The sequence below is a fragment of the Lampetra fluviatilis genome, chromosome 3, assembly GCF_964198595.1.
Source record: "Lampetra fluviatilis chromosome 3, kcLamFluv1.1, whole genome shotgun sequence".
Taxonomy (NCBI): domain Eukaryota; kingdom Metazoa; phylum Chordata; class Hyperoartia; order Petromyzontiformes; family Petromyzontidae; genus Lampetra; species Lampetra fluviatilis.
In genome coordinates this window covers 29,631,367-29,878,808 of record NC_136277.1, presented here as the reverse complement: position 1 = coordinate 29,878,808, position 247,442 = coordinate 29,631,367, and the positions used below count along the sequence as shown (strand labels likewise).

The 247,442-nt window shown below is 44.2% G+C and overlaps 4 protein-coding genes across 6 annotated transcripts; 2 read left to right on the top strand and 2 right to left on the bottom strand.

Annotated features, from left to right (window-relative positions):
* Nucleotides 1-3,223: 3,223 nt before the first annotated feature.
* Nucleotides 3,224-12,290, top strand: LOC144930984 (uncharacterized). The gene is made up of 10 exons (XM_078854816.1): nt 3,224-3,413; nt 6,004-6,231; nt 6,566-6,887; nt 6,997-7,130; nt 7,927-8,016; nt 8,210-8,316; nt 8,650-8,718; nt 9,145-9,229; nt 9,356-9,449; nt 10,019-12,290. The coding sequence occupies exons 2-10, from the start codon at nt 6,019-6,021 to the stop codon at nt 10,285-10,287; spliced, it is 1,383 nt and encodes a 460-aa protein (XP_078710942.1). The 5' UTR covers nt 3,224-3,413; nt 6,004-6,018; the 3' UTR covers nt 10,288-12,290.
* Nucleotides 12,291-17,586: 5,296 nt separating this feature from the next.
* Nucleotides 17,587-30,015, top strand: EIF3J (eukaryotic translation initiation factor 3 subunit J). Of its 2 annotated transcripts, none has more exons than XM_078854827.1 (8): nt 17,587-17,664; nt 18,198-18,283; nt 20,349-20,400; nt 20,517-20,584; nt 21,136-21,247; nt 22,097-22,261; nt 24,554-24,627; nt 28,810-30,015. In XM_078854827.1, the coding sequence occupies exons 1-8, from the start codon at nt 17,643-17,645 to the stop codon at nt 28,939-28,941; spliced, it is 711 nt and encodes a 236-aa protein (XP_078710953.1). In that variant the 5' UTR covers nt 17,587-17,642; the 3' UTR covers nt 28,942-30,015. The 2 variants fall into 2 exon arrangements, with proteins under 2 accessions (XP_078710953.1, XP_078710952.1); XM_078854826.1 differs by having other exon boundaries at nt 17,588-17,664; nt 18,195-18,283; nt 28,810-30,014.
* Nucleotides 23,771-135,829, bottom strand: SPG11 (SPG11 vesicle trafficking associated, spatacsin). Of its 2 annotated transcripts, none has more exons than XM_078854818.1 (42): nt 135,237-135,829; nt 129,068-129,279; nt 123,437-123,679; nt 121,589-121,778; nt 120,501-120,647; nt 117,770-118,176; nt 117,224-117,369; nt 113,133-113,238; nt 112,502-112,657; nt 111,026-111,237; nt 104,846-105,022; nt 104,219-104,290; nt 103,333-103,469; nt 97,421-97,608; nt 96,341-96,542; nt 91,997-92,119; nt 91,655-91,816; nt 86,002-86,129; nt 81,517-81,674; nt 75,019-75,141; nt 73,626-73,692; nt 70,128-70,293; nt 65,353-65,678; nt 64,361-64,469; nt 63,305-63,464; nt 60,941-61,156; nt 57,752-57,985; nt 57,314-57,421; nt 55,967-56,135; nt 55,225-55,439; nt 53,764-54,586; nt 52,558-52,697; nt 50,170-50,365; nt 45,708-45,839; nt 43,732-43,883; nt 40,302-40,415; nt 37,618-37,786; nt 36,498-36,574; nt 35,546-35,701; nt 33,296-33,447; nt 30,843-31,039; nt 23,771-24,597 (listed from the first exon to the last, which is right to left on the bottom strand). In XM_078854818.1, the coding sequence occupies exons 1-42, from the start codon at nt 135,581-135,583 to the stop codon at nt 24,578-24,580; spliced, it is 7,734 nt and encodes a 2,577-aa protein (XP_078710944.1). In that variant the 5' UTR covers nt 135,584-135,829; the 3' UTR covers nt 23,771-24,577. The 2 variants fall into 2 exon arrangements, with proteins under 2 accessions (XP_078710944.1, XP_078710945.1); XM_078854819.1 differs by having other exon boundaries at nt 40,308-40,415.
* A 19,221-nt stretch (nt 135,830-155,050) lies between these two features.
* On the bottom strand, nt 155,051-247,235 carry LOC144930983 (A disintegrin and metalloproteinase with thrombospondin motifs 7-like). The gene is made up of 24 exons (XM_078854815.1): nt 246,425-247,235; nt 244,491-244,948; nt 230,159-230,315; nt 220,872-221,086; nt 217,641-217,724; nt 217,148-217,272; nt 212,408-212,557; nt 211,418-211,564; nt 209,462-209,612; nt 207,341-207,433; nt 205,425-205,570; nt 204,268-204,437; nt 201,720-201,853; nt 198,945-199,065; nt 195,352-195,596; nt 194,955-195,114; nt 181,380-181,506; nt 180,477-180,696; nt 177,104-178,735; nt 176,031-176,183; nt 174,928-175,107; nt 174,171-174,335; nt 172,878-173,034; nt 155,051-160,852 (listed from the first exon to the last, which is right to left on the bottom strand). The coding sequence occupies exons 1-24, from the start codon at nt 246,573-246,575 to the stop codon at nt 160,668-160,670; spliced, it is 5,526 nt and encodes a 1,841-aa protein (XP_078710941.1). The 5' UTR covers nt 246,576-247,235; the 3' UTR covers nt 155,051-160,667.
* Nucleotides 247,236-247,442: the final 207 nt, after the last annotated feature.

Below are 247,442 nucleotides of genomic sequence, written 5' to 3'. Positions count from 1 at the left end.
TTTCCCCAGTTAATAACCGGCGTTAATGTAATAGTATTTATATTATTTACCAATGAATGACCTAACTAGGATTATTATACGTAAGCACTAATATGCATTGTGCATGCATGTGTTACACGTGTATTGTGCGTATTCCGTACTCTGCGTGCATTCCATGTACTGCGTAATGCGTGTACACTTTGTGTAAACTGTGTATCCTGCAGTGTGTGCAGTGGACATACACTTTGTGTAAACTATGTATATGCCGTTGCACTCCCGTGTACACTATCGCATTAAGCTGCGTGCATATATCCGTGCAAAATGCACACAGCACCTTAAACACACTCCGCGTGTAAGCTGCGTGTTACACACAGAAGAGTACTCTGCGTGTGTTGTTAAACGGCACCTATCAACACGCTTGCGGCGTATATATCTCAATGTTTAGAGACTAACTTCGCGTGTAACGTAACATCAACGCAGCCCACTTCAAAACGTTATCGTGCAGCTGCGCTACTACCCCCCCCCCTACGTCCTTTTAAATGCGAGGAGGGGGGTGGGGGGGGGCTCAAATCCGGACCCCGCCCAGCGCGCGCCGCCAAATAAACAACGCGCGGCTCCCCCGCGCATGCGCGAGAGCCGCTCGCGACTGAAGAGTCATAAGCTTATCCGTAACCCGGTTTCCGGTAACGGTCCGTAAACCCGAATTTTCCGTAAGTCGGAAACTGAACGATTCTCTCCCCCCCCACCCCGAAATCAAAGATGGATTCCATTTACCTTAATCATAGGGACGCTCAAGCGATGCGTGAGGCGGCTGTTTTAGTACCCCACCGCGCTGTACTACTTGCGCTCACGTAACTAACGCAAACATTTCCGCATGTTGAATTTTTACATGAGCGTTTCCGTAAGGTCTGATGTCCGTTAGTCGGATCTTCCGCAACCCGGGGACTCTGTCCAGGGACTACCTCCACTTACGAAAACAATTCGACTTACGAACTTTCATAGATATGAACAAACCTGGTTTCCCGTATGTCCAGTTGCCTGTTCGGACAGAGAGTCGTAAGTTCAACTGCACGCACAATAGATGGCGGTGGTGGCACCCACATCAATAGAACATGAAGAAGCAATGACGTCCACATCTGCTGAACATGAAGAACCAGTGGCATCTACATCTACAGGAGATTATACAATTTCGAATGCCTTTCCCCGTGTTTAGTGCACACGCCGTACAACATGTTTGGAATCGACAGGAGTGAAGTTGGACTTTCGAAGAGACCTCTGGAACCGAACTCGTTCGTAAGTAGAGGAGTCACTGTATTTATTAATAGTGGAGTCATCCGATGACCTATAAACTCTTTTCCCCCCCTGACAGATATCCAATAGAGGCAGATCAGAACGTTACAACAAACAATATAAAAACACGATAGGAGTGCAAAGTATAGGAAAGTTAAACAAATAACTTTAAAAAAATAGGTTTCGTGCACAGAACTACTGTATTAATGATTAATCGATTTCATATCACAGATTCATCAAACGTTCTTCCTGTTGTTGAGACCTGACCAGTGTGGTTTAGTTCTATATTTGAAGCTTTCGTGACTGCAAGGATTCATATTCTTAAGTTGTTTTCGGTAAAGTCACGTAGGTAAAAAATTACAATTAAAATTAATAAAAGTAAAATTAAAATAAAATTAAAATCACGACGTTTCGGAGGCAACACAAGCCTCCGTCTTCAGGTGGAACCGTCACAGCAGGATAGCAGTATCAAGTAAGAGAAATTCCAAGAAAACAGTCCTTGTATATATAGTGTGGTTTAGGTTAATGCGGCTTAGCAGCAGCAGCAGCAGAATTACAGTACAATATTTATTAGCTGCATTAATTATATTCTGCTTGCTCACAAAGCCACCACGTGGACCCCGCAGCAAGTCAACAGCCTCTCCAACAGAATCAGAATATTTATACTGCAGGAGGAATCCGATGAGCGATAAAGCTCTTTTTCACAGATGCTCAGTCAAAACCAGTCCAGCACGGCTGGTCGGGCCCTCTCAGCAGTTATCCAGGCTCACATTAAATGCTTGGCTTAGTCAGATCTTACGAAACTCTTGTTACGCGTTAAACCATCGTTACGAGTTTAGGGGCCGTCCATAAATGACGTCACGCACCTGGTTGGGGTGGGGTCAGACATTTGTGACGATGTGTGACGAGTGGGGGTTTGAGAAATTTGACGTCACATCAAAATGCGAAACTTTAAATAAATGTAGACAACACGTTCCACTTAATTAAATATACTTTTTAATGAATGTTTTCTCCTACAACATCAGAGTACAGCGCCACATTAAATACGCACTACAATGACAATAGTTTAAAGCGATTTGAAGCGTGTTTTATTTTAAAAATGGAATTATGGTTTTTGGGGGGGGGGGCAGAGCTTTGTGACGTAATATTTGAGGGGGGGTCTGACTTTTTGTGACGCCGTGCGAAGAGGGGGGGAGTCAAAATCGTCAAAAAATCGCGTGACGTCATTTATGACAGTTATGTTCTGGTGAGTGTCCTTCTCGTGGTGAGTGTAGTAGTGGTGATTGTCTATCTGTTTGTGTGTTTCTCTTGTGATGGAACTTTGTAGGATGAACTTTGACATTTATAAGGGCACGGGGTGACCAATGAGATCTCTGAATTGGTCTGTAGGAAGGTGGGGAACTGCATTCCGATCGTCATCTCTGTATTATTAATTGTTGTGACATCCTGACCTGCCCCTCCTGGATATCTGGGAGAGAGATAGAGAAAAAAAGAGATGTATATCATTCCACCAGTATTAAATAAAATGATTCTGTACTCTTTGGATCGTTTTGTAAAGTCACGCAGCTATAAAATAAAATAAATCACGACGTTTCGGGCGCAAAACAAGCGTCCGTCATCAGGTGAGAAATAAAACCTGACGACGGACGTTTGTGTTGCGCCCGAAACGTCGTCATTTATTTTATTTTACACCTACGTGACTTTACCGAAATAACCAAAGACTATGGATTCCTGCAGTCAAATAAAAAATAATTCTAATTCTGAACAAACAACACGCGCTCGGCCACCTCCCATGTTACAAAAGAGTCGCGGGTGCGCATGCGCGCCAGGGCGAAGCGACGTGAATTTATCGGGGTGCGGGGACCGCATTTGGCGGATGACGTCATTTCTGCCAGGCTGGAAGCGGGTCACGTGCCCCCCCTCCTCCAGCCCCGCCCCTCGCCCCACCTCCCCTACTCGCCCCCCCCCTCTCCATCGTCTCCACTCATCACGACGAGGACGAAGGAGACGGGGACGACGTTGGCGGCGTTGTTGTTTGTTGTTGTTGTTTGTTGTTGTTTATTGTTTGTGGAGGAGAGGCCGCCGCTCTTCACGGGCGGGGGGCCCTGTCGTCACAACAACAGCAGCAGCAGACCGAGCGAGTGGTGGGTTTTCTTTTATTCGCCATCTCCTCCATCTCCTCCGATGTCACCAAAGTGTGTCAGGGTCGTCACTACGAGTGGCGGCACCGAGGTTAAGTCGACGGCATTCCTCGTGCCGTAGATCTTTTACAACTCCCTCCATCCCTTCCCTCCCTACCGACGCCGCCAATACGATGCTGTGCAGAGGGGTGGGGGGTGGTGGTCACGGGTTTCGTGTTTGTGTGTTGTGTAGGTCAACTCGGCCTCAATCAGTGGCTCTGGTGCGTTCGCGTAGTAGACAAATCGATACAGGGGAGACAAAGGCGGTCGGTCGTGGTCCTGGCCACCCGCCCCCTCGTGTACCGTTCCGGCCTTCATAGGTGCTCGCTAACAGCACTTGCCCCTACAGTCTGTTAAGGCTACACGGGGGATCTTTGCCTGCATGCGTGTACACGTGCAACGTGTGTGTACGATACTGTATATGTGTAGTGTACATCTCCTTTTGTGTATACAGTACATGTATGCATCAGAGATGTCTGTGTATTGTTAGTATTGTTAACAAACATTTTGCCGGCTGGATTAATTTCAGCAGGCACCGATTTTGACTTAACTGGGTCTCATCAGCCGTTTATAGCCCGATAGACAAAATGCCACTCGGCTTGCCTTGGTGTTCTATGCAATCGTGTTGTCTCTGTGTGTGTGTGTGCATGCATTCATGTAATGCGGATGGCATGCGCCATTGCGGATGCAACATGTCCCTTGTGTTGAATTCTGTTCATTTGCGCCAGCCGAAATATGTAAGTAGTCGTTGTTTCTTTGTCAAACGTACAATGACCACGTGTGCATCAATGTCAGTACTGTGTATCTCTGTAGCCGTGATTTGTGGTTTCAATGATGCATAATGGCCAGCGGAGATGTGGAAGAGTGGGGACAATTTGACTTCCTGTTTTGTAAGAGCGGACGTGGCCTGTCGCCCTGCGCGACCTCAACCACACCCATCACAACCTGCACTTTGAACCCAATCACCTGAGTTCGATTCATAGCCACGGCTCACCCCAATACCCCTCCCCCCTTTTAACAACCAGCACCAACCCAGCGTGGTGAAGTATGGTCACACAACCCTTCATGACCGACACGTGGCATGGGAAGACCTTTATCCAGCCGTGGATTGGCAAAGGGCAGTGCGTATCATCTGATGTGTACGGTGCATCACACACACGTTCTTGTGAACATTGATTGTAACATTTGCATGTAGTCTGTCTGCGTGGACTATAACGTGCCATTGCTAAGCGTCACCTTGTTAGAGGCACTGCGACTCGTGGCACGATGCCTATTGTGCAATTGCTGGACGTTAAACCAAACACTCTCCTTTACCTGGCGATGTTCTGCGTTTGAATGACCCATATTACATTAATTCATTAAATTATTTCTAGATTTGAAGCTTTCGTGGCTGCAAGGATTCATACTCTTTGGTTTATCGGTAAAGTCACGTAGGTAAAAAATAAAATGAATGAAAACAACTAAATTAAATCACGACGTTTCGGGCACAACACAAACTACGTTGTCCCCACCTGAAGAAGGACGCTTGTGTTGGGCCCGAAACGTCGTGATTTAATTTAGTTTTCATTTATTTGATTAGATTTTTTACCTATGTGACTTTACCGAAAAAAACAGAGTATGTCATTAAATTATTGATTATTGTTTGATAATACAGTATCATCATGGCACAGCAGACTTTGAGCATTTTCTTTTTAAATGCTGTGAATAATTGATAGCGTCCCCCCCCAACGCTATGTCAATCACGGGGTTGGGTGGGGGGGGATTGCTTTATCCCTACTTCAAGTAACTGCGCTGGACATTGCGGGTTGGTCATGGAGATGGCCCCGTTTTTTTTCCCCGCTACACTTAGAAGCGTTTGTTTATATTATTTTGCTGCTCTAAATTTCCACGTGATGATCAAGCCATCACGTCGTTGAGCTATCTATTTGTGGCCAGGTCGCTTCTGAAAACAGAAGCGAATAACTCGGTGGGCTCTTTGCCTGGTAAGGTAAAAAGAATAGTTGAGTTTTATTTGTATATTTTTTAAAAGTGATTTGTTTACCTTTCTTATGTTTTTCACTCCTATCGTGTTTTTATATTGTGCTTGTAACGTTCTGACCCGTCCTTATTGGACATCTGTGACAAAGAGCTTGTTAGCTCATCGGATTCCTCCAGTAGAAATAAATATTCTGACTCGCCACTGATGTTAGCCGTGGCCTTGAATCAAACTCTGGTCGCTGAGTTCTAACCACTGCACCACTGTTCCACCAATTTCTGCAGTTTTTTGGTTCACCGCAATAAAAATCTAAATGACATTAACTCATTATTTTTTTTGGCTGAAATAGTTTAGTTTCGGCATTTTATGTTTAGTTTTGGTAGTTACTCATACTGTGCAGCATTGTGATAGTTATCTTACATTTGAGCAGGATTGCGCGATGTTGGAAATCCCCAGCTGGAAAGGATATTCTGGGTGGAGTGATTTGTATGCTCCACTGGGTTTGGCTGGGAAAGTCCATGGGAAATGAAAAAAAAATCATTTCTTTACAGTGACCACAAAACCTGTTTCACATTGCAGGTGCCGTGGGACAGAATGTCGATGGAAATTCTCGACTTCGGCTCGGATTCTTCCGAGTACCGGATGGACTTTACCGACTCGGAGGCCGTGGAGCCTTGCCGTACCATGGACAGCCTGGACCTTCTCGGAGAGGGGGTGGGGGTGGATGTGTTTGCGGCGGTCGAGTCGCTTCTGCGCGACGACGGTTTCCTGGGAGGATGGGACGCGCAGCAGAACGGCGGTACCACTGTAAGTATCGCGTCGGCTCGCCACAGCGGGTCGGGAAGCAGCCCGATATCCAAGGGGTACATTGTGTTTGTGTTTCTCAATTTATTATCTGCACTTCTTAGATTTAATTATATTTTTTAATGACAATTCTTTTACAAGAAAGGGCGGTCACCCGCACACGAAGCACTGACTTGACTAACCATCTCGTTTAGTTTAGCGTGCAAATTTTTCTGACAGCATTTGGTCCGCCCTTGCATGTTTGTTGTCGTAGCTTTCTGATCCAGCTTCAGAGCTCACGGGATTCCTCCAGGATAAATCAAGATTCTGATTGTGCATGTGAACGTGTGATCTACAGGACATCCTTGGAGAGCAAGACCTTGAGCTGGAGAGCTTCTTCGATTCGCTCTTTGCTGGTGACGACCAGGGGTCGTCGCCACCCCTGTCGGTGTCGTCCGGCATGTCTCCTGAGTCATCCCCGCAGCCATGCGTGGCACCGCTAAGCAGTGTCGACAGTGTGTTGGTGGACCACTGTTACCACAGCAATGGCAACGAGCAAGGAGTCCGCTCACCCAGTCAGAGTAGCTCAGCTGACCAATCGGATAGCTCAGAGGAGTTGGAAGGTGTGGTCACGGAAATTCCAAACCATGATTATCAAGCGACGACTGTCGACATATCAGGTACGGAAATAACTGGTGCTGTATTTTGAAATTCTGTCGTGTCATTGTTAGTTATGTAACTGTGCGTTAGTTGAACACGGTTGTAAAAATATGCTGTTTTGCCATGCAGACATTGATGACAATTGCGCAGAAGTAACAACTCAAGTGGACCTTCCCACGACGCCGTCCTTTGCCTCAACTCTGTGCGCCTTAGTGTATCCCTTCAGAACCCGAACCACCTCCCAGCAAGTGGAGAATGCGATGGTAAGTGTTTTTTTTTTACAAAACTTTTTATTTTACCATGCAATGGCGACTGAGCTCCATAGCTTTTTTCAGAAGTGACCTAGTCACAAATGATAGCTCAACGAAGGGGATGGTCACGTGGAAAATTATAGCAGCCATACACTTTACATGCACGTTGATTCTAAATGTAGAGGGAAAAACCGGGGAACCCGGAGAAAAATCCACACGACCAAGGGGAGAACATGCAAACTCCAAATATACAAGCATGAGGGTTGGGATCGAACCCATAAACCTCCTGCGTACCAGGCAAGGGAGTTACACTGAGGCAAGAAATTAATGTTGTCAGATAATGTTGATGAGTATTATATTGTTAAATAATGATACCACGTAACAATAATACCAAATTCTGCTTACCTTCACTGACTTGACTGGTTGGCTGCTCTTTTTATTACACGCTTTTATTTAACTCACTCTTGTCTGTTGTTGTCGTCGTATCCTCAAATCTTGTAACTCAATTTTAACCCACTTCCCAATGTGATACCGACTGCAAACTTGGTATACTTATGTCATACTAATGACAATACTATATTCTATAAACAAAAATATTTTTAAACATTCTTTTTTAGATGTTATGTTTCGGCTTGGGTCTAATTGTCCACGCTCAACTGACGTTGGCTGTAAATCACCACGGCCCCTTACGTTATGGCAAGCTTTGCGGCCACTTCTGGAGTCGTGGAGTTCTGCCATTACTCGTACGGTACATTTAATTAAAGCGTGTTTAAAAAAAAGTATTTTTAAATATTACTTCTTTTTTAAGACGTGGCCCAAGCTGGTGCTGTCTGAGGAAGAGAAGAAGTTGCTTTCGGAAGAAGGTGCTGACCTGCCCACGGATCTCCCTCTTACCAAGGTGCGTTGTCCAAACGGTGCTTTTTAGTTTGTACTTTTATTTTCCAGCTCTTAACAGCAACACCCATCTGCAACACCCATCTGCACGTAGGTTCAGTTGTCCCTTTGTGTTACTCGATTAGCTGTATAAGGTGTTTCCAAGCCAGCAGCTGTAGTGGCGCTCATCGACGTACTTGTTGCGCTGTGTCTCCAAGGCGGAAGAGCGCGTGCTGCGGAAGGTGCGCAGGAAGATTCGCAACAAAATCTCGGCGCAGGAGAGCCGGCGCAAGAAAAAAGACTACATGGATGGGCTGGAGAGCAGGTGAGGCTTACCGTTATTTTATCCTAGTTCTTTCTTTTCCGCCAGTCAGATGGTGAGGCTAGACAAAATATGCCACTCCCTCCTTTCTCCATTGATGGCAATCTCTTTCTGTAGGCCCACATTGTCTCTTTGATGTAATTTATGCCGTCAATCCACCTCTTGCATGGACGCCCATTAGCAAAGTTATATACGTGCATAAATACGCCCTTTGTCGATCCACTGCTGGATGAAGCATTCCCCACGTGTCGGTCTGACGGGCATTGTTTGATCATACTCGATGCTATCCCAACATCTGCGTCATGCAGGGAATAATGAGCACGTCTTGACCCACAGGGTGGCGACATGCACGGCTCAAAATGTGCAGCTGCAGAAGCGAGTCGATCAGCTGCAGAAACAGAACATGTGAGTTCAACCGCACTCGTTTTTTTCAGAATGTTACAGTGATTGGTCAATCCACTGGTCAGTGTGTGGGTTTGTGAAAGCGGGGACCAGGATCAATTCGGATGACATTCTTCACCAGGTTCATAGTACAGTTCAGTGACCACTGTGTCATCGCCCCACCCTCCATATGTACATTAATCCATCATCAAATTCAAACTGATAATTAATATTAGTTTAACTTACAAGTTAAATTATAATTAACATAATGAAAACGTTTTCTAATTTTAATGCATTTTTCATTGATTCCCAATTTGCCTTCAGATTTTTATACTTTTTAAAACATGTGTAATTTTTTGTGCAGGGGCAGAAAGTCAAGCGAGTCCTTAAGAAAATTACATTATTATTCCAGAAATTATAATACGAGCTGTATCGTGTGTGACTCAACAGGTCCCTTCTGGCCCAACTGAAAAAGCTGCAGGCGTTGGTGCGGCAGACAACAAACAAGAATGCGCCTACAAGCACGTGTATCCTCGTAAGTGAAGACTGCAAAGGACAAAGTTCCTTTTTGAGCAGAACATTTAAATGTGAAGAAATATGTTAAACAAAAAGATTATATCATTGTGTTAACATAAGTGTGTTTTATGTCTCCCATACGCAGGTGTTTGTGCTCTCCTTTGCACTGATTCTCTTCCCGAGCATAAACCCTTTTGGTGGAAAACAAGATTCTGGCGTGGAACCTGCAATATCAGGAGGTAAAAATCGTTCCGGTAACCTGAATTCGATTCCGTGCTACAGCTGACTTCTGTTGTAAGTGTCGTGTAAAAATTGGTCCTGAGCATGGTGAAGTAAGGTCAATTGTGACCAACACAGTGTGGGGAGGCCTTCATCCAGCGATATATAGAAATTATTTAATTATTATTTGAAGATGATCAGTGGTATTCAATAAAACAAATGTTTGTCAAATATTTAGACATGGAAGTGGACAAATATCCCAATTGCAAAACCCTCTGTAAAAAGTCTCGGGACTCGGTAAGGCTTTCCTGGGTAAATAAAGTGTACTATCATACTACATTATAAAAAATAAAGTATTGCTGTCTCCCTGCAAGTGCGCATGCATGGTGGTGACATCGCCATGCACTTCTGCTTGATGACGTTATCCGCATCCCACATCATAGAACCGGCTTTGTGCGTGCTGCCATCACGCCTCCCCACCCACCCTCCACCCCGGTCGTGTATCCTGCGCAAATGTGCGAGCAGTGCTAGTTATTGTAACACATGAATTTTTACTTAACGACTTGATTTTTCTTATTCTGTCCGATAGTGAGGACACGGACATTGAAGTCTGACCCGTACGTGGCAAACGCCAAGGACATGAACGTGCCGCCCTCCTTGGAGATGGAGAAATCATTTCAGGGTATGGATTGGCCGGACGGTGGGGTGCATCTCTACGGGACAGATGCTGACGAACCGACCGTGGAGCTGGATGGCTGGACTGACGATGAGTTGATGTTGAACGGCAGCTTCGTGGTGACGCACGCAAACAAGACGGTCGTTGACGTTGCCAAGATACTACATGCGGATGAGATGTGACCCACGATTCGAAGAACGTCGTAAATGTTTATCCCCCTGCATTTTCATTGTCTCACAGTGTGGTGGTCTTCCATTTTTATTCGCGTGAAGCATGCAGTATCATCTTAGGCAATGCGTGCAGGGTTCAGTTGTTAGCTTTGCATGCTTTGTTATGCTTATTTCCGTAATGTACTGCTTTTCTGTTTTGCACAAATCATACACTTTCATGTTATTCACTGTAAGATGTGAGTCGTGTAGAATATGCACATTTAATGTCTTCCAGTTGCCTTGTTTATAATTTAAAACTTGCAGTAATAGAAAATATTGACACATTCACAATGAAAATAAGTTTTTTTTCCATTAAAAAGAAAACTTAAAAAGCAGAATGTATCATATGTAGAGCACTTATTCGCCTGTCACAAGTCTTAATCTGCAGTCTGGTGACATCATTTTTCCACAATTTGAATTCGCTGTGCATCACGTAATCGTTTGTATATTGCCTTGCAGTAGCTTGTTACACTTTATACATTTTCAAAATTTACTCAGTGAAAACTTACTTGCAGAGAGTGACTGTTCGATCGGCTGTGCCTTCCCCCAGTCCAAGCTATCTGTGTGTTCAGGCAAACTGCCACAGCAAAAGATTGGTCCTGGCAAGAGGAAATTTGAACTACTGTGTTAAAAATCATATGAAGAGCTACACTGGGACATTTCGAGATTGTGATCTTTATTGGAACCGACTGTTGAGAAATTGAGGTTATGATTGCTTTGGGCAAAACTCTGATTGCGAGTCTGTAATTTTTGGAGTCAATTCAACATTACATTTTGACTTAAAACTGCAGAAATTCATATTCTTTGTTTATTTTGGTAAAGTCACGTAGATAGCAAAAAATAATAAAAGTAAATAATATTAAAAACTACGATGTTTTGATCACAACACAAGCGATCGTCTTCGGGAAAAATAAGACGATCGCTTGTATTTTTCGATTTAAAGCTTTCGTGACTGCAGGGATTCATCTTCTTGGTTCTTTCGGTAAAGTCACGTAGAAGGGAAGTAATAAAATAATAAAACATAACAAAATAATTCTCACGACGTTTCGGCTACAACGCAAGCAGCCGTCCTCAGGTGAAACCAGGTCTGTCGAGGCGACAGCGTCTGAATGAAACAGCACACGTGCTTGGAGCATATATATAAGCTGGGTTGGAAGGGGGGGGATGCAAATTATTTTGTCTAGGCGCCCTTCCCCCCCCCTTCCAACCCAGCTTATATATATGCTCCAAGCACGTGTGCTGTTTCATTCAGACGCTGTCGCCTCGACAGACCTGTTCTTCACCTGAGGACGGCTGCTTGCGTTGTGGCCGAAACGTCGTGAGAATTATTTTATTATGTTTTATTTTTATTCTTTTATTCCCTTCTACGTGACTTTACCGAAAGAACCAAGAAGACGATCGCTTGTGTTGTGATCGAAACGTCATTTTTGTTTTATTTATTTTTATTATTTTTTCTATCCACGTGACTACCGAAAGAACCAAAGAATAACAATTCAACAGTATACACTGTTTGTATGGAAAAGAAACACATTTTTAAGTTTTGGCCTTAAAAGTGCTATGAATAACAAATATATAATAAGTCAGTGATTAATGTATCATAATTAGGCACGTAACACTATGCTCGGTTCAAAAGAGTATTCAAAGTTGTGAATGCAAACGGCATTACAAAATTGTGAGGCCAACTTGGTGTGTTTTTCAATAACCGAAATGGAAGATTCAAATCGAGGGATGATTGCTGCTGTAATTGCGGTTTCTATAAGATTTAAAGCCTTTGAAGTGTGCTCTGACGATTTTTAAGTTTGGCACTTGAAAATAAATGTCTGGATGTGTTGTTTGTGTTTCAAGATGAATGCGCCTATGGATGTGTATGAGATTGAAATGATGTACCGTTTATGAAGTCTGTTATATAGAAGTCAAAACAATGTGTTAAGTTATTTTTTATAATTTACACAGCTAATAAACATGAATATCACAGTCTTGGCATCAGTGTTTTCTCATTCTACATTACCTCGCCTGCACAAAAAATATACCCATATTTAGTTTTGCTTTGGAATTTTATATGTACAAAAGTTGCACGGGTGAGATATGGTAACATTAACACTAAATATGTATAACAATTTAGATGCTTGAAAACAACTTTTATTTGGAAGTTTGACACAAGCGCATTTAGCGTTACAGTTAAAAATATTTTTTTTGTACTTTAAGCGGTGATCATTTTTGGCCCGCAGAGGGCAGCAGTGCGGCCAACTCTGGCTTTACTCGAATACGCTTCCACGTCTCCCGGCATGGTGAAGTATGGTCAAATAGCCCCGACGACCCACACGGCGTGGTGGGGAGACCTTCATCCAGCAGTGGATTGACAAAGGGACCGTACATGGACAGCAGTTTTACCGTTGCATTGTAACTGCAATGTGCCAAGCAACATTTCGTATTTAATGTGCATATTTCGTCATACTCTTGGTTATATAAAAAAAAACATGCTTAAAACGTAATGTGTTATCAGGTCCCATGGTGTAAACAAATGCAGTCTTTCAACTCGTATTACACTCACTCTCTAATCTCTGTTTTGAAGAAAGGCCTATTGCCCGAAACGTCGCCTGTTCTATACCTTAAATACCACCTCGGTGTTGCGTTGTTTGTGCAAAATACTGGTAGCGACAACAGCATTCTTATCGTATTTTCGTTTTGTTGTAACTTTCTGAACGCCGCGTCAGTATGGGTTACTGATGCCTATCTATAGAAAGTAACCCAGCAATCAAATTCACCATGGAGGTAGAAAAGGATGGCATGCTACCCTTCTTGGATGTATTAATCAAAAAGAGACCAGATGGCTCAATGAGCCACTCTGTCTACAGGAAAGTAACCCATACTGACGCCTACCTAAAACCTAATTCCCACCACCATCCATCCCCGAAGAATTCCCTCATCAAAACGCTTCACCATAGAGCTCAATGTATCTCCGACTATGAACACCTGACCAGTGAACTCAAACATGTACACCAAGCTCTCAAGGCGAATGGATATTCTGACTACACAATCCGCAAAGCCATCACCCCAACCGCGAGGAAGGAGCCATCTGAAGATCCAATCAAACCCATCACCTTGCCTTACATAGCAGGGATAACCAAAAATATTTCCAAAGTCTTGAACAAACACAAGATCTAGGTCCGATTTAACACAGTACATAAAATTCGTGACCTGATCCCATCTGTGAAGGACAAGATTCCTGACATGCAATACCCCGGCGTCTACAAACTAAGCAGTATCTGCGGCAGCAGTTACATTGGGGAAACTAAGCGACATGTCTTGGACCGTGTTTGTGAACACGAGGCAGATCTAAAACACGGCAGGACCAATACTTCTGCCGTGGCTGATCATTACTTTAATGCGGCTGGCTCACGTGAAATTGATTTCTCTAAGACGATGGTACTTTGCAAGCCTACTGGCTATCAACAAAGATTCGTTCACGAAGCCAGCCATATATACAGACACAGTTTCAACCGATACGACGGTTTTAAACTCGGCAATCATTGGAAAGATGTCATCAACCACTTGTGTTTTCTTATCCACCTCCACCGTCAGCAGTGTGGGTGTGGTGCAATGCTTTGATTGGTGTAGACCAGGGGTCTGCAACCTTTAAGACATAAAGAGCCACTTGGACCCGTTTCCGAAGGAAAAAATAAACTGGGAGCCGCAAAACCATTGCAACTATTAAAACAAATATAACACTGCATATATTGTTTCTTACCTTATTGCTATATACAGGATCGTGCAGTCAGCTGTCAATCTGAATAAAAAAAGGACTTTTTCACTTAACAATGTAAAATATATTTTTGCAAATTAATAGCTAAATTACTTGGTTAATGGGATTTTTGCTCCTGAACCTCAGTGCACAGTGTCTGCACATCAGGGCTGTAAGACGTCACCTTCATTTTCACACAGGCTTGCAAGCTGTCATCTGTGAGGCGTGATCGATGTTTGTTTTTAATATAGTTCATGTTGGAGAAGACCTGCTCACATACATATGTGGAGCCGAAGATCGACAGGACTCCAAATGCATACTTTTTCATATTTATATAAGTGTTGGGGATGGCATTCCATGTTTCGAATACAAGTTTGTCCTGTTTGGGAAGGTTTTCAATATCACTCCATTTATGATTCTGAGCCAGAATGGCCTTCTGACGGGCAACATCCTCAAGAGTAGCGGTCAAGCATTTGAACTTGGACACCCATATATCTTTGTCGGCTATATCGGCCAGTTCCATCTCAAGATCAGGTTGACTTACACCTGCAAATGCAGTCATATTCAATAGGGATGGATCGATCGCCAGGGGAGTGACAGGGAAGGATAATGTCGTTTTTTCCTCTCTGAACTCACAGAATCGTTTCCCAAACGAACTTTGCATTGTGGTGATTGCAGACTTGAAATATTCCAAATTTATCGTATCATGACTTTGTTTGAACTCTCTCAAAGAGGGAAAGTGAGACAGTGTACCTCTCTGTAAATCTTTGACAAACACTGTCAACTTGCGCTCGAATGCCAAAACCTCCTCCAGCATGTGCAGGGCTGTGCCTCCTTTCCCCTGAAGGGTTGTATTTAGCGTGTTTAGATGTGCTGTCATGTCTACCATAAAATGTAATTTTTCCAGCCACTCTGGCTGTTCCAGCTCAGCAAAGGTGAGCTCTTTGCTGCCCAGGAAGGTTTTTACTTCTTCCAAACATGTGACAAAGCAACGGCAACGTTATTGCCTGTCACCGGGTGGGCAGTGTGGAGCGGAGCGGCGACCTGTCAGCAGCGGCAACGCCAGAGCAGGTGTCACAGTGCGCCTCCTCCCCTCGCTAGCATCCGCCCCGGAGCCGCGGTCAAGGTTCAAAAGAGCCGCATGCGGCTCCGGAGCCGCAGGTTGCCGACCCCTGGTGTAGACCTACTGCCCGTGTCGGAGCCCCTCCCTCATTAACATTAGCTGCCCCGCCCATCTCTAAAACTTTATAAACAGCTCTGTGATTGGTGTAGACCTACTGACGGTGTCGGAGCCCCTCCCTCATTAACATTAGTTGCCCCGCCCATCTCTAAACCTTTATAAACAGCTCTGTGATTGGTGTAGACCTACTGCCTGTGTCGGAGTCCCTCCCACATTAACATTAGCTGCCCCGCCCATCTCTAAACCTTTATAAACAGCTCTGTGATTGGTGTAGACCTACTGCCTGTGTCGGAGCCCCTCCTACATTAAGATTAGCTGCCCCGCCCATCTCTAAAACTTTATAAACAGTTCTGTGATTGGTGTAGACCTACTGCCGGTGTCGGAGCCCCTCCCTCATTAACATTAGCTGCCCCGCCCATCTCTAAACCTTTATAAACAGCTCTGTGATTGGTGTAGACCTACTGCCTGTGTCGGAGCCCCTCCTACATTAAGATTAGCTGCCCCGCCCATCTCTAAACCTTTATAAACAGCTCTGTGATTGGTGTAGACCTACTGCCGGTGTCGGAGCCCCTCCCTCATTAACATTAGTTGCCCCGCCCATCTCTAAACCTTTATAAACAGCTCTGTGATTGGTGTAGACCTACTGCCTGTGTCGGAGTCCCTCCCACATTAACATTAGCTGCCCCGCCCATCTCTAAACCTTTATAAACAGCTCTGTGATTGGTGTAGACCTACTGCCTGTGTCGGAGCCCCTCCTACATTAAGATTAGCTGCCCCGCCCATCTCTAAAACTTTATAAACAGTTCTGTGATTGGTGTAGACCTACTGCCGGTGTCGGAGCCCCTCCCTCATTAACATTAGCTGCCCCGCCCATCTCTAAACCTTTATAAACAGCTCTGTGATTGGTGTAGACCTACTGCCGGTGTCGGAGCCCCTCCCTCATTAACATTAGTTGCCCCGCCCATCTCTAAACCTTTATAAACAGCTCTGTGATTGGTGTAGACCTACTGCCTGTGTCGGAGTCCCTCCCACATTAACATTAGCTGCCCCGCCCATCTCTAAACCTTTATAAACAGCTCTGTGATTGGTGTAGACCTACTGCCTGTGTCGGAGCCCCTCCTACATTAAGATTAGCTGCCCCGCCCATCTCTAAAACTTTATAAACAGTTCTGTGATTGGTGTAGACCTACTGCCGGTGTCGGAGCCCCTCCCTCATTAACATTAGCTGTCCCGCCCATCTCTAAACCTTTATAAACAGCTCTGTGATTGGTGTAGACCTACTGCCTGTGTCGGAGCCCCTCCTACATTAAGATTAGCTGCCCCGCCCATCTCTAAACCTTTATAAACAGCTCTGTGATTGGTGTAGACCTACTGCCTGTGTCGGAGCCCCTCCTACATTAAGATTAGCTGCCCCGCCCATCTCTAAAACTTTATAAACAGTTCTGTGATTGGTGTAGACCTACTGCCGGTGTCGGAGCCCCTCCCTCATTAACATTAGCTGCCCCGCCCATCTCTAAACCTTTATAAACAGCTCTGTGATTGGTGTATACCTACTGCCTGTGTCGGAGTCCCTCCCACATTAACATTAGCTGCCCCGCCCATCTCTAAACCTTTATAAACATACTCTCTGGTTCTGTCGGTAAAGTCACGGAGATAGAAAAACTAATAATAGAAAACACGACGTTTCGGTCGCAACACCGCTTGCCCTCAGAGGCGAACGACCGCTTGTGTTGCGATCGAAACGTCTTGATATTTGTATTATTTTTTATTCACTTTGTTTTGATTAATTAATTCTTATTATTTTTTTCTATCTATTTGACTTTACCGAAAGAACCATAGAATATGGTGTTTGTTATTTATTAATTAAATTATAAGTGACGCGTCACGATACCGGGTACGTGACGTCACGCTCATCCACGCGCTGTGACGTCTCCCGACGTGACCACGCGCGCGCTGCTACGTCGACGTCACCACGCGCGCGCTGCTCTGTCAACGTCACCACGCACGCGCGCGCTGCTCCGTCGACGTCATCACGCGCGCTGCTCTGCGCCGTTCGACGTCACCACGCACGCGCGTGCTGCTCCGTCGACGTCACCACGCGCGCTGCTCTGCGCCGTTCGACGTCACCACGCACGCGCGCGCTGCTCCGTCGACGTCATCACGCGCGCTGCTCTGCGCCGTTCGACGTCACCACGTACGCGCGTGCTGCTCCGTCGACGTCACCACGCGCGCTGCTCTGCGCCGTTCGACGTCACCACGCACGCGCGTGCTGCTCCGTCGACGTCACCACGCGCGCTGCTCTGCGCCGTTGACGTCACCACGCACGCGCGCGTCCTTGACGTCACTTCCCGGCATCCCTCGCGCGTGACCCCCCCCCCACCCCGGGCGCGTGTGTCAGCGGCCAAGATGGCGGAGCCGGACTCGTGGGGTGAGTGGAGAGAGCGGCGGCCGCCACGCTGATGGGCAGTGTGAGGAGGAGGAGGGGGGAGAGACGCGGGCCCGGCCATTCTCTCTCTCTCGCTCTCTTGTTGCTGCCTCGCGACTCGATAATCGGTAGAATGAAGCGAGCCGCGTGTCACGGTGTGCGGGGGTGTGTGTCGGGCGTGGTGCCGTGGGTCACCCACGCCAACCTAAACCCCCTCGTTGTTGTGCCACGGTACTTGCCGGCCTGCATAGATGCCGCTGCTATTCGCTTGCTAGCCGCAACTTGTTCCAACAGTCTGTTAAAGGCGACACGGGGGTATCTGTGTGTGTGTCACAGTCAAGGCTACAAGGGGGGGGGGGGGTGTATGTGTGGTGTGTGTCACAGTCTGTTAAGGCTATTAGGGGGGGGGGGGGGTCTGTGTGGTGTGTGTCAGTCTGTTAAGGCTACAAGGGGGGGTCTGTGTGGTGTGTGTCACTGTCTGTTAAGGCTATAAAGGGGGGGTCTGTGTGGTGTGTGTGTCTTGGGTTTGGCAGCAGACGTGGAAGAATTCGTTGCGGAGGCGCCCAAGCCGGCGTTGGCGATAGACAAGTGGGCGGGCGAGGACGAAGATGACGACGTGAAGGTGCCGGCGCGCTCACGCGGGGAGACCCAGGACGTCGAGTCGAGGGGTCGCGCGTGCCGGGGGTGGTGTGTGTGGGGGGGGGCAGTGAACGGTGACCGTATCGAGACGGGACGGCGGAATGATTGATCAGGATAAGGGCTGGGAAGGGGGGGGCGGCGAGGGGCTCAGAAGCTAAAGCAAAACCGGGTTTTTCTGTAAAACTGGGCCGCGGCCGGACTAGGCCTCAAACCAGACCAGGCCTATGGACCAGAACCGCCCCCCACCCGCCCCGATCGAGACTGCATCGTTATCAGGACTAGAATCTGATCGATCACGAATGGACCAGACCAGGGCCAGATCTCGAATGGGACTGAGCAAGGATGAAACTTAAAGCGGCACCAGAACTACAACTTGGCGTGAGCCAGGACTGCAACGTGTATCGTAACAGGACCGGCGGGGGGGGGGGGGGACCCCTTACTAAATCGGGTCCGAGAATGAACCGAACCGGGATCGCGGACCAAACTTGAACCTGGGATCCCAATCGGGACTTGTGCCAGAACCCCAAAACTGCATCGCGGGCCGACCAAGCCCTGGGTCCAGAGCCGGTCTCGGTCCGGGATTGAACCTCGCCGGATGTGATGGGCTTGTGTTCATAAGAGAGCCGGCCTCGTGGTTTAGCCCCTGAACAGCCCTGGTCCGGAATTCGAACGTGATTGCCTGGTCTGGTGGGGAGCGGTGGTGGTGGTGGGTGAGGTTCAGAACTAAAGGAGAGCGCCTCCACAGGTCTCGGACCGGCTCCGCCGAGACCGCATGGTCTCGTTAACTGCCATTAACCACAAGAGAGGTAATTAACATTGGTAAACGTGGTAATTGTACGAGGCGGGGGGGGAAACGCGCTCTCTAGCCGCCCGAACTCGGCAGTGGCAGCAGCGGCAACAGGGCGCGGTCCGGAGCGGGTTAAAGGCGGGCGAAATGTAGGATAGACCCGAGAACTATCGAGGCCTCATTGCAAAAAGTGGATTTTATATTCGTAGGTAGGTAGTGGAGCGAAATCCATCGCGCTGTACTTCTAAGCTCTTCCGTCTGTGCTCCCCGCTATCACCAGCCCGCACAGACCTGCGTGCAGTATTGAAGTGTGGCTCACATGATGACTTGAAGCCCTCATCCAGCAGTGGATTTACCAAAGTCCCGTGCACATAGTTACGGGTACCTCAAAATCGATAGTAACCTCTGAAGGATGATGTCTCGTGTTAAAAAGAGGAGCCGTGGCTCGAGAAGAAGGGGGGGTTGGATACCCCCAACAATTGAAGGACCCTAACGTTGCAGGGAGTTAACCCTGCCCCTTTACACACGCACATCTACATTGTACCCCCAATGTAGATGTGCCTGTACCGCCATGGATTTGCAACGTGCTGTCTTGTCTGCACCACGACGGAGTACAGCGTAAACCGCAGCACAGCAATTACCCCCAGACGTAGCATATGGTGATTTACAAGCGGTTGATTGTGTTGACGTGTCAAAACGGTTTAACTGCAGTTCACCCCGTGGGGAAATTAAAATCTGGACACCAAAGCGGCGTTGGCAACAGTGGGATTATACAAAACTGTTGGGAGTGGCAGGGGGGAAAAAACGAACTAAAAGAATTGAAAGTGGTAAGATAAGAACTACATTGCGACATTTTCCCCGTGGGGAAATAGCCAGAGTAAACTGTACTCGAAATGCCAAAAGGCTTTTGATATCCCAGAGTCGAGGCTTAGGGGAACTGCTGCAAACTTCACCCTTGCTAATCAAGAGACAAAAAGGGTGTTAATACGAACCTTAGTTTCATACAAACCTTAACGGATTCACCACTATAATCATGCGCAATTATAAAAATGTCATCCCAGTGAAATGATGTTTTATTACGAGACCCTTGTATTATTACACCACGTGGCACGCAAAGACAAATGTTTTATTGGCGGTGGCATTTATCCCTTAAGATTTTTTTTTAGGCTTTGTTAATTACCGCTGGGAGTGGTGCATAGTAATTAGGTTGCTTATCGACGTCAAAAATCTTTAATGAGTGACTTCCGATCGTGTTGCACAGGACAACTGGGACGATGAGGAAGAGGAAAAAAGAGAAGCAAAAGCTAACACAGGTAAGAGGATACTCGCAACAACATTGGTCACCCGTTAAGTAGTTGTAGAATTACATTGTGATGGGCTAGGCTAAAGTGGTTTCTGTAAACAGCTTTTACCATATTTATCTTTGCAGAGGTGAAAGCCGCTGAGAAGAAAAAGAAACCAGAAAAAGTAAAAGCAAAGAAAGAGGTCAACGAGAAGGTAGTTTGTTTATACTCGAATATTCCTGCGTGAACTGTCATAGTGCACACGATAGTCAAAATGTTTCATGAAACAATATCCACATTCTGTAACATTAGTAAATTTACATGTGCTCTTTCTGAAATCGTACATCCTACAATTACTGTCCTCCGCTATTTTTAATTGATAAATTCCCCACATTGAAGCAACCATGAACAACTCATGCAGCAGTCATATTAACTGTCTGCCAGACATGACTGAATGCTATTCTGGTTGTGCGTGGCATGCGTATGTGTGGGGGAAGTGGTTCGATTCCCGGCTCATGCTAACGGAAGTGGCGAATAGCTGAACCCATCCTGGCCTTTCCGAGGTTGACTTGGCCATCAATGGTGCAGTGTGTAAACAATCAGCACTTGGGAGATGAAGGGGGCTGGGTGTGGTACTGGCCATGCTGCCCCCTCGTGCGCTGTTCTAGCCTATTAGAGGTGCTAGCTCACAGCAATTGCCCCAACAGTCTTAAAAGCTATGTATGAAGGATCGTTGTCTGTGTGCGCAACCACTTGCCTATTCAGGCAGCGACCGAGCCGACGAGAAAACAGAGCCCAGAGGAGGAGCGGTTAGAAAAACTGCGCCTCCAGAAACTTCAGGAGGAGGCCGACCTTCATGTTGCACTTGAGACTTTCGGTATGTTTCGGATCCTGCGTTTGTCGTTATTTTAAGACCGGTTTTTTTTGGGGTTAGATTTATTTTTAAGGTGCAGGGAGGGATTTTGAATGACAAGGGAGCAAAATGTGTTTAATGTGACTCGAAAATGTTATCAAAGTGCATGTATGTATGTTATGTTAAACTTATTTCGCACCATACATAGCCCACCGTGCTACTCGGAGGTGCGGGGAAATTGTTTGATTATTGACACTGCAGTAAATTACTGCAAGGTGCTAACATGTTCAGTGGTGAATATTGACGTGTCTTAATATAAACTATTTGAAGCCACAATGGTAACTATGTACTAGTATTGAGTACTTGTTGACATCACTGAACCATTTAAATCATAAACGTTCAGAGCTTGAATTGTGTTGGACTATATTGAAAATGACATGGGGAATTTGTTACTAATGTACAAACATGAAATCCAAAAACGTATATTTTTGTTGGCACAAGTAAACTTTTGTTCGTTAAGGATTTTTGTTCGGGCAAACTTTGGCCTTTACTGTAAACACTTTGCATACAATTTCCAAGTCTACACTCACCGTTATTCCCAAAGTAGTGTGGCAAAAAAAATAACAATTCTAGCCAACCAATAATTTTGGAAGATTCACTCCACTGCTAAATGGTATGTTTCTGCCCCTTTGTTGTTAAACTGCTGGATAAAGGCCTCCCCATGCCGTGTCAATCATGGGGGTTGTTTTACCATACTTCACCATGCTGGTCAGTGCCAGTTGGTAAAGATGGGCCTTGCTTAGTTCAGTGCACGAGCTACTGTGCCACCCTATTGTTTTTAATTTGTCGCTTCCTGAAACGTTTGTTTGTTAGGCGAAAGAAGCACAGAGGACGTGAGCGTAGATGCTTTGAACCCTGTGACGAAGGAAGACTTTGTGGAGTTTGGAAATGCCCTCCGACGGAAGGTCACACAGTACGAGAAGTCTGCGCATTACGTGGGTTTCCTGGAGGCCCTGTTTCGTGACATCTGCATCAGCCGTGAGTTCACCACACAAAAGCAGCGTTTCACTTGCACCGGGCATATGCGTCACAAATGCCTAACTGCTTACATGTCCAGTGGGGGGGGGGGGGGAAACGGTAACCCCCATGAGCCAATGTGTAATGGTGGTGCAAGATTCCCCGCATGTCGCTAGATGGCAGCATTTCACCGGAGTTGTATTTGATAAAATAACACCTCTTGCAGATGTTGCGAGGCACAGGATACATCAATCTCTATTTTACAAAAGCGTCTCATGTTGAAGTATCTCAACACATATCCATTATTATTCTCACATGCATCCACATGTATGAGAATACGTTATTTACAGTGAATACACATGTACTAATGTTACCTTTAGGCTAATAGGGTAAAACAAACTGTAAATCAGCCAATAGGAATGCATACGAGATGAAAAAATAAACAAGGAATTTACTTTTAAATTGTGACCCCTGAACAGCGAGGGGATAAATGATTACATGCCAAGATGTGACCACTGAAAGTTGAATATTTATTGTAGACCTACTCACCCAGAAATGTCTGCCCCAAACGCTCATCACGGCACTCCACATCGACCAGCCCCCCTCATTACTAATCATGAACAGGTGACGTTCTCCATATAGACACCCCCCCCTTTCATACTAATTAGCGGCTGACGTCACTCCACATGGGGGGCCGAGGCGCCTCCTCCCCCCTCCTCGGCGTCAACTTACAACCCTCACTACAAAGGCAGAACCCTCACCGTCACGCAATCTCCATAACGCTGTTGAGACATCAAAGTAAAAAGGACGTCATGATGAACAAGGGATTATAACCTTGAAATGAAATAGGTGTGTCACCGCGCCCTTACAAATTACACACGCATTAATGCAATGAATACCACGTCGCGGTCTGCTTTTCGCTTGCAAGTTTCAGATTTACTGCAATATACCTGTCCTTGGACGGGCAAAAGGCGAGTTTTAACTTAAGTATCTAAAGATATTTTACTACATGGCCAGAACACGTGAATGTGCTGTACGGTAAAAATCGTTCCTCTTGCAATACTGATAAAGTTCCAAGCATTTGTAGCAGTTGCCCAACTGCATGCAAAGCATGGTTTTGTATAAAATATTTATCCGAGCACGCCAATTTCCTCCCACATTAAAATATTGAGGCATTGGCCAATCTTCCCACTGTGCAAGATCCAATTTGGAGTGACTTGAAACTCAGAAGCTTCCCTAGATAAACAACTGCTACACTTGGGCGAGAAGCACAAATGGAATGGAAGTGTGCGTTTATTCTTCGAGTCTCGGTACAGGTGGCCATTTCACTGCAATTTATCTAACAGAGCCTCGATGAGCAAAGTGGCAAATGGGTTGGAAACGTGAGCAGCGAATTAAATAAAATTCGCGGCTCACATTTGACATTCTAACAAATCAACATCCGCTGGACACGCCTGCCAGATGTTTGCAAATGCTCCTTTGCTTCTGGGGTCACAGTTAATAAGATGCAAAATTAACCGGCACAATAGATTATTTTCTTCCGTTCAGGTTTATTGAACAAATATATATTCTTTGCATGTTGTGGCATTGCATAATTGTACATGGCCATGTCTGGTGCTTTTAGTTCCCGAGTACCACCTTATGGCTATGATTCTTAATTGTTCCATGAAACAAAAAACCTGCTTGTGCTGCACAGCAGCTGACAGGCAGTGACATTTGAGCTCATTTGTTGAATTAAGACAAGGGTACGGATGAGAAATTGGTACAGCTTGCATTTGTGCACAATTTGTTCTTTTAATATATTTTTTTTACTTTAAGCTCGGAGCAATGATATGACTGTGTATATTGCCACTGAGCCGTGCACTTGTCACAGGACATTTGAAATGATAAACATTGTGCAGCCTTTATTCTACGCATTGCGTATAATCGTGTTAATTTTGTACAAGACACCTTGTGCATTTCAACATCTTGAAGTGAAACAATCTTTCATTTAAATCTAGATGTGGGAAAAAAAGGCATTCAACTTAATGGTGAACATTTTTTGAGAGTTTTGCACTGAAAAAGCCTCAGAAGAAATTGCACTGGATTTTAAGCCACACTGCATTTTCCCCATTTTTGAAAATCATTCCCGGTGTTTTGACCAACTCAAGAATCTCCATGAAATGGTTTTCATAAGAACTCCGAACGCAAACGTGAACAATCATGTGCACTTTCATCGCTCTTAAGGCGCTTTTCGCTTGAAAAGCTTCCTCCACCGCACCATAAGTGCCCGATTGGTAACCATTTTTTCCCCCCGCCTTGTACTCCTTGCAGTGGAAATGGAGGATGCGAAAAAGCTCAGCTCCACTTTAAACGTCCTGTGTGTTGAGAAACAGAAGGCAGACAAGGTAAGTGCACCTGCTGTTTGTCACCTCGCAGCACTTGAGCATTCATACACATCATCGCTCTTCAAGCAAGTCTCTTGCACACCATGTGGAGACACAACACAGCCGCAGTAAATATCACTGGTCAACAAAAAAAAAATTCTGGCCTGGACTTTTGCAGCTGTTTTAGACTAATTTCAGGTTGCTGATTCCAAATCTGATCTCAGATTTGCTCTATCACATTATTTTTATGCTATCGGCATACCATTTCATTGATTTTACCTGAAATTAACTCTGTCACTTATGATTGCAAGTTATTGCGAGTCAGTGACTGCTTTAGTGTTAAAATATGGTGCTGTATTTTTAGGATAGTGTGTTTATAATATCATTTTATGTAGATATCCACATTTATTTAATATTTTTCTTCTGCAGTTTTTTTTTATTGAAAATGCAATATTTGATATCTCAAAATCCTGATGTGATAGACAAAAACTGATGCCAGATTTGGAATCAGCACCCCAAAATTACCTTAAACCCGTTGGAATACCTTATGCCAGAAAAAGTGTGTTGACCAGTGTAAGCAGTGACAATTGTTGCCATGGAGTTTTTTTTAGCATGTAAGTTTTCTTCTTCTTGGTTCTTTCGGTAAAGTCTTTACCGAAAGAACCAAGAAGATGAATCCCTGCAGTCACGAAAGCTTTAAATCGAAACATGTAAGTTTTGTCAAGATATGAGTATGCATCCTATTTGGTATGTTTAGTGAAATGCAGACTTGCGCATTGTATGTACACGGTTTTATTAACTGTATAAAAGGATACTACAGGCAGGTTAAATATTTGCAAGTCATTGAGTAACCTGAGCAATTAGTCCAAGCATCCTGTGGGCATAGGGGTATAGTAGTATTACTGATCACAACATGGGCAATTTTGGTTTTCCTTTCTGTTACCAAGGTTTTAATTTCATTCAGAGCCCTGACTTAAGCTGTCCATCCTTACAAGGTATCAAGAAGCCCTCTGTCAGTCCACTGCTGGATGAAGGCCTCCTTCCTACTGTGGTCATGGGGGGGGTTCAACCATACTTCACCACACTGGCTAGTTAGTGTGGGTTGAAGTGTGGGCCCAGTGTAGATACTTTCCACAGATACCTTAGCCGTGACCAGCAATCTTTATGTAGGTCACTGGATATATACCATATTTCCCCACATAAAACCTGTGGGGTATACCACTTTCTACAAACAAAACAAGACCTTGCTGGGTATATGGAGGTGTGGGCTATCCCAAAAATATTTCACACGTGTGACATGTCAGAACTCGTTTAATTTTTTCATGGTAGGACTATCCATTATGCAACACTTACCTTTGACTAAAGCACTGCTGAATAAACCACTCACACTTAAATTGCACATGTTATCACGTTTTAAAGTATTCGAATTGTTTGTACAATGAAACGACAATGTTTGAAGTGGGTGCACTTTGTTTACCGTAATACTTTCAGTGGCTGTAGGGGGGTGTGAAAGTTTCAGCTGAGGCTATGGATTGCACAAGCGTCTACCAGACGTGGAATCATAATTGCAGAGTCCCTTAAGGCCGCTGCTATTGGCTGAGCACTATAGAGTCGCGACCATGAGCTTTGTTTCAAACTTCCAATGGCTTTGTTGCCCGGAGGCAATGGCGTTACAGTAGTGCCGCTATTGTCTGCACAGTGTGCAATCTACCAGTGCTAAAACTGTACAGGGGTAACTACCGGTCCAGTAGCTGTCATATGATGAGGTCGAATTCTGGTAAGCCTAACAGTATGCTTATCTACCAGTTATGTGTTACTTATTTACTGTTTTAAGTTCACTCGTTTCCGTTTAGTTTGTTTTCTTTGTGCACGTTATGATTGTAATGTTAACAATTGATAGTGTAATGTATTACAAATGTAAACTTTGTATTAATACGATGGAATTAAGCTGCGGTAACGATGTTAAAGATATGAATGCATGCAGGGTATATGGAGGTACGGGCTATCTGAAATTTGTTTTACACAACGCAATTTTTGTGTGGTATATGCGTATGTGGATCTATATGCGAGAAAATACGGTAGTGGTGTGCTAACTGCCATGCAATCGTGTCCCACCAATTGTATACAAGCACTTGGATACAAAGACTCATTAAATGTAGCATTATAGTGCTGCCACTGTTACTGCTGCCATTCTGACCCCTTCCAATTAGTCTCTTTGGGCTCTCTCATTAAGCTGTAAGACACTCCGCCGTGCTCCCGAATGAGCCACTACCAAGATTAAGTGTTTTTTTTCCAGAAATTACGAGTCATTACCAAAGGTGTTTAAACTTGCAAATCTTGCAATCCTGTGAGCTAATTTTATTTACAATACGCTAATAGTTGACTTTTAAAATATTCACGTGAATTTCAGAGCACACTATGCACCATTGAGAGCACCCTCATGCTTGTGCAATGGTGACAAGCCAGACTATGAGCCCGTTGCCATGGCCACTAGTGAGGTTTGGTCCAGGTTGTCATGGTTATTGGTGGAGGCGGTGGGGAGAGCAGTCTGCTGAAAGCTGGGGATGTGAGAAGCCTTTCTATGCTAACCCAAACCAGCCAGGCTTCATAGCTCAGCCTTTAAAAAGAGGTAGAGACTCTTGACTTATGGTGGTGTGGTTGTCGTTGATTAAGCTGGTTGCTTTTTGTTGCATAGGCTGTTTAGCATGTGCAGAGTAAATGCATCACCCAACAACTGGTGCTTATGCACTGTGATTTGTAACAAGTAAATTGATAATTGGGTGGAACACAGATTTGTGCACTGCACTACGAATTTGGTAACCCACGTTCATTCCAGGTAACAACATCAATAGGGAAGGGGATAATCCCCCCCCCCTTCACCAATGCGTGGTGAAGAATGGTCAGACAAGTCCCACTTTGGAAAGCTCCACATCCAACAATTATTTGACATTCAGTACGCTGACGCAAATGTGTTCGTACTCCCCGTTATAACCATGATTAGGAGGAGTTTTCATAAAGGTCACTTGGGACCCACTGTCGGTGCCCATGGGTGGGTTCTGTCCCCCCCCCCCCTGGGCGAGTGACGTCACTGTTAAAACACCCTTGTCTATAATTGCATGAGAACCCTTTAAAAGATCCACCACAAGGCCTGGTATATAGAGCTATCTGCAGCTTGAATTGCCCACCCAGCATTTTACACAAGAGACTCATCAAGCGGACAATCTGACTTGATTTACAAAAGTATTTAGCCGTTTGCATCGATTTGTTATTTGTACAGTTAAACTCCATGTGTATTTCAGTAGTATTCTCAGAATAGTTGTTGAAATTGAATATGCCAGGAAAAATCACTTTGTAATGTTAAATATATAACAATTCACAGGTGGGAAGAGATACATGCTTTGGATTGAAGGTGGTGTACACTTCCTTCAGAAAATTTAGCATTTGGCAGGATGTGCACCTGTATGTTAACTACCTCGCCTGGTATACAGGAGGTTGTGGGTTCGACCCTGAAGCCTATATATTTGGAATTTGCATGTTCTCTCCCCAGGCCATGTAGATTTCTCTCTGGGTCTACTAGTTTCCCCCCTCTACATTTAGAAACATGTATTTAGAGTATTTGATTGCCATACATTTCCACAAGCCAATTGGATGAGCTAACATTTGTGACCAGGTTGCTTATGAAAAAGAGCTATATAGCTTAGTGGGCCTTACCTGGTAGAATAAAAGTTTTAATTATATATTAATGTAGAGCTGGTCCCACCTGTTATAATCAGTGGTGTTTGCATTTTAATGAGTGTTGTGAAACAGGAAAAACATTTACATATTTGGGTACCCTCTTTAGCTCCGGCAGACACAGTGGATAAATAGTTAATAAACATTGTTATTTCTGAGCTTTCAAATGTCTTTAGATAATCACTTTGTGATTTTGCAATCAATGTACATTATAAAACCACAATACTGCAATTGTATTGGTCACTGGTGTTTTTATTTATTGAAACATTTCAGTTGGTCATGTCACTGATTTCTGACCTCGCCATTCAACATCACGGTCAGATCCCCTTTTTTCAACCGGGCAACAACAGTTTATACCTTCTTTGGTAAACGACCTCCGACTTGATCCGTTGTGCTTGTGGTCAGCTGCGCGAGGTTATGGCAGTAACGTTTTGCGTTTTAAAAAATCTGCCATTTGATTGTTTTCCCCAGGAAAAGAAGGTAAAGAACAAGAAGAAACGGGCGAGCATGCCAGGTGGCGGCTTCAAGGCAAACTTGCGTGACGAGCTGGAGGCTTTTGACGAGGGTCCTGCAGGATATGACGAATACGAAGACTTCATGTGACACCTGCTGCTGCTTGCATCTCCCTTTCCCCCCCAAACACCTGGAACTCTGTATGACACCCGCCTCAAGCATCATCTTCATCACTTCCTCCATCAAGTTGCCATCGAGACACCCGGGAGAAGCCCAGCTCGTGGCACGAAGAAGCCAGAATAATGGGAACTCTGCAATTTTACTGCGAGAGCGCGTGCACGCACTCGCATACACAGCAGTGGTTTACGTTTGTGAAAACGCTGCCAAGTCCACCTCTTGTGGCCAGAATTAAACTATTCCCCCTGCTCCTCAGTGGAAGGGGGCAAGGTGGGGGTGGGGGGGGTTCCTCTTGCTATTGCAGTTTGAGCTTTGAATCTTGGGTTGTTTAAAGTTAACACAATTGGATAATTTCACTTGGATTTTTGCCGCATTTTGATCATGGAATAAAGTAACACTGCGGGAAATTGAGAATGGCCTAGCTATTTTTGTATAATAAAACTTATCCATAACGTGCTGCGTAATTGTTGTATGCGTCACCCTGAATTATTTCCATACTCGGAAATAAGGTTTCAGACTCCGTCCGTTGCCATAAATCGCTGTGCTGCTGACTCAAACCCGGATGCTGTCTTAATCCATTTCAATGAGCCATTCTCAATGCTCCAAAATTAACTTGTGTGTTTCATAAACGACAACTGTATTACAATTGAATTATACTCCCTGCAGTATTTAGTTTTATTTAATAAAAGGCAAATACAGGACATGTTCTCTCATGTTGTGACCGCTAAGCTTTGGGCAGAGCTGAAAACTGGCATTGATGGGCGGTCATGGATACAGCCACGCTGGCAGTTTGCGTGTTGAATTTTTATCTATGCAGTATAGAGTCGTGCTTATGCAAATACACGTAGACCTTTGAATATCAACCCCCTGCTGAAAGTGCTCATTTCCAGTGTGAAAACGTGACTGGACCAAAAAGCAGTCGTGTAACTGGAGATGAAAATGTTAAGTTCATTGAGTTAACATAAGGACAACTCAAAAAGCTGCACACGTATTTGAAGCGCTGACATTTAGCAATTTGAAACCAGGCCATGAACAGGCCATTGTGGCCCATTCCAGGTTTAACAGCATACACTGTGAATGTCAAATTTAATCAAGAATGGCAATAAAGCAACCATTTGTCAATATTGTCTTGGGGTGAAATAGGCAAGATAAACACCACCATGGAAGTAATGTTTAAGCAAACATTGGTATCTTGCAAGCAATACCAAAATGCATATTTACAGACTGGAGTGGGTGTCGTCTGATTTAAAATTCAAAGACGCATTTGGTTCGGCACATGTTGAGCCTTGTCAATCCACTGCTTGGCGAGGGCCTCCCCCCCTATGTCTTTGTCGTGGGGATTACTTGACCATACTTCACTGTGCTGGTTTAGTGTGGGTTTGTCAAGGTGGGGAACAGACATGGGATCATACATGTATTTTTTTAGTCCAGCTATCTGATGCCACAGCGTATCGCAACTTGTGCACGCTGATATGACAACTGGGCACATTCCAGGTGATTTGGTTATGTAAGGGTGTACAAACTGGTGAAAATCAGCCTTGACAAAAATACAAGAAACATCACGCGTAAGCACAAAATGTGCATTTTCAGCATGCATTAGTCAACAGGAACGCATTTAATTGGCAACAATAGCCATACGTTCCAAACCACATGAGACGTCATGGCAAGCGTGACGTCAGAACTAGGCACCTTGGGCAGACAAGGCTTGTCTTTCGTGCTGGTTTTTTATCACCAATTAGCAACACAGTTTTATACTCAAGTTTCGGTAAAATTGCATCATCAGATTTACCGTATCCTGTTAAGACACAAACAGAGGGAGCTAATGCGTCAACTTTTGCAATCACCCCGCCTCTGGTGTGAAGGTGGTAACTAACCGGCCTGGTAGCTGGCGAGCGTGTCGTTGAGGTAGTACTTGGCGCCCGGGTGGGCGAGCATTTCGCCGGCGAGATCCCGGAAGTCGCACAGGAAGGCCATGCTGTAGGTGAGGCACAGGCACGCGTTCCAGCTCTGGCGCAGCAGCTTCTTCATGTTGTCGCGATGCGCCGCCGACGGCTCCTCCACCTTCCTGTAGCTGTCGGAAAAAACAAGCTATTAAAACTATAAACTCAACTTTTTATTTGACCATGTAAGGCCCCGCTGAGCGATTAGCTCTTTTTCAGAGTTTTGTTTCAGAGGTGACCTAGTCACAGAGCTCAACGATGTGGATTGTGGAAATTTACAACATCCAAATACTCAAAAGGCGCATGTCGATTCTAAATGTGGAGGGAAAGACCCGGGGAAAAATGCACGTGACACAAAGGGAGCGAGACATGCAAACTCCAAATATTCCGGCGTTGGGCAGGGTTGGGATCAAACCCACGACCTGTATACCAGGCGAGGTAGTTAACATCTCGCCAGTGTGGAGTGTTGGTAAGCGTGGAGTTGAGCAGACGGAGAAACCGCAGCAGCAGTAGCAGCAGCAGTCTAGCGTAAAAGGTAATGTCTTAAGCCACTGTTGGCGGAAGGGCCTCCACTAGTGGGAGCTCTGGAGAGCCCCTTTCGAGGGAATTTGACCTATTCTTCCATGCTAACCAGACGTATCAGAAGAGGGGCGCCACAGGCATCCTGCCAATCGACTGATGTACCCATCACCGCGGGAGATTTGATCAACCTGCGCCAACATTTCAACTACCGCACTGCGAGATCGAATCAAACGGGCGACCTTTCGATTGCCAGTCCCGTGTGCTAACCATTACCACAGCAGACTAGCATAGCTTCCTTCAAATAAAAATGTTAAATACTCTCAATACAATTATCTGGGCTTATTGGGAGGAGGCATGGCCCAAATAATACAAAAAACAGAGACCATGCAAAAACATACATATGTCTAAAAATTATTTACAGCCAACCTATTAAGAATGTGGGTGAAGACAACATCCCTCTATATTTGTGCCTTTAAGCAATCGAGTTTAGTCGTCAGCAAGTCCTGCGGTGCTGTGAGTACCGATACCATGAGCGAGAAATCTAAAATTGGCAAGCACAGTCAACATCTGCCACTTGGATAATTCAGAGGTTCCTGCGCAGCGGAGCCGAAACATGAAACGCAGAATGCACTGCGACGTTGAGACGGCTAGGTGGCACTGTGGAATAGCAAAAAGCGTTTGAATTTGCGGCAGCGTTGACTCGTATACCTCCAGCGCTTACACGTTAGTGTTTGCGAGAAGTCAACAATGCTCGTCTCATGGAGAGATTGGTCTCTGCCACACGACTGTAATTTGTACCACCAGCTTAGTACCACCAAGCGAGAAATGGGTCCATGCTTGCATGCATGTGGAGACAATGGACTTGTCTGAAAAAAATCCAAGCTATAGCCGTGATGTGCAATTACATGCTTTAAGGGCACTCTTTTAAGTTGAAATTGCATTGTTATTCACAAGTGGTAAAATTATAAGGATTTATGCATGGCACGTAATTTGTGTGCTGGCAAAGAAGGCACGCCACTTCGTCTTCTGTGCAGCAAAGTGTGAAGTAAGGATGCATGTCATTACTTAAATGGTGTCAATGCCTGCTACAAGCAGTGACCGATCATCGTGCGACGGTGCATTGATTCATCAATTATAATGTCTCGTGCTCACGATACATACGTTGAATTGTGTGTGTTGGAATTGACTGATCCGTATACATTTTTAGGTTTGGCCAGTGGTGGTTTTATGCCAAAATTTGTCATGAACCTTCCACCAACCCTCAAGATTGCCAAGTTTACAAATACAGTATTTATATATGGCCCATATGTTGAACACATTTAGACCAATTAAGCTCAACCATTGGCTGGTTGGAGACTTTTCATGACTGCATTTAATTTCAACTTAAGACTTTGAAATTAAAACTCCTTTGGGCTTAATCAGGTATAGAACGAGAAAATCGAGTGGGTTGCTTCGGTTGATTCTGTGATATAATAATTGATTATTTACAATTAATACAGACTAAACACACCTGGGCATGTTGTTACATTCAGGCTAAACGATGATAACAATAAAAATGTAAACGGAACGGAACGAGAAACAATACAAACGAGGCGGCAAACATAATTCTAGACTTGCATTATCGATCTTTGACAATCCATCGAAGAACTATGAGAGCCCCTCATTCCTGCCTTCTGACCGACCGACATGCACCACAGCTGAGGTCTTAATGAAAAACACGTCAACGTTGTAATGCATTCGACAGGGCTATCGATGGGGTGTGATGAGGGTGACAGTGCGGGGGGGGGGGGGAGTTGGAAGGCAGAGCAAGGGTAGACCTATCCATCCCTCCGTGTGCTCGTGGGAAACATGGGTCATCATCTCACATGTTGACAACGTCCTGGATTATAGGGGACTCCAGCTGGCCCCGGCTCTTGAAGTCATCGAAGAAGCTGAAGTTTCCCTGCTGGACCACCTGGTGGTGAAGCACCTCAGCCCAGCGAGGTTTGTAGCCGTACGCGTCCGCCACCGTCGCCACCTGCGACACACACAAGCACATCATGTGCCGGCCAAGCGCAAGGTTCATCACTGCGAGAGGAAACGCAAGGGCTGGGGAAGAGTTAGGTGGAGGTGGGGGGGAAGTAGTGGGGGGAAGGAGGTGGGTCGGTGATAAAAGGATGTAATTTCAAGGCAGTGCTATGGGCAACAACCGTCGCGTAGTTTAATGACGGTGAGCGCAGCTGTGCGAATAATTTGGCAGACTATGTGCTAGAATTCAAAATTCCTATCCCTTGCATGCGGCAATTAACGTACGCACAAATAGTGCGTGGAAAATTTGGCGCATCGCGCAGTTCATTAAAATGCGACAAAATTATGGAAATAAGTATTTCTTTGCATTGTAATTTAGATTTTTTTTTTTAAAGTCAATGCGACTGGAATACTGCCCAACGACGTTAAGGCATCAGTATTCATTATGCAGGCCATGCAGTGGCAATTATTGGTACATTTGGAATGTGCATGGTCCGTTATATTTAGCACGAGGCTACGTGGCACAGAGCACACTTGGAGGCCCGCAATTGGGTGCCTGCTGAAATAACGAGAGGTCATAGCAACATCATAAACATTACTCCATCGATAAATAATTGAAACATTCATGAGCGTAAAGTAATCAACATCTCGTTCACATGTATTTTACCTCAAATGTAAATATATGCAGAAATCCCCCTCAAAAGCACTGCAGCACAACTCTACTGAAAGTGGAAACGGCACACCACTGCCCTTCACGCTAAGTTTACAAAGTCCACATAAGCCTCATCACGCCCCCTCATTGACCCAGAGCCCTTCCCTTTCTCCCACCACCCACCCCTCGCTCACCTTGAGCACTAAGGTTTGTAAGAATTCGCAGCCCCCTGCCCGACAATTCTATAAACTGTGACAATTCAGGCTCACGATTCCATTAAAATTTTGATTATTTCATCAATTCAGCGGTAGAATTTTTTTTTCCATTGTCTGTCCCGGAACCTGATAGCAACGATTGGTGGGAGCGATGGTGCTGCAGTGAGTTTGTGGACCACGGTTATTAATCAGCGGAAACCTAACATCGATTTCCAGCCATTGGTTGGCATCAGTGGCTAGCGGATATCTGAACCGGTCCTGGAGCCTCACAATTCCCCAAAGCTGCAATATAATCAGTGTGGTAAAGTCGGATCCAACAACCCCCACAACTGACACAGTGTGGGAAAGGTCTTCATCGAGCAGGGCTCTGATAACGTTCAGCTGGATTGTTAACTTTCGATTCGTATGCGCACGACATAATGCTACATGTATGAGTGCCAGAGTGCCTCTTCGAACTGTCGAATTTTGTTTGTTTGCCCGTGGAGAAGCAGAGCGCAAAAAAAGGTCCAAATTTCTTCCCTTGGGGGCTGCATCTCACTCCAGAAGTAAAAACACAGCTCCGTGACATTTTTAAACGCGCTGAGTAAAGTGCACGAGTAAACTTTCCCTCTGCAACCCTGGCTGACCGCCCGCTGCACCAAGAATTACGCAAGGAACAGGACTACTGAGAGGTGCTATTTACTCGGGAAAGATTTGCAGAATGTACACAGAGCTCTGGGCAGATTGGCGACAGTGCCGGGCATTCAATGAATGCTACGGTGTGGATTATCGCCTCTAAATCGGGGTCAAAGACGCCGGGCCCTGTCTACGCGTAATGTAAACAGAGCTTTCACCCGCGATGCTGAATCAAAAAAGCCCAACTCATAATCCTTCGTGGACAGAGAGGAAACATTCCAATAATAATACACGACGGGATGAATAAATACAAACACATTTGCCAGCACATCAAAGATCCGAGGACATTTTGTCCCTTACAGAGCATGGAGATGTCCAGCATGAGTCAGTCACGGTGTTTTTTTATTTATTTTAAGCATCAAACCATCTAATCACTGCGACTCATCTCAAACTGCTCAAGAAGTTTAACACCGCTGTCATGAAGCACGAAGGGCAATTGGTCTCGATTATTTTAGTTGCCTAAAACCAGGCACACACCATCTCACACTCTCTGCAAAAGCATCTTTTAAATCTCCATATCACATGTGGCTGTCCCTTCTGCTAGATGGGATCCTCCGCGGGCCGACCTGGTAGTACTTGGGCAGCGAGCAGGCGACGCGAGCCAGATCGTCTCCCTGCAGGTTGATGAGTTGCACCTTCTGGCCCGACGCCAGCATGTGCAGCTGCAGGCGCACCAGCTTGGCCAGACGCACGCACGACAGCGCCTGCCGCATGCACGACTCCTGCGAGCGCGTGCCACCGCAACCGCCACCACGAGTAGCCACGGCAATGGTGGGGGGGGGGGGAAAAAAACACGATGAAAAAGAATGCAAGGACAAATTTGTGGATATGCGGTGGATTGTGTGACGCTTTTAAATGTGTTTGTCCTCGAAAGCGTGTTTTTTAAAAACTATTATTAATGTGTGTAATCTTCCGTGACATTTGGGTCAGAAAGATGGAAATTAAGGGAATTGGAAAAAAAAATGCACGAAGAAGCGTGGAGAGACGCAAGGTTGAAATGACATTGAGAGAGGGGGGAGGAACGCACAGGTTCATGATGTTCAAACGAAGAAAAAGGTAAGCGGGCTTCAGTACGACACGTTGTTAGAATGGACTGGATGATGGCTGATGGTCAAAGTAATGACAGAGTGGCAGCAACCATTCAACCCCCATTTGAATATTAGGCATAAATAAACGTCCCTCATTTAACCGGGTGAGAGTTTGAGACACATTTAGCTCTTTTTTCAAGAAAACCCATCATGTTTGTGATTGCGTGGAGACATTTGTTAGCCTTGCTCTAGCTAACCTTCAAATCATCTGTATGCCCGAGACTCAGGAACACAACCGTCTACCACTGTGGTTTTTGCTGCCGTGGATTTGAAGCTCACTTTCAAGAACAAACATCTCCAAGCTAACTGGCGAAGTGGCGAGCAAGCTAAAGAGCTTGTTTATTATGCAACCACCCTCAATGGTAAACAAACCCATTACTCTGCAGAGTTCATTGCGATGCAGCTGCCACAAAAAGCCAGTCGTACCGACCTTCTTGTAGCTCTCTGCTGCATCCTTAAGAAACGTCAGTACTTGCTCCAGTGTTGATTTCAGCTCTGGTGTCACCTCTAATGGACAGAGATACAAAAGCAGCATTACAAATTAGGCACCGCAGCCCGACTCGGAGAGCTCGCTTTGAAGTTCCTTCACGCCTTTGCGTCATAAACACCTACACATCTGTCTGATCACTGCCGTATCCCACAGGGAAACACTGCAAGGTAAAAAGAAGGGATGAGAAATTTAGTATGATTAATGGCACTGGGTTACACAGCCGATTTGAGCGCTGGAAACAGAGCATGTTGATGTACAATCACAGGTTGCTTGCCAACCTCGATATCTCACATTTCATTTACATACTGCGGTTGAGGGCCCCTCGTGCATAAGGCAACGAGAGCGAGGAAATTGTGAAGCTGCCCGAGGAGCTAAGCGAGACTTTGTTCAAGGTTTAGTCGCCAGAAGAAAGGACCGCAGTTTTCTCTGTGACGAGAAACGATTGACGCCTCGGTCTCGTTTACGGGTTTGCCGCACCCATGACTCCGCTGAAACTACAACAAAGCGAGCGAAAGACGCGCTGCTCATCTAAGCTACAATTTGAAAGATATTTCTCGCGCAAGTAATAGCCGCAAGCGACAACGCCAAACGACGGGATTCTTGAACGTGTGCAATTACCGCTTTAGCCACCATCTTCAAAAGCCATCATTAGCTTTGTACCAAATGTATCAAGTGTGCAATCGGCGATAATAGAGGGACAGTCCGTTTGGAACATTTCGTGGGTTAGTGACAACGCGTTTCTCATAACGGCTCGCGCTCACTCCCTTAAAAGTGTGAAACCAAACTCAGCGATCCGGCAACATGAGCGATTTAAAAAGGTTACGCGCGCGCACCCATTGCAAGCAGTGCATCAGCAACAGGATCGGCCCGAGTTTAAAAAACCGGGCTTTTAACCCCCTTCTGTTCCAGCGCAACCAGCAGCCTGCACCCGGAGCCCGATACCAATACCCGCCATTCGCCACTAAGTGACGGTGACGTCACCACGGCACCTGTGCCAGGCCAGGTGCACTTTGAGGCCACGTCTTTGGAGCCCACCCGCTCTGCGACAGACGCCACTCACCCCAGGGCTGGGCGGCGATGAGCTTGAGGCGAGTGCGCGCCGCCCCCTCCAGGTTCTCTGCGATCTCTCGGCTCATGCTGAAGCACAGCACCACCATGTTGTACTTCTCGCTGTCCCCCGGGTGTTGCTGTCGGATGTACTTGAGCAGCGCGGCTTTCAGTCGTCCGTCCTGCGTTGGGGGGGGGGGGGGGCGACCATGGGACAGGCCGTGACATTACCGTCATGGTACGGTGTGGAAGAAGTTCGACATATATACGTACATGGCTACCTGTTTGAGTGTCTGTCTGTTTGTCTGATAATTTTAGTGTCCCTTCCTCAGAAAGTTGGCAGGGTGGCGCGCAGCGATAATAATTGGGGCACTGCGTGGCGAGATATTAACTCCCTCGCCTGGGATGCAGGAGGTCGTGGGCTCGACCTGATCCCTGTTGCATATTCAGAGTTTGGGTGTTCTCTTTCACAGTGGTGGCATGGTTTTTTCTCCGGGTCCTCCGGTTTTTCCCTCGACATTCAGAATAAACGTGCGTTTAAGAGTAGTTGGCTGGTATACATATCCACACGATAAGCCACTCCGTTGAGCTATCATTTGTGGCCAAAAAAAAACCAGGATACTGTTGTGGGGTGTAATGGTTGACAGTGAACCTGCAATCCAGAGGTCACTCGTTTGATCTCCTGGCGTGGTCGTTAAAATAATGGTGCAAGTTTCTTAGGTCCTATGTGCTTCTGTCCACCCAGGTGGTGAAGTGTGGGTATGAGGAGTGGTGGCGCAGCGGTTAGCATGCTGCGCTACGAACCTGACAACCCAAGGTCGATTCCTGCTTACAACCAACACCAGTTAGGATTATTTGAACCGGTCCTGGGCCTCCTCCCCGAGGTCGACTCAGCCTCAAATGAGTACCTGGTGCGGTGTGTAAATATCGCCACGGGGGATCATTGTCTTTGACGTGTGGATACCCTCACCAGTCTCTGAAAACGTCTGACCGGTGTGGAAATAGAACATCAAAATACCCCAGAGGGTCTCTCCAGAGCCTCCCTCTGATGGAGGCACTTCCTCCAACAGTGGTCTAACCAGATATTGCAGGGCTGGTACCTTTACCTCTACGAACAGTAATTTTTACACCAACCGAAGGTTTTTTATGCAATCAACATCATCAGACATGATCTAACCACCACAGTTTTACGCATTGCGATTATAGAGTGGCATTGATGTCGCTGCTCTTACAAACAAGCGCTTTTAAGGAAAATTGGCACCAGGCAAGAGCGGCAGCATGTGCACGCAACTAAAAATCACTCCAGCGTAATTTCACTCACCTGCCTGCTCGAAATGGTCAAATCATTAGCGTTATCACTGCCATAATTATCCGCGTTGCTTGCAGCCAGCTGCCAAAAGCCCGCACTGAAGGCAAATGCTTGACCTTTGCGATATCACGCACATGAAAACTCGGCAAATATGAACAATCACTTTCATAAATAATAACACGCACCATGGCTACAATGTGACCCCGAAACAGCTGCCTGCGGCTTGCATAAAGGACAAAGATTGAAGTGTACAGTAACTGACACGAACAATAAGTAAACAAATCACGGTTCTGCAGACATCTGAACAATGCGCGTCTTGGGAGAGAACGAGCAGAAACAATCAGTTAAGATTGTGCCTCCGTGGAATATAAATTTGCATTGAATATAATGAATAAATACAATCACATGCATAAGATGCAACTCTCCACCAATGTATCATGTAGTGTCTACTCATGGACAATTATATGGCAGCCATAAATCTGAGGAAGCCGTACCTCCACGCAGACAACACTTTTATCTCTGTGTGTATTGCAGAAAATACCCGATGGCAAAACAACCACCGAATGCGCTTGTTCTAAATCACATCTTGGAAGCTAAGATTGAGCCTGGATAGCGGTTGGGTGGGCAACGACTATGGCTTTTATGGTGTAACATCGTCATGAGTGGGCAGTTTACAGCAAAATCCATTGTTGTATTGTACAATGGATTGTAGTACAACCCATTGTTGTATTGTACAATGGATTGTAGTACAACCCATTGTTGTATTGTACAATGGATTGTAGTACAACCCATTGTTGTATTGTACAATGTATTGTAGTACAACCCATTGTTGTATTGTACAATGGATTGTAGTACAACCCATTGTTGTATTGTACAATGGATTGTAGTACAACCCATTGTTGTATTGTACAATTGATTGTAGTACAACCCATTGTTGTATTGTACAATTGATTGTACAATCCATTGTTATATTGTAAAATGTATTATATTGTACAACAGTGGATTTGGGGCTCAAACGCCTATTACCAACCCACACTGACCAGCGTGGTGAAGTACAGCTAAATAATCCCCACGACCCGCACGGCTTGGGGAGAGGCCCTCATCCAGCAGTGGATTGGCAAGAGGCTTGCACATGTGCACTCTGAAGTAAAGAAACGTTTCTTGAAGAGGGTTTCATTCGCGTACATCAGTAGTACTTATGGTAGATTGATTTACATAAAGCACTGAAGCGTTAAATAAAAGGTTTTTTCCCCGTTTGACATACAATATATTTCATTTTAAATTACCATAATTCTGTAAAGTGACAGAACGGGCACTTCCTAGTCCTACCCCAGTGCGGGGTGCGTGAAACAGCGGGCGCGTCGTCGCTTGCAGCGCGCATTACGCACACTCACGGAGGTGCCTTTCTTGCGGAGCAGCAGCTCAAACTGGTGATTTTGGTTGAGGATGTCGAGGATGTAGGTCATCTCCGTGTAGCGGCCTATCTCCACCAGCAGCCGCACCTATCAGTTGCATCGGGGAAGAAGGAGGGGGCAGCAGGGCATTCAAAGACAAATATTCCCCCCTCTCCCCCCACCCGTATAGACTTAACAGGAATGTTGGGGCACCTATGTAGGTTGGCATCGCACCTATGTAGGTTGGCATCGCACACGAGGGGGTGGTTCAGATAATCTTCACCAATTGTTGGCCACGAGCAGCAAACACGCTCGGGTCGCCGGGTTCGTAGTGCATCGCGCTAACCACTACGCTTCTCCTCCCCACAGGGCTTTCACATCCGCGCATGCACGCACACACGAACGCGCACCTCGAATTAGCATCTGGCAGAACGCCAATGCAGATTAACGTTTGTTTTTCATGCTGCAAGGAAGTCCTGGTCAAATAAACATTTCCAAGGCTTCCTTGATCAGTGCTGGAATTAATTTAGGAATAAAACCAATGACAGTTTTGTAGGCGTCCACAGTGCATCCTAAAATCTATTTAACAAAACGGTAGTGCAAAAAGTGAGCAAAACCATCTTACGGAGGGTCAAAAGAAGTGGATTTACTAACTGAAAGCGCGAAGAATGAGAGAAGCTTAACCAAATTATGGTGCTCAAACAGAGGGATCCAAACATCAAAGAGAAATAATTACTCCGGGTGCTGCCCATGGGCAGAAGAGGACAAACATAGGCAGAAAATGCTTTACTTTCATCATCAAATAAAAAGAACAGTACATTTAATAACTGAAGACTACTACTATATTTTGTAACGTGACCTGACCAAAAAAAACATATATTATGACTAATACTGGCTGCAAATACCTACTCGTTGTAGTAAACGACTCTACTTATTCAATAAATGTTTTTATTATTTTTAACACGTAGGAGGCTTTCGCGACCGATATCATCCATAAGAGGTTTTTTTTTGGGTTAGATCGCTTAAATAAAAAATGTGTTGTTAAAACCTGCCACCAACTGACACAGCCAACTAGTAAGGTTTGTCACGTAAACAGAACGTGGCCAATTCGTCACTAGTACAGCACACCGGTGTGTTGGAGAGCCAAGCCACAACGTTGACAATCCGAGTACGACGTTTCACCAGTAATTACAACTAGCTTCATCAGGCGACAGCCAGATTTGTGGAGGAGTCCATCTGTTTCGTTTATATATTTTAGCGATCTAACCCAAAAAAAAACTCTACTTAGAATTTTGATAGGATTTACATTTTTGGAAATATCTGTCTTCTTGATCTGCTCTGAAGAAGAGTAATGCCCAATAAAGTAGATTGTGTATATAGTGGATTAAACGAATTAAACTAATGGCTCAATAACAATATTAATATTTTATCGTTCATCATTATTATAGTGTGGCAAATACTCAGAAGAAGATGATTACTCCGGTTCTAGGTTTGGATTTGCTGCACTGGCTCCCGGTTAGTTTCCAAGGTTTCTGAATGGTCTCGCGCTCTCTCTCATCCGACATAGGGCCACCTATGAGCTCAAAGTGCACCTAAATGTCCACTTAATAAGACATGACCCAAAGTGGGTGGTGTTCCGTGGAGTGACGTTGGAACAAGAGCCTGACGCCGCACCGTTCTTGCGGAACGGTCTGCTGGCCCGGCTGGCTGGCCTGTCTCTGTGCTACTCTGCAGCGGAATAACTGTGCACCCGTATGGACTCGATCAGCTTACACCAAAAATTGCTATGTACTCAGCTGAATGTCACCATGAGAACCATCTCGGGTGCAATAAGGACAACCCCGCTACCATGGCTGCCTGTGCTGTGTGCAACGTCCCCCCGCCAAAAATTTGCCGCCAATATGCTGGACAATGTTACATGCGGTGACGGAGTTACCCCTTCACGTCGACATTTTCAAGCCACCACCCGTGCGCCTCAAGTCCCAACACCCAGTGTTGGAAATACAACAGTCTGAAGAGTGGAGTATGTGGGATACCCACACTGCCTGGAGCGACGAATGGAGAGCCGTGAAAGTGCCGAACAAGGACCTCGTAGGCGATCAATCCGTCCACATGCCTGGCTTTGACCTCCCAAGGCACCAATGGGTGCAGTTACAGCGCTTCCGGTGTGACCAGGGAGTATGTGCTGCTTCTGAACCATCAATGGGGCCAACGTGACAGCCCAATGTGTGAATGCGGGGAGCAGGAGACCATGGCGCACATCGCCTTCGGCTGTAAAGTGCGTCGGGGCATGCCGGGCGGATTGGTTGCCCTACAGGTTGGAGGAGGAGGCTGCAAAGTGGCTCTGCGGCTATGTGGGTGGACATCCACTCAAAGAACATTTATTTATCTACATATATATATTTCGTCAATGTATCGGGTGTTTTGACTGCGGGAAGTCGCGTGAAATCGCATTAACTGAATACAAAAAAATCAGACAGAAATTCTGCAGCCTTTAAGGGTGCTTTGCACTAAATGTGCATCAAGGTCGAGATAAAAGAGAAATTTGTGATTATGTGTGTCTGTTCAAAATGTTTAGCGTACTTCCGGACATGCAACAAACTTTAAATTTGCCATGTGGGTACTTTCCAGACTGTACACCATGCAACAATTATAAAAATACACTTTTGGTTTTTTTTGGGGGGGTGGGGGGCGCAATAATGCATATATTTTGCACGGCAAGTGAGCTGTGACGTCACGTCTGTCATGTCACCCACGCATGTGTAGTGCTTAGCGCTACACTACGCTACGAACCCGGCGACCCGAGTTCGATTCCCGCTCACGGCCAACACCGGTGACGATTATTTGAACTGGTCCTGGGCCTTTCCTAGGTCGACTCAGCCTCAAACGAGTAACTGGTGTGGTGTGTGAACATTGCCACTGGGGAGACAAAGGAGGCCGGGCGTGGTGAATCCAAGTCCCGGGCGAAGCCGGGTAGTACAGCTAGTTTATTATAAATGGCAGTGTTTGGGAATGCATTAACCCACCCGCAGTATGATTCGCCAATCCAGTGTCCGGAATTTAAATTACGTGTAAATAAATGTTTGCTTGAAAGGGCCATTAATAATGCTTAACTTGGCAGCAATGAGCACTGTGTCATGTAGACAATTTTAATTAATGAATATTTGCATTTTATTGATGACGGGTGTTTTACAGATTACGTTTGGTTTATTTAGCACTTTGTAAGCTACTGATTGTTAATGTTTGACTACATTGTAAAACATTCACAACGCTGCTTTATGCACTCCTTTGTTTATACAGCAATAAGTAATGTTTTACTATATTTATTTGAATCCCTATCTCCCACTGCAAAAGTGATTACTGGTCCCATTGGCTCTTCATCATCCATTGATCAATCCACTGCTGGATGAAGGCTCGGACCTACCATGAGGTTGTACTCCTTGGCAGGCACCAGGCAGTGATGGGTGAGATGCTTGGCCACCCGAAGGACCTCCACGATGCCCTCCATGTGGCACGCGATGGTGAAGCACTCGTGGGCCAGCAGCAAGAGCTCCACACAAGCCGACTTGTTGCCGCCTGCACATGGTGCATGCCCAAACATCCAACACCGATCCAGCAAAGGTTAAAAAAAAACGCAAGCGCGTGTGCACACACAGACGCAGCTTTCACAGGTGTTTTAAAAAAAGTAATTCTCAACCATAGCTGTTATATGCCATGGGTGGGGGGAGGGAACCTTAATATCACACGGCCCGCAGCCATGCACAGCCCTTCTGCTTCGAAGCGGGCCCGCAAATGATACTTGTCACTGCGAGTGAGCCAACTCTGCGTGCCTACTTGGGAAGCGTGATCCGACATCGCCGTGTTTGAGAGGACAGCGGGTACTGCCACCGCAGCAGTGCGGGTAAAGGTGATCCCTAATTATTTTTTGCGTTATTGTCAACGTTGCGACTTGCCAAAAAGGTCCGATTTTGGCCCTCAATAACGAATAGGTTCCCCCCCCCCCACCCGTTTTAAACGACTCCAACGGCAAATTACACGTGGCCCACCCCACGGCGAGCCTCCGTGACCCGCGCACGGCTCGCGATTTTGGTTATCAGCGGGCAAGCGCTCCATCAGACTGTGCAATTCATTCCCTGCCAACCCCCTGTTCGGCCACTGGGGAAATTGTAATGCACTTAATAAGACACGAGGTCAACCAATTTCCATCGCGTAATATGCTAGGAGCAGCGCAACCATCAAAAACGCCTCTCCGCCCGAGTACAGCAAACGGCGAAACGGTCGCAACGCCTCCTAACATTGCTCATTAGAAAGCGACGATGGGGCATGGCAGGAGCAGACATTCACACCCCTCGAGCGCAAGTCAATGGCGAGCAGAGCCTTCTTGGATTCACGAATATCACTTGGGCTTAACTGGCTTCATGCAACGTGTGCGCACACAAAATTCCTCACCTCCGGGAATTCACCAGAACATTTGCGTTTTTTTTTGGGTGCAACACCACTGCCATTTATCATTTCCAGAAGCCAACCGGCATGGTCCAATTCGCCGTGCCACTTTCACGGGTAATTGATGTGGCAGACGTGGCAGAGAGACAAAAATAACAAGCAACACGACAAAGTTGCATCATTCTAGAATGTCAAGCAATCCCGAGGACTTCAGCATGTAAACTGAACAGCATTACAAAAAAGATGTGCGTTCATGTAATCGTGTAAATCTGATTAAAAAATTGTATGGCAGTTCGACCGAATCACCCGGAATATGACCAACCTCATCACATCCTGGAAGCCGGACGGACCACCATGTGTAACATGTTATGCTGTGAGGCTATGTTGTGGGCAGCACACAGCAATGCAACAACAACATTAAATGTTGTACAGTACTTATATGTTACCAGGTTTAGGCTTCCATATCACCAAACCCACACTGACCAGCGTGGTGAAGTACAGTCAAAATAACCCTCACGACTCGCACGGCTTGGGGAGGCCCTAATCCAGGAACAGATTGGCACAGGGATGTCCATATACTCTACATGCGTGAACATATAAATACAGTAAAACAACAAATTTTGCCACACCGCTTCTGCAGGCCACCATGTTACCCTGCAGCCATATGACAACCTGTTTGCGCACGTCAGTCACCCGTCGAAGCACTACGCAAGCTCAAACCTGCTTAGCTTCTGAGATTTTACGACATCGAGTGCCCTGCAAGCGATGCCGGTGAACATGCCTCGACAGAAAACACCCCCCCGCACGATAGTCACCCACATGTCTGCCGTGCGCGTTATTATACAAAGCGCGCAAAACAGCCACCGTACCGCGCACCTGGCGCAAAGGTTTCTGCGTCCAGACTTTAGGGGTCGGGGTGGTGGGGGGGGGAGTTCAAACGGTCAGGGGGTGGCTCACCCCCGAGCTTGGCAGAGGCAGTCATGAGTTTCATTCCGAGTGCCGGCGGGTCAGCGCACAGCTTGAGCAACTGCAGGAAGCCTTGCTTGCCCTCCTCCGACCGGTAGACTGGGCGCGTCGTTGATTCTTTCCCTGTGGTCAGCGCAAGATGAGAAATGACGTTTGTTTGGGAAAGCGTTTTAGCAGTTCGATCTGTACACAATAGACTCTCTCTCTCTCTCTCCCCCGATGCATTTGCTGAAACCGGAAAACACATCGGAGAGCTGCACACAGCACATCCGCGAAAACCTATGCTGCCGTGTTAGAGAGACGTGGCCTGAGATTCAGCAGACGTTGCAGTTTTGCGGGTGTTGTGCTATGGCTCACTGGCTCGGTGTGCTATGAGCAATGTATGATTTAGAAATTGTTATACAATGTCATCCTGAATTTATAACGCATCCGTGACCACAACCCAATAAACCATACACTGAGGAATGAGTGTGCATGATGATAACATGGGGCAGAGGAGGAATTACATTTTTTTAGGGGAGGGGAAGTTTAGGGAGAAGGTATTGGGGGGGAGGGGGAAGAGAATTTCTGCACTGAATACGGTATTTGTTTTGTGGATACAATCAGTCACAGGCAGAGGATAGGAACGTCTAAAGCAGGGGTCCTCAAACTACGGCCCGCGGGCCACATGCGGCCCACCGAGGGCATTTATCCGGCCCATGGTCACTAATTGGGCTGCGCTTGTGAGCACTAATTGGGCTGCGCTGGTGAGCACTAATTGGGCTGCGCTGGTGAGCACTCATTGGGCTGCGATCTGTGAACAAAACTGCAGGTGAAATTAACTTTTTAATGGCACCCGCACCAGTGTGAGCCTGGGATAAAAGCGGAGTTCCCCCAATCAGACTGCATTGATGGGCAGTGCAGTCTGTATGTCTCTGTGTGGGCAAAGTTATTGCTGGTATATTGTTTTTGTAGCGCTGTATATATATTGGTATTTTACTAATAGCAATTTTGACTCCCTAGGAAACAATGATGTCAAGAAAGAGAAAAATTTACTCGGAGTGTAGGATATTCAAAAAAGTGGACTTGTGATTACTTTTTCATGCAGTACAAGGAAAGAGCTGTGTGTCTGATATGCCAGAATATAGTGTCTGTGTTCAAAGAATACAATTTACGTCGACACTATGAAACTCAACATAAAGATAAATATGATTGTTTGGTCGGAGAAGTGAGAAAAGATAAAATATTAAAACTGAAAAATACATTAACAACTCAGCAAAATACTTTTGTGAAGCAGAAGCAGCTAAATATTTCATCACTGCGAGCAAGTTTTCAAGTTGCCAAGCTAATAGTGTGCACTGGCAGACCATTCGTTGAGGGAGAATTTGTTAAAAAATGCCTTCTTTCTGTTGCCAAAGAGATGTGTCCAGAGAAGGCCGATTTATTTAGTACAGTGAGTCTTTCAGGAACTACAATTACAAAGAGGATTGAAGAAATGGGAGACAATTTCCATCAGCATTTGCAAAACTCCACAAAAAAAACTTTCCTATTTTTCCTTGGCACTCGACGAAAGCAATGATGTTCGTGATTCTGCACAACTTCTAATTTTTATTCGTGGGACGAATGACTATTTCAAAGTCACAGAAGAGCTTGCTGCACTGCAAAGCATCAAAGGAACAACTACAGGAGAGGATATCTATGAAAAAGTTTGCCAAACTGTGAATGGTTTGGAGCTAAACTGGGCTAAACTAGCCAGTGTGACAACTGATGGTGCTCCTAGCATTGTGGGGTCTAAGAAAGGAGTAATTGCTCGCATTAACCAAGAGATGGACAAACATAACCATTCTCATCCAATAGCCATACACTGCCTCATCCACCAACAAGCGCTGTGTAGTAAATCACTGAAGTGGGACTCTGTTAACTTCATTAGAGCTCATGCACTAAACCACAGACAATTTCAGGAATTTCTGTCTGAGCTAAATGTTGACTATGAAGATGTTCTGTACCACACAGAAGTTCGTTGGCTGAGTCGAGGGAGAGTTTTGAAACGTTTCTATGACTTACTTCCACAGATTACAGCTTTTCTGTTTTCAAAAAACAAAGAAGTACCAGAGCTCAATGATGCAGAATGGAAATGGCACCTTGCCTTTCTGACAAATGTAACAGAGCTACTCAACAGTTTCAATGTGCAACTTCAAGGAAAGGGGAAGCTCATCTGTGATGTGCAATCACATGTCAAAGTATTTGAAGTAAAATTAGGCCTCCTCATCAAACAAGTGAAGGAGGAAAACTTCTGCCATCTCCCCACAACTCAAAATCTGTTAGCGGAAAAACCATTGGTTGCATTCCCAAACAAAACATGTGTGGATTCACTGGAAAAATTGCAAAAGGAGTTCCAATTTAGATTTAAAGAGCTTCATCTCCATGAACAGGACATACAGCTTTTCCGTAACCCATTTTCTATTGACATTGAAAATGTGGATACAATTTACCAAATGGAACTGGCTGAACTGCAGAATTGTGACTCTCTGAAAGACGCATTCAAGTCAAGCAGCCTTCATAATTTCTATGCATTTCTCCCCTCTGAGACATATCCTCATCTCAGGAACCATGCACTCAAAATGGCAACCATCTTTGGCAGCGCTTATGTCTGTGAACAAACTTTTTCCAGAATGAAACATTTGAAATCTCCAACCAGATCTAGACTAACGGATGCACACTTGCATCACTTGTTACGACTAGCAGTGACAAATATGGAACCGGACATTGACCATCTCATTAGCCAAAAGCAGGCCCATAGTTCCCATTGAAATACTGGCAAGTTTGTTGATTTAACTTTACTTGTTCTTCATTTTAAATATTGTATTTGTTCCCGTTTTGTTTCTTCACTTCAAAATAAGATATATGCAGTGTGCATAGGAATTTGTTCATAGTTTTTTTTAACTATAGTCCGGCCCTCCAACGGTCTGAGGGACAGTGAACTGGCCCCCTGTTTAAAAAGTTTGAGGACCCCTGGTCTAAAGCCTGCATGCAGTATAATTGGCAATTGTGTATGTATATGTATTATAGATATATCATCTGGCTTAGGAGACACGTTAGCTATTTATAACGCCACTTTTTAACAAGCCATTTAAATTATTTGGTTATTTCGGTAAAGTCACGTACATAGAAGAAAAATAATAACAAAAAATAAAGTGAATACAATTTTTTTTAAATAATAAAAAACAAAAAAACACCCATTTAGACTGTAGCCTGGTTCTTAATCGGAGTGAGTGTACTGGCAGTCTATAATGTAGACTGGTTATTAAACTGGGTGAGTGTATTGACAGTCTATAATGTAGACTGTAGCCTGGTTATTAAGCTGGGTGAGTGTACTGGCAGTCTATAATGTAGACTGTAGCCTGGTTCTTAAGATGGGTGAGTGTACTGACAGTCTATAATGTAGACTGTAGCCTGGTTCTTAACCTCGGTGAGTGTACTGGCAGTCTAATGTAGACTGTAGCCTGGTTTTTAAGCTGGTGAACGTATTGGCAGTCTGTAATGTAGACTATAGCAATGGTTATTAAACTGAGTGAGCGTACTGGAAGTCTATCATGTAGACTGTAGCTTGGTTCTTAACCTGAGTGAGCGTACTGGGTGAGAATGCCTGAGAGAGACTGCCAGTACACTCACTGAGGTTAAGAACCAGGCTACAGTCGATATTATAGTCTGCCAGTACACTCACCCAGCTTAACAAGAAATCAGAATTCCATTGATGGAGCGTAGGATGATAGATCCGCAGCAAATCAGTCTGTCAGAATTAGTGAGTCACAATGGAAGGGGGGGGGTTAACTTAAAGAAAAAAATAACTCATACCAACCACCCACAGACTAAATGTTCCTTTGGACCATGTAATTCCAATGAAAACGTGACCTTCAGTCACTATAATGCGCACTATGGTGTGTGTCACAAATACGTCACATTAAAATACAATTCAACAAATCAAAGAGGCTATTATTTTTTAAACAACGAAATCAAGCCACAAGATCCGACCGCGTCCGTCCAGTGCTCGCTGAGTTGTATTGGCTTCCGGTTGCCAAACAATACACGCGAAGTGTTTGCCCCACACATGAACCACAATAGCTTGCTGATCTTGTCAAGGAGCATAAACCATCAATCAAACTCCAGTCATCGTTGCAGCAGCTTTCGGATAACCACGGAACAAAGACAGTCACTACATCGTGTTGTTTCATATGCGCTTTTGCAGCCATCTGGAATTATCTTCCTTCCGATATCAGGAAGCCACTGGTGCTATGCAGTTTTAAATCTAAAATTTTTAAATCTAGATTTAAAACGAATTTCCTTAAAAGTATTTGTGCGTTTAGTATTTTGTCCTTCCCCCCGCACCTCCGATTAGCACGGTTGGCTACGTACACAGCGCGAAAGAAGTTCAACATAAATACACAAACATAAGCGAACCACAAAAAAAATTCACCGGGACTGTCCACGGACAGCAAGGATCGCTCGATGATGCCGGCAAGGAGAGTGGCGATGGTTTCTGCCGGAACGCGCCGGGTGTCGGCCAGCATACGCGCACGCGCCACTCGGTCCGGGCGCTCCGAGCTCAGGACATCGCGGATCAAAGCCTCTCCGTCTCCGCTCAGCACAGACGCAAAGTCCCGGCCCAGGTCCTGAAGCCCCACGGTGGGCAAGGTGGGCAAGGTGGCATCGTCAACAACGGCGAGATGGCAGTACAGCATATCGGCTCGTGAGCATTAGATCGCTTCTTCCCACATGCCAAACAAACACTTATTATCAGTGAAACTCGCTAACCATAGCAATGCAGGACCTCGTGTTAAAGAAAACAAGTGTTGACACTCCATGAGGATTTTCCAGATAAGTCAATGGATGCGCATTCATGTTTCGACACTTCAACCTGAAAAACTTTAGCTACCGCTTATCCACGGTCAAGTTTTACAGTAATGAGACCGATTAGGTTTTGACAACCGTCGTTATTATCCCTGATAAAAAAATATAGATGCAAACACTGTCAAATTCAGACTTTTTTTAATTGTTTTTTTTTAAGAGCCACATTGTTAAATATTGTCTCCACCTACACACCAATGTCATCTTCCATATTTTTGCTCCAAAGGGCACCTTGCCAATATTGTTCACTACTTTTACTGGTAGGAACCTCCTGGTTACACCAGCCCACAGGGGATTATTGTGTCCGTCCGTCGTGCAGGGAGGGGCTTGGGTGGGGAGGGAGGGGCTGGGTGGAGAGGGGAGGGTGGGGAGGGGCTGGGTGGGGAGGGTGGGGCTGGGTGGGAAGGGGAGGGTGGGGAGGGGCTGGGTGGGGAGGGTGGGGTGGGGCTGGGTGGGGAGGGGCTGGTCACCCCGTGGTGCCCTTATAAAACTCAACATTTAACCTACTCATGCCAGCTTGTGCTCGCCCTCACAGTCGGGCATATTTGCGGAATACACCACGCCGCCGTTGACCCTGGCCATTGACCGAGCAACCCAACGTTCCTACCAGCTCCCTCCGCAGGAATGTGTTATCGAGGCCTTGCCGCCTCTATCACCATGACCAATGTACACTCTGAAATTGTACTCTCTATAATTTTGGCCACTAAAAAAATGCCCATCTGCCTGTAGGTGAATTCAAAGCGCAGTGTTTTTCAATTAACGCGCTCTACGACGAAGGAGCTTCCCTACTTTGGAGCCACGACTGTTTGACCTTTACAAATTACAAAAGCCGCCTGCAGTCTTATTATTTCAGTGATGGGCTCCCACACCCATGGCCATTATCTTCACACGTCTCGTCAGGTCACCAATACGGTGAGAGCTACTCAAAGTCAAAATGATTTCCTGCTCAAGTGAGCATTGAGACAGCACTCACCTCCTGTTTGCAGCCCCTGAACAAATGCTGGAAATTAGGCATACCTATGGCAGGGGTTGAGTCTGTCCATATGACAACTACTGCTGGCTGCTACTTGTTTTATCTACCCCATGAGGTATGATGGGCTGAATCAATTGACAACCAGGATTTTAACTTGCAGACTCTTGTGAGCAGCTGGCCCTACTGCTGAGCCGCCCGGCCAGATAAGGACGTGAGTAGGTTAACATCTTGCCACCGTGGTGCCTCTAGTCCGATGGAAACAATGGCATTTGCACCGGTAATGTGGAATTTCCATTGCTGGCTCAGGGGATGCCGAAAGGAGATGTTTGTTTGAGCATGGACATTTTTTACACTTTTGATTCATGCAAGAATTGTAACATAATTGTAATACGCTAATAACTCGAGCGGTAATGTGCTCAAATGCAGTACAGAACCGCGCACATGCGAACGACAGATATGATTACGGGTATACCAAAAGGGAGTGACGGCGTAGTTGTGAGTGCACCGACTCCAGACATTGGCCAACGTAACTTGCGAGCAATATCTGAACCAGTTTAGGGGCCACCCCTTCACCAACCTGCACCCCTTCACCAACCTGCACCCCTGCACCAACCTGCACCCCTGCACCAACCTGCACCCCTGCACCAACCTGCACCAACCTGCACCCCTTCACCAACCTGCACCCCTTCACCAACCTGCACCCCTGCTGCACCAACCTGCACCCCTTCACCAACCTGCACCCCTGCACCAACCGGTGTGGTGAAGCATGATTAAACAACTCCCACGATCAGACAAGGCATACAGAGGCCTTCATCCGGCAGCGGACCCTGACATTTTATTTGAAGCGAGTCATTTTTCCAACTTTGACTTTTTGCAAAGAATTGAAAGATCGAGTTATTCATTGCACGCGGCGTAGTTCAGGATCGTAGAGGCGAGTAACAGCAAACGACCGAAGGCGCGCACACAAGCTTCCTCGCACCGCACCTTTGCCAGCTCGTACGCGTTGAGCACCTGGCGGCAGAACTGCCCGCCGAAGGTGCACGCGCCCGCCAGCGCGGAGATTGCCCTCGCCACCCCGTTCTCTTCCTCCGAGGGGACCAACACGAACGAGCTGGTACTCGACACTGCGCAGAGGGAAGGGCGGCGCCACGGTTAGAACGCAATGGCTGAAAACCCGCCCGCCGCACGCCGCAACTCGTTTCTTTAGAACTGCTCTTTGTGTTTAAGAAGAGCGTGGTGCTGACAACTCGCCGCCTCGTGTGCCGTGCCAGCCCTCATAGGGTGCTGCACGCCACCAGCACTTGCCCCAAAAGTCTGTTAAGGTCACACGGGGGACATTTGTCTTTGTGTGCTGGGGGACGATTGTATAATGAGAGGTATGGGTGCATATTTGGTGGAGTCATTGTTCCATCACCGCATCTCAGATTCGCGCAGTTGGCTACGTACGGTGTGAAAGAAGTTCAACAGACATACAACCTCCACATCGTAAGACAGTGGCCAATTATTAAGGCAATTATTTCCCCCTGAACTGCTACTGATTTTAAAGGATGCGTATACTTGCTGACCAGCCTTCATAGCTCATCGGATTCCTCCAGTCTAAATAAAGATTTAAATTCTGATTCACGGAGTCAATTGAGTGTTGTTTTGAAGGTCAGGCTGTGCCATAAGGACTGCTTGTGCATTTCTTGAGCGGATTCAGTCTCAAACAAATTACTTATTGGCGGCAAACACACCAGCTGTCTCGCTGCAGACTCCACACCAATATTAAACAATCTCTAGAGTATGCTATTGCCCACTGATATTTACATGCTCATTGATATTCAGCGCTAGCGCATCTCATTCCATTCAAGATCTCTATGAGCCCATTAACCTCACCCTGCCATCCGTACTGCACGGGTGTGTGTACATGCAAAACTACAGTATTAATCATGCAAATCAACTTGAATATATAAACTAAACGTGCTTCCACCCGCCCCCCAAACAAATGTATCCTTCCTTTACAGCAGTTCACATGTAAAAAAAAAATCCGTGAAAAATATTTGTTGACACCCCCAGAATGTAAAGTGTTGAAAACTGAAACTACTGTTGTAGCTGAATTTGAGAAAGAGGAGGGAGAGGGAAGGAGGGGAAGGAGGGGAAGGAAAGGACCGTTAGACGCCGCCAAAGTTAAATCGGGATGCCAGTTCTCACCGCTCAAGCTCCGATGCCGAGCAGTGGGAGTGTCACCGTCGCTTGTGAGGATGCTCAGGATGTCCGTGGGCAGGCTTTCGACACTCTCCTCCCCCCGGGCCAGCGCAAGGCAGCCCATGGCCAATCGTACATCGAAGCAGCTGAGGCCAAAGTAGCGGCACACGCGGACGGCCTCCGAAATCTTACTCGCGTCCAACGACTGGTTCACCAGCGTCCGCAGGGCTTGGGTCTCGTGCACGTCCAGCACGGTAGGGTCTTTCTCAAAGTTCACCGGCTCGTCCTGCGATCGCACGATGCTCTCCGACAAGGAGGGCAGCCTCTTGAGGGATAGCTGGAGTGGCTCATTGAGGAGGGCGTGGTCTGAGAAACAGAACTTTGCGATGGTTTGGCTCAAGCCCAGTACGTCAGTCTCCAGGTAATCCTCGATTCTGTGCCTGCTTAATGTTGGACGAAGGCTTCTGCCCGTGGACAAAAGCAGCCGGATTTTGTGAAACCAACACCGCTTCTCCGTTGCTTCCAACTCCTCGGCACGCGCCGTCTTGTCGCTGCCGAGCCAGTGGCCGGAGAGTGTGAGCAAGCAGAGCTCCTCGTACACAAGCTCCGTAGCGGTCCCAGTTCTGCTGTGAGCGTCCGGCGTTTTGCTGTCCGACTCCGCATGCCACTTGGAAAGCTCCGATGCCTGCGTTTTGAAAAACTCTGCGGCCTTTCGGGGGGACATTGTGATGTCCTCGAAGGTGCTGTGGCAGCGCTTCCAAAAGTAGACCCTCACCTTCGGCTCCTGCCACTGGCTTTTGTCCTTCATGGTGCCGATGGAATGAATGATCTGTAATGAAAGGCAAAATATACGAACTTTTCAAGAGCGTTTCTCTTTTAAAAACTTTACAAGGAAAACATTTTGGTAAAATGCATGAAAAGTGCAATGTATTTTTTTTTCAAGTAAAAAAAATTGGTTACAACTTACCTACAGATCAACCATCAGACACTTCAAACGTCTTTTGCTAGTGCGACCGGTAACTTGGCAAAGCAGTTTACATTTTTTAAAGTGCTTCTTGTATCATATTGGGAGCAATTTTCAGCTCTACCCTCCTCAGAGGTCGCAAACGGGTTTTGATTCCTTACCCGTACCCGGCCGCACCAGGGTCGCAAATGGGTACGGGTACCCGTTCCCTACCCGTACCCGTACCCTACCCGAAATGAGTGACAAACGGCTACTCACCAGTGACTCACGGCCTACCCGTACCCGGCCGCACCAGGGTCGCAAACGGCTACCTGTACCCGGCCGGGTACGGGTAGCCGGGTATCGGGTACCTGGTTGCGACCTCTGACCCTCCTCCCGCCACGCGACAAAATCGCGAACCTCCGCGTCAAGCGGCGCGGACAAGCGCGCCCCACCACTCGGCCACGTCACCGACCCCGGCGCCATCTCGCGCCATCTCTGACGTTCGGGAAGGGGGCGCCCACCTCGTTAACGACCATGTCGCCGACGGGAAGGCTCACGAGGGCGGCCACCTGCTTGGCCTGCGTGAAGAGCCCCCTGTCCTGCAGGCTCGCGGTGATGCGCACACAGTCGGCTCTCAGGGCCTCGGCGCTGAACTCCGCCAGCACCGATGGCGCAACGCAAACCCCCGAGCCGCGCAGGATCTCCAGCAGCTCGCTCAGCGCCGTGAAGTCGTGCACTGCGGGGGAGTGGCAGGGCGCGCGAGTTAGTCACCTCTTTCCTTCCGAACGGCTCCCTTTCAACGGGAGGGTTGAAAGCGTTCACCACGTGCACTGTTGAGATGCCGGAGGCAGGGCAGGATGAGCAGCGGGAGATTTGAGGGTGAGATGGTGGGATGTGGTGAAACGAGATGTGAAGACAGTGGGCAGCTGCCAATTGGGGGATCTGCCCTCCGAGACGTTTTGCTTTATGCTAGAGCACAATACGAATGCAAGTTCATTCATTCATATGATGGGAGAAGAGGCGGAGAGTTAAAGTGTATGGAAAAATAAAATCCGACCAGCCAACCCCATGCACTTAAGGGTTTAGAAGAGACAGTACATAGCAATGGTGTCACTGGGAGTGGAAGTATTTAAGACAGCCGAAACATCAATCTATCTCTTATTTAGAAAAGTTTTGAGTCTATGGGGGTGGTGGGTTAGGGGTGAGGAAGATGAGCTGGCCGAGAGAAGATGATGACGGCTGCGAAAAGCATATGGCACATACCAGTGGACTTCAGGATGCGCTGCGACTTGGACAGCAGGCGGAAGAGGCGGTGAAGTTGATAGGGTGTGTCGCTGCGCTCAATGAGCAGCAGCAGGAGCATGGAGGCCTGCGTCTCCAGCCACTCCACGGAGACCCCCTCGTTGTCCCCGTGCGGGCACAACACCTTCAGCTGCGCACATACGAAACGAAAGATTCCCCCGTGTAGCTTTCAAGAGACTGCTGGGGCAAGTGCTGTTGATGAGCACCTATGAAGGCCGGGAAAGCGCACATGGTGGCCGTGTGGGCTAGCATCATGACCGTCTGGCTGCCGGTTGCCTTTCAAATGCTGCTGTTTACACACTGCACCAAGCAGACTTAATCTAGTCGAGGTCAAGGACTAGTTCGTTTGTGACATTAGCCATGGTCAGGAATCTAACTCAGGCCGCCAGGTTCATAGCGCAGTGCGCGAACCACTACGCTGCCGCTCCTCGCGCTCCAGGTACACATCGGGTGAGATGGTTTCAACATGGTCATCAACAATTGCACTTGTACAGCGCTTTTTGTTAGTCCACCGCTGTGAGAGGTCATATGACCATACTTAACCACGGTGGTCAGTACTTGCTGGTGAAGGTGAAAAGCATGGAAATTTATTTAGCTGCACCGACTTCTTTTGACAATGTAGCCTCGCAGTAGCAGCCTACTTGTCTGTTTCATGCGTGGTAGTTGCCCATTCGAGCACTCTCAGGGTGGTTTAACCCTGTACAGCTTCTGAGATATTATGGGATCGGGCATATTACAAGAGATTTTGCAATGGTTCTAGATTTGAAGCTTTCGTGACTGCAAGGATTCATATTCTTAGGTTTTTTCGGTAAAGTCACGTAGGTAAAACATTAAAATTAATAATTATTTTATTTTTATTAATTTTGATGTTTTACCTACGTGACTTTACCGAAAAAACCTAAGAATATGAATTTTGCAATGGGCCACTGATGGAGACATACAAAACACATCACAGGGTTTATTATTCACAAAAAATCAGACTCAGTCTTGTGTTTTAACAATTCATAAATGAATGCTTTATAAAGGAAATAGCACCATTTAAAGGGGCTATTGTTTGGCTAAAAGAGAGCTACTGAAGAGACATCAAAAGGGTTTCTGCTCCGCGTCATCTTTCACGGTCTTTCTGCGATGTCTGTTACATTGTTTGGGATGTCATACGCAACTCGGTAGAAAATAACTGCAATTATGCTTGGAAACAATTTTCGTCATCAACTCCTTCACATGCATTGAGGCTCGCGACATTGGAAGAATGTACATTAGAAAAGAAAAAAAGATTTTTATAAACAAAAAATAAATGGTAGCACCCACATCATCCAGGTCCCGTATGAAATCCTGGAGCTTCAGTTTGGCGCAGCTGTAGTCCTTCTGCTCCATGCAGAGCTCAAACATATGCAGCAAATGCTGGAAGGGACACTTCTGCAGGGAGAGAAAAGCACAACTGATGAGTTGCGCATGATGAGTTCAAATGTATATTGGAAAAATACATTTCTAAAGGCTGTGGAGAGGTAATTAACAGACTGTATGGCTCGGGAACTCATCTGAACCCAACCTATACCTCAATACATATAAACATTTGTATTATTCATTCAGACATGCCTTTTTTTACATCCCTCGCCCCACAAATTACTTTCCTTTATTTACCACGCTTAGGGGTCATTGACAAAAACCCACACACACTTCACGCGTATGGAGCGAACCCAGAGAGGGCTACACTCGAGCGGCAGCAGGGATGTGTCACGGCTGTACCGGTAGAAAGAGCTGGAAACCGCTAATGAGGACGTGAGTCAGCCGTCGCCCCAGGCAGTCCTGCACAAGGCCCGAAAGCGCACAGAGTCCCCACACCGCGGCCATCTCCTGCCCCGGTCCTTCCTCGGGCTGCCCTTCCGCCGCATCCCAGGCTTGGGCCCACGCTGAGCGGGCGCTGGGGTCGGCTGCGGACGCGGCGATCCACGCGCACAGGCAGCGCACGGGCTGTGCATCCTGCAAGACATGCGGCAGGTTCGTCACGTGACAGCGTGTCTGTCTGTGGGCCAGGGGCGCAGCCACTGTGCGCGTCAGTGGGCGTCGTGGCTATCTGTTAAATCAGTTGCTGAGCCCCAAGGCACAACAATAACTCCCGGCAACCATTTGATCAGAGGACAACCTCCCCCCCCACCTCCAACTAACAAAGTGTGGCTCTGAGATCCTACTGGGGGCTCCTGGGCCAGACTGACTAACAAGTCAACATCGTTGCCTTGTCTGGTTTTACTTTGAGGTCGTGCCGTGTGCTCGTCGGCAAGATGTTATGCCTCGGCTGGTATATAGGAGGTCGTGGGATCAATCCCGACTCTAGACGCCTGCTGTATATTTGGAGTTTGCATGTCTCTCTCTCTCTCCCTGTGGTGGCATGGATTTTTCTCCGGGTCCTCTGGTGTTTCCCTCCACATTTAAAAAGGTGCATTTAGAGTAATTGGTTGCTATAAATTTCCACCTGATAAGCCACTTAGTTGAGTTATAACTTGTCGCTTCTAAAAAAAGAGCTATATTGCTCAGTGGGCCTTACCTGGTAAAATAGAAAATTGTTACAAAAAAAGTGCGCGTTTACAAAGACACATTTTTGCAGCAGCGGAATACTAAACAGCATCAGCGATAACAATTACTGAACGGAATGATGAATAAATAGGCTGATGCGTGAAGACAGTTTCAATTATTATTTTTGTTAAACCACACATCCAACCTCCTTAACTCATAATGCCAGCTCACTGCATAACCTTGGAATGATGAGCAGATGAGCATCCTCACAAGTCATAGCAGTAAGTGGCCTTTGTAAGACATGCAAGTCGATAATAACAATCCAGTTTTACTTTAATAAATTAACAGTTAATTTCATTATCAATCTCCGCTCATAATCATCTAATCTGTGCAAATGTTACAGCCTAACCATCTTGTAGATTTCTGAAAATGATGGGCAGAGGAGGAGAGAGGTCACAAACTTATTTATCGTAGGCTTGTGCATGTATGTTCCGTGACACAGCAGGAGCGGGCTGCAGATTAAATTGTGTGTGCAGTGAATGAAACGCAGCGGAGTTCTGCTGTGCACACAGCCAGGTACTCGGCAATTTGCTGCTCTGCATGGTGTGGTTATGGACTCGGGAAATGATCATAACTCCACCATTACCCATAACCACATGACCAATTTTTTGCCAGCGTTCTGAAAGCTTATGTTACGTACATGAGGCATGGATTCTTATACAAGGTCAGGCTGTTGATCGTGTCCAGCTCTCAATGGAAAAAAAACAGCAGCATAATAAACCTGATGGTCCCTTACAACACACATTAAAACACAAATAATGCTGGACAAAGGGCCCCACCCCACCACCCCATACTGCAGTGGCCGTGGGAGTTGTTTGACTATACTTCATTCAAGTGTGGGTTGGTGAAGGCAGAAGTGGCTGAGGGAGGGTTCACTTATAGCTCGCCACTGTTTGCTGTGGACAGGAAAATAACTCGGGTTGCCGGGTTCAGAACACAGCGCACTCACCGGTTCGCCACTGTTCCCCTACCACACCGTATGAATTAGTTATGCAATAAACACAAGAGAAATATCAGCCCGTGCTAGTCCTTTTGTACAATCCATCACAAAATGGACCAGGGGTAAACAACAACAGAACAGCGAGTCATTTTGTCCAGCGGTGAAGAGGAAAATCAGATGCCAGTCACGCATTCAAGAGGCTGCATACACAGCGAGGAAACTAGATATGGGGACAATTAGTCCATTAAGCGATTGATCGACTGCTTAATTTTGTGATTGATTACTTGGGCCCCTTAAAAAAAAATTGTGGCCACTCCCAAAATCCTGCCTCCCGAAAGCATAAATCTACCTACAAGCCACGGGGCCAGCGCGATGGGGCTGTTGTTGCCGACGACGCGACCAAGCCTCGTGGCCCATCGTCACCTCCCTTTCAGCGGCACACGTGAAAACAGAGGTGAGACTTTTTCCCCTAAACCATTTGAATCTTGTTCGAGGAGTCAAGTAACAGTAATAAACAGCAATTATTTGTTTATCGATAGAGCACCATTTACGCAAGGGCATCTCGAGAGCATCTCTACTCGGCACCTAGCCTGCCAGCGGGCAATAGTCGGCCAGTAGGGGGGGAGAGGCGATGAATGCTTTATGTAATCTCGATTGAGTAGTTTGTGGGTAATTTTTCGAAATTGGTCAATTGGGCCATCAAACCGAATGGCGAGATGCCACGGTGGCGAGATGTTAACTACTTTGCTTGGTATACAAGAGAGCGTGAGTTCGATCCCAACCCTGATGGCTGTATATTTGGAGTGTGCATGGTCTCCCCATGGTCACGTGGATTTTTCTCCGGGTCTTCCAGTTTTTCCCTCCACATTTAGAAACGTGCGTTTAGAGTATCTTCGGCTGATATAAATGTCCACATGACAAGCCACTACGTTGAGCTATCATTTGTGATAGCCAGGCCGCGTCTGAAAAATAGCTACATTGCTCAGTGGGCCTTACATGGTAAAATAAAAAGAGTTTAGTTCATATTTCGATTTAAAGCTTTCGTGACTGCAGGGATTCATCTTCTTGGTTCTTTCGGTAAAGTCACGTAGAATGTAAATAATAAAATAATAAAAATAAAACATAATAAAATAATTATCACGACGTTTCGGCTACAACGCAAGCAGCCGTCCTCAGGTGGAGAACAGGTCTGTGGAGAAGACAGGTCTGTCGAGAAGACAGAGTCCACCTGAGGACGGCTGCTTGCGTTGTGGCCGAAACGTCGTGAGAATTATTTTATTATGTTTAAGTTTAATTATTTTATTATTTACATTCTACGCGACTTTACCGAAAGAACCAAGAAGTTTAGTTCATAGTTTAGTTTAGACAGCTGTGTTCAACCCGCCCCCCAACCGTGGGACCCGAGAATCCCACGCGGTACAAACCTGGAGGCCCGCAGCCAACACGCCGAGCACAGGTGCTCTGTGGCTCACGGCCTGGCTCAGCAGGTACGCGCACGGCCGCGGAGAGGCCAGGCTCTCGATCAGGACCCCGAACAAGTCGGGCGACTCGGCCACCTTGCTCCATCCCCGGAGGCTGGAGAAAGCCAGCAGTAGGTGGCTTCTGAGAGCAGGGCCGAAACCGTTGATCAGGGTCTTGACCTGGAAGCATTGACGAGAAAATATTGAATTTCGACTTAAAGCTTTCGTGACTGCAGGGATTCATCTTCTTGGTTCTTTCGGTAAAGTCACGTAGAAGGGAGATAATAAAATAATAAAAATAAAGCATAACAAAATAATATTTTATTATATTATATAATTTTATTATATTAGTATATTATTTAATGTTTTATTTTTATTATTTTATTATTTCCCTTCTACGCGACTTTACCGAAAGAACCAAGAAGAGAACATATTGATTTGCAATTATTAACTCGGATAAAGTCTCAAGACTCTTTTGGGCAGTTCCACAAATTAGGCAATCTCCGCATCGTACATATGCGGGTATAATTTTGGATGAAGGTGTGTATCAATGTGGTATTGTAAAATATGGCTTAATTGTGAAAGAAGTCAATGGATTTGACGCATACGTGAAATTGAATGCCCCATCACCGCCATCCCAGCATGGATGAAAAAGTCATTTCGTCTGAATGTCTCCTTTATCAGGAAAGGTTTACAAATATTTATATCTGAAACTGTCTGAAATGGTTGACATGATGTGTCCAAATAGAAATTGACTTTGTATGCTCATTTTACAACACTATCTATTGAATGCATTTTGAACATAATGCACATTTATTCACTTTATAATTTAAAAACGTCACGTGAACTTTGAGATGGATTCATAAGACTGAAATGTGTTATCAGTACAGTCGTTCCCAGCACCTCAACGTAAATTAAACGATGCTGATCGGTGTGCACATTCCTGGTGAAATTCATTTCGAAAGTAGCCACTTGGGACCAATGTTAAATTGTTTAATTGGATGCTAGCCGCTGGTGACTATAACCACCTGTTGCATCAAGTCCCAACTAAATGCAAATTAACATGGCTTTTAGCCAAACAAGCACTCGATAAACATGATCATGCACGAGAGAAATGACAATGGAAAATTGCCGCTTACAATAGGTTCCATGAAATACAAGGAGAGGGTATTGTAAGATGCATCAAACCACACGTTTTTAAGACTGCCTAGAGGTCAAAACCAATCTAATGTTGCCTAATCAAGTCCAGGCCAAATTAAGAGAATGCCCTTTTCCCCCTCTACCTATGACCGAAAGAATGACTGCCTCTCTTCTCTTTTCAAAGGCGAATCCCACTGTTTCTCTGTAACATCTCGAGGTTCCGTCTCATGTAAATGCAACAAAATGCAAACTATATTGTACAATAAACAGAAGCCACGTATAAACATTTACATAGAATGCTCTTAGGGTAGTGGGTTAAACCTTAAATGTCGTAATTGGCTTAACCCATTGCACATTTTTATTCATAGACAGGCAAGATAAAAAAAACACTTGGATAATATAAAGAATATGTCTGCATGTGGAGTTCACACAATTCCAATAAAGATACCCTCATTGAAGCGTTTGATTTATCATGCTCAGTTCTGTCGTTTGAGGGCCTCCCCATGCCATGCGAGTCACGGTGGTTGGCTGACCACACGTCGGCCTAACCTAGGACCCATTCAAATATCACTCGCTACCGACGATAACCGTGGCCGGAAACATAACTCTCACCTTCTTGGTTCTTTCGGTAAAGTCACGTAGAAGGGAAATAATAAAATTATATAAATAATAATATAATATAAATATAAAACAAAAGGGAGCCCCCCCCCCACCTTATTTTTTATTGTTTAATATTTTTATTATTTTATTATTTCCCTTCTACGTGACTTTACCGAAAGAACCAAGAATATGAATCCCTGCAGTCACGAAAGCTTTAAATCAAAACATAACTCTCATCTATCTGGCAACAAAACTGACACCTTTTTTACAAGGAGTCATGTTTACATAGACCACAATACCTGCAGTCATAATGCAAACAAAAAACATAACTCTGATAATGTGCACTGTCCTTGAAGTTGATTGGTCCACATCCGAGACAGCTTTCCTTAGAGCCTAGTCTCACATGGGTTGGACCAGATGACGCCAGAGAGAAGGGTAAAAAAACAATTATCATATTTTTTACTGGCAAATGAGGTTCCAATGGTATAACTCTCATCGTCGGTGGATTCATTACACAGCGTGCCAACCCGCTGCGCAACCCCGAGTTACATAACGTGGACAATCAAAACAACTACGTGGTTCTGTGACCTGCTCGACGGGGTAGGCGTGGTGGTGGACGAAGGCGAGGAAGGGCAGCCACTGTTCGGCGGTGGCGCAGGCACGAGGGTAGACCTCCGTCAAGGCCACGCCGTGCCCCCGACAGAAGTGCACGACCAGGTCCCACTCCCTGCCCGCCTTGAGCGATGTGCTTTGGATGATGAAGGGACGAGAGAAGAGATGAGATGGGGGAGGGGAGGCACACGAGAGAGAACGCGAGTTTCTTTTATGTGTTTTTGTATCGTCGTCACGCATATTTAAAAAGGCATGGTGCGCTTGGGTTTCGTTCCACGCGCCGAGAGCTGCAATTTCGGTTCAGAGGACCCGCTTCAAAGATATAGGGAGCCAGGAGGCATGAACTGAGTTCGTGGATAGCCGCAATAAAGACTTCAACGTGAAGCTTACAAGAAAGTTAATAGAGGGTATAATTTCAAAAGTTACTCTTTGAACATTGCAGATACAAAAATCAATACAAAGATACACAGCAGACTCCCATTTGCCTGCACGGCAATCAACACACAGGATCAACAGCAAACACAAGGGGTTAAATACATTATCATTCATGAGTGTGGAACTCACATGAATGTAAAATTATACTTGCTGTTTGATCGGTGCATTCAAAAATGTGTGTGCTTTGAAAGGTTCATCTTGTTTTGTGTTCAACTCTTGAATATAACTCTCTCCACTTCCCCCCCCCCCCGCCTCTCTGTCAATACACTGCCGCACGACCGACTCCGAATGCCATACTGGTCATGGGGGTTGTCTGACCATACTTCATCACGCCGGTTAATGCAGGTTTGTGAAGCGAAGGAGAAGACGCGGGGGGAATGGTTCAGATATCCCTCACCACTAATGTTAGCCGTGGCACGGAATCAAACTCACATCGCCAGGTTAATAGCGCAATGTGCTAACCACTGCGCCATCACTCTTCCCCCATTCACCTTTGTCATCAAGGGGAAACTGATCCACAAAGGGGAGGCCCCCACCTCAATGAGCACCTCAAATCGACAATCAACCGCATCGTCACTTCTGACAACGTAACCGCACCTGTCCAGCCCAGCCTCCTCCACCCCGAGGGCTATGGCGCTCTCCAGTTCGCCGAGAAGGAACGAGACCGCCGGCTCCACGCTGTGCACCAGCTCCACCAGCCTCCCCACTGCAGCACGCGACGACGGCGGGGAGATGGCAACACGTGTGGTCGGAGCAGGGGGGGGGGCGAGGTGGGAGTGGAAAATGAAACAAAATGTTCAGTTACACTGGGTTCGTGTCTAACATCAACCGCAGCATTAAAAGTTGTGCCACCTGGTGTCTTTGTATGTTTTCAGAGCCACGCACGCTTTATTTTAGACGTGTGGAGGCCCTTGGGGCCCTGACCTTTGCTTCTCCTCCGACAACACCGCCTGCCACAATGTGGCACCTACGATTAGCACGGTTGGCAACGTACGGCGCAAAGGAAGTCCAACATACATACGAGTCCAGATCCTCCTACCACTCCCCCAGCAGGCCACCTCCCCCCACTGCCGAGACCTCCGCTTTGCACTATCTTCCCACGCATCCCTGGCTTCGAATCAAAAATCCAAACACATACTCTCTCCTGACTGCCTTCCGTTGCCCTGACTAGACTGCGGATGGCCTCTATGTGACACCCACTCCGGCTTGTTTTACATTAAATTGCCGAGCTGTACGTTACATCAAAAACTAAAATGGTTCGGCAGGTCAAGGTGGTGTAATGTATTAGGTTTTGAAGAGGCATTCAACCACCAGTTCGTTAAGTTATATTCACCTTTCCAGGTCCCGTATCAGAGGGCCCGAACGTTTGATCAATCTTATGATTAATGACACCTACTTTCATCACTATTCATTCTGCAGCACTGTCCCCAGGGTAGTTTGAAAGCCATATCTAAAGGTAGAAAAGGACAACGCTGACAAATAAATTCTCTGAAACAAGTTTCTCTGCTCCAAATTAAAAAGGTCCACCCGATTCCTCCCCATCCTTCTCGGTGAAAACGAATCTCGCTCAAAAGCCACGACCCTCTCACCCAGGCTACTGTGGAGCAACTCCCGGGCTTCCAAGTCCCTGGCGGCGCTGGAGACAGACGAAACACCAGAGGTGGAGCCCCGGCCGGCGCTCGACACCGAACCCGAGTCGGAGCCCAGCACGGAACCGGAGTCGGCGGTGGGGACGGCGTGCTCGGAAGGGCCAAAGAGGTGGGCGCTGACGAGGCGCGCGGCGCGCACGTCCACGCGCACGCGCGCCGTCGGGACGGCCAGCAGCTCGAGGAAGGCGACGCACGCGGCCGGGACGGCGGGCGAGTCGAAGTGCACGAGCGCCAGCGTGTAGGCCTCCTCGCTCGCCCGCACCAAACTGCATCGCGCACGGCACATGCACAAGAAGATCAAGAAGATGATGATGACGAAGTTAAGAAGATGAAGGAGACGATGAAGACGATGAAGCAGAAGATGAAGACAAACAACAACAACTGACCAGGGCCTAAGAGGATCCTGGGTTTCCTCTTTTAGTGTCCAGGAAGGCTCGGAGGGAAATGCTGGATGTTCAAAATGTCTACGAGTTAAAATTGTAAACGAGAATGATATTTTTGATTTAGAGCTTTCGTGACTGCAGGGATTCATATTCTGGTTCTTTTGGTAAAGTCACGTAGAAGGGAAACAATAAAATAAATAACAAATATAAAACAATGTGAGAATTGTATTGTTTTATATTTTTATTAATTGTATTATTTTATTTTTTCCCTTCTACGTGACTTTACCGAAAGAACCAGAAACATTAGAATGATATGGTTGTGTTGTTGTTGTACGTCACCGTAAGTGACATATGTAATATGCCCGCTGACAATAGGACGAGGCACACGAATATTAGGAAACAAAACTAATTGGAGACATCAGATTAACTGTTTAGGAGAGCGAGTTGGCTTGGGTGGGACACATCTTTAAAATGGATATGCCAAATACATAGCCCCACATGGGTCAAAAACCACACCTAGCCCGCATATGTAACCCACAGCATGCTTGTGATAACCACACGTGTTGACTAGGGGTTAAACTGCACCTGCAAGTGTACATCAATAAAGGCATCAACTTTCCAGGTAGTTGGCGATGTCAAGTAGAGCATTGAAGGTTCAGGATGCTTGTGGTTCTAAACCTCAAGAAGAGTCTCACTTGCACCCACTTGAGAGAGACAATTAGTTAAGGTAGACAACAGAGCTACGTGTAGTCAGTGCGAGAGGCTGGGGATATATAATGCTATGTTTGGCTGAAGGCCAAATCGTCAAAATATTCATTTATTTCAATAATGGCAGGATACACATTGACAGATTGAAAAAAAACTGTTATTACTTTTACAGTAAAACCTTGGATTGCGAGCATCATTCGTTCCGGAAACGTGTTCGTAATCCAAAGCACTCGTATATCAAAGAGAATTTCCCCATAAGAAATAATGGAAACTCAGATGATTCGTTCCACAACCCAAAAATACTGTATTCAGATAAAAATGATTTAATACTAAATACCTTTTTATATTTGTATTATTTAAATTTAATATAAAGAAATCAAATGTATTAATTAAATTTAATCGTGGCTGGTGTGAGGGAGACAAGAGAGAGGAGAGGAGGGTTATTGTATAGGACGACTTTCACTTGCAGTACAGTTACTAAAGAACAGTCACTACACTTGGACACAAAATTAAAAAAATGCTTTAAGCACACACACGTGGTCACAACACTATAATAAACAGTCTACGCTCGCACAGATGTTGACTATACGAGTGAGGCACGCCGACTGAGACCGAGCATGGGAGACGATTACCCACAATCCCGCAGTGAGAAAGAACCATCGGCTCAGTTGTGATCACGTGACGCTCGGCAGACAAAGCGTATACTCATAATCAACGTTTTTGGGTTTAGATCGCGTCATTTATAAATGTGTCGTAACCCTCCACCACCCGACACGGCCAATCAGTAAAAAAGTGTCACGTTGACAAAAGACAAATAGTTCACTGCTTTAGCCCACCGGTGTGTTGAAGCCACAACATTTATAATTTGAGTACGACGTTTCGCTGGTAATTGCATCCAGCATCATCGGGCAATTCGCTGGTAATTGCATCCAGAATCATCGGGCAATTCGCCGATGATGCTGGATGCAATTACCAGCGAAACGTCGTACTCAAATTGTAAATGTTGTGGCTTCAACACACCGGTGGGCTAAAGCAGTGAACTATTTGTCTTTTGTCAACGTGACACTTTTTTACTGATTGGCCGTGTCGGGTGGTGGAGGGTTACGACACATTTATAAATAACGCGATCTAAACCCAAAAACGTTGATTATGAATAACATTGGTCGCGAAAGCCTACGTGTTAAAGCGTATACTGTACGTACTACTCGTATTGCAAGACCTCGCTCGTTTATCAAATTAATATTTTGCTCATCTTGCAAAACACTCGCAGACCAAGTTCCTCGCAATCCAAGGTTTTACTGTACTTAACAAGTTAAATTATGTGCAAGTTCCCTGAAGCAATAACTTAATAAATAATACTTCAACGGTTTTTACAACCGAGCCAAAGTAGGCCCTGATGACGCTATAAGGAGTACATTAACGGCCACTGTGAAACGCAGCTGCCTAATTGGTGCATATGGACACAAACACACCCCACATAATGATCGCAAAGCACATTATGCAAAGGGCAGATAGAATAACAAAACAGCGTCACCGCATTATTGACGGAGAAGCCTCGAGTGCAAAGTGGGATGCATTGAACGCGGAATCCAATCAAGCAGTGAGCCAGGCAGTTTCACCCTTCTCATTGAACACTCCGGGCATCCCCTCTAATGATATGTCACTCAATTATCTTGCTTCGTTATTAACTATTCTTCTTATTTACACGCACGCATATGAGAAATAAAGTGCCCTTGTTATTGTCCACCCCCTCCACTACCCTTGCTGAAGCACACGAGTGCGGTTCCATTTTAACGGATAATAATGTGACAATGCTTCTCTTTACGCGCACCGCAAGCCACAAAATGACACGCGCAAGGCCGCTTCGTAGCCTCCGTCATCCTCCGCCTATTCCATGCACAATGGGCAGTGTTATAAAATACAATGCTGGAAGGACATCGTTGATGATATATTGGGGGTTTGTTGGAAATGCATAGATGGTGGAGGGGGGGGGGAAGGTCGGTGGCAGAAAATTGTTTATGGAATACATTTTCACATATTTAATTATTTTTACCATTTTGGAACTAAACCCATACAAATATTTTAGGAATTTTCTCTGCCTTTTGCATTTTGTAGTACATGTGGACAAAGTGCTACGAAGATCCCGTTGGAATTTACAGCACAGTGAGATCGTGCTGACCCGCATTGGTTGACACGTTTTAAATCCTCGGTTTTTTATTTTCTGAATTTCAAAACATTTTTTAGAAAAGAGAAGTCGGTGATTTCGAAGATAACTTAGACTATCCAGCCATTTTCACATACGGATTAAAACCAACCCACCAAACCAATTTAGACAAAAATCTGTACCGAATGCCACCACATTGAATTTTAATAAAGGAGCCCCCAGGCATTTGCAATCCTCCTTCCAGACTCAAAGAAATGTGCAATTAAGCAAATCAAATTTCTTAACAGCCAATGTCACAGCCGTCACAGACCACACAGGCAGATGGAATGCATATTATTGGCAGATTTCATGGAATGTTAAAAATCAAGAGAAAAGTCTATCCATGAAATGTTAGCAATTTAATTAATGGCACGGTTGTGTAATTAAATAAAGCATGATCCTCAAAGCCAATCTTTTCAAACCGTGGACCTTTTTCTGGCTTTTCATGTCATCATCAGCAGAGGGCATTGTTTTTCAAGCATTAAGAAATATTTTATGTAAACCCTCGTGAAGTTTTGGAAGACTAGAATTAAATAAAAGAAAGTGAATCAACTTATTTAAATTAATACTTTTGAAAATGTAAATTAAAAAGCCCATAGCCACAACTTAAAATATATTCATAAAAACAGATGTGGCTCATCAATTGCAATGAATAGGAAGCAAACGTTTCGAGACTGTTCAGTTGTTAATCATTGAACAATGTGTGTTGCTCAATAACTGGAACACCAAGGTGCACCAAAAAGACTGGTATAAAACGTTGACACCGAGTTTTAGGAAGCTCCAACTTATTATCGAGTGCTTGGAGACACACATGACCAAGAGAAACATCAGAGAAGAGACTGCACACACATATCCATTGACATCAAATACCCGAGCGAACCGCTGCAATTATGACTTGGCTCAAAGCAAGAAGCAACGGCGCATCTAACAAAGCACAACATTGACTGTACCGGCAGCAGCACACAGTCCGATTTGTAAGATTATTTTTTTTGAGTCGCAACCGCAAAAAAGTTTTTCGAACACAATGTCGTTCACAATGTTGTTCATTGCTTGCCACAAATGAACCACAATACCTTGCTGATCTCGTCAAGGAGCAAAAACCATCAAGCGAACTCCGGTCATCCTCGCAGTGGCTTTTGGCTAGCCATCGAACAAAGACGGTCACTGCATTGTGCGCTCTCAGATGCGCTTCTGCGGCCGTCTGGAATGCTCTTCCTTCCGATATTAGGAAGCCACAGGAGCTATGCATTTTGAAATCATCTAGAGTCGAAATATTTTTCTTTAGAACTGCTTTTTTTTACGTTTCGTTTGTTGTCCTTCCTCTGCACCTCCAATTAGCATGGTTGGCTAAGCACGGTGCAAAATAAGTTCAACATACATACATACACGAGCCCGGTGCCAGCCAACGACTGCCCAATTACCTGCGGGAAGACAGCGAGCCACGCTCGAGGCGCCAGGCCAGGAAGGAGGCGAAGGCATAGGCGGGGCGGCCGTGCAACAGGAAGTACGTGAAGCCCAGTGTCTCCCGCGTGCTGTGCCGGCTCGCCAGCGACGGGAGCGAGAAGTGCGGAAGCTCCGATGCGGCGTCTGCGGCGGGGGCGCAAAGTTGGCGGATTCAAAGTTCAAAGTTCACTTATTTGGTATAGCCTTGTGAGCCATTTGGCTCTTGAATCGGGTGCAACCGCAACAAACAAAAAACAAAAACATGAACAAGAAAACATCTTAAAGTGACCAGGTTGGCACACCAACCACCGCATAACTGTGTCCAGTTACTTATCTTTGGAAGCGGGATACATTCGGCCTATGACCAAATCACGCCCCCCGGAATGCGCCCAATCTCAGTGACTAAGCAGGGAAGGGCCATACACAAACCGCTTTCCATATGGCTGCAGGGCTACATGGTGCTTAGTGCAGCAAATTCCATTGTTGTATTGCATTTATGTGCTCCCAGGTATATGCGCACGACATTTACCAGGCCATACATACCTGCGTGGTAAAGTATGGTCAAATAACCTCCACGAATGGCACGGTGTGGGGTGACCCTGATCCAGCAGTGAACTGACAAAAGGTTGGCATATTTTCTTGGTTCTTTCGGTAAAGTCACGTAAAAGGGAAATAATAAAAAAATAAACAATACAATTCTCACGACGTTTCGATTGCAACACAAGCAATAATCATCATCAGGTGTGAAAACCACAAGAAGAAAACGTTAAGAAAAAACCGCCACTTTTTTCAAATTTTCTTGCTGTGGTTTTCACACCTGATGATGATTGCTTGTGTTGCAATCGAAACGTCGTGAACATTTTATTGTGTAATTTTTATTATTTCCCTTCCACGTGACTTTACCGAAAGAACCAAGAATATGAATCCCTGCAGTCACGAAAGCTTTAAATCGAAATTTGACTAAAGGTTGGCATATGCATGTACACAACAAATGCACAAACAGGTCCAATAATGTTAATGTTTTATGACTGGTCTGGCAGTTTATAGCCCCCAGATATTGTGCCCGAAAGCGGATTATCCTACTCAATGCCATGTTCCCTGTTTCAAAGCTACATCTTGCATCAATATTTAAAAGCCACATTTTACTTTGTTAGAAAATTGGAGGTTTGGAATGTAGGCTGCATTTGTGTAGCCAGGAACGAACTCTGGTGCGCATTCCTCCCAGTCTCAGGAATAATGAATCTCAATGACTATCTTTCACCACCGCGGCGATGGAAATACTTCTACATACTGCCCGACATAAGGTCCACGATAATTTTATCGTCCATTTTTGCAAAACATGATAATGTATCTTCTTGGTTCTTTCGGTAAAGTCACGTAGAATGGAAATAATAAAATAATAAAAATAAAACATAATAAAATAATTCTCACGACGTTTCGGCCACAACGCAAGCAGCCGTCCTCAGGTGAAGAACAGGTCTGTCGAGAAGACAGTCTCATTCAGGTGTGTCGAGAAGACAGTCTCATTCAGACTCTGTCTTCTCAACAGACCTGTTCTTCACCTGAGGACGGCTGCTTGCGTTGTGGCCGTAACGTCGTGAGAATTATTTTATTGTTCTATTTTTATTATTTTATTATTTCCATTCTACGTGACTTTACCGAAAGAACCAAGAAGATAAATCCCTGCAGTCACGAAAGCTTTAAATCATGATAATGTAGCGATTGCTGTGGTTCATATGACTTTGTTTCACATTGTACTTCCTGATGAAAGTTTAGGAAGGAACAAAAGCGCAAGAAATTGAAGTTCGAAATAAATAGTTCTCACCCATGAATTCATGTGCTGCAAAATATTTTCTGGGGTCATTGACAGAATGGCAATTATAGACCACTGCCTTAGCAGTCTAGTTAATTGTTTATTGTACCAGCGATAGCACATGTATCTAAAGCGTTATAGGTTATACAAATAAAATATACATATGGGCTTATGTTGATCGAAATGGAGTTAAAGTTTTTTTAAGTTAAACTTTATTTACACTGAAACTACAGAAAAGTTATGAGGAAACCGATTTTGTGATCATTGTCATTTGGTGAATATTAACGTTGCATTGTACTATGCAAGTGAAAATTATGTCGGGGGTTGCATTTAAAAGTGAGAGTATACCAAGCAGGGCAGGCTGACAACATAAAATATCACGTATGTATCCTGAACTTCTTTCGCGCCATACGTAGCCAACCGAGCTAATCAGATGCGCGAGGTAAAGATTGTAAATGTTGTGGCTTGGCTCTCCAACACACCGATGTGATGTACTAGCGACAAATTGGCATGTTCTGTTTACGTGACAACCCTTACTAGTTGGCTGTGTAGGGTGGTTTAACGACACATTTAGATATTTACGCAATCTAACCCAAAAAAAACTCTATTATGGAGGTAAGGACGTGATGCATGTGCGTGTCCTGATATAAACACATGGCAGCAACACAGTGGGCATTGAAATACGAGAGAGTTCTATCAATTTGAATTAATTATACTACCTTAGAAGATGTACTTTTATCTTCGTATAAAGTTTACATTAATCGTGTACAAGTATTCATACAGGATACAAACCTGCGATTTGATTGCCATTATATAAACACTCAATTCCAAGTGACAAAAATATTATCCCCAACCTGACTACGACCACAAATATTTGACAAACATTATTATAAATACATTTTCCAACATGGTAACCAGGCAGAATCAGAAATACTGATGTCGAGATCAATCTCGTGGATCACTCGACTAGATCCCGTCAGAAAGGAATGGGCAAGAAGGTAGGAGAGGGCCCCAAATCAGAAAATCTGGGAGAAAGTTGCCTCAGATGGCTCGAATGAGCCATAAGGAGAGAAGAAAACGACATTGGAAGGAATGGGATAAACATGAAAATACCAGGTAAGACTACGAGGCTGACTTATAAATTGAATATTCAAAGTGGAGCAAAGATATCATCAAGGACTTTGCGGTGGATGTGGAGATGACCCAGGGCATGAATGGGTGGAGAAAGACAATGAAAAAAAATCTGAACAGTATGCAAATTAGCGTGCATAAATGCATGCTGAAAATTACACTGAGATAGCAAGAGGACACACGTAAGGAATAAACAAAAATTAGACGTCGTATTGACGGTTAATAAAAGTGGGCTTGGGAAAGACACGTCATGAGGAGGAACGAAAAGAGATGGACGTTATTGTTGACAGAATGTCAGTGGACAGCGACCGAGAGTGACCACTTCGAACAGAGCAATGAGAATGGCTCATGCGCAGGAGCGAGGTGGAATATTGCTCAACTGTTCCTTGGAAAGGCCATCAATGAGCGGTGCATCAAGCATGACTGATTTTGATGTTTCAAAATAAATTGGTCATCAGTGCTGCATTGAATACTGTATTCTTTTTTAGCTGGGAGCTGGCAGGATGCGTAATCAATCAGAAGAGAAACTTACCTGCAGCTGCCAAAGAATTTGCTTCTTGCCATCCATAGAGGCGCGACGGATCAAAGGGAGTCAGGGCCTAGGACACAGCAAATAAGCACCGATTGTAGTGAAGCCTTGCCCGGAAATCTGTCTTTGTCCCGCTAATTTTTTACTTTTACTCTCCCTTTTTAGAGATCTCCGCCACTTCTATGCTCTGTTACACAACAGGGCACCCGACTGGGTGGGTACACCGGCAAATAATTTTCTAGAAGAATAATATAAGAAAAAATACATTCAAAGACACAAAAAACTTTGGCTAATTAGGTGGTGTTCAAAGTCACCAAGGCTCAAAGAAACGTGGCAGCACACTCCTCTTTCAGCAATTTACTTTCCACAAGGTATGAAACTGGCGTTACTTCAAGTACATTGTCTGAATTTCATATCTCCCAATTGCCTAATTGAATGAGTTTCATTTGTAAAACAAGATGAGCACTCCCATGTATCTGTATAGGAGTTACTTATTTCCTGTAGCGCATCCATCGCATTTCACACGGATTTTACAGAAATCTTGAAAATTGTAGTCAACTTAGCCACGTGCAACTCTGAAAGGCAGAACACTGCAATTATTCTGCTATATTCATGTGGCTTTGTACATCAATTTCCACAGTAAAACATCGCAATAATATTCCACACTCTGCCTGAACGCAAGCCATTAAAGATATGCCTACACATACACATACAAAAAACACGTGTATGCAAGCCTGCATGTGCAAACTGGCCAAGCGCAGTGGGGCTCGCGTGTACAATTCGCTGAACTTCAAGCAAGGGTTGGTGCATCGCCGATGCCAATTATTTACCCAGAAGTAACATTGCCGAGCCTCAATACTCTTTTTTAAAGTGAATGCTGCATTTGGATGTTTGGCAAAAAAAATGTGAAAGTGTATTTTGGTTTCACGTGGGAGAAGCCCAGAGTACTCCCCCCCCACCTCAGCACTGCCATCTGCTGCCCACATCTTGCAGCCCCACGCCTACAACACCTGGAAAGCCCCTCGTGGTAATCCATCAAAGGACCAATGAGACTCAACACTGCTTGGCATGATGGAGCAAATTTCAGGCGAATTTATCAGAGACAATGGATCACACCGGATTGTAGGATCACAAGGAGATGTGCACGACAGCTGCTTGAAAGACATCAATCAAGATGCCGGTAGCATGCAGTAAAGCAAGTAGGTTTCCGACTCTCGTGCACAGTGTGGGTGTTAATTCTCTCGCAAAATTAGATAAGTTTCCCATGTAAATTAAGATTATAATAGTTTACAGCACTCCACGAATGGACAAAGGCCTTCCCCCCTCAGTGTTGGCCGTCGGGTTGTTTGACCACACATCACACCACGCTGGCGAGTGCGGGTTAGTATGCTCGAACCTGGAGCAAGTGGTAGAGCGAGACGTCGGGAAAAGGCAGGCCGTGCGTGCTCTGCTGTGGGAAGAGGGCGGCTCTCAGCTTGGGGAATCGCGACAAAGCGAGCCTCAGCAGCTGCCCGTCGACCTGCGTGAACCGGGGAACAAATTCGCGTCTTGCGTATAATATACACCCTCGCACGCAACAATATAGGCGTAATTGCGAACAAATAGTATATAAACGTTGTACATTATCCCTTTTGTCAATGGACTGCTGAAGGCCCTCCCACCCATGCCATGTGAGTCGTCGCGGTTACTTAATCATACTTCACCACGCTGCTCAGTGTGGGTTGGTGAAGGTGGCGAACAGAGATGCAGGAGCATTGTTTAGTACAATTGATGTTTCTGCATTGCCCTCTGCTCACCACCATGTGGCAAAGAGCCTCAACCACTTATGACCACCTGGCATGCATGGTGGCTGTCCATCCAAGCATTATCTACGTTCAACATTGCTTAGTTTGCAAGGTCTCATAAGGTCCTGCAAGATTTGGCAATTTGGTCAAAGTCACAAACATTATAAAACAATATATTTTATCACGTCTGAGATTAATGTCTTTGTGCCGTGTGTAAAGATTGACTGTGTTTACGTGGATGATTTAATGTGGGAGAGAGGCATTATTTGTATTGATATCCAGCAATCCCTCACCAACTGCGTTTTTCGCATCTGCGGTATTTATGCATCCACGGTTTTCCTTCGGCATACCAATATTCTAACCACGGTATGGAGTTTTGTGTATCCTGCGGTTTAGCATGGTGACCAGCATTTGAAAAAAAAAAAAATCACCCGCAATTTGGCTGCTATCAATTTCCACATAAGCCACATCGTTGAGCTATCATTTGTGGCCAGGTCACATCTGAAAAAGAGCTAGAAACTCAGTGGGCCTGACCTGGTAAAATAAAAAATAGTTGAATGTAGTTTTTAGTATTCCTTCTGTGCATCGTCTCACCTCCCAGCTTCACCATCGCTCTCTTCCCACCACCAAGTGGAGGTAGAGGGTGGGCTAAGCCCCTCTTTCTTATACCATGTATTGTTTTTGTATAATGTTATTGTGTAGTTGCAACCTTTATTGTTTTTTAGTGTGTATTTGTGTTCAGTGAGGAACAGGCAACTTGGTTAGGCTTTCACGAGTGTGACCGCCGTCGCGGTTGCACCCCCCCCCCGCCCGTGGTTGGCGAGGGATTATTGCCCTTGATTATGACTCTCAGTCTTAAACAACTGCACATAAAACCACCCAAGTGGTCCACAAGGAGCAGCGGCGCAGCGGCACGACGCGAGAAATGTAATGCCCGCTAGGAGAGGCCTGCAGCTGGGGAAAAGCAGCGCTCGTACAAGCACGGAAACAATGTTAAAATATAAAAAAGAACACGGCAGATTTATAAAACTTTAATTATTTCACGACTCCGCTTGAAGAAGAAATTATTAGGTTTCACCCTTTCCTTGAGCGCTCGAGTTGCAAAGATTTGAACTGTACCAGGACAGCCAAAGTGCCAGTGACTTATTTGGTTTCATTTGTGTGTGTGTGTTTGTGGGTAAATGCATCGCCCTTCTGGCAATCCACTGCTGGATGAGGGCCTCCTAATGCTACATTTGTCAATGGAATTGTGCGGCCATACTTCATCACGCTGGTTCGCGAGGGTTGGTAAAGGTGGAGAGAATAGATATGGGAACATTGAAGCAGAGTACAGTACAACAATGGATGTTGCTGCACTGCCAACCCCCGCCCTGCTCATAATGCATTGCAGCCCCGATTAGGCTATAATCTGGCGTGCATGCTGATTTGCCCACCCAAGCACTGTTCAGGCTCAACTCTTCCTGGCTTCTAGGCACAAACAAGATTGGGCAAATTCCAGGAGGTTATACGGTTATATGGTCAGAGACCATTTATTGTACAATGTACAAAAATACATGTGAATAATTAAGCATTGGACAGTATTAATCTCACGACAGCCCCGAGCCAGAGCAATTCCTAATTCTTACATTGCGGGCCATTCAATTTGACTGGGGGCAGTCAACGTGCAATCGTGCGTTAGTGGGGAATGTTGGCCGAGTGGATTGCACATCGCTATAACGGATAGGAATTTTAATGTGCGCGTATTTTAAATACCTGTGTATTTTGCACGTGAAACACAAAGCAGACAATGATCAGACCGGCGCGTGAACGTTTCTCTCACTGATTTTACACCACTCTTGGCTGCTCGGGTTGTGGACACGGTCATTAAAATCCCAGCGTTCTCTAAGAAAATTAATGCAATGGGCCATGTAGTAATCTCATTGTTATTCATGACGACGCATTTGATAGACCTCGCGCCTAACAACAACATGAATATTAATTAGCAATAATTAGTTGATGGGCTGTAGCCGTACTTGCATGATAGCGATGGTTTTATCTTTAAGACACTCACAGACCCTACCGCCACCAGCTCAATACTTCCACAACAAAACAGGAAAGCTGGCAGCATGCGCTTCATTAAGTGCACACTTTCAATTATTTATGTGGCACACCTGTACATTTCCGTGCCTTGAGAAATAAAGCAATGTATTAATTTATTTATAAAAACTGCACAGCAAATTGATTTATAAATGTCATAGTTCCACGATAAAGGACTTGGGTTTTCATTCGTGACCAAGAATACTGTGGATGGCCTTGTGATTACACAGCCTATTGAGGCACAAAAGTGAAGTATATACATGCATTATACAAAAACATACCTGTAAAGTGGATCAATAATAAGATTGCTGTGCAATAAATCCAAGTGACCAGAATTCAATTTCCAAGCCACGACTAAGATAAGTGGCAACTGATATCAGAACCAGTCCTGGCCTTCCCTTCACCAACCAGTACTGACCTGCATGGGAACGTCGTGTGGGAAGGTCTTCACCCATTAGTACATTGAGAATGACTGGAATTTATTTAATTTCATACATACCTGCAACTGCGCAGTTATCTCCCACTATGGAAACGAATAACTCATATTGGCCAATAAAGCAAGGCTTTATTGTATGGTAATTTTGAAAAACATCTATCCTACGTGGTCACGCACACAACTCAAAACCCACTTGACAATGCCTGAAATCAGCACCAGGCTTGTTGCTGACGTCTATGGCCTGGGCCCTGTACACACAACTCGTTTCAAGTGCCAACCCTGTCACTGTATGTTGCACATATCAATGGTCATGCATAATACAGGTAGGAACAACAGTTCCACACTGCCCACCAGGGATTATTTGTCTGTCTGTCGTGCATAGCCACGCCCTCGATTTGTATTTCATAGAGCGCTTCGGGTAGGCTCAGCACCACGTGACGCGCCGCCCCAAGCAGCTTGCGCCGCGTGACACGGATCGCACGAATGCGCTGTCCAACCAAGTTCCTACCTGCCCACTCTCGAAGGAACGTGTTCTGTAAGACTTAGAACGCATGTCATCCCTCCTGGACACAACGGACATCATAACTAGATAGAAAAGTTATATCATTCTTATGCAACCCATAGCTCAGAACCAGAATGATAAACATCCTGGCTTCGTATGCAGGCGCCAATGATGTAGCATCCCACATGTTTCGAAAACACAGCAAACAACAAATGTCACAACTGCTTGCTTAATTCTGCATGGGGTTTCCAGGGCACTGCACACATTGGAGAGAGAAGGAAAGCAAAATTGCTCCCCCTGTGGGAACAAATATCCTTGCGGCAGCAGCTTCCTACCTGGAAATTTTGGGAATCATTTGTATCGCTCTGGCAGGCGAGATTGTTCCCTGTTCCTAATACTAGACGTCCTAAAGAATCACTGCCAAGCGCATTCAAACGATGGCCTGATGGGACATAACCGTCATAACCTAATTCCAGTGTCATCATTTCTATTGTTATTTATTGTTCATGGCTCATACCTGGTGAACATTTCATTTTGGTTAGAGGACAAGATAAACAGGGTTATTCTTGCCAAGACCACTGTTGTGTTCGTGTAATTGCCCGCAAATTGCTCAACTGAAATAGACACATATAATAATCGCACCTCCGATTAGCACAGTTTACTGCGTACAGTGCGAAAGAAGCTAAAAGTACATATTTTGCAATCATCCCCCACCCCCCCCACTACAAAAATTTGGCAGGGCCATCCTCAAAAAAAGCCATGAGACTCAGTGAAGCTTTCCTCTGTAAACAAGCGTAATAATTTTCTATTTTTTACTCGACATGGTACTAATTCTCTGACCAATTTGACTGGTATGATGGCGCACATGCCCCAAAGGACATACAAACCCGCTCAGTGGAATAGCAGGGCAAACGCATCAGAGCATTGCATAAATTACCCCTATATGTTATGGGCTTTGATGGAGACAGGTGCCTGGAACACAAGGTGCATTATTGTTGTTAAACCCGTATATCAATTCAGGTCGAGCGTATATCACTTTACTGGCCATGTGGCTTAGCGGTAGAGCGAACGGTTTGCAATTCTGGCTTTCGAAATTAACCTAGCCCAACATCTCTCTGGGGACGATACATTTAGTCGTGCTTTGTGGGAAAGTCACAAGTGGTTGTCCAATGGATAGACTCGCCACTGCGTAAGGATAGTGGAATTTCCACCAATGGTTCAGGGCTGTAAAAAAAGGAGATTAGCGCAATGCCTCCGTGCTCATAAGCAGGAAATCTCTAACTTTTTTACATACCATTTTCCAGCACAAGTTTAAATTCCCTCCCCCGGTTTTAACTTGTTCCTCTCGCATTTTTGACCAAACAGTTGAACAGCAATTGCATGAGCACGCTTGTCAGGTGAAAAGTGCTGTGCTTTTGCCAGCTGATCAAGTGTGAATGAGTGGACAGAAGCCGCACACAGCTCAGCAGATCAAAGAAATATCATCTATTTCTGAGTTAAATAATGTAAAAAGTTCAACTTCAAAGCATGTTACTTATGTTTTGGAACCAAACTTATTCAACAGAACTACAACTGAACTACTGAATTATGGCACGATATGAAAGGAAGTAATTATTTTGTTGTCTGTGAACAAAAATGTTTTTTTTTGTAGCGCAGTCAGGGCCACGTAACGCAATTTTCCCTTACTCTATTCTAGTTTTGCGCAAAACGCGTTTTGGCCTCGATAGATTTTTTTTACACAAACCTGAGTAACCGCACGCTTGTTCTCTCATTATGAACGAATCTCCAAAAGACATTCTGATTTACGGGCCTCGAAGAGACAAGCGTGGACATCTAAAATGGCCAAAAACGATCACTCGAGCAATTCATGAAACCGACCCCATTGTGCACGCACTCTGCATTGAAAGCACGCTGACATTTGGACGCCGTGCAAATAGCAATCACTTCACCTCCGCCCTTGGATCTGTGAACTGTGCCCACATATCAGGCTGTGTGTGTCGTGCCTCAGTTATGAGTCAGCACATGTGCCTCGATTTGAGGCACGTGATACAAGTGGGGACCCCTCAGCTGTTTTGTTGCTGGAGCCTGCGTGAAGCGAGCCAAAGTGTTGTTTATTATCTCATGGGTAATCTTTAACAAAAATATTTTCCCCCAGTTATATCCTGATTGTGCTATTGCAAAAAAATATATAAATTCGGATCTCACACAGAGTTGTGCAACCCTTCATGTAAGAGAATAGCCTATCTAAGTGGACATGAGAGAGCTACCTCTGAGATACCTTCAAGTGATCTCTGTTCACAGAGTAGGGGGGGGGGGGCAGCACTTTTTCTTAATACTGGCACGAATTGTTGTTGCATGACAGTTAATCAACAATTTTCATTTTTTACAGAGCTGGCATTTCGAATTTCCGTCAATCGGCTGCCACCATCACTTCACCTCACATTTGTGAAAAACACAGTTTTTGTATTAGGTAGTTTGCCTGCATTTAAACCCGGCATTCAATGGCGCTAGCTCAGCCACCCAGCCACCTCTGGCAAAGGAGTTTAAAAATAACCGCAGCAATATTGTGGTGTTAGACAATGGATGTTCCTGGTATATTTGCACGTAATGCGCTTACAACCATGGACATGTCTTTTGTGCAGGATTAGCTGCCTTAATATGTGCATGTGCGCAGATTTGCTAACTGCATAAAGGACTGTACACATTTGGTGTATATAAACTTTGCAAGCTCAGCAATAATGAATCGGTAAAATGTTGACAAGCCTTGTGCTTAACTATTATCAACCGGCACAGCTGGTCATCGCTCAAAACAAAACAGACAGTGGCTGCAGACCCTCGGCGGTGGATTATCGAGAAGGACTGGTATTAGGATGATTACATATTAAAGAATTAGTAATTTTGTGGTTATAATTGATTAATAATAAATTACATTTCATAGTGATGCCTTTCTCATTGCCACGTGACAAACTATATCGATAAGCAGGCAATAAAAGGAGGCTGCCGAGGATTATTAAAAACCAGGTGGCGAGGAAATCAACCAATGGGAGGCCAGTCAGGATTGACGACTGGGGTCCATGCAGTCTGGAGGACACCTACCTGGGAGACGCCTCCGTCCAGACCACCAGGTGAGTACAGCAAGGTGGCGGGCGCCAGCAGCGTACGACCTTCTGTCAGCATGCTGCTCACACCAGCCTGGCTGCTGGGCAGGACCATCTGAGCGTTGGCCAAGCTGGCGAGGTACAGGGCCCGCGTATCTGCCGGGCAAAATCAAAAAGAGAAGCCCACAAGAAAATAAATCCGTTCACACACCTATTTGGACATTAATCTCCCTGTGCTGTATATGCTTGACTTAAATGTCCCAGCTCCATATAATCGCTCTGCAATAACCCTGATAACCTTGATGCGTGATTTTTTTTCTCCCAACGCAACTTGAAAGCCACTTCAAAACAGTTTTTGACGTATGCAATTTCTCCACTGTTACCACACTGGTGAGCTGCATCTTCCATTTTGACACCCTGTATTATCAAAATCTTGTTGCACGCATTTACATTCAATTAACTGGTCAGCGTTGATTAAATCATCAGAGAAAAGGTGGGATTAAGATAAGCGGTTGACGTGTGGCTTCTTGGCCCGTTGCGTTGAAACGGGGGGACCATTTTTTGAATTCACCGTCTATATTCATAATCATAAGCCACGTTCCATCAACCGCTGCAAGAGGGCCTCTCAAACATCAGCCAACCATCAAGGCCACGGTCCTGGGATGTCACAATCCATCCCGCTCCTGCTCATAAGCTGTCATGAAGAAAGCTGCAAAAGTGGGACTCAAGGTAAATATGATAAGACATAAATATGCATTAGAAATCATCCATTAGAACAACACGAAGATTTTTTGTCATTCATGATAAAACTGTCTCCACTTCCCAAAATGATTCGGGGAAAATGAGAACTCCGTATATTGATATTGCCTCTCACCTCAAATTCTCAACGATTATTTACTTCATACAAAGCCCAAATTAGCAACACTTACAAATCCAACAGAATGTAACAAAAATATCTCTGCAATCGATGGCAATCAGAAGCGCAAGGTTGTAAGAGCGGTGGTTATTGCTTGTGATCTTGTCTGCTGCTCAGGGGGGGATATTGGAACGTGGAGAGAGGGAGGCAGGGAATCGATTAGCCGCGGTCCACTGCAGTCGTGTTCACCCTCCCAGCTTGCGCCCAGACCAACCAAACCCAGAAATTCTAGATTTGAAGCTTTCGTGACTGCAAGGATTCATACTCTTAGGTTTTTTTCAAGAAAGTCACGTAGGTAAAAATAAAGAATAAAAATAAAGAATAAATATTAATAGAAATAATAAAAATAAAATAATAAATCACGACGTTTCGAAGGCAACACATGTCTGCGTCATCAGGTGGGACCGTCACAGCTGAATTTACTGTATTAAGTGAGTAAATTCAGCTGTGACGGTCCCACCTGATGACGGAGACTTGTGTTGCCTCCGAAATGTCGTGATTTATTATTTTATTTATATTATTTCTATTTTTTTATTTTTTACCTACGTGACTTTACTGAAAAAACCTAAGAGTACAAACCCAGAAAGTAAACGAAGAAACCAACGTGGCCAGCACACCTTCCGTCTACACTGGCGATCGTCTGAACACAACCGTGCACAGAAAGCAATGGACAACATCGCTGTCGTAATCTAACTGAGTAATTTAGTTATTTGTTTTTTATTATATTGTATTCTATTTGACCTGTCTATATATATGCTGTATATATGTTCTGATGGGTTTGTTACACTTAATGCTCATGAGAAAATGTAAATTTTCCCTTTTCATCAGGATGTCACGGTGTGAAGTGTTATCTCCAACTCTGGGTCAATCTGAAAGTCCTGTTCAATTCTGCGCAATTATGCCAGTTGATAAGAAGACTAGTACCCCATACCTCGATTAAAAGCACAATTTTATTAATCTGTTGGCTTTGCGATTCATGCAAAAAAAAAACTCCAGCAGAATGGTAATAAAATGATGATCGACGTTTTGAAATTATTTTTTAGCATTCAAAATCAGAAAAGCTTTGTTGTGCTTAAAGTTCAATGCACGCTAATTTTTGTTTTCAGAATAGCCCAAGGACTACATAGTTTGTTTATTTGCAGTAGAGGGAAAAACCAAAGCAGGAAAGGCAAGCAAATGTCTTACAAAAATTTGTTCCTGAAATAATGAACAATTCTCAAATGTTGGGGTTGCAGTGTATGAGACGGCTCATGTGATTTGTGTTGTGGTGCTGCTCATTGACTTAATTCGTTTCATTTCACATTTATGTTGTTTGTTTGTGTATACTCATTATATTTAAATGGTTCCTGTGTCCAGCATATGCTAACTTAAAAAATGTAGCATTACTTTAAATTATATCCTGATTTTTAAAGGTGTATGACCACCATGTGGAGAGTCAGCAAGAGGAACACATGGGTCAGAGAGGAAGAACACGTGACAATATTTGTGGTAACTTTCTGACCCATCGCGACTGGACATCTATGAAAAAGAGCTTCATAGCTCATCAGATTTCTGTAGGATAAATGATTCTGAGTGGCAGGCAAAGGAATGAACGTTTCTAAATCGGATGTTCACCGAGGCAAGGGGGAGGAGTGATGATATTGGCTCGTGTGCAGGAGCTAGATTGTTGCATCGCGTGACCCAGAGATGGCAACAGTTGGATGAGGGATTTATCCAGCAGTGGATAAATCATGACTGATTATTTTAACCATCATACCGAAGGAAACGCTAGTCAACCCTTCAAAGAGACTATAAAATGTGGTGTTAAACCCGTAAAATATTTAAAAGTATCACAGCGCATGTGGCTAAAACAAAAACCTTCACAACACAAAAAGCTTCAAATGAAGAACAGATCACATTAATTTATCATAAGTTTGCATTTTTCTGAAAGCATGTTCCATGCCCCAGGGTCTCTCCTCACGACTAATATTACATTATTGCGCAAACAAAAACAACTGGCTCACTGGATGGATGAAGAATCAGCCAGAAAGCTGACAAAATCAATGACTCCCGCATCAACAACATGATTGTTATCCAAACCGACGGTGAAGTTGATGCGTTCTAAGGTCCAGCGACACTCGAGAGACAACCTGACCTCTGTAAAGAACATCCAATGCGGAAACTACATTTCCTTTGAAATATAATAAGGATATGACTGCACCTATTTCAAACCAGCATTGTATTTTGCACGTAAATATATATTTTTTCTACCCAAATGTTAATTATTTTAGATGAAAGGCTTCTGGGGAAATGCTGCCATATGCATACAATGCAATGCAGTTTTATCAAGCATCTAAATACAAATATACATCAGAAAGCAGGATGGTGAAGCCATGGAGAATATATATGGTAGCATAGAAGTAGAGTATAGCAATGGATGTTGTTGCACTGTCCTCTGCTGCTCACAACATAGCGACTCGCCTGCCTAGAACAACCTGGCATGTATTTTGGTCACCCATCCAAGGACCACCAAGGCCCGACTCTGCTTAGTTTCTGAGATCTCACGAGACAGGGTGCATTCTCCTGGACATTTGTGAAAAAGCGCTTCGTAGCTCATCAGATTTCTCTAGCATAAATAAAGATAAGGAAAGATTCTCAAGACTCTGATTCGGTCTGATTTGGCCACAGGCACGTATTAAGTACCGCACACCAAATGGTTGCGGTACTGGAGCAAACCAGAGGTTATTCAGGGAAAGATCCGAAATATCATTTGTTTATGACAATTAAATATTTCTAACATGTGTGCAATTTTGCCGTGAAACTATCTGTGGAAATGTGTTTACCCCCCCCCCACTCCCACCAAAGTGATAACGATAGCAGTAATTACAATAATGGGTAAAGTGTAATTGAAATGTTTAAAAAATCATGCCTTGTAATGTGGCCATGTGACCTCCTCTGTATCAACAACCATATCTCGGCCTCAAGACTCGTTCCAAAGGAAGGAATTATAGACCGATTGATTGATTATATGACTGGCTGCAGTCAGGCAATAACAACACTTACAAGGTGAGACAGAAAGGAGCAGAGGAGCTCAACAAAGTCATTGCTTTGGGAGAGGCCAAGGACACGTACACTTTTAGGGAATTACCATTAAGGAGGCAAGAGGTATTGACGTCTTCTTCGTCTTTGCCATACCAGGGAGTTGATCAAAAACGCTTACATGTTCATGTCAATGTTGGCGAGTCAGTGAAGCGCTTTGAGAATATCCTGGTTAAAAATCTGAAATGCCCCTCCCCCCCCCCATCAAAGAAAATCCCTTCCTCCCTTCCCCCCGCCTGCTCTAATGAGTCCGGTGTGCCTGATACCATCGATGGCCCTGGTAATGCCGTCCAGAACGTCAGGATGTTGCAATTTATGATGTGAAGAAAGATGTGGAATTTAAATATTGTGTAAAAAAATATACATCTGAAATTTTGGGCAGTGAATTATTAAAGCATGCATCGTCGCACTATGAAGTCCAGGGTATTTACGGAAACTCAAACTCAAGTTAGGTGTGGGACAGCCAAGCATTAAACCCACACACAATACCTGCCGGTTGCTGGTCGCCGTGCGATAAATGCTGGATTTCAAAAATGTGGAGGAGAAGGTCAAACCAAGGATGGGCGGCCCTCAGAGCTTCGTCAGAGAGGACAGATGGACCCGATGATTGCTCCAGCCTGATAACACAAATGCAGGCAACGGAAAATAAAATCATTCTTATTTCTAAAGGTGCATGTTACAGCTGAGAAACCATGCCCTTGAACATTAGGCACATCAAAACGTTCTCAGATCAAGCCTTCCACTCGTGCTTAGTGGGGCAGCGTGACCTCCCAAATCTTGAAACATGACTGTAGCATGCTGGACATGCATTTAAGTCAGACAATTTTGGCACTGGATGTTTTACTTTCAACCGAGTAAAACACAAGCCATACGACAGATAAGGAGGAATTATAAATGAATACAATGGCTGAAGGTTACTTGAAGAGAATGGGGATAATGCAAGCGCTTGCATGACACTCGCAAGGGATTTCCGTCAGAAGTGTACGACACGTCAAAAGCTTTGTGTGAAATGGTACAAAAGACTAACAATATTCATTCACTGGAAGCGTTTGGGAACCGTCCATCCCGATGACAGGAAATGGGCAAATTACCACAAGTTTCAAATGTTCAAAACTGACCCTGAAATAACTCGGGTAGCAGACTTCACAGCAAAGTATACAATTGTATCACGTGCAAATGACATCTTAAACCGAACTGACATCTCACCACTCGTAATCATCCAAGCGAAACTTTCACAAAAAGGAAAGCAATCAGCAATAAAGCATAAGAAACAGGGATCACATGCTGTGAAATGTGTCTTATTACAAACATGTGTGCCAATACCAAATGGCCAAAATGAAAAAATACCGTAGGATAACAAAACTATCCTATTAAACTATACTATTATTCCATGCACAACGTTACAATACATTAACCAGTATTCTATTTTATGACACTATTACACATATGTTAGCGTGGAAGAGGAGGCCAAAATATCCCGTGGAGGGGCTCGCTCGAGCTCCGTCAACAGTGACATGAACAAGAAGTTACAGGAGCGATGGGGGGTGAGAGGAATAGAGTCACGCTGGATGCCTGGCACACGGGTACAGCTGCACATGGGGGGGGGGGTGGTGGGGGGTACATGTGAGGGTGTGGTAATCAAGGAATGGGTGTGCGAGGGTGGGGTGTGGGGGGGCCTGGGGGTTGCCAGGCCCGAGGGCAGGGGCACTCGGGAGTGGGGAGATGGGGATGTTGGGGCATTGCTCAGTGACTGGTGAAGCTTCCTCTCGTCCGTGTAAAATATTCTCGCAATACAAATATATTAAATAGGTATTAGTAATACAATGCCATTGCAGTTGCTACATCGGATAGTAATTATTCTAAACGTGTTCAATTTGCGATTATTCATCTGACTATGCGGAAGAAGGTCCAGAAGGTTGTGGGTAACTAATTAAACACACGTACAAGCTGTACAAAAGTTAACTTAATCAAGAAAAGTGTAGAATTAAATCGACCTGCCGCTGCTGCTTCAAATTATGAATACGCGTAATCTGCCTGTCGATTATAATGCTCGGTTGCAAAGAGATCCTATTGGAAAGTGGTTCCTGCAAAGCCAAGCAGATCGAGGGAGTGATTTACTTGCAGGCACTCTGTTATCAGAAGTGATGGGAAGACATTCGTGACATTATAATGTACAGCCCCTGAATCCACTTTAAATGGCAGTAACTACACAGTGCGGTTTTATCTACCAAACCAGCGGCTAGGCTGGAAAGAACAATGCTGCTTTTACGACAGCTTCAACTCCCCAGGGAACGTGTTGGCACTAAATGAAATGCTGGCCCTATTTTCAGTGACTTGGAGACTTCTCATGGCTCAAATGGAAACGTCCGGCAACGTTGTTACAATGCAGAAAACACACTACGAGATATGCCGCACCCTGGTTTATCTCGCACACACGTGGGACGCCTGCGGCCTCCACAGTGCGGCCAATACTCTTCACGCTGTCACGGCGGGTGTGGATACGTTTAGAACAGCTTGGTCTTCGGCAGAGTATAGTTTGGACTTTCAGAACTAAAAACGTAGTTTTTTTTTTTACAATAACACCGATATCATGAAGGTCTTTGTGAAGTATGGTCATTGAAAAAAGGACGAAATGCAATTTTTCAATATAAAACACTAAGTTGTAAAGACAAAGTGGATATCCTTTTCATACTCTGATGTATTATTACGTGGAAACTAAATTTTCCAATAAATGCTGTTCATAAAAAATAACAACTCCTCTTATAAAGGGTTAAAAATTTTCCTATTGAACTGGTGATGAGCAAGAGACATTAGTTAATTGGGAAATAAGTATGGGATTGGGAAACTGAAAGAACAAAGGTGGTAAGGTGACAGAAATGCAGACGTCTCCATTTGAACCCTCGCAAAAATCCTCTTCTAACACTAGAAAAAAATACTGCAGGGCCAATGCCCACGTCCGAATAGGGTGTTATTGATCGTCAGCACCGAACAGCGATAGTGGCACTTGATCTCTTGCAATCTGATAAGAGGGCAGGATCCTCCGTTCCGGCTTTTCCCCAGTTAGGATAAGATTAAGGAGGCACCACTTGTTGGTTTCAGAAGATCCCCGTGCTAAAGGTGGCCACTCAGGGAGGTACCCACAAGGTGACACACCGAGGATATAAGTCATTTTCTGAAAGCGTGCGGCAATAATCCGGAGCAAAAATGCATCAAAAGGTGATTGGGATGCAAGGGTTTCCTTCGAGTTCACGACACCACGAATCACGCATTTAGACGTGTCGTTTAGACAAACTTTGATTGCAAAGTAAAGTGGTACTTATTTTGTTTTGTATAATTATGGGATTGTTCATAATTTGGCTCGATTTGCATAGTCACTCGGGAAATAAAACAGGCATAGAGTGATGTGTCCTAGCTGTTGTTCGTGACTTTCGTAAAGCCAAACTTAAAATGGACTGACGGAATGTGGGATACCATTTTTTTAATTTACAACCGTGCATGTTTCTAAAAACGCACCTAAATTGCACTTGTGATGCTAAAAAGTCAAAAGAAATCTAAAGTCAACGTGTATGTACTTAAAAGAAGGAAATGTGCATTTAAGACATTAATCATCGTCATCATGATCAACCATGTTCTATTCACTGCTGGATGAAGGCTTCTTAGAGCAGTCTAAGAATGCAACTATCTCCTGCTCATGCAGATTAAGTGATCTCTTCGCTCCATCTCTGCAGTGGTCGTGTATCCCACGCATCCCTTTCTTCGGCTGCTACTCCATCATTAGTCTTGACCATTGGTCTTTATCTCTTCTAGCAATGTCTCCTGTCCAAGCCCACTTGATTTTCTTAATGGTCAACATGCCTCAAATTCAAATTTTTTTCTCTCTAATCCAAGTATTACTTTTCTGTCTCTCAGTGGAATTCCAAACATGCAACTTTCTATGATTCTCTGCACTCTCTTAAGTCTCCAAAGGGTGGCCCCTATTATGTAAACATGTCCACAATCTCCAAAAGGGGGTTTGGTTCCCTCAGCACAAATATGAATCACATGACCATTATTTAAAGGCCGGCAGGACGTTGACAGTCTACCATGAACATGTGGAGAATTAGCTGTCAAGGAGGGCTTTATACAAGTGCTGCCATATTTAATTATTTTCCCAGCGGCTCTTCCAAAAGCAGTGTCAAGTCTGCAATCAAGCCTGTCGGTCCTGTTCCATGATCTCTCTTGAATGGTCTCTACAATCTCAAAAAAAATTCAGGGGCAGTTAAAGAGCACACCATTTCGCCCGGGATTGCTTTTCATGTCAAAAGATTAAAGGTGAGAGGTTACAATGATTCCAAATGGCTGTCACATGCAGGGAGGGGATATAGGGGGGAGACAAAATACACATTCCACTGAACGACTGGTATTCATTAGTCTGTCCCAACATGGAAGCTAAGCGGATTCAAAGCTGCTTCTTCTGCTTACTTGTTAAATTTATCACACTCTTGTCAGTTTCAAGTATAAAGCCACCGCACAAACACTGGACGCCGCTGTTATTCTAGTGCCCACGTGTTCACTGGTCAACAATCGTAAGTAGCTAACACAAGTGTTGTCGGCCAAACCAAGCAAATCAGATGGCTTTATTGAAGATGTCACCTTCTTCCATAAAAAAAAAAAAAACTATTTCTACAATACGGTTCAATGTACCCACAACAAAAAATATAAAAATCTTCAATTCCATCAATCTGGTACTCATTTTAAATCACTGCCAAGGGAAAAAAGTTTATTCCAACCGTGAAATAACCTTTTTGAGTCGGATATTCTTCCACTGCAACACCAAATAGGACCACTGCAACCAGCATTAACTTTAGGTCAAATGGAATTCATATACGGATAATTAAACTAAACGTACGTGAAGTGATCACGCACACTAAGCCCTGTCCATCATCATGATCAACATCCGCGATAAATCCAATTCTGGATGAAGGTCTCCTTCCGTATGTTTTCGCGATCCCTCATCAGGGTCTTGAGATGCCAAAAATCCATCTCGCTCCTGCATGGGAGCCAATCGCGTTGTTTCATCATCTCCATAAAGGTCTTATTTCCAGGCATGTTCCTCTTGGGCGTCATTCCATCACCAGTCTCATCCAATGGTCATCGTCTCTTTTAGCGATGCTCAGTTACTTTTTATAATTGTTTTTTTTTTACCCTTTTATCTGGCAACAAAACGGACACCTTTTTTTACAAGGAGTCATGTTTGCATTGACCACAATACCTGCGGTCGGAATGCAAACAAAAAACACAACTCTGATCATGTATGCACTGTCCTTGAAAAAAAAGTGTCAGTTTTGTTGCCAGATAAAAGGGGGGTAAAAAAAACTATTATCATATTCAGTTACTTTTTCCCAACCAGTCGATATGCTGTCCAGCGATTTGTGTTCTCCGACACAGTGCGTTCCTCTTTCCGTCTCAGTCTCAGAGTAATTTCGAATGGCATCTTCTGCATGGCTTTCTGAACCATATGCCATTGCTAGGGATATGTACTGCTTGATAATGTTCTTCAAGGCACAATGGAATGTTTATTTTCATGTACAGGTTCAATCTTCCAAAAGCACTACAAACTGCTCTTGCTTACCTCTATATCATCATTTTGATGATATAGAGGTGTCCAAGATATCTTGACTTAAAGCTTTCGTGACTGCAGGAATACATATTCAATGGGTCTTTCAGTGGCTTTACCTAAAGACCCATAGAAAATGTCCAAGATATAATACTTAGTTGTGTTTTCCAGTTGTGCTTTGTACTAATTAGATACTGGCCGACAGTTGTCTTACACTGCACATCACTACCGCTGTCAGTTGGTCACATTTGCTCAAAGTTACGTTGATGGTGATCTACTACAAGAGGATCACAATACACTTATTCAGGAAATGGTTGGGTTTTTACATATGCACAAATAGCTGTGTGCTTTGTAGACATTTTCACATCTCGTTTAAGACTCACAGCTTTTCCGGCCCACACTATTATTTGGGTACAATGAGTTCGTCTGGTCATTTGCACATTTGACATCGCAAAATTCGAGAGGTGGTTAATATATTATCATCGCTTAACAGTAAAAATGTGGTAAACAGAATAGCGACGTCCAAGTGCGAACACGTGCTCGTACCTGTAGTAGTGCAGGTAGGCATAGAGGAGGTGCCGCAGCTCGCTCTCCACACAGTAGCGGATGAAACCATCGTGGAAAAGCTCCACGTCCGATGGTTCGCCAAGTCGAGGCGCGGAGTATGCGGGGGGGTCCGCTCCGTTGCGCGAGCCTTCCACGAGCGCCCTGGCAAAAAAAAAAAAAGCACGGTTATTCGTCGGTAGGTGTCGAAGACGAACTTTAAAAGTTTGGCGATGCTGCACCGTTGGCAGTGGTGCAAAAGCACAAACAACAGACCAAAAAATAGGCTAAGAATTCAACAAAACATGAACATTTAAAACGTACTGTCAAAAAAATAAAACGCACCTGTCAGCCATTTCCTTGCGGAGAGTGAGCGGATGAATAGGCTGCATTAGACCACCCGTTCTACTCAACCGGACGACCAACCGCTCCAGATCAGACGCTTCTGCTGGGACAAAACATCCCCGCCTTCAAAAGCACACACACACACACACAAATACAAACACGAGTACAGTCAATTAGCAACGGGTGCTACATATAGACATAAGTGTGCTATCCGATTTGTTTTGCATTCGCCGAATGAGCCGAAGTCACACGGGCGTACAGTTCTGGGTCACGGGGCTATGTACGAACAGTGTCTACACTTGCAACTCTGGAGCCAGCATGCACCAAAACTCACATACACCACATTTGCATCAGACTAGTTGCCGTTTATTTTCCCCCATGCTGTGCTTTAAAGCACCTGGGAGAAAGATTCGTTCATTGTCTCGCAGCCTGAACATTCTGCTAGACACGCCATCCAATGGAAGGCGTTATCGTGAGAACAAAAGAGGAGTCCCCCCGTTGGCGATGGGCACACATCGACGGCCCCAACGATATTCCATAAAAAGGTGGTAAGCATCTGGTGCCGTGGATCCACAAGGTGGACCGAAATGGGATCATTTACAGAGTTACACTTGTGTGCCAAATCTCTTTAACATAGCCGCACGATAACCAGAAAAAGCGATAATTTATTGTGGCACCACACAACAAAGCGCGTGTGTATCATGGTCACTTTTTAACCAGCGACAAAGGTAGAAAATCATTAAATAAATGTGTGCACCCTTGCTCGCAGAAAGGGTGCAAAGGGCATCCAAAGAGTGTACAAGTGTGCTGGGACGATTAAAGAGGAGATGGAGTTTATTAGAACTTGGGACATGTTGAATACTCTTTGGTTCTTTCGGTAAAGTCACGTCGGTAAAAATAATCAAATAAAAATGAAAACAACTAAATTAAATCACGACGTTTCGGGCACAACACAAGCGTCCTTCATCAGATGGGGACCACCACAGCGAAAACAATCGCTGAAGTATGCCAAAGAGATGGCTGTAACAGAGTTGGCTCCCTCCCCGCCCCCTCAGCTATATAATCCCTTGTTACAGCCATCTCTTTGGCATACGTCAGCGTTTGTTTTCGCTGTGGTGGTCCCCACCTGATGAAGGATGCTTGTGTTGCGCCCGAAACGTCGTGATTTAATTTAGTTGTTTTCATTTTATTATTTTCACCTACGTGACTTTACCGAAAGAACCACAGAGTATGGTTCATTGCAGTCACAAAAACTTCAAATCTAGAACATGTTGGATACTTGGGCAAGCTGTACAGGAACAATGGAGTGGGGGGGGGTAGCCTCGCTGAGCCTTTATACAGAAGCAGATTTCAATGGGGGAAAAACTTTGATATTCTTTTTTTTTAAGCTTGACAATGTTAGAAACGAATGATGCTCAATGGTGACGTGGAAGGAAATTGGATGGGCCCAAATAACACAGAGATATCAAAAGAAGGGCATGAACTATGTCTGAGTCAAGTAAGCTGTACAAAACACAGCTACAATCTCAGCCGTGACAAGCAACGAATGAATATTGGAAAAAGTAGCCTACGCATGAAACATAATTACCTCAATTTAATCAAAAGTTGGACAGATGTCATGCTGCTAAAATATTTGTCAGACTGCAGTTAAAACGGCTGAAGGAATCGGTGATTACAGTTCTTACAACTAAAAGCGACCTGGACCTAGATATTTGTTGCTGTGCATTTGAAAAGGTATTATTTGGCATGCTTTGAGATTCAATAACCTGTTAATTCAACATGCAGCTGCTGAGGAGAGGAGAGAAAAATCAGCTCCCTTGTGGTACAAAGTCCATTGAGCACAAAAAAACCTGTTTTGAAATTATGCAAAGCATGAGACTTACAATGTCTTCTAATACAAAAAAGGTTGCAATTGTAAGGTACACCTATTTCAATTTAAACGTTGACTACTCTAAATGTTAAAACCTTATGGAAAAACATATAAGCAATGGTTGCAAAGCATGCTGGGGCATTAACATTAATATTTAAATGTTAATTACAACTTAAATGATGATTAATTTCAAAGATTGGAAATTCTGCAGAAAAGATCAGTGTAATATTGGATGCCTGAACTGGGTCTGATGTAGCAATTTGGACAGCGTGTTAGTTATGCCATGGAAAGCACACCTGACAAATTTCTCCATTAGCCTTTCGTTAATGTGTGACTCAAGAAGGCATTTAATTATTCCTAACAGGGATCCTGAAATGGGCCATTGATCAAATACCCCACAATTTCAAACACGTTATTAATAATGTATTAGATAAATACAAATTCTAATGTACAACCCCTTTGCAAATCAGATTCCTCCCAGATTAATAAAGATTCCGATTCAACTCCTGGATGAAGGGCCTAGCCTTTCCGTGACAGTCGTCGGGGTCGTATGCAGAGGTCGCAAACGGGTTATGATTCCTTACCCGTACCCGTACCCGGCCGCACCAGGGTCGCAAATGGGTACCCGTACCCGTACCCTACTCGAAATGAGTGACAAACGGTTACACACCAGTGACTCACGGCCTACCCGTACCCGTACCCGGCCGCACCAGGGTCGCAAACGGGTACCCTTACCCGTACCCGGCCGGGTACGGGTAGCCGGGTATCGGGTAAGGTACAGGTATCGGGTACCCGGTTGCGACCTCTGGTCGTATGTATGTAGAACTTCTTTCGTACCGTACGTAGCCAACCGTGCTAATCGGAGGTGCGGGTTTGTTTGGTTATACTTCAAGATGCTGGTCCAGGGTGGGTTGGCAAAGTGGGAACCGATTAGCATGGTTAGCTCCGTAGGGTGGTGCGAAAGAAGTTCAACATACATACATACATGGTACTTGACGTGAAAGAGCGGTCGGGAATAGAACTCATCTCGTCAGGTCCACGGCACGGTGTGCAAGCCACGGTGCCACCGCCCCGCAATGCATGCCACATTTTTAATTCACGAATAACATCACATTTAGCCACAGACAGTCCTGCCATATTGGACCTGGGTCCTTAGTCCGGAGCCTAAGGCCTGGGCTGGAGGTGTAACTGGTGTGACTGTAGTCACGTGTTGGCCAGGATTATGACGATTTGGCCAGCGAGCTGCAGTCACGTGTAAAAGCATTCGGTAAATAAATAATCAACATGTTTTATGTTCACCATCTCTATCCTTGTTTCCCTGGTCGTCTGTGTAAAAAGCCACATTGTTCCGCTACGAGCACTCGGCTGATTAAAAAGAGACTTCTATTGATTTCCTAAGCACGAGGGAAATATTCCCGTAATGTTGCAATATAATGATCATCCTTAATCCTCTGCTGGAAATGAAATCGCGTTTCTCAAAGAGTTATCACAACTGGTTCCAAAAATAATAAAAATGAACGTCCCATCAAAAGACACAGTTGGCTTCTGCAAGACAGCAGAATACACCCACTGGCATTTGGCAATCTCATGAAATTCATCAGCGTCTTTTTATTTAAGGTCACTTATCAAATTACATAATAAAAAAAGAGGCCTATTACATAAAAGGAATATTATAGAAGCATAACTTCACCATGGTTATTTACAGACACATTAAATACTGTACGACATAATAACACAATTTTACTCTCATCAAGGGGTGCATGGAGTCTACCATGGTGCAATGGTCAGCACACTGGTTTAGAAATCCAGGTCACCAGTTGTATATCTATATTGAATTTCTTCTGCACCGAACGTAACCAACCGTGCTAATCGGAGATGCGGGGGACTACTTATTTGTGAATAGAAATACCTGCTGTCTCGCAGTTGCTGAGGGCAGCAGGGAAGCACTGCCCGAGGGTCATGACTTCTGGTTTCGTAAAATCCACCCCCCCCTTTCCCCGCCTCTATCCACCCAGCAGTACAAATGTGTACATCACAATTAGTCGATCGGTAGGTCACATGTGGCTTCTGGCCAGCCTAGCATATTAGGTAAAATACACTCTAGAGCTCCCTTGACTAATAAATAAAAGAGGGACAACACAAGCAGAGATTTTCAGCAACAACAGTGATAACTACTTTTAAAACTTGACTTAAAGCTTTCGTGACTGCAGGAATTCATATTCGTTGGGTCTTTCGGTAAAGTTACGTAGATGGTTGTAGTTTTTTGTTGTTTTCTTTGAACCATCTACGTGACTTCACCAAAAGACCCAAAGAATATAACTACTTTTATTAAGGCACTTTTAATACACTTACATTTCAACAACAAGAACATTTTAATCCCAACGTTTAAAATTCTAACAGAATTTTTCCGTTGCCAAAATATCGTGCCCTCGCTGGAGAGGACTTGCACAGACACACACCGAGGTCCGGCTCACCTTGCCATCTCATCCAGCACAGCATCGCGGAGGTGGAGGCTGCACAATGAGCATCCGTAGGACATGTCGACAGGGAGGTCGGGCCAGGCGGCCTCCCGCACCACGCCTCCGGCCGAAGCCGTGGCCCAGCGGCCCAGCCGTGGACCATCATTGCGCGACGTTAGGAAGGACCAAAGCACCTCGGGGGAGTAGGCGGTCGAGTCTGGTCAAAGGGGAAAAACGGCGTCGTTATTTTTTTTATGGAGCTGTGAAGCCACTTTGATATTTGCCTGGCAAATATCACGTCGGTCTGTCTGTCCTAGGATGCGTCACATGCTTACTCAAAACCCTTAAATTCAATGGCTACAAAACTCACCACACAGCTTTCCAAAACACAGATATGTAGATCTGCAGAGCAGAGCAGGATTAGTAACAATACTTTAAAAAAGTGTTAAAAAACTAAATATGTTGTGTTATGAATCAGTGCAATTAAGATGTGCGCGTTACAATCTGAGCGTTCTTGTTACTGACATGTGCGTTTGCGTATTTCTAAGCGTGCATTTCTTAGTAGAGATGAACCCCCTAACAAAACAAAGACTCTGTTAATAGACTGGCATATAAGATTAGTCTGTGTTCAGGAATTTGTGCAGGTGTCAAACAAATAGGTACTTTTTTTTAATGAAAATCTCAGTTATGGGTGCCGAAGGTCAAAGCAATGTTTTTACAAAAAGAAGTCAGAAATGTGCAACATCTTTTTGCTCAAAAGTACTTTTTAACAAACTGTATTTTTTTTTGTTCTCTTCAAGCGCATGAAAGCATTTAAATTCTCAAATATCTTCTAAACTTCACACACAAATTGGATTGTGCGCTCGTGCCTCCGGGAAAATCGGAGTGTGGCACTTTTAACATGGAAAATTTAGTGATGGACACGTCCCGTAACACAGGTGGAGGGCACCGTTGAACACTCGTGTGCATCACGGGGTGCGACGGGCGCGATAAATTGCAGCGATGTCGTGTATGGCGAGGCAACAAACGTGCGGTCACTGAGGTGTGAATGATTTCACAGGACTAAATTGAGTCGGATGCACAAAACGAGCTTACCTTTGTCCACAGCTTTATCCGTCCCCGCATGCCGGTCCAGAAGGATCCTTTGCCGAGTGACATCATCCCATCGATATGCCCAGTCCAGCATAATGCCGACCTCGCCAGTAGTCGCCTGACCAGAGGTTGTGACTCTCTCGAGCAGGGCATCTCTGCTGCCCTCAGCCACTGCGAGACCCCAGATATTTCTATTCACATCAAAATCACAGCACAATTGGAAAATTACGAAAAAAAGCTACTCTCAAACATTCATACAATGCTTGAAATCTTGGCAAGGATTTGAAGATGAGGTTAAAATGTTTCATGTACAATTAGGTATTTTTGTCAATCAACTGCTGGATGAGGGCCTCCTGAAGTCATATGGATCGTGGGGGTACCATGACTAAACTTCACCATGCTGGTCAATGTGGGTTGCTGATGGCGGGGAGCACAGATGTGGGAGCATAGAAGAATAGTACAACAATGGATATTGCTTCACAGCTCTTGGCTCTGCACCACATAGCCTGGCAGTCTTATGACAAGCGGTCTATGCTTGGTGGTCACTCCAAGGTAAGCCCTGCTTAACTTCGAACCTCTGATTAGACCAGGCACATTGTCCATGGTTGGTGAAGGAGGGCCCATGAAGACAATCACAATGGCATACGTTTTCTGTAGCTTTTAAATAATACAAAAAAGGGCCATACTAATCTTGACTTAAAGCGTTCATGACTGCAAGAATTCATATTCTTTGGGTTTTTCGGTAAAGTCAAGTAGACGGTTCAAAGATGACGATCGTTTGTGTTGTGATCGAAACGTCGTAGCTTTTTGTTATTTTCTTTTAACCATCTACGTGACTTTACTGAAACCCAAAGAATAAGTGGCATACACACTTCTTCAATTTAAACTAAAGGGAAGGGCAGAGTACTAAAAACTTAAGTGCTACCTGTCAATAAAATCTGTGGATAGCAGTTAGAAGTTAACAAGCAGTAGTAGATTCCAGGTTTCATACAATAAATCAGCAGTGGCTCTCATCTCAAAAACATAGTCCAAGGTATTCCACATTGACCCGCACAAGGGTATCAATTTATGTCGTAATGATGCCGTTCAATCATGAAATCATGTTCAGTGTGCAAGTGCAGCAGATGGCTGAAAGTATAATTCTGATCTAAATGAAAAGAGAATTCACCGGAATACATTAAATTTGACATTATGAGTGTCATGGATAAGTGCCTTTTGGCCAGTTAGTGTATGGGTCCAAGTCGATGCATCTTGAGGTTTTTTAAAAATTCTATCCCACACGAATAAGATTTGTTGAGTGTGGTCGAGCACATCTGCAAGCCGGTAACTTTGATGGATGAGATCTGGGTCACAGACAGAGGTCGCAAACGGGTTTTGATTTCTTACCCATACCCGGCCGCACCACGGTCCTAAACGGGTACCCTTACCCGTACCCGGCCAGGTACGGGTAGGGTACGGGTATCTGATTGCGACCTCTGGGATGAAGCCATGTTGCAGGCGCGGGTGGGTTGATTCTAGGAACTTGAATTGTGAGAAGAGACAAGACGTTGGGAAATGAGTGACAAACGGTGACTCACCAGTGACTCACGGTTTACCCGTACCCGGCCGCACCAGGGTCACAAACGGGTAGCCGGGTATCGGGTAGGGTACGGGTATTGGGTACCCGGTTGCGACCTCTGGTCACAGATATGGAGCCTGTGTAGTGAACAAGCTCGTTTATAGAGGGGCAGCAGAAAAAGTTCAGTTCTGATGGACTATGTGAGTTTTTTCTCTTGGCAATCTGGTTTCCACCCATGCACGAAACAACTCTAAAAATAACTGTCAAACATGACAGTAAGGAGCCTCCTCTATCGAAAGATTATAAATAATGAAGCTGTCGTGAGTAAATACGGAGCATAGACAGCACCACTCACACTCTGTGATACATGCTGAATGCAGTCAAGTCCATAACCTTGGATGAGAATAAACTATACAATTCACGATGCATCAATTAATCAAGGAAAAGACTAATGTACTCCAAAATACACGTCCAGAAGAATTGAACGTGCGAAAATGCATTCATGTTAATCAAAGCAAATTTTACTCCGATGTAAAATTCAAGTGTGTCGGTTATTAAGGGTGGGTTGTTTTAACGTAATACATTCGCCATTCTGCCCAGTGCGGGTTTGGTGAAAGGAGCACATTCTGTCCCGCCTCTCACAGATTACCCGACTGCTATGTGGTATGCCCCTCTGTTGCAGAGCGAGCCACCTCGGATCTCATTACGGTCAGGCCAATAAAGCGAACGCAACGAACAACAGAAATGAGGAAGTAAAACGCGACGTAAAATAATCGATTACCGAATCGAATCATGACCCCCCGAATTGTAACAATTAAAACAACTCACTGGAGAGAGTGGGGAGGGGGTGTGAATGGTCACAAGTCTCATATAAATTAATTGATCCCACCCGAGTCTCTGTAACATTGCCACAGCAGTATCACACTTCCACTGGAGGTCATGCACCCACAGAAGAATAGGGCCTCTTCATTTGCACTCGAGACCGAGTGCAAATGCTTCATTAATATTTGTCATCCTCCTGATCATCCTGATCATGTAGAGTATGTGACATTTCCACTGGAGACATTATATAGCCCTGAGCTGATCACCCACAAGCTCGGCGTTTCACAAAATATTTAAAATCACCAAGCGTTCTGAAGTATTCATTAATATACAAGTATTCTAGCCTCAAGGTGTTCACCAGCAGAGTCATGACCAGCGAATCTCTTTATTGAAAGTATAAATAATGAATTGTTAAAGCAATCTGGACATTCATGTAGCCCTTAAAACATTGTCTCTTGGTTTAAACGGAAAAGAATGACTGTGATGGGAAGGAATTACGAATAAGATGTACAGGATCTGCAGGGCAAATTAAAATAAACTAAATGTTAAAGTCAGTTTAACACGTAGGCTTTCGCGACCAATGTTATTCATAATCAACGTTTTTGGGTTTAGATCGCGTTATTTATAAATGTGTCGTAACCCTCCACCACCCGACACAGCCAATCAGTAAAAATGTGTCACGTTGACACAGCAGAGCCTCACCATTCTGGCGAATTGCCCGATGATGCTGGATGCAATTACCAGTGAAACGTCGTACTCAAATTGTAAATGTTGTGGCTTCAACACACCGGTGGGCTAAAGCAGTGAACTATTTGTCTTTTGTCAACGTGACACATTTTTACTGATTGGCCGTGTCGGGTGGTGGAGGGTTACGACACATTTATAAATAACGCGATCTAAACCCAAAAACGTTGATTATGAATAAATGTTAAAGTGCATTCAATAGCTAATTCTACATAGATATTTTTGGTTTGTAATAGATGCAGATAAAGATTAGGGCTTGTTACAAAGTGACGACAGTCATGCACACATTTATAAAACAACAATCCTCGGCCATGCCAATCTACTGCTGGTAGAAGCTCCCTCCACATGCCATGTCAGTAATGGGGGTTGTTTGACCACGTCATCATGCAGGTTACTGCGGGTTGGTAAAAGTGGTTTGGCGGATTGCCTCGAGACTGCTTCAGATTATCACTCGCCACTGGTGTTAGCTATGGTCAGGATACAAACTCTAGTCACTGGGTTTGGAGTTTGCTAACCGGGTCAAACACGTCTGTTCCCACTTCTTCCTCCTTTCCTCCGTGCGCTCCACACTTTGAAATACCCTCCCATCATCTCTTCTCACGAGTTCTTACAACCTTCCTCAATTTAAATAAAACACATCAACTGTTATCTATGACACCTTCAAAGGTGTTCTTTGTTGTTGTCCACTTACCGCTTGGGGCCTGTGCTCTGCAATTGATCTTTTTTAAAACACAATACAAGCATACACATCTAAACACTCCAATGACATGCTGACAAAGGCCTATTTGATGAAAAAGTTTGCTATTTCCCCCATTACGCACAACTATTCCTTTTGTCGTTGAAACTTTATTTATTAACATTAATTATTCACCATTCATGGGTTTCATCATGAACCATCAGCATTTATAAACACTTAACAAAAGCCGAGTTGGCGTGTACAGCATTATATCTTTTGTTCAGGCGGCATGTAATTCACTACACGTATACACGTGTATTTATAGCCACTAAAGACAAAGATCTCCTGCATAGCCTTTAACACTGTTGGGGCAAGTGCTATTCCACAAGCACCTATGAAGGCCTGCACGGCACCACGAGGGAGTGGGTGGCCAGCACCACGCCCGGCCAACTGTCTCTCCAGTGCTGATGGTTATCACATATATCGCAACCAGATACTGATTTAAGGCTGAATCGACCTAGGAGAGTCCCAGCACCAGTTCGGATATTCGTCACGAATACAGCCACACACAATCACACACATGTGCAACCCACCGCACACTTTCCACGTTGTGGTCAGTTTATAACGTGGTGTTTTGAGCCACTATTTGGATCATATAGATGCAAATGTTCTTAAGACTTCTTTCACAATAATTTTCAGAATCTTGGTCTAAAAAGACACCTTTGCACTGTTTACCGTTCATGATGTTGATTTTAGAAATGTCTCATGTGTAGCAAGCACTCTTGAACCACCTGCTGTTGTCACATGTGCGGAAACGACGCTCAATGCCGAGTCTGAATTGTTGCTCTTGAACCGTCACCGTTGTTTCTATTTTAACCAGGCCTCTCTTGCCTATCTCTTTAACGTGAACATGAAAAAAAATCAAATTTTTGTTGCTCAAAGTGCAAACAATGGACAGTTTAAAGTGATGTGATTCTGGAGAACAGCCTTAGCATTAACTTGACACCAATATTGCATGGGTTGGGCTTGTGTTTGGAGAAGATAAGTATGGAGATTAATATGTATACAAGTATCTCTTAAGAAAGAATGATTTATCAAGCAAAATTTGCAATGTTAAACTGTGCCAAGATCTACTATTGAATGCCATTATTCATTACATCTATAATAATAACAAATGTATTTTGAAGCTGCTAATATATGTTTTAATACAGCACAAATAACAATACCAAAAGTTACATGTTGACAACAACAAAAATCCCACGTAGCCCAATTTTGTTTTCAGCTGACATTTAAAAATAATCGGAATTTATTCTATTACATTTAAAATGAAAATAAAACGTTAACTCGGTTAAATATTTAAAACCTTTTTATGCTCAAATTCACCTGAAAATACGTAGGTGAAATCCAGCAGAATCACAGGAAAACCGTACCCTCTCTGAGAAAGGGTAATTCAGTGACATTAAGTTCCCACTGCTTCTTTGTGAGCTGTGACCCCGTGGGCTTCACAGCCCAACCCACTCTATTTGAACTCTCTCTGCGGAGGTCCCTGGCCATTATGCTTTTAACTTTTTTCCTTCTCTCTCTCTCTCCCTTGCTTCATCCTTTCTTTTTTTCTCTCTCTTCGGTCTTGGCTCTCAAAATGTTACATGCTTCAATTTCTCAGAATGTAATTAGGTTTCATTTGCTGTCATTTCAGATACCACATCAACGGGATGTCTTTTTTTGCGTGACCTATTTTTTGACGTGCGTTTATAAATTTAAAGAATTCAACACGTGGCATTTTCTCATTTTCATAGCAAACTACAGCTATGGTAAGACTTCAGATAAAAAGTCATGACGTTACCAAAAGAAACATTGTTTCCAATCAAATATTTATTCACCTAGTTTTCTTGTTAATCATCACCGTTATTTGTTTAGTCTTCTCTGTATTGAATTCTCCAAATCTTTTCTTGCCGGAGCATTCAGCCGAGAGGCCAGGGTGGATGTGTTGGCGAAACAGTGTGGGGGAGGAATGTGGGGTGGGGCTCACATTTTAAACTAGCGTATTGATGTTTTCTTAGCCGACAGATCCCAGGAATGTTTTAAAAGTAATTCGGTTTTTGTGCAGGGACTCACGTTGAGCTCCTCGCCGACCCCTTGCCAATGTCATCATCCTCCGTGCGGGGAGCGTAGAGCGACTCCACACGACGTACAAATTCGGCGGTCGTTATTTCGCTCCGGGTCAGCGAATCTGCCTCAATCAACTTCTCAACCTTTGCAAACGACAAGACAAAGACAAAGATCCCCCGTATAGTTGAAATATTTGGTTGGGGGCAAGTGCTGTTAAGCGAGAGCACCTATGAGGGCCGGCATGGCAAACGAGGGAGTGTGTGACCAACACCACGCCCGGCCACCTATATCTCCCCAGTGATGACATTTACATACCACACCAGGTACTCATTTGCGGCCGAGTTGACCTGGGGGAGGCCCATGACCAGTGCAGCTAATCGCCACTGGTGTTAGCCGCGAGCGGGAATCGAACTCGGGTCGCCAGCTTCGTAGCGCAGCACGTTAACTAACACTCCCCTGACAAATTCAGCGACGTACAAATTCAGTGGTCGTTATTTCACTCTGAGAGAACCTGCCTCAATCAACTTTTCAACCTTTCCAAACGACACACACACACACACGGTTAGAATTCTAAAACAGAAATGATGAAACGATTAAATACTGATCGCAACTTTTGTTAAATACACAACTGCACAAATGCAGAGAGGCCTGGAGCAGCAGTTGACAATTTGTGGCTGTTGCGTGTCGACTGCTCTGTCTATAGAATGATTAGCAGCACTCTGTTTGACAAACCAAAGTGCACAAATGAAGGACAGGCGACCTTGATAAACGGGCGGCAGCTAATGGAGGACATGCTCGTCACGCGACACATGCTGCGAGGACTCCCTGTGGAATTCACCGTACCCTCGATTGCACGGGATGATTGGAGCATCTTACGCCAAACAAAACTCACCAGGAAGTCCCGCAGGTTTGTCTCCAGTGTGTAACAACAAATGTTGCGCAACTGCTCAGTTGTATCGAATCCCTGCAAATGAAATAAAAACAACAGTCATGTACAATGCACATCTCTGCAAGGTATTGTTACATATACCAGCCCTCGTGTCGATCCACTGCTGGTTGACGGCCGCCCCATGACATGCAGGTCGTAGGGATTGTTTGACCACACTTAACTATGCTGGACTATGCGAGTTGGGGAAAGCGAGGAGGAGAGACATGGGAGCGTAAATAGCACAACTGGGATATAAATTGGGGAAAAATAAAAAAAATACATTTTAATTACAATTGCAAAATCTATCAATCGTCACTCAATACCAAGCCTCCCATGCAGTAACACCGCAAGGCGACCTGCAGCAGGGGAGTTCTAGTGGCAGCTGTCCCTGTTAGGTACAAGGTGAAAACAACACTAGCCAGAGAGTGGACATCGGCCTGCCAGTAGGGGGCAATGTTGCAATGTGGCTTCCCTAATTGAGTGAGCTGCAGGTACTTAATTAAATTTGGACAATGACGCCAGCACACACGGGACAACTCCTTTTCGAACACTGCCGTCCTGAGATCTTTAACGTCGACCACGCGCAGGTACCATGTTGAAGATGAGCTTTGTGGCCATGGCGAGGTCACCACCCTGCAGGGCGCAGTGGGCCAGGTGGAGCCCCCTGTTCGTGAACGGGCCGAGCCTCCAGGCCCCGTGGCCCTTCACACGTAGCCACGCCTGAGCCATAGGGATCTGGTTTGTGAGCACGGCATCCCGGATGACTTCCTGCAATGGATGGTCGGAGTGGAAAGGCGATTAACAAAAGGTAAAGGTGCAGCCTTGCAATTGCTCAAATTTACTCCACAGCTTGTGTAAGAGGACCTCCCTTCCAGAGGGTATTTTTGGACGATGTTTCAATGATCGCTAGGACATGTATGTATGTACGCACTTTGAACTTCTTTCGCACTGTATGTAGCCAACCGTGCTAATCGAACATCTCAGAAAACGTGGGAGTCCTCACACTTTAGCCCATCACATGCAAACCTGCTGAATAAAAGATGCAAGCGGGGGGGGAGAAGGATTTATGAACCATTGAAGATTTGAAATGTCTTATTAACTAACACAGAATTTATAATACTGTACAGACTCGTGCATAACAAAAACACGCTCAAGCATGATAAGGAGCTGCGTTGGAAGGGTTGCCAACAAGCACAAAACTCACAATGTTTTTCCATTGACACTGCCTTATATACAGAACAAAATAATAATGCATAGGCTGACCACATAATCAATTTGGATTTGTAAAGTAATTAAATTATACTCGGTCTTAAAGTTCTGAGGAGGTCATATATTTGAAAACAGTAAATGAAAAAGCAGGGTTTTTTTTATTTTTATATGAAGGCAATGCCAAGGCAGATGAACAGGAAAGGTATTTAAAAAAATCTAAGAAAATATATTCCGGAGAGCAAGAACAACAAAACAAACGCTCCCACAGAAAAGTGATACGTTGCAATAAAAAAAAGTCCTGAAAAGTGCACAAATACTGTTTGTATTTTCAAGGAAGTTCTAGAAAAATGTGATAACCTACAAAAAGTTAATTATACAAAAGTTGAGTTTTGTTGAGGGCAGGCAGATTCTGTTGGAACGAGTGAATTATAAAGTTCACTGTGCAGCCGTATGTGAGGTGAGTCGTCATATCAGCCATGTTTAATCCATTGCTGAATGAAGGCCTCTCCAATCCACCACCACTTCACGCTACCATGCGAAGTGTTAATCCAAATAGCAAATGCATATGAAGCGATTTCGTCACTCCATATCCTTGAGCAAACATCCCCTCAAGACACATTCCATTCCTTGGCTGCCACTCCGTCTTTATTCTGCACCATCAGTCATCGTCCCTTCTAACAGATATGGCCTGCCCAGACGATGGTTGATGCTTTATAGTGGCAATGGGGGGGGGGGAGAGGGCAGCTGTACAATAGAAATTCGGCATTTCAATGAAAGCAACATAGTTTAAAAAAAAATATTGACATGAGTTATAGTTTTTCCAGGACAACTCTTTTAAACGTCGTGATTTTCTAAGAAATATATTTTACACAGGAGAACAAGCGATATAATTGAGCGTTTATGGACTACCACTTGCGATAATGCAAACATGCAGGTTCAATACGATACAGCCTTAAGTGCGATAGGAACAACCTGACCAACAGGACTTCAGGCACATTAAAGTGATATCAATTTAAAAGGGTAATAAGCCAAATCCAGCCCATTTTTTTTCATCAAATACAAGGGATACTTCTAACCCCTTTGACATATGCAGGCAATATTAAAACAAAGGGCGGATAAGCATGATATGAAGCGATTCACATTAAGTCAGTACACAGAGACCTCAAGAACACAAATAAGGGTTATTTTTGTGTCGACATCTTGAAATTTTACGACAGTTCCCAATATCAAACGAATCCGTATAATACAATGAAATGTCAACAGGCAGTGAGTATTGTAGAGGACACTGCATTTTATTGCAGAGCTCCAATTTGAAACACAGAGGAGCGTACTCTTGCATAAAAACAGCATGACATGACCCATCAACAATGGAAATAATAATTATATATATTCGTGCCAGCCTGTCATAATTTGTAAGTGGTACAAACACAACTATTTGCATATATAAAACTCCTGACAAAGACCGAACAAATTATTGCTGTGTTTAATTGAAACAGGATCACACACGTCAAATTTTCAAACGAGGCACTCGATTTCGGAGTTCATTTCCCGATGCCCAACTCCCTTACCAAAATATCACCGTGAGAGAGCAACCATGGCAGCAATTAACTTGCTGGATTTTTTTTTGTATCCCTTCCCGCACATCTGGAAAACAATAGTGCGAGCAGCCAATCCTTGCACACTATGAAATGTGCTCGCTTTTTTTCTCCTCTCGTTCAACCGTGCGCACACTCTCGCACAATGTCGATAGAAACTTGAACAATTGTGAAAAATACACCCGGAACTAACAGAACAAGCAGGTGGTGAGAGAAAGAGCTCTACTGCCTGTCAGACAGACTTCAAAATGAGTTAGTGTGGATGGGGTAAAAATGAGACAAAGCCGGAGGGAAAAGGGGCACGCTTCAGCCTGCATGGACCACGGGTTGTGGAGGAGAACACTAGCTGCCGTTTTGAATTTTGGGCACGGGGCATTTCTTTTTTCGACGATTACGTGCGTGTGCATTTTAAGTGCTGGCCGTGCAAATCTTACGTTTTGAATGGCTGTATTTTTTGAGAGTCTATTGCAGGAATTTTGACAGGGAAGTTATTAGGATCACGGAAGTAAAAAAAAGATGAAAGTCAAATCTTGTTTGACATCTGTGAGATGGAAATTGAAGACTGATCTTCATACACTGCATTAATCTCACAAAAATCCCTTTTCCAGTGCTGTAAATCTACGTGCTTATGCGCTTCCATCCAATTCCAAAACATACGAGCCAAGATGCACTGAGAATGAATATGGGTTATGCAACTATTTACATTTGAATCAAGCATTGTAATACAAATTTATTCTACAATGGCCAAAACATTTAGAATGCAATATTTAAAAACGGTCACACAGGTATAGGCTTATTCCTAAGCCATACCCTTAAAGCAATACTTGTTATAGACCCCTCTATATTCTCCACCAAAACAGCCCTTCTCAATGTCCAGAACCATCTTGCAAACTCCTTCAATGCCAGTCTTTCTTCAATTCTCATCCTTCTTGTTCCTTAAACTTTGACACCGTTGATCACCCCCCCCCCACCCCCCACTCTTGTTTCCACTCTCTCCGACCTCGGCATCTCCGGCACTCGCCTCTCTTTTGGCCCAAGCCTTACCGTTCTTCTTGCACATCGTCAATCTCTTTCATTCCTCAACCCTCTCCCCCGCCCCCCCGCCCCCCTCTCAATGTTGGTGTTCTGCAGGATTCAGGTCTGGGTCCCCTTACTATTCTCACTCTATATTTTTCACCCCTTGAATCTGTTATCTCCTCTTTATATTTTCCTCACCATTCCTTTGCCAACGTGACCCACATCTTCATCTCCTTGCTATCTTTCACCCCTCACATTTCCTCTCAAATCTCCTCCAGCCTAGCTGCCATCCAATTCTGGATGACGCTTCCCACACCTCTGATTATATTATCACGGGTGGCTATGTATGGTGCGAAAGACGTTCAACATACATGCGTACAGGCTTCATTTTCTCTCTCTCAATCTTTCCAAAACATCATTCATTTTCTTTCCGGTCTCTCACTCTCCCATTCCCACCATCTGCTTCTCTCCTTTCTCCCTTACTCTCCTTCAACCTTTGATTCTTCACTCACTTTTCTCTCGACATATCGTCGCTACTACTCGCATCTACCGCTGTGATATATTCAATGTCAGGAAAATCCGCACTCTCATTTCACTTTCTGCCACCAAACTCCTGGTGCATGCTCTGGTCTGAACTCATCTGTAGAACTTTTGCAATTCTCTTCTTGGTCTCCTTAACAATGCTCTTACCCTCCTCCGACAAATGGAAAATGCTTCCGTGCGGATTATTTCCAATCTCCCATTTGATCCTCATGGTTCACCTCTCCTCCTTCAACTTCACTGGCTTCATGTTGACTACACTCGCTGTCTTTTCAAATACCTTACACTCATCTTTAAATCTCTCCATGGCCTTTCCCACCTAATCTTGCCTCTCTCATATCTCCTTTTGTCCCCTCTCGTCCTCTGCATTTCCAATCTTCTCTCTGTCCCTCCTCCATGCCAAATCTCGTTTTCGATCTTTCTCTCTCATTGCACCGCTCCACTGGACTAAACTTCTCCTGTACATTCGCAGTCCCCATCTTAACCTCCTTCCGTTCCTCCCTCAAAGCTCACCTCTTCTCCATTACCCACTCTCATCCTCTTTCCTCCCCTCGCCCTTCCACCCCTTGCCCTGCTCTTTTGTGACCCCTATGTGCCCTCTGTTGCGGTCACTTACTCCCCTGCCATCTGAGTAACTCAATTGTGTCACTGCTTTTAAAACTATGTTAAGTGCCTTGAGCTAAGGCACTCGGAGTATAAAATAAGATAAGAATCCATAAATTGCTAAACTATCCTTGTAACGTGCCAATGCCGAAACCTATTGACCACCCCTTGTTGATGAAGTACATATCCTCCTCTAAGGTCTACACATTAGCTTCACCGTGTTATGCCCCATCATGAACACTTGAGCAACCCACACGTCCGAGATCCCTGACAAAGGATCAGGAATTGAATGCAGCTGCCAGAAGGCAGCAGCCACAATCATTACGTTTTTCCATCACTGTCTTCCCAGCAGCCATATCGTCATATCATCTTTTTTACAGCCACTCGTGATGGCAAGATGCCGCTGAAGAAATATTTACAGTTACAATTATGAATGCGTGATCAGTTCCGCTGTACACTGCATGACACCGACTAGTCACTGAAATAAGGGTTTCCGATATACGAGACAGGTTTGTGCTCCCCTGTGATGGACTGCGGGTGAAGCAGACTACCTTACAAATCGCAGACAAAGTACCCCTACCCTCCAGCAACCCATGGCAATATCTTCTCATTTGTCGTTTTGCAATGCTACATTGTATTTGCCGTTGGAATAACCAACACGTATCCACAGGCACAGAAGTGGCAAGGTACTGTACACTGTGAACATGTGCTTTCACGATTGCAGACTGGACATGAAAGATGCAATTTTAATCAACATTAAAAGGTTCAGGGGAAAAAAAACTTGCACCATCTAAATGGCTTGATCACAAGCCGTTAACAACCTGAAGCAAAAGCTGTTTTTTAAGTATCCAAGTGTTTTCAGACTAATAAGTCTATAACATAAGCCCCAGTAAGATGCAATATCTTACATCATTAATTGCAGGTTAATTAACCGAAAAGGATCATTTTTATGTCACTAACAGTGAACGAATATCGTGAAGTTTCAGAGGTCTCCTCTATTAATATAAGGAGCCATCCCTCTTCCAACTCTATCAAAACACAGTCTTGTACCAATAGTCAACAAAACCCCACTGACCCTTTCCAGACAAATCACCCCTATCAATCATAATTTTCTTTTGAAGCAGAGTCCGCGAACCGTCAAGATCTTTGTTTTCCCATCAGTGACAGAATGCATTCCCAGTTTCCCTTTACACAACCCGTTATGTTATTTGCAACGAGGCAAGAGCTCATGGCGACAGTTAGGAGAGTTCATCACCCAGCAATGGATAGGTTATGGCTGTTGACGACAATGATGATGATGAAGATCTCATTAAGATCATGAGTCTCTTTTTAATGCTGTTTACTTTACTTTCTGACCATTATGCACCACATGACTCTGCTGCAACAAGCAATGCGACATCTAATACGCTAATAATTGCCAAAATGTCTGTAAGCGTGGGGAACCTTTAGCCTGTAGGCCAAATATGACCCACGACTTAATTTAAGAATTAAATTGGCCACTAATGATATCTATCCATCATGGCAAGCATCTGAGCTATAATGATCGTATATTAGAGGGCAATAAGACGACATTTTTTTTCATTTCAGCATTCTGTCACGTCTCTCACTGCAGGAGCCTCTTGCGAAGACAATAATGACCTAGGAACGTGTGTGTGTGTGTGTTCATTATGGCCTACAAAAAGCTATTTTTTTAAAAGCCCGACGTAAGTAAAAGTTTCCTCACCCCCTGGTCTACTTCAAGAAATTAAACTCGCAAGAGAACAACGGTCGGCACAAGGGCACAAAGCAGCAAGGCAGCGACACTTACATCAGTGGGGAGCTCATCCCAGTGTTCAGTGCCGGGCAGGTCCAAGATTTCCTCGTCCGACTCTCCGCTACCCGCGTGGCCGCCACCACCACCTCCGTGTTCCTCCTCCTCCTCCTCGTCCTGCCGCCACGGGTAGCGCCGCATGTACTGCCGCAGCTCAATAAGGAATCCCATCAGGAGCTGTGCACACTTCTGCTGGTGCTGGTCGAGGCCTCGAGAGACAAAAGAAGCCGCGGTGTCAATTTTGGGGAGATTACTACGTTGACAATAAGTGCGCCCCATAAAGCGTGTAGGAAATGTTTGTTTTATATGCGTCCACCATGTTTATGATGGGGTCACGTGACCCTCTGCAGCTGCTAGAGGCCGATACATTCACTCCAAGAGAAGAAACCTGTTCTTGAATCGAATTACAACACTCAAACAGTGCCAATTCATCAATTCGCAAGGGAGACGAACGTACAGGCTTACTATTTACTTGTTTATTTTTTAGTAAAACGTATAAAAAGTGTGTATGCGATCATAAACCAAATGAAACCATTTCTTTTCACTTTGAAACCAATTTTCAAGAAAACATGTTTGAATATCAACACAGGACGTTCACAAACCCACTTGTTGTTCGATAGCCATTTAGGGCGTTTGGGCATTTCACACAAACCTATGCAATCCACCAACCCACAGCCCTTGCTTCCAGAGAGCTGTATTGAAAATATACAAGTACAACCCACCACACACACACACACATGAATCGGCTCAGCTCAGTTTACACAAATTCACTGTAGAAAGTGTCACAAATGACCACTGTGGCTAGATAAAAAAACTTCTTCGTTCAATTTCTTTGCATTAAGTGGTCTTCTTCATTCATATAGCCGATGGAGATGCAGAGGACACAACCAAAATATCACATTCAAGTCAGATAACCACTGTGATGTCTCCTTTGTATTTGTGGATCGGGCATTGTCGTGATATATTGTACGGGCAGTTCTGGATGACCACAGTTGCACACTGGAGAGTTTTTAATTTTCCAATTATGCATGTATGTTGAACTTCTTTCGCACCGTATGTAGCCACCCGTGCTCATCGGAGATGCGGGGGGAGGACAAAAAACTAAACACAAAAAGTAGTTTTAAAGAAATACATTTTCCATCTAGATTTAAAAGTGGATAGCTCCAGTGGCTTCCTAATATAGGAAGAACATTCCAGACGGCTCCAAAAGCGCATCCGAAATTGCGCGATGCACTGACTGACTTTTGTTCGATGGCTAGCCAAAACCCACTGCGAGAATGACCGCAGTTTGCGTGATGGTTTGTGTTCCTTGACGAGATCAGCAAACCATGGTAATGCCAGGTATCCATGGCATCTGCTGCCATGGTTTGTGCAGATGCAGTTTAGGGTGGACCGTGAGCTTCGTGGAAGATCAAACCCATGGATCTTCCGCGTTGGGTCTTTCACAAAGTGTGTGTGAAAGTGGTAACGTACTGGGAGTGGGGTCGTACAGCCGGCGCAGTTGGGTGTGAAGGAAACCGAGCGCGCGGTGCAGGAGCTGCTCGGCAAATGGCTGGGAGGACGCATCCGCGCTGCTCCCTGCAACGGCGTGACGCAGCACCTCAAGTGCAGGGACCAGATCCTGGAGGCCTGGAATTGGCATGCACGCAATCAACGTTGCCATTGACACGGTTTAGCGGCTGTTTAATTCGTCCCAAATCTAATCCGTGCGTATTGTCAGATTGAACTATCCAAAAATAAAAATACGCAGCCATATAATAATGGCGCAAATGGCAAGCGTATAATTTTAGGCACAGCGTGTTTGCGAGGTACCAATTATACCTTATTGTTGAAGTTGAATAATTGTATTTCACTGGGTTGAAGGGAAAATTTATTGTGACGTTTTCTATTGCTTCTCCAAATTAAATGCATGGCCAATTACATTAGTGTGGGCTGGAGATTACACATAAATCAAAACGTCTTGGCGTAACTCTTAACACAAGATATCCATAAATCATCACGCCGAGCACAATTTGCTGAATGTGACATTTTACGTAGAAAACCACACTGTTCATGTGCTAAATAACCGTCTCTTGACTGCATTATTGAATACGCCAGATCATACCTTTCAGTTGCGTCAATGTTGTTTGACCCTCCCTCACATCAAACAAATTTTCTTGGCTCTTGAGAAAGAAATCCACCGTGTCAAGCTGCCTGTTCTTTAGAGCGGCCTAACACGCAAGCACACAATTCGAGGAAATTAAAAAGATGCAAGTGTGCCGATGGAAATTGTCACGGTATTGTATGATAATGCAAATATACAAAATGTTTTACATAATGAAAAATTATACATTCGTATTTTGTTCATGTTATCAATGACTATTGTGAGTTCATCTTTTTGTATATTTCAATGTTGCCCATATTTAATTTCTCTTCCTTCAGGGCTATTTCTTGTATCATGACTTATGTGTAAATCTTACTCTCATCTTTTAATAACCAATTAAAAATTTCATCGCCCCAAATCTAATTTGCATAAAGTTTTACACACATTACACAAAGCTATTGTTACATTTTCAACGTCTGTCCAAGATTTTTTTCCAAGACATAGCACTGCCCAGACATTTGTGTGAGATAAACAGCCGGGTTGGAGGGTGGGGGGTTAGGGGGGTTAGGGGGGGGGGTCACAATATGACGCACACTGTGAGATGCAAGTGTGATGCAAGTGACATCATCAGGCAGATGTGCGCAGTAACAACACCACTGGACATCCGTGAAAAAAAGCTGATTCTAAAAGATGCACTTGCATGCTTCCCCACCCACGTGCCAGTCAGCCAAACTTTGTTTTTTATAATCTTGTACGAGGTGTGTTTGCCAGACTTAAAGAGCAGCATGAAAACATCTGTATTTTTCCAAATGTCAGGGACAAACTGATGACAATGTAGTTTCGAGTTTTCTGAGCAAAAAATAAGTTATACAGCAGCCTCTTGCATTTTACAGAGACAAGGTTGCTACCGACACAACATAATAAACGCGATCGAAGTGTCTTCCGTTTAAAATATACATTTAATTCTCAGCAAATAATGAGGCTTATTGTGTAATACCTTGGTTCTTGTTATTCAAACTTGAGCATATATAAGTTAGGAGTATAAAAAGGGCACATTTTCATAACATTGTACAATGTTCGCTGGTAAATTGAAAATAAATATCCGAGTAGTATATTCTAACAATGAAATAAACAGTTAAGTACAGCCCTTTGTCTAACCACTGCTGGAAAAAGGCATTTACATTCCGTGTAGGTCAAAGAGTTTTAAAGCTCATCGGATTCCTCCAGCATAAATACATATTCTGATTCGGATTCTGACTTCACAATGCTGGTCATGACGGGTTGGTGAAGGAGGATGGGTTCAAATATTACTCCCCACTCATATTAGTTGTGGCCCGGAATCAAACTCAGATCACTGGGTTAACAGCAGCATGCTAATCATTGTGCCCACTATTCTGCCAATTATGACATACGATCACAAATAATGTTAATATATTAAGCATTGTATAGCTCAAAAGATGAGATGTAAATCCATTATTTTATGCAGACAACCCTCGTAAGACTGGAGATTAAAAAAATCCTTAAAATTATTGAGAATAAGTTTTTCCCCTTTTATCTGGCAACAAAACAGGTATTAAGTTGTTAAAACACAAAACTGAAACCTTTTACAAGGAATCATGTCTGCATTAACCACAATAATGCAAACAAAAAACACTGATAATATATGCATTGTCCTTGAAACTGATTGGTCCACACCAAAGACAGCTTTCTTTTGAGCCTCATCTCAAACGGTGTTAGACCAGAGGACGCCAAAAGGCGTACAAAAAAAAGGCGTACTTTAAATTATTGTCGAATTTCAATACTTCACCAAGAAGGCTAGTGGGGGTTGTTATCAGGATTACTGAGGGACCAATTCAGATATCATTCATGTCAGCCATCGCTCACAATCGAACTCTGCTCATCAGGTTCATAGCGCAGCATGCTAACCAATGGGTCACCACTCCACCCGACAGTATGCATTATCAGTAATTATTTATGGACATTTTACCAGCGACCTTGCAAAAAAACTTTATATTTGCACAGCCAAAATGTAGTTTAAACTTCAACTGCATGGCAATTTTATTTGAGACGGCATAAATCACAGCAAAAAAAACTGTTTCTAATCATCGTTAATATCCTGCACACAAAAAAAAAACCTATTGGGCCTTTTAGTACCATACTATTAGGCAGTCGATTTTTTTAATGTAAGATTTTAAACATATTTTAGTTTTTCTTTTATTACTGATTTTGCTAACTTGTTTTGTTTAAATATACTTCTAAAGATCAATAATTAATTTACAAGCAGCAAAACTTTTCCAGAATGAATAATTTGAAAGATTTTTCACTTATTAAAAAAAATGCCAGACACTCAAACTAAATCACTTATTTCAGGTTGTGCTGATATAATGGATGTTCTCTTTCCTATTAAATGCCCGTTTATCATGAATCATAAAGTCGATATTGATAACATTACAATAGGAAGGTATTTTTAAAACGTGTACTTTCATGCTGGCATGCAATTTCAAAATAATGCATTAAAAATGCTTCCATTTTATTCACAGAAATGTTTGTCTTCACCCATTTCCATAATTCTGCAGCTTGGCCATTATAAAGCTCTATTACTTTTATAAGCGCTTGACAAAGGAACAATTCTTTTTTTTGTCCGATGGATGACAGAAACCCAAAGATGCAAATTTTGGTACTAGTTTAATCCCATAATTCCATCGGCTTTTCATTCAAACTTCTGTATATTCATCCATTGAAATGCATTACATTGGAGTTGTCTAGCTATATAATCACCAGATTGTATTATTTTCTTAATGCACAATAAGGAATAAGAAAAAATACATCTACTATTTGCATATGCTCCTTATAGCTTTATAATTAATGAACCACAATGTTTGGTAGACTCGTGTTTAATCTCCTCACATGAGCACTGCATATGAATGACTGATTAATGTTGTTATGTTACCAGCATATTCCGCCGTCAAGCAACGGACGAATCGAGGACAGCAAATTAAATGGTAATCCCCCCCCGTGCTTGCGAGTGTCATCGACGACCCAAGCAGCTTTTACAGATTAGGGCTCTCCAATAGTGCAGGGTGATACAGGCAATCGCAATACATCTCTGTAATACCTTAGGGGGGTATTGCCAGTGTCATCCTGATACTGAGTATTGCTCGAGAAATACACGTATTGCAGATAATGCCTATCTCTCCCCTTGAACTGGAAAAAGATGTTGCATAATCCTGCGTGAATATTGCTAGATAATAAACAACTGGACGTGCAACGATGAGCACTTAGTACTATTTGGCTGAATACCAAAAACCTGATGGAGGTCTCCGCAAATCTAAATTTGAAGCCGAATAATATTTTTTGTAAATGTCGTTCAATAAACAGGCACATGTCTCCGCCACTGTATCCTTGTCTCGATCTCTATTTCTATTTGTCGGTCTCTCCCTGTGTCTGCATCTCCCTCTGTGTATCTTCGTGTTTCTCCCTCGACCTCTGCATATCCGCCCCTCTCCAACCCTCTGTTCAGCCAACCGTATAGCACGGTTGGCTACGTGCGATGTCAAATCAGTTCAACATACATAGATGTTTCTCTGTGCGTCTTCATCTCTGTCTCCCTCTGAATCTGTGTCCCCCCTCACGGAAACGGAGCAGCAGCAGAATATTGTAGCTAGCATCACAGGAACACAAGGGCTGGCGATGGCTTAGAGAGGCCTTCATCCAGCAGTGGATAGCTCGTGGCCAATTGATAATGATAAGATAATAAAGCAGAAACTAAAACACAGCCAGTAAATGGTCAAATTGTAAGGCTAAACAAATATTTAGTTCGCCTGTATAAGTAGCGTAATAGTATTGTGATATGGGAAATTGCAAGGATTCGTGGTCCCAGAATCAATAGGAAATAACAAAGTATCGGTATCGCTGTTATGAATGATAATCAATAGCAAACACAGGATGCAACGCTGGAATCGCAATCTGCATACAATAATAGGTATCGCCAAACCTTCTATGATGGTCAACGGATATACTTGCAGGTTCTAGCCATTCATAACCACGATAATGATCAGAGACAGCAGTGCCAACCGGTGCTTGGTATGTGCCGTCACAGGGGCCAGTCCTACCTCCAGGGCATGGATGGGAATGGAGCAGCGGGTCCAGTTGTTGCGGTCGCAGACGGCATCCACCACACCAACGCCGGAATGAATCATGAGGCGCTTCAACAGTTCATCCTGACCAATTCCAAAAAGAACCATGCTCAAGCCAGTTCCTGGAGAAAAGAATAAGCGCACGCATGCATGCACTAAATGGGGATGTATATATATGTGTGTACGTGCAAAAAAAAACAATGCGACATTTAAGCCATGTTTTAAGCAACCAATTTTGATACTCTAAACACGGAGAGGCCTCAAAATTGCCAACTATTCATTTAGAGCTCTCCCCCAATTATAGTCAGGTTTTACCACGTATTGTTTGGCATTATTTACGACGTTTCCCTCCACGTGCTGGGAACCTCTTCAGGATGAAAGGTCAAGGCAATGCCGGACAACGAGCTTGTACAACCAGAACACGCATTAAAAAGCTACATGGCAGAACCGTGAAAAATAGCACAGTAAATCAGGAGACTTGCACAAAGTGCCAAAGTTAATCAAATCATTTTTAAAAATTACCTTTCACGAGCAAACACGGATGCTCAACTTGTTCCATTTCTACAGGTATGCAAGGTCCTTCCATATTGTGAGTCATCAGGATCCCACTCGAAAACTGCCACAGGACCACAGTTACCCCATTCGTCTCGCCATTTGGATGGCCAATGGCAAACAGGACTGAGGTGTTGCAGATGGAAAAAATTGTGACGCTCTCAACTTGCTCGACAGGCTCGAGAAGACGGGCAAAACACAGGCCAGGATTCTGCTCAAAGTTGCCTCCGTCGCACGATGAAGCCTCTGCAGAGCTGAACTCTGTCGTTTTTTCTCGTGCGGGATCTTTGACGCCGTCGTCAGCGCCAGGCTGCCGAGGGCAACCATAAGCCTTATCGATGCTCGCGTGGAGTCTTTCCAGCTGCGCTTCCCACGACCTGCGGGGAAAAAGCACACATTCTGTGTAACACCCTGGCATATTAACCCATTACCACTCCAATAACATACATGTACGTACGTGTACGTCATTCATAAGTTTTTCTTAAGATTACATCCAGATGATGTATCTGTACGAGTCTCCCACAAGGCCATGCTGGAGGGTGTGTGGAACAGTTTGGCGCCAGCTATCAAAGAGTGCTATCATGTCACTATAGTTCTGTGCGGTGAGTACAATGTCTTTAAAAACAATGGTGCTATGCCTCTCTAAATAAAATTAACGCTTTTTGCTTGTGCGTTCAAATTGAGCAATGAACGAGACACACCCCGAAACTTGCAGACGTCTCAGAAGTACATGTTTATCTAGACTAGACTTAATGGTGGAAGTCCGTTAAAGTGTTCACACCAAAGAAGACCACTTTTTAAGATGAGAATTATTTTTCAAAAAGATATTGTGGACAAAGCCAATGTCCATAATACCCAAAGTCAGACTTATTTTTTTGCAAAACACGCTTCCATCCTTACTGAAATACATCTACGCCTAGAAAATGTAATCCGTGTTACAGATAAGATGCTTTACAAAAGTGCAGAAAGTTAATCAGATCTGTGTGAACATCTATTACGAGAATCGAGTAACAAGGAAGCATCTTCAAGTACTGTACTGCATTTTGATGCGAAACAAACACTCATTCTCCCACGAGGTTTTTAAAATTAATTATCTATCTATTCCAAACACATGTATGTTTCTTCATTAGGCTGGCTCAGACTACTTGATTATAAGGCTTCGTAAGGAAGAGGGATTAGAGGTTAATGATATCATTGAAAGCATCTCAGCCCATTAGCTTTACCACAGCGGCGAGGTCATACATCCTACCCGCTTTGCATGTGACCTTTTTGTTAAAAATAGCACGAACACACACTTGTCTGCCAATACATCACAGGTTCAGCTCACCCTCTTCAAGTTCAAGTTCATTTATTAGTTATAGCCCTGTGAGCCATTCGGCTCTTGAATCGGGTGCAACCGCAACAAACAAAAAATATGAACAAAAAAACATCTTAAAGTGAATATGTGACTGAGTGCAAACAGAAAATCCAAGAAAAGACAGCAAAATATTGCAGAAAAAAACACCGTACACCAACGCTGTGTGCAAAAATCCCAGTGGGATGCAAGTCAAAGAACCAACAACAACCACAAGACAACTTAGATTAAGGCCATCAGTCTAACTCTGTACTACAACAAACAAACATGGCTAAACCAATACACTTTTCGAAATCACCAAAATAAAGCCATGAAACCAATGAAACAGTGATCTTAAAAGGGGGCACAAGATAATCTTGAGAACAGAACCATCTCACAAAATCCAACAGCAATTTTGAGGTTGTTTGTAAAACGCATTCGACCGCAACACAAGTAATCATGAGACCTTAAACCTACAACTCAAAAACATAACTCTCCATCATCTCTTTTTTCAAAACCACAAGATGAAAGAAATCCCTTATTAAAATCACTGTATGCATTCAAATTTCATGGATGCAGGGGTGTTACATTTTTTTTTATAAAATACAAACTCGCATATATTTCGACATACTTAGCGCTTAATTACATAATTGTTAAATAACTAATAACTATTGTTTTCCCCTGAAACCTAACCTCACAGGCTACCTTATTTCAAGTTGACATGGCCTCCAATATCCTAAACAAATGATAAATGTTTCCACCTTACCTGTGTTTTCCTATCAACTTCAATTATCAATAGAAATCACGTAACTATTAAACACCAATCACAATGACACATGCCTGTAATCAAATGCTTTCGACACATGGTTCATGAATTAAACCAATCCATATCGTGTACATGAAATTCCCGAATTGGCTGGCCTATGAAATTATAAGTACAATACATAAAAAATGATATTAAACAAATTATTTGGCGATGCTGCATTGGCAGTGATACACAAGAACAATAAATAACGTCAATAACACTGCCTTAAAAGGAAAAACACATAAGTTAATTTTATCTTCATTAATGTAAAAGGGTGTCGCTTTTTTAATATATAAATTTTTGGTGTGCTAAGAGGGCCTGAAACATCACCCATTATATCGATTTCTTTTAAGGCAGCATTATCGATGAATAGTATTTTCCCAGATTCATTAATTTTCTTCAGGCTCTCCAGTTCCATCCCACTAGCAAAAGACACAGCGAGGCTTGCTTGGATATATAAACAAAACCCACTTTCATTACCATAAGCAAACAAATGAGCACTCATGTCGTGTTTACAGAACGCAAGGCATGCAATCTGATGACTGGAGAAGCTGATCACAAACCTGTCCGGGTTGAACGGCAGCTGGGCATGAAAGGCCCTCTCCACATCATCCTCATCCAAATCCTCATCCAATTCGTCAATTTCTTCTTGGCTGGAAGTGTGTGGATCCTCAAGCCAACTTCCCTGAAACATGTGATCTGGAAACCTCCTGTCAAAAAAGGGTCATGGCACAGCCAAGCATCCATTAACATTTTGATGCCTTACTTCGTGCTGACATTTGGCGCGTGACACTGAACGTTATGCAATGAATATAAAGCTCATGTCACCTTATCACGCGTATGCAAATTTGTCTCGCTGCTGCTGTATGCATAACTGCGGTCCCTTAATGGATCCATAATGGGTTCACGGCAAAGCTTTTTACAAGACTATCATTGGTGTTAATACCATTTTTCATTTGAGGGTAATTTTAAATTTGATGCATGACAAAAGTATACAGAATATATACAAGATATGTAAAATGAGAAGCATACTGTGTATAATATCCAGTTTATATATATATTACTCCTAAAAAAAAGGTAACTTACAGCAATCAGAGCTTTCTTCTGTAATTAAATGCTTAAAATTGTAATGTCAGTAGCTGAGTTTGTGCATTTGTCCAAGGTAAATGAGTGCCATGTCAATGCAATCTAGACGCCGCTTCTCCCATTCAACATGTTAAATGTATCCTTACAAACTGTGTACTAGGTAGCTTGATTATGCTTTGTATACCAATACGAAAAAAGCAGGAATTTGTCTGTGAACCAACTGATTAAAATCGAATCGTACGTTTGCTATACGTGCCATCAAATTGTGAATGTGGTTATGGATTGTTTATGATTTATGAACATGATAAGAAAATTATGCTGTTGCATTTAGACTCATGGAATGGACAAAACTGGACAACTCTGAGATAAACATGAGAAATAATAGGAACTGCTAAAAGAAAATACGAAAAAAGTATCGATTCTTGAACCAAATCGAAACCCCGTGACAATTCATTGCACCGCTGAGTGTGAACAATTACCTAATATTAACGTAAACGCATCTTCCACTGGATGTTATAATTGAGTCGCTTTAAATTAGTTTTACAGACATAACAGAAAGACACACCTGAAATAGTCGACAGGGGAGACGCATACGGCACGTAGAGAGGCGTCCACCGCCACAATCACCCCAAGGTCATCCGATGGCCTCAAAAATCCAAACGGTGTGCCACCGTCAAGGCCCGACGGGGGTGATGGCAGGATCAGTGTAAGATCAATTGCCCCCACACACACTCCAGTGATTGTGCTATAGATATCTGGGTTCGCACTATTAGGGAAAAACGATGTTCTTCAAATGATAGAATGGGGTATTCAAAAGGTGCAGGTGGTTACAGAATGGCAGCGTAAAAAAATACATCATTTCTTTTGAAGTCAAATTTACTGTCCTTTGTGTTGTAACGAAAAATGTCGTTTGCAAGTGTTTGCTCTACATTTTTGGAGAAGAGAACACTGTACCATTTACAGATTTGCACATTTAACGAGTCAAAGTTATTAATTTGTATGGAGTTAATATTGGTGGTTTTTAAACAAGTTACTTTTTGTTATTTACAAACAAATTTACGTGCACATTTTTTACGTTTCCGGTAAATATTTGGCAATGTACTTTGTATTCAATATTTTAATTATATTTAAAAGATAAAATTAAATTCAAGGGTAGATGAATAAAAAAAATGCAATATAAAGCAGATAAACATAGATAGAATGTATACTAAATTAAATTGCAGATTCTATTTTAATATGTCCTCAAATTAACAAAGCTTACATGAATTGACTGTAATAATTTCATTGATGCATTTCTTCAATTATATTTATTTTGACGTCAGCAACAAATTATTCTGAAAAGTAATTTCTTATAAAAGTGAAGTGCATTAACATAACTATGGTTTAAAGTATTTTTGCAAATGCTGTATATACACATACGACAGCAACAATTACCTGTAAGAGGTTTCTTTGGGTTAGATCGCGTAAATATGTGTCGTCATAACCCGCCACACCCGACACAGCCAACTAGTTAGGGTCGTCACGTAAACAGAACATGCCAATTCGTCACTAGTACGTGACAACCCTTACTAGTTGGCTGTGTAGAGTGGTGGCAGATTTTAACGACACATTTATATATTTACGCAATCTAACCCAAAAAAACCTCTTATGGATATTGGTCACGAAAACCTACGAGTTAAGCATCAATTACATCTCCATAACTTATGCAAATATAACTGTGTTTTAACATAATTGCAGTTGTGAAAAAAACGGATAAGACCAAAAATTTCCACACGATACTTTCCTTAAGAAAAAAAAAATGCTGTGCTAAACACCTTGTATCTTGTGAAAAGAAAAATGAAACATGGTGGAAAACTTGAATAAACCTTCCTTGTTATCCAGTCTAATGGGAATTCAGCTCAACACACTGCAGGTTAAATAAACACCAACTCGTTTACGCACCGAGCCACAGTCGGCAAAGGCCCTCCCCAAGGGAAATCTGGCATTTAAAGCACCTGTCCCTTACTGATGCACCACATGTTGGGTTCCGGCAAGACTGACTTGGTAGCTCTCATTTTCAGGGAGCACCATGGGGTTTTCTTACGCCAGAGGCAGGAGATCCAATTTACACGTGGCTCTGAAAGCGCTTTCTTTAACTCGCGCTCGCATTTCATGCACTCACGGCACCGTTAAACATCACCTGGGGAATGTTTCTCGTAAAATTTGGCATATTTTGCTTCCTCAAACAGAAATTACGAGCTGAAATTCACACATCGAAAGCTTTTTTTTGGTTTCCCGTGAAGCTCTGTCGATTCGTTGCAAAAGCGCCGCGCTCCGACTCATGACGACCACAAAGAAACGTTTTAAATTCACAGCTCTGCATTTCAAACAGAATAAAAACACAGGCACTGCGACGCCGGCAGCAGCAGGATACAGATTTGTCCGTCGGCGTGCAGCGCGAGCAGTTTCTGCAGGCAGAGCCGAACGTCCGCTGGCTCGTCCCGGGCCGTGGTGGTAGGAAGCAGCGTGCACTGAAGCTGCACATCTGCCCAGCAACCGTCGGCATGGCAACCGTCGGCCAGCCAGAGCAATCGAGCGAGGAGACGACCACGCAGCAGAACAGTCGCCACGCCATCCACGAAGCTCAGCAGCCTCAAGCAGAGGTGTTCACCAGCATCTGGATAACAAACCCAATTAAAAACTTTATATCGCAGTGTTCTTTTAAACGTGATGTTTATTGAATTTAAGTTTATGATGGCGCGGATAATGCTTGTTTTTAATTCCCTTCAGTTGTTCCTTTTCTGAAATTCGTTTCAGCCTAACTAGGAAATGTATTCATTATTATCTATTACACCATCAATACTGTTTGTTGCAGGCCCCTTGGCATTTTGGGCCTCAGCAACCGTGATTAAAAACTCAAATATTTTCTTTGATCGCAAAGTGATGAAAATATTTAAAATCGAACATGCGAGTACTTTAATCACCGAGCGTGATTAAGAGGCCATTGTAAAAACGTTGTGAGTAGCTCAATAATAAAATACTAAAATACCATTTATGGCCTTCGGCCAGGAAAGTCACAAAAAAATTGCACACGAACGACGCATTCACGCAAGCACCCGATGCTCCGTTTTAAAGTTTTAAAATGAAACATCTTTGAATTGTATTAAGTTTTGAATTTGTATTTCTTCATTAAAAGCTTATATCATTTTACATCTGGAAGACTTAATTGAAAACGACATTTAGTGTGAATTTTCTCTTGTCGTTAAGTAGATGGCCTTGCTGGGGGTTCGGTTCGATGCGGACTTTCACCTGTTTGGGATTGCGGGATCGAGATAAGGCGACACAGAGCTGGCCGTGCGAAAAAACCTTCGTCTGCAGATCGATTCCAACGTAATCGAACGTCTGTCCCTGCGCCTCCGTCGTCCATGCAGGGGGCGCGTAGGTTTGCAGCGCCCCCTGCATGAAAACGACGGAAAGTGCAGCATTCATCACAGATAGATAAAATTGTGCGCTTATTTATATAAATAAAAGCGCTTCTCTTATATCAAGTGATGCACTGCTTGGGAAGAGAGTAAAACATGTATTATTAGGATCGTGACATTACTAGTATTATGCTTGTTTACCAAGGAAAGCCTCACTCAGCCGCAAACATTTTCAAGGGTCCTGCCAATTTTCACAGGAAGTGGCATGTATAATCATAATTGAGTAATTTTCAGATTACTTCAGCATTGAGCTGTTTAGCAAATCCCAGTTGCATTGTATGCTTTTGTTATAGCTTCAGGAGGTAACCGGAAAATGTAGAGAAATCCCATACAGAACAGGGAGAAAACATACAAATTCCACACAGATAGGCATCCGATTCAAGAATCAAACTCATGCCCATCTTGCTGTTAAGCGCCAGTGTTACCACCGTCACCCAGCCGACATAACAGTGATAAAACATTACCTTGAACGCACACACTTGAGGTTTTCCTTAACATTTCCCAGTCTTCGTATTAGTAGACTATTATTAAACTTGTGTTGAAATGTGAAATGGTGATTTAATAAATAATTCAACATTCGTGAGCTTAAAAGATTCTAGATTTTTTGTTGTTGCTGCTTTGTCTGTACTGAAAAAAAAAACTCATCTCAATGGGCTCTCTAGCCTGGTTTTAAACAAATGCTATCTCATGCTAACACTTATTGTAAAGGATCTCTACTTTGGCACTACCGCCAGTTAACACGAAGGGTGCAATGCAGTATTCATTGTTAAAAACACTGGAACGCTATCTGCCATAGTGATGTTAACACCGTTACACATGAGTAGTGTATAAGGAGGAAGACGACGACAGTGTGCTGTACTAGTAATGATTTGGCATGTTCTGTTTACGTGACAAACCTTACTAATTTGGCTGTGCTGGGTGGTGGCGGGATTAACGACACATTTATATATTTACGCGATCTAACCCCAAAAAAACCTGTATTATGAACAAAAGATGTATTAAATCTTGACTTAAAGCTTTCGTGACTGCAGAAATTCATATTCTTTGGGTCTTTTGGTAAAGTCACGTAGATAGGTTCAAATACTTTTTTAAAAAATTCATGTACATAGGTTCAAAGAATTTCGATTTAAAGGGCTTGAGTCACATCGCTGCAGACGTAGCTAGATCCGAAATCTCTGCAACCCTCAAAAACGCCAAGATGCCAGCTAGCAACATCAGCAAAGATGAGCGTTTTGAATTAGCTCAATTAAAAAAGAGGGATGACATTGTCATCCTCTCAGCCGACAAAGGCAATGCCACTGTCATCATGGACAAAATAGAATACAACAACAAAATTCAAGAACTACTCAACGATGGTAGCTATACAAAAATAAAAAGAGACCCCACCAACAGCCTTGTCACTAAAACCAACAATATCATTTCTGATTCAACCGCTTTATTTGATCAGACCAAACAGTTATCGTTGAAACCTTCTGCAGCCAGGCCACCAAGATTATACGGCTTACCAAAGATACATAAAGAAGATACACCTCTTCGTCCCATTGTCTCTACTATCAACTCCCCCACCTATAAATTGGCTTGTTTTTTGTCTGAAATCCTACGGCCTTTCACTGGAAAAACCACCTCTGCGGTACTAAACTCTACTGACCTGGTATCGACAATCAAGGGGATTGCCCTGTCCCCAGACGACCTGCTTGTCAGTTTTGATGTGGTTTCCTTATTCACCAAGGTTCCTGTACCTGACACCATCGCAATCATTGAAGACTTGGTTCATCAGGGACTGAATGCTGGGGTACCCCCCCTGGTGAGACACTGCTTAACCAATACATACTTCACCTGGAATAAAACTTTCTACAAGCAAATTGAAGGCACCCCAATGGGCTCCCCCCTATCTCCGGTTGTAGCTAACATCTTCATGGAGAAATTTGAGACGGACGCCATCCAGACTGCCACTCTACGCCCGACCTTATGGAAGAGGTACGTAGACGACAATTTTGTCATCTGGCCACATGGCCTGCCTGCTCTAGACCAATTTCTTGACCACATCAATTCCATACACCCAGCCATCAGATTCACCATGGAAGTCGAAAAAGATGGCAAGCTACCCTTTTTGGATGTCCTAATCAAAAGGAGACCTGATGGTTCAATGAGCCACTCTGTCTACAGGAAATCCACCCATACGGACGCTTATCTAAAACCGGATTCCCACCACCATCCATCCCAGAAGAATTCCCTCATCAAGACTCTATATCATAGAGCCCAATGCATATCCGACCATGAACACATTTCCAGTGAACTCAAACACATACGCCAAGCTCTTAAGGCTAATGGTTACTCCGACTACACAATCCGCAAAGCCATCTCTCCAACCATCAAGAAGGATCCTGTTGAGGAGCCTTTCAAGACCATCACCTTACCTTACATTGCTGGGGTCACAAAAAAGATCTCCAAAATCCTGATTAAACACAAGATCCAGGTCCGATTCAACACAGTACATAAAATCCGTGATCTGGTACCGTCTGTAAAAGATGTGGTTCCAGACATACAGCACCCTGGTGTCTACAAACTAAGTTGCCTCTGTGGTAGCAGTTACATTGGACAAACCAAACGACATGTCTCGGACCGCATCCGTGAACATAAAGCTGACCTGAAACACGGTAGGACAAACACCTCAGCCGTGGCAGATCACTGTTACAACTCAGTGGGCTCACATGACATTGACTTCTCCAAGACAGAGGTTCTCTGCAAGCCACCTGGCTATCATGAGAGATTCGTTCATGAGGCGATCCACATATACAAACACAGAGACAATTTTAATCGAGAAGATGGATTCTGGCTTAGCAATCATTGGAAGGACGTAATAAACCATTTTGATACACATTAGGGTAGGTAGAATAATACATAGTGTTATGTTGAAATGTGGTTTATTGCAATACAGTATATAATTTAATGTTGGGTTTATCTATGGCAGTATATAGTACGGTATATGCTCGGTTGATGTAAGAGAATAAAGTTTAGATGGAAGCATATTATATAACTTTTACGACGTAGTATTGTAATGTATTACTTGCTGTTAGTAACTCAGCTTATTGTAGAGTATAGTAAGTATACTGATGGTGCTATGCAGTTTATATTTTAGTCTTTGTATGTAGTTTATACCTTAGTTTTCTACGGTGTTGTTTAGTTACTGCAGCTACATATCATTGGCATTCCTTTCCTTTGTTAATGCTAATCCCTGCACCCCCCCTTGGTGCTCTTGATCCTGCATAGTGCGTGGGCATGGTATGACTTTGAAGCCCCCCCGCCCCCTGCGCATTTCCCATGTATATGCTAAACTCATCTTGATATGCACATTCTTTTTGTTAAGGCGCTCTTCTACCACCCCCAACCCAGCTTATATGTAAGTTCCTAGCTTGAAGTGTCTCATTCTTCACCTGAGGACGGCGCTTGCGTTGTGGCCGAAACGTCGTGAGAATTGTTTCATTTTATTATGTTTTATTTTTATTATTTTATTACTTCCCTTCTACGTGACTTTACCGAAAAAACCAAGAAGAGGAGGTTCAAAGAAAATAACAAAAAACTAAAAATACAGTTTTTTTGTTATTTTCTTTGAACCTATCGACGTGACTTTACCGAAAGACCCAAATAATATGAAAGGATGTATTCTGGGTTTGTACATTCATCCAAAATAAAATTTCAGAAGATCATTTTCATATGTATCCTAAAATATTACATCATACAAAGTGTCGTTACTTCCATGACATCACTTCCTCACTTTCCCACCAAAAGTGCCATTATGTAGCATAAGTTTTACGAGGTAAATGTCACTTTCTTAATTTATGAACAATAACATTAGAATTAGTGCTACACCGATGGACCTTTATATTAAAATTTGAACGCAATGATTTATGTTTAAAATTACAAAAAATTTGAAATTTACTGCATCAACAGTAAGTTATTAAAATACAATCATTGATCTTCAATATGAAATAAAAAAAAAATAATCATAAGAATTTTAAAATCCCTTTGTGCAAAAGAAACTTCATCCAAACTCATCCCAACCTTTTAAAACATCAAAATATACCAAATATAAGAGTTGTCAGGGCCCCACTCTGCTCTGAGGTGAGAATACCGCACGGCCCTTCCAAGACACAGATACAGTGATGTGTCAGCACCGTGGGAATGAACGGGTTCCAAAATACAAAACCATACAATGAAAAACGAGGCTAAAAAAGATGTGATGAGTAGTTATGCAAATCAAGTTTCTATACATTGATGCAATGTCACTTTTGACAGTCAAGCCTAGCTATAGGATTGAAATTAACCTTGGAGGACACGGTCATCCGCTCACGTCCAATGCATGCCAACTGTCATAATGCATAGCAGTTGACGAATTTTATATTTCCTCCTCTCTTGGATTACCCCACAAATGCATGAGAATATCCATTGCCGACAAGAGAATGAAAGCTTCATCAAGCCAAATATACTTAAAACAAGCAATTGACTCTAAAGGGTACATTTTAGCCTCAAATGCTTGAACAGACAGACTGAAATGATATAATAAGTCATGGCTGTCACAAAACCTTCTCTGTTGTGCAGTCCAAGGTATTCCATCAGCTGGGAGGCCTGGCACGTGCGGGGCCTTGCCATGACCCAGTCGCCACCGTCGTCATCTCGCTGGAGCTCGTGCAGCGTGACGGCGCCGTCTTCATCGGTGCTGACCAGACGCACACCTCCACCCTCGTTGCTACCACCACCTTCCGCAGCTTCCCCGGCTTCACACTCCCACAGAAAGCTGGGGATGATGGAACCAAGACAGGGACAGAAGAGAGGGAGAAATTACCACTGCACCACGGGGAAAAAGAAAACAAATTACGAGTGCACGAAGCACGGAAGAAACAATAGCCGCTGATCATCTTAACAGGGTGTATTTTAAGATAGAATATGAATTGATAGTATATTATAAAAGAAAACTGTGCCAGTGAAATGTGATAAATTTTTTGTTGTATTAAAAAAGTTGGTTTCAAGCTGCTCAAGTATGCAATTCATTCATACTTAAAGCTTGAGAAAAGTGCTTTTGCTAGACAGAAGCAAGGGGAAATATTATTCAGGGTTAAGCACAACAGAAATTCCAAAGGAAATGTAATGTTTGCAATTGCCTGCATCTATCCTCTGACTCACCGAATGTCAATTGACTCTACCCAATGCGTGCTGCATTTTTATTAACAATGAGATTGTATAATTACAATGCTGGTAAACTGGAGAATAGTATAAAACTGGACAGTCCTGAAATTGCATTTGTTTTTTAATATTACATTTTATGAGCTTGTCTTTAATGATAATATTTTGACATTTGCTTATATCTCAGGAGTCCTATTCTCTGGGTCTTTCGGTAAAGTCACGTAGATAGGTTCAAAGAAAATAACAAAAAACTACACCTGATGACTGCTTGTGTTGCGATCAAAACGACCGCTTGTGTTGCGATTGAAACGTCGTAGTTTTTTGTTATTTTCTTTAAACCTATCTACGTGACTTAACCGAAAGACCCAAAGAATATTAATTCCTGCAGTCACGAAAGCTTTAAGTCCGTGAAGCAATGTGCTTCCAAAAACTTGTTGAGCTGATAGAAGTGGACATTCACAATGAATCCAAGTTAAAATTATTTTGATCCAGACATTGCGTTGGCTGCTATGCATTAAAAATAAGAATTCTACCATTTAATGTGAATCTCTGCATTGCGTTTAGTTTGTTGTCCTCCCGTACCTCCAATTAGCACGGTTGGCTACGTACGGTGCGAAATAAGTTAAACATACATCTATTTTTTTCTGCAATGGATTGATTTAAATCGCATGCATGCCACGAAACAGTAACGCTTTACCTTACCATTCTTCACACAATCATAATACTTTGTGTATATGTTATTGTGACACACATAAATCATGACACAAAAAAAAGAACCTTCATGTTACAAAAGACATTTCCAATGCCGACTCCACAGTTCATGGCCAAGCATTTGTGGATGACACTGTGCACCTTTATTGCAATTTTCTCCTGTGGCCTATACACACCTGAGTACAGGTTTGTGGTTAGATGCAATATTGGAGACGCTAGAGACCACAGATTCCCATTTCTACCCTTTTCTGCAGATCTCAGCCTTCCCTTGTTTTTTATGGAAGGGGATTGGAGGAGATGGGGAAATAGATTGCACAAATCCTTCTTTAAGTGGTTTGAAGATTAAAGGACCATGAACTACATACCAAACCTAAATGTGACCTGATATTGTATTTGAAATTATTAATTTAACCGATTTCACATCAGGTGTGACAGCAAGGTTGACGTATTACATTCTTTAATACCTTACTGAAATATGCATTAGCATCTTTGTGAATTGTAGAGTCCACAAAAAAGCTTACACACCAAACAAAGCCTCCATTGACAAAACCCCACATGTTTAAAATATTGTTATGAACATCACTTATGAGATTAGAATATAATGATTATTTATTTTTCGATATAGCACCTTATATTACAGGGCCTCTCAGAGCACAACTCAAACATTAGATAGAGTACCCCCAGTGGCAGCTGTCCAAGTGGCACAAGGTGAGTAAGCACCCAGCCAACCAATGGGCATTAGTCTGTCAAAAGGGGGCAATTATTGTTACGTAAAAATCCAAATGAGTAGTTGTGCTTTTCGTTACAGTACATACTTTACCATTCTGCAGCGAGCACATTTATTTATTTAAAAAAATAGTAGTCTATTCCTAATGTTTGTAGCAAAAGTTAATTTCTCTTCATCCAGATCTGACAATGCCAATGAGATCAGGATTTGTAGAAACACATTGGATAGCGGTCTTGAGAGCAGTGTGATAGTGAAATGCTGTACATTTAAAACATTTATTTTCATGACGAAACTATATGGTCAATGAATGGAACACAGTATTAAATGCGCATTCTCCTTTTAAATGCCTTTTATGTGACCAAGTAGAGATGAAAACAACGTTTCGCAACACTTGCAATATGTACGCTATAGGCAAGGTCAGCTGTTCCCAACCTGTGGTCCACGATGCTACTTGCAGGGGGTCCGGGGAAAGAGAAAATGAATACTGGAGACCCTTCAATATCACGGGCAAAATCCTCACCAAGGAAATGTACAATTTCACGTGAATAGCTGGCCTAGGTCCTAGGAGACTGACAGATTCATTCTTCAATTTGACAGATGAATGTGTCACTATGATAAATTAATGAAAAACAGCTACAAAGCGCACATGCCCATCTTTTTTTTTATTTCAAAGTACAAATGGAAATGGTAATGAGTAGTGGAGTCTAGGTTGTTGGTGGATGGAATTGAGCGTTGACAAGACATTAATTTCTCACTGAATTTCCGCCGACTAGCTGTACAGACGAAATAGCCCAGCAGGCATAGCGACAAGATGTGTGGCGTGGTCAACAGTGTTTTACATATTGTCGAACAGACTCAGCTAAAGCTAAGCCCTTACTGTGTAGTTGGAAAGTTGAAGTACTTTGGCGCGTAATATTGTTTATACTGTAATGACCGAAATTAACAAACTCACCCCAGAGCCAATGTGCAGCATAACGGTTATTAAAAAAAATAGGCCAAGGTCTCCGATTGGTGGAAAGAGGCCTCCAAAACGATTGGTCGGGAGGCAGGCTTTGAAGTGATTGGAGGAACAAGAATATCCATAACACAGGTGTTTTGGGTTATGATCGCATAAGAGGCCGTCCATAAATGACGTCACGCGAGTTTGGACGATTTTTGACCCCCCCCCCTCGTCACACGGCGTCACAAAAAGTCAGACCCCCCCTCAAATACGACGTCACAAAGCTCTGCCCCCCCCCAACCATATTTCCATTTTATAAATAAAACATTCTTCAAATCGCTTTAAAATATTGTCATTGTAGTGCGTATTAAATGCGGCGCTGCGCTGCACTCTGATGTTGTAGGAGAAAACATTTATTAAAAACTCTATTTAATTAAGTAGAACGTTTTGTGACTGCAGGGATTCATATTCTTGGTTCTTTCGGTAAAGTCACGTAGAAGGGAAATAATAAAATAATAAAAATTACAATCATTCTCACACCTGATGATGATTGCTTGTGTTATTTCCCTTCTACGTGACTTTACCGAAAGAACCAAGAATATAAGGAGAAGGTGTTGTCGATATTTATTTAAAAGTTGCGCATTTTGATGTGACGTCACATTTCCTAAACCCCCCTCCTCATCACAAATGTCTGATCCCCCCCCAGGTGCGTGACGTCATTTATGGACGGCCCCTACATATGTGTCGTTCAATCCGCCACCACCCGACACGGCCAATTAGTAAGGTTTGTCACGTAAACAGAACCTACCAATTCGTTACTAGTGCAGCACCACCGGTGTGTTGGAGAGCAAAGCCACAACATTTACAATCTGAGAACCATGTATTATGGATGAAATGTGTCACGAAAGCCTACGTGTTAAAGGGAACAAGAACAGGCAGGAAACAGGACAGGAATTTGGCGAGCTGAAAAACAGTGGCGGAACATTGGGGAAGAGTGGGGTGGGCTCTTAAATTATATAAAAGGGCAGAACACCAGGGAGGGCCGGACGTTCGAGGGAAGGAACGAGCTTCAGGACCAACACCACAAAGCCCTGTGTGCTAATAAAAGAGACTCCCTGTAGTGTGTGGTTCGTCGTTCGAGTCGTTTCAATAAGATACAATGCGAGACGCAGGAGCGTGCTGCGGTGTTGATATGCAGAGTGTCCTGGCAGAGGGTACTGTGTCGTCTTGAAATTATACAATTAGCAACGCTTTGCCTTGGGACGTCCTCATGAAAGTTACATTTGTGTTGCAGATTATGCACACCTACTAAATTATACTCTTTGTTTTTTTCGGTAAAGTCACGTAGGTAAAAAAATCTAATAAAATAAATGAAAACAACTAAATTAAATCACGACGTTTCGGGCGCAACACAAGCGTCCTTCTTCAGGTGGGGACAACGTGCTACGACTTTACCTTATTACCGTTAAGGTACGAATGGAATGCATTGCAGAGCGTGGTCTAGATTAATTTTCCGCGAACATGTTTTTACTTTGCATATTCCTTTCTGTTTTAAATAAACGTTCCATTAATTGACTACCACATTCAGATAAGCCCCTTCCCCTTAACTTGTATTTAAGAGCTTGTCTCTTGGATTTTTCCTCACTTGATACAATAAATTTAACTGTGACGGTCCCACCTGAAGACGGAGACTTGTGTTGCCTCCGAAACATCGTGATTTATTCTTTTATTTCTATTATTATGTCTATTATTGTTATTATGTATTTTTACCTACGTGACTTTACCGAAAGAACCTAAGAGTATCTCCCCAGGAGTCTTACAGAATGGTGATAATTTAGCAAAACAGAGCAATTTACAGTACCGTACTGTATAAACTATATGCGTGCAGCACATCCCGGCAGCGTCCCAACGTACAGCATCGTACCTCGTACGCTGCTGCGTTTGCCTGCCGCGCGAAATGTAAATTATTTAACACTTTTGTATCGATATCGCCATCGTAAGATCGAAATATCGTAAGTCGGACCGTCGTAAGTCGGGGACTACCTGTATTAAGTCGGGGACTAAAGTTCATCCTATTTTCTCGCAAACCGTCCCGCGTTTATTGGACACAAGTCATTGCGGCTTTAATTAGGTGTAAGAAACCACCAGGGACAGCGTACTTCATTTAAGAAGTTTTAAAACTCTTATATCCTCTATATTCCAGCTATGCAACATTGCGACGAAACCAAAACATCAGTCACGAGTTGGGAGGGGGGAGGAGCCGATAACAGCCCACTATAATCAATAACGTAACAAAAAACATAGTGCACGGCCAATTAACTTGTTTGAATATTGCGATTGATACGTACTTATGATAACACAAAAACAACATATGACCACGTAAAACGCAAAAAATACGTAATAACGGACCAAGCCTGTTGTAGGCCGCAGTCTAGTAGGCCTCACAAGTCAAGGCGCAACTTTCGTAATTTCTGCTCTGTCCGTATGAACAGAGAAATATACAAAAGTTATTATAATAACTGTTAATTACCAGTAACACGTAGCGTGTTTTTAAAAGCCACAAAGGGGATGAGATACTGTAGTGAAATGCAGTACTGTAGTTTTATTTAAAGCTTTGATCCAAGACGTTTATACTCTTTAATCTAACAAAAACACAGCGCATGTGTACCAATATTAAAGTGGCAAATCTTGGCGTCGTGTTCGCCTTCTCGTCATTACCAAGTGAAATGTAAAAGGAAGGAGGGAGTTATGTTAAGGTTGTGTTTACACCCATTCACTCAATAGGCTGGCAATGTACACAGCAAGCGAGGCGTGTGTGAGTCTTGCCCGCTTCATTGTTAACGAGGGGCTATAGGCACGCAAAATAAGACTTTTGTTTTAAAGTTTATACTTTGTTAGTTTCTGTACACGCCACTGTGTTAATACGAAGTTGTAGTACGGCCAGGGTGTCCGTACCAATTGTCCCTTTAAAACGCGTTACACACAACTACAAACCCCCCACACAATCGTTTAAAACGCCACGTTATAAAACAACACAACACACGGCGTTGTTAATCGTTTTTAAGATTTAGTTTTAAACGCTCAGCAAGTGGGTAAGGTAGGTAGGGGGGTGGGTCGTCTAGCGATGCGATTGGAGTTTCCGTAACAGCATCGGGTGCCTCTTTAAATGCCGCGACGTCGCCACGCCACTTACTCGGCGACCGCCGTGGACACCGTGAAGATTCGTGGCCTTGAGCTGCGATGTGGGGTGACGACGAGACGAAGATGCCGACCGCAAGACGACGACGAAGATGATGATGAAGACGAAGATGCGAGGACGGCGATGAAAGGTGGCGGAGGCGGCGAGCCCCGAGTGCCGTGCGAGATGGCACGGGCAGGGGGGGCATCGAAGCGAACTCTGGCCTGGTCCGGGCCTCTCTCCTCCACGTCCTTGTCGTCCTCATTCTCTCGATTGTCTCCTTCATCCAAGTCGACTTGGCCGTCGTCTTCTCGATCGTAGCACCACACGGAAACCTCCAAGCATTGTCCGTTCCCGATCATGGCAGTCCGAGGTTCACCGCTTCCTTGTGCGTGCGTGCGGCAGTGGTGGCGATTGCAGCTGCGGCGTTTTTGTGTTTTTCGTTTTGTTTTCAGCCTGGGTCGGCGTTATCTTTGAATAAAGTGTTACGGTTTAATGATGTAAAACACCCCCCCCCTCACCCCCTGTGTGTCTTCTACTGAACCTGCTCCACGAGTAAACTGGTTTGGTGTGTTTTGTTTTGCTCAGTGGCTGCTGCTGTGTTGTGGGTTAATGTGTGAGCAGGCATTGTGGGTACAGTAATGGCATGTGCGGCGCTTCAATACACAACGTGGACTGGCTACCTAAACTTCCCTTTCTTTCAGCCGTTAAAACAAACACCTCGTCACATTGTTCATTAGCACTGCCTTGTTAAACGACAAAACCAAAGTTGTACGCTGTATATGCAAAAAGATTAGGTTTTTAATTATGGTCCTAAAACAAAAAAAACTGACAAACAGAAACATTTACAAAAGGCTGACGTTTCAGGCAAGGACCCCTGATTTTATGCCCCATTTAGCTCTGATGAATGTCGACCGAGGAGATTTAGCTATGAATTTTGGCTCGGTGCAAGTGCTAGGTGGATTAAAACGTTGCAGTATCATGTGCCGTGGGGGTGGCTTTTATCCAGCAGTGGATTTATTATGACTTGATGGCATTCACTGAGGGCAACACCTAAATCCATGGTGGTAGCTACTCTACTTCAATCGGAAAACTCACGGTTAAAATAACATTGATTAGAAATTGTAATTTATAGAGCTATATTGGATAGCAAAATGGATTTACAGTAGGTGGATTGGTTTACCCTGTATAGCTGGAGCAGATTCAAACAAATAGAATAAAGTGGGATTGGATTTTAGGAGCTAAAGCAAATAGGAAATTGGATCAAACACATTGACATTTCCTCATTGACACAGATCAGAGGTAAGACATTTTAAACACTTCTTTTTTTAAGACAACCGTTTACTTAAAAAAAATTTACTTAAAATTGAGCTTGATTTGAGGCCGTATAATACTAGAGCTGGGTAGGATACCAAATTGTATAGAATCAAAAAATACGTTGGAAGGGTATCAAAAACATTACCTGGATAAGGAACTGAACCAAGAATTGGTAATACTGGCTGAGGTTATAATACCGGATTTAAAAGTAACATCAAAATCGAATAAGGTATTGGATCGAATGAGAAACTAGATCAAGACAATATTGGAATGGAAGCTGGATAAAACAAGAAACTGGATATGCGTTATTGGAGATAGTAATGCGTTGGGGTCAAATGTGAAAGTGGATGAAAGAAAAAAACATCAAAATGGGCATCTAAATACATTTTAAAAGCGTTATCAAATTTCACGACGAAACTTAATTGAGAAGGAACAGAGAATAGATAAATGGTTGGTCAAAATAAGGAGTCAACGGTGCATTGTGATGAGGCTACAGTATTCGGATACATTTCAGTATCAATGTGAGTAAACAATAGCACAATTTCAGTACTCAAGTCCCAATAGCACGTTTTAGAGAACACAATGATACGTACATAGTGTATTAGAACTGTACAATGTGCCCTTACGATGCATAATATAAATGATATAAAACATAAACCTACACGACACGGACAAATATGCATTTCAAATGACCTCAAGCAAAACTTACGAAAATAGAATTTAAATAAGCATAAAAAAAACATGCTCACGCTTTGAAGGAGGTTTTCTCTGGCTACTGGTGATAAGAACCACACAACAGCGACTTGTGTGGAGATGCCAGTTTAGCAATGTGGTGTGAATCTTCCACAAAGAGAAACCTATTGCACCATTGTCAGTCACTGTCAGAAATTACAGGAACGATTTGTGAATTGCAGTACTCATAAAAAATATCCGTGTGGGATGTAGACTTAAACATGGAGTACATAACATTGTTTTAATTAAGGTAAAGCCCACTGAGCTGTGAGCTCTTTTTCAGAAGTGACCTGACTGGCTTTCAGCGAGAAGTTCATGGTTGATGATGGAATAATATATATTTATAATTAAGAATAAATTGCAAGACCAAGTGAAAACTAGGTCCAAACTCGTTTCTATGACCGCATTGAGTGCTAATTTGTTCACTCACATAAACGTTGAGGCATGGGCAATATTGTTTAAGATAATTTCATACAGGATGTACAATTGTTTTTCTTTCAAATATACTGTTACGAAAGTACATTTGCATTTGAACAAATCAAGTTCAGTTTAACACGTAGGCTTTCGCGACCAATATCCATAAGTTTTTTTTTGGGTTATATCGCGTAAATATATAAATGTGTCATTAAAACCACACTTCAGCGCTCTTGCACAAAGTGGGGGGGGGGATTTATGAGTAAACATTAATGAATGAATCCTCATTATTGACTCATTAATTCCCCCCCCCCCACTTTGCACAGAGCGCTGAAGTGTGGTTTTAACGACACATTTATATATTTACGTGATCTAACCCAAAACAAATCCTTTATTGAAATCAAGTTCAGTTACAAACGTGCTTTCTTCACATTTTACATTGGGCTTTTGTTGATTGTTGAATAAACGTGTGTGCATCATCGACCGACGTGTGATGCCTTGTGTAGTGAGTTCAACTGAGTTGCAGACGCACTGGGGTAACTGCACGTGTTGGTGACTTTGGGACGATGCCGAACGTAACTCGAGGATCTTGAGGATCACAACCCCCCGTCCCACTGGGGAGCCGGCTTTTATCCTCTCCGGTGGGACTCGCTCCGCCCCTAGCCACGGCCCCCTTCTCGAACCCTCGAGGAGGTTCTCCCCTCCACACGTAGTCCCCCTTTTTTTAGACATCTCCGGTCACGTGTCCTCCGGGGTCAACCAGAGTGCCATGGCCCCTTGCAACCCTGTTCCGAGGTCGGCACTCTCGCCCCCCTATCCTGTAGGGGCTGGCACTGCACGCCGAGCGTGGTGCCATCAATCACTGTCAGTCAGTGCTGCCCGAGCCCCTCTAGGGCCGATACTACACCCACATCCACGTGGTGCCCGCGATGTCAATGCATGGCACGCCGTGCCTCTCTCTGTAGGGCCGGCATTAAACAGTGACATCCGCGATGTCACTACACATGTATGCATCGAATTCTAAACAGTAGTTTACATCCCGTTGTCTAATGCTTTATAGTAAACGTTTTATAGCAATGAATTGTCAAAAAATACAACATGCATTGCAATGTCCTCGCTGATAATATTGCCGCACAAAGCTTGCCATTGGGGTCATATGAGAGTTTATCTGTACACATAATTACATTTTACCGAGTTTGGCCCACTTCTATTATTCCCAGTCATTAAATTAAAATGCAATTGTTCATGCCTCATCACAAATTGTTAAACCCTTTGTTCTTTTTAGTCAGCTGTGCCGGGAGCTGTGCCAAAAGTTAGCGCTCATAGGCTTATCGGTGGATAAAGAGGAGTCCCTAGGAGTTAGGGAGTACAATATATATAGAGGACCTAAATGTGTGTTTGTCTTTGGTGTATGTGTAGATGATGTGTGTGTAGATGATGTGTGTGTAGATGATGTGTGTGTACATTGTCTGTGCGTGTACATGATGTGTTTGTGTGTACACGATGTGTGTGTGCATGCTTGGTGAGGGAGTACAACTCCTATTAGGACCACAACGGCATGGTGGACCCCCGAAAGTTACTAATTTCTTTTCATTTTCTTTGGTTCTTTCGGTAAAGTCACGTAGGTATAAAATAAAATAACTTAAATCACGACGTTTCGATTGCAACACAAGCAATCATCATCAGGTGGGAAAACCACAGCAAGAACATTTTTTGCTGAAGTGGGAGAGAATTTTTTGTTTCTTGCTGTGGTTTTCCCACCTGATGATGATTGCTTGTGTTGCAATCAAAACGTCGTGATTTAATTTATTTAATTTTCTACCTACGTGACTTTACCGAAAGAACCAAAGAGTATGGATCCCTACAGTCACGAAAACTTCAAATCTAGATTATTTTCTTTTCTTTTGCAGGATGAGGGCCCCCCAGCCAACTGTATATACCATGCGGTGTGTAAACATTGCCACAAGGGAGACAAAGGCGGCCGTGCATGGTCCTGGCGACCCCATTCCCTCGTATTCTGTCCCGGCCTGTTCGCTAACAGTACTTGCCCCAACAGTGGCTTGAGGTTATAAGGGGAATCTTTGTCTTTGTGGTGCAGGCCACCGCTCAATAATTAATTTGCCCCAACAGTCCTTTAAAAGCTACAAACGGGGGATAATTGTATCTTTGTGTGCACGCTTGTTTCCAAACAATGTTGGCCATCAAATGAGCTGCAAACATCCTTTCATTTGCTCTGGCTATTAAATTAGCTATGTAACGATTACTCCTGCCAGAAATTGCACGAATTGTCACAATTCAGGATGACTGCTCTATTAATATCTATTTTTTGTCTAATATCTACTGTTATTTAAATGCAATTTATATCTCGTTTGTTCAATGGTGTTCGCTCCATTAGCCTAAATATAAGAGCATATAATTTGCGTAAGATTTTCATGCATTGCAAATAATTTATTCTCACAAACACAATGAGTTTGAATTAAAATCGATTTTAATCAACGAATGTATGCATCGTTGCATGCCTATTGCAAAACATGCTCTGACTGTTAACATATAGCAGTTGAGTGTTTTTAAAATTTAATTTCAACATAGGTATAAAATATAAAAAAGTTAAACAGATTTACATTTTATTGTATTTTTTTTATTTAATGTAATGTCACTATCCAAAATAGGTCCGATTTTGGGAAATGCTCAATTTCTGTAATGCCTCATCATTGGAACTATTTCCCAGTGCAGTAAAAACACAGGCAACCTACCTTCTGCAGTAGTTGAGTTTTCCACTCATCTTAGAGGCCCTATAAATGTAAGTGCTGCACTTATTAGAGCGCGAATAATGTATAGTAATGCTGCAAAGGATAGAGCGTGACTAAGGATTATGAATGCTGCAGAGCAGAGAGGGCTCCGATTCAGAATGAAAGCAGCCTGGTGTGCAGGTGTTGCGATGCATTGTTAAATCGTGTGGCTGTGTGGGATGTAGGTCCATCCCTTGTGGAGGCCCTCATCCAGTAATGGATTGCTCATGCCTACCGATGATGATCGTGGTCCATCGAGCTATTTCGAGAAATACATTTATGAAATGCAAAAAAGCCACGTCGGGTATATTCTCGTCAGATGGGTGTTTCGAAAGCTCAGAAATGAGTAAGGGGGTTTACACTAAATTTTGATTTAAAGCTTTCGTGACTGCAGGGATTCATATTCTTGGTTATTTCGGTAAAGTCACGTAGAAGGGAAATAATAAAATAATAAAAATATAAAACAATAAAAATTCTCACGACGTTTCGACTGCAACACAAGCAATCATCATCAGGTGTGAAATGCTTGTGTTGCAGTCGAAACGTCGTGAGAATTGTATTATTTATTATTTGTATTATTTTATTATTTCCCTTCTACGTGACTTTACCGAAAGAACCAAGAATATGGAAGTAGAAGGGAGCAGAGTATAGATTTTGAGAAATGTACATAGGAGCCTTTGCTAAATATGCCCGTGTTTCCCCGAAGTAACATTTCCCAAAATTCCTGTGGGGCAAGCCGACCCAAGCGCGCTATTGCGATCGTAACGTGCACGCGTTACAAAAACAAAATCAATCAAAGGTGTGTACCGCATGCTAGGCGGCATATTGTTACACAGATGGCCGTTTTTGACCTTTGTACTTTTGTTTCAGTTGAAGGTCGAACATCCTCTTTTTCTCCCGGAAAAGAATAATCACTTGGGTTGAGCACTAATTGATACGACCTCTGCGACATTGCGACCGCAAGTTCTTATTGTACATCTACGCTGTAGTGGTAAACATTAACACACACGTTTTTTTGCCATGGTCCAAAATGTGTATGTGTGTATTTTTACAATTAGCCCGTATCAACCCCCTGTTGGGCCAAGCCTCCACCAATTGTTTTTCACTAACTTTGTTGCCAATTTATTTCAACTCCAGCGACCGAAAGCAGAAGAGGTTAAAGTATCAGAGCAGTGAATTCGAACAAATTGAAGGTCAGTTATATACAGTGCTACAGTGACATGAAGTGAGGTGTTTTATGACTTAATTTCGTGCCAAATTCACTGCCATTAAATTTACACAAGATACAATTATACTCTGTTCATTTTTTTCCGTAAATATTACAGCTTCCGTCCTAGGTTGGGCAAACAAGCTAGTTTAATATATAGATTCTCACTGGGATTAGCACATTCCCTCCCCTGTGTAAGCAGGAAAGTTGTAACAATGCATATGTTCGTCATTAATATCAAGAATTTTTGCCTCTTAGATTGGAAATTCACGAGCATCCATTCAAATAGGCCTGACTGCTGATGAGGCATTGCATGTCGAAACTGGTGTAAATTCTGCTTGTCTTCAATTAATGCCGCTGAAATGACGAACACCCAGGAGGCCGTATGGCTGATGAGTTGTGTCAATGTTTTTGTATATAGAGAGACAGATATTTGAAGGAGGTGTTTGTTTATTCATTATGTGTAATAAAAACACGTTTTAAGATTGTTGGGAATGCGTTCCCATCACACTTGCAAACATGAGAGGTAAAACATTTACACCAATAGACGTTTTTAAAGAACAAAAATGATCATCAATCTAGCCCTCGTAAACCAGTGCAGCGATATGACAAATGTCAATGGTGCATTTTATTGTATTTTCTTATTAAAGTCTGTGTTTGCAAATTTATAACGTCAAAATTGTTTTCGAAATGTCACAGTTTAATGTATAGTGTGGTAAAATACCCGGTGCGTACTTGCTGCCCGAGGGCAAGTTGCACCTGCAAACCGCTGCCTCTTTAACGGGAGATTCGGGTCGTACGCTGGCACCGGAGGTGTTGTCTTGGAGACGTGCGATAAGAAGTGATTGATAAAGAGACACAAGGGAGGAGCTGAATAATTGGGAGGAGGATATAAGTGGGTGTGTGAGAAGGGAGCGGGAGTTCGGGTTCTGGGACCAAGGTGAAGACATCTCGCCGCTGCCGCTCAAGCCAGGGACGGACCTCAACTCTCACGAGTCGACGGGCGAGTGATGGTTGATCTCCCCGCCCGGATCGGACAAGTGAGTGGGTCTGAGGGAACGTAGGCGAGGGCAGCGGTGCAGAGGGAGAGCAGCTGTGTGCAAGCTTTGTGTGAGCGAAGCCTCTGTGCGAGCAAAACTTCCGTGTGAGCGCTGCTGTGTGCAAGCTCTGTGTGAGCGCTGCTGTGTGCAAGCTCTGTGTGAGCGCTGCTGTGTGCGAGCCTCTGTGTGAGCGCTGCTGTGTGCGAGCTCTGAGTGAGCCCTGCTGTGTGCGAGCTCTGAGTGAGCGCTGCTGTGTGCGAGCTCTGTGTGAGCGCTGCTGTGTGCGGTGCTCTGAGTGAGCACTGCTGTGTGCAAGCCTCTGTGTGAGCGCTGCTGTGTGCAAGCTCTGTGTGAGCGCTGCTGTGTGCAAGCCTCTGTGTGAGCGCTGCTGTGTGCGAGCTCTGTGTGAGCGCTGCTGTGTGCAAGCCTCTGTGTGAGCGCTGCTGTGTGCGAGCTCTGTGGGAACGCTGCTGTGTGCAAGCCTCTGTGTGAGCACTGCTGTGTGCGAGCTCTGTGTGAGCGCTGCTGTGTGCGAGCTCTGTGTGAGCGCTGCTGTGTGCAAGCCTCTGTGTGAGCGCTGCTGTGTGCGAGCTCTGTGTGAGCGCTGCTGTGTGCGAGCTCTGTGTGAGCGCTGCTGTGTGCAAGCCTCTGTGTGAGCTGCTGTCTGTGTGCGGAGTTGTGAGTGCGGAGCTGCTGAGAGGAAGAGCTGCCGCAGGCAGGTGAGCGAGGTGTAAAGTATATAGGGGAAGTTGGTTAACAAAGGGACCGTATAGACAGAGATTGGAGTGCCTACAACTGGCGCGAGAGAGTAATAACGTGTAAGAAGGTGACTTGGAACAACGTGTCCGACTATCAACACGACACTACACATGTCATCCTTGTTTTTCCTCCTTAGAATGAAATCAAAGGAAATGCACAAGGGGTATCAGATGCAGTTGAACAAGTGGCATCATCTTAACAAAGCCTTTATCTCGTGATTTTCTCATCTCGGCTATTGCGGTGTGGTACGTGCATTTCGGGAGATGGGTGGGGGGGATATGGAAAAGCACTGCAATTCCTATTGTGCTCGCTCGCAATTTTCGGTGCTTAAGAATCCAGTCAGACTGAAAACATTAAGAGTGGAACATCATTTTCCACAACATACAATTCTTGAAAAAATGTACTTTTTTCGGAATGCGGTTTGGATTTTTTTTCAGTTGTAAAAATGATGCTGTTAGAAATGACAAGCCACGTATAACCGTTGGACAGCATAAAGGATGAAGACTTTGCGAGTCTCTTCAATCTAGTAGTCAAACCGTCATATTTGCTGTGGCTTTGGCAGTATGCAAGATGTTCGTGTGCTATGTGAAGGTCACTCATATAGACACGTTGTCCTGTAGTGAAACCCGTGTCACAATGTCAGAGGAATGGTATGGTGTGGGACAATGTAAATTATGATATTAAATTACGGCAAGTGATATCTGAACTGCTTTTGGGCCACTCACTTCACAAACATGTGAAGTAGCATGGTGAAATATGGTCAGACAAGGCCTGAGCAGGCCTTCATCCAGCAGTGGATTGGCAAGGGCTTCAAGTTATTATTATTAACATCACAATGGTTTGCACGCATGCACCCTTCTGTTATGAAACATACAGTATTGTATATCGTGAAAGTGTGGTTAACATTTCATTATGATTATGGTTACAACATAGATATATATTCTTGGTTCTTTCGGTAAAGTCACGTAGAAGGGAAATAATAAAATAAAAAATATATAAAACAATAAAAATTCTCACGTTTCGACTGCAACACAAGCAATCATCATCAGGTGCGAAATCCACAGAAAGAAAATGTTCTTATATTATTTTATTATTTCCCTTCTACGTGACTTTATCGAAAAAACAAGAATTTGAATCCCTGCAGTCACGAAAGCTTTAAATCAAAACATAGATATAGTGTCTAAATGCAACCACATCTTAAGACACCGTGCAGCAACAGTGAAGAAAGAAAGAGACCGCCATACGTAGGCAGAGGAGTAGAGGTCTTCCTTTAACACGGGCAAAGAGTTTCAGACTATCTTGACAGCAGCGGAGAATGAGCGGAATTTACATCATATTTACAATATCTGGAACACGCGTCATAAATATAGCCACTGAGCGTTCCTAATCCTACATATGATAATAGCTAAGCCTCATGGGAAAACAATTACCTAATGAATAAACCACAAAAGGTAATTAGGGCAGGCCAGGTACATTCACTGGTGTGGTTTAGCGAAGGCACACGGGTGAATATCCTTTCCTTTTATCAAAGGGTTCTGCTTGGTTTTTAAAGTCCTCCTGGGAAGGTAAGCGGAATCAAAAAGCTGCAAAAGATCAGCATTTCAAATGCCTGCTGCCAGAGTCTTGATGTGTTCATATCCTCACATGCTATTACGTGCCATCTGTACGAGTTTGGGTTGGAGTGGTGGCACAGTGGTAAGTGGATTGCATTACGAACCCAACGAACTCACTTAGATTTTTGGCCAGGGACTAACATCAGCGGCGAGCGATGCCATCGCAGTGCAGCAAAAATGTGTTGTCGCACTGCACTGTGACCATACTGAACACCGTGAAAAAGAGTTTCACAGCTCATCGCATTCCTGCGGTAATAATAAAGATTGATTCTGAGTCTGTGGTCCCCGCCTTCACGATCCTACAATGACCATCACGTGAAGTATGGTCAAACAACCACCATGACCAAAACGGCGTTGAGAAATGGGCTGTACGTTATACACGTGATCCTGGTTGTACAATGTTTGCAGGCCTGACACTTTTCAAAGGACTCACTGTAATAATTATTTACTTTTGAGACTTAAATGCCTGGGTTCTCATCTCGGCAGCCACCTGCAAATATCTCCAGTGAACTGATAACTGCATACAAAAAAATACAAGAAATGTCTTCGTTTGACATTTCCAACGTCGAGTAAAGTATTTGTTTGACAGACTCAGATCATTCACACCTATAGAACACATTGTAGAAGCTATGGTAAGCTAGGCCATTCAAATGTCAGAAAAATACTGATGTCACTTTTGGATCGTTGCATGTTGTGATGTACCTGTTTAGTGGCAGTTCGTTGCTCTCGGCTGTAGAGGCAACACACGTCCGTCTCGGGATTTCAGTTTCAGGTGCTAATGTGCGCAGGTGCATTCATTGATAATTGTACCACAGAGGCAGCATCTGGTGATAATGCTGCACCATTGCTGGGCTCCCACCGGACCGGTCATCCTGGGAAGCTGCGTGGGCTGTTCGTACGCCTGTCCGGTGGAGGAAGCGCTGATGGTGAAGCCACTTGCCAGCTCATTCCAATTTCTCAATGAATCCAGTCGAGGAAAAAGATAAGGCTCGAAAAGCCAAGGTGAACTTTTTTGGTTCTTCAGCCGAGAGTGACACACCGACACTGGCTGTATTAACAATATTCTTGCAGAGGTTTCTGATAAAAAGTGTGCATAATTCCCTGCCTATCTAGCAATACCACAATTGGAATATGATTTATTAAAAAGCAAAAAAAATATCGCCCTTTTGTGTACAGTGTCTTGAGATGCAGTCGCTTTATGAACCCGATCTGCATTGTATTGCAGACATTTTTATTTACTTATGTATACGGATTTGTGTAAATCAAGCACTTTTACAAGGTTTTGGAATGGCTGATATTGTACCCCTGCTAAAGTCTTATCAACAATTGAATTGCTTTTCGTTTCGAAAATCACTCTCAATGGTTAAAATATACTTATAGTCGTTCTACTAATTTCTGAGCATGATCTTGATAATAAAACTTCTCCTCTCTACAATATTGGGCTTTGCTATAACGCTGTTATAGTGTTAATTTTATAACTGTCCACCTTTGTCTCTCTCCACTTACCAATCATCAATCATTTCTACTTTTTTACCATCACTCCTATAGCTTTGTGTCCAATATACTTTAGTTTCCATATTTATAACGTGGTATTAATCTAGCTTTTTTCACCAGAATCTTCTACTACATCTGTACTGATTGGTCTTGCTGTCCATTGGATGAACAAATAACTGATTGTTAAACATAAAACACAGAGGCTTAATACAAAGCTTACTACGGCTGCCCAGAGGTACTTCCATCACGTAATAATAAGTTGGTATTTAATATAAAACACTGTGTACAGGTTCAGTTCAGCAGCAATATTTATGTGACAAGGCTAATAGTGCCTCAGCTAAATCATGCTGCAGGTACAGGTCTCTCATGTGATTGCAAATTATATTCCTTCTGGCTAACAACATCATCATCAGTTAATCTTTACTTTTTTCTGCCACCGGTGGAGATTTACGCTCCTAAAGCAAAGGTTGTGCAGTATACCCTTTATTTTTCACAGTGACTTGGATTTTTTCCCGCACAAATAATGAAAAAAAATCTCACCTCAAATTATCGCGATTTCAGTCGATTAATCGAATGGACATGGCTTTTTGTACGTTAGAAAATTTACACCTGAAAAATTCTACATTCATTGACAGTAAAACAAAACAGAAATGCAAAATAACATATCTTCATTGGTATTAGGTCGTTTTCAGGTTGTATATGGGTTTTTTACAACACAGCACCATGAGACATGGACTGGTACGCTAGCTTTTTATATTATAAGTGGTCCAGTGAGCTATTTTGAGAGATACCTTTCTGAAATGCACAAACTATGCATGGTACATTGAAATCAGATGGTTGTTTTGATAGCTCCATATCGATTGTGTATTCCCAGCAAAAATTATATTAGACCCAGGTGCAGAAAATATTTTTATTATGTATTTTATATATATGTAAGGTTGCAGAATTCATATTTTCCGTGGCTGCAAAATATTTTATGATGAGCTTGCATCTCCAGAGTTGGGCATATGTGTATCAAATTCCAAACCTTATACTATCCTGGTGGCTGATGTTAAAGACAATTCAAAGTAAACATATGAAGCGATCACCAACAATCTTTAGATGCAGCTTATTTAGGCCAGAGTTCAGGTTTTTCAATTTGACCACAAATGTGCTTATTGCTATGTAGGCATGGAACCCACATACAAATCACAGACGAATGATATTCTATTTCAGCGTTTAGAGAGACAGAGTAATTATTTTTAAATGTAGAGTCACAGAGGCAGTAATTCACAGGTTAGGGAACAGTGTATATCACAGGATAAAAAGAGTACAGTATAGTATACTGGAAAGGTGAAATAATATTATATTGTGGTTGATGTTAAGCTTTGCAACAAGAATACAATTTAAGAAAGAAAACTTTTTCTTAAGATGTTTTTTGTAAAATGGAAATGTATACAGCTGGAAAAATGGTTCTTTAATGCTGTTTATTTTGCTGTCAATTTTATCTGATTTTGCCTGTGAAATTTTATTAATTTACACTATACACTGTTTGAGACTAGGCTCTAAAGAAAGCTGTCTTTGGTGAGGACCAATCGGTTTCAAAGACAATGCATATACTGCTAGAGTATGTTTTTGTTTGCATGTTCACCACAAGTATATGTGGTTAATTAAGACATGATTACTTGCAAAAGATTTCTGTTTGGTGTTTATAACATCTTAACATCTGTTTTTTTCCAAGAAAGGGTTAAACCTATTGTTATAGTTTTCAACTGGCAAGGGAGATCCCATGAAGTAAACCATTAAAAACATTATGAACTGATTGGAATAAAAAAAATAACATTCTAGAATGTACATCGCCACTCGGGAAACAAAAACGGTCAGGCGTGATGCTCGCCATCCACCCCCTCGTATTGTGGTGCCGTTAACAGCACTTGCCTTACGTCTGTTAAGGCTATGTGGGGCATCTTGGTTTTGTCTGAAAAGGGCCGAAAATTCTTTCCTGAAATTGTGATGAACTAATTTGCCTTTTAGCTGAAAATTATGTTATAAGCCTAGAACAGACAAGAAAGATCCATTGTCTGCAATGTCAACTTGCATATATAGTTTACTTCAGTTTAAAGTAAGGCCAATTAAAAATAAACAATGCAAACCAAATATATTTGTACAAAGTGAATGCAAAGGCCAAGTCCCAGAATTCTCAAAACTATGGGTGCTAATGATACATCGATTAGTATCTATTCTTCTGTTTCCAATACCATGCATCAAATCCACACGTGTAACAATCATTTTTTTCGATTTCATTTACCTGATACGTGATGGGGTTTACTTGACCCCCTTATTTATAGCCACTAAAAGGCCGCTACATTTATCAAAATGTACAAAAATATATGTATAGAATCAATTCTTGAATCGAATTGTGACTCGGATCGCGAAAAGGGGAGGAAATTGCTCCACGCCAACTCAATACGCTGTGCCAGATGCAGAGGTTGCAACTGGGTACCCGATACCCGTACCCTACCCGATACCCGTACCCTACCCGATACCCGTACCCTACCCGATACCCTACCCGATACCCGGCTACCCGTACCCGGCCGGGTACGGGTACCCGTTTGCGACCCTGGTGCGGCCGGGTACGGGTACGGGTAGGCCGTGAGTCACTGGTGAGTAACCGTTTGTCACTCATTTCCCAACGTCTTGTCTCTTCTCACAATTCAAGTTCCTAGAATCAACCCACCCGTGCCTGCAACATGGCTTCATCCCAGAGGTCGCAATCAGGTACCCGATACGGCCGGGTACGGGTACCCGTTTGCGACCCTAGTGTGGCCGGGTACGGGTAAGGAATCAAAACCCGTTTGCGACCTCTGGCCAGATGCTGTTGTTGGCCTTGGAGAAAAGCGCAGAAAGGCAACCAGCAGGGACTTAACACCAGCAGTGATTACTCTGGCAGTTTGGAGGATCTTAGGTAGCAGCACTCTTCAGATAAACTATTACTAAAAACGATAAAACTATTTTATTTTATTTTACCAGGTAAGACCCACTGAACTATATATAGGTATCTGTAATATTTACGAAAATTTGAGCAGAGTATTATTGTATCTTGTGTAAATTTAATGGCAGTGATTCTTGCACAAAACTACGTCATAAAACACCACCCACTTCATGTCACTGTAGCACTGTATATAACTGACCTTGTTCAAATTCACTGCTCTGATACTTTATTCTCTTTTGCTTTGGGTCGCTGGGGTAGAAAAAAATAAGAAATCGATACAATATCTGGCAAATGACCGAGAAATGTCTATTTTACCATAATGTAGAAGCATAAATTAGACTTACCTTTTGTCTCAAGTGCTGAACAAATAAATAAAGACACCAAATCCACTTTGTTGCTGTATATAATTATTTATTAGATTCACTTTCAATTTAGAAACGCCAAACTTAAAGCGAATTTGCGAAAAAAAATTTCCTTTCCGCTCGACCTTCTTCTGCGTGAGTGTAAAAATCCACCCGCTCATGAATATTAATGACGGGGGGGTGGTTCGGCATGTGGAGTGACGTCACGCGCGTGACACACAGACATTCTTGGCTCATTATAGTAGTAATTTTTCAGAAGTGACCTGGCCACAAATGATAGCTCAAGGAAGTGGCTTATCATGTTGAAATATATAGCAGCCAAATACTCTTAAGGAATGTTGATTCTAAATGTGGAGGCAAAAACCGGAGGACCCTTAGAAAAATCCATGCAACCTTCTTCTTCTTCCTAGCGTTGTTCCCGCTGTGGCGCAGGGTCCGCTTTTCGGCATTGTCTTCTCCATTTGGCTCGGTCCAGGGCATCTTCAGGGGATGCGTTGACCGTCTTCATGTCTTCCTTTATTCGGTCCATCCATCGCTTCTTCGGACGCCCGCGTGGACGGCGGCCCTCTGGCTCAATACGCAAGGCAGTCTTGGCCACTGATGACTCTTCACTTCGCATCACATGGCCGTACCACCGAAGCCTTGCCTCAAGCATCTTGTCCGCAATGGGGGCCACACCAAGTCGCTTCCGAACGTCTTCGTTCCTGACACGATCCCATCGAGTGAGCCCGAGGCTCCATCTGAGCATCCTCATCTCCATGGTGTGGAGAGCTTGTTCGTGTACAGTTGTGGCTGGCCAGCACTCGGATCCATAGAGTGCCACCGGTCGGACGATCGTCTTGTATATTTTTCCCTTCAGCCTATCCGGCATTTTCCGATCACAGAGGACTCCGGTGACTTTCCTCCATTTCATCCACGCCGCATTGACTCGTGATCTCACATCAGTCGTGATGCTACCATCTGAGCTGATGGTGGAGCCCAGGTACTTAAAGTCCGTCACTTTCTTCAGATCTTCTCCGTCAATACTGATGGTGCCGTCGGTTTGGGGGCCACACTCCATATAATCCGTCTTTTTGATGTTGAACCTCATCCCGTTTTCGTCCAAACGTTCCTTCCACAGGCGCGTTTGTCTTTCCACTTCTCCATGCAACCATGGGGATAAAATGAAAACTCCAAATATACAGCAGGCGTCAGGGTCGGGGTCAAACCCACGACCTCCTGTATACCAGGCGAGGTAATTAACATCCCGCCAACATGGCAGTGTCCCACAAGTGTATCTGCCATTTGTTCCCTAGACGATCACGAGGCATCCCTCTGTCTTTTGAATGTTTTGTATGGCAGGCATGACGATAAATGTGATGTGGCAGCAGATAATAGTGTGCAACGTACATGGATTGACAGCACCAGAAATAATTGAACGCTTATTTGGCGTGGCGGTTTGTTATTTTTTTAATATCTGATTTATAGAGCAAAACCACTTTTTACTCCCGCAATCCCATGAATGCAATTACAGGAACGCTAAAAGCACCATTAATATTAGGCAGCTGATGACCCCAATATTTATTTATTATTCAAATCACACAATTAGCACTGACATGCTTCACAATGAATGGAAATTGGATTTTCATATTCATATCTAGAATAACTAATGATAATATGGATGCTTATCCAATCAACTTCTGCATGAAAATCTTCCCACATAGTGTAATTTGTGGGGGTCGTTTGACCATACTTCACCGCACTGGTCAGTGTGGATTGGTGTGCAGTCGGGTCTAGGACAGCACGGTGTGCCAACCATTGTGCCACCGCTTCACCATAACACTGGTCAACACACTTTTTCTGGCATAAGGTATTCCAACGGTTTTATAACACTGGTCAACACACTTTTTCTGGCATAAGGTATTCCAACGGTTTTATAACACTGGTCAGCACACTTTTTCTGGCATAAGGTATTCCAACGGTTTTATAACACTGGTCAACACACTTTTTCTGGCACAAGGTATTCCAACGGTTTTATAACACTGGTCAACACACTTTTTCTGGCACAAGGTATTCCAACGGTTTTATAACACTGGTCAGCACACTTTTTCTGGCATAAGGTATTCCAACGGTTTTATAACACTGGTCAGCACACTTTTTCTGGCACAAGGTATTCCAACGGTTTTATAACACTGGTCAGCACACTTTTTCTGGCACAAGGTATTCCAACGGTTTTATAACACTGGTCAGCACACTTTTTCTGGCACAAGGTATTCCAACGGTTTTATAACACTGGTCAACACACTTTTTCTGGCCTAAGGTATTCCAACGGTTTTATAACACTGGTCAACACACTTTTTCTGGCACAAGGTATTCCAACGGGTTTAAGGTAATTTTGTGGTGCTGATTCCAAATCTGGCATCGGTTTTTGTCTATCACATCAGGGTTTTGAGATATCAAATATTGCATTTTCATTAAAAACTGCAGAAGTAAAATATTAAATAAATGTGGATATCTACACAAAATGATATTATAAACACACTATCCTAAAAATACAGCACCATATTTTAACACTAAAGCAGTCACTGACTCGCAACAACTTGCAATAATAAGTGACAGAGTTAATTTCGGGTAAAATCAATGAAAATGGGGTATGCCGATAGCATAAAATGAGATGTGATAGAGCAAATCTGAGATCAGATTTGGAATCAGCGCCCTGAAATTAGTCTAAAACAGCTGCAAAAGTCCAGGCCAGAAAAAAATGTTTTTGTTGTTGCTGACCAGTGTTATGTAACGCGTTCCAACTAAAGTTGAAAAGATTTTTGCACTCGTTCAACCTCCAGCTCTCTTTCGGTCAGTCTGTCTGCCTGTTGCGTGCGGGTGGTCATGATAATTCTTGTAAAGGTGAGCCAATATTTACGACATCTTAGTATCAAGCAGAGTTCCTCTTAAGAACTTTACCTATTTAAAATTCTTATTTTCAAACTTTCCGTTGTGTCCATTAATATCATAATTTATTATCTGTATGTCAGAACAAGAAGTACTCGTTCATTTATAAATAAAACATTTGCGAGGACCAATGTATATTGTAAAGCATTGCAGAGTTTATGCTTTTGCATACCTTTTCTTCCTTGTCTGTAGATTTTTGTATAATGCTCCTGATGTTTAATGGGTAGACGTAGGGATGATTGTGGACGACAGTGTTCCCTCGTTATTTGCGAGGGATACATTCCGGAGATGCTTGTGAAAATAAAATTTCGCGTATGATATTGGCCGACAAACATTCTACACATGTGTAGTGGGTTCCACGGAGGCACACACTTGAACTTGGAGGCAACACGCTTATTCTCACACCCCAACATTGGTAACTACATAAACGTACACAGGTCAACTACATCACAACTGGTAACTACACCACAACGGGGTAACTACATAACCGGGTCAGTCAGTAACACACTGCCTGACCCACGATGCCAAGCGTAAAGACCGAAGACCGAGGATCGAAGAGACGTAGCACCAACGGGTTCCATTCCAACAGACAGCCTGGATCGGCTCTCGGGACCTCCCTTTTATGCCCCTGAGCGTGGCCTGGCTCCGCCCTCGGCCACGCCCCCTTCTAGATCCTACTAGAAGGTTCTGGGCTATACATCACGTGTCCCTCTCGCCACCTTTTGGCCCCCCTCATTATCCTGCCCTGGTCACGTAGCCCTCTCGGGTTCACCCAAACTGTCACATCCTCAACTGCCTTCACTCTGTCACCAGAACCATGCCCCCTCGGGCCCCCTTCCATGCCATATGTACTCTAGTGCCAGAGAGATGCACAGTTGCACCCTTCTCTCAGTAACTGGCGCTAAACGCCGTAGTGACCCAATATCAGTCACTACACGTCTGCAGATGCTTCTAAAGCTTCGAGAAGTTATCTATCTCTCTCATATTTTTATTTCATCAGTTTGTTGCATCACATTCTTTCTCTCATCACTTTAGCTAATCACTTGCTCTCTCTCTCTCGCTCGATGCAGTCGTGTGGAGCTCCAGATGCGATTCCCGGATAGCCAAAATAGCAGATAGCAAGTTCGTGAATAACGAGGGAATTCTGAATGCAAAAAGTATGTTTTGAGCGACCCTGCACATCACCGTAAGTGGCAAACATTAATCATGGATGTGCATCAACAATTATTATATATTTAAATAACAGACGGTTCTGGTAAGGAGTTTAGTATGTGCATGAACAAATAGTTCATAATAGACTGTTGTGAGGAATGATAAAACTGCATTCATTTCAATATAAGAACTTTTAAATTGTTAATGCCATATTATTCGTTGTATGGACATACCGTATTTCCAATTATATTTGAAATTAATTCTGATTTGTTTATATATATTTGAGTCCTTGGTATTCTCCCCTTTCCCCAACCCGCATTGGCCGGTGAGGTGAAGTATGGTCAATTAACCACCTTAACCGGTGTGGCGTGGGGAGGCATTCATATATTACATATATATTCTAAGCAATGGATTGACAAAGCACTGAAGTTATTATTTCATGTGGCGAATGGATGACAACTGCGGACGCAGAACGTGTGCTCACCACTGTGCCATGAACACGGTGACCTGAGTTTAGTTCTCCACCTGAGGACGGCTGCTTGCATTGTGGCCGAAACGTCGTGAGAATGATTTTATTATGTTTAATTTTTATTATTTTATTATGTTTTATTTTTATTATTTTATTATTTCCATTCTACGTGACTTTACCGAAAGAACCAAAAAGAAAAAAACAAATGTCATTAGAGCACCCGTCATTTCTGCTAGATTGTCAGTGAACGAGGAATAAGTCGGACAATGTGACTTTTTTGTTGACTATTTTCTGGCCATTCCATTGCTGATGTCTGCCAACTCGGGTTTCAAATTGTTATGCAAATAAATAAAGAGCATGGGTGAACATGATGTCTTGGCAGCTTTGTCAGGACATCACACGCTCACATTCATAGGAATGATTAGATGATCCAGTACGTTTATTGTTTGGAAATAATATTCTTAGGGTTAGAAGGATTGCCCCGTGATTGGATTCGGTGGACTCGGGGAGATCCCAAGACACAAAGGCTGGAGATAATATCAAAGAACTGTCTATTAAGAGAGGACAATAGATGACACATACAACGTTGTAGCGTTTATTTATTTATTTTTGCATGACAAGTTTTATTTCAAACAGTGCTAGCACCATGATTTTACGTAAAGTACAGTGCAAAATAGTATGTCAGGAATACAAAAAACATCTTTTAAAGAATTGCTTTGCGGATGCAATATACGCGTGTGAATGCAAAAGATTATTGGTGTTTGATAAAACTAAAACTAAAATATCCAGAGTAGATTGATAACAAGGCCTCAAGTATGTGAACGGTAAGTTTTAAAAAATGTAAAAAATGTTTAGTTGATTAAAATGATAAATGATGGTTGACATAAAAGTTTACTTATTTTTTAAACATCATCACTGGCATGAATATCACCAGATTAAAGTCATTACATTTAATTTGCTTGCCATAATTACTTCAAAAGTGTGCATATATGTTTTTAAATACAAACCAATTAGGCCGTTGCAGTTACATAATTTAAATAAATGAAACATTATCTGTACGGGAATTAAAGCACACGGACAGAATAATTGCATTCTGTTGAAAAACACAGATTCCAAAAAGACATGTAATTTACAACGTCCTCATAGACACTATGACCAAGCATTTAAATGGCTGAATAGCACCAAAATATAAGTGGCCCTAAGGCTGATGATATTCACCTATAGAACAGAAGTTGGGAACCTATTGCCCTGCGTATTGAATAGTACCAGTGAATGTATTTCACGTGGCCAGGCCTACCACTGCGCAAAGGCCGCACAAACAATAATTATCCACCACTCCAAGGATTTTAGCCACACTAATCGGATGCTAGAGGGGCATATTTTTGACCCGGAAAAAGCAACAAGTTTCTATGCTTAGGTTTTTTCGGTAAAGTCACGTAGGTACAAAAAAAATTAAAATTAATAAAAGTAAAAAAAAATCAAGACGTTTCGGAGGCAACACAAGCTTCCGTCTTCATACAGCTATTGATACAGCTATCGTGCTGTGACGGTTCCACCTGAAGACGGAGGCTTGTGTTGCCTCCGAAACGTCGTGATTTTTATTTTATTTTTATTTTACTTTTATTAATTTTAATTTTTTTACCTACGTGACTTTACCGAAAAAAACCTAAGAATATGATCCTTGCATTCACGAAAGCTTCAAATCTAGAACAGGTTTCTAGTTTTAGCACGTTCAGCCGCTCTGTTGTCTTTCAAGATGTGCCGTGCAGACACATTCGATGCATACAGTCCCAGCTGTTTGGTGCCAACTAATGTGCGGGCCCACCAAATGAGTTTGAAAGTCCTACTCTTAGTTTTTTGGGTAAAGTCACGTAGGTAAAAAAAATGAAATTAAAATTTTAATTTTAAATGAAATAAAAATTTAAATTTCATTTTTTTTACCTACGTGACTTTACCGAAAAAACCAAGAGTTTGAATCCTTGCAGTCACGAAAGCTTCAAATCTAGAATTTGAAAGTCCTATTCGGCTCGCAGTAAGGACACAGTTCCACAATTCTCTGCTATAGAATGATTCTTGTTTAGGATATATAATTCCACTTGATCAGTGCTGGCCTGCCAGCGTCTTGCACAGCACACATCACATTCATGTCTACAAACGAAACAGTACCTTTGTACCATTTGTGCAATAGATGAACCTTCCCACCCCCCCCCGCGCCCACCAAAATAACAACCCCAAAACAGTAGCACAACGAATTATACATTATGTGCATAGCTTTTGCATTGACATATTTAAAAAGATTAAAGCGATTATAAGGTAATTAAAATGGTGACGAACAGAAAAACAAACGTGATGAGCAAAATAAAACAAATTTCAGTCATACTCTGCATGAAAGGCATTTGTTCACATATTTTACAAATTGCTATATTTTAGTTTCTCCTCACTTGGCAGTATTCTGGTCCCTGCGATGTATGCATACATGCCCTAAGTATGAGCATGTTGTGTGTCTTGCATAGGTGCTAGCTAACAACACTTGCTCCAAGTCTCTGTAGCCCACACGGGGGATCTTTGTATGGGTGGATCAGTGGCGTCGTGGTGATTGCACTACGCTACGTACTCGGCAACCCGAGTTTGATTCCAGTCCATGGCCAGTATCAGTGGTGAATATCTAAAGCAATCCCCCCCCCCCCCCTTAGTACATGAGCATATGACGTGATGCGCAAACATCACAGGGGGAGACAAAGACGGTCAGGTGTTGTTCTGACCACACAATCCTCCATTGCACTAACAGCACTTGCCCCAAATAGCCTATGTACGCTGTGTGAGGAACCTTTGTTTGTTTGTGGACGAGTGTATACACAGACACGTGTGCACGTCACTTATCTCCTTCAAGGCCACAAATGTTACCGCAGTCTTGACATCAACGCCTCCGGTCTGTGCTTCCCAGCAAAAAAAATTGAGTAACCGCCACCAATGGGCCTGAAGAGATAGCGACAATATTAAGGTGCAGCAAAAACGACAGAGCACTAAGCTCGGCACCCACCTCGGAAATCAAACGTCCCTGAGACCACCACACGGGAGAACTTTGACCTTCGAGAACAGTGAAGCGGCTCGGGAAGAGCGATCGTGTCTGTGTTTCGGATTTGGTGGTGGCGAATCGTGGGCTCCGGCCTTCGAGCAGGGAAACAAACTCAGCCCCAGGTGGTGTCAACTCGATACTCTGAATCGCAAAATGGTCAAGATTCGTCAATCAGGCTGTGTGGCCTTAAATGGGAACTCTATAATAGGGCGATGTTTTGGACAATGGACCTTCGTCATAGCGCGTAAAACATGGCACAGGTTCTATGAAGAAGGACCATCGCCTGAAGCATTACCCATTATTTATTTGTTCCTTTTAGGGCAACAGTGTTATTGACGAATGTGTTTAGGTTTTTTTTTTATTGCATTTGTGCTTCTGTACCACCAAATAATTTTGTTAATTCAATAATTGGAATTTGTAGGAAGTGGCCTCAGAGCGTTTCCCCCAGCAGATTGGCCCCACTAATCGATGCAGCTTCCTCAAGAGTTCCCATCTGGTGTAAATCCAGCACCGGTGCATTCTTAATCCTTGTTCCTGCTTCTAATTACTGTAGTTAATTAAACTCCTTCCTGCATTGGGGGTGTAATGAGTCGATGAATCATGCAGATTCAGGGCATGATTTGAATCAAGAAGGTATAATTTTTGTATCTCGTTTTTTACGGTCTCGTTTGTATTGTTTTTCAATTATAATTTTTATGACGTTTGTAGAGTTTTGTTCACACCATTTGCCGAATTGAGATATTAGATTATAATTTCAAGGTAATTAGCATAAACCAAATGAACATTAATTCTTATGTGCACAATTTCTCATGGAACGTGAGCCTTAGGAATCGATACTAATCTATGTAGTTTCACTCCCATAATCCACACGTTTCGCATGAGAATTATTATGCTCACAGCAAGCACCCTCTCTCCTCTCAGACTAAAGTTACAATGTCACCAGCTGTTGGATTTTTTTAAAGCCAGACTGGTGACTGGCCAATGTCTCGGTTGTCACAGTTTTTCAGCTTCACGTTATTCATCTTGTGTTTTGACAGATTATAAACTGTTCTATTTGATGTTATCTTTCTCGTCTGGTATGCAGGATGCCGTCAGTTCAATCCCGACCCTGGCGCCTGCTGTATTTTTTGAGTTTTACGTGTTCTCACTGTGGTCGCGTGGATTTTCTTCTCTGGGTCCTCTGTTTTTTCACTCCACATTTAGAAACATGCATTTAGATTTTTTTGACTGATATAAATTTGCACATAAGCCACTTCGTTGAGCTATCATTTGGGACCAGGTTGCTTCTGAAAAAGAACAAATAGCTCAATGGGCATTACCTCGTAAAATAAAAATAGTTTATTTGCTACTTATTCATTTATTTTCAGTAATATGCTTACCTTAACGATACTTTACACTCCTAGCGGGGGTTGTTGTTGTATATGTCTGAGCCGCCCCCTACGAGACATCTATGGCAAAAAGGAGTTTCATAGCTCATCGGATTTCTCCAGGATAAATAAAGATTCTGATTATATTTTGACGGGAATAGTTAGTTTGTGTCATCGCTAAAAACAAAACCCAAATAACACCCGGTATGATATAAGGGAGCCACTGGAACTGTTTTAAAATCTGGATTTAAAATTAATTTCTCGAGAACTGCATTTTGTGTTTAGTATTGTTGTCCCGCCCCCGCACCTCCGATTAGTGCGGTCGGCTAACGTACGGTGCGAAAGAAGTTCAACGTACGTACTCACTGCTAGCACGCTCGCCGTAGTTCGTTGTTGAAATTAACAGCTAGACTGCGAGGATGCACCGTGGAGGAATGGGCTTGGCTTCTGTGGTTGTCTTAATCTGTCGGCAGAAGAGGCTGCATCGTGCATGACAAGCAGGTGGCATTGCTTTAAACCTACGAATAATATTCCGGGTGCAGTGAAATCCGCCCACACCGGGTTTTTTTTTTGCTCTATGGAAAAATTAAATGAACTCAAACGTGTATTTAGACACTGAGGAAACAATTAAATGTTACATGCTGGTGCACACTAATATTCTTTGTTTGGCCCCCTTCCATCGAGGGTCACTGTTGATTAATGTTACGAGCTTTGAGACCACAATGATATTAGGCAGATTCCGCTGAAAATTAATTAATGGTATCACTGTATGTTGTGTTTCAGCAATAAGCAGTGTTTTTTTTTAAAGCAAACCAATTTATTTCGCCTGATTGTTATAGACTTGAAAAACAAACTCAATGTGACGGTTTAAAAAAAAAGAGGTCATCGTTGTTTGAATGCAAATGAATACCTACCAAACCGTGAAATAAATATGGTGCATTGTTCCACTGCATTTATCATATAATGGATATGCAAAGCAATGTCTGGATGTGCACAAACTGTTAATAAACACTTCTGAGGTTGCTTTTATGATTGCTTACTGCTAACGCTCTTTGCAATTGACGACAATGCATCGGTGCACTTGTATAATCGTGAAGCTATAAAAAAAACAATAAAACAGCTTGCCAGTACGATTAGAGTACACACCATACGGTGTGCTCTTTTGTACGCAATATGTTTGTGATGATTGCCAAATCCCGACGATGTAAATTCAAAGGTCCCCCATGTGTACAACGCGATGTGCACCCGTGTGGCGGCACTGCCTGACTGTGCGCCTTCCTTCCAGCGTGACGAGCGGCGTTCCGCAACGAGCAGCCATCCAATGGAATTGATCGACTTTTGACTAAATCGATTGATCGATTCAAACTAACATCTCAACCGGCAGCGAATAGCGAGTGCCGGTGGACTGTGAGTGAGCGGCTCGCTTGTGGAGGAGGAGGTTTGCATGCAATGTGTCCAGAGGTCTCATTTCCAATTTATCCGAACGTCCAGGAGCACTAGTAAGAAGGCCCTCTGCGGGCCAGCGATCGTTCGTTTGATAAGATTACCGAATTTGACTATCGACTGCGTTGGTAGTCACATCATCATCATCATCGAACCGATATTTAATTGCAAAAAGTCAAGTTGAAAAATTAACAACAAATTGGCCAACACTAGCTTAGGAGATGCTTGTGTACATGCTGATGGAGGACACGTAGATTTTGATACGTACACACACACTGCTCCATCATCATCACCACCACCACCACCACCGGTGTCAAACCGTGCCCATTGCCACCCTCGGGGAGGGCTCCCCGCCGGCGTCTCCGTGCGGGCCGGCGACCGCGAACCGGCGGCACGTCCTGCAGCACTCAGAGCGCCCGCCCGGCACGACGCAGCCCCCGGTGGTCGCGAGCAGCCCGCAGTACACGGGCGGCATCGTGTCCTCGTGGCACGCGGACTCTGCGCACAAAACGTCCCGTTACGCGGGGCCCGTTGAAAGTTCACATTTTTATTACGCCCTTTTATTTTTCGATCTAAAGCTTTCGTGACTGCAGGGATTCATGTTCTTGGTTCTTTCGGTAAAGTCACGTAGAAGGGAAATAATGGAAATTAAACGTTACAAAAATTCTCACGACGTTTCGGCCACAACGCAAGCAGCCGTTCTCAGGTGAAGAACAGAGCTATCGGAAAGACAGCATCCTCATGAACACTGCTAAGCTTGGCAGCGTTTTAAAAAAAAAGTATTTTTAAATATTACTTGTTTTTGAAGGACGGGAATACCGTACACACTTTCCTGGTTTTTCATTTTTGGGCTAGCCATTGAACTCTTGGGCTGGCCATCGAACAAAGGCGGTTGCCGCATCGCGCGCTTTCAGATGCGCTTCTGCGGCCGTCTGGAGCGCTCTTCCTTCCGATATTAGGAAGCCATTGCGGAGCTGTGCACTTTAAAACCTCGTTTGAAAACTAATTTCTCTAGAACTGCTTTTTGTGTTTACTTTGTTGTCCTTCCCATCCACCTACGACAAGCGTGATCGGCTACGTACGGCGCGAAAGAAGTTCAACATACATGCGTACTGTACGGACAATGGGGTTGCCACCTCGAAAAGTACAAAAGAGATGTCATGGGAAAGAGAATAACGCACGACACCGGAAGATGGAAGAACGACATGCCAGTGCATTGTCTTGAGTGGTGAATCATGATGCAACTGACAATGTGGGGACTTTCAGTGTTCTGGGAAGACTTGAGAGATTTTCGTATTAAAATCAAGCTCTGTAGATTTAAGTTATTTTTAAATTTGGAAGCAATACAAGGGACGTGATTTACACCCCTCAGCGTTGGCCTCGGTTCATCATTATTACCGTCACCAGAGAAGAAATGTAACGTGAGCAATTGATGTTTTGACACACGCCTTTGGCACCGTTTACAATACCTGTGCTGCATGCATTCACCAGAGGAAAATCTATTTTGGCTCTCTGATTTAAAGGGCGGGATGGGTGGGCACATTGCCTGAGGAATTCGACTATTGCATTCTTTTTTGGGGGAGTGTTGTTGACGAATGTGTTGGAATGTTTTTGTCATTTGTGCTCGTGCTGACGCGACATCGCACTATGATTTGTGCTGTATACGGGTCATTACAACTTCATCATAAACCATGAAAACGATGAGGGGAAGCAGATGATTTCACCTGCTTTACATTCACAAGCGGAGAAAAATAAAGGCATTACAGAGAAAGCTGTCAAAAGATAGGGATTTTGAAAGACAAAGGGGCCTTGTAAATGCGTATAATCTGTCCGTGATGACGAATTTACAAGCGGCAAATTTTTTTTTGGCAGTGTGACTCATTGCTACTCTCCAGAGCGTCTGTACCTCTCTTCGACCGTAATTTTTTCAAGAGCAATTTACTTTCTCATTATCGACTCAATTGTATTTAATGTATTACCTTTATGCAGTTTTCATGAGAAATATTGCACGCTCGGGGAACGTATATGTCATATATATATAAAATGGTTATAAAAACATCGCGTGATTTTTTTTTTTCATGAGCGTAAAACCATTAGAGAAGCAGCAGAATAACGTTTTTTCGGCTGATGTGGTTGTGCGTGCTCGGGACTCAGCTTTAACTGAGTACCTGATGTGATGTACAAATTTCGCCACTCGGGAGACAAAGGCAGCCGTGCATGGTGATGGCCACCCACCCCCTTATGTACCGTGCTGGCCTTCAGAGGTGGTCACTCACAACATTTTCCCCAACAGGCTATATCGGGGAGCTTTGTATTTATAGGTGCATGCATGCTGTGTGACTGAATTGTTTTGGACTTGCATTTGCCATATTCGTATTGTGAATCAGAAAATGATTTAACAGCTCACACGCAGAATTATATTGCAACTTTTGCAATATCCATGTGAATTTAAAAACCAAACAAGTAATTTGCATACCTAAAGTATAAACACATGATCGAATAACTTAACAAACAAGGCTGTAACTTTGGACTCAAGATAAATATAAGTTAAATAAAAATTATACACGACTAGTGTTGAGAAACAATGATTTGTTGGAGGGATACAACTGTAAAACATAGCAAATTACGTAAGCCTAGATGAAACAAAAAGAGAAACGAGTTGGATGGACAGCTTTTGGAAAATTGATTGGCAAGAGTTAGATGGATTGTGGCATCGCAGGACTGTGAGTGATGGAAATTCCTTCCTGTAGCAGTGGATAAAAATTTACCGATGATCGTGACCACGATGATGACGATGCCATCCATACATTGAGTATTTCATTGAGCTCCTGAATACAATTGGAGTTACAATACTTTTTCAAAGGGTCATGCTACATCGAAATGTTTGGCCATTTCCATTAACGAGCGGCTTTCACGTGGGAGAAACGTGGGAGTACCCAGATAAAACCCACACACATACACACGCGAGCGGATAACACTCAAACCTCCACGTAGATTGAATTAACGGACCCAATAGATGCCAATTATTTTGTGGACTGAGCCCATTGTGCCAACCTGCCATCTCATAGCCCACAGACTTGAACTTGTTTTTCTAGCAAGAAGCAATGCCTACACAGTCACCCGTATATCTATTTATTTCCCAAAAGAATGAGGCTTGGTGCTTGGACATTGTTGCATCGTACTCTTTGTTTTTTTCGTCACGTAGGTAAAAAAAACCCCAAAGAGTATGAATCCTTGCAGTCACGAATCCTTGCAGTCACGAAAACTTCAAATCTAGAATTGTTGCATCGCTTTGTTCTTCCAGGTATCCCACAAAGTATGCTGACATATGTATGTAGATTTTAAGTTTTCGTGACTGCAGGGATCCATACTCTTTGGTTCCTTCGGTAAAGTCACGTAGGTAGAAAATTAAATGAAAGAAATTAAATCACATAAAATATATTTTATTTTATACCTACGTGACTTTACTGAAAGAACCAAAGAATATGTATGTAGGTTCAACGTCTTTCTTACCATACGTAGGCCACCGTGCTCATCCGAGGTGCGGGGGCAGGGACAACAAACTAAACACAAACATTTAATAACTCGGGCCCATGCGATTGGCAATAGCCACGCCACTGGTCTCGACGGAGCGACGCGACGCGATAATCGATGCACGTCTCTCCAGAGTGCAGGTGCAGCCAGGATTGGTCTCATCGGCCGCGTGTGCGAACCCATTGACTCTCCGTTCTGTCACTTTGACCGAACTGGGCAGTCATTGTTTAGATGTTACAGCCGTCAATGCTGCCCATGGAACGTGCCATTGTTGTGCTTGAGCACTCTGTGTCTATTAATACACGGTTGCTCGTATGCCAATTTTAAATCGCCTTTTGGAACTTCATTCTATTGTTCCATTTGTGCCAGGGTCCCACCGTGCACAGCTCAATCTCCAAAACACTCAAGTCAGTCAACATCTCTGCCCACTCTCACCGGTCTGAATAAAGGCCATTACACCGAAAGTTTTATTTTTTACGTATTCTTTTTGTGCGCTTGAGTGCCACTTCAAACAGTAAATGTACACGTGTTTTAATATAAATGTACGTTGGCAAATGGTGCTTAATGTCTCAGCCAAACAACTTCCCGAAAGGAAATCTGACAGTCGACAGCAGGACATTTTTTTCCTCTCGCTCTTATTAGAGCTCACGAACATACCGGTCCAATTCATCTCCCCTGCACAAATGTGCACGTTGCCGCAAAGTTCGCTGGGTCAGCCGGGTACTTTCCGACGTTGTGTGTGGTTCGGCCACCACCAAGATGAATGAACGCACGACGCGCAGAATGAGACTTGCTGCTGTCGCCTCCATCATTACCAGCTGCAACTGCAACCCAGAGGGCCCCTCCGTGAACACAGCCTGGCTTCGGACCAAGAGTAGCAGCGCTCACCGCACCACCCGTGGGAATTGTACTTATCAGTGAGTGGCCAGGAATTGCAAATGCTACGGGGCAAAGATAGAGAGAGAGAGACCCGCTGACAACGATAGCAAATGCTGTGAGAGCTCCTCTCCGATGTGTTTCACGGTCGTGTCGTGTGTCGTTCGGCACGTGTTCTGATGATTCGCTCCACGGTTACGGGAGGCGTCTTCGAGAACTAAATCAGAACCGACTGAGTCAGGATGTGAATGGACCAACGGAGTCGTTTCGTTCCAGAGGATGCTTGCCCCGTGCGTGCAGTGACATCAAAATCTAAATCTTTATTTATCCTGGATAAATCCGATGAGCTATGAAGCTCTTTTTCACAGTAGGGGTGGGTCAGAAAGTTAAAGTAACAAACAATACAAACAAAAACGGTTGGAGTGCAACGTATAGGAAAGGTAATCAAATCACTAAAAATAAATACGGAAAATAAATAAAGTCTATGAGTACAAATTGCAAAAGCATGTAAATTCCTGACGATGTTTCAACAATAAATACAAGGATGGGCAAGGCAGCAAAACTAACAACAGTCCCAGACATCACGCCTCACAACATGCGGTGCAGCCCAAAAACACATCAGAGAGCTGTAGAGCACAACCGCACGGAAATGTACGCAGTAGCAGTAATATACAACGTTCCTAAAGTACTCATACGCCCTCCTGGAATGTTATTTCTACCTGTTATCACATTTTTTGGGCAATTTCAATTCCAGATATAGAGAATATAGTACGAAGTTCTACCGTTGCTTCGAAGTACTGCATTGAAAATGATTGCGAGTCCATTTGCCCGAGTGTAAATATTTCACAGGATTTGTGCTTTTCATGCCCACATTGATACTGACAAAATGTTTTTCAAGTCATGAAAATACATTTTTTTTTGCAGTTCTGTAATCATTGCTTTTTACTGAAGCTACATTATAACAATTTCCCAAATAGAAAAAAAACAGCAATTACATTTGCATGTTCTGTTATTTCCCATCCCTCTGCAGTCAGAATTGACCAAAGGCCCAATGAATTACATTTTAAAGTTAAATATGTAAGCATCGATTTTGCTATCTGTTGTATTCTTGTCATCAATACATCTTGGAGTCAATTTTGAACCATAAATCACATTTATGTTCCAACGATTTATCAATTGCATTTATAATACTTGCACACATCAGATATGCCAGAATTATTTTTTCTATGTAACTTGTGTCATATCCAAACGTTTATAATAAACTCTCATCTGCTGCTTTTGATGCAATGATTTACAGGAATTGGAATAGAGAGGTCATGCTGTAGCTCACAATTAGGCAGGCAGTGAACCTCACTTTGAGGTTTGTAATTCCAGGTTACATGAGTGGGTTAGTAATTAATAGCATGAATAGAAAAGCTGTTGCAATGTTTAATTAACTAAGTATGTCTGCTGAACTTCTTTCGCACTGTACACAGCCAACCATGCTAATCGGAGGTGTTGGCCAAAAAACAAGAAACTTAACAAAAAAAGCAGTTCTGAAACAATTAGTTTTCAATCTCGTCCATAGCTCCAGTGGCTTCCTAAAATCGGAAAGGAAGAGCGTTCCAGAAAACTAGTTGGCTGCTGCCAGACCTGTGATCCTTGTGAGGCCGATTCAATTTATTCGCTGGAAAAGCCCGAGGTTCACTGCCCGCTTGGCTTGAAGCCAAGTCATCGCAGTATTAAGATGAAATGTATTTTAGTCCATTGGCTTCTCGGCCATTCATACCCGAGTTATCCAGCAGCATTTATTTTGAGCAACGTAAACCTTTGGCCGAAGTTTTGCTCTTGTGGTGCTCGTCAGCAGTCGCATGTGCTAAACAAATTCAAATGTTATTGGGAAGTGCCATCTCCGTCACAGTTTGGATACAGTAGATGCTTGTAGTCCACGGATATTAGTGGTGGGATGTGTAGGAAATCTAACCTATTGAACAAGAAATTTCATATTTGGACACTCTGTAAAATCAACTTGCACTTGTTTTATATCTCTGTAATCTGAATAGCATACGACTGATGATGTGTGCTTGTGTGTTTTGTGTGTTGGTGTGGATGCTGTTCTGGCCTCAGGAGATGCTCAATGATATCACTTGGCCCTGCAAGAGGGCACTTGTCAAAAACACCCACTAAAGAACAAACATCTTCCATTTAACCATATAGAACGTAAGGACAATTGCTGTTAACAAGCGCCTATTAAGGCTGGCACGGAGAAACACAACACCTGCCTGGCCTTGTTTCTTTCCCCGAGTGGCAATGTTAACCATACAATGCCAAGCATCGATTTTAGGCTGAGTTGACCCAGGTCACGCACAGGATTAATTAAAATCACAATTACAATGGGCATTGTGTTTGGCCACGAATCAAAAGGTGGATAAGTCATAGGAAGTTGCAGCACGACGCATACGAGCTGGCTTGGCACAACCCCCGAGGGCCTGTCCATCACACGCTGGAAAATCACCACGTGCACGCAAATGAGAAAACTGGCAGGGGACGTCCTGTAACATCCAGCAGACTCCAATCCCTCCCTGCGCTCCCCGTAACTGCACACGCCACGGACAGAGCCTTCACACTAATGATACAAATGAAGACATTTTAACGCGATAAAATTTTTTTACCTTAAATGAAATTCAACAAGGATGGGTGTGACTTTAGGCAAATCAGCCAAATGTATTTCCACTCTCCAACACTCGCACTCTTGAGAACCACAACCCAATTATTTACAATTAGGCACAGCATCCGTTCTGCTTTTGAAAATGATAACTCATTGTTTCCCCTCCATCATTACCGTGCGCGGACATCTAATCGGTCAGCTTTTATTCATGCTTGCGATGTTTTTCTCCCCATGATAGTGAAATGTGCCAGCGGTTTAAATACAGCGACGTGACAAATCGTCTGCCACCGAATAAATGTAAACCAAGTGTCAATGTTTATCAACATTTCTACAATTACCTCTTTAAGGTCAAGTCACATTCGTGGCTCTAATCAATACATCAGCGGCGCGCTGAAACTCACACTCAATCACATCGGAACGCCTTGAAGGACAATTTAGGAAGGGTTGCCAGTAACGTTGGAATTGTTCGCGCTCGGGACCCACCTTGTGAGCGAATGAAACACAGGGAGAACGTCCACCTAATGGGATGTCCGAGGTTCTACAAAGCTGTACAATGAACACCATTGGAACCTCCTTTGCCAGTAGCAAAATATGATAATTCGGTTTTTACCCTTTTATCTGGCAACAAAACGGACACCTTTTTTTACAAGGAGTCTAGGCTAGTCTAGGCTCTAGAAAAAGCTGTCTTGGGTGTGGACCAATCAATTTCAAGGATATTGCATACATTATCAGAGTTGTGTTTTTTTGCATTCCGACCGCAGGTATTGTGGTCAATGCAAACACGACTCCTTGTAAAAAAAAAGGTGTCAGTTTTGTTGCCAGATAAAAGGGTAAAACCCCAATTATCTGTACAATGAAGTTATTTTAATCATCATCGTCACAATCCATGGGCAGATAGCCCCGAGGAATCCACTGCACACATTGTCGTTTGTTTCCACTTGCCTCTGACTTGTGCCAATATGCGCACCGATCTCTTATGTCGTCAAGCCGTTCTCTGTTTGGTCTTCATCGCTTTTCTTGTTCCTTCCATTTTGTCCGAACAACACACTTTTCATTTCCCTGTTGTTGTCAATCCAACGTATGTGTCCACATCATCAGAGTCTTCTTCTTCTACGTGCAACCTTTTACTTCCCTCTACGGCGGTCACTCTTTGGGTCAGGTATGTTTAAAACATACATTATTTAGTGACGTGGAAAAATGAAACAACTGCAAAATAAACTCCACGAGAAGTGATGGATAATAAACATTAGGGGGGGGGGGGAGGTGTGGGGTGGTGGTGGGTGGGGGGCAATGGCACGGTGGTTATCACGCTACGCTACGACCACAACACCAACGTCAGTGGCGAGTGATACCTGGACCGGGCGTGCCAACCATTACTGGCCAGGATGGTGAAGTATGGTAAAAAAAACCCAAGAGCAACACTACATTGGGGAGGCTTTCATATGAGAGTAGATTGACAGAGGGCCATTTATTTAGTGTATATATTTTTAAAAAATCGTATATTAACGTATGTACATGGAGCTTCTTTCGCACCGTACATATCTAACCATGCTCATCGATTTTAACGATAAAAATGTTAAAAAGGTCATGATACCACCTCAATTCAGAGAGGTGTTTCGAGAATAAAGTATAAAAAAAAATGTCCTGCTCGGTCACATGACGGGTAAGAGACTGACGTTTGCAGCATTAGGTTATCTTTGCCAATTACATCGCAATGTTTGCCATCGGGATCATGTCACGATGCAATAAACATCATTTCAGAACTCCTTCAGTCAGAAGCACATCGCCTCGTGTCAGCATGAGACGACGGCGCTTGGAAGATGTCACCACGGGACGATGTCAGATCTCACTCCGTCACCAGGCATCTCTCAGGCAACACGAGAAAGCAATCCGGCGCTGTCGTGTCGGCCGAGAGATGCCTGGTGCAATCCCGTGAGTCAATGCGGCCTGCCTGTGGGCAGTAACTTTTCTGCCCACAGGCAGGTGCATTGGAATGACGTGAAGACAACACGCGATTATTCGTTTGCAGTTTTACTGACGATCAAGTTGAGACCATCAACCTGCTGCACTTGATACTGGTAGGAACCTCCTGGTTACACCAGCCCACAGGGGATTATTGTGTCCGTCGTGCAGGGAGGGGCTGGGTGGGGAGGGAGGGGCTGGGTGGGGAGGGGAGGGTGGGAAGGGGCTGAGTGGGGCTGGGTGGGGTGGGGCTGGGTGGGGTGGGGCTGGGTGGGGGGTGGGGCTGGGTGGGGAGGAGCTGGTCACCCCGTGGTGCCCTTATAAAACTCAACGTTTAACCTACTCACGCCGGCTTGTGCCCGCCCTCACAGTCGGGTATATTTGCGGAATACACCACGCCGCCGTTGACCCTGGCCATTGACCGAGCAACCCAACGTGTTCCTACCAGCAGCTCCCTCCGCAGGAATGTGTTCATGAGCGGCTGCCCCGATTTGAACCCGGCACGTGAGCAGTGCTGGCTCAGCTGTGCTCTCTCTCTCACCCGGCTATTATGATCCCACACAGCCGCCTACAGCACCTCCAGCACTGGGCTCTTACGTTAATAGAGTTTGAGACAACAATGTATCGACCAAAAGGCAGAGTATTGCGCAAAATTGTCGATGGATTTAAAATTGCGTGTAATAATTCAAAACCCCAGCAAAGTGTGTGGCAGGCAGTGGCTTCCCCTTTGCCGTCGCTGTGAATGTGCGAAAATGAGACAAATAGAGGTGAATCAAAATAAGCGTCGTCGCAATGACGAGTAAAACATTCCAAATTATATATTGCACATGCTCGTTCGATGACGTCTTTAGGTTTCGTCCAATTATCTGTCCTTTGTGAGGCGTGGGTGGAGAGGTGTGCGTGGGAAATTGTGAATATTCATGATTCTCCCAGAGAAGAGATAGTTCTCCAAAATTCTCTGTCAACATGCGACGGCAAAAAAAAAAACTCTGGGGCAAATCTACGCGTCTTTTAAATATGAAAACAATCATTGCATTGCATTCAATTCCGGTCCGCTTACATTGGCTGCATGTTTATGTTTCTGCGTCCCTTTTCAAGGGAGCGCAGCCTCTTCGTGTCTCTCATAATTAGGCAGGAATCAGCACTGATGAGCATCCAATTTTTCTCAAGATCTACAAGAGCCAAAATAACAGCTCGCAGATGAACAACCACGTGCCGTTACTTTTGTCTACACACTGGGCCTGGCAAATCCATGAATGTAAACAAAGTGTAAATACCACACGTGGCAGATTGAGATTTCAAGCACCCAATTTGTCGGAACGTTCAGTGCTGATTTGTCCTCTTTAAACGGTGATTACATAATAAAGCACAGGTGTTAACATTTCTTCCGCAGCACATTCTAATGATACAAATCACTTACGCGAGCACGCCCGTGTAGGCACTTTCCTCGAGGGGGTGGGCACACCGTGCATTGCGCAGTCACACAACTGCCCAGCCACCAACTCTGCCAGCCATCTAAGCCTCAGCGTCTACAAACTATAAACTAACCTCTGTATCATTTCACCAGGTAAGTCCCACTGAGCTACGTACAGTGAGGGAAAAAAGTATTTGATCCCCTGCTGATTTTGTACGTTTGCCCACTGACAACGAAATGATCAGTCTATAATTTTAATGGTAGGTTTATTTGAACAGTGAGAGACAGAATAAAAACAAAAAAATCCAGAAAAACGCACGTCTAAAATGTTATAATTTGATTTGTATTTTAATGAGGGAAATAAGTATTTGACCCCTCTGCAAAACATGACTTAGTACTTGGTGGCAAAACCCTTGTTGGCAATCACAGAGGTCAGACGTTTCTTGTAGTTGGCCACCAGGTTTGCACACATCTCAGGAGGGATTTTATCCCACTCCTCTTTGCAGATCTTCTCCAAGTCATTAAGGTTTCGAGGCTGACGTTTGGCAACTCGAACCTTCAGCTCCCTCCGCAGATTTTCTATGGGATTAAGGTCCGGAAACTGGCTAGGCCACGCTCTTTTTCAGAAGCCACCTGACCATCACAAATGATAGCTCAACGAAGTGGCTTAGCATGTGGACATTTAGAGCAGCAGCCAAAAGGTCTAGACGCACGTTGATGATAAATGTGGAGGGAAAAACCGGAGGACCTGGATAAAAATCCATGCGACCATGGGGAGAAAATGCAAACTCCAAATATACAGGCGTCAGGGTCGGGATCAAACCCACGCCCTTTTGTGGCAGGGGAGGTAGTTAACATCTCGCCACCGTGGCGAAAATGTTAACTGCGTGTGTACTGTGTGTACTGAACACAGTGTGAGGCTTTCCCCCCACAGAACAAACAAATTATTTATACATCAGAACGCTGCCACACCCGTCGCTGTCGTGCAAGAGTTGTAAGTTGACCGTTTCGTCACAGGGAGTTGCACTCTTAAGATGACCACAGTTCACCATCAGAGAGCGATTTGCGGCTACATGGAGCTGCCATAAATTGTGATCAATTTGCTCATGCGTCAATGCATCCCTGTCCTTCACTGACAATTGTCAGTCGTCAGTCGTGCAACGAGACGGCTTTCTCGGTCACCATTTATAAAGATGTAATTGTCGAGTCATTTAAGATGAATTCAGGACATTGGATTGTCACTGTGAAATGTGCAAGATACATATATGTTGAAGCTTTCGTGACTGCAGGAATCCATACCCTTTGGTTATTTCGGTAAAGTCACGTAGGTAGAAAAATAATAGATCTATTATTCTATCCACGTGACTTTACCGAAAGAACCAAAGAGTATACATATATGCATGTATGTTGAACGTCTTCCGCACCGTACGTAGCCAACCGTGCCTAAGCCTCATCTTAAGCCTCATCTTAGGGTTATTTTTAAATGGTGTAGGTATCACGTGTGCAGGCGGTGCAACTGCCCCAGGGCTGCCCACAGGCTCGACAGGCCTATGAGCTGGGCTACAAAGAGCGGCAAAGGTGAACAAAGAGGGGGCACGCTTTCATTCCTTCCATCTGAGGGCCATGCCGTGTGTTTAGTTTCCCCTGCACCACCGATTAGCATGGTTGGCGGTGCACAGTGTGAAACAATTTCAACATTCATACATGCTACACCACAAGTGTATACATCTAAACTAATACAGTCGATGTTCAATTGTGGCTCGTACAAGTTGACAAAAAAAGAATCTGCACTCATTGGTCTTTTGGGTTTGCAAATCTTATTTCCCTTAAGAGAACACAGGCCAGCTTCATTGCAACACTTTACAGTGCACTTTTGATACTTTCAATGATATCATCTCCTCCCAGATGGCCGCAACAATGAACTGAATAATTCACTTTTTTCATACACTTAATAAGCCCATGTTCAACAAAAGCCTATTTTCGGGGCAAATGAGATTCTGTCAGTGATTGAGCTTATCCAGGACACCATCTCATTTCATTAGAGGGGGGGGAGTGCAATTTATCTAACACACAAAATATATCCCACTGACCAGGTATCGTGTCGCAGGCGTGCGTGCCGCAGGCTCGGATCGTCTCCGGACGCGGCAGAGTTCCGCACCGCGTCCCGTTTCCTCCTTGCTGCTGCGTCGCCACAATCACACACTGCACCATCCGCTGCTGAACCCCTCCATCGCAGGAGACGCTGCACTGCAATAAAAAAAACATAAAACATAAACGAATCAGGAACGCTGCTTGGTTCTTTCGGTAAAGTCACGTAGAAGGGAAATAATAAAATAATAAAATAAAACATAATAAAATAATTCTCATAACGTTTCGGCCACAACGCAAGCAGCCGTCCTCAGGTGAAGAACAGGGCTGTCGGAAAGACAGCGTCTGAATGGTGTCTTTCCGACAGACCTCTACTTACGAACTAACATGTACGTATGTCCAGTTGCAGCTGTTCAGGCCGAGAGTTCGTAAGTTCAACCGCCGCACAATATATGGTGGTTGTGGCATCTACATTTGCAGAACATGAAGAGCCAGTGGCATCTACATCTACAGGAGATTATACAACTTTTAAAGACATTCTCCGTGTTTAGTGTATATGCCCGCACAACATGATTGGAATCGACAGGAGTAAAGATGGACTTACGAACAAATTCACTTCCGAAAAGACCTCTGGAACCTAACCCGTTCATAAGTAGAGGAGTCCCTGTATTGTATAGTATTTAACCAACATCATAACCCATATCCCACATACATTATTTAATGCATATTTACAATCTGTGCCAATACATTTTTAATACTTCGATTTGCCTTTCAGCTTGGATGGGAAATTTAGCAGATTACATTTGTGAACGCGTAACCCCGCGTGTAAATGTGTGCTGCTGTGTGGACCGGGCAAAACGACCCCAACGGCTCTCGGCAAAACTCAAAAGAGAAACTCATCCAGTTAACCATCTACTGCACACGCGCAAAAAAAACTCAACACATCCGTCAATAGCACTCCGCACTCAGGCTCTCTTGACAAAACGCTCGCGGGTCTCTCAACAGACGGATGCCTCAAGCGCCAACGACACGGCACCGGCATCTCTCGCAGCGCAATCGAGAAAATCGAGTCAGCATGGCGAAGAGGGCAGATGAAGCACAGAAGCATTTACAGCCACCACATATCGTTGCTCCATGAACCGCCTTCAAGTGCCATTTGTCTTCTGCACTTAGCGACCTCTCTTAACCACTTTGGTTAAACTCACGCGGTTGGATGGCCAATGCCCTTTGACGTGCGAAGATTGATCCGAGACACCCTATATATATATATTTTACTCCCCTGCGCCAGAGCTCACCTCTCCCCACCGCCCGACCATCCACTCGAGACACGGTTGCGGATTGCAGGGGCGGAGGGCAATGGGGGGGAGCTTGGGCCTTGCGTCGCCGTCATCGTCACACCGACGTCCCGGGGGGCACGTCACCGACCTGTGCTGCCATCCTCCGCCGCACTCCCGCGAGCACTGGGCCACGGGAGCGGAGAAAAGCGAGGGAAGGCATAGCGTTGTTTAAGCAAAAGAAGACACGGGTGCTAAAAAAAAAAATTAATCACGTCCTTCGGCAACAGACCCGCCGAGATAATGCATCAGCTTTGTAAAGTGAGATCGTAAGAGACGAAACAAGCAAGCTTGGGATCGAACACAAGAGGTAAGAAAAAACAAAGCAGTGACCACAATAAACTAATGTACGTTTCATAGGATACACCCACTTCAAATTCAATATCCACCGACACAAGAATAATTCCTCTTCCCAAACAATTCTGGCGCAACCGCAGGGTGCCGCTTGATCAGTACACAGTACACAGTTAACATCTCGGCAAGATGGCGAGATGTCGGGATTGAACCCACAAGGTCCTGTATACTAGGCGAGATAGTTAACATCTCGCCACTGTGGCACCCCAAACAAACCACTGTGCCCCTGTTTAACCCCTGCACAGCTTTTACTAATACAGCATCCACAGGATGACAGGCAGATGGACAGACAGACAAAAACAACAGAAACAGCAAAGACAAAACTCGTTAAAGAAAATCAATGGTGGAAAATCCAAATCCATACTTGGCTCCAATTGCCGGTGCTCCACTCGGGGCAGGGATGTGAGTTGCAGGCGAGGCTGATGGGTGGCGTGTATCCCCGTGAGTGGCAGTGGAACGGACGCAAGGCCCGGCCGGGCTTGTGCGCATCCACGCACTGCACCACACGCATCTTCACCCCGCCGTCGCCGCACTCCTCCGAGCACTGCGCTTCGATCGAGACCAATATACCGTCAAGACCAAAGCGGTTGATGCCACCGCACCGCACCTCGCCGAAGCTTTCTACCCCATGCCATATGCCGCCGTGGCTTAAGACTCCCCGCAGAATAGATTTAAGAATCCATCGCCACGTGACCATGTCATCAGTTCACGTGCAGGCACTGCATAGATTTTTGCATTGCAACCATTGTAAAAAGGCGGTGGTGGTGGCTCAGAGAAGGCCTTCATCCAGCAGTGGATTGATCATGGATGATGATGATGATGATTTTCATTTCTTGGCCACCTCGCAGCCCAACTCTACAATACCTGCTTTTCTCAGAAAGTCTCCCATCTAAGTACTAAACTAGGCTCAATCTTTTACGTGTGTGTATATATATTGAACTTCTATGGCGCCGTACGTAGCCAACCATGCTAATCGGAGGTGCGGGAAATGTCGATTAGCCTCCAAGACCGGATGAGACTTTCCACCACTGGGGCTCAAGGCTGCCAATTTCATTGAGCACCAAGCAAAAAACACCATGCGCATGCGGATATATTAAAAAAAATCAGAGCTGCACAAAATGACCCATGCTTTGGGCATCTTGGCACACTGTGACACATTTTCCTCTCCACAAACCCTTATGAGAGCACCGCGTTTGTTACGACATTTGTTTTGCTCGTGAATAACTGTGCTGAGACAGTAAACTCACATCACTTTAGGACCTTGTTAAACCTTGGGTGGCCGCCCACATTCATAGCCATGATCTCAGTGGTGCTGGCTCAAGAGTCTCTAATGAGAAGGATTGTAACAATTCACCACCACCCCCCACCCCAAAGATTAGATGAATTGTAACTCTTCACGGTCGTGATTCGATTTGATAACTGACTGTTCTGTTCCATCCTTTTATCATGTCGTTTTGCACGACTCGCCTTGCTCCAGTTGCCCGCGATCCAAACGGCGCAGGGGCGAACGTGGCAGCGGCGTGCCGGCTCCGGCCGCTTGGCAGCGTCGCAATCGTCGAGCCGGCCAGAGCTGCACCGCACGGCTCTCCACATGGCTCCCAGCCCGCAGCTCACGGAGCACTGAGCGAGACGCAGGGAAGCAGCAGCAGCAACAGCAATAGGCCTTTGCAATGTAGGCTCCACAAACACAGCTTCATTCAGCAATATAGTATACAAGATAACTGGAGATTTGGGGGATCTTAACACTTTAAAATAAAAATGTATATCGTTTATGCATTCGATCCATCTGTCTGTTGTACGACGGCAAAATCAACTCTTGTAAACGTGATCCAATATGAACAAAACATTACTGTAGCGTTATATTTCTATGAGGGCACTGAAATCTGGCCAGAATTATCAAAGGGTTTTCTTAAACTTGGAGATATAAACTGGAGCACAAAGGACATTTTCCATATGTGCAAACGCAATTTGCCCTAACAGATGCTCTATCAGCTTTCGTACCATTGATTAAGTATTTTTGAGGACAAATGCATATTGGAAAGCATAAACCGTGCATGATTTTTCTGAACTTGTTTTAATGTCAATATAATGAACTATAATAAAACTACTGTGCTTTTCAGGTTGCTGTTTAACTGCTACCAATTATCTAGGAATATAAATTGTCACTCTCATTAAACTCACGCTATTGCACAAATAACTACACTCAACATATTATTTAGTGGAGTTTGTTGTCAAATATATTGGAAGTCTGAAATGAATGTAACAAAAATAAATGATCTAAAAGCCCCTAAAGTCCTTGAAATGAATTTTAAAAATACTCGTGCAAAAATTAAATTTGAAAAATATGGAAATACGTTATTCCTTTGAGATGTAATGTGTTTCTTATCTTGTACTCTGGAAACGCATACTTAAAATTGTGTTTTTTCCCCTCTACACCAATTGCATAAAAGCCAATATCTTTTTCACTAGTTGCGGGAAATATTTCACTCTTGACAATATAGTTCGTAACAAAAAAACACACACACGCGTGTTGTTTTTACCTCACTCCAGACACCAACGAACCAGTGTCCAGGCAAACCAGGACTTTCGTTTGCACGATTGGACATATCAAACGAGGAGGTAGCAGAAGGTTGCTTGGTGGCCAAGGGCGACGTTGTGGATGTGATAAATTCATCCGAGTCCATTTCCATCCACCAGTCTCTTTCTGGAGGACTAGAATCACCATCAATTTGATCAATGTCAGTGCCATCACCACCACCACCACCACCCTCATCATCATCATAGCCAATGATGTCATCAAATATACTTTTTTGGTTTAAAGAATCTTTAGTTGCACCAACATCCACACTTGCGTTAGTGAGCGTGACTTTATTGAAGTCTTCCGCTGGTTCCTTGGGCCCCACTGCGAGACGTGAATTTGACCTTTCTGTTGTGGGGGTTTCATCTGTGCTCTGATCGTCCACGCTCTCTGCCATCGGCATGGCGCCCGGTGCTTCGATTTGTCCGGGGATTTGTGATGCAGCTGACCTGAAACTGTTGCCGTCAGGCGCCGATGTGGCCACATCGTGCAGCCCTGCCACTGTCGTGGCTTCTTTCCCTGTACTCTTAACGGCAACGCTTCGAGAAACGTCAAGGGCTGGTAGCCGTTTACTTCTGGCTATCGGTGTGCCGTTCGGTAACGCCATCTCAAAGGTGTGTGCGCCTGAGCTTTTCTCTGCCGTGGTTTGAGTGGGCGATGCTGGAAGGTAACCATGGGAATGCATGCGGCTGGGGCTCTCTAATAAAGTCTTCGCAGTGGCAGAGTCACTGAATTGGGACTGAGCGGTATATTCATCGTTAATAATACGGACGGTAGAGCTTGTTTTTTGGGATTTTCGCGCTACATTTGTCACTATGTCGGGCGGCGCAGTTCCAGATGCTCCGAGCCTTTCTTCCAAGATGAACATATCATCCGGAGTGCTGCTGATAATGAACTGCTCCTGAAAACCATTTCTCTGGTTTCGCTCTAAGTGGTCTGGCTTGGGAACAGGACCAGAATCCCCAGTGGGTGATACGGCTTCATCTCTCAACAGCATTAATGGCGCATCTGACTGGAAGCCTTTCAACGGTGTCAACTGCAAGGCCGTGCCGGCCCCGGGTCCGTTCTTATAAAAGTCTTTGATGAGCAGATCTTCGTGAAAACCAATGAAGTTGTAGTCATAATCGAAGAGGTCCACCAGCATGTTGTTCTTAAACTTGTTTTTCCCAATTCCCTTTTGATGCTGGTGGTAAAGCCTTCCTTTGATGGAGTTGTCGCCCTTGTCTCCCGAAGACTCCGGTTCGGCAGAAGGCAGCTGGTTCCTCTCGTGAATTTCCCCCGACCCATGACCCTGGCCGGTGCTCACCGGTTTGCCGAAACTATCGAGGGGTCCGCCGTTGCCACTGGGCAGCAGCTGGTCTAGTGGTGGGACAAAATGTGGGCGCGGTTGCAGCTCGTTGGACATGTCCCGATGACGCCCTTTGACGCCATGCTTTGGCACGCTTTGGTGCCTGTCACTGGCGGGTGGGCACTCGGTGAGATTGCATTCTTCCATAGCGGCAGGCCGGGCCTTGCCCTCGCAGGCTGTCCTGTTTCGGCGATTGTCGCAGTAGATGGCACGTGTCCTGTGGCCCCCACCGCAGGACACGGAGCACTGGGGGGAGACAAACACAGAGGTTGGCGTCACCGATTTTTCACCTTTGTTAAAAATGGGTCATGTGACCTTTTGTGCCATTTATCACTTTTCGTTTACAGAAAATAAATGTGTCGATGAAAGTAACAATGATAACCCTGGTGTATATGCAGTGTCGTTGATAAAGGAGGAATCTTTCGGTGAAATGTAACAATTTGGGTTTCTGAATACAACTAAAAATATTTAACAAATTCGCACGTTTATGGCACCAGGAACAATTTAGAGTTATTTTAATAATAACCATTGTGGTTGGAAGTAAAAATGAATTTTAATCAAGAGAGATTAACGTTTTTATAAATGCGTACATGATTAAAAATGGTTATTAAAAATGGCACATTCCCTCTCAGAGATTTCATCAGCATTCATTAGCACAGTCAATAATTATATTTGCCTCCCTATTTGCCTCCCCGGCGTACACATTCACAGTTCAGTGAGAGATTGGGAGAGGCAGAGGCTGGGTAGCTCATGGAGCTCAGCCTAGAGCACAGAGCCCTGCATCTTCATCTGAACATAGCTGACCTAATAAAAACATCCACCTCGAAGATGGAGCGATGAAATCAGTTCGTCTGCATGCCCTGGGTGGGTTGATGCATCGCATGTTCATTAGAGGTGGTGGCAGCTTGGGCAGGCTTTCATCCTGCAGTGGATATGATCATGGCTGATGATGATAATGATGATCTTTCTTACGCCGTAACTTGCCACATTAAACACATCCCACGTTAAACGCTAAAAAATTCGCCGCTATTGGTTTTGAAACACAGTGGCACATTGCCGAGCCCGTTGAACTCAATCGTGCCCCATGTCTATAATCATTAATTAGGTAAAGGTTGAGAACCCCAGACCCCATCCTCCACGCTTGCCTGAGCAAACCGGCTGAGCGTGTCTGGCACGGGATATAGGAAAGGAAAGGTGCATGCTTGGCCTATGAATAAAAAAAAAATCGAGACATTTTAAACAAGTAATTAAGGTGCAAAGAAGACAATATAAGGATCATAAATGTGGTGGTCTGCTCAAATTATACAGAAAGATTGTTTCTATTTAATTTTTAAATATCTACAAGCTTTGTATTGCTGCTGGGGTCCACATGAACAAATTACATGCAACATGTAAGCGTTGAAAATTATGTAATCTTACATGCACAGTTGGAAGAACATATTGCAAGCATAAGAATCGAAATTGATCTATGCATCGATGAATTGTCACACGCCTCATGTTTAACCTGGAGAGAAGATGTCACCAATAGGAAACATCTTAAAATTAAATAACTCCAAAATTAACAATTAAGCGCTGGAACATTCCAATTCCTGTACATGAAGTTTGCATGCATTTAGTAAGGCAATATAAAACCAGGCCAGGTATTCAATTTTTTGATACAGCGAGCGTGCTGTGACGGTTCCACCTGAAGACGGAGGCTTGTGTTGCCTCCGAAACGTCGTGATTTTTATTTTATTTTAATTTAATTTTTTTTACCTACGTGACTTTACCGAAAAAACCCAAGATAGAGGAAAGGAAAGGTGCCTGAATCCTTGCAGTCACAAAAGCTTCAAATCTAGAATCAAGGTTAAGGTTGGGTTATAAGGTCAAGGCATTATTACTGAGCCACAGTAATGTATCCAACCAGGGACATGATTCTCATAAAATTACTAAAACCACTTCTACTTCTCCATCAAATTTTGTTAAATCGCTGCAATATTTCCAGCACCTGGGACCAGTCGCCGACGAGCCAGCGGGCAGGGCAGGGCATCCCTCGGTTGCAAGGCGTGCGCGTCTTCGGCTTGGGCCTTTGGTAGCAGTGGGAGTCTGGGAGGCTGGGCTCGTGGGGCCCAGCCGCCCTGCCGCCACGCTCACACCGCACGCTCCGCTTGCTGAGGCCCAGCTCCCCGCAGCTGGTCGAACACTCCTGCCACTCTCCCGTCCACCAGCTGTGCTCCTCGTGGAGGGGGGGAAAAAAAACCGCCCACGATTCAAATTCAAAAGTTGCAGAGGTCAGCCGCTGATTGTCTGCAAGATGTGCTCTTCTAAACTTTTTTGACACGATGAAACGTGTCAGTTTTGTGACGGAAACAAAGGCTAACCAGAGAATGTTGTAGATTTCCCCCCCAGAACCATTATTACGAAGTAAAAGGTCGGTAATTAGGGCCAATACGTGTTATTTGCAGTCTTCGTTGGCCAATGGGGAATTCGATAATAAAATAAAATAAAACAATAAAATTACCGCGTAATCATTCTGGTCTTCCCCCCCCCCCCATTGCATGGTCTAAAAGCTTTACTTTGGTACTTTAGATATTTTTCCACAAATGAGAGAAGTAAAAAAAAACAAAGATGCACGAATCCAGTAAAAATTTTTGTGAAGTAGCTCCTAATTGTAAAACCAATTTGGTCAACCGAATTGATTGCTTTACGTCAAACAAAGCACAGCACTCAGTTGTATAAATTGAAAAATTACGTGAAAAAACAAATGAGCATTAATCGTCAATTTAAAAATTTCGGTACCTCCTGATAAATGGCTTTATGCAAACACTATGATTGATGCAAAGCGAGCACGCGCGCTTGTAATATTTGGCAAAGGCACGAAAAAAGCATTCAATGCCACGCAGAGCCTCACCGTGCCGGGCAGTCCTGCGTGTTGCATTCCTTCCGCGTGTCATTGGGCAACGTGGCGGGGTCACAGAACCTTTTCTCGACAATTCCCAGCGACGCCTCCGTGCAGTGCGGCTCCCTGTACTGCACACCTACAAAGACAAAGACCCATATAGCCTCAACAGACCGCTGGGGCAAGTGGCGTTAGCGAGTAAGTTACCTATGAAGGCCCGACACGGCACACGTGGGGGTTGGGTGGCGAGCACCACGCCCGGCCGCCTTTGTCTCCCCAGCGGCGATGTTTACACACCGCACCAAGTACTCATTTGAGCCTGAGTCAACCTAGGGGAGGCCCAGGACCGGTTCAGATAATCGTCACTGGTGTTGGTCGTGAGCGGGTATCGATTTCTTTGCGCAGCGTGCTAACCGTTACACAACCACTCCCCACTACGGGTTTGCACACACACACACAAACACGCGCACGCACATACGTACGAGTCCAAATACAAGGCGTAGGTCATCAAGGGCAAAGTGTCTCGTCAAACATGTGTCTTGTATAGGTAAGTGAATTCAGTTTCTCTTTAGGAAATAACTTCAGTTCCTCAAGAAGCTCCCAGCATGTGGAGAGAAACGTCGGACATCATGCTGAACACGAGGGCACAACCCAGAAAAAACCCACACTGGATAGCTCTACAGCACAATCGTGAAAACCTACGCACGTATGTTGAACTTCTTTTGCAGCCTAAGTAGCCAACCATGCTCATCGGATGTGCAGTAGTAGCAACGTGTCTCGTCTTTGATCGGTGGTGTAGCATAGTTGTCATGTGCCCTGGCATATGGAATGAAATGTGGTCCCCTGTCAAATTTCCTCCCTATTCATTGCCTGCCACTTGCAAATGGCCCGTGATCCCCTGATGCAGTCGCATCGTCTACGCACTCGATGGCTACACCGCTGACTTTGATTCTGCTCGGGGAAGATTACCACCACATCCTGCTATCGGAATACTGAACTGTGTTGTGCCCCGCGCAGATGTCGTTTGTCTGGTTGCAAGAGCTCGAGACCAGAGCCTACCACCACGCTTACGGATGTGTGCGATTGCACAGCATCAGGTGTGTGCAGTCTTCCATTGCCTTACTTTGCACATACATGTATACGGGGTGCTTAACATTTTTTTTAACACTTCGAAGAATTTGCAACAATACCACGAGAAATGTGCCTCCGGGCTTTGGAGACCACCTGGAAAAGATTCCAGGCGCGTGTTGACAACGATGGCGAACAAGTGGAGACTCTTTGACTTTTTGAAGCTATTAACATAGCCACCGCTGCTTCCTTTTGCCTCGATGTAACGGTAGAATAGGCTGCATGTCTCACTGGCACGGCCACCGTTAAGGTCGTTCTCTTGCGTTGATACTCTGGCCTCTCAACGCCACAGCTTGTGTTGCCCACGAGGTGGCGGTATGCCCGGTCCTCCGACACAGACACGCTATCTTCCCATTAAACTTGTTTACATTGACATGCCAATCTCTCTCCCTTTGACGCAGCTGATGTGCGTGCGTGCGACGACGGGACTCCTTTCCATCTCTGACCCCGCCTACTTTCCCTTGGGTGACACCCACCTCAATCCTATATATATATGTAACCTCTTGTTGCAGCAGCCCTTTCTTGTTCAGCAGTTCTACTGCTGTATCTTTCCACCTGATGACGATTGTTTGTGTTGCGATCGAAACGTCGTGATTTATTATTAACTTTTCCTACCTACGTGACTTTTCCTGAAAGAACCAAAGAGTATGGATTCTTGCAGTCACGAAAACTTCAAATCAAGATTTAACATACATTTGTTATTCGGTTACAGTGTATTGTCCGTTCTTTTTCCATTAAAAACGATAGTCCCATGTAAGTTGGGTTGAGCTCACCATTAAGTTGAGCCCACCAAAATCCGATATAAACTCTTGTTGCAGCAGCTCTTTCTCCAATGTCAGCAGTTCTCCCGCTGTGTCTGTTCCACCTGATGACGGTTGCTTGTGTTGCGATCGAAACGTCGTGATTTATTATTATTTTTCCTACCTACGTGACTTTACCGAAAGAACCAAAGAGTATGGATCCCATGTAAGTGTTAGCATTTTTTTGAAGCACCCTGTATAACAAGTGGTTGCCCGCGAGGACTGGAGTTGAGACTGCTCTCTGGTCTAGCTGTGGGCATCACGTGTGTTCTCTTGCACGTGTCTTGATATGCCGGGGCAGTTGACTCTGGTGAGATGTTCTTTTATTAGTTTTGGTTGCTGGCTGCTTTGCATTATAGACTCGCGGGCTCGGGATTAGCAACTGACGTTCAAAAATGTTTTAAAGTAAAAAGCAAACAGAATGCACGCAACATGTCAAGAGCCACGAGCTTGTGTTCTTCAGCCAGGCAATGTTGGCAGAAGGAAACGTGAATGTGTTTATCGGTGCAATTCTGAATTCAATTATGATTATCTACAATACTTTGTCACTCCACTGCTGGATGAATGCCTTGCTATGCTGTTACAGGTCAAGGGGGGCCGTTACCTGACCATACTTGACCGCACTGGTCAGTGCAGGCTGCTTAAAGAGGTGGTCCGGAATCTGGTTGAATTTTCACTCGCCAATGAAAATATCCCTGGCCTTGATAATTGGTTCTTTACCCTTCTATCTGGCAACAAAACTGACACCTTTTTTTGTTTTGTTGCCAGATAGAAGGGTAAAGAACCAATTATCATATTTTTTACTGGCAAATGAGGTTCCCATAGTGTAGATCCCTGGCCTTGATTCTGATGTCACTGGATTTATAGCGCAGTGCGCTCACCACCGTGCCACACGAGGGAAGTGAAACGGAGGGAGGGCAATGAAAGGATAGAGGTTAAAGAGGCGCATAATGGTTCCATCAATCAAGCAATCAAAGTTCTTCATTTAAACAGGTGAAAAATCATTAAACTGCATTCAAGGCAAACACGGGTAGCTATAATCATGTAGGGTTATCTATTAACTCCTGCACTTTTGGTTATGACGTTGGCCCATGTACAATGATTAATTTCCAATTACACCATGCCTCTCTAATGAGTGCACTTTATTCCAGTAATGTTTTTTTTTATTTTTCAGATGAATTAATTTGCGTCCTAAACTAAAATAGATTATGCTATAAATTAAAATATCATTATCATCATTAGCCACGATGTACCTACGACTGCATGAAGGCTTCCTTTCCGCAAGCCGTCACCGTCTCTCAGGGTCTCGCGATGCAACAATACATCCAGGTCGCTGTGCGATTATGAAAGCCATGCAAAATGCTGCGAAAAGGATTTTAGAAGATTAATTTCCTGGGTTTCCAATTGTAAGTGGGGTTAAGCATGTTACTAATATAAATATACAGTATATATTAAAATGTATTACAGTTTTTTTCAGTGCCATAATCTCTGGACTAACTATAAGATGCACTTCCCCCCCGTGTGTTTTAAAATAAAAGTTTGGCTGCCTCTTATGATCCAGCTGCTGTGTGTGACAATATCTGTATAACTTTATTGACAATAGGCACACATTTGGAATGAGTCTTACTTTCCGGAGCATGCTATAACCTGGAGGATGTGGTACTCTTATTCATGTCAGGTAGAGTAATTCACTCTCTCTCATTGATTCCTCCAACCCATACTGAGGACTACCAGGCAGACTTACTCTCTTTGTCTCATCCACACTGCTGTGGAGGTCACACCGGAACATGCCAGGATCGATTCACCGCAATCAACCACCACACTGCAGGGGCAGAACACTTCTCTCTTTGGGCTTCTTCCATCACACTTGCTCCACTTTGGAATTCCCACCCACAATCTCGTTTTTTACCAAGTCCTTATAACCATTCTGAATTCAAGAAAGTAATGAAATCACCTTGTACAGATTGAATAGTGCTGTTTTTTGGCTGCCCGCTCAGCATCGTGGGCCTTTGGGCCCCTGCTCTGCTCAGCAACAGTGATTTAAAAACAAATAGATATATATAGGCTCAGTGGCACACGTGTGCTGTCCACGAGGTTGCAAGGTCACCTGTCCACGCTTTTGAACATGACAAGAGGACAGGACGGCAGTCATCGTTGGGCTGAGCACTTGGGGTTTATTCCTCCCATGGTAGTTGCTCAGCGGGGAGAAGAAAAAAAATAAACCTCAGCAGATTTGACAGGAATTCTTATTCTTCTTACTCGTGTTGTTTTTTTTCAGCGGCGCACAATGTGAGCCACTCGTAACAAGGCTGGTGAAAACCGTCACACTCGGGCTTTGTCCGAGTGCTTCGAGAAGACGTCATTTTGCCAACGTGCGCGTCGTCCGCACTCCGAAGGCGGCGTCAAATTTTCCCTGCGCCGATGTCGTGAACGCAGCTTCTGCTTACTGGGAACGACATCGGCTGTGCTTCGTGCGATACAAATGCAACACAGGCAGCTTGCGGAGCTTACCGAAAGGTTCCTGTGCCAGGAGATTAAATTACATTTATGCATAAATAAATGTATTAATGTTTTTCAAGAACGTCTGCGTATATTGTGAAAGTAACTCGTGTGGTTTGTTTTTACCTACAGGATGGATTAAAACAGACACCATTATATTTCTTGTAAAAGGGTGGTCAAAATGTTTTACATATACTTAAACGCCTGTACTAGGCTACTCAAGAGTGGTTCTACAGGTGTGGTTGATCATGAGGAATCATCATTCCCTTAAGCAGCAGCAGCAGCAGCTGCCCTGTAAGAATTGGCTCAGAGGGCAGCTGGGTTGTGTGTTCACCCCTGATGAAGGTCCTTAAGTGCGGTGCTGATGAGTGAATAAACCCACGTTGTTCCACAACTGTCTGGGACTAAAAGACAATGCGACGTATGGACATGCACTTCTCCCTTCTGCTGATGTTCTGAGATATTCTATTTCCCATTTGTATGGCCTGGTTTTGTTCCTCACAGGTGGCAACCCTACATCTGAGGCCTGCAACTCTTCTTTTCTTATTTTATTATTTCCCTTCGACATGACTTTACCGAAAGAACCAATAATATGAATCCCTGCACTCACGAAAGCTTTAAATCGAAATTCACGATCATGTTTTCGAAGCTACGGATGAACCTGCGCTTTTGCAAATTTTCTTGCTGTGGATTTCACACCTGATGATGATTGCTTGTGTTGCAGTCGAAACGTCGTGAGAATTGTATTGTTTTATATTTTTATTATTTTATTGTTTCCCTTCTACGTGACTTTACCGAAAGAACCAAGAATATAATGTCATTTCCCTTAACGGCAATACTCAGCGTGGCATACGATTCGCACGTACACAGATTGGCGTTCAAATCAAGCCCTCACACCATGCGAGTGCAACTTCTTAACATTTCAAAATACGCCTCAATTATATATTAATTATATGAAAATTTTATTAAATTATTACTAATGCATTTTGGCCACGTTTTTGCTAACATTGTGAATAGCCACGTATTTTGCTTCTAGATTTGAAGCTTTCGTCACTGCAAGGATTCATACTCTTAGGTTTTTTCGGTAAAGTCACGTAGATAATAAATAAAATTAAAATTAATAAAAGTAATAATAGAAATAAAATACTAAAATAATATAAAAATCACGACGTTTCGGAGGTAACATAACACAAGTCTCTGACGGTCCCACCTGATGACGGAGACTTGTGTTGCCTCCGAAACGTCGTGATTTATTATTTTATTTTATTATTTTATTTATATTATTACTTTTATTAATTTTAATTTCTTTTTTACCGACGTGACTTTACCGTAAAAACCTAAGAGTACGTATTTTGCCATAGCTTGTGAAGGCACAGTGTTTACGCACCCGTGCAATTATTGACCGCCCATTAAGAGAGCTTACTGCTTAGGTCACTTGATAGAAGTGGAACAATGGCTTCTAATGACAACGCAAGGGAGCACGGCTCCTTTAAATGAATGGCCTGCTCTAGTTTACAACGCCTCTTCGCCATTCCCCCCATCCAGAGTAAAAATTGCGATGATTGAAAATGTCACTTAAAAAAAACCTTTCTGCTCTGGTTAAACAAAATGCTTGACTGTCTCTGACAGTTACCTAATTCTGATAACACATTGCGTTCATTTTTGACCCACAACTCTAGCCGGCGGCGTCACGGTGATACATTCACTCAGCACATTTCTCCATAAATACTTTACGACGTAAATGTTTTATTTAGTGTACATTATTTATTTGATTGACTTTCTTTTGGTGGTGAAGTGGCATTGCAGTGGCTGGTGCACTGCACCATGAACCCAGTGACCTGAATTTTGATTTAAAGCCACGACTAACACCACTGAAAATTATATCTATACCAGCGTGGTAATGAACGGGTCAAACATCTCCTATGACCTATAACGGCATGCGGAGGCCTTCATCCTGCAGTAGATCTATCCGGGCGGTGGTTGTGGCGCGTGCCTGCAATCCAGCACTGTGGAGGCGAAGGTTTGTGGAACACACAAATGTTGGGAAACCCCATTCCTGTGGGCGTTGAGGTGCCACACCATGGCTTTTTGAGAAGGAGTACAGCAGAGTGCAGAACTGATATCATATCCCATCTGTATGGGTAGAGTGTTGCTCCCTAGCACTCGTTGATTTTCTACAGGTGCTCTAGTTTCCTCTTGCGTGTATAAACACTCATTAATTTGCTGAATATTCCTTAATCTACATGCGACTGTGTGTGTGTGCGTTACGATTTGTGTTGCGTTGTGAGATTCAGTTTGCCTACTATATAAACAAGTTTGTCATTATTATATTCACAAAGGGCTACACATAATTACGATAACTATCATCACTGTAATTTGAGTGGAGAGTGTATTTTTCTACGAGTTTGATGTATTTCCATTTCAACAAATGTCTTTTACAAATTACCGAATTGAAATTTCGCACCAAAATACAATAATTTTTTATAGGGAGAAAAAAACACATATTACAGTTAACCTTTTAAAAATTTCATTAAAGAAACAATCAACATTCCTTGGCAGAAAGCAGGACACATTTGTATTTTGATTACTGGATAAGCACAAGCCACGCGTTTTGCTCAATTTCAGAACAATTTGTGAAACCAGTCATTGAAACTTCGAAGCCAATACTTGAAGGTCAACAACATTTACTGGCAAAAACAAAAAAAACCCAATCTCCTTCAAAAACACCTGAGCTCGCTAAAACACGAGCTGAAGCCGAATGCAATTGGCGCGTTAGTTAAAATGCAGTCCTCTGATGTTTGCGGCATACTAAACATCGGAATAACGATCAAAGCAAACTGCCAGAAGCCGCCCCCACTGCTCATGGGAGTTCATCGCGGAGGAGGCCACCAGCAAAAAGAGGGCAGCCTTTCCGGAGGAGAACCACAATCTTCCCAGCAGCCACTGCTCATCAGCCTACATTGCCGGCGGCGTTACAAAGCCCCGCGGATAATTTGACATCGATAAATAAGCATTGCTCTTGTTATTATGTTCATTTGTTTGTTTCAGCTCCTGGCCGCTGACCCCCCTTTTCGTGTGTTTCCTTGTGGGCGTGGTTTGTGTGTGGAATGGTTGGCGGAAGAGCAAGAAAGAGAGCAGTGGCTGTGGCCTTCACGGTATTGACAATCGGTCAGCCTTAGCCAAAAGCCATTTGTCCCAGACATACTGAGCTCCGACACACTTTCTTTTTACTTCTTAACAACATTCCTGTGGATAAATTGGAGTGGTGGTGCAGCGATCAGCGCATAGCGACATGAAACTGGCGACCTGAGAATATGGATAAATGGGATGGGAGCAGTTGCGCAGTGATGAGGGCACTGCATTATTAACTAGGCAACCTGAGTTAAATTCATGGCCATGGCTAATATCAGTCGCGAGTTATATCTGGTGGGCCCCTTCTTTACCAGCCCTCACTGACAAGCATGGTGAAGTATGGTCAAGCATGCCCATGATCGACGAGAAGTAGGAAGGGCTTTTATCCAGCTGGTGAATAATCATAGGGCAGGGAATTTATATTTTTGTTAGTTATTCAACATATATGACACCTGTGGTGGTAATACATGAAATCTCTGCGTGATGTTGTGAAGAAATTGAGTTCTGAATTAACACAAAAAACGTCTCACTTGGCATGGGGTGGCCAGCAGTGGATTGAGAAAAGGCTGCACACACACATCCACATTCCCTTTAGTTAGCACCGTGGGCAGGAGGCTTGGGAGATTTCTGCCCATGCTGGAATTTATTGTGTATGATGGAACATGCTGAAAATGGGATGTCTAGTTTTGATAAACCACTGAAAGAGTAAAAATCTTGACTTAAAGCTTTCGTGACTGCAGGAATTCATATTCTTTGGGTCTTTCGGTAAAGTCACGTAGATAGGTTCAAAGGAAATAACAAAAAATGACAAAAAACTACGATGTTTCGATCGCAACACAAGCTTCTTAAGGTAAACTATTTATAAAGGTTTGAAATGCGCGTAGCCCAAATGTCAGCAGCCAATGTTAATGTAACACCGAAAGACCCAAAGAACACTCAAAGAGTTTAAATACAATTGGCGGCCACATGCACAAATAAATGTTGAAGATTAAGTTGGACAGGTTGATGGTGGGCTCGGCCTGGTCACCATGACATTGTAACAAAGAAAACATCACTTTTGAAAATAACATTTAAAAACAACTTGTAAAATGCAGTGAAGGTTCATTATTATTTTCTGTTATAAACGAAAACCGAAATTACGAAACAATGTTGCTTTATATTATTTCACAAAGAAATAATATAAAAACCAAATGTAGAGAATTCCATTTTCCCTGCCAAGAATAAAAGAACATTCCGTTATAAAAGCCAAAAATTACACGAGTAAAATATAACTGCTATGAGCCAGTATGCCAAGTTAAATACTTAAATAAATGCAAGGTTATGATGAACATTTCAATAACGTTGTTTGCAAATTGTAATGATACGCGAGAAAACGTTCCACCATTTCAGTCGCAAATACATTATACATCGCCTGTCTGCTTGCTGTCTGGTTTGGTGTCGGGGCGGGATGACAAATCGTTGATTTTTTTGTGGCCGAAGAGACTAAGAGCCATGGAAAAAAAAACCATTCGGAACGGAATTCTCCCGCAAGCCACCGGGGCAAAAAACAACAAAGAAACAAAAAAAGAGAAAAAAAACCCCTTCTAGCTCAATACCATGCCCCTGTCTTTTTGGAATTCTCTATCCCTGTACTCGCTAAGCATATATCAATAACCCCCTAACACTCTTGACAGGCAAGGTAATGTGAGCTAGAAGACGGCTAAAGAGTGATGGTGGTCTACCCTCTAAGCGATGGGACAGTGGCAGTAGGGAGGGTGATCCACGGATGCCCACTGGGGGTGGAGGTGGGGGAAAGCGTGGGGGTGTGTAAAGTGTACAGTATAATGAGCCGGTGAATAGCGTACAGTATTTTAAGGGTTTTTCTCCTTTTGTTGTGTTTTGTGTTTTGGGACGCCAGCCTCTCCGACCCCTAAATGGCGAGCTGCCACTGCTCGCTGCGAAGCCACCACGCAGGGGGGTCGCGCGAATTAGAAACGTGAGAGGAAAGAGAGAAGAAGGCAGCGTGGGTGCTGCACCATGTGTGAGAACACCCAAAGCCGTTAAAAATATACAGGGCGCCGCAGTGGCGAGCTGTTAACTGCCTCGCCTGGTATGCAGGAGGTCGTGGGTTCGATCCCGATCCCGACCCTGACGCCTGCTGTGTGGATTTTTCTCTGGGTTCTCTGGTTTATCCCTCTACATTTATAATCAACATCACGCCTTTAGAGTATTAGGCTGCTATACATTTCCACATGATGATGAGCCACTTGGTTGAGCTATCATTTGTGGCCAGGTTATTTCTAAAAAAAGAGCTATATAGCTCAGTGGGCCTGACCTGGTAAAATAAATATGTGCTGGAAGAAGCCGGTTATCAATTATGAATTTGAGTTTCATGGATCTCGGGTGGCGGGTCTTAAAATTCGACATCAAAGTGGTGTTTAAAGTTGATGGGGTGACAATGCAGTGAGGAAAGGCAAGTTGGGGTGGACCTCCTCGTGTACAATTAGAAAAGGACAATTTGCGACCCTTTGTCGTCAATCTGATGCAAGATGAAGGCCGCCCCATGCCGTGGTGGTCATCGACGTCGCTTGATCAAGCGTACACAGCCAGCGGCCTGCTATTTACCCGTGGGCCACAACAGCATGGCTCGTTTGCAACCCCAGACGCGATATAGGTTTGCCAAGGAAAACACACGTGTTCGGTTGTTTTTGCGGAGTGATGTGGGTCGCATTGTGTGATAACACACGGCCGTTTGTTCATCAGCTGCTGGATGTTAGGCCTCCCCGTGTCGTTTCAATCGTGGGGGTCGTTTTGAGAGTACTTCACTACGCCGGTTGGTGCAAGCTGGTAAAGGGGAGGGGGGGGCAGAAAGGTCCAGAACCTGTTCAGATATCACCTGCCACTGTCGGGAATCGAACTCAGCCCGTCGGATTCGTAGCTCAGTTGGCCAACTCTTGCGCCCCCCCAAAATTATGTTTTTAGCCGTAGAGAATTTGCATCTATAATTGAATGATATAAAGGTCAAATGCAGAAGAACTTGGGGCCTCACCCGTTGGGAACCAATGATGAGGCCCTCAGCTACTTTACATCTACATAATAATCGGCTAATCTATATGTATGTATGTTTGCATGTATGTTATAGCGGAGAATTCCTCCGAGACCACACCACCAGAGTCACGGTCATTCATGTCCGTCAAATATTGTGCACGTTATAAATAGCGTTATAATTTATTTAATGACGTGCCTTTTGAAGGCTTATAATATGTATGGCATGCGAACAAGATAAACGTAGCAACAACAAACTTAAACCTTTCACCAAATTATTCTGGCTGATTCATCTTGTTGTTCCCCAGCCCTGTTTGTGTACAGGCAGTGATGGGTGTTGCAAAGTGGTCCGTGCGTAGCGCAAGGATTCCGTTTCGAACACGGTTCAGTGCGTGGCCAATTGCGACGAGAGCGGCATTTGTTATCGGAAAGTGGTCTGCGCCTCCCCTAGATTTACTCAGTCTAAAGTAAGTACCAGGGAGTGGTTTGCCAGCATCAGCAACAGAGAGACAAAAGTAGCCAGACAAACACGGTGATTGCCCAATGCTGCCTTCCCCCCCCCCCCACCACGGCGCCCCCCCAGTATGTGACATACTGGTCTTAACACGCACTCGCTAACTGCATTTGTCCAAACACTTCTGTGCAACATTATTCAACGAAATTCTAATCCACAGTTTTTTTTTAATGAGAAATAAGAGACATCTGTGAAGAATGTCGCAGCAATAAACAAAATGACACACTATTCTCGAAGATTAGAGATAACACATTGGTCAGATTTATGGATAAAAAAACCCAATCACATCTGCAACTCACAGATGGGTGCTATAAGCTTCATAAATTTGTGACAGGTCTTTTCTTAGAACTAAAACAATGAAAGGGGTAAAATATATCCCAGCTGTTGCCATGATCACCAATGTTTGAAGGTAATTCAATCCCTGCTGCTACCCAGTCATTTTCCAAGGGATTAACAATGATCAGCAGTTGCTGAAGAGTGGCTGTTAACATGCTGGGGACGTAATTCACAAGATAGAGTAGAACACCGTTTGCTGGCGTCTTAGCCCACCTTCAAATTTTAACAGAAGATTTCGTGCATTTAAAAAGGTTACATTATTAAAGCATGCTATGTTACTCTGAATAACCAATACTATTTTGTTAAAAAAATTATGAAAGTAAACGGGCTTCTCCCCTTGGCTAGGGTTAAAAAAAGACATAAATCAACAACCAATTGGCAGCACCTTCTTCACATCATATTACATCCGTGTTGGCCTCCCTGCACTGGCTTCCAGTTTCACATAGAATACCGTTTAAAATCCTACTGTTAACTTACAAAGCAGTACATCATCTTGCCCCTGCCTACATCACTGACATGCTGCACCCATGTGTCCCCTCAAGGTCCCTAAGATCTGCATTCCCAAGTCGAGGTTTTAGTCTCAGGGTGACCGAAATGTTCCCCATGTCGCCCCCAGGCTTATGGAACGCTCTTCTACGAGATATCAGAGGGATCTCTGAGTCTGTGGATATTTATAAAAATGCGTCTTAAAACCTATTTATACGTTTCCGCTTGTTCAACTTTTAGTTCATTTAGTAAATGATACTTAACATATATTTATTTTTATGCTGAGTGCCTGCTGCTGCTGTGTCCTGTACAGCGCTTTGAGACCCTCAATGAAAAGCGCTATATAAATGCAATAATTATTATTAATAACCGCGCAAAAGGACAAAATCCTCCCACGCATCATGTTTTAGCTCAACAACAGCGTTTGGTAAATTATTTGGATGATTTGGTCGCGATCTTCTGGAACAGATGCTGTTGTGGTACAATGGTTAGCGCACGCTGGACTTGCAATACCAAAATTCCCACTTTAATTCTATATCCTTGTACCTTTCTAGATTTGAAGCTTTCGTGACTGCAAGGATTCATACTCTTAGGTTTTTTCGGTAAAGTCCCGTAGGTAAAAAATTAAAATTGAAATTAATAAAAGTAATAATAGAAATAAATAAAATAATAAATCACGACGTTTCGGAGGCAACATAAGTCTCCGTCATCAGGTGGGACCGTCGCAGCCAGATTTACTGTATCAAGTGGTACCTGCAGTATAAATAGGTTCACCACCAAAAGTCGGCCGATTGGCAGGTCATGTGTGGTGGGCTAAAGTGTGGCTCCTCCTAACCTCTTCCAAAATATGGAAAAGTAGGCAAAACTACCTTGCCGAAGAGATCTCTATAACTGCCTGTGGAAAATAACCTTCTGCCAGCAGTGGCGTTATGAGATGCTAACTACCTCGCCTAGTATACAGGAGATCGTGGGTTCGATCCTGACCCTGACGCCTATATGTCTGGAGTTTGCATGTTCTCTATCCCCGTGGTCGCGTGGATTTTTCTTCGGTTCCTCCACATTTAGAATCAGCATGCATCTAGAGCAGCGGTCCCCAACCTTTTTGGCACCAGGGACCCGTTTCGTGGAAGCCAATTTTTTCACGGACCGGGAGGGGGGGTTCATCATTGGGTCTTTCCCCCTTTTCAAAGAAGCTCTCCAGAGACGTTTGTTTTTTACTCATTGTGGCTACTAGGGGTTAGAGCTTGTGTTTGTTTGTTACTCATGTTGGCTAGGGGTTAGAGCTTGTGGGCTTATCAAAACTGTGACTGAGACAAGTGCGCAGTGCGGGAAAGAGGCGCGGACGGAAGTGATCAATAATAAAACAATGGGGGCGGGCCACACACAGACTCACCGCTCTCACCTCCTGCTGTGCGGCCCGGTTCCTAACAGGCCACGGACCGGTACCGGTCCACGGCCCGGGGGTTGGGGACCCCCTGATTTAGAGTATTTGACTGCTCTAAATTTCCACGTGATAAGTCACTTTATTGAGCTATCATTTGTGGCCAGGTCGCATCTGAAAAAAAAGAGTGGGTCTCACCTGGTAAAATAAAAAAAGATAGTTTACAGTGCGTAAAAAAGAAATGTGCACGGCTGCAACCCTTTTGATTGCATTGCGTCGCACATTACCTGATCCACAGGTGCTTGAGCATTCCGTCCAGGAGCCGTAGAGCCAGGAGAAGTTTGGACGCGAATTTGAGGCTCCCGCAGCGCCTCCGCCGCGCACTGCCCACGGGCTGTTTACCGTGTACTGGAAGCGAACGCCGGGGTTCCTCGCCTGGTACAGGAGCTGGCGCGGTTTGCCGTTTGGCCAGCCAGACGAGCCAGTGGGAGGGGGGGTGGGGTGGGGGGATTTTCACGGATTGCGAACGATCGGGACGAAAACACATCGACAAAGAAAAAAGAATAGTCGGGAGATCTTTTGTTCCCAAATAGGTGACACAGGTTGGGAGATAATGTCAGGTTATATTTAGGAGAAGTGGTCATGTTTTATGGTACGCCAGAGAGACAAATTGCTTCCACCCACCTGTATCCAGATGCGCTCTTGTGTCGGTCCCGGCGCGCTCAGCCTCTCGTGGTTCTGATGCCGCTGGTACGTGAAGGTGGTTCCGGCCAGCGGGTAGACGCCACTCCACTGGATGACCCAGCCGGCGTTGAGCAGCGGCCGCCCGCCCTCGGCGGTTCGCAGCGCCAGGAAGTTACCGGCCTCGGCTAGCTCCTCCACCAGCACGTCGTGCGCGCCCACGGGAATGAGGCCCACGTCCACGTACCCTGCAGCGGCGGCGGCGAGGGGGTAGAGCAGAGCCGTGTCCGTCATTGTGACCACACACGTACGTGTGTTGAACTTCTTTTGCACAGTACGTAGCCAACCGTGCTAATCGGAGGTGCGGGGGAATGACAACAAACCAAACACGAAAAGCAGACGGCTGTCGAAGCTCATCCGGAAGCGTGCGATACAGTCCCCGTCTATGTTCGATGGCTTGCCAGAAGCCGCTGTGAGAATGACCGGAGTTCGCGTGATGGATTATGCTCCTTGACGAGATCAGCAGGGTAACTGTGGTTCATTTGTGACAAGCACTTTGCAACGGTCAGCGGCCCAGACACTATATCCACAACCAGCGCGTCACATCCAGTTTGCCTCTCGCTTTGGCTATGGCTACTAGTCATGTGCCTACAACAGTTGAACACGTAGTAGGCTTTCGCGACCAATATTATTCATAATAAAGTTTTTTTGGTTTAGATCACGTAAAGCTGGTTGTAGTCACCAGTGGAACGTCGTACTCGAATTGCAAATGTTGTGGTTTTACCCTCTGAAGTAGTAACTAATTGACACGTTTTGTTTACGTGACAAACCTTACTGATTGGCTGTTGGGTGGTGGCGGGTTTAACGACACATTTATGCTTACACCATTTTACCAGCAACCCAGAAAATATGTTTTGCACACAGCACACCACATCCAGTATACTATCTTGCTATGGCTGTGGCTACTCGTCACGTATGTACTGTATGCATGTTGAACTTCTTTCGCACAGTACATAGCCAACCGTGCGAACCGGAGTGCCGCCACCTACTCCAGTTTACCAGCAACCTGGAAAATGTAAGTGAGAATACAAATGCTTTTTCATGGGTAAGAAGTGAGGGGCAGGGGTAAGAAGTGGGGGGCAGGGGGGCGAAGGACAATGCAGATATCCCCATGGATATTATCCGTGGCAAGGAATCAAACTCAGATTGAGAGTACAATGCGCTAACTACCGTGCCACCGCCAATTGAGCTAAAGTAGCTCAATTTTGAAGGTGGTGGTTGTTAAATTGATTAGAACAAACATTTGCGGGTGATTTTTCAAAGTTCCGATTTGACTTGTAAAATCACACCGGCTGACGGTCTTTAACATCCATGAAACCAAGGCTCGCTTTGGTGTTTCTCCGCAGAATTACCAAGCGGCCATGATGACAGATGAACCGTCGACCCGAAGAACACCTGCCCATTGGCAAGCATGCTCAGCAAAGGCTTTCCATCCCATTAGCTTGGGGAACATGTGCTACCGGTGTTTAGCATTTCAGACAATTTATGCTTGACCTTCGTAAATGCAGATATCCCACTGCTAAAAAAGGGGAAAAAAAACCTACCTCTGAACCCCCAAATGATAATGGACGACACATTTACCATATTTCATTTCCATTTTAACTACATTTTAAAGCAACGGCCATCTGATGGAAGGGACATAAATGTTTGTTAATTAGGGCACTGGTTCGCGTCTTTTTCAGCCACATTTTCTTTCGCAGGAGATAAAAAAATATATATTTTCTCCACGGCTAGTTGTGGTGCCTATTTATATCACGTTCGCTTTCACGTTTTCTTTCTACTCCATTTGGATTGCAAAATCAAGAAGTGTCAATATCAGGGCAGTGAGCTCGGTGAAGCATTTTCTTTTTTACTCTTGTGTTACGTGATATCAGCTAGCGTCTGTGACAAAAACATGAACTATGTACCCAGTTTACAGATAACCTGTTTACGTGAATTAAGCGGGAAATAGTTGCATGCAATAGTGCAACGTCAACTGTGTAATTTGACAAGCTCTTCCTCTACTTTAATTGTATAGGAAACAGGAAGGGCCTTGTACATCATGATTGTACATTGCATTACCTGATAGCCAAGACCCAGAGCAAAATTATTCTGAATCTTGTCAGATTTCAGAAGCCAAGTCTTGGGTCGTAGGCTGCCTGGGGATAACCAGTTTGTTGTAGGCTTGGGGCTCCAGATTTGCCAGGTGGTGTCAATAAACGAAATTGATTCTTACATCTATCTGTGCAGCACTTCGTTATTCCTTCATACGTGTGGGCTTTCTCGAGGTGCTCTGCTTTCCTCCCCCATTCCGAAAGACTCATTAACGAGCCTCCTGAAAGAGTTTTTCAGACTCAGTGAGGCCTTCCGGTATAGACAAAGGGCCTTATTGTGATTGTCATGATTATATTTAAGGCATACCATGGACTTTCAACTGCATATCTTACTGCATTCATCACGTGATACAAACCACCTTGAGCACTCAGCTGACCCTTATTTCCTAGCAGGTTCTGCTGACTGCATATAATCATCTTCTATTACAGTTTGGGTTATGAATTTATACGTCTGATCTTAATCCGTGTCTCAAATCATGGCTCTTTCATTAAAAAAAAGTATCAACCTGGGCACAGATTATGAGAAGCGTGCGCATGTGGTGAGTGGTTAAAACGCAATACGTGAGAAATGTTGCATGACCGGCAGCTGAGGGTGTATTGGAAAATGTGTGAAGGATATGTGGCATTGTAGTGCTGCCGTGAGTGGCTTTTCAAGAAGAAGTGCGGCATAATGGTGACTCGCTCATTTTTGCTCACACTTACAGTTAACAGAGTCTACTGTTGTAAAATAAAAACGCATTCCGGCGAAACTACAGCTGTATTCACCATTTATTCGGGGCCTTGAATAGGCTCATTCGTTCGGCAAGGTCTCCTCCCACGATCCTTCTGGATTCAAGACTGATCGTTTATTCCAAGGGCTCCACTTGCCTCCACTCATTCACCGGTGGCTCATGGTTGCTTACAATGATTTAGTGCTGCACCACTAATAAAGAGAACTTCAGACCACTTTCACGGCCAATTTATATTTTCTGATGCCTGGCATTGATCTTAACTGTCTATTGATTCATGGCTGTGTTGAGGTCAATTTTCTGTAAGTGTTTGTGCCCTCTGCTTTCTGATGAAATGTAAAAAGGACTTTAAAAAAAAACACATTTATTTTCATTGTGACTTGATACTGTATTGAATAGTGTACATTATATATATACAATATTTAACGATTTGAAGTTAAGGTTTTAAATCTTTTGACATCTAGCCGAGAGCTTTGCGGGATGCAGAGTCAATTTCAGAGATGTCTCCGGGAAATTAGTACAAGCCAAGCATCGTTTATCGAACTCCCAGTAAGATTTGCACCAATAGATGAACGAAAACAAATCACATTAAAAAATGCATAATCAAAACCGTTAACTGCCAAAACAGAAAAAATTCTGACGTCGTTCGCAGGTGGCCATTAACCGTGAGCTATATGAAAGCCCCACGAATAACGGATAAAGGGTTGGAGCTTACCAAATCCCTCCTGTAGATCAAAGTTTCGCGAGATGGTTCTGCAGGTGGAGTTATCGCCTTTGCAGACGCCACAGCGGTCTTCCGTGGCCAGGGAGCTGATCACAAAGTCACATCCCAGCTTCTACAGCCAGGAACAAAAAAAAACACTCATTTGATTTCTCACCCCTTCACGTCTTATTTGAAGAGTAATACGGGCAGACAATTATTTATTTTGCATTGAAGTGACCGGCACTCAAAGCGAAAGATTTAACCAACACATTTGTGGCAAGAAGATAGGTGAATTGATGTTATTTTGCTACCAATTGACCGATAATTTTCCCCTACATTTTCATTGCGCGTCACCTTATAAAACACATGCGCCACCTTTTCAGATCGCAATTACATCGTGTGATGACACCATGTAAAAAACCGATGGCCTGTTATTACAACAATAATACAAGCTGTAATTTAAAGCTCTCAATCAATCCACCGCTGGGGGGGTTGTTGAGCTATACTAAACCTCAGCTAAACGGCGGTGGTTGGTGAAAGGGTGACCCAAGACCTGTTGAGATATCACGTGCCACTGATATAAGCGGTGCCTGGAAATGAATCTCCGACGGCTGTATGGTGCAGCGCATGAACCAAAACACCATCACTCCGTGCGTTAACAGCATTACGTGTCGTTTATCCTTCGTTACAAAAACGGGGCTTGTGTGAAGGACAAAATTAAAATGTGCAGAAAATAATCAGCATATTATTCTGAGTAGAGCGTTTGCGTGTGCGCGGCTCGCGTGGGTGTTAAGTGCAAGGGCAAAAACGGATTTGCCGAGCAGATCTCAATCCCTGCGGCACCTCATCACAGGTTGCTCGTGCATCTTATGATGAGGAGGAGGCATATGCATAGCGTGCGTCATTGTATTAAATGCATCATGAGGGTAAATTTTAACATAGTCAAGGGTTGATTCATCCCATAGTGCCTTCAAGATTGATAAAAAAAAAAACAGATTACCACCCTGTGGAAAGTCAACCGTGGTCGTCCTGGGGAGAGACGAATGACCGTTGTCACCATGGTGCTCATTTGTGCACGGAGACCCTTTCCAGTTTTCAGTGTGGGCAGCCGCTGGATATTGTGTGAATTAATAATTCCCGAGATTCTGTCTTCCAGTGTTGCAAAACGAACTGGTGCGATTTGTCAACGACGGACATGGCATACACTTGCTTTAATATTATTGTGCCAATCAAAATTATTGTAATGATTATCATACACATGATGAAAGGAAACTTCCTTGACGAATGATGCTACGAAGAATGAGCATGAGTTGGCGCTGCACTTATAACGAGTATGTGCACAACACAAAATACCATGCAGATGACCTCATGGTCCTGACTATAATCTCAGAACCTTCTTGATACCGTCTACGGATGTTCTTGTGTTGCATTGAATGGCACGCACGCGATTGCAGTTTAACTGGTCAAATTGGGCCAAATGAACGCTTGTTTCTTAAACGCCGGGAATATTGACGATCACTGAGCATACACATGAAGTCAACACGGCCCAAAAGCCTGCAATTACCCGTCAGTGGCAACGGCAATCGGACAGGCAAAGAGAGCAGAGCTCATTTGCAACCGCCAGATAGTGTATAGATAGTGTGTCTCTGTTTACCCAGGGAAAAACACGCATTATGCTGCTGCGGAGTAGTGTGGGTCCTGTTGTGATAATACACAGCCGCTTGTTTATCTACTGCTGGATGTATGCCTCCCCAGGCCCTCTCGGTCTTAGAGGTTGTTTTGACCGTAATTCACCATTCTGGTCAGTGCGGGTCAGTAAAGGTGGGGAGGAGGCCCAGGACCGGTTTAAATGTCACTGTGCCACTGATGTTGGCCGTGGCAGGAAATCAAACTCAGATAGCCAGGTTCATGGCGCAGCGTGCTGAGCAGGACTGGCACTAGAGGGCTGCTGGGATGGGTCCTGCATCACCAAAGTGTCCCTTTGGGCAACCCAAGTTCAATCTCCTTGGTGGTATATCACTGCTACGGTAGCCCACACGCAACAGCTACCATAACAGGAGTTGGAGCTGCGCTTGGCACGAACCACGATGGTGCCGCTGCCCTCCAGTGTGGGCAACAAGTGACGAAAATCTGTCTCGCTGCGTTAAAAAAAATACTCCATTCTAGTCCATCAGCCAATGGGTCTTCTGGACCGATGTTTACCCAAAAATGCATGAATGGATGTCAAAACCGTTTCAGGAGGGTCGTGCTTGAATAAATGTTTTCTTAAATAGTTTTGCATGTGGAAGGAATCTAGAGGAGACATACTGCCTGGATGTGACTCTCTGCACAGTTAGAGGAGTGCTCTCACCGACAACAGCCGCAATGCGGCAGTGTATGTGTCACGAGACTGGCTCTGCTCATCATAAGTTTGACAACCAATCCGAGGTGTGCATACTTTAAACAAATGCTGCCGGACCACATTGGTCTGGAAGACCAATTGGCTGCCAGGCTAATAAAATATATTTATTTTGCGATGAGACCAACGGAGGTGTTTTAATTTTGTTTTTCCCTTCCCCCCCCCCTATACCACCGGACTACGACATTATCAGCGTCCACTTCGGTAGCACAGAGCAGCACCATGATGTCCTACTTCGGAGAGGACATTCGCCACGCGTATAAAAACGCCAAGTGACGCACGCAAACTGAGGAATCGATATTTGGAACGTGAAAGTAAAAAAAAACATGATTTTTATATCTTAACAGCAGCGAGAGAGTGAGGACAGACGGTTGCGGACGTGGCGATACCTTACAGATACCGTTTATGCAGATGCTCAGGCCTTCCGAGGGCAGGCCGCACGGCGTGCCGTCGGCAGCCGAGTCCCTCAGCCGCTCTGAAAAGCGGCCATCTTTGGGGCGGCAGTGCAGCTCGCAGGGGTTATCTGCTCGCCATGGAGACGGTCGGCAGGGAACAAGGGGATCAAGGGGATCAAGGGGCTCCACTTTGCGCACAGCGACGGGGGATATTTCAAGCCCGACCTGAAAGCAACGGAGTCCGCCACCTCTTTGCATTTGTTTTTGCCAAGGTCAACTGGTGTCTAACCACCGGTGATAGGTGGGTGAACGATGGCTACGACTACTAACGGAGCTCGTGACACGCTCGCCGAGGAATTCTATTCCATTACTCTATGAGCGTGTGGCAGCAATGTGTTCGGGAGATGAATGCCAAATGTCGGGGTCAAGAGAGAGTGTGTGTCGTTTTGATATTCCTCCTCTGTTGAAGGAGCGCAGCTGACAGCGGTTTACTATGTGGTCCAAAGTTTGTGTTGCATGGCACTGTGGCTGAGGCGAGATGTTAACTACCTTGCCTGGTTTTCAGGAGGTCGTGGGTTTAATCCCGACCCTGACGCCTGAATATTTAGAGTTTGCATCTTCTCCCCGTGGTCGCGTAGATTTTTCTCTGGGTCCTCGAATGTTTCTCTCCACATTTAGAAACATGCAATTAGAGTATTTGGCTGTTATAAATGTCCACATGATAAGCTGCTTCTGTTGAGCTATCATTTGTGGCCAAGTCACGTCTGAAAAAGAGTTATATAGCTCAGTGGGCCTTACCTGGTAAGATATTTTTTTTAGTTTAGTCAACTTTAGAATAAAGGATAAGGATTTTAATTTATCATGCACTTAGATGCCCCAAAAACACAAAGCGTCTCACGTGGCATCTCATCTCAATTATTCCAATGCCCAGTAATTCTAGATTTGAAGCTTTCGTGACTGCAAAGATTCATACTCTTAGTTCTTTCGGTAAAGTCACGTAGGTAAAAAATGAAATTAAAATTAATAAAAAATAAAAACAATAAAATCACGACGTTTCGGAGGCAACACAAGCTGTGACAGTTTCACCTGAAGACGGAAGGTTGTGTTGCCTCCGAAACGTCGTGATTTTATTGTTTTTATTTTTATTAATTTTAATTTCATTTTTTACCTACGTGACTTTACTGAAAGAACAAACCATTGACATAATTCATAAATAAGCCATATTCCCTCAAACTATCATTATCTTCGAAATTATACCCCGTATATACTGGTCGAATGATTTTGAACTTATGAATACGAGATTTCGTCATTTGCGAAATTGACTTTGCAATTTTAGATTGCTTAATGACTGTGCACAAGTTACTACGTTACAACTCGACGAACTGATTCCTGTTCAATCATAAATACTTTTTAAGGGAGCCTGAGCTGAAAAGGAGGGTCCCATAATGGCTTTAAATCAAGGACGTCCGTAGTTTTATCCATCACTGGCTGACGGGAAGCTGGTGGGCGCATCCTATCACTGCCAAAGCCTCGCCAATAATCGTTTCTCAACGCAATTCAACGTGACTCCGTGCCAACGATTGGAAGGAACATTGCATGAATGTCGCATTTCGCGGCTCTTTCCGCTGTTAGCCACGAAACTTTATGCATTAAAAAATAAAACTTGGTAAATGTACAATTTAAATAAGCCGATTATTTGAAGTGCGACCGTAGAATTGGCTGAATCAAGGAGGGGAAACTCAAGAAGGATATAAATTGGAAATGTGCCGACTGGTTTTTTTTGTATTATCTCACTCCACATTTCGAACAAGTGGTGAAGCGGTAGCGTGTGGAGCTCGCGCTCGGGAGATTTTTTGAGTTGAAATCTCCGGGTAGTGGGAAACTCATCTCTTCGTCATCTCTCTGGAGCCAATAAAATAATGACAACTTAACTTTATGAGGAAGTCAACAGCGGATGTTATATGGAATAAATGCCCCCCCCCCCCACCATGGGAATATGTAATTTCCAGCGCTGGGTTAAAGGTGTTAACAAAAGATGAGCATCGCGTGAAATCACTTATTCTACATCGTTCAGTTCCAGCAAATCTCACTTGAGGTATTCAATTATTTAAAATGCACGTGAACAGACTGCATGAGACCAGATGGAACCAAAGTGTGAAACGTAAATGACGAATTTCGGCTTGGCGAACTTTTTTGGAAGAAAAGAAAAAAACTGCCACGTGCAGTTCATTGGCAAAGATGTATGTACGTATGTTGAACTTATATTCTTGGTTCTTTCGGTAAAGTCACGTAGAAGAGAAATAAAATAATATAAAACAATACAAATTCTCACGACGTTTCGACTGCAACACAAGCAATCGTCATCAGGTGTGAAATCCGCAGCAAGAAAATTAGAACTTCTTTCGCGCCATACGTAGACACTCGTGCTAACCGGAGTTGCGGGGGGGGGGGGGAAGGACGACGAACTAAACACGAAGAGTAGTACCAGATTTAAAAATGCACAGCTCCAAGTTGTCGGGAGACCGTCACGCCTTCAACATACCGGGGTACGGCACGGACAGCCAGGTGAACATCTGCCGCCTGTAGGGAACCTTGTCGAACTCGCTGCACTGCAGCTGGCGGAAGGAGGTGCCGTTGAGGGGGCAGGCCTCGGTGTTGCACACGCGGTACCTGCGCCAGTCGCCCGTGCAGTATTCTCCTCCGAACCGCGGGCTGCGTGGCACACGGCACCCACACGTCGCATTCACGACCCCCCCGCCACTGACATTATTTACTTTTTTTTTTATCACGGTTGCTGAGCACAGGCCCAAAGAATCAAAATTGCCTGTTGTCAGCAACAAGCAGCCAGAAGGAGAAAATTACCCCCGTGACGCATTGACAAAGTTTCATGCCTGAATTTAGCTGGTCTATTTCGGTCGCCCGTGGCATTTCATGTATTCATCAATTTCATGGAAGTAATTAATTTCAAAAATCACTACACCGTGTTTATCCACATTCTGACAGTAAATAGCATCGTGTGTTTTTTTTTGTCCAAAGGCACAATTCTGTAACTGAGAGACAAACGGCAGCAGGCTTCAGTGAAAATTACGCCAACATTGACCATCAGTGTGGCCCCTTCAATTGATACAAATGCAGCAATGTGGTAACGCAATCGGGACAAAAACTAAAATCAACAAACGAAATCGGCTCCATTGGTGAGGGAATAAGGAGCGTTCGGAGTCAACAATCAGCGAGGCACCCAACAAACCTCGCAGTGTGTGGCATGCACTCACTCTGTCGCCTTGCTTCGCGACATCTCTGTGGTGATAATTGTTTTTTTACCCTTCTATCTGGAAACAAAACTGACACCTTTTTTACAAGGAGTCATGTTTGCATAGACCACAATACCTGCAGTCATAATGCAAACAAAAAACATAACTCTGTATGCACTGTCCTTGAAGTTGATTGGTCCACACCCGAGACAGCTTTCCTTAGAGCCTAGTCTCACATGGGTTGGACCAGATGACGCCAAAAGGCGCCAGATAGAAGGGTAAAAAACCAATTATCATATTTTTTTACTGGCACATGAGGTTCCAATGGTGTAAATCTCTGTGGTGGTCACTGACTGCCGCCGGAAGCTGATGGAATCGGAGGAGTTGGGGGAGGTGGGTGGGTGGACGGGGGGGATGTGAGGGGGGGGGGGTGAGGAGCAAATCTCACGTGGGGTTGTTGCAATGCCGCTCCATGCTCTGGGCGCCCGCGCCGCACGTTCGCGAGCACACTGACCAGGAGCTCCAGGGACCCCACGCGCCGCGCACGTGGATGGGCCACGTCCCCGCCGCCACGCACTCTCCTCCCACGCACCACTGGCATCGCACAAAGGCAAATATCCCCCCCGTATCATGTATCACGTTTGACACTGTTGGGGGCAAGTGCTGGTAGCGTGTAGCAACTATTAAGGCTGGCACCGGCACGCGAGGGGGCGGGTATCCAGCGCCACGCCGGGCTGGCTTTGACTCCCCAATGATGTTTACTAACCGCACCAGGTACTCATTTTAAGTCTGAGTCGACCTAAGGGAGGCCCAGAACCGGTTTAGATATTTGTCACCGATGCTGGCTGTGAGCGGGAATAGAACTCGGATAACCGGGTTTGTAGCGCAGTTCACTAACCACTACACCACCGCTCCCCACAAGCACACATGCACACACACACATGGACCAACACACCCACGCAACCACACACATATGGATGTACATTGGGAGTTGGAGTGGTGGTGAGAGTGGAAAGACATAAACTGTTCTGTAATATCTCATTGGCTTATAACACTGTATATTAACGGGCGTTGATTCAGGAACAACTGAGTGTTTTGGTTGGGAAGTGAGTTTTTAATTGAATGTTTCCATGTAAATAATATTGCTTAAAAAAAATGGATGAGCCCTGCGAATAATCTAGCGGAAATGTTCGCGTGAAAGGTTGCACCACGAACACGAGATGCACGCAGGCGGATTATGCTAAATAGATATCTACCGATTCTTTTTTTCCTGACAAATGTATAATGTAAGTAACTTTACGATATGATTGCTTTTGCACTATGCGCATCAATTAAATTGGAGGAACAATTGCTGAAATTCTAGCTTACTACAGTGTACGATTTTCAGTTAGGAGGCAGCAATGATAAAGTAACCTAGGGATCCGTGCTCCCCTAAGAATAGCAATCCTCCCTTCCCATTCAGAGACAGCTTCTCCTTGTGGCAGAAGAGGCCCTAAAATACGAATTACAGAGGTCATCGTGACTAATGTCATGCATGCCACCGTGCCTTGCGATCACTTCCTTCCCTCTGTCAAAACAATTTGACAGAAGCAGCAATTACACGGCCGACACCAACTTGACCTCCAAAGTCCGCTATTTTGAGTCTCGTCCTACTCACGCGGCGTTACACTGAGGGTGTGAATACAAATGCCCCTGCATATTATGAAGTGTTGATCTTACTGCCCTATTGTTCAGCCTCAGGTTGTGCTTTTGCACTGCTGCCCCTTGTCAATCCACTGCTTGATGAAGGCCTCCCCACTGAATGTCGATCATAACTATTTATTTTAAGCCATTTTTTATTTCACCACGTCAGGCCCACTGAGCTATATCACTCTTTTTCAGAAGTGACCTGGCCACAAATAAAAGCTCAATGATGTGGCTTATCATCTGGAAATTTATAGCAGCCAAATTCTCTCCACATTTAGAAACACGTGTTTCTTAATGTGGAGGGAAAAACCAGACCCGGATAAAAATCCACACGACCACGGGGATAACATGGAAACCCCAAATTTACAACAGGCGTCAGGGTCGGGATCGAGCCCACAACCTCCTGTATACCAAGTGAGGTAGTTAACATCTCACCACCGTGGCGCCCTATGGGGCTTGTTTGACCGTACTTCACCTTGCCAGTCAGTATGCGTTGGTGAATGTGTTGGCCTGGGACCAGTTCAGGTTTCCCTCGCCACCGATGTTGACTGTGGCTGGGAATCGAACTCGGACTGCGCCGCACAGCCTTTGGCGGCGCCGGTCATGTGATTATGGGGACCCGCGGCGTGCATCTCTGGGTGCCGTGCAGGGCAGCCTGCGGCCTAGCGGCTGGCACACCTTGTTGTCGCTGCACCACGTGCCGTCCACCGGGGCGTCGTACTTGGAGTAGCACGCGGTTCCCACTTCGCACCACAGCGCACGGCAGACATCCTGTCGGCGGGGGCAGGGGGAAGAGAGGGAGAGGGAGGAGATGGCGTGGGGAAAAAAAACCCAAAGGGGTGTGTGGAAGGCTCTGGAGAGGTGAACTGGAAAAGGGAAAAGCAAACAACAACGAAACTTTGGAGGCTGGGAAAATAAAATAAATGGGAAACCAAAGAGCAATTACAGCCACAAGCGTTCATTTATGGTTCGTTTGCAAAAGCTTGTTAGTGCAAATGGCAACAATTCAGGATCTCTGCGTGAATATATAGGGCCATATAAATTTGGGCCATATAAATTTGGGACAAAGCCCCCGAAGCTCTTGTGATTGAGTGTAAACAACAGTCACATACCCATCAACCACACACTGCCCTAGGTGGGCTTTCACACAGAGATATAATGCTCAGCAATCCTATATCGCTGTAGCACACGTGAGATAAAAGGGCCATTTCTCATTGTCACATTGATAGGGGAATAAGAAGAGACCAGCTCAGTCACACAGTCCATTCATGCCATCAAACCCGGTTATTGGATTATTATCTCCTAACGCCTTGCAGCCAAAAAATAGTGATCTCATTGGTCAAGGATATAAAATAATGAGCCTACGAGTAAGCCTGGTGGGTTGATTAGAAAATGATTCGAGTTCAAGAACAATAAATTAAATTTCACATATTACAATGAAAGGAAGGACTTAATCTCACAAATCGTCTTAAATATTTATTATGCACACTGCGTGTGAAAATCAGACGTTTAAATGTCAGCACTTTCGGATATGTCAGCTTTGGCAGCGTGCTGGTGACACATGTCAGGAATTGGAAATACAGCTGAGAAAACAGCAAGGGCCATATAGGGGGTAGGACACTCTGACAACTACCCAGAGCACAAGTCAGTGGAGGGGCTACGCCAAAAGTGTATTGGCATGAGAACATTTGTTTTTATAGTGCAGTGTGAGAACCACTGTGTCACTGCTATTTGGTAGATTATATTAATAGCGTAGGGCAATCACCCTTTCAAAGGGTGCTCTTTCTCAATCTAGGGCACCAGTTGCATTAACACCAGGCCAGAGAGTAAGAAGCATTAAGAGGGTTACATGTTATTTGAAAACGGTCACAAGGTGGGAGGTCAAAGGTTAGGAAGACGTGAGGTGTAAACATAAGTGTTCTGGAGGTTAAGTTGGCACTACTCTGGAATTCATTTCAGATAGGTCCGTCCGGATCTTCTTACGAGGAAGATATTTCCATACCTTGCACACCACGTCCGATATCCCTCTCCACTAGTGGCTCTGGCTACGAATCATATGCTTACTGCAGTCGGCACCTCAAATCAGCGCGGTTGGCTATGTACGGTGCAAAAGAAGTTCAACACACATACATAATGGCCGTCTGGAATGCTCTTCCTTCCTATATTAGGACGCCACTGGAGATAAGCACTTTTAAGTCTAGATTGAAAACTCTTTTCTTAACAACTGTGTTTAGTTTGTTGTCCTTCCTCCCCGCACCTCCGATTAGCGCAGTTGGCTACATACAGTGCGAAATAAATTCAACGTAAATACATGTTCTAGATTTGAAGCTTTCGTGACTGCAAGGATTCATACTCTTATTTCTTTCGGTAAAGTCACGTAGGTAAAAAATGAAATTAAAATTAATAAAAAATAAAATAATAAAATCACGACGTTTCGGAGGCAACACAAGTCTCCGTCATCAGGTGGGACCGTCACAGCAAGATTTGCTGCATCAAGTATTTCCATACGTCGTGATTTGTGATGCAGCAAATCTGGCTGTGACGGTCCCACCTGATGACGGAGACTTGTGTTGCCTCCGAAACGTCGTGATTTTATTATTTTATTTTTATTAATTTTAATTTCATTTTTTACCTACGTGACTTTACCGAAAGAACTAAGAGTATACATACATGTATACATAGAAGAAACCCTAGAAATATTAGGTAACAAATGTAAGCTCTGGCTGGCGCGGCGTTGCGGCGCGACGCCAGAGCGGGAGGCGCCCCGCCGATTAGCGAGGCGCTGCGCCGGAAACTCACCCCCATCCTGGGGCAGTGGGCCGAGGTGGTGCCGTACTGCAGGCGGCACTGGTGGCTGGCATCGTAGAGCACTCCGGGTGGCACCATGGGCATCCCCGTGGGGACGAAGTGGTGGCTCTGCCAGTCGTTCAGGCAGTTGCCCCATCCCCGGCTGGTGTCAGACAGAGGCGTGAAACAGCGAGAGATTTGATGTGTGTGGTGCACTAAGCACTGACTGTTGTGCATCTACATTTGCACCAATCCACTGCTGGTCGAGGGCTTCCCCATCACCGTACTTTACCACGCTGGTCAATGCAGGATGGTTAATGCGGGGAGCATTTATGTCGGAACATAGTCCAGAACAACAATTAATTTTGCTGATCTGCCTTTCTGCTACCCACCACGTAGACTCGCAGCCCTATGGGAACCTGTTGTGTGCATGATGAATGGCCATTGTCCAATGCGTCACCGAAACATATATTTTTTTATTTTAAGGTGGTAAGGTGTTGTTGGCGGCGAGTGTATCGTTTGTTAATTGCGCTCGTGCACCACTGTCAGCAGCATCGCGGAATCAACTGTTTTTGTAGATGATGGTCACCACATGCCAAACGCTATCCAGGCTCAACCCTGGTGGTCTTCCAAGATCTGACAAGAATCGGGCGGATTCTGGGTGATGTGGTCAAAGGCAGTTCACGCTATATTATGCTTTACACTCGCTGTGGCGGTTTGGCATTCGCCCGATAAGCAGATGTGAGGGCGTTGACGGGTTAATTAGGCCCCAGAGCAATACTCTGCTAATGTATCAATGCTAATATTAGCACTAATGTGCTTTTATAATGGTCATTATTTTGGGACCGGGGAGACAGAGAGGGGAAATGAAGTGAAGTCCTTCGGGATGCTGCATAACATTTCCGTGCCACCTGTTTATTCTCCGAGCATGTCGGCCCTGTCAGTATCTACAAACACAGCACCGGTGGATTGGGTTTACTTGGAACGATTCAAGTCGGTTTATTTTTGTCCAAGGACAATTACCTTCGAGGCATAACAGCCAGCTGTCTAAATTGCCGTTGCAGCGTTGTCTATTGTCATCGGTGTTGCACGTGGCCTTCAAAATCGGCCAAAGCTGCTTCACACAACCTGTACCTCTTTTTATTTCACTGGAAATGACTGTTCACGTTCACGAAATTGTGTCTCCTTTGAAGTTTGATGCGGCGGGTCGTACGCGAGACGTTATGGCATCTGTTTTAAATGAAAAGATGAAAACCGTACCCCCCCCCTCCCCGTTTCAGGTTTAATAAACTGCTAGATTTCACTGCTCAGACCGTACGAACTTACAGTAAATGCTTTGTCTTCAAAATGTATAGTTCACTGATGATCCAGCACGCACATTGATTCACTCTGGTCAATTTCTCAGCAGTGGTCAGTCACATCCTTCTGACTCTTTTATCGCTACTACCACGGTTACCGTTTCTGTGAACTTTCCGCATTTCCAATGCCAATGTTGGGATCTCGGTCTACCAGACACTCACTGTTTAATCTCACCCACACAGTGTTCAACCACCCCACTGCAGGTCGCACCACTTCTCTTTCTGCTTCTTTCTGCGCGCCGCTCGACTCTCCGTGCTTCCATCCCATCGTCTCTTTCCCCGAATTTTTAGCACCTCGCTCAATTCATGAATGGTATTAACTTATTATCGATTGCAACTTCCACGACGCCATTTGTTGCCGTTTTCTCGTTATTTTTCGGCCTTTGGGCTTGCGCTCAGCAACCTGCGATTGACACGGTTGGCTACGTACGGTGCGAAAGAAGTCCAACAGACATACATAAATACATATATATACACACCCAGATCTCTCTTGGAAAAGAGAAGTGACATCTCAACGGCCCGGCGACCGAGGATTAAAACCCTTCGAATGATCGGAGCAGACAGAAAGTGGGCCCTGCGTGTGGCATGGGGGAGGAGGATGGGCTCTCACTCGAGGAAGCGCGTGATGTACTGCCGGCTGCAGCTCGACCAGCCCAGGGAGGCCGAGTCGTAGACGATATGCGGCGCCATGACGAGCGGGTGGCCCAGGGCCCCGGGCTCGCAATCGTTGCCCTGCCCGTCGTGGCGCATGCCCAGGCTGCACGCCGACACGACCGAGGTGGCGAGTCACCCACAACGAATATTAGCACTGGCAGCAGAATCGGAGCTGCAACGACCGCCGGACACGGTGCCGGTGCCGCTGCCGCCACCTGCGATTGCAACCGCCAGCAAGTGTCACCGAGACCGGAATCAGCACCGACCGCTACTGGCAGAATCGGTATGGCATCAAACACGGCCTCCGGCATCAAAGTTGTCACGACCGCCGCCAGAATCTGTGATATCAGCATCATCATCATCACAATCACCACCAACACCAAAAAAATCACTTAAACTACCACCACCACTACAACTTCCACAACTATAACCACCATCAGCAGCAGTCACCACCACTATAACCACCACCACCACCAGAGTTACTCGCATCACCAACAACACTAACACCAGCATCAGTGAGTGGTGGATGATGTTGGGTGATGTATGTTGTTGAGCTTCAAATGTATGTATGTTGACCTTCTTTCATGCCGTACATAGCCAACCGTGCTAATCGGGGGTACTGGGGACGGGGGACAACAAACTAAACACAAAAAAGCAGTTATAAAAAAATTAGTTTTCAATCTAACATATCTGTTGGAGGAACACAACTGTAAACAAACCAGAGTATGTATACTTGGCGCAGTTCCTTAAGGCAACGTAAGAATACAAATGATGATATACAGAGGACAGGAGGAGGTTGGAGTGTTTTTGGAAAACCAAAGTAAAGACGATGAGTGGCGGGTGGTGAGCGGAGGACGGAGGGCGGTAGGTTGAGCCCGGTAAGCGTATGCGGTGGTGCAAGATCGAGGCGCGGTGGAACCGTGTGGGTGATCGCGGCGTTTCTCACTTGTGCCCCAACTCGTGTGCCACCGTGTAGACGAGGGGCAGGCCCATGTCCTGGTTCACGTTGCAGCTGCGCTGCGGGACGCACATCCCCGAGAGGTGCGACAGACCCAGGGTCCCGCACGGTTCACCTCGTCCCGCGCACAGCTCCCTCCTTGGGGCGAAAGATCGGCACCGCATGTCACCATCGTTATTATCGTCGTCGTCATCATCATCATAATCATAGTTGTTCTTAGCATCATCATCGTCGTCGTCATCATCATCATCACTGTCATAATCCTCTTTGTCATCATCGGCGGCATCATTGTATTAACATCAGCATCAGAGAGCAGCCTTTTATTGTTTGCATCATCATCATCGTAAGTGTCATGATCATCAGCATAATGATCACAGTCATCATTGAATCATCATCATCATCATCAATCAGACACATCATTATCATCGTTGCATCATAATATTTCTCATCATAATTTTCATCAGCGTGATTATCACTGACATCTTCATAATTATTATGAACATTATCATAACTGTTAGCACTGTCATCATCAGTGTCATCATCGTGATACAATAACTATCTGTTCAAAACTCTGACAGCTAGCTGTGTACAACCACGAGTCAAAGTATGACCCAGAAAGATGATGGCAAGGACCTAATTATGAGTCACTAACATAATCCTGCACTGTGGATATACCTTTACATGCCCTGAATAGTGTTCGCTGCACGCCTGTCAACTCAGAAAGTGTAAATCTCAGAACTAGAATAATTAAAATCAAGACAGCAGTTTGTGACTGGACCAAGACACATCAAATGGCTACACTTCAGAATCCAGGTTAATCACCGATGGCTGAAAACCAGATTCATATCCACGATTTTACTGATCTTGGCTCACTTCTTTGAGATGATATACAAAATGATAGCTTCCAGAGCTACCCGTGCACCACCATTGTCATCTTTGAAATGGTATTATTATGCATTTTACAGCATTTTTCGTGTATTTGCTTTGAAGTGCTTTACATGCTGCAGGGAAACCTACTTCAAAGAAAAATAGGTTCGTCTTCTAATCTACCATTATGCATCTTCTTGGTTCTTTCGGTAAAATCACGTAGAAGGGAAGTAATAAAATAACAAAATAAAACATAATAAAATAATTATCACGACGTTTCGGCCACAACGCAAGCAGCCATCCTCAGGACGGCTGCTCCCTTCTACGTGACTTTACCGAAAGAACCAAGAAGATGAATCCCTGCAGTCACGAAAGCTTTAAATCAAAATTCTACCATTATGCGTTGTTTCTTTTTCCTTTCATATAAACAATTGTCCTCATTTCAAATATGGCAGTGACTGTGGTGGGCCGGGGAACGGAACTGTGCACCCAACAATGTGAGTTCAATTCCCAGCCACGGCTAACATTCGTAGCGAGTGATATTCGAATTGCCCCTGAACCTTCTTGGTGTGGCATCGTAAACATTCGCACTGGGGAGGCAAAGGCCGGCCAGGCGTGGTACTTGCTAGGGCTGAATGATTAATCGATTTCAAATCGAAATCACAATTTGAAACAATGCGATTAGCAAATCTCGAAGGCTGCGATTTTTTGCGATTTGAAAAGTCCTATTACTTTCTTATTGGAATTGTATTTTTTTTGTTATTAATAACTTTATTTATTTAACTTAACAATCGTTCTATCTTTGATTGTTTTATCATAATAAATATGCTTACTACATGTTGGAAGTAATTCATACCGTTTAAGTTCTCATCCTTGCATTAGCATATATAGAGCAGTTCATATTTTGATGGTATCACGTGGTAATGCTCCATCACATGTTTTTAAATCTATTACACAGTGAATATTGAACTGAAGCTTGACTTAAAAAAATGTAATCGCAAATCGCAATCGCAATATCTGTCAGAAAATCAGCTTCCCAGCCCCGCTTGCTTCCCCGCCCCCACCTCCGCTCCTGCAGTTGCCGTTCTCCCTCCCGTCCCCCTTTGTTCTCCTTTCCCCCGTACGCGAGCAGCCTCACCATCCCCCCCCACCTCTGCCTCCCCTCCCTGCCTCCCACCCCGCTCATATATAACCTCTAGTTTTGCAGCAGCTCTCTTGACCATTTCAGCAATTGTTTCTTGCTGTGGTTGTCCCACCTGATGACGGGCGCTTGTGTTGCGCCCGAAACGTCGTGATTTTTATTTTTTATTTTATTTTTTTATCACCTACGTGACTTTACCAAAAGAACCAAAGAGTATAGATATTTTCCCCAAAACGTTCAGGCCTAGTACTTGCCACACTCCATCCTCGAGCGCCATGCCGGCCTTGCAAAGGAACACTTGCGCCAACACTCAACGTAGGCTATGAGAGGATTCTTTGCCGCCTTTGTACTCGTGTGCATCTCTGTGTAAAAGCTATCACATACGCATCTCTGGTGTGGTAGTGAGAAGATCCACACAATGATCCTGTGGGGTTGAGTTCAGTTTTCTGAGCATGCAAACATCTCGACCGCGCTCAAATTATTGTTGGATGAAGACCTCGCCAATGGTCACTATCTCTCATGGTCCTGCCACGTAACAGGTGGATACGAAACCTGCTTGGGCCTCTCAGGAGTTCACCCAGCCAAAAATGCGTACCTTGTCAAGTGGCGTGCGCGATTATGAGCACTGGGTGACAGAGGAAAGCAATGTTCAGTGAGGTTGTTTTTTTGTGCCATGTCGCTCTGCACAACAGGCATTGCTCAGCCTCCGCTACGCAATATGTGCTGCACTAAAGTACTGTAGCTCCAGTGAAGTATCTCGAGTCAAGCACCTCCAGCAAAAAGAAAATATCTTGATTTGCTTGCCGGGATATCAGTGCCCTTCACTGCAAATAATCCCATTGCCATGGGAGTGAGTGACTTGTACAAATAAATAGGTCTGCATGAAGGTGTCAGAGAACATACATTGCAACCCGTAATCTGATCCAGAACGGTCCTGACAACCCGTCCACATGTATATGTTGCATGAGGAAATTTGCCGCATATATTATAAGAAGAACATTTTTCAAAAAACACTTTTTTTTTAAGGAGTACGTTTGCGGCGGTAATCTGGGCAAGAACACACTATTTGGATTGGGAATGAATCGTGAGGCGCCTCTTTGCACAGAGCTGAATGATGTAGTTTGGTCGTATTTATAACTTTGTTTTCAGCGGGCACACTGCGTACAGCTGTCTGAACATAACCATACACTTTATGTCCTCTTCTCTTCAGGTTCTCGTTCATAACTGATCCTTGGGCTAGGCCACGCAAATGATCTGACCAAACCTGTGTCATTAGAAACCCTCCACCCGACACAGCCAAACAAATTCATTAGCACGTTGAACAAGCATTGAACGCGACAATTGTTATTGTTTCCGCTTAGTCGAAAAACAATCTTGAAAACTGAATGCATCACTCAAATATAATGTGTGTATTTCATTTATCAAAATATGTATCAGTGGGTGAGAAGCGGTGGCATGGTGTGTAGAGCTACAAGCTGTGAACCCAGCAACCTCAGTTCGATTACTCTTTGGTTCTTTCTGTAAAGTCACGTATAAAGATAAAATAATAAATTAAATACTAGCATACGACGTTTTGATTGCAACACAAGCAATCGTCATCAGGTATAAATGAAATAGAAACACAAATCTAGTATACTTAGAAATGGAATGTAATACAACAGAGAGTCGGATAACATAACAGTCAACACCCTACCTCGTTGATTACGTTCTTCCTGAGAATGCTAAATTTGAGAGAGAGATAAAACACAGAACCAGAGACATATAGACAGACATATAAGCAGACAGATATCACAGAGATACATAGAGAGAGAGAACAAACATAGGCACAGAGAGAAAGCCACGCCTCTGTGTCGAGGCCTTGGCTAGCATCAGTGGTGAGGGATATCTGAATAGATCTATGGTCCCGCATTTTACCAACCCGTATTGACCAGCGTGGTCGGTACAGTTAAAGCAACTCCACTGGCTGATGTGGCATGGGGAGGCCTTCATCCTGCAGTGGATTTTCAAGGATTGTAACTTCGTGAAATCATAATCGTTAACAACCCTTGCACCTAACAACCTACGTCTTTGATGTTGGTGTACCTTGCTTTTATGTGCGCATATGTACGTCACACGCGCGGATTATAAAACACACTCCCACAACTTTTGCTTTAAAATACCGAGGGAGGTGGAGGGAAGCGTGTCGTATAATTCCGAGAACACGGAATACAATTCGTTTCATTGCTTACGTATTGCAATACTCTACACTTGAGCTCACACAATCGTTTGTCCCATAGCCACTGCATAGTCAACTAACAACGACGGTCACATTGACCCACGCTGACCACAATTTTTGGGGTTTTTTGTTACGAGCCCCTCACGAGCGTGTGTTTGTGCGTGTGCAGTGATGGCCCGATGCTTTGTGCCACTGCGCTATGAACCCGGCAAACCGAGTACCAATTTCCCAGTGTCGGCTAACATCAGTGTTGAGGGATATCTAAACCAGTCGTGGGCCTCCCCTAGGTCCATTCAGCTTTAAATAAGTATCTGGCGCAGCAATTTGGCAACACAGGTCAGGCATGACGATGGTTACATGACTCCATCATGCAACGTGCAGCCCTTAATAGGTGCTCGCAAACAGTAATCATCTTCATCGATGCAATGTACCGGGGATATTGGGCAAGCAGTGCTTGCTCCAACAGTGTGTTAAAGGCTACATGGGGAAATATTTGTCTTTGTACCTGGTGAGAAGAATGGCCACATCGTGATGGTTTGGGTGTGAATCATCTCCGACATTAATGTTTTTCTGCCACTTGCAAAAGCTGGCCAGAGTTTTCTCAGCATTCGTGACGATCTTCAGGTCTTGCTAATTGCACACAAACGAGAGGCATGGGAAATACAGGGGGATAAAAAAACACCAACCAGTAAAATACATATTTTTTTGTTCAACCGGTATTACCAAACTGCATGATAATAAATTAATGAGTGGCCAATTAATTATTATTATTTTAATACAGAGCACGCGCCCACTTTCACATCCGTTCAGATTTGCAAACGTGAAACAGGAAGAAATTAAATAAATAAAAGCATGTAATTGGGTGGTGGCGAGAGAGAGAGAAAGGGATGGGGGGTGGAATTTCCTCTGGGAAATCCGAGTGCCGTCGTCTTTGGTGCGAAGAGAAGAATATTTCCCCTCCGCTTGCCTCCACTGGTCACTCTGCGTCCGGGCCTCACCTCCTCTTGCTCAAGAAGAATCACTCGCACCAGGACCACCTTGATGAGGTTCCCGATGCTCGGTTCACGAAACAATCCGGCGACCTGCGGGGGCAGCCCCAGCTCCGCTCAATCACCGGTCTCATTAAAACTCTCTCTCTCTCCTCCCGTGCCGTATGCCAGCCGTCACTATAGGCACGCCCGGCAGAAGACAAATGGCGAGAGAGCGGTTCTGCTACACGCTCTCAAGGAGTCACAATTTCTGAGGGCAGCTGAAATTTCAAGGATTGACTTTGATTAAAATGATTTTTTACAATGACATGTTCCCTGGGATGGAGTCTCAGCTAAGGTGAGGTAGGGATTCAAACCGTGTCGTAAAATATACGATTGAAACTGGCAGCAAAAGGCATCAGCTAGGGTGACGACAGATCATAACACTAAATATAATTTTTTTGGCATCCTCCAATATTTAAGTGAAATCCCTACGTCTGTAATTTTTTGTAAGCATCGCTGATATAAATACCGCTTCAGTATCGTGCCTGAAAGGATTATTAAATCACTCCACCGCAGTTTAATACTATCGGTGGAAATAGCACTTGATGAAACATTCACTCACGTCGGTGTAATTGGGGGTGCGATTTAGATATGACATCTATGGATTTGCCCGGGCAATGACCCAAAAAGTTTCACGCAAACGGCGACCATGAACGCGTAATTAAAAGTGCCATATCAGGGCCAAAAAAGGCACGTAAAGCGGAATTTTAATTAAATCCATCTTATTCAGATTGCGGCGCACTGATGAAAATTGAAAATCCATCTCAGAATTCCGATCAGGGTTGCTCGCTTGCAGATTCACCGCCTTCATTCGAGCGGCTGCACTCCATCAATGGTGTTCGAGCTACCCCTCGATGGCACGCCCCCCCCCCCCCCGACTTAGACCCACGCCCGCATTTTAACCACAAAACACCTTAAGGTCCTTACATACCTCAATTGATAGAATCGAATGGCAAGATAAGTTAATATCAGGTTATAAGAACAAGTAATAGTGTGCAGTTTATGGACTAAGCCAAAATTACTATTAGGGCTAGTGATATTAATTCTGCCATTGAGCCTACAAAGGGATCTTACCAGGCCTTTGACGGAATGTAATGGGTGGTTAATCTTGCCCCTCAAGCTGTACAACTGTTAGTCTGTAGAAACGTTGGCCAATTTAAACAACTCTGTCAGGATCCAAATCACTGCTCTGGCAGTTTCCATCAATCCGAGGCAATCTGTTGCTTTCTCTGCATGGTTGACAATAATCTGGGCACTTGACCATCAGGTGGCTCTATGTGATGTTTTTCTCTACGAGAAATACAACACATCAGAACTCTATATACCCATGAAGGTCATTGTTCAGTACGATTTGAGCAACTTTTAATGAAATTCATGGAATATGTTCTCGCGGTTTTCCCTCACAGGGTTGATCCGATTGTGAGCACTCCATGACCCCCGTAATCGTTCAAAGAATGTATATGAAAGAGTGGGAGGAAAAACAGCCTTTTAAACCTTTTTTTTTGCAACAAAGCACCGCCACGTGTGACCCATTGTATGTTTGCACAGGTGCAGCGTAAATGACGAGGCCTGTGGTGTTTCTTGTGTTGTTTTAAGTGCTTGTGAAATGAACCAAACCTTCGCTACGATACCACCCACGGAGCGAGCTATGGATCACTAAGATTCGATCAGTGGTCCAGCAGGGATTTAAAATAAATGCTTTCAAAATGCAGAGGCTTAATATTTAACGGTGATTGGTTTGAGTTATGCTGGGGGATGAGTGTATCAGTTTTTCTTGAGGTGAGGGTTAAGAACAGTGGTTCTCAACCTGTTTGGTCTGGCAATTCCCAAAAAAGGACCACTTACCTCCACACCTAAAAAAAACACAACTAAGGCTACTTTGTCCAAAGTACAGCAAGATCCCTTGTGCACGCCTCCAGTCGGGGTGGTGTTAGCAAGGCAGGCAATTGTTTCAGTTGTGTATTAGTGTGGTTGTCGTCACAACGTGGTGTTGACGTTCGTGTTGACGTTCCCCACGAACATTGCAATGTTCTCTCGCACAGTATCAATGGCGCAGCCTGCAGGCGCCGTTTGCTTCTGTCGTAGAAAAATAGCACCAGCAGATAAGGGAAACCTTTCGTTACTTCCAAATTTGCCTTTGACCCCGACTCCTCGCGGGTGATATTTTTAAACATGGTCTTGGCATTCGACCAAGGCTCCTGATTTTCAAGTTCAGTTTTCGTTGTTAGTGACTTTGATTCACCAATGCACCTGCTCAGCTGACTGAGTGAATGCATTCCACGCCCATATGAAATTTTGTGTGACTTATGAGAAAACGTGGAGGAGCGATCAAAACATGTTGAGAGTTAGTTTATATTACGTATACTTTATCTATTTACAATGTAGCGAGCCCCAAATTCAATTCCCTTGTTCCATCGCATTCGTAAAAACAAAAATGTTAGGCTTTTATGTATGTCGGCGTTCATGTTTATTACTGTTTTTCTGTCTCTTAAATGTAAATTCCTCATTAAATTGGCAAAAATCCTTTGAAATCTTTCTCAAAGTCGAATTTGGCAGCGCATCATAACTTATGCACAACTGCAGAGCAGTGATTAAAAAAATATCTAAAAACAACAATGGAAATTCTTCTCAAGCAGGGAGTGAGGTGTGATGAAAGGCAGGGAAATATAAAACACTGATGCCCCATTTAGAGACGGAGAGGGGAAAGTGCTCTTATAAAGCACCTATTAAGGCAGTATGGCACACAAGGGAGTGGTGTATGAAACAAAAAGACAGAGATCCCTATAGACCTTAATAGACTCTTGGGGCAATTATCTGAGTAAGCATTTATTTAGGGCAAAATGGCAGCTGCCTCTAACTAGCCACTAGTGTCATTTATAAGCCTTCTCCACAGAGGCCTATCTTGACACCGCTGGTACCAATCATCAGCAAGTCCACCCAGCTCCACATCCTCCTGTACTACATCAGCCCATCTCGTTCCCTGCCCATGTCGTGCCTATTTAGCCCCCTCTATCCAGCCAGAAATTGCTCGGGCATGTGGAGATCGCACATGCGGTTCATATGACCCAGATAACGCAACCTCATCTGCCCGGATGTATCTCACACGCACATACACACAAGACACACTAACACGACCTCCACTTGCCAAACAAAAACAAAACACTCAGATCAGCACTGCCCTTGCTCCTGGCGCCGCACCATATTCATGACGGTGAAGACGTAGGCCTCGGTGCTGCCCTTACGGTGGTAGTCCACCATTTTGTCATCGGCGACGACGAGCGCCTCTACCCAGCGCTCGTGGCTGACCTCACGCGAGCGCCCCACGATCTTCCTCCCCGGCACCATCGCCCGCCTCCGCCGCTCCTCCCAGCGCTCGCGTTGCAGCTCCACCCGGCTCGCCTCCACTGGTGAGTCTGGCGGACGAGGACAACGTGGCGAGATGTTAACTCCCTCGCCTGGTATGCAGGAGCTCGTGGGTTCGATCCAGATCCATGACGCCTGCTGTATAATTGGAGTTTGCGTGTCTCTCTCTTCTCGTGGTCGTGTGGATTATTCTCCGGGTCCTCCACATTTAGAATCAACGTCTGTTTAAAGTAGGTGGCCACTCTAAATTACACGTGATAAGCCACTTTGTTGAGCTATCATTTGTGGCCATATCTCAGTAGGCATTACCTGGTAAAAAAAATGTTTAGTTGTAATAGTTTAGTTTTAATAGCTGCGCGCGAATCCTGAGTGTGGAAGATTGTGCTGAGATTTCTTATGTGTGCTTGTGTACCATTGCCAATGCAGTATCACAGTTGTTATGTTTTATGGATAGTGGACAACCATCCAAACAATAGCCAGGCTCAAACCTGCTTAGCTTCCAAGGTTTGATCAGATGATTTGGTCAAACACAGACATCTACATAAGCACAACATTTTGATGCATCCTAATCCGTCTCCGTTTACGTCTTTAGATATTTTGTTTAAAGCGACATTCATTCACTTTCACTAAAAATATATACATTTAAAGTGAAAGCCACGTTAAATTGCTTATTTTTATTATAAGTTATGTTAAAGTAACTATCATTCACTGTTGTTAAAGAGAATGCCATTTACTCTCATAGAAATCTTCTCAATTAAAAGCGAAAACCGTTCACTTCCATAGAGATGTATTTAAATGAAGTCTGTAGCTATCTACTCCGGTGACGTGACCTCCACAGCGTCGCATTGCATTGTGGTGTGGCCATGACACTACAGTAATCCCTCGACACTTCGCGGTTCAAGTTTCGCGGCCTCAGTGCATCGCGGATTTTTCGAACTGATTTAAAGGCCTCATTATACCTGTGCAGTAACACCACCATCATCATCATCATTCATCATCACATTCATCGAACTGCACAGGTCTGTCATCATCGTCATTGTCATCGTCATTGTCATCGTCATTACTGGAGTCAAGTCTCAAGATACTACTGTCATTGGTGAGTGTAGAACACCATAATACGTATCGTATGAGAGAGAGAGAGTGAATGTATAATATTAAGGTTTTATAATTAAATAGATTTAAGTAAAATATACATATAAAGTATAAATATACATATTTTAAACATTCTGGTACCCACACACACATATACGGAAATTCCTAGGGGGCCAATCCTACTTCGCGGATTTTCACCTATCGCGACGGGGTTCCGGTCCCCATTAACCACGATAAACGAGGGATCACTGTAATCCAAAGGTGAAGATGGCTTCGGACTGCAAAATATAGACCGATATGGCAGCTGCTGTAATCAATCTGTATGAAAGCAGATAAGAGATCGGTAAAAAGCAACAGAAGTGTTGATTTTGCACATTTGTTTTGTCCCACGGTGTCATTACCAGACGGGGATTCCCAGCGGTGGTTCTTGTCTCGTGGGGAGATCTGATCCCCTCAGAAACTCACTCAACCTCTGGCTGTTTCCAATGTTCGGTCTTGACACCCCCTCCTCTTCCTCATCCCTCCCCCCCTCCCCATACTTTTCCCCCTACAAAATGGTAAGTTGGTATCGCAGGTGATGATATGGGAGGAACCAAACTGAAAGCTCGATTTCCCGCCAACATGTATTTTTTTCTTCTTGGTTCTTTCGGTAAAGTCACGTAGAAGGGAAGTAATAAAATAATAAAAATAAAACAGAATTATTTGATTGTTTTATTTTTTATTATTTTATTACATCCCTTCTACGTGACTTTACCGAAAGAACCAATAAGATGAATCCCTGCCGTCACGAAAGCTTTAAATCGAAATGTATTTTTTTACTGGTTCAGGTCTCTTGTTTTCTTGGGGGGCTCAGTCCACGTCGGCCATCTTATTGCCACCCCAGCGTGCCCACACACACTGAGAAGTGCTTCTTCCACTCTCGCTTGCGCAACTCTCCTTCATTTTGGTTGGAAATGTTGATGAATAACTCATATTTTCACGGAGCGCCAGCACTCATTTTCAGTGAGGCATAACCTAAAAGAGTGGGGTTATTTTTTTTGTCTTCTTGGCTCTTTCGGTAAAGTCACGTAAAAGGGAAATAATAAAATAATACAAATAAAACAATAAAATACAATTCTCACGACGTTTCGGCCACAACGCAAGCAGCCGTCCTCAGGTGAAGAACAGGTCTGTCGGAAAGACAGCGTCTGAATGAACACCACCAAGATTGGCAGCGTATAATATACGTATTGTATTTTATTATGTTTTATTTTTATTATTTTATTGTTTTCCTTCTACGTGACTTTACCGAAAGAACCAAGAAGATGAATCCCTGCAGTCACGAAAACTTTAAATCGAAAAATGTTTTTTTTGGTTGTTGCTGCTGCAAATATTAAACTTGTATAGCCCGCGTAGCTGTGTCTGCGCGGAATGGTGGCACAAGTGGAGTCACGAACCCGGTGACTTGCGTTAAATTTCAAGACATGGCTACTATCCAGTGGCCGACAACGAGTACTTGGAGCGGTGCATAGTACAGTATGTTAGCGTCAGCACTGGCTGGCCACATCACCGCCTCGTGCGAACGTGATGGCCTCAATATGTGTTCGCGAACAGCACTTGCCTCAACAGCGTATATGGGTAATGTGGGAGGACCTCTGTAATTGTGTTTATGTGCAGCACATTACCAATAAGGTGGGGGGGGGTGCCTTGCGTGCCACAAAATAAACACCGGACCTGAAGGAAACTGACAAAAGGAGGCTGGAAGTGGGGGGGGGTTCAACAGCTGACTTGATCAAATTCCACCTAAATTACCCCAATTACAGCCACCGGGTTTTATTTTTTAATTCCCCTGGGTAAAGTGGCCACTTTATTACACCCAACAAGCGAGTGGGAAATGACTTGATTGTTATTGAAGTCCACGCTAACATCTCCGGTGTTGTTTTGAGTGGCGCAGTTTTCATGGAAGTCGACCGGCGACACACGATGCCCGCAGATATGAACACCAACAGTGCGTGACGCTTCCAACACCGCTTGGCAGTTATGAAATCCGTGGCTAAACATGCAACGTTATTTTTGGTTTGTCCAGAAACTTCACCCCGATTGTGATATCGCCATTGCGTCATACGAGAAAGAACCCATTTGGCACTCTCGCAGGGCAGTTCATCTGTCTCACGTTAAGAGAACGCTCCACGGAAGCAGACATCAGAGAACTACTTCTAGATCTCATAAAGGTGGCCTTTCATCCAGACGAGGTTTGATTTTAAATGCTTGACAACAGAAAACAGCAGTGCAGGGCCTGTGCATGTACAATTGTATACTGTTCATAAGGTCTGTATGTATGTTGAACTTCTTTCACACTGTATGTAGCTAACCGTGCTAATCGGAGGTGCGGGGGGAACGACAACAAACTGAGCACAAAAGCTGTTCTTAAGAAATGAGTTTTCAATCTAGATGATTTAAAAGCGCATAGCTCCAGTGACTTCCTAATATCGGAAGAGCGTTCCAGACCGCCGCAGAAGCGCATCTGAAAGCAACCGATAACGATGTACGACCCTTTTGTAAATCCACTGCTGGTTTGGGCATGAAATTCTGTTTGACCTTTCTTGTGAATCATTGGAGGCACCGGTTCAGATTGAACTCTCTACCCGTCATTGACATCAGGTCACCAGGTTTGCAGCTGAGTGTGATCTTATTTCATTGTCATTTATTCATTCATGCTTGTTTACCCAGGAAAACAGCACGGGGTTTCACGTTCCAGAGGTTCACGGTTCAAATTCAGTGGCCGCCGCCAGCTATTACTTGGTCATTTCTGCGATTTTTTTTTAATTGGAAAATTTGGAACATGAGGCTGGCACACAATGGCCTACACTTGGCGAAGGACGTCACGGGATGTTTAACGTCCACTGGGAAGCAGACAGAGCATAGCATTTTTACAGTTAATTACGCCGCAGTGATAACCAGGACAGCCACTGGATTCGAACTGTGAATCTCTGCAACAAGCAGCTACCGCTAGCCATGTCTCATGTGCGTAATACAAAGAAGTTTTCCCATTTAACGTCGATGAAATGGACACAGGCTTGCACAGCGAGTGCTCTTTCTCAGCCAATCATAACAAGTTTGAATTCAATGGATAATAGTAATTTGTTTGCAATTTCACGAAGAATGGGGCCCAGACATTGTGATAGTGACACAACAAATTTATATTGACAAGTAAATTATTGTCACACTAAAAAAGCCACGCACACCCTATCAATGGTGCCTCACACTCGACCATACAATGTAAAAATAATTTATCCGGGGTGCACAACAAAGCTTTCTTGGATGATCGATATAAAAAATATATTTTCCAGGCAAAATAACAACCTTGTCGTGAATTTTGATTTAAAGCTTTCGTGACTGCAGGGATTCATCTTCTTGGTTCTTTCGGTAAAGTCACGTAGAAGGGAAGTAATAAAACAATAAAAACAAAACATAATAAAATAGTTCTCACGACGTTTCGGCCACAACGCAAGCAGCCGTCCTCAGGTGAAGAATGAATGGTGGTGTTTCATTCTTCACCTGAGGACGGCTGCTTGCGTTGTGGCCGAAACGTCGTGAGAATTATTTTATTATGTTTTGTTTTTATTATTTTATTACTTCCCTTCTACGTGACTTTACCGAAAGAACCAAGAAGATGAACCTTGTCGTGTTCTTATAAAAAAACGTCGTGAAACTGAGGCTTATATTTTTCTCTTAATTGATAGCAATTCATAAGCACTGTTTATACAAAGATAATGAGACCTTATGCGGGGTGTCTGATGGGTTTCATATGAAGCAAATCATAATTGTGACAATTGTTTTCGGAGACTCGCAAAATGAAACATGTCTATTCTTAATTTTAGAACTTTCGTGACTGCAGGAATTATTATTTGTTTCTTTCGGTTAAGTCACGTCTAAAGATAAAATAATAAATTAAATTAAATAATAGAATACGACGTTTCGATTGCAACACAAGCAATCATCATCAGGTATAATGAAATAGCGACATAAAATCTAACCAGAAAACTATAGACAGACATATTAGCAGACAGATATCACCAAGATACATAGCGAGAGCAACACAGGTAACAGAGAGGGGTGATCGTCTCTGTGGGGTGGCCTTAAATAGACAGAGGGGGGGGGCGGAGGCAGAGAGAGGGAGGAGGGTTAGAGAAAAAAATAGCATATCAATGAGTGGTCAACAGACGTGGTGCTGCGAATGCGATGGCACGGCAAAGCAAGCCTGAAAATCAGGAGAAGGACACACTAAAATTAAATAACCTAGTAAAATATCGAAATGTAATGTAATACAACACAGAGGGTCGGTCAACACACAATTAACGCATAGCCTGGTTGATTACGTATTTCAAAGATTGCTAAGTTAGAATTTAAGTGTGAACAATCTAAAGAGAGGACACAGGCAGAGAAAACAAGTCGCCAGAGAGAGAGAAAAAAGATAAGCTTAAAACTTCCCCGTAGAAATGGTTCAATCTTAATTTTAGAACTTTCGTGACTGCAGGAATTATTATTTGTTTCTTTCGGTTAAGTCACGTCTAAAGATAAAATAATAAATTAAATTAAATAATAGAATACGACGTTTCGATTGCAACACAAGCAATCATCATCAGGTATAATGAAATAGCGACATAAAATCGACTCTTTAGATTGTTCACACTTAAATTCTAACTTAGCAATCTTTGAAATACGTAATCAACCAGGCTATGCGTTAATTGTGTGTTGACCGACCCTCTGTGTTGTATTACATTACATTTCGATATTTTACTAGGTTATTTAATTTTAGTGTGTCCTTCTCCTGATTTTCAGGCTTGCTTTGCCGTGCCATCGCATTCGCAGCACCACGTCTGTTGACCACTCATTGATATGCTAATTTTTTCTCTAACCCTCCTCCCTCTCTCTGCCTCCGCCCCCCTCTGTCTATTTAAGGCCACCCCACAGAGACGATCACCCCTCTCTGTTACCTGTGTTGCTCTCGCTATGTATCTTGGTGATATTTGTCTGCTAATATGTCTGTCTATAGTTTTCTGGTTAGATTTTATGTCGCTATTTCATTATACCTGATGATGATTGCTTGTGTTGCAATCGAAACGTCGTATTCTATTATTTAATTTAATTTATTATTTTATCTTTAGACGTGACTTAACCGAAAGAAACAAATAATAATTCCTGCAGTCACGAAAGTTCTAAAATTAAGATTGAACCACTTCTACGGGGAAGTTTTAAGCTTATCTTTTTTCTCTCTCTCTGGCGACTTGTTTTCTCTGCCTGTGTCCTCTCTTTAGATTGTTCACACTTAAATTCTAACTTAGCAATCTTTGAAATACGTAATCAACCAGGCTATGCGTTAATTGTGTGTTGACCGACCCTCTGTGTTGTATTACATTACATTTCGATATTTTACTAGGTTATTTAATTTTAGTGTGTCCTTCTCCTGATTTTCAGGCTTACTTTGCCGTGCCATCGCATTCGCAGCACCACTTCTGTTGACCACTCATTGATATGCTAATTTTTTTATCTAACCCTCCTCCCTCTCTCTGCCTCCGCCCCCTCTGTCTATTTAAGGCCACCCCACAGAGACGATCACCCCTCTCTGTTACCTGTGTTGCTCTCGCTATGTATCTTGGTGATATCTGTCTGCTAATATGTCTGTCTATAGTTTTATGGTTAGATTTTATGTCGCTATTTCATTATACCTGATGATGATTGCTTGTGTTGCAATCGAAACGTCGTATTCTATTATTTAATTTAATTTATTATTTTATCTTTAGACGTGACTTAACCGAAAGAAACAAATAATAATGTCTATTCTTAGGTTTTTTCGGTAAAGTCACGTAGGTAAAACATCAAAATTAATGAAAATAAAATAAAACAAAAATCACGACGTTTCGGAGGCAACACAAGTCTCCGTCATCAGGTGGGACCGTCACAGCCGAATTAGCTGCATCGTGATTTTTGTTTTATTTTATTTTATTTTCATTAATTTTGATGTTTTACCTACGTGACTTTACCGAAAAAACCTAAGAATATGATTCCTTGCAGTCACGAAAGCTTCAAATCTAGAATGAAACATGTCTCTGAACAAGAACATCCTGTGCTATTTAGCACGGCTGTGGTGATTATTTATGCACTTACAAATCTACATGTTTATCTAATAACGTGACGTGACGTAGTGCCTGTTAGGCAACCCGACAGATGTTTACAGTGGGGCCAAGTGTGTTTTGGGGAGCGTGTCATCGTATCAACCGGCGGTTGTTGTTGTTTTCATTAAAACCCTAGCACCAAACGGTTGCTCGATCGAACAACACGATGGGATACAACTTGCCGGAGGTTTTTTTGCGGTCGTGCTGAATAGCTCTCTCGTGTGTTTCTCGGGTTGTAATCTGCACGATGTCACCAGAAGCAGCCGCGGTGGCGAAATGTTCATTACCTCGCCTGGAATACAGGAGATCGTGGGTTCGATCCCTACCCAAACGCCTGTATATTTGGAATTTGCATGTCTCTCTCCCCATGGTGGTGTGGATTTTTCTGTTATAACAGGACAAACCACTGTTGGCTACCCTTCCCCAAATGGTGCGACCTCAACAGGCATTCCTCATTTTGTCATAACAATAACAACAATATGAATGTCCTTTAATGAGCAAGGGCCAGACTGGGTTCTCAAGACCCAGTTTCAGGAGAGTCTTGCAATGGGATGTTTGGCCAAGTTCTATTTGTAAGAGTTTTGGCATGTCGGAGGGAAATGAGACAACTGAAGAAATGTCACGGATATGAAAGGATAAGGTTCAATGCTCGGCACAGATAGATTTAAGAATGTATTGCTGTACTGCCATCTCATGGCCACCTCACAGCCGAAGCCTACATCACCAACTTCTTTGGGATAATGATGATGGGTTGTGCTATCCCCTGGGCAGGAATCGATCCTGCTGCTCAAACCAAAGGACACGAATGGTGGCGAGATGTTAACTAACTCGCTTGGTATACAGGAGGCCGTGGGTTCAATCCTAACCATGACGCCTGTATATTTGGAGTGTGCATGTTCCCCCGTGGTTGTAAGGATTTTTTTTGTGGGAGGCTTTGTAGAGTATTGTTTGTTTGACAATTTTTATAAGTTATCTATGTGTTTGTGTGTCTCTCTATTAGCCCACTCCCACCATAATCCGGACACAGAATGATCACTCGTAGCCTGAGCTGCAACTTCCTGTAATTCACTGGGTCAATGTCACCATTACTCTTGGCCGAGGAATGTTTATTAATTTCCTTTCCGAGGGCAAGCAGTGTTTGTCCCGTGGCTGCTGGGCTTTAGTTTCTTTGTCTCGGACACCCATGTGGGCTGCGATGTTGGCTCCCGGTCCTGATTAGGAGTTGTTGACGCGCCGCCTGGGTTATTAAACGGAGATACGGAGTACCCTCACACTCCTCCACATCATTAAACAGCGATGCTGAAAGATGCAAAACCCTTGACAAAGCAATGTCTGGAAAAAATCAAAATATTTAAGAGAGTAAAAACAACCACCCCCGCAGTTTACACGATTGGGACACAAAATTTCTAAATTCAAAGCTCATCATCATAAAATAGACATGTGCATAAACAACAACATTATTCAACATGTTCACGTGAGAAGTTACATCGCTTCTAAATTATACAAAAACTGTTCTGATACTGCGTTGACAGCGGTGCATAAGCACAATTAACGAAAACTCAACACAACCGTCTTTCAACGATTGTGCGCGTAAACCGGCGATGCCGCGGCTCGCCTGCTACGCAGAGCGACGAGATCACGTGGCGTGTGCCACGGCAGCCCAGCAGACACGTCTCAAGAGCTCACTTGGCGCGCGCTTTGACAACCCATCCGTTATGCGGTGACATGACGGCTCACCTGCCACAACAGTGTGGGCAGCTTGCGAGCGGAGGACCAGCATGGCCGGCGGTGGTCACGGTGTGAGGAGCTCACCCGATGACAACAGCTACAGCTGCGGTGCAGTGGATGTACAAATCTCCACATTTAGGATGTCACCTGGCACGGCGCACGTCCCGTTGGCGCGCGGGCGGCTGCTGGCCCCGGCGTGCCGGCGGTAGACGGCGTGCGGCCGCCCTTGGCCGGTCCCTTGGCCGGGAGGCTCCGTGAGAGGCTCGATGAAGTAGTCGCCCCGAGGCAGCCGGATCAGCCCCGTCTGGTGGGGGACAACAGCACGAGGATGTAAGGGACAGGGGAGAGCTGGGTGGCGTGGCTAAGAAGCCCCGACGCATGCCAACTTGCAGAAACAAAGCGCTGGGTAAAGGCAAAGGTGCAGGTCCGCACATTTTTGTTCACCCCACCACTGACAGAAAGGCCTTCACTTTAGGGAGCTCTGGAGAGCCCCTCTAGAGGGTATTTGACATCTTGGAAGAAGTGAGAGTACCCACACTGTACCCCTACGTGCTTAGTTTTGTTGTCCTTCCTCCGTACCTCCGATTAGCATGGTTGGCTACGTACGGTGCGAAAGAAGTTCAACATACATAGGTACAATGGACGAACTGCGGTGCACCCATTTATACTGCTCGTTGGACAGAGAGAGGGCATTTAAGAAACTGTGTTTTAACTGCTTCACGGAGAGATCGAATCTTTGGATTGAAATCCACAATATTTTTTTTGGTGAGATCGCGTAAATATTAATGTCTCGTTATATTTAGGCGATCTAACCCAAAACAACCTATATTGTGGATGATATTGGTCGCGAAAGCCTACGTCGTGTTAAACTATGGTTTGAAAGTCCACCATGCTAATCCTTATGTAAGGGATGCCGAGAGGCAAAACTCTATTAGGAGACAAATAAATGTACACTCAAAGCGTCTAACGGTTCGTGAGTTCAAAGAGCGTGCTCGATTCTTATTGGTGACGAGCTATCACAGGTGGAGCCGACGTCGGGCATGTCCAATTGGATTTGAATGTGGAGAACATTCAAATCGGATTGGTCGTCAGGGAAAACTAAGTGGAAATGAGGAGTCGGCTGGGAGAACGTGAAGAGAAAACGAAGGAGATTGGTGGAGAGGCAGAATTTAGAAAAATTGGATAGTCTTATTTGAACAGATTCTGGTCAACCCCCTCCCCGTTCCCCAATTCACTAAAATCCACATTGACGGGCGTGGTGAAGTATGGTCAAACGAGTCACATGACCACGGTGTGGAGAGGCCTTCATCGCCGAAGGGGAATTACATTTGGAAGCAAATGTGAAATATTTATTCACTTAAAAATAAAAGTAAAAATAGCGTGCAAAACATGCTTCTTCAAGTTTTAAAAGGCTCATGTGGCCTTTAGTGCACTGTGCATCAGTTATTTATACTGAACCTAAATGCATGTGATGTTTGCGACTGAAGACTGTATAAAAATGATGTGCATGGCGTTTACAGTGCCTCGTCTAAGATGAGGTTCATGGTTTAAACAACAGCTGAGCTGTGGTGGCTACTGTGGCGGTAGTGGCTACGCACTGGGCAGGCAAAGGTCGGTGGATCGCACAAATGTTGTGAAACTCCCTTCCCGTGGGTGGAGAGGTGCCGCACCCTGCATTGCTTGCCAGGATAATTCGGTAAAGCGAAAACGTGGAATAATATCAGAATCAGAATCTGTATTTATCCAGGAGGAATCCAACGAGCTATGACGCTCTTTTTCATAGTTGTCCATTCGGGGCGGGTCAGCAAGTCACAATAACAAACGATACAAAAAACTATAGGAGTGCAAAGTGGACAAAAGTCAAGCATGTCACAAAAACATAACTTCATATTATCTGTCTCTTCTGTATGGGAAATATTGCTGTCCCATCACATGCGTGGATTTTCTCGGTGTGCTCCTCCCACATGTATAATTACTCATTCATTGGCTGAAAGCATCTTAATATATTTAGAGGAACACAGAGCTTGGAAAATGTTAGCATTAATATCATATCATTTTGGAAATGCGGTTTTGTGATGCGCACATGTTTTGTTTTTTCTTCCAGAGAAAATTGATATTTGATCCTGGCCAATGTCACTATTGGTTGAGCGAACTGATCGGTTGTACTGTGCGGCACGTCGTTCGGCACGATGTTCGACGTTTCGCTTCAGTACCCGAAGTTCTCGAAGATGTTTGCGCGCACGTCGAGAGAGACATCCAGACAACGCGCCCAACAACATGCAGCACAACTCGAAGAAGAAAAATACACATCGGAAGTGATGCTGTTAAAATTGCCCATCGCTTTGAACGCAAATGAATTCTCATGAGGACAAAATGTGTCCTCGTGTCTGATTTTCACACCTTAATGGATGGCTTGCTAAACAGGGCCCGCTCAGACATTCTACGGCGTGAAATTAAATACGCGCAAACACCCCCTGCATTACCTAGATAACAACTATCAAGCTTTACTGAAGTTAATTCGTACTTTGAAATGCGTGGACCGCGAAAGAAATTTAATTATATAAGTGGGACAATTAACTTTACACTGTTAATATTCCCTCGTTAGAAAACATTACATAAACATTATATAAATTGCATTTCCCTTTACTTTGTTTGAATATATTATGAAATTCGATTTATCGCATTAATGTAAAACATCGTCTGCTCTGCTTAATATGTATCATTCCTCACTTAATGGCTACATAAATCATTATGTGAATAAAAATTTTGCGCATAAAACAAGTTACATGTTGCAGACGTGCATTGTTGTTGTTTCAAATTGCACAGATTAGCGAATGTAAAGAACCTTCATTATAACCACTTTCAGGATGGACAGGCAGTCCTCGTTATAAGTTACATAACACACCTGAAAATGTGTGACGTGGGCTGCTGTAGCGTAGCGGCTAACGTGCTGCTCTACCACCTGAGTTCGATCCCCGCTCACGGCCACCAACACCAGTGACGAATATCTGAACCAAAACCTGGACATCAACGAGGTCAACCCAGCAGTAAATATAGACCGAGTGCGGAGTGTTGAAAATCATCACTGGGGAGATAACAGCGGCCGGGCGTGTGCCGTGGTGACCTTCATAGATGCTCCACGTTAAAAAACACTTGCCCCAATTATCTGTTCAGGCTACAGCGGGGGGAATATTTGCCTTTGTGAGTGTATGAATGGTAAGCAGTAGTGTAGTTGTTAGCACACCGCACTATGAACACAGCAATCTGGAAATGTTTTTCACAGCCTTGGCTAACACGAGTAGCTAGTGGTATCATAATTAGTGCTGGGCCTGCACTAAGTTGACTCAACCATAACTATCTGGTGCGGGATGTGAATGAACATCAAGTATAGTGCTGGCCACATTACCATCTCGTGTGCTCACAGAATTTGCCCCAGCAATCTGAATTCCTAATACCGTGCAGGAAATCTTCATTTGAATCTTTTTTTTCATTTGCGGGGTAGTGATATAGCGGCAATTGAGTGCGCTGCACTCGGGATTCCAGAAACCAGGGTAAAGTTTCTACTCATTCGTAACACAACTCGCAAATCGACATTTAAACCCAGCCTGGGAATTTCCCCGAGACATCTCAGCCTAAAATGAGTACCTGCTGCTGCAGTATATGCGCATTAGTAATGGGGAGACAAAGGTAGCCTTGTGTACATGGTGAAAGGGGGTTACAGTACAACGGTGGTGGAAAGCCTTTATTGCAGGAGCTCAATGAGAGAACATTCACATCCATGACTCTGTGACCCGGGGACCTTTGTAAGTTGCCTTGACTTTGTTTATAACGCACCACTGCGGAAATTATCGCTTCGAAGGCAACCGCACGCAACGATCACCGCAACGCATTTAGTTAACACACACACACACGCGGTCTGAAATAAGCTTTGCGGAAACACACGTTGGGGACGTTACATCTCGCGTATTAAAATAGCGACATGTGTCGTTTATTGAACACAAGCACATCGTTAATCGTTTTCGTACACACTTTGCTATATTCCGATGTAAAGCTTCTTTCGTGACTGCGGGGATTCATCTTCTTGGTTCTTTCGGTAAAGTCACGTAGAAGGGAAGTAATAAAATAATAAAAATAAAACATAATAAGATAATTCTCACGACGTTTCGGCCACAACGCAAGCAGCCGTCATCAGGTGAAGAATGAAACACCACCAAGCTTGGAGCGTATATTTAAGCTGGGTTGGAGGTGGGAAGAAGGCGCTCTTCTTCCCACCTCCCCCCCCTCCAACCCAGCTTAAATATACGCTCCAAGCTTGGTGGTGTTTCATTCTTCACCTGAGGACGGCTGCTTGCGTTGTGGCCGAAACGTCGTGAGAATTATTTTATTATGTTTTATTTTTATTATTTTATTACTTCCCTTCTACGTGACTTTACCGAAAGAACCAAGAAGATTTGCTATATTCATTCACTTTGGCCGAAACTTTGCTTCCCTCGGTATTACTATCGTTAGCGTTATCACAAACCGCTGTACTCTTGCGCTCGGTCTAAAATAGAGCGATATCCCACAGACGGGGGTGCGGGTAAACGCGCGCCTGGCATAACGTGCCAACAACTGTGGCCTAAAATTGATGGAAGGCAAAAGTGGAATGTCTCCCGTAGCGGTTTATATGCCCGCGGGCGCTTCGCATATCTCACACGCGCCTATTTTTATCCGCAGTATTTTCCGCAAAGCCAAACTCCGCGAGTGCCGAGCGTTGCCACGGCCAAGGGGGGCCCTGCAAAACCGCCAGTTGCCGTGGCGTACCAAGTGCTCTTCATCACGAACAACGACGGGAAACGCAGCACACGCACAACACACGCGGCACAATAAACCGGTCGGATATATTTTTCCAAAAAATAATAAAATCGGATTTTTTTTCTTTTCGGAAGAGAAATAAAAGTATGTACCCCCGTAGTCTAAACAATGTGTGTGTGTGTGGTGGGTGGGGTGTTTAGAAGCCTACAAAACAAATTGCAAAGAGAACTTCAGGTTCATAACATGTTTAACAGCGAGCCACAAAAATTGAGTGCGGCCGTTTCGTTGGGGTAGGGATTGGTTTTTCTTCTTCCTCTAAACGTGGCTATAAATATGCGCGATGTTAAAGCGTCACGTGTTTTAACCGTCGTGCTTTTCGTCGCGCTTAAAGAAAACACTCATTGCCCCGGTTACTTGAATTGTAAAGGGAGGGAACAATATACGGAGACTCCATAAGAGTAGCACGGTTGGCTACGTGCGGCGCGAAAGACGTTCAACGTACATACATGCAGAGTAAAAGCTCTAATGCAAGAAGATGTCTTCTTCTTGGTTCTTTCGGTAAAGTCACGTAGAAGGGAAGTAATAAAATAATAAAAATAAAACATAATAAAACATAATATTATTTTATTACTTCCCTTCTACGTGACTTTACCGAAAGAACCAAGAAGATGAATCCCTGCAGTCACGAAAGCTTTAAATCGAAAAATGCAAGAAGATGGTTTTGCTTAACATTTGGGCCATTCCAAAAATGTATCTGCCATAAAAAAAAATTTCAAAGGGAACTGCAGCCCGCACTCATTCAACTTTTTGTTCCCGCGAAGGCAACACAATGACCTCATTGAGAGTGAACTCGGGGCGCAATGAGCTTTGATTCTTAATTAACGCAGACCCTCTAACCTCACGATACGCACATCGAACGGTATGCAATCGAGTTTACATCGCCCCTGCAGCCGCTAGAGGCTGCTACATGAATTGATTTTTCTTTTTTCTTCTTGGTTCTTTCGGTACAGTCACGTAGAATGGAAACAATAAAAATAATAAAATAAAACATAATAGACCTGGTCTTCACCTGATGACGGCTGCTTGCGTTGTGGCCGAAACGTCGTGAGAATTATTTTATTGTTTTATTTTATTATTTTTATTGTTTCCATTCTACGTGACTTTACCGAAAGAACCAAGAAGATGAATCCCTGCAGTCACGAAAGCTTTAAATCGTGATTTTTCTTTATGAATCACAACCCCTGAATTGCAGCAATTAGCAGAGCGTGAAAGTTCACTCCCCAGTGCTGGATGATAGAGGTCTATTGCAAAGCAATTGTTCTTATTGTCATCTTTGCGGCGCTCTACCCTTGTTAATAGGCGATGCTCTGGAGTTACACAAGTATGTTTATTTGCCTTGTGCCGCAGTAGCGCTCTGTGACTCATCTACTTACGATTATTCGACTTACGAACTTACGGAGATACGAACAAACCTGTTTGTATGTCATGTAGATGCCACATGAAGAACCATTGGCATCTACATCTGCAAAACATGAAGAAGCAGTGGCATCTACATCTGCAGAACATGAAGAAGTAGTGGAATCTACATCTACAGGAGATTATACAATTTTTAAAGCCGTTCCCCGTGTTTAGTGCACACGCCGTACAACATGTTTGTAATCGACAGAAGTAAAGTTGGACTTACGAACAAATCGGCTTACGAACAGACCTCTAGAACCGAACGCGTTCGTAAGTAGAGGAGTCCCTGAGTAATTAAAAACAAACGGATTCACAGTCGTGAATACAAGACAAAGATCCCCCGTATAGCCTTCATCGACTTTGTTGGTACAAGTGTTGTTAGCGAGCAACTATGAAGGTTGCCACAGCACATGACGGAGTGGGTGGCCAGCACCACGCCCGTCCGCCTTTGTCTCCCGAGCGGCGATGTGTATACACACCGCACCGAGTACTGATTTATGGCTGAGTCGACTTACAAGATGCCCATGACCGGTTCAGATAATCGTCCCTGGTGTTGGGCATGAGCGGGAAACGAACTTGGGTCGCCGGATTCGTAGCGCAGCGTAGCGCTAACCGCTCCTCACCATGAGTGCACAGAGCTAGTTGTCCCACCTTTGTATTGAAAAGCAAAAAACTCTTTGTTGCAAGGCGGCTTGCTCAACCGCTGCTCCCCGCAACCTTGGCGCCGGCCCAAGTAGGCGTCCACGTGGTTAGGAGGAAATATACTTTAACATAACAAAGGGGAAGAAGGAAGAAGAAGAAAGGAGAAACACGTTGCCCAAATATGGATATTACCAAATCTGCAACCAGTGCAGGATTTATTGTGGGTTGATCACGGCTATAGACTGCAACCCATCTCATAGCTATACTCCTGTGGGCCCCATCGTCAACGGTAGCCTCTCACAGTACACCAAGACCAATTCAGCAGCAAAGGTTGTAAAAAGAGCGACGACGTCAATTTGTTTTTATATTCCCCCTCCCCCCTGGGGTTGCTTGCCTCTCGCTTGGAAATGGGCCTGCTCCGGAACATTTTTGGAGAAAATAAAAATGCGACTTTTGTGCCACTGGAAAATGAAGGAAACGGCGTGCGGGAGCGCCGTTTCGAAACGTGTGCGAAGTTTAATAATTTGTAAGAGGGAACGGCAAAACGTGTTAACTGAAGGCGCTTTTCTGGCCCGAAAATGCATTCATCACCTGTTTTGATTCTGCGGGATCCTGCCGTGGTGTGATGGTTACCACGCTTGTTGCTCGTCCGATCTCCTGCCGCTCATATCCACCCAGCGGTATTAAACTAAACTATATTTATTTTACCAGGTAAGGCTCACTGAGCTATATAGTTATTTTTAAGCGACCTGGTCGCAAAATGATAGTTTAACGAAGTGGCTTATCACGTGGAAATGTATAGCATCCAAATACTCTAAAAAGCATGTTGATTTTAAACGTGGAGGTAAAAACCGGAGGACCCGGAGAAAAATCCACGCGACCACGGGGAAAGAGACATGCAAACTTCAAATATATAGGTGTCAGGGTCGGGACAAACCTTCGACCTCCTATATACTAGTCGAGGTAGTTAACATCTCGCCACCGTTTAAATGGGGACACAGTCAGTCTATGATCGGTCAGGCCACGTGTGGTGGGGTGAATTGTGTGGACTCCCACCTCAAGATATCTGATCAGCATGGAAGGGAAGGCCAGAATAACCTTTAGAGGGGCTCTCTGGGGCTTCCGCGAGTGGAGGCTCTTCCAGTCAGCAGTTGTACGAGCAAGACATTTCACGGCTGCACCTTTAACGCTTCATATTTTTGCTAAGTCATGTATATGCATAAAGAAAAGTATGGACCTAGTTTTGGAGAAAAATATTAACCGAAAACATTGCTAATTGTTGTCGTAAGACATATCTCAAATGCTTGCTGTTTTAAATCTGCCCATGCTCTAAAATCTTTGGCTAGAAAACTGGGTTATAAACCAGACGCATCATCATCATCATTATTTTTCGCGTGTTTTTATCATTGTGCGGTTGCAAATGCTACAGTATTTCTTTGTCTAGCAGCCCAAGGGTGCTTCTCGTAACAGTGATCTTATCGTGCTATGCGCATTAGACCTTAAAACGTGTTCTTTCTTTCAACTACAAATCACGTGGAATAATTTCGGAACACTCGCACAATACGGAAATACATATTTTTGTTAAGCCCGCAGACACGGTTGTTTAAAAATGAAACGTGTTTGCATGGAAAAAAAGGCGAAAAAAATGCTTTCCTCCCTGTTCTGGAAATATATAAACAGGCGAGACCAAACAGAAGTGCTCTTTAACGTAAACACACGGTGGCTGCATGGCGGCAGAATGAGGACTGGGGTGTTCGTGGCGGTCGTGGTGGCGGCGGTGATGGTGGTGAGTGATGGTGGAGAGGGGAGCCTGATGTGGCCAGCTGCACACGCCTGGAAATCTTTTCTTCACCCCCCCCCTCTCCGCCTCCACTCATGATCGTAAGCCACGTTCTATCCGCTGCTGATGAAGGCCTCCCCAAGCCTTCCACCATCTCTCTTCTCGCATTTGAACGCGCTGCGAACTGTTCCCATCACTTCACTTGCACTCCATCGTTAGCCTCGACTGGTGTGGGATGCAAAAAACTCGAGCCAGTGCGGACTGCAGCCTTGTCACCAACTCCTTGGTTTCCATAACCAATGGGAACTGCGAAGCTACTGGGTCTACATAGCAGCCCTTTCTGGCTGGTACGGATCACAATGGATTGTAGAAACCTGGTCATCGGGCTTCCTGCTCAAGCCCCACCACTCACCTTTATATCTGGGCCAGTCCGCAACCGTTTGCGACATCACGCGGCGTGGAAAAACCCGCCTCGTGCACCGCCGCAAATTTACAGCGTCACCGATTTGACGTTTGTTACGGTTTTTTGGGTGCGTAACGGGGAAGAGCGTGAGAACGTTGTCCTATACATTGCCACCACACACACGCGCGCGCGCGCTTTTGCAGGAGGTAGAATTGGAATCCACCTGGCAATCCCGTATATCGCTGAATGGCTTCAAACTCAACACACAGTTAGAATTTCAGTAAAAAAATGGCTTTTCAAACTCCGTGCAAAAAAAAAGACAGCCTTCCCAGCTGAGTTCATAAAAAAAAACACGGACAAAATAGTTTTCAAAAATAACTTAAAATGCAGCAGTTTATAATCGAACTCATGCCTATGATGAAAGTGCAATTGATAATTTTTTCGTCGATCAGCTCATTATGCATCGCCATGGAGAATTACGAGTAATAACGTATAAACAGACCTCCATTCTGTGTCCACGTACAAATTAAATGTTTTAGTCCATCGGCCTATTGACTTCCTATTGGCTTACCTATAATGTACCATAATAACACATAATGAGTTTGTATCCAAAATTGCTTTTGGCGTTGAACAGAGCCACGTCGTATTACACTAAATGCTCTTGTCAATAACACCTGAAACCCAACACCATCTGTTTAGCAAGCCTGATGATCAGACCCTGAAGGCTGAAACTGGTCCAGCGTTTGCTTGCTTCAACAGATGCTGCTGGATAGCGTTTGTCTGGAGAGCCAATAAGCGGACGACTACAACGTATTTTATATTATATACATTTAAAATTTTCTTGCTGTGGATTTCACACCTGATGATGATTGCTTGTGTTGCAGTCGAAACGTCGTGAGAATGTTTATAGTTTTATGTTTGTAAATTAATTTTTTTTTTATAAATTTTCTTGCTGTGGATTTCACACCTGACGATGATTGCTTGTGTTGCAGTCGAAACGTCGTGGGAATTTTTATTGTTTTATATTTGTATTATTTTATTATTCCCCTTCTACGTGACTTTACCGAAAGAACCAAGAATATGAATCCCTGCAGTCACGAACGCTTTAAATCAAAAGTATTTTATATTGTACGTGGAGACATAAAATAGGGGTCTGAATAAATACGTTATTAACCGTGTGTTTAGAATTGATTTACAGTCATGACTCAACCGTGGAGGGTTTGGAGAGGGACGGATGAAGAGCACGTGATGGAACAGAAAGAATGGGCCTCATTGCTCGATCTCTAAATGATTCTCCACCCCCGTGATTGAATTGTCATGGTTCAGGGTCACTATTTGATTCAAGAATCAATTACTTATGTTATGACTGTGGTGAATGTGGCCTGTGGCTTCAAAGAGCTGTGTAATTGAAGCATAAGATACCGTTTCACTCAATGAATCGATGTATTTGTTACATGCCTGTGCATTTCCGTGTCGAGTGTAGAGACCCGGGCCTTGGCCAAGTTGCTCTGCGTCATTTCTGGCCTCTTCGTGGGACAATAGAGCTCGCTCCCAGATTGCCGTGGAAACGAGGCAAACTGGAAGCTCTGGACACATTGGCTTTGAGAAACACAGAACCACAACACACGTCATGTGACCACCAAAATTGCATGTACAGTGCTCTCACCCTTGCAATGTGGTGGTCACGTAACGGGAATGCAGCACGTGATGGGAGTTGTGTCTCCGTGCCGTTTGCGAATACACTCCATGAGATGCACCGGAGTGATTCACGCGATATAAAAAAAAATGTATCTATATTGTTATTGTCATCACACGTTTGTGCGCATGTTGTTAAATCTGTTTGTTTCCATCCTGCATGCAGTTTCCTGTCGTGATGGGTTCTCTCATCATTTAGAGAAAGTGTTGGATTTGAAGAACCGCACAGGGGCAGCAAGGGGCAGCAGTCTGAACGAGGACCCATTGGGACATCAGCAAAGACTGTTATGGCTTTCTGTGAACAAAAAGTGTCGTACATAGAAAGCCCCATTCTGCTGGGAAAAGCAAGAGTGACATTAAACATAACCGAGGAAAGTTGCTCTATGTAACTAAAGGATCTCCTGGGACCAGGGTAGTGGCTGTTGAGACAGCCAGGCCTGAGATCAAGACATGTGGCACTATACAGACCAACACAGCTGACACGCTGTATCAGGGATTGACCCAGATATTTGCGGCTTGGCAGTGAGGTTGGGGGTGAGGAGCGGGTGGCGGTCTACAAAGATCCCCCCCCACCCCTTGTTCATTCTGGCACAATGCCTATCTTTTCTCTCCCCGTGGCACTGCATTTTCAAGAAATTTAAATAAACATGAGGAAAACAATCATACGTGTTTTTTTTCTTTTGGTCAAACGGTGCGGTCTGGCACACTTCAGGAATATATAACATGCAAATTTAAATTAGATGCATTCGAGATATGTGGAAGCAATAGAAAAGTTTAATTTCAAACTCCGCTTTCAGCCCTATATATATTAACAGGACCTGTCAATAGTCAGCAGCGCACTGTGCTTGGCAAAAGGAGCGTTCTGTTATGTATCAGGCCAGTCAGAGTAAGATTGTGCCGTCATTCCTGGAGGCTTCAAAATGCTGCTTGTGGACAATACACAAAGCCCATCAGGTTAATGGAGCAATAGCCAGGGTGGAGCATATCTGGAACCATTGAAGCAAAGTACACAAAGGCACAGATACAAAATAAATAAACGTCCTACGTGAAGCAAAACGAGAAAAATGTGATTCCTGCTGTCAAAAGATGCCCCCCTCCTCGTGCGAACACATCTGAAGTTCGGGAATCAAAGTCAAACAAGCCCCTCCTCATTTCTGAGCCTCGATCCAAAGGGCTGCACGCATTGGCTGTGCCTCTACATCTCTCTCGTTATTGCCAGACCAACACAGACCTCCTCCTGATGCCCTCGGCTCAGTGGGCGGTCACCCCCCCCCCCTCCTTTCTGATGAACATGAAACGAGTGCCGTAGCCCCTTGTTTAGACCGACCCAGGAGAGGAAATGCCACTCCTGCCGAAAATTAATCCTTGAGAGAGTTCCGCCTCAGTCGGGGGGGGTCTCGGTCTTTTAAGCTTTGATTCGTAGGCGTAAATTGCACCCTTCAAAACCCTTATTAACTCAGCCATTGGCGGTCGTGCCAACCACATTGGTCGCGGAAAATAAAATCACTGTGAATGCGCCCGAGCTCATCGGATCTAGAAAGCTAAGCAGGTTGTAGGGCCTGGTGAGTACTTGTGTGTGGTCGACTGCCCGGGGAATACCACGTCTCGTACGTACCCTTGGGCGGATACGTAATCAGGAGTAGGCGATGCAGCAATGGATTCTTAAATCTATCTGTGCAAGGCATTGAGTGCTACCTCCTAATATGTGTGATGTTTCTCCGGGTACTCCGGTTTCCTCCCACAAGCCAATTACAGTACTCACAAATGGAATTGGCCAAGCATCAAAATTCAGTGTCCACCTAAGACTCAGTAAAACTTTCCGGGATCAATAAATAGTGTTTGATATACATGCTCTACCATGGAACCAATCTCTTTTTAAATCCTTTATATTAAGTTCGCTTGCTTGCTTAGGACCGTGCAATTTTTTTGGTTGTTTTTTAACCCACTTCCCGTGATTCAATCGAGCTGACATTTTGCACACAGACTCGTTGTGCGTGACAATGCATTTTCGTGAAAAAATATTTCCAAAATTTTACACTGTTTAGGGAATTTTTTTTTATATTTAATTACCAATTGTTTAATGCTGCCAGACAATCATCTGACCCATAGGTGGCAACCATCTCAAGCCAGAGGACGAGAGGACTCTAGCCGCCACGCATATAAAGGATTTATAGTGAAAAACTTTGTTTTTACGGGTTATACTTGTTTGAGCTCAATTTCCAACTAACGGTGACAGGAGATATCAGAATCGGTTCTGGTCACCTCTCCTCCTCCTTCCTTCACCAGCCCACACTGACCAGCTTGGGTGAAGCACGGTCAAAAACTTCAGAGACCAACACGGCACCTCCGATTCGCACGGTTGGCTACGCGCGGTGCGAAAGAATTTGGACGTCCATACTTTGCAGCAGATTTGCAAAGGGCTGTGGATTTATGTTGTTGCTGCCGTTATTCTGATTACATAGCAACGTGTTTTGACCATCGTTTACACAAAATCCCTCTGCTCTACACATCCCGTTAACGTGAAGAGAACATCTGTTACATTTTCCCGGTCGCACGGTCACCCACCTCCCCTTGACCTGTCGCTCCGCTCTCTGTCGCATAGCATCCTCGAGATGCAATTGCACTTTGATTCTTTATAAATCCACGGTGTATTGAGTGGTGCCCTGCTACAGTCTGAGGATCAGATCGTTGTGCTGTCTGGCCCGCAAACCAATTAAACTCATCCGCTGTCTAGAGCCAAATTAGAATTTCCTCTGCTCGAAGGCATCGCTGGCCATGTGAAATGCCAGCTTGGGCAAACCTCTCCCCATTGATAACTCAATAATAAATCATTCATATGGAAATTATGTTGTGTGTTTTGCATTAAATAAAGGGACCGAGCTTACCGTTTAGCTACTTTAAGTATAAAGGATCAAAGAGCATTGATATGTTTGCTTGGATTAACCTATATTGTACAAGGTAATGAATAAACATCACGTAGAGGCGGGGGATTCATTAACGGAGTGATGAGATGATAATAATATGACTGCTTAATCCAGAAAAACCTCACGGAGCCTTCCAGGGGTTTTTTTTCAAGTGGGTCCCGTTTTCAGATTTCTAAACGATAATATTGTTTTTGCATGTGGAACAAAACTAACGAGGTCAGAGAAAACCGCGGCATTACGCTAACAGAATATGTATAAGTCATAAGGCTATTTAATGCAACTGGACGAATAAACGATACTGTGTTTTACCACGTAAATATTTAATCAAACAACATTTAACTCCATTGGAAAATGAACCTTGCATACAAAAGTTTTCCAGCAGCATTTGTTTAAGCAGGGAACGATGAAATCGCCTTGTGTGCAGGAGCGAGGTAGATAGTTGCATCATGGCTGATTATGATGATGGGAAGAAACCGGAGTAGCTAAAGCAAACCCCCACCACGCTCTGTTTAACGCGTAGGCCAGTAATTACAACTAGCTTCATCAGGCGACAGCCAGATTGTAATGTTGTGGCTTGGCTCTCCAACACACCGGTGTGCTGTACTAGTGACGAATTGGCCACGTTCTGCTTACGTGACAACCCTTACTAGTTGGCCGTGTCGGGTGGTGGCGGGTTTTTACGACACATTTATACATTTACGCGATCTAACCCAAAAAACCTCTATTATGGATTAATTGCTCTGCACATACAGATTCAAGTATGCACTTAACACGCCACGTTACCAGGCCAGTGCAGGTGCTGATGGCGGCGTGGCCCAATTCCTTGCCTCCCTCCAGCACCCGGCCTAGGAAGTGGCACGTGTTCCCCTTGCGGGGCCGCTCCAGGCTGACCCTCGCAGACCGGTTCGTCATGACGCCAGCCGGGCCCCCCGTTCTCCCGTCCAGCCGGCGCTCCAGCAGGAACCCGGGCGCAAGCAGGCCTTGGTTAAGCTCCAGACGCAGGTGGAGGTGCTGCCCGCCCACGCTCAGGTTGTAGAAGACCGACGGAGGCTCCGGGGGTTTCGGCAGGCTCGGCGGGTTTGGGAGGTCCGTGCCGGCTGGCTGATCGCCGGAGGGCGCGTGCCGGCGCTGCGGGCTGCGGTTGTGGGGTGGCCGGGCGTGGTGGCTCACGCGGCGGGACAGGAAGGAGCCCGAGGCGGCAACGCGGACAGGGTGGACGATCTCGTAGTCGCCCAGCGCCGCTGAAGGAGAAATGAGAGCGGGCGAAGGGGAAATGTTGCGCTGTGATTAACGATGTCAACAACAGGCAAAGAGCAAAGACGATCGCCGCATCACGCACTTTCAGATGCGCTTCTGCGGCCGTCTGGAACGCTGTTTCTTCCGATATTAGGAAGCCACTGGAGCTATGCACTGTTAAATAATCGAGATTGAAAACTAATTTCTTGATAACTGTTTTTTGTGTTTAGATTGTTGACCTTGCCCCATACCTCCGATTAGTGAGGTTGGCTATGTACGGTGTGAAAGAAGTTCAACATACATATCATGATGCAGCACGGCACCAGTGCTGGCCAATGCCTATTCATAATTCTGGCAACGATAGAGGATACTTGCAATGTTGTTTAATTATTGTAATTTTGTTGATAAAATGCTTTTATGTTATTTGAAGTATGCAGTGGTTATTTTACAGATAAAAAAATCTACTTTTTCATTATTTATTGTTAAGGTTACGTGAGTTGGCTCTACGTTTATTTATGTTTCCATGCGTTTTGTAGTTGTTGTCTCAAATAGCTGGTTCTCAATAACAGGAAACCTCATGACGTTCCAACTCTCGGCATTTTTCTATATTTAAAACCACATTTTAAAGTCTCAAAAACATTCCCCGTTGACACAATTCCAGCAGTCCCCTGATTTAACGTTTTCCCACATCTAACAATTTGACTTGTCGCTTGACAAACGTGACAGATATTTCACTCTATGTCCATGACTGACCAGTAAGTAATACAAAACATACACAGCAGAAAACTAAACACATATAGCAATGCCAATATACGTAAATCTGTACTACCTGGTAATTTGGCATTCCAAAGTTCATATACACCTTGTAAACTTTTACCCTCAGAGCCAGAAACAATTCGTGTGCTTTCTTTGCAGTGGCAGCACTGAGACTTGTCAACGCACTTGAGAGCCAGGCTAATCACACAGGTGGCTGCCCGGATTAGATATCCAGCATCTCAGTGTCCCGTGATGCTCGGTGCTATCGGAGTGCCATGACAAGTCCATTATTAACTCCCCACAGCCGCCTCGTGAGAAGTCGCTCCCACATCCTAAGTAAAAACTAACAGAGAAACAAGGGAACTGCTATCACAGTACAAGAAAAGCACGCATACATATTTGTTATTTCACCAGGTAAGGCCCCCACTGAGCTACACAGCTCTTTTTTCAGAAGCGACCTGGCCACAAATGATAGCTCAACGAAGTGGGCTCATCACGTGGACATTAACAGCAGTAGCAAGACACTCTAATTGATTCTAAGTGCGGAGGGGAAAAACCGGTGGGACCCGGAGAAAAAAAAAATCCACGCGACCACGGGGAGAGAAGACACGCAAACTCCACACATACTGCAGGCGGTCAGCTCGCACGCAACGCACGCACGCACCTCAATCCAGAACGCACACGGAGTTTCCGCGAGGGTCAAAGGTGTGTGGGGGGGGGCACACCTGCTCCTGGGCTCGAGGTCGCGTCGGCCGAGTCCCAGGGGTGGCTGTCGGGGAGGTCACCTGCAGCGAACGCCCCGACACCCAGGGCGACCAGAAGGGCCACGACCAGCGGCATGACGGTCTCGTGAGCTCGGGGACCCGCGGGCCGCATGCCTGCGGGTGCGCGTGACCCTCCCTCGGGTGTCCTTTCGCCGGTCACGGTTCTCCTTTTGACCGTCCGTCCGCTCGGTCGGTCGGCCCGGAAACAAAACAGCTGCCGCCGGTCGGTCTCTCGATGCAACGAGGGAAAGTGTGTGTGTGGGTGTGGGGGGGGGCTATGTTAGATGAGCAGTGGTGTGGGGTTTCGGGTGGCTGGGTTTGCGGAGCGGAGCGGGGTGGTGGATGGCGTGAGCAGTCTTTGTTTTCAAAAGTTCAACAACGACCGCCGCCGCTGCTGCTCCTGCTGCTGCTGCCTCCTCTTCTTCTCCGCCTTCCCGGCGGCTCTGATGAATCTCCTGTTTGAGACGGTCTGCACACACAGAGGCTTGACGGGCGCAACCCCCAAACCGAACTCCCAGACTAATTAAGTGAGCTCCGTGAATCAGGTCTCTTGCCAGACCACAATTTTTTCACGCAGCGAACTTGAAATAACCCAGACGAGCCAGACTTGCTTGGAGGTGGGGTGGTGAATGTCGGGGGTGGTGGCTCTCTCTCTCTCTGCGAGACTCTGAAAAGCAGTTATGCACGTCGCCCCGAGACCCACAGAGTAAAAGTTTAATAAGTGTGGCTGTCTGAAGGGCGTCAGTCAGTCGGGACCCGGGGGTTGGGGGGAGGAGAAGACCAAGGGGTGTGTGCCGAGAACAGAGTTGCGGCTGGACAAATCAAGAGAGCGAGCGCTGTTTGTGAGTGGGTTGAGCTTGCGTGGCCGTTTGTGTGGGAGGGGAGGAGGTAGGGGAGAGGGGTTTGCGTGCCCTTTATGTTTTGGGAGGCTCGGAGCCTCAATGTGCCGCTTTGTGAAACGGAGCAATCCGCAGCTGGT

Excerpts from the sequence above, each read along its gene's own strand:
- LOC144930984 (XM_078854816.1), top strand. The coding sequence starts at position 6,019 with ATGTCGATGGAAATTCTCGACTTCGGCTCGGATTCTTCCGAGTACCGG. Across the intron at positions 6,888-6,996 it reads GACGACTGTCGACATATCAG|ACATTGATGACAATTGCGCA; the intron begins GTACGGAAATAA and ends TTTGCCATGCAG. Across the intron at positions 8,017-8,209 it reads CGGATCTCCCTCTTACCAAG|GCGGAAGAGCGCGTGCTGCG; the intron begins GTGCGTTGTCCA and ends TGTGTCTCCAAG.
- EIF3J (XM_078854826.1), top strand. The coding sequence starts at position 17,643 with ATGGCGGAGCCGGACTCGTGGG. Across the intron at positions 17,665-18,194 it reads GGCGGAGCCGGACTCGTGGG|CAGACGTGGAAGAATTCGTT; the intron begins GTGAGTGGAGAG and ends TGGGTTTGGCAG. Across the intron at positions 20,585-21,135 it reads AGAAAGAGGTCAACGAGAAG|GCAGCGACCGAGCCGACGAG; the intron begins GTAGTTTGTTTA and ends TTGCCTATTCAG.
- SPG11 (XM_078854818.1), bottom strand. The coding sequence starts at position 135,583 with ATGATCGGGAACGGACAATGCTTGGAGGTTTCCGTGTGGTGCTACGAT. Across the intron at positions 96,543-97,420 it reads GGATAAAGCTGTGGACAAAG|ACTCGACCGCCTACTCCCCC; the intron begins GTAAGCTCGTTT and ends CCCTTTGACCAG. Across the intron at positions 37,787-40,301 it reads AGAAAGGCACCTCCGTGAGT|GACGGACGACTGAAAGCCGC; the intron begins GTGCGTAATGCG and ends CCCCCAACGCAG.
- LOC144930983 (XM_078854815.1), bottom strand. The coding sequence starts at position 246,575 with ATGCGGCCCGCGGGTCCCCGAGCTCACGAGACCGTCATGCCGCTGGTC. Across the intron at positions 195,115-195,351 it reads AAGAGCGCATCTGGATACAG|CTCCTGTACCAGGCGAGGAA; the intron begins GTGGGTGGAAGC and ends AAACCGCGCCAG. Across the intron at positions 180,697-181,379 it reads ACGCAGGACTGCCCGGCACG|CTGGTGGACGGGAGAGTGGC; the intron begins GTGAGGCTCTGC and ends CGAGGAGCACAG.